Here is a 288,358-nt window from a genome sequence, read left to right as displayed (position 1 = left end):
TCATCTGCGGACTGGGCATCGTGGGCAACATTATGGTGGTTTTGGTGGTCCTCAGAACCAAACACATGAGAACTCCCACTAACTGCTACCTGGTGAGTCTGGCTGTGGCAGATCTCATGGTGCTTGTGGCTGCAGGACTACCCAATATCACAGAAAGCCTGTATAGATCCTGGGTGTATGGCTACGTGGGGTGCCTCTGCATCACTTATCTCCAGTACCTGGGGATCAATGCTTCTTCTTTTTCCATCACTGCCTTCACCATTGAGAGATATATAGCCATCTGTCACCCAATCAAAGCTCAATTCCTATGTACTTTTTCAAGAGCCAAAAAGATCATTATTTTTGTCTGGGCTTTCACCTCCATATACTGTATGCTCTGGTTTTTCTTGCTAGACCTTAATACAATAGTCTACAAAGACACTACTGTTGTGTCCTGTGGCTACAAGGTGTCCAGGAGCTATTACTCTCCTATCTACATGATGGACTTCGGTATATTTTATGTTGTGCCAATGGTATTGGCGACTGTTCTCTATGGCCTGATTGCTAGGATACTGTTCCTGAACCCCATCCCTTCAGACCCAAAAGAAAACTCTAAGACGTGGAGGAATGATGTGGGTCACCAAAGCAAGCCTGTGAATTCCAAGATGACTAACAGGAGTTTCAATAGCACAATTGCTTCTCGAAGGCAGGTAGGAACAGCAGTTTGAAATGGCTTTCTGAAACCTATACCCCACTTGTTTTAGAGATCACTAACATAAACCTGTGGAAGGGCGTAAAATATATTGTCCCCTTTTGCTAAGTGGTCGAGCTGAAATTCTGTGATATGTATAAATATAGGGTTTTTTTCTTGCCTATTCATTATTACCTACTGCAAGGACTGAAAAGCAAATAGTATTTTATTTCCTATATCAAAAAGCAATTCGGAAGTGTCAGTAAAGAATGAAACATTTTTAACTATAGTTTCTTTATATTACAGCCTGTTAGTAATTCTGCCAAATATACAGAGTGAATAGAGTTATTTTTGAGCTCTGAAGAGAAGGAACTAGCCTGGGAGGTTAGGAGGCTTGAGGTTTTGTCCCAGCTAAAGCACTGTCACTCTGCAAACACAGTCAAGTTGTTACTTTTCCTGTCTCTAACTCTTCTGTGAAAAGTCTTAAGCAAATCTGTCTATAAAAGTGCTTTGTAAATGCTAAGTGTCTTCGTTATTCTGTCTCTCATAGAGTATTTTTATGGATTGATGGCTCAAAACTGAGGCATAGGTTTGACAATCTTCTTTTTATATTATCAAATATGTATGCTGCAATGTGTAATTATGCAAGTAGAATATAGTTAGTAGATTAATTTATGGCTATTTGCAGTAAACCATGCTGCCTCATACTCACACATCATGCAGCAGGTAGCACAGTCAGCTGCAGTGCTGAGAAACGCAGGGTGCATCACTTTGCAGCTGGCTCTCGGGAGCAGGCTCCAGTTGGGTCAGGCAGCTTGATGCTTGCAAGCATGGGGAAGCAGTGCTCTGCACTGAGTGACTTGGCTTAGAGCCCTTGGTAGCTGCTGCAAGGCACATTGGAGGGTCTCTTTGCCAAGCAGAAGGCTTCTACCTCCCTGCACTGTACAGTTCCCTCAGGAAGCAAAGCTGAGGTGTGCACCTTTTCAGACAAGTTGTGTGCCTGCCTTGGGCGACAGGTTGAACTTTATATTCTCATTATTTTATGTAGATTGTTACTGTTTAATGAGAGGGGCTGTTTTCCCTTATTGCAGAGATGGCATTGACCTCAAAAGTTAACTGAGCTGCCTGCTAAAGCACCACGCACTTGCTAGAGCACTGAGCACTCACAGAGCCCTAGAACCGTGCTCTGAAATGCACAACTGAAACATGTGTGGGTTAGGTTATATTTAATTATGGGTCTCCATTTATAGTTAATAGTCAGATTAGAAGTGTTGTTTTTCTTTATCTGTTAATTAGTAGAAGATAATCTGCTTTTCAAGTTATCAATATCACTTTAGTATACATGCTTGATTGTGTGTGCTTAGCATCACTTGAAAAACAGACAAATCTTTTACACTGAGCATTGCTGAATGTGGATACTGTTATATTATGAAACCAAAAAGTGTGGATTATAATTTGATGTCTTTTCTGTCTTGTAAAGACAGCAAGACTTTTTCTAAAAACCTAAGTAACCTCATTTTTTAAAGTAACATCATTATGAATAAAGCTAGCATTTGTGTATAACGCAACATAGGAAGCACAGCAAGAATAGTGTGGCATTATTAATAATATTTTTATATAATAGCAGCATGCAAAATACAGCTAGTGTTGTAAAATGGGAAAACACAAGTCCACATTAAAAACAAAAAAACTAACATCTCAGCAATTAGCAGGACACACTAGTGAAAATGTCCTGCTTCTCTGGCAAAGACGTGTATAGCTGACAATATAGTTTAGCCTTATAATGAGTTCTGCTGTCATGTAAAACTGTCTGTATGTCTTCCCAGAACTGTGCATGCAATACAGTGATGGAGTTGCATACAATGTCCAACATGTGATCTGTAGAAAAAGTGACTAAAAATGTGATGTACCCTTCCTACATCTGTGGCAGTTCTCATATTTATCCAAGAACATTTCTACAAAATGGAAGTTGTGCATGTTCCTGCGGTGGGTTGGCTCCGGCAGGCTTGGTCACTTCCCCCAGCAGCAGGACAGGAGAGAAATTGGGAAGAACAGGAGCAAGAAAGCTCACGGGTCAAGATAAGGACAGGAAGATAACTTATCAGTTACTGTCATGGGCAACGCAAACTTGTCCTGGGGAAAATTAACTTCATTTATTGACAATTTATGTCCCCTTGTTGTAGCTGCAAGCTTTGCTCAGCCTCTTCCATGAGGCAGCCAGCGGTGTGGGATGGGGGAGAGTTGCAATCAGGTTGCAGAGGTTTCTCTCTGCCACTCCCTTGTTTTCACTCTTTTCCTCTGTTTCAGTGTGGGTCCTCCATGAGCTGCAGTCCCATCAGGTGGTGCTTCACCAAGAAGTGCCTCCTCCTCCTCTGACTTTGGTGTTCCCTCTGCTGTTTCTCACTCTTTTGTTACCTTCTCCTCTCTCTCCCTCCCTGGCATTTTTGCTATTTCTTAAATATGTTTTCACAGAGGTGCCACCAGCTTGGCAGACAGGCTCAGCTGTGTCCTGTGGTGGGTCTGTTGGAGCTGGATGGAACCATTCGTGTCTGGCATGCGGCAGCCCTGACCCTCTTCTCAGAGAACCTACCCCTGCGGCCTCCCCACTGTCAAAATCTGGACATGGACATTCAGTGCTGCTCCATTGAGTCGTTATGATTATTATAATAATTAACCTATTATAAACTCACACTTATATAATATACCAGAATGAAACAGTAAGTTAGATAGGTTTCCTCAACTTTCATGAAGGTTTAACTCAGGAATTTCATAACCATTTTTGACAATGATTAATCCAACATGGAAGTATGTGATTTGATTTACACACTTAATCTGACCTGGGTTGCTTGACTAATCTGGATTTAATTTGACCTAGACTGCCAGGTCATACCATTGTCTTTAATTTTCTTGGGACTTCCCATTACGTGTTTTGAAAGTCTTCCTTTGTTAAAAATGGTCAAAACTTGTTTTTTACCTTGGAAAGAAAGTGTTTTGTTCCCTACCTTGTAATACAGTGTCTGTGTTTCAGTTGAAGAGCACTATCTGAGGATGTTTCCAATTCATGGCTCATTGTCCTGTTGGTTTTTAGACTTGTTTTTTAACCTATATTATTGTGTTTGCATATAGCTTTCTGTACTGTGCTGTCAGCTTTGTATTTCTTTATTAGCTTCCAAGAATTAGTTTTCTATACACAGTCAATACTTTCTATTGTGAGTCATACAGTTACGCAATTTCAATTGTTTTCTTCAAAAATGGCAGTCTGGCATTTTGGTTTCTGGTATGAGAGTTAGCCCAGAATTAGAAGCTGATGGATGGAAAAACGTGAAAAGCAACATGTATACCATCCTGGATTCAACACCTAGGATGCTTCCTCACACCTGGCACCAACAGAAAAAGCAGAGCAAGAAAGGAACAACCCTGATACCGTATCTAGAATAACTGTGCCTAGGGAGGAAGGAAATAACAGAGTAAAATATCCATTTCCTCACAGCTGTGGAGGACAGCTACCTGAGCTGAGGCAAGGGGGGCGGGGGAAGCTCAACAGTGAGGGAAACAAGAGGGAGGGAGGTGTCTGCTGCTGAAGGAGATGGGCCATGTTGTGTTTCGTTAGAACAAATATTTTCAGTCTCTGATGTAAACAGTCATGATGCCAGCACTGAAGGGGAAAAATGTGGTCAGGTGGTCAGAGGACTTCTGTTTTGTTTTCAAAACAGAACAGCAATTTAGATCATTATATGATTTAGAAAGAAGGCCTGGAATATACATATTAGAACGGCGAGTCAAGCCCATTTTAACATATTTTTCCTGAGGAAAATGTCTAGGGATGAGCTCAGAATGAGGTTATTTACATCTGCAGTGAATGAAAATCAGCTCTTCCAGGTAGAAAGCAGTCCTCTGCTTACTTGTTCCATTCCCTGCCTTCACCCTCCCACCCACATAATTTAAAAGTCACTGAACTATGTTAGTTCTAGGAAATATTTATTTCGTTCCAATGTTTGGAAAGCTAACAATAACAAAATCTGTTCACTAAAGGATCAATACCCCCATATCAACAACGCCCAACAGACAAAGCCTTCAAAGTACTCTTCAGGGCCCCCTGAAGTTTTCATTCAAAGTGCTACAAGACAAAACTGAACTTTGTCTTCACAAGCAAAAACAACAGGTATAAAAAAATCAGTCCCTTTTTTAAATGTCAAAAGAGAGGAAAAGGCACAAAATAAGATTTCTTTCTCATAAAGAGTCTTCATTTCCAAAACATTTTTGTTTCACTGAACATCTGTTACCGCTGAAACTGGACAGCCTCTCAAATTATGAGTTATTTGTTTACACTGCAAACTAATGTTCTGCTGAGGAAAGGAGCACCAATACGTACTCATGGGATGTGTCAAACTCCATTCTTACATCTACTTCTGAAGACCTAAATAAGAGTCTGAGGACTCTTTTATTGCCTTTGCAGAGCTTTTGAGCAGCCACTAAAAGTCAATAGGCAACACCTGACTTTCTCCTGAGGGAAGAACTCTATCAGAAGAAGGTGAGATATTGGTATGCTTCATTTTCAGAGGAATCAGTGTGTGCTCAAGGCTATGTGGCAGTTGGCCATGAGGAAATCAACTAGCGTTACACTTGGTTTTAGTATAGAGACATGCAGGTAAACCTTCAAGTATGTGTTTAGTTTGTGGCTTAAAGAAAAATCTTAAACACCTATTAGGTCTGATGGAGCTGGTGATGATTGTTGAATAGGCTTTCAGCTATGCTTTGCAAAGAAAATAACCTTGAGAGACTGCAGTTCGTATAAAGCTGAACAATACTGTGGGAAAGCATTTGACTGCCAATAGGGGATCTCAGTGATAAACAGTGACATAATGGTTTTTGCAACAGAAGATTAGGAGAAAATGTAAAGGTGACTAAAAGTAAGGTAAGACTTCTTTGATGACAAAGAAACTATAGAGTATTTCTGCTGAGCGATGTGCACAATCTGAACCTGAGAAAACAGAGAAATTGTCCAAGTGTACACATTTCCTCAACTTAAACAGGAGGGAAGGTGAGAAAGCAAAATTTTCCAGCACTCTTCAGTTGAACCCAGGTCACAGTAGCTGAAACTTCAAAGCTTGACAGAGAAAAGATCAATATGATTAGAAGATGATATCATGACAAAGAGTATCTCTTAAGGCCAGACAGTTCAAAGTCCTATTTAACTGATTCAGAGCCAAAGAAGGAACTTCAATGCAAATTCAATGTTAAGATTTATTTAACAACTGTATGATCATTTGGACAGATGATCACAGGTCCTGAGGAAATGATTTGAAGTTGGTTTCTACTCACTCACCAGAAAATAGACTGTTAATTTGGAGCTGTCCAATGAAACATATAATTTGACCATGTAAGGAATCCTGGACCTCATGAAGCACTGGGAAACTGTAATTGTTGTCATGGAACTATGGTAAAAACTGCATGTAGTGGCAAGAAAGACTGACTGTGATCCAAAGGATTATGAGCCAACAAGGGACTTTGTCCAGATCCCTTAGGACTTTAAAGAAACTTCCCCCCAGTATTTTGTTATAATTTCACAGAATCACTGAAGCTGGCAGACACCTCTGAAGATCATCCAGTCCAACCCCAGTGGTAGTATCACTTTCAGTGGTGCTGTGATAGGCTGAAGACATCCGGCTTGTTAGTCTACTAGGTAGCTGTTCTGCCACTTTGCTTTGGTTTCTTCACTGCAGTTGCAAAGTCAGATGCAACAGTTAGATCTCTTATTTTTCAGACATACGTATGATTGCATTAGCCTACGAACTGATGTGTTTGCTATTCCAGAATGGCCTGTTATTGGTACTTGCAAACCACCCATATTCTTCCAGAAAACACATTTACTGACTGTATTCTTACCAAAATGAATAGCAATTGAGCAAACATTAACTACAGTTGCAGGTATTTATCACACACAAATAATAATGTACCTGCATAAATTCAATCTGGAAAAAATACAAGTGCCTGTACCAAATGTTTGACCAGATCGTCTATTACCAAAAATCTCAGACAAACCAAATTCAATATAATCAGCTCATTGCCTCTATCAAGCAGCAGCTTGTATTCAACTTACATTCACAAATGTTACCGCTTCAATTTTACACATGCCTGAAATTCAAGCTAATAATTATTTAGTCTTTACTCATAGTCTCCTTTCTGTCTCTTCACGCCATAAAGTACCATAAATATCAAAATAAATCTCAACACTTCTTTTTCTTTGCTTTTTCATATACAGCCCCAAGGTTTTGGATCAGGAAGAAAAAGGAGAATAGTAATTCAGAATTAAAATATTGGGAATATGTTTAGTAAAAAATGTTTTAAATATTTTTCAGAACTTTCGCAGAAACCAAAATATAAGGCTTGAAGAGTGGTTGCATGCAGCCGGGAGTACATTCAATCTCAAGCACTTCGCTATCATTCAAAGCACACTTGAAATTTGGACTAAAATGGATTTGCTCAAAGCCTTTTAATCATGTTTTCAATCTCCTTAGCTAAGAACAATCTGTATTCTGAGTATAGGATATGCCATGCACATCCACAAGGAAAGAGCAATCAGTGTATGCTTGCCTTCACCTGAGTAATGAATGAGGATGCTAGTGCCTCTGCTTTCAGGGAGTTTTGGTGTATGGTTACAGGTAATAAAAAGCAGGTTCTTAAAAGAGTTTCTCCCCTTAGCACACCACTGACGTCAAATAATTAGCCCCCCCAAATGATGTTTAGTTACATTTCTTATGAAGTGATTTGGAAAAGGGTATGGCAGTTTACTAAAGCAAAGTGGACCATGCTTTTCTCTGTTATTTCTGTGCAGCACCATCCATCCCAATGAAGATTTTTGCTGTGGGTAAGAAAGCAGCTTTGACCTAAATCAAGTGTTTAGAAGCTGGGTTCATCTGTAAAGGCAAATTCAGCTGTAAAAAAAAAGTGCAGGGCATGCTTGCAATATATTTGGTCAGAAGCCCTGAGGAGTGCCTCAGCCCACGGTGGGGTGACAAGTCCCCTGGACACACTGGGGACAAAGTGAGTGGTGCCAGAGCACCTTCTTGGAGCTGCTGTCATTTGCACAAAGGTCATGCTCTGAGGTAGATGGTCATGAAAAGCCACTGTTTCTGGAGCCAGTTTAAGGAGGATTTACCAATAAGAGAATAACTACCTGAACACAGGGCCTCACAGTGGGTCTCAGAGACACAACCATTACTGGTCAGATGGATCAGGCAGCTGAATTTCTGCCTGGCAATAGAAAGCTTGTGCCAGATTTGTGATTTTTGGCAGCTTTGGAAGAACATGAACTGCAGCCAGTTTAAAATTGTAGTGAATTATCCTAATTGTCCTACATGGGACCAACAAGAGGTGCCACCAAAGAGGTGCCATCCATGGCCTCATGCTTCTGCCTCTTCTCTTGCACTGACTGTAGACTCTGTGGCAATATATGGGTATGTGGGTTGAATCACTGACCCAAGCAAACCAAAAACCAGCTCTACAGAGAAGTACTTAGTTTTCAGCTGGACCAGCAGCCTGACCTGACCCACACCCTCAACTTTGGGGCCAGCACAAGAAGGGAGGTTAGAACAGGATTGCTTTTTTAGCTGCAGTCACAGGTTACGTTGGCTTCAGGTTATGTCAAGACCAGGAAATAGTGGAGTCTGAGCACTGCAAGACAATGTCTTACATGGCATAAATCCTGACAGTGAAAAGCTAACCTCTTGGCATTCTTAAACACAGACTGAATTGATCTCAGCTCAGGGCACTTTGTGCTGTGACCATGATATTTTTTATCTGGTGCTAGGAGCCAGTTCTAATATATTGTCAAATCACAGCCTCAATAAGCTGAACATGGCAGCAGTACAAGCTAGTGGTGTTAGACAGAAGGAAAATGCACATCAAGCTGCCAATATACCTAAATTCCGCTAATAGTTTGCAGATACATACATATATGTCTTCGCGGTATATAGGATGCAGTCATTTCAAGAATAACAACCTTTTTTTCATTGTTGTCAAGTATTAATTGTGTGACTCTAAAATACTGCCTCCTGACAGTAAGATCAATTTACTTCTAGTTCAACCCAGGATTCAAACTGACAGCTGCACCATTGTAAGTGATTCTCTGACCAATTGTTCAGTAAAGACATGCTCAGAAGAAATGTAAATTGCCAACGATCAGTAGATAACAGAGTCCCCTGCTGAGCTTCTGGTAGCAAAGTACTTTGATGCCTGTGTAGACGATAATCCTTCTGAATGCCTGAGCTGATGCAACACATCTGTTAGTTGGGCTCAGCCCCATTGTTAATCCAAGCTCCAAAAATGCTTACTTTCTTCCTTTAAATGTGGATTATTTTCCATGATGAATGATTATTCTCAGTTGAATGGGTTTGCTCAGTTTGGAGGCACAGGCTGGAGGGAGGAGAGGCAGCAGGTGGGGAGTCCTGAGTCTTCCTCAGCCAGAGCAGGCCAGCACTGGGTCACCTCGCCCTTTGCAGCCATGTTTATGGGACTGGTCCTTTTAGAAGTGATTCGGAGATAAGGAAAAATCATCCTTTTAGCTATCTGAGGCATTCACTTTTGCATTGTGGTCTATGACAATGATTGTGCACATCAAACAAGAAAAGCAGTCTAGAAGTCATAAAGAAATGTATCCAAGTGACAAAAAAGCAGATAATATTTCTGTCTCATCTGAACACAGATGTATGAATATCAAAAGTAAAGGTGAAGGTAGGAGGATTATAGGATAAAATTGTAGCCTTTGAATATATGCATTTAAAGGTAGGTAGGTAAAGATACATCAACTTGTAGAGTAACTTTGCTTTTCATCCCATTCTTTATCATAATATCTATAACAAGAACAACAGATTGGTTTGTATGTATATGTGTCTTTCTAGATAGCTAGATTATCATCCTAACTCCTGAAGTTAATTAGTACTTACCTGAAGATGCAAGACTAACATCACTAACATCCCTTAGGCATGTGATTGCAGGCTTTCTATATAATAAGCTATCTGATCAGAAGCCAAGTGAATTGCATACTCTCTTATAACTTCAAACTAAAAAACACACCTAAAACTAGCATGTATATAGGAATTATTTTAATGGAGTTATCTGTCTGTCCCCCTGGAAACAATTAAAACTCTTACTGATCTACACCTATCCTTTCCGCAAGCAATGAAATTGTAACCCATGCAGCCAGAACGTACCCTGTGGTTACAGGACTTGCTGTTTCATTGAGTTACAACTTCAGGTACCCAGAAAGAAGGACTAGAACAAAGGTAAAAAGAGGTTCTTTAATCTGTCAATAGGCAGCAACAGTTTTATGTCACAAAGAAAGGCAAATAGTAAAAAAACCCACAGTCAAAAGAAGCAGTCGTAGCTCACCAAAATCAGTGCCAATGCTTTCCAGTTCATGCACACACAGTTAACCAAGCCATCTCCTGACTTACATGAGGCTGCGCCACCGTACTATCCCACTGCCACATCCCACTGTACTTTTTACCTTGTTTATTAATATCTTTCAAACTTTCTTCAATAAAGAGACTAGGGAATACCATATATACTAGAATTATATTATTTACAAGAGAAGGACTATTTTTACAGTGAGTTTTCTATTTTTTAATTATTCCTTGTTCACTTCATTTCAGCTATCCTGGGTATCCCCAAAGGTTCTTTTTTTCTTTACTTAAAACAAATTTACACAAAATGTGAAAGATCTTATAATAATCAAATTTCATTCATAATCACTTTTCCCCCCTGGTTTTGTAAACTTTAATTGCCATTTCAGAGTAAACATCAAGTAATGAAGATTTAATTAAATATTGTGGATGTGAGGAATAGGAATAAATCCAATTTTTTTTTTTTTTTGCATTATTCTTGGCTTTGGGAAATTCTTTCAGCATGTCTGTTAAACCAGAAAATCTAAATATGTTTCATGTTCAATTACTCTACATATTATACTAGTCTAAAGAAAGAAATCTAATGTAGTCGGAAAACATGGCTTTAGACCCCTTTTTTTCCATTTGAAACAAAACCTCATTCCAGCTTGAGAAGCTGCAAAGTCTAAGGTCTACAACAATTAACTTACTGGGATGTCACCTGGAAAGAGCTCCTTGTAGCAAAACTAGGAGGAATTTGAAGCCAGAATTTTTTGTCCTTCTTACTGTAGAAAACCTTTCTGAATCAAGCATTGATCAGAAATTCCCAGCTGAAGAGTCTGTCCATAGTTTTGCTTTGGTCCTAGAGCTGTAAGAATGCACATGTTCCTTCCAAGATGAGTGCTAACCTTCTGCCCCTCTTCTGTCTACCTCTGTGTTCCCCCAGGTTACCAAGATGTTGGCTGTGGTGGTCGTCCTGTTTGCATTTCTATGGATGCCCTACCGCACGCTGGTTGTGGTCAATTCCTTTCTCTCCAGCCCCTTCCAAGAAAACTGGTTCCTGCTATTTTGCAGAATCTGTATTTATTTAAATAGTGCCATCAATCCTGTCATTTACAATCTCATGTCCCAGAAATTCAGAGCAGCCTTCAGGAAACTCTGCGACTGCCAGCAGAAACGGGAGAAGAAACCAGCCAATTACAGCGTGGCCCTAAATTATAATGTCATCAAAGAGTCTGATCACTTCAGCACGGAGCTAGAAGATATTACTGTCACCAATACCTATCTGTCCTCTGCAAAACTGTCCGTTGGTGATACGTGTTTGTCATCTGAGGTAACAGTTAATACATTTTAATGTTTGGTGTAGAGTCCTCATGAACCAGAGGATGGTCACATGCATGGGGCTGTGCTGGGCTAGTTTTCAGCTGGGGCAGCAGAGCAGAGGGCCAGGAAAGGCGGCAGTGACAGATGATGCACCACCTAACAAGGCATAGTGAGGAGGGAGAACTGCCCAGCCCTGGAAAGTGATGCTTTCACAGTGTCTTCTGGTGAGCGTGATGTAACTGGGAGGATCGGGCATATGGGGAAGGATGAGGAGAAACACGTAGGTTAAGCCTTACTCCCTAAGAAGCAGAGGGCAATGGTGGACCATCAGAGAGTGGTGTGTGGGCATGGTGCCTCACGTACATGTCTGGCAGGAGAGTGAGCATTGGTGTCTGAGCTCAGTGATTCCTCCTGGGTGTGTTCTGGCTGCCTGCAGGAGCGCAATGGGGCATTTTCTTGTGCCTCACCGGCTGGCTCCAACTTGGAATTAACAAGCCTAGCGCAGTTGGTGCTGAGAGAGGACACAGACCTCCCCCACACCATTGCTCTGGTCCTGAGAGTGCTGAAAGCGACATCCATTTCCATGCCACCTGCACCATCCCTGTGTGTAGCACATCTCTCTAACCCATCTCTCTTTACATGATGATGCATGTTACCATTTTCATGATGTTTTATTACATAATACTATTTAAATGCTGTTTGTAAACCTGTATATCTTAGATCTTACAACACAGATGATCCACAGAAAGGCTTAGTTTTTCATTTCCTTTTGCAAATGTTATGAGAACAAAAAAAATTTCTTTCTCAGTTTGCTGCTTCTCTCCTCATTTTCAGGCCTGAGGCCCACCTTGTTCTGAACACACAGTCATATAAAACCTCTGGATGCTCTGTTCCCACCAACTTGTATGAAATGTAAAGGCATTTCTGCTCACAGAATTGCAGGAGTTACCATATATCTCTACACACCTGTCTGCGTCCTACAAGAAAAAACAGCCTCTTGGGGAGTGAAAAGAATGTAATACTGAGTGTAACAGAACGAAGCACTTAACTTTAAGCAGGCAAGTTGGCTTCAGTGGAATATCCAAATCCTTCGTCTCACATATTGGCCAAAGAGCAGTCTGCTTCTCAGAAAGAACAAGGCTGCCCAGGACGTCTCCATAGATGCAAAGTGGGGCAGTGGGTGATGCTCCCAATGAAGGTGAGAGGCTTGGAGAGGAGCTGCCCTCCTGCGCGGCTGGACTGGGCAACACCAGCAGGGCCCGTCCAACAGCAGCCAGAACCGCTGCTGAGTACAGTAATTACCAGCCGTTGACTCCCTCATCTCACAGCAGTGCAAATCTAGTTACAGGTATCATAACACACTTCAATAAGCAGATATTTGATAGTGAAGAGCATTAAATCTTTTTTTTTTTGCCTTGTTCTTTTTTTTAATCTTTTTTCTTTTTTTAACTTGAACAGCATGAAAGAGGAGGGCCATTCAATGAATTCACAGCAGGGAATAAACAAAGTAAAAAGTCAGTAGGAAGCTTGAAAAAAGTCTTTTTATTTTCAACAAGCTACTTCATAGATGTACCATTTCAAATGTAAGTCCCTGCTAATACCAAATGCTGTGGGAACTTCACAAGTATTGAGGAGTATTGGACAAGCTTTTACTAGTTAATTTTATCTTGGTTCAATAGTAATTGTGTCTCAGACCACTATGGGGTTTTATAGCTTCAATATAGATAATGTCTAGGGAAAAGAGGAAAACTCGGTAAAAAATGACACTGTTTTTTCATTTTTTGTCTCAAAGGTTATCCATTAGAATACTTCAGGACACAGAAACTATTGTCAGAAGAGAAGTCACCATGGCTTCTCACTTGCCAGCATAGTCGCTTGCATGCTCTTCCTGCACAGGCCCATGACAAGCAGCCTGGGGCCACGATCTCCCCAATGTAGCTGCAGTCAAAACATAGCGTATCACTTCGGCTTTGCTCTAGACCAGCTTGTGTTCTTGCTAGAATTATATTTTCCCATTCCTGTGGAGCAGTAACAGAAGCTCAGGAAGATGCCTGCATATTCTTGTCTGTTATGAACATTTTGCACAGCTTTTGTACATAACATTTAAAAAGCTGTAAAAACCCTAACAGTTCTAGTAAAAAAATCTGTCCAGGGTGGGATGAAAGAGGTGTAGCCTCAATAGCATTGTAAGGCTTTCCTATCCAGTTTTCCTTTGCATATACAGCCACTTCCCTAATTCAAACCACTTTCACTTACATTCAGCCTTATTTGCAAACTTAACGAGAACTAAAAATGCCCTGATAGGCCTCAGGTTTAAATTTCAGTGTGAACCTGTGTCTGCTACATCCAAAAGCCTCTATTCGACATTCTCTGGATGGCAAGGAGGAAGCGAACACTATGTGTCCTGCTCCGTCTGCATCCTTGCTTTAACTCCGGTTTAAGCTTGCAGAGCTCCACAGGTACTTTCTAGCTCGGCAGAACGATAGCAGGGCATGGAAGGGACCACCAGTGGGAGGTTTTCAGCCAACAGTACAGACATGAATTCCTCCAGAAAGCCCTTTCTATCTTTTATTTCCATCAGCACTTGCCTTTTCATTTTGTCAAGCAGAAGGAGCAGGGCCATGGGGGTATCCTGCTTTTTGACGCCTTTACCTCAAATTAGGAGGAGTCAGTTGTAAAACAAGGCACAACACCATACCTGTGGGCACTCACCAGGGGAGGGCTGCATGCTGGAGCCGGTCCCATGAAGCACAGGAGCTGGCAGAGCATTGGCTCGAGCAGAGCCTGCCGCTGGACCCACACAGACTGTGTTGTGATGTTTTCTAAATCCTCTGCATTGGGGCTCTCCCTTATTTACTGGAGGTCTGAGGCTTGCCTGCCTGAGCAGCACAGGCCACCAGACACATGCAGTGGGGTCTGTTTCTGTGCAGATGTTCCATCACCGTGGCATCTGAACACCCACACAACTAGAAAGGGAGTGTCCAGACTCTTTGCTGCTTTTAAAATAATAAGGGAAAAAATTAAGTGACAGAATAAGTCACATGGCGGCCAAGCGGGGAAAGCTGACCGGAGTTCAAGAGTCAAAAGAGAAGAATACCAATGTTATTCTAGAGTCAGTACCCAGCCATCATACTTCATAAATACAATACTATGGCAGTGACATACATTTTGAACAAACCTTTCTGCTGCGGAGCTTGATGTAAAATTATAGAGTTCTATGACATTTTACTGCTCACACTTGCTTAAAGCCACCATTTGCCACCACAAGGGGAAGTGAAGGAGAGGTACCACAACCTGTATAACGTTTCCTCCAAAGCAACTGTCACAGTAACCTGAAATTATCTGGGAAATCTTACACACAGATCTATATTTACTTAGCCAAGAGACATATTCAAAGTAAAAGCAAGTTCCTGTACCCGCCTGAGCAAAGCCTTGTGTGCAGTCAGCCACCACCGCTCACAGCTGAACAAAGCCGATCCCCAGGTCGGTACTGGAGGGTGCGGAGGGGAGGTGGCTGCAGGTGGACCTGGCATATGGAAATCCTTTTGCTCTTCAGATGCTGTTATCACTTAGGCATCTATCCAGTGCTTTCAGGCGAGGCCCTACATCCCAGGCTTTCTGAAGAGATGCCAGAACTAGGTCCTTTTCTTACTCTAAAAGCAAGCAGACCTCCAGGACAAGCAGCAGGCAAAGAGAATGCATGCCATGGAAAACTGGTTATACTGTTGGGAGCAAAACTGGCTGGGCTAAGAACTGAGCTAAGTATTCATGTAGTAACAGTAACACAGACTTACACTTTTATCTTAAATCTTTTCAGAGTGCAGACTGAACTACAACTCTTATAGACTGACAAAAGCAGAAGCAAATTCTCTCCTTTATTTGCTTTTTTGCTCAAAAAATGACTTCCTGCTTTCTTGGCCTCTGTCTCCATAGGTCTTTTTTTTTCAGGTGCTCAGGCGAGGTATTTAAGCCCATATACTTAGTGAGGTTTCATCAAGGGCTAAAATCTGCGTAGGTGATTTTTTATGGACCATTACTTGGAATAGCAAATTAAAAGGAATTATTTCATGATGATATTTATTTGCACAAACAGAAATGGTTATGCATGCGAAATTATGTGCACAAATACGATATCTAAAATTGCAGATTTAAGTTAAGGTGTGATTTTAACTTATAATGTGCTATGACTATGTCTTTCTAGAAGTTATTCATTAAATCCATGCTAATTTTATACTGATTCCTACAGCTAACACTATGAAACTTTGCTAGATATCTTGCTAATGTGATTTTAGATCTATTTCTGTGTTTGCCCTTCTGTTTATAAAAGCAACCAACATTTTTTCTTGTACCTAGATGTTGTAGATCAGATCTGTGGGCATGTATTTATTTAAAAATTTGTGATTTTAATCATATAGCACAGTTTTTTGTTTAAAGTGAAAGTGGCTGGATGTCAACTACTGACTGCAGTAATATAACTATTTCTCTTTATATACTTATTTTGTGGAAGACAAATTCCTTTGCAACATTTAGTTTAAAAGAATTGTCTGATTGGTAGCAATATTGAAATCCATATCTATATCCTCGTTTCATGGCTTTGATGTAAGAGACTGCATTCTTATTACACGGCTATCGGGAACTTCACCCAGCGTGTACCAGAAGAGATGCTGCTGTAGCGTCTGGCTTTTGGAGCTACGCTGCTTCCCATGTGAAGCTTCAGTGTTGGTAAATTGTGAAGCTGAGAAAGGTTAGGTGTATTTAAAACACACATTGGCTGAAATTAGTGCATGGACTCTTTGAGGTCAGAGTCCAGGATACATCAAAGCATCTCCACCGTATTGCGAAGGGGTTTATGACACTCCTGTGGAAAAGAATGGCACAAGTCAGTGCCAGAGAGGTAAAGCTTCCCTTCAAAAACAATTATCCAATACAACTGGTGGAAGGACTGGTCCTACTTCAGGAGCTGATGCCATAGCTCCCCTACTACACAGTGAATGCTCAGATCAGTCACTTGGCCTTTAGAAGTGGACAAATATTTCTTGGCTGTTTTTTAAAAAGCCATTCTGAAAACAAACAAACAAACAAAAAAACAGAACCGAGCATTGTCACCATGGAAAAAAAGACATATTATCTCAAGGATGTGCAAAGCTAAATCATTCTTTCAGCAATGCTGCATATGCTTATTTGGTCCTGCATTATTGTATGAATTCTACTGTGTACAGTGGTTTTATTTGTTACAAACTGCCATGAAATTTCAAACTGGTCTTTCAGTATTTTGTTATTTCTTCTTCAGACAGAATGGTTTCTTTGCTGTTTTGTTCTCTTCAATAAAAGATTGTTTTCTCCTGATTCTTTCATTACTACTGGGATACAGTGATACAGCAAAAGCCAGTTTCAGCTGAAGTGATTTGGAATCCAGAATTCCTTAATTTGGGAGCTGAATCCTGGAAATTTTAGTTCACAAAAACTATTCAAGAGCAGCTGGTTTAGAAGGAATTTCCTTTTCACCTACCCAGAGTAATTCTGATCTCATTCTGTCACTGCATGTGGTTTATAAATTTGTTAATATGATCATGAAATTGTTCAGAGAAATGTACTGCTGATAAATGTAGTCCTCCTAAAAATGAAGAACAATTTTTGTTCATAAGAAGCATTTTGTAATTCTTTGATGCATGCCAATGTGGAGATTAATGTGTGATGGATTTTTGTTGCCACTCTAATAAAATATTGAGCAAGATAATTATACTGCAACTTTAATTTTTTAACAACCACTTGAATACATACCTTTTGACTTGCTGTCCTTGGCAATGGACAGATAATGTAACAACATCCTTTGTCATCTGTAGGGGTATGAGCATCCTAAAAAAGCAAGCTTTGTTTCCTGAAGGAAGAGCAGTTTGCCAGTAGTCTAGAAGTTACAGTGCTTAAACAGAAGGGGATTAATGTGAGTCCTTATCTCTGCTACAAGGATTATTTATGCATTTGCATTGGACAGCATTAAACAAAAAAAAAAAAGGAGAAAAAGGAGAAGAAAAACCACCTTGGGAGTAGGGGCAGAGACCAGAAGCCACGTTGTTCTTTGGTCACCACAGTCAACTTAGCTGGCTCCCCTGCTTGATGGGTACTGCCTTGCTTTTCTGGTGATGTCAGCCACTTGTGCTTGGACCCAGCCTCAAGAAGACAAGGTGTCACGGGTTTAGCTGGAAAGAGCTAATTTTCTTCACTGCAGCTGGCCTAGTGCTGCGCTTTGGCCTTAGTATGAAAACAATGTTGATAACACACAGATGTTTTGGCTGTTGCTGGGCAGTGCTTGTACTAGTCAAGGACTTTTCCAGCTTCCCAGGCTCTGCCAGGTGCACCAGGAGCCGGGAGGGGAGGGGGCACAGCCAAGAGAGCGGATTCAAACTGACCAAAGGGATATTCCATACCATGTAACATCATGCCCGGTATATTTACTGAGGGGAACTGGCCAGGGGTAGGCAGCAATTGCAGCTCGGGGACCGGTAGCGTCAGTCGGCAGGTGGTGAGCTGTTGCATCATTTGTGGGGTTTTTTTTTTTGTTTTTCCTTTTTTTTTTCCAGGCCTCGTTTCTCTCTCTCATTATTTTCCTTTTTTTTGTATTATCATTATTATTACTATTATTATTATAATCATTATCATTATAATTGCCATTATTACTATTACTATTTTATTTTAATTATTAAACTGTTCTTATCTCAACCCATGAGTTTTCTTACTTTTTCTGAGAGTTCCTTCAGTTTTATTTCAGTATTAGATGTTGCCACAATTTTGAATAAGAGGGAAATATCACAATATTTGATATCATAACTTGTTTTTGTATGCTTTTGTGTTGAAAGAACATGTCTGCATGGCTCTGAGACTTCTAAGAAGTCTTTGAGATGGACTCCTCTAGGTAGGAGAGTAACACCTGAGAGGGGATATTCCCTCACGCTGAAAAAAGGTGCTTGAAAAGATAAAGAACTAGTGAAGCACTGCCTCACTGTAGCACACTGCTTGCCAACGTGCCATGGTGAAGAGCTGTAAGGAAACGGGACTGACACACACATACTCTTGTCAGACTATGGCTGCTGACCTTCATGATACTGAAGCTATTACTGCTTGCACACATGTGAGGACACTAAAAGTGCCAGCCCTGAAGACTCTGACACCAGGGGTGTTGCTCTCAAAACTTCCAAAATAGAAAGCACTGCTATCAAGTATTATTTGCATTTGTCAAATTATCTCTTTTCAAATCTGCAATTATTGCACATGTTTGCATGAACATGGTGAGGTTTTTGAGCTCTCACTTTAAAGCTAGTATTCAAGAAAGAACAAGAAATGGAATCCTTACTTGGAATATTTTATAACAACTGAATAAATCTGCTGAGGGATAATAAGACAAATCTTAACAGGCTGATGACAGGTCAGCTAGCCAGCCGGATTTTGTCATGACTTAATAAAAGCATATGAAGTAGATGAATGGACATCTACAAAAAGAAGAAATAAAAAAATAAAATAAAAAAAAAAAGAACAAAAAGTCCCCAAATCAAACAACCAAATAACCAAAAAAAAAACCCCAAAACAAACCACAACAACTATAAGAAAAGGGACGCGCTTACAGAAACTACCTGCTGGCCATATGTTAGTATTATTCATATGATGACTCTTACCTGAAGGAATAATGTTGGTAAGACCTTACAGAGCTTATGGATTGTGAAGGAAGCTGGAGAGGTTTCAATAAACTTGAAATCTTTTTCAAGAAAGGGGCACAGGCACAAGAATGCAGCTTCAGGTCACAAGATCCAACACTGGGGAAAACCTGAACAGCCCCATCACCAAATTGTGCCTCATCAAATACTAGGTTGAAAGAAAAGCCTAAATACTGTAGTAACCCCTGCCCAAACAGGTATAGGAATAAGTTTTGAAACACATCTGTATATACTGTTGGCAAGTCTCTTGTGCCACCTCAAGGTCATTGATATGACTTTCTCAAATAATCTCCTGAGAAGGCAGATATAATTTTTTTCAGACCGGAGGAGTCAATGAGCATGGATGACCTGTTAAGGATACAGAGATGTATAAACTGTAAACCTGCTCTAACCAAACTCACCTGGTGAATAAGATTGCAGTGAGAAAAATAGTTTCAGTGAAGGTCTGAATGAGGAGCTGTATGTAGCTTGACATACTAATCTGGGGTGGCATTCTTCTTACCAAATGTATAGACCCAGACTCATGCTACCATAATCAATTTTTTTGGATTGTCCATAAAGATTAATTGAATCCCTAATGCATTACATATGTCCTGTATAGCTGATGCTGCACCACGAGGGGTTGACCCCAGCCAGAAGCTAAGCCCCCACAGAACTGCTTGCTCACTCCCCCCTAACAGCCCCAGCAGGATGGGGGAGAGAATATGAAGAACAAAAGCAATAAAACTGGCAGGTTGAGGTAAAGACAAATTCATGGGTGAAGGAGAGAAGGGGAAAAAAACTAAACAATGAAGAGGCAGTCAATTCCCACCTTCCACAAGCAGACCAATGCCCAGCCAGTCTCCAAACAACAGTCACCTTGGAAGCCAAAGTCCTCAACCTCTTCTCTACCACTCGCCTTTACTGCTGGGCATAACGTTATATGGTATGGGATATACCTTTGGCCAGTTTGGGTCAGTTCTCCTGGCTGTGCCCCATCTCGACCTCTTGCTCACCCCTGGCCTGCTTGCTGGGGGGACAGAGCTGGAAAAAGAGGAAGCCTCGATGCTGTGGGAGCACTGCTCAGCAACAATCAAAATAATGGTGTGTTTTAGCCACAGTTGCAAAACACAGCACCGTGTGGGCTGCTATGGAGAAGGATAACTCCATCCCAGCCAGACCCAGTCCATGCATTTAAGTAGTTATTATTTCTTATAATGTCTAACACATTAAGAACTGCTTTTGGAAAGTAGCCATGTTTAGTGCTATGGTACAAAACCAGATTTAGCACCAGATGAGAAGGTGTCATTCAGAGGGGAGCTAACCCTGATAAGCTACTGGGCAAGCCCGCTGTGGATGAACAAGGCATGTGCAGAGACACATCTCCAGGGAAATCTGCTGCTTCTAGTAGAATAAGCAGCAGAAATTTCTGACATTTATTCACTGGAAGTAAACAATACCTGGGGGGTATTTCTCAAAGGAGCAACTAGCAGAAGCAAGCTGAGTCTTGTGCAATTTTATTCAGGGTAGCTTATAGGGGAGCAGAAACTGCTTATCAGATCCCCCATGACCACACACACACACCAGGCCTTGCTGGTCCTCCAGTCACACCAGAGGGATGTTGGGTTCCCTGGGTCAGTCAGTGTCCTGTAACTGTGGCCAGACTACCTTACAGCATCTCTGTACAAAACCTCAGGGCTCCCAGATGGTCCTGCTCTGCGGTTGCCACCCTTGTACCCCCCGGGCTCAGGTGAACCACTGGAGCTGGGCCATGTGTCCTCATGGTGCATTGAACCCCCTCCCACTACTATACCCAACCGCGGCCACATGAATCCTTACTTCTAGCTATCTTTTCACCTTCCCAGCCATCAGTCGTATTTAAGTCCTTTAGATTTATAATTAGGCATGTGCCTATGTGCTCCTCAATCACAATCTCTTCTTCATTGTTCTTGTCCAAAAGGAGAAGTAGCTAAACATCATTAAATATTAATTAACTAATAATTATTTGCAATAATAGTAATTAGGGGTCTTTGCTTCTTCATTTGGGAGTTAAAAATATGTTAGAAGTTGTACATAGAAAAATAAATGAGCTGAAATAAAATGAAATAACCCAACAGAAGTTATGATTTAGACATTATTATAATATTGTAACAGTTTTGTTACTTTATGCTGAGAACTGATTTATTTGGGTGATGACTGTTTTAGCTATTCTAAAATCTAGCCTGCCTACCTGGCATGCCTTGGCCATTGGTATGGTTCATGGCAGCACAGAACGTTGTTGAAGTGTTGTTTTTCAAACCACTTAAGGTGGTACATCCTGAAATAAGTAAAAACTCTGGGGAGGAAAGACTTCTTTCTTTTAAAGTCTGACAGGTTCTGCCAATGTTCCTGTTCGCCTTGTGTGCCATCCGCTGTCCCTCTGGAGAAGGAGAGCTTGCAACAGGATGTAAAAATCACTGTGTAATTCTAATTCCCATAGACCAAAATGTGTTGAAACGCACATCAGCAGGCTGAGAAGCTGAAGGAGTTTTTGGCCCGCTTCCTTTCAAACCAGCTGGGTTGGTCAAGGGAACAAGGGTTAAAGCAGCAAAACTAAACTACGTGTAGCAAGAATCCTCTTGGGAATGATCTTCGACTGAAGATGGGGGAAAGAAGAATTTTGACCATATTTTGTTTTGTCACATAATTAGTGTTTGTTCGTTTCACAAAGTTATCATATCAGAAGCATAAAATTTGGCCAGTACTCAAGATGTTTTACAAGGAACATATGCAGAACATTTGTGGGCTGGTATGCTACAGGTGGAGGAGTGGGGATAAAGGAAAAGAAAAGGTTGTACAATGAGGGGCGAACTGGGATGGAGCAGCCCGTGCCTGCTGGAGTTCACTGTGCTGTTCATGCTTCCTCTGGCTCTTTCTGCACTCACCTTCTCTGAACTACTGCCACTTTGCTGAGCACATGGCTCATTTTCAACCAACCTTTCCAAGCACGGGGGCATTTCACCTTTTCTGTCCTACATATTTCCAGGGACATGTAAAGTGGAGCAGTTAACAGCATGCTGTGTCAGAACTTCGTTGCAAACTCTAAGCACAGAAAACACCCAGGGAACAAAAGAGTACACAAAATGTTTTGAGAGAAATGTTCCCTTTTGCATCAGTGCAAATTCCTTCAGGGGATTTTCTTTTTTTATCAAGCACGTGTCACGCTAAGTCATCGATTTCTAAGTAAAAGTAAATAATTGTTAGCTGCATTCCAAAGACGCCCTATCTCTTACTTGCCCAAATTGTGTCCCACCTGTGGGACCTTGGGTGTTGTCCCACCCAAGTCCCCATGTCAGTGCTGGTAGGAGGTGTGTTGGGTGGTGGGAGAAGTACCACTTCACCTGGGAGGCAGACGTAGAAACAGGCCACTTGCCTGTGCTCTCCCCAACCAAGTTCACCCTGCCAGGAGGCAGAGGTGGGGCAGTAAGGAGGAAGCTGTAGGGCACATGTGGGGCAGGAGGGAGAGCACTGCTGTTGGCCCCAGCAAGAGAGAGGATGTGTAGAGCGGCCCTGTAACAGAGGTGCTGCAGGAAGGAGTGCTATAAGAGGGCAGGCTGAGGAGAGGAAAACTCAAGGGCAGGACAGCGTGCAGAGCAGCACCTGGCCATGAAGACTGGGGTGGAGGTAGAGGCTAGGGAGCTGGGAGAAAAAGGCTTTTCTGTACTAGTAGAGGAGTGTCAGGAAGAAACGCTGGCACTCCATTACCCATGTAATTGAATTGTTAGAGCTGTTTGGATGGCTAGCACCATCCCAAACCATTCCTTGGTGATCTTCAGGAGCAAATATGGTCCAGGGCTGTTCCAATAGATACTTTGAGAGTATCTGCCCTGTTTAAGAGGACACACAGGACATGGGATACTCAATGGTATAAACATAGCCAAAGAAGGAGAATGGGCATGTTACATCATTAAATGTGTGGGATATGGGTAGAAGACAGAAGGCTGCAATCCTTCAGAAGCTCTGTCAACCCTCCCTAGCTCTTTCACTCCAACTTTCTCCATGAGTACCTGCCCAGAGCTGACTCTGCCACTCCAACAGAAGCGAGTTTTGCAGCCATCAGCCCCAAGGGCAAAGCCGGTTGCTTGAACTTTCAGACTTTGGGGGCCTGACAAAGGGGCATTCAATGTGCCTGGGCTTCAAGAAACTTTGGGAAGGGGATTTTACCTGCAGGGTATTTTAAAGGCATGAACACAGTAATGCTGTTGCTTGTGGTCATTCTGATGGGCAAACCCACTAGGCTGGAAACAAACTCAATGCTAAAATAACCCCTGAGCCCCTTATCATAATGAATTCTGCCACCGCTTTGTTACTTTGCCCCGGGAAGAGCACTTCACCTTGTCTCAGACCACCTGGAAAACTGAAATTAATAGTCAGCTTGCAGGGTTTGTGGTGCATTCTGAGAAACATAGCAAAACATCCAACGCATCAGTTTTTTCCATAGTTTTTCTCCTTTTATGTACAAACAGGTCATGTACTTGTTCCACAAGCACAACACACAAAATACAAATGGTGTTATTTCTTTTTTTTTACTTGTTGTTGATTTCTTTGCTCCTAGTACAATTCTGCTGCTCTTCTGGAAATGGGCAGTGTTAGGAAAATGGTGCTGGAGGGAACATCTGGGAGGACATCAGTACAAACAAAGGCGAGCAAAAAATATCAACAGCAATTAGCTTCACTCACAGTCACCAAATCTGACATGACTTGCACCTGGGATATGCTCAAAGTCTAAGCATATTTCTCTGCAAATATTCCTGACATAGATGATTGCTCAGAGCCTCTGGATGGCAGCTGCTGGCCCAGAAGAAGGAACATCTGTATTCACATTTCAGATGAAGAGAATTTCTGAAATACTTTCTATGCCAGGGAGGAAAATGATCCTTTTCTGCTGTCAAAGACAAGTTGTACAAGATAACAATTTGACAGAAATCTAAGTGTAATTAGCACTTTATTCTTTTACTGCAATGAGGTTTATTAAAAAGTCTGAATTCCTTTCATGTTTACTAGTATACTATTATGTCACAACTGAATGTGCACACAACCATGAAATTAGAGGACAATTAAATTTTAAAGGATTTTCAATTTAACTAGTTTAAATTTTAAATTGAATTAAAATTTCCTTTAACATCTTAAATTATTATTTTATGTTTTAAAGGAAATTTATTTCAAGTTTAAACCTGCATGTGCTTCTATTTAGAAAGAAAGATTCCTCTGATACAGTCAGTGCTGGCCACTTCTGGAGACAGGGTATTGAACCAGCAAAGCTACTCTGACCAAATATGGCAACCTTGGCATTGGTGTTATTTCAGGAATGAAAAGCTTGAAATTGAAACATTTAAATACAGATATAATACTTTTTCATTAAATAAATAAAAAATATGTAATTTAGATTGCTATTCTTGATTGTATTTATACGTACATACACATATATATATTTATACACACATGCATATATATGTGTATATCTACTATAGCTTAATATGAAACCATATCTTCCTCTCAGATAAGTCTACTGCATTGTTACTGGATGCCTGTGGACTTGTAACTACCATGGTAAAATCCAAGGATTTTCAGATATTTTCAGATTGAGTAATGAAGAACAAATTCTTCTCAAGACTGCAAGAAGAACAAGAGTACGTTTAACTCCCAGGCACGCCATTATTTGTTCAGTGCCAAAATCAATTCATTTAGAGATTCAGTATAAAAGAAATGAAATAGTATCTTTTTTTTTTTAAAGCAACGAACTGTCAAAATATCACAAAGACATTTACATATGAAGAGAGGAAAGAGAAGATACAGACACAGTCTCACATCTGTGAGAAATGTAACAACTTCTTTCACCTTTCTTCACCTCTGTCTTTACCAGCACTGCCAGGTCCCAGGCTTTGGGAACGAAATTGCCCATTGATCCAAACACCGACCCACCACCAGCGAAGGAAGAGTTAGTGTCTGAATTATTACAGGAGCTTGACCCTTACAAATGGGCCCTGATGCCATCCACCCGAGGGTGTTGAGAGAGCTGGCTGACATCATCACAAGGCCATTCTCCATAAGCTTTGAGAAGTCATGGAGAACAGGGGATGTCCCAGAGGACTGGAGGAAGGCAAATGTTACCCCTATCTACAAGAAGGGCTCAAGGGAGGATCCCGGTAACTCTAGGCCCATCAGCCTTACTTCAACCCCTGGGAAAGTTATGGAACAAATCCTCCTGGGGGCCATCACAAGTCAATTGAAGCACGTGATTGGGAAAAGCCAACATGGTTTCACTAAAGGCAGATCGTGCTTGACAAACTTGGTGGCCTTCTATGACAAAGTGACTTGCTTGGTTGACATGGGGCGGGCGGTGGACATTGTCTACCTGGACTTTCCCAAGGCCTTTGATATGGTCCCCCACAGCCTCCTCCTGGAGAAATTAATGCGTTATGGCCTAGACAAGTGGTCTGTGCAGTGAGTGGGCAATTGGCTGACAGGCCGCACCCAGAGGGTGGTGGTAAATGGTTCCTTTTCCAAGTGGCAACCTGTCACTAGTGGTGTCCCCCAGGGATCGATATTGGGCCCAATGTTATTCAACATCTTCATAAGTGATCTGGATAACGGGATCAAGTGTAGCCTGATGAAGTTTGCAGATGACACCAAATTGAGTGGGGAAGTAGGCACTCCAGAAGGGAGAGCTGCTCTGCAGGAAGATCTGGATAGGCTGAAAGAGTGGGCCAGCAAGAACCTTATGAATTTCAACACGGACAAGTGTAAGGTCTTGCACCTGGGAAAACAACCCAGGAGTGCAGCACAGACTGGGATCCACCTGGCAGGAGAGCAGCTCTGTGGAAAGGGACCTGGGGATCCTGGTGGACAGAAAGCTCAACACGAGCGAACAGTGTGCTGCTGCGGCCAAGAAGGCCAACAGGATGCTGGGTTGCATCAAATAGGGCATCACCAGCAGAGATAAAGAAGTCATTATCCCACTCTACTCAGCACTTGTCAGGCCACCCCTGGAGTACTGTGTACAGTTCTGGTCTCCTCTATACAAACAGGATGTTTTTTGTACTGAACTAGAAGGAGACCGAAGCACTGGAAAAATGAACCCACTTGGAAATTCAGTTCTTTTCCTGGAAAATTTTACATAGGATAAGGAAAAGTTCATAGGATAATTAAACACTTGGACCTTTGGAGGCATTTCCCCTGTGAACTTCAACCCAGCAGAGCCACCAATTCCTGTTGAAGATTTAAACTAGGTTGGCCATCATGGTCATTGCCTGGTGACAGCACAGACATGTGAGCACGTCCTGGTCTCAGATGAGGGTGCTGGGCTGCTGCTGGGGAGGGAATGCACAGCGGTGTGGGGCAGGGCACTGGTATTGACAGAGGACAACCCCCCCCCCTTGGACACAAGGAGTGTTAGAGTGAATCTAAGGGATGTTGCTTACTGTGAAACTGAGGGATATTGTATATGATTATTGTGGAATAAACTCTGGGGGTCACTTAGAAATTAAACTTAGGTTTTTAGAAAAGGTAGAGCATGGAAGAAGCTTGCGGGGTAGGGTTTGGCTGACAGGTGAGAAATCCATCCCATGGAAGTTCTGTAGGCCCGTAACCTTAGATGTCAACAATGCCAGGAGAACTTGGCGTACTGACTCTAAGAGGATTTGTCCGGAGGGTGGAACAGTGTGGAGGCACCGTGGCCAGGCTCTGTGACCAAGGAGCTGGTACGCTGCACATTTGCTACCCTGAGCCAACAGTCTGTCATGCGTTTGACAAAATGCTGTCCTTTTTATCATTATGATACCCAAACACACCTCCATCCCAAAAGCTACCTGCCTCTAAGATGCAACCACCCCTCACTGGGCAAAGCAAGGAAATTTTACACCAATCATAATAAAGGTATGTATAACCGGAGTCACTCAAGCTCCACCTGAAAGGGAAAAAATAGTGGGTTGGGGTGTTGGGGAAGATACCATCGCATATCACTCTGACTTCTGGGACCAGTGACGGGCTGAGCCTCTCTTCCTCCCGCCTGCACTGGAACACCTTCGGGTAAGGTTTGAGCACTTGGCTATACCAAGTGTTTCCCTGGGAAAACTTAGAAACCTCTCTATAGCTTCACTTTAAATCTCCAATGCATTAGAGTCGCTTCATATTTGCTTAACGCACTTGTAGCCTAGCAGTGTTACTAATTTTCCTAGTATTTGTATGTGTCTTGTAACCAGCAATTCTATCACCAGTAATCCAAAGAACCTGCGTATCTGTTGCTTTAATAAATCACACTATGCATTAATCTAGCCGTGATCGTTCTCACTGAGTGTGACCGGACTGGGCAACTGCCAAATTAGTTACTAACAACAAATACTCTGATGGGTGGTTACATCTACAATACTTAGAAAATAAACCGTTGACCAAGTCTGAGACTAACACTGGACTTAGCCACACCTAGACTCCTCTCTGAGACGGAGTTTATAAAGCAAGGGGGTCCTATCTGAACCTCATGACTCAACGGTAGGGTGTCCCCCTAGCCACTCCTCAGGCTCCTACCATTAGCACAACAATTATGTTAGCGTGAATATAGATTCTTTCCTTTTTGATTAAGCATTGTTAGCAGTTAGTCTAAGACTAGGGACAAGATGCCTTGGCCATCAGCTCACTCATGTAATTAATGACAAGCATTTCTTTTTAGAAGAAAAATGAGTGAGAGTTACTAAGAGAAAATAGTTTTAAGTTGGTTTTATGTAACAGGATTTAGGATGGCCCATCTGTCAAGATCAGCAAAGACCTCTGAAGAAAGGAAATGTGTGGAAGACATGGAAGCAGAGCTGAGAAGAATGACTCAGTGCCAATTATATAACTTATGTAGATTAGAATGAATATGTATTAGATAGGTAGAATATGTATGGACATATTGGATAAATATAAGGTATCTGGCTTTGGTGTGCTTGATTTGTGGAAAACCACCAAGCACCCAGGCTTGTGCAACCCTGAAATGAATTTGCATGCCTCTCCTGAGTGTCTGATTATTGGCTCATTCCACACCAGGTGAGAAATCACTTTTCAGATAACAGTACCCAGCAGAGCACTAGCCCAAGACGGGGCCCCAGGGGCCTCGGCATCCTTCAGCCACATGTGGCCCCAGGTCTTAGCCTGCACTTCACTGAGTTTTCCTCCTGAAATACATGCGTTTACACTCACCATTGGACATTGTTTCCAAAAGCAATACTGTGATATAATACAACTCCAAAACACTCGACAGAAATGCGCAAGGGCAGCATTGACCAACACAGAATAAACCCACCTGCTGAAGCTTTTCTCTTTCACGCAGAACTCAGTCTTCCCCTGCCCAGAGAGCTCTCAGGCTTATGCTGGCATTTGGAGTCTCTTTTAGAGCTTGATTTCAGCAGGGAAAAATTAAGGGAAAGCAAAGCTGCATCTGTGCTGACAGGCCTGTACCCCGCGTGCATAGTATTCCACCAGGCAGCGAGGTATTTCTGCTCTGCACACGTTTCTGATCCAAATGGGCAAGGGAGAAAAGCTCTTGGTCTGCCAATGCCAAAGTACGGGGCAAACAGACAGAACGTAAGAAACAAGAGAAAATAATAACGATCTCATATTATAAATTTCTACTGAGTGCAGGGTAGATGAAAGGTCCTTCTCATTGTTAGCAGCTATTTATATCCTATAGATTGGATACATCCAAATAGGGAATCATGAAAATAAGATTATAATAAGAGATTTTCACCCAAAAGTTTCACTTGACTCAAAGCTTCCAATAAAAAGGTACAGAAAACAGGTAGAGCCTAACATAAGTGACATCCATTCAGCAAGGATCATTTGTGAGGCAAGCGATTTCCCTGTCTGTGATGGGCATACCCTGAATTTATATCCATTTCAGAAAGTAACAGTGCAGGTCTCCTGCCAGCTTCACAGCAGAAAGCGGTCCTGTAACAATTAAACAAATCTGTTTTGTCCACAGACATGTTTTTCTTTTACATTCTGGACATTAACTATATGAAAGAAAATAAACAATAACTTGAGACACCTCCCAGTGTCTGGAGGAACTACAGCAAGCAATTTGGGATAACAGATTGGTCTCATATGCCACTGATTTATATTTGAAATATTGCAAAGAACATTTCAAAGGAAATTATGGAAAGATTTATGCTTTCTTGAAAGGCAGGCTGTACTGTGTTTGGGCATTGCCATTCAGGAGGATAATGAGCAGAAATTACAAAGGGTCAGTGAGTTATTCAGCAGATCAGGTGCATGTTTAGAAATGAAATGGGAAAAGATGGCTCTGTTGTGTGGAAGATTCTTCAAAAATTGACTCTTTGTAATGCAAACATGAAATTTTCAAATGTAATACTGGAGCCTACCCTGTTTATGCAGAAGAACAACTAAAAGGGTGAGCGACCTGCGAGAGCATACAAAGGATGTGCAGAAGAGGCAGAGGGCAATGTCTCTATTGCAGTGAGAACAGGTTAATCTAATTTTTTAGAAGTCATGTCTACTAAGAAGTTGCACATCAGAGAAACTTCAAAAGCTGTTGCTGTTACACTAAACTAGGGTGAGACTATATGCTTGAAAGAGACTGCTGTGTCTGATGTACTAAAAAACATAAGGGAGCATGGAGTGAGCTCATATAGTAAGATTGTATTTTTCAAAATTACAAACTCTAGTTTAATTTCCCCAGTGATATAACATTCTGGAGTGTCAGACTGAAGTTCAATACATCACTACTTATTTTCACTGTTTAAATTAAATATTTTGGTGTTAAGGAAAACTGTTCTGCAGGTGATAGTTGCTGCCAGTGAATTAAGCGGCAGCTCGGCACAGGCACTGTTCTGCAGGCAATGACACTGTTAAGCTGTTGTACAGTCTCTGAAGCACACCCAACCCCATGGCGAGCGACATCCTCACAGGCAAAGGGCAGGAGTGAGCCGGACCTGGCAATATTTCCAGTAGCACTTTGGGTGTTGCTACCCTCCTTGCAAGGGAATGAGAATTTATATAGTATGGACACGGACCATGCAGTGCCTGTTGGATCTGAAGCTAGCAAGATGGTGGTCTAGTTTGACTGTTAGCGTAGGCACAGCCACTCTACCTCATGGGAACTAAATAACTTTACTATCTTTTCTTTATCAATAGACTCCTCTTCTCCAAAGGTAGTAATTCGCCTTTCTACCCAAACTCCATAATGATGTTAAACTCATAGCAGTTGTTCTCTGCCTGCAGTTGGGTCCTTCACATCCATATCGGAAACTGGACTTGTGTACTAGAAAGCTTGTTTGCTTTATTGAATGATTGTAGATGGTCTAATAAAAGATGTCACTTCTCCCTAAAAAATATCATTCTGCTATTATAAACAAGAAGAAGAAAATAAACTTTACTATAATATCAATTAAATTTTTCATAGAATAAGTGTTTTATACTGTTTGCAGATTGTGCTGTTTACCAGAAGCTAATAAAAGGACAAGATAAATGATCAGTACAATGCAAAGTAAAAAAAAACAGCTGAACATAGTTTAAAAAACAGTATAGAAAGGTTAAATGGCATCTAATTATGCCAGTAGCTAATCACAGCTTTGTAAGTGCCTTTCTCAAAGATTCCAAGTTTGTGCTGAAGTGCTATCAAAACTCTTCATATCACCAAAGTCATCAAACGCAATCACATGCTTGGAGGCCTCTCTGTGCTTAAATTCTTTGCAGAACATTGGCTAATGAATTGGAAAATTCCTTTTAAATAAGAAAGTGTATATATAAGAAAGTATATATGTGTGTGTATATATATAAGAAAGTATATATAAGCAGCAACTCTGTGGACTGAGGTACTTCTCAAAATTCAGGATATAACAATGGCAAGAAATCAGCAGATATCCCCCAGCCTGCCATTTCAGTGAGATGAATCACCTTTCCTTTTCACCCTGTAGGTCAAGCTCACAACTCCAGTTGCTGCCTCAGCACAAAAAGCCTACTGCTGGTGTCCTGTTTTCTGCCAATGAAACCACAGCACACCCCCACCCTGACCGTTCACAGAGACAGAGACACACAGAGAATGCATCCCCCTTCCTCCCACTCCTCCATGCTGGTTGCCATGAGCACGTTGCAGGGTACCTGAATAAAAGGGAGTTGCGATGCTACTAGAAATGATAGCACCCTTTGTGAGACACTTATTGCAAACAATTGAGGAGGGAGAGGAAACTTCATCCTATGTTAAAATGTAAGACAAAACCTGAAATAAGGGGTTATTTTCTGCTCTTGCCCTAGTAATAAGACTTTTCAAGCCTGATGGCATCTTAGTCCTAAACACTAATCTCATTCTGGCGACAATGATCACAATAAGAGAAGACACTGGAATGAATTCTCTCTTCCCACTTAATGCGAGCTGTCCGAAGTCAGATTTTTCTGATTATGGTTTTAGCAAAAAAGCTGGACTTCTGTCAGTATTTCAGAAAGCTAATCTCTATGACTGTGCCAGAAGCAGAAAGTCAACATGAACATATTAGATGCACAGTGGGAAATAAAAGACTGCATTGAAAAATATCTCAAATGGGAAATAAATTCTTTTAATTCCTTCTATTTCAGCACTCAGAAGACATTCTTTGAAGTGATATCCCTCAGTAAACCCAAGTGAACAGACAGCATATTTAGGAGAGCTGCCATCAGCGAGGCAGCTAAATGCAAATTTATAATGTATATATTGTAATGCTAACCACTAAAACTTATGTTTATTAACAATGGGTTTAATCTGCATACATTGACATCCGTAAGAGAAATGAACAAGTAACCGCTGAGCTCTGCAGCAGGGACTCAGTTTCCAGACTTCTGAGTGAAGATGATTTTTTTCTTTAGTCTGTGGTCAGAAGGATTTTTTTTCCCCAAAAGGATGCTATCTAATGCATCCTTTCCCTTTTGCTCTAGGCCATTTATTATCCTGTAACCGGGCTGTCCAAGATGCAAATCCCATTTGATGGTTGGGGCTGGGAGGGAGTTGGAGCTTGAGTTCTAACTTTGGTTGGTTTCTGTAGTTCGCTAAGATAAAATAGAGGAATTCTTAGAGCATATAAAAACTAGTACAATCCCCAAGAGCCAAGTGTCCTTTCTGCTCTCCAGAACATCGCTCCTTTGTGAAGCTGCTGTTTTAAGAGACTGACTTTGTACAAGGCTTACGCTTGGCAGGTAGATGTATCTGGTAAATCATATGTCTCGTTTTCATGAAAGATGTTACCTTTTTGATTTTGGCATCGATAAGGACGTTGGAGGGGCAGTATCCCACAGTGTGTGCTCTGTACCACTATGGTTGTGTGTTTATGGGAACCTCCATGCAAAAACTGTCTATGAATATTTATTTCCATAAGTGTCACTTATCTCTCTGCTGGTTTATGTTCCAGTTATTACAGTCTCTGAGCAGCTCCTGGTCTTTACTGCACTTATTGCCACAGCCCAGGCAGAGAGAAGCTGAGGCTCTGCCTGTGATGAAGGCACACAACACATTTATAAACAGACACACAGGCAGCTTGCTGCATCCACCTTCGACCCCAGTTCGGAGCTGCCAGCACAAGGCCGGCTGTGGCGGCTGCCTGCCCCACGCCGCAGGGCAGGGGCTGCCTCCGTGGCATCGCCACAGGTCCCTGGCGTGGGGCAAGCAGGGGGAGCCCTGTTGTGCAAAGACACTGAAGAAATCAGCCTCACAGAGGATTTTCTTGACATTCGATGAAGCAGTTGTATTGGCACACAGACTCTTCCATTTAAAGTTTTCAGTCTTCTTAGTGCCTTTGGATTACATCCAACAGAAAATTTCTCCCAGTTTGTACATTCATTTTCAGGAAAGTTTCCAATACTTAAAAAGGCTGTGCTGAGTATTTATTTATGTCCTGGGTTTTATTTCACTTCTTTTCTTGAGTTGTTTATTTGTTGTTTCCCCAATAATGTGGCTGGAACAGGCTAAGGTATGAATGGCAAAGCATATGGCTACTCAGCAGGTGCTTTGCATTAACAGGGACTTTGCCTTTATGAGATTTGAGTACTTAAAGTTTGCAAAGCTCCTTTGGGAAAGGAATAATAGAAGTGCTGATCACTGGTACAGTTACTCCTGCTGCTTATTTTCCCCAGGTAGCAAGTCTGTAGAAGAGAAACAAGTATTGTGGGGAAGAGGGGGGAATTTTCTCTCTCATTAAATTATAAACCACTGTACAGGTCAAAGTGGTGTGTTACTGTGTCATCTTTTACAGAATAAGGCATTTAAAACCTAATTTTTGTGACATGAAGAAAGAATATCTCATGAATCATTCCCTGCCAGCATGACTAGGAGCTGTACTAATCTAATCCATCACCACTACAACCTTCAAAATGTCATTTTACATAGTCTCATCTGATGAAATGAACTGAAAATTAATTGAAATTAATTGAAAATTAGAGGCATGTTTTACTGATCAGGAATGGAAGGGCAAGGCAAAACCACCTTCTGCTTCTACATCTGTTACTACAAATTCCACCAATAAATAGAAATAGATCAAAAACTGGTTTGAGATTTTCTGAGTTTCAGAACTCTGTTGAAAATTACAGTATTAATTACTTATGCATAGAGCAATTATTCCTACAATTGATCCATCTGGTAGTAGAAATTAAAGCAAGCAGTGAAACGTTTGTGTAGCATAGCATTTGTCTTTCAGGATGAGTAGTTTCAGAAGTGCAAAATGTTGGATCAAGGGAAACAAGAAGATCCCCCTACATTATGTCTCCTTTAATAATGCCACATGAAACCAGAGGATAAAGCTTGATATGATATATTTTTAATTTTAATTTTATTTCAAGAACATGGTTCAGATTTTACAAACTTACTCTGAGGAAACAAGAGGCTCTGGACCTAGCTTCCCAAGACCTTAAAGATACCAGAGTCCATCACAACATGCACCACTTCCAGCTCCCTTTCCTCCATTCACCTGCCACTGCTTCTTTAATAGCTCAGAATGAGGACTGGTCAAGAAGCATCCTTGGTTATACACAGGCTGTTTCTGCTGCAAGCTCTTTCACAACAGATAAACAGCAGATGCACGCTGAGCAAAACATCTGGATAGTTCAGAAGTTGCTTTCTTCAAGAAATACCTTTTCAGTACCTCAAAAATATAATATCTGCAATGCCAGATCCTGTGCAATGGTGAATTCTCCCAGACAACTAAACAGATGTAGCTGGGGAGTGAGCATTAGACCTGGTAGGAGGTGGTTTTAGGCTCAGGATGTAAAAGCATTACTCAGCTACTACAGACTAACTCCCAGTGAGTAATAAAATAAAGAAAAGGCTACACGAGTGGGGAAAGCCATCAAGTACTTGCAGTAGTTCTGTGCTTTGCAACAATACTGAGGAAGGCGCTACTGTATGCTTCACACTACACTTCATATGCTAATTGCACCTCAGTCACATTGAGAAAAAGGTTTTATTTCAGGTGTGAGTCTATGTGGCAGTTTCAATGCACACTGAAAGCGCACTGTTGTGAGTGAAGACCTGTGAGTTGCTCAGTCCTGTGAGTTAATGTTAGTGCTTTGCTAAGTAAGTATTTTGCTTTTAAACAGAATGAAAAATAAAGGTGATTAATATAAAGAGCATATCATTCATTGGAAACACTCACCTCCTGGTACTGCAAGCTCTGAGGATGCAAAAAAGCTATATTAAGTCTTATATATTATGCAGGAAATTCATTCAGTTCGTCTTTCTCTCCTATCCCCCCTCAAGGTAACTGTTCCCAGCTGTGGTGATTTACAGTCATCTACAGGTGACAAGCTTGTTCCAGTACACGGAGCCATGCAGCAGAGACACTGAAGTGCCATGTGGCTATGAGGCTTCCCTTCCAGCAAGGAGGATTTCAGAGAAGGTGTGGTACCAAGGAAGACACAGCCTAATGGTGTGGACCTTACTCCTGATGGAGACTCAGGTGGGGCATCTTGTGACCCACCTGCATGTTTCTGCTGGCCTAGGGGCCCAGCATGTGGGGCTTCCTAAGTTTGCCTGCTGTACCCCAGGATGGAGAAGCTGAGAGGTCCAAGGAGGTCCAACAGAACTTCATGAAGGGCTGACTTTTGGAAACTGCAAAGCATTTCTGCAGTTTAATCAATATGAAATTAGAGGAGATGGAAGCTGTCAACTACATTAGCAGCTTCCCAGTGGTAGAGGAGCATACCCTGTTGGTAATGTAAAAGAGCTGACAAGGAGTCCCAGACACATCTCAATTTATCTCTGACACATGGTGCTTGATAGAGGGAAAAATAAGCTTTGACTTTTCTAGTTTTGAGGATCATATTCCTTAATTATAAAGGCATCAGTGTTTATCTGATTTTTCAGACAGAAAGAACCAGAAGCTTCAAAGTGCAAACACCTACCCTTCTTTTCACTGGGTGAAAATTAAGATGGCAATGATAATACTGTTAAATGTCAGCATTTTCAATTAATTTGATAATCCTCTAAGTACATAAGAAACAAGAGGAAACATCTTCTTATGGAGAGAAACTATCCACTTTGAATGAGTGACAGCTCACTTTTGTGAGATACTATTAATGCATGATCTTGCTGAAGGGGTTTTGGGTTGATTTTGTTCCTTTGTAAATCAGACTAACTTTCAGAAGCTGGGAAGATTCAGGGTTTGATAACTGCATCTGGCGCTGACTCAAGAGTAAATTAAGTTCCTCACAAAAGAGTGTGACAATGTGATCTTGATTCCATGGTTGTTGAAGGCATACCCTATGACATGTTCATAGGAATTATACATCTCATGAAACCATTGCCAACAACAATTGATTATTATTATTCAGTGGATTGTTTCATGTATTTCTAGATGAGGGGTTGATATTTATGCTCAAAACTCTAAGGCAGGTTACTTAGGAAAAGCGTCTTTCCTAATTTCAAAGCATAACTGAAGATTCAGAGCAAACTGAAGACTGCTTTAAGTTTGAAACTAATTTTTCAAACACTATGTGTACTCCCTTGAGACTTGATCCAACCTCTTTGGTACAAAGGACAGACTTTCCATGCATTTCTATGCCTGGAAGTGAAAGTTCTGCCTGAACTCTCTCTTCTCTCATCTCTCTTCACAGGTGTTCAGAAAGCCCTTCTATGATTTCAAAGTCAGTGAAGTAAGGGTACAGATGAGTTGTTCACCTGTAATGTAGGTAGGCTGAAAATAACATTCAACAAGATTGCCACACTTCCTTCTAGATGCAGAAAACTCTCAGTAGAAAGAAAGGAATGATTTGACTATAGAAAACTTTAATTAATTTGAAAGAATTGTTCAGGTCACAGCCAAATCTTAAGATTTAATAGACAGAACTACCCTACTTGTAACAGTGCTGTCCAAGAGTGATAGTAATTAGACAGGTGTAGCAACCATTTTCTTAATGAAGGCAGTGTTTAAAGTAGTATTCTAATGATTAATGCCAATAGGCTCAAGGTTTCATCCCCAGTGTCTAGCTGTTTATCAGTTATTTATTTGTTTACTTTCCTGTCCTTTCCTTTTCTCATTATCATGATCTTCTTTATCTTATACTTTATACTTTTTCTTTTGTCCCACAGTAAAATGCTTTTCAACCATAGAATATTATGGTATTTAATTCAATATAATTATAACCTGCAGCATCATTAATTTGTCATCCCCTTTGTAGCCTCACCTTGGATGAAAGTGCAGATTCAAAAAAAAAGGCAGCCTCACTGATCCTAAGAGGAGACACTGAACTCCCAGAGCAAGAAGGCATGTTTTGTGTTGCTGTAGGTAGAAGAGAAGGGTACTGTAGAGAGGTCTCTAGTAGGGAAGGTACCTGCTTCATGTACAGTGTTTGCAAAGGGGACACAAGGTGATGTGAGGGATCTCTAACCACCCGTGAGCAGTCATGGAGCTCAAGAGATCACATCCTAGATCCTTCCACAGAAAAGCAGATGCCTGTGTTTATTAGGCAGAGTCCAGTCTGTATTTGAAACAAAAAGTCTCTTTAAATCTGAAATTTTGAAGGCCCTTAATGTGGGCAGATTTCAGCAGCACTGAATGCCACCTAGAATTTCTGGTGTCATTTCTAGAACTTTTAGATATATGGTGAGGTTGCCTATAACAAATTGAACCTCAACAGCTGAATCTCCTACAGCAAAAACTACCGTTGCTTTCTCTACAATGGAGTCAGTAGATTTAATTCTCCATGATGCAGCATCAAATATATCAGAGAACATCAGGTCTCTTTAGAAGAGGAAATAAGCCTTCATCTCTGTCATTTTCAAACCAAAGTTTTGCCTTAATTGTACTGCAAAAGATCATCTTCCTGTATTAGAACTAGAAATTCTTCCTAACTGGATGAGTAATCAAAACTGCAAAATGTTTATGCTTGGGTGGCTAATCAGAGCTGTAGACTGTCTGGTTGCTTAGAGCTAGACACGCTTTCATGTTCAGCTGAATAAAGTTGAATGTTTTCCTGTGGAAAACAAGATACTTAGGGCCTAATTTGCAAAATATTTAAGTATTAGCAGCTTGGAGACTCTGTCAAGCTAGAGAGCAAGAACTAAAGAGTCACGTAAGTATCTAGGCTTTGAACTAGGTTTTGTTTTCCTCTATCACAAGTTTAGGTTTTCAAAGTAATGAAAGTTGGGAGAAGGTGTCTCTTAAACAGTGATGGTGCTCTGCAGAGATTCCACCTTTTTCAGCCAGGAAAGATTAAAAATAAATCTATACGATCAGGTGTACCTGTTTCAGTCACAGTAAATAGCAGGGTAATGCAGGGCTTGGCAATTTTTATCATCAGTGCCTGGTGCTTGTAAAGTTGTTTTCAATTCCGAGTCTTTTGCAAGTACTAATTTATCATGGGAACACTCTTGGGAGGCAGGCATTAAGGTTATGCTATAGGCAGGGCAATAATAATCTAAGCAACTTCATAGGCTGTGTGGAGTCAAATCATACCAGGATACAGTGCTAAAATACCCGAACTTGTGGCAAATGCCATTCAGATACAGTAGTTTCAGGTAGGTTCTTTTTGCGGAGTTGCATATACATAACATAGATGACACACCATGGATTTACCTATGGTACCTTCAGTTCTAGAGCTGGTTGGTTGAAGTCAGTTTAGCTATCTATGCCTGGCACTTGTCTCTATTGACATCAACACAGTAATTTAAATAAAACCCCCTTTCTCTCAGAATTTTAGGAGAGGACTGCATATTCTTACCCTAATGTGGTACAAATCCCTTATCCTCTTGTCGTGTGCAGTATGCTGAGGTTCAAAAAATTTCCAAGTCAGTTTGCTGGACCAGGCTAAATTAAGAAACTTCTTCAGATTCTTATCCTTGAGAGAAAAGTGTCCCAAGAATTAGCGTCTCTGAAAGGCAGGAAAAGCTGACTTCAGACAAAGCACTGTCAAACCTAAATACACGGAGCTTTAGGCACAAGAAGAAATGTAGATGCTGGATGTATTTTCATTAAATAGAGGGAGTAAAGCACTCACATATGTGACAGAATCCCCAGAGATGTCAATGAGACAAAGATTTTTCCCATGGCAGTGTCATTTGGCTTTTGCTGGAGTGAGAGTGACGGGCTTTACAGATTTATGAATGAATACCAAGGTAGTAGAATTTACACTATGAATGCAAATTTAAATCAAATGCAGTTATAAGGATCTCTATATAGAGAACTCTCGTTTGCAACAGTTCAGCACTTTTAAAAGACAGGTTTTTTACTGCTTCCTCACTGTTTCAAACTTTGTTGATTATTTTTAAGAACATCTACTGTAAGAAGGTCCAGGAGGAACAGGGAAAACTAGATAGAATGTCTATCTTTCACTAGAAGGGAAGAAGGTGGCATTAGAAATTATAGATCTAGCCAGCTAACAAAACAGGAGCCAAAACATTTTTGTTAAAAGTCAATAACAATGAACAAAAAGAGCTACAATTATATCTGAAACTCAGGTTTTTGACACTGTCTGGAATGCTCTTCTGTATGGGTGGTGATGAAGCTGCAATGCATAGTCCAAGGACAATCAAAAGAGACTTCAGGGCCTTGGGACGGTTGGTAAGGGAATCTGTGGCACAAGTTATTTTTTCCTCTTTCCTTCCAGTTGCAGGCAGCAACATTGGATGAAACAGACGAGCCCAGTCTTTTAATACATGCCTCCATGGCTGGTGTCACCATCACAGTTTTCTCTGTTTTGATAATGGGATGGCCTACACAGCACCAGGCCTGCTGGCGTCAGATGGGATTCACCATTCTCAAAGGGGTCTTTGTTAATGAGCGAGCAGGGCTCATTGACAGAGCTTTAAACTAGACTTGAAGGGGGAGGGGAATAATATTGGGCTTGCCTGTGACAGGCTGTGGGATGACACACCAAGGTTAGAGGAACGAGATGCTAGTGAGGGACCTCAGCCTGTTGCTCTGAGATATGCTGGGTACACTGTAGCACACTTGAAGTCTTACATAGATCATAGAATCATTAAGATTGGAAAAGACCTCTAGGATCAAGTCCAACCATCAACCCAACACCACCATGCCTCCTAAAACATGCCCTGAAGTGCCACATCTACACATTTTTTGAATACCTCCAGGGGTGGTGACTCCACCACCTCTCTGGGCAGCCTCTTCCAATGCCTGACCACCCTTTCAGTAAACAAATTTTTCCTAATATCCAATCTAAACCTCCCCTGATGCAGCTTGAAGCCATTTCCTTTTGTCCTATTGCTTGTTACCTGGGAGAAGAGACCAACACTCGCCTCACTACAACCTCCTTTCAGGTAGGGGGTCCTGAGGTAATAGAGGCCAACAGGGAAACACCAGTGAAATACCTCAAAGTAATCAAGGTGTGTTCCTCTAAGAAGGTGACACAGCCGACAGCCCACCTGAAGTGCCTCTGCACCAATACACGCAGCATGGGTGCAACACAAGCAGCAAACAGGAGGTGCTGGAAACCACCATACTGCTAGAAAGCTATGACCTAGTTGCCATTACTGAAACTTGGTGGCACTAATCCCATCACTGGAGTGCAGCTATCAATGGCTACAAGGTGTTGAGAAGGGACAGGTGAGGAAGGAGGGGCAGAAATGGGTAGAGTGTGAAGAGCTGTCTCTGAAGAATAGCCATGAGAATGTTGAAATCTTATGGGTAAGAATTAGAGACCGAGGTAACAAAGGGAACCATGTAGCTGGTGTCTACTACAGGCTGCCTGATCAAGTGGAGCCTGTTGATGAAGTCTTCTTACTCCAGCTACCAGAGGCATTGCACTCACACGCTACCATCCTGCTGGGGGACTTCAACCACCCTGACATCTAATGGAAAAGTAGAGGGCAAGCTGTAGGCAATCCAGGAGACTCCTTGACTGCATTGAGGATAAATTCTTAAGACAGGTAATAGATAACCCTACCAGAGGGGATGTGATACTGGACCTGTCGGTCACCAACACACGTGAGCTAATTGGTGACATCAAGATTGGAGGCAGCCTAGGCTGCAGTGACCATGCTCTCATGGCGTTTGCAGTCCTGAGGGATATGGGTGAGGCAGAGTAAAGGCAGGACTCTGAATTTTAGGAAAGCAAATTCCAGCTGTTCGAGGAGTTGGTCAATAGGGCCCCGTGGGAAACTGCCCTCAAGGGAGCAGATCAAAGCTGGCAGATCTTTAAAGGCTCTTTCCATAGAGCACAAGAGCTCTCAATCCCCACGTGTGAGAAATCAGGAAAGGAAGTCAAGAGACCAGCATGGATGAGTTGAGACCTGCTGGTCAAAATAAAGGGCAAGAAGACAAACAGTGGGATCAACTGGCACCCTCAGTGAGTTTGCAGATGACACCAAGATGAGCAGTGTGGTTGACATGCCTCAGGGATTTCCCATCCCTGGAAACAGTCAAGGTCAGATTGGACTGGGCTTTGAGCAACCTGATCTAGTTGAAGATGTCCCTGCTCATTGCAGAAGGGTTTGCACTACATGGCATTTAAAGGTCCCTTCCAACCCAAACCATTCTATGATATTATAATTGTATGATTCTATATCCTCATCAGCCAACTAAGGAATTACATTCTAGAGGAAATAATATAAGACAAAACTGGTTTAAAAGTATCTTCCCTAGTGAGTAACCTTCAGTGTCTCAGCGGCATTAGGAATGCATCAGCTAAAACACTGTGTCTGCTTTTGGATGCTGAACTTTAAGAAACATGTAGACAAACTAAGAACATGAACTAGGTTGTTAGAGATGACAAAAGCTTAAAAAATGAGGACCTATAAGAAGAGGTTGAAGGATTTGAGATTTGGTGTAGAAAAAGCTAGACTGAAAGATGACAAGATCATTATCTTCTTACCTGTAGGGATCCGATCCCACTCTATGGGGCACTAGCATCAGAGGGTGTTGAACATGACACAAATTACCTTCATTTGCTTCAGACATGTTGGAGCATAATTTTCAAATTGACAAAACACTGGAACAGACCAGCAAGGAGGATTTTCAATCTCCCGCACCAGAGATTAAATATGCATCTGCAGGAGACTGTATATATACTCAGGAGTAGCGATACTCAGTGTTATACTACTGCAATTTTCAGCTGTAGGCTTAGTTTGATATTGTGTGGCATGATCCTTAGAGCATTTATTAAAATAGGTGAAGTTACACTGAGGGAAGGCTCTTTGCATTTGCATCTTCTTTTTCCAGCCATTTTTGTTCCTTCACATGTGGCATGAAGCAGCCTTATTTGGCTTGAGACTCAGTCTAGCTATAATGCACTGAGCTGACTTCGTGCCTACATTATTAAGCGCTAAGACATAACAGGAGCTCCTGAGGACTTGATGTTTGTATTGCATGAGAGCTTCCTTAGGACTAGCCCTATTTATTTATATCTAAATGGGCCTTTTTTCCTTCAATACCAGAAGAACCTCACACATAAGCAGAAATAATCCTGAAATAGTATTTCTGAAGATGTAATTTAGATCTATCTAATCTGCAGTTTTACCATTTCAGTTCGTGTCTTAATAGGAAGTGCGCTCCACAAAGTCCTTTATTATCTGAGTCACATTCATCTGCTTGGTACATCACATCCAAGTATTCCATGTGCTGGAGTGCTCATTGAAATGTTTTGCTGATAGAAGATGCAGAAGGAGAAAACACAGCTGGTGTCCTGTTAACTGAGCAGCTGCATCTAGATCAAAGCATTTTTGAAGCACAGCACAACAGGAACCTGTCAAACAGATGGTGTCAATTATATTTGGAACATTAGGAGTTTGGGGCTCAAATCTTATCACACTGCATATGCAAAATGTTGGGATGTTGTATGACACCGCTGCTGCATCAGCCAATACCTAGGGTAATACAGCATTAACATAAAATTCGTTATTGCAAATACACTATGACCTTGTAATGTAGTTTATAACAGTACCTTTATTGTAAACATGCTTTTCTCACCCTCAGCAGCCATGCACAACAGGGAATTAAACAATATTAACTTCTGGTACCTCTGTGCCTATTTGCCTGTTAACTGAACAATAAACCATAGATGCTTGCTATTTTGGCTTCAAGTCTGCACCTGAGGTGTTCTCCATTTAACTACCACTGCCGCTTGCTTAAAATATGATAAACTCGATGGTAAAGGCAAAAATGGAAAAAGAAAGAATTTGGTAACATCATGGAAAGCTCCAACAAGAAGTCAAGGTCATTTATTTATGAAGTAGGCAAAAGTATAGACAAGCTTCAAGTGTGGGCTGGTAAAAAAGTTGTAAGGAGGCTCATAACTAGGAAACATGCGAGAAAAGTGCATGTTGAAACAAGAAGCCGATACCAGAATAAGGTAAAGATGGGTAGGGATGGGTAGTGTTGGACAGTGTTCTCCATCTCTTGTTTCATTTCAGTCCTTCTGCCACACCCTCCTGTGAACTCTTCTCTTTCTGTCTCTATTTTCCTCTATTTAACCATTTTCTGGAAAACTTTTATCACTGTGAAAATATGAGACTGCTGCAAAGATACCTTGCTTTCCATTGCTGGAAACAAATCTTTCCAACATGGAAGCAAGAATTATCACCTCTGGTCTTCCAGCACATCAAGTAATACCTTAGGGTTCTTCACAAGGCTCTCAAGAGGAAAGACAGGTCACAGTTATTTTGTGGTAAGCCAAAAGCTCCAAGAGTATCAAACTGCCTTCACTGTTTAGAAATTAAAGTTTATTGTTGGCTTTTCCTTTTATATGTATGTGTTTTGATATATTTTTTTCTATTTTCACCTGTGTATAAATATTCAGGGAAATTTCCTTCTCTGCAATTTTTAAAAATCATAAATATTTATAAATTTTCTCAAATAAACCCCCCATTTAAGTAATGAAGTTGTCATCTTCCTCTGGCCTATAGATAAATTCCCTGGCACACATTTTACAAACACAGAAATTCCTGGAGGCATACCGAAACCGTGCAACAATTCTTGTGCTGACTGTACGTGATCTTCTATACACCTACAGACACTTTACTCAGTGCCCTGCAAGAAAAGTCCTGTGCTATCCCTGACATTTCCCACAAAAAGAAATCATCTACATCACTTAAATACTAAGAAATCACTAAAAATAGTGAAAGCAACCACACTGCCTTTAAGTACTGACTTTTCTCTGCCAGTGGACCACTCTCCATCTTAGTAGAAATTAATATGGTATATGGAATAAACTGTACATTCAACATATAGCAATAAAAAAAGTATCGTTGTTCCATGAACAATGCTTTTACTGTGCTTCTGTGCACCATCAGACACAATAAGCAATTTATAAGAATGTGAGAAGGCACATGTCCAAAACCTTAGGATTTTCCTCAAAGCAGAAGGCAAGGGATGTGTGCTAGCATGCTCTTGTGAGCTGTGGTCAAAGAGTTAGCAACTGTCAGGGCTTTTAACAATACCGAAAGTTTCTGAACTTTAACCCTTCTCAGTGATTCTCCCTCTCTTGCTGTCGCTGTTGATCTCCACAGCACAGCCTGCAGGCTTCATTTAAGCAGGTATCATTCAGTTACCATAAACTTCCCAGTTAGTATCCGTCAGCAGCTCTTCATTCTCCTAACACAGCATCCTATTTTCGTGCTTCGTCCAGAACAGTGATAACCAGGTGGACTCTGTATGATCACTGCAGAGTTTGTTTTGCAACCTTCATGAATTTCTATGGTTGTGGAAATTGCACTTTCATAGTACAGACAATTTAACTGTAAGCAGGACAATTTTCTAAATGAAGCACTTGTTATGCATGCTTTCTCAGCTTCGATGACCATTATTTCTAAGAAGCAGAATTACTCAAGGTGGTAAACGATAAGCTTGTGTCTCTCCAGTAGCCTCCTAGAAAGCCACCCTCCTACTCTTAGAAAAAAACAGGTGATTTCCTTAAAACCATAGTAGCATGCACTTTTCCAGACACTGTGGTGAATACAACAGGACAGTCAATCAGCAGAACACTGTACAGCAGATGGGGTAGCAATTCTGTAGATAATCCTATGTGCTGAAGCCATCAATATATGCTCAAGGACTGGCAAACCTTGAATACATAGAGGTGATACTCATCACTGTTGAAAAGGTATCGGAGGGAAACTCTCTGGTGGTTTCCAAGAGAGCACCACTTGACACCCTGAAGTAATGGATTCAGTCATCCCAGATCTGCAACATAGTCCTTTCTCACCTTCAATGTTTCCTTTGCAGAACCAAAGAGAGAACCCCACCATGAAACTATTAAGAGGAAAGTCCATCTTAAGGTGTTCCTGAATCTCATCTCTCTTCTTGCCTTTACCTATGTTCATGTCTTCTCTTTATGAATTTGTATTCTGTGGTGACATAAAATGCATGCAAATGCACTTCTGTGCATTTCTGACCCCAGAATGCTGTGGTGGCTACGTGAAGGCAGCAGCATTTATCCAAACAATCGGTAGTTCATAAACCAGTAAGATTAAAAGTGCCATAGATTCTGAATTAAATGCCTGGAAAAGGAAGTCAACAACTTCCAGCTATTTTCGGCTAGATATCCCACTCAGCACTGCGAGGAAAATCCCAAAAAGATTAAAAATTGGCAGCAAAGAAGTGGTTTATCAGAAAACCATTCTGTGTGGTTTTAGTGCAGTAAAAAACAGATGTTAATTTGGAAGTGGTTATCATGCCTCGATTAGCACAAAACCTTTGTGAGCCTGATTTCATCCTGTACCAGCTTGCATAATAAGCTGCAAACAGGGACAGAAACCCTGCAAGATCTAGACTTTGGTTTCATACTAGACTTATAGAGTATTTTACATTTTATACATACATTGTATACTACGCACACATTTTGCATAGAACATTTATATATACAGGGAGTCAGGGCCAATTTACTCTAAAGGCAACTCTTGATTTCCCCAAATCAGGGAAAATTTGGGATCCACTAAATCCCAATTCCATCAAATGTCCCAAAGTGTGACAGCTGCACATTTCAAAATACTTCGTTGTTGTTGTTGTTGAAGAAGCATTATACAGTTTGTAAGGGACTACTCTAGTTGCCTGAGCAGTGGGAACCAAATTTATTTCCACAGAAATCAGAAGTTTCTTCTAACCTAGGACAGGTGCACATTGATCCAGGATTACTGAGGAGAATGTGCATGGAGAAATTTAACATCTGCCTAAAATTTTAGAAACTTTCACATGTCTAAGACTTGAAAACCAATATTAAGAAAACTGGAATATTTCTTCTTTGAAACACTTCCAACTGAAAACAGTAGAAACATTTCAAAAAAGGTGTGTGATAACTCTTCAGATTTCCCAACCCAGTTGCCATTTTCTTCTCAGAAGGTGGACTTTGCTATCCGTCTGCCTTAAATTAAATTTGCACATGACAGCCAGCTATTTGGCATGCTTCCCTGTCATCCAGCCGTGGAAGATAGTAGCAGTGCTTCCACTGTGCAGCTGCACCTCTAGTGACAAATCTCTTTATAAAACTCTCATTTACCAAATAGCAATATTATCTTTTCTGAGATAGGCAGCATCACTTCCTAACTTTGGAAGAAAAACAACACATTTTTAATAATTTTTGATTTAAAATATATTCTGTTGTCTGCGCTCTGTTATTTAGAACAGTCACTTCCCTGGTAGCTTGCTTTGAAGCTGGAATTTTTGTTACTAAATGTTGTCTGTTCTCTCCTCAAAGGGATTTCTCATAATTTCCTTCACATTACACAAGAAAACAAAAAACACAGCCAGAAGACAAAAACGATTAAGAGTTGTCTTTCTTCTCTTTATAATAAGGACGGGAATATCTAATAAAAACAGGAAGTTTGGCTTTAGAACTGATATTGCACAACTACTCTTCAACCTTAAATCCCTTCAGCTACGCTGGCTCTCAATGCCCTACAAACGCGATACATATGTTATGTTGCACATCAGTCACTTCGCCCACCACTGAAGTGTAGGTCCCTTGGTGGTGGCTGTGGCAGGAGTTTGGGACTACAGCTTCACTCTCTGACAGTAGCAAGCTCTGATCAACAGAGCTTGACCCCATGATCTGCAACACTGCTGTTTCAGTATGAAACTGATGCTCACAAGTGTCCCCAAGCTGCCGGGCCCTATGTTTTGCATAGCCATCGGGAGCTGCAGCCCTGGTGCACTTCCCTGGGCAGCAGCCGGGTGTTGGCTCCCTGGGCTCCAGTGGCTTGAGAGGCAGAGGGCTGAGGTGGCCAGCCGGGGCTCCCCGAGTTTCCCCCAGTGAGCAGGGCACTGCAGGAGAGGCAAGACCTGCACCTGGGGCAGGCTTGCAGACAGCGGCACTAGCACATGGTGCATACGGATTCCATTGCTGCATTCCTTCACGGGTCAAGATAAATGCACAGGAGTGCCATGAGTTAGGATTTCAAGCAAGTTTTGCTTGTCATGATGACCAATATTGTACTGGGGACCAAGGAAATAGTCCTGAAGATTTTCCTGTCATCTCTGGATGTAAGACAGCTTTGTGATATGCAACAGTCTCTCTGTGAACTGCAAGGGACTCTTGTGCACCTGAGACCAAAATCAAGCTTTCCAGGCAGGGTTGAGACGCATGGGGAAGGGGATCTTCAGGAAAGGCCAGATTTAAAGCAGTTCAATGCATTATCCAAGATCTGTAGGGAAAAGGAGACAATATATGGAACTGAAGTGACAGAAAACAGACAAAAGCAGCAGGGGAGGAAAAAAACCCAAACAAAACCACCAACAGGCAACTGGGTCAGGACCTGAAAAGGCAGAGGTTTAATTGATTTCAGACCTAGATAATTAGCTAGAGTCTTAACCATCATAATTTAGGATGTAATTTGTGATGTCTCCCTGTCATCATCGCGGAGTGTGAGCCTGAACAAAACCACTCTCTCAATCAGTAGATAAAGGCAAGCTATCTAAATGAACCAGGAGTGTTTGGGCACTTCAGCATGCATTTTCTCTTCATTACATTTAGCCAAGCACTAATCAAGGAAGTACTTTTGTTTTCTAGCCCTTGTCTAGTCTGAAAATCCTCTTGCATGTCAGATATTCCAGCATATACAGAGAGGGGACAGAGTTACATTTATATGATGGTGCTTCTGCCCGTGGAAGTTATTCTTCTTTTTGTACTCCATGTTACAGAGCACGTGCGCATTCCTGCCTGGCCGCATTCACTCCCGTGCATGTGCCAACATACAGGCACAAAAGCTGTGCTTCATGCAGGGAGATCCATCTCCCAGGCTAGACTCGGCCTCAGGATATCTTATCAAATGTTGAATTTCTAAGATTTCCACATTACAGGCTGATATTCAGGGCCAGTTATAACTAATCTGCATCATCATCCTCTCTCATCCAGTATAAATCCATATTGTTCAACAGTTCTGTATCCTTGCCATCCTCATGTGCTTTCATGCCATCTTTGCAATTCAGTCATGCTCAGGACTGAGAACAGACTGTGCCCCTTTGTTCTTAAAGATATAGTTAATGATACGCATACTCCAGGAAACAAATTGTTCCACAGATATTAGGGTAAGGAAATCAGTCTTATTCCCTAGATTTTTTTTTTTTTCAGGGACTTCCTGATACCAGCGTGAAAGAAAGGTAGCTCTGACTCATGCCTTTGCCTCCGCTGGGGTATTACTAAGGTTTCTTTCCTCTTCCCAGCAGCTTATTTTAATGAATTTTATATAAATTTTATTTTACGGAGGTCTTCGTGTCTCTGTTGAACTGGGTAGAAATCAGTCAACATAGAAAACCAGGCAAAAAGTAAACTAACTTTTAGTTCAGTAAGAATGAACATTTTTAAATTTAGCTGAAAACATAATCAAGCTGAGAGCATCCTTTATGCTTTTAGAGAATATGTAGCTCACAGAATTTCTATTAGCAACAATTGCAAATGGTACTTGAAAGCCATGTCATATAAAAGGATCAAAGATTTCTGTCATAGACAATGAATGGAAAGTGTGCAACAAGTTAGGTATAGTCTTTGTGTCACTGAGAACACCAGAGAAAACATGTCAATTTTCTTTTGGGAATAAAAGATGAAAAAAAGAGAGACAGGATAAACCAGGTTGTTATCATCCATCTTTTTTGATGTAGCAAAAGAAAAAACTGTCAACTTGAGCCTTTCCAAGAGTCACAGAAAGAGAGGTAATAGGTTTAATTCCTACAGATGTGACACTTCTAGGATGTAAAAGATCTCCTCTCCTTTGTGCTTCTTCTCAGGTTCGGATTGATCTTTTCCTTTTCTCCTCAGGTCCTCTAGTACCCCACCATAGGTGCAAAGCTCTGCAGGCAGACAAAGCTATTTGGATGAATACTGAGCTGAAAGTGAGCTCTCGTGAGTTGGTTTGCTGCCAGTAAAGGCACAGGAAAGCCAAATAAATTATTTATTGGTTTTGACTGCCTTCAATATTTTGTTTGTGCTGGCAAAGGAAAATTCTCTCCTACCAGGGAAGAATCATGGAATTGTCATGGTTGGAAAAAACCTCTAGGATCATCAAGTCCAACCATTAACCCAACAATACCATGTCTCCTAAACCATGCCCTGAAGTGCCACATCTACATGTTTTCTTAACACCTGCAGGGATGGCGACTCCACCACCTCTCTGGGCAGCCTCTTCCAATGCCTGACCACTCCTTCAGTAAAGACATTTTTCCTAATATCCAATCTAAACCTCCCCTGGCACAGCCTGAGGCTGTTTCCTCTTGTCCTATCACTTGTTACTTGGGAGAAGAGACCAACACTCGCCTCACTACACCCTCCTTTCAGGTAGCTGTAGAGAGCGATAAGGTCTCCCCTCAGCCCCCTCTTCTCCAGATTAAACAACCCCAGCTCCATCAGCTGCTCCTCATAAGACCTGCTCTCCAGACCCTTCACCAGCTTCGTTGCCCTTCTCTGGACACGCTCCAGCACCTCGATGTCATTCTTGTAGGGAGGGGCCCAAAACCGCACACAGTACTCGAGGTGCGGCCTCACCAGTGCCGAGTACAGGGGCACGATCACCTCCCTGCTCCTGCTGGCCACACTATTCCTGATACAAGCCAGGATGCCATTGGCCTTCTTGGCCACCTGGGCACACTGCTGGCTCATGTTCAGGCGGCTGTCAACCAACACCCTCAGGTCCTTCTCCTCCAGGCAACTCTCCAGCCACTCCTCCCCAGGCCTGTAGCGTTGCATGGGGTTGTTGTGACCCAAGTGCAGGACCTGGCACTTGACTCTGAATGAAGCCACACCTGCCAGTCACTGGGTGAGAGTGTCGGAGGGCAGGACAGAGCTGGGAGGGAAGTCTCTGGCTCCACAGCAAATGACAGCAGGGACAGGTCAGATCCATGTATGGAGCCCAACACACTGAAGAAGAGATCTTTCCAGGGTTTTCCAGTATTTTAAGCTTTCAAACTGAATGCAAAAAAGTTCTAAAAGCACTATTCAATGCATGTCACAGCAGACCTTAGCTGAGAGCTTTCAGGGCTTTCTTAGAACACCACCATCTCTTTTCAGCTACTTAACTGAGGAGTGATCATACAGAAACAGGTAAATCCAAATCCCAAAAGGAGAGTCAGGTGGGATGGAGGGTCTCCAGCCCCCACTCATGGCATAAAATTTAGTACATCTTCCATTACAGTGGAGTTGGTATTCTCCACAGAACAAATGCTTCACTAAGAAATGTTTAACACTGTAAATCAAGTGCTTTTTTAAATGCAATTTACTGAGAAATGAAACCACTAATTTACTTCTCATGGTGTTTGTCAAACAGCCCTTCCTCCTTCTTTCATATATGGCTGCAGTGATGAGCTCCAGAGCTCATCTGTTAATGATGCTGGCCTACAGCCAGTTCCTCAGATCTCCTTTTGCCTTATCCTAGAAAGACTAAATCTGTGTATAAATTAGTAAGTCTGAATCCTTTATTGGAAGAGGAAATCCTAGCAGCTGCAAAGTGCTGTAATCTGGCACAAAACCCTGTGGCAGGTGTGTCTGAAGCAGCATATGTCAGGGGAAAGGCAACTCCATTTCTCCAGCTGACTCACAAACACCTAGCCACTGCTCATATCAGTCAATGCCAGAGCAGCCTGAAAACCAGCAAACTTCAGCATTTCCCCTTGGGATCATGTTGTAATCCTGTGTCAATAGTATCTGAGCCCAAGAGAAAATCCAGCCCAACACAATGTAGCACGAGAGGTGGCCAAACAGGTGTACGGCTCCTTTTCTCCCTTCTCTCCACCCATGTCACTAGAGAAAACTTGTCACAGTTCCACATACCTGTGTTTAAAACCTAAAAAGAATAGAAGAAAAAAGCAAACTCTGCCAGGTAAGACACCAATTTCTTATTTATCAGCAAGCACCATAAATAAGTGGCTCTGCATAAACAGGAACTAATAAATCCTCTAGTATAAACAGTCAACTGGCAAAATTAGAATGTAGTGTAAAGCTGTAATTCATCCTACACATTAACCCACAAGGAGTGGTAGCTAAGTCATTTTTATTTGTGTATAAATCTAAGTGCACAGAGTACTTTACAACAACCTGGATCCCAAAAGCTGATGAGGTGAAAGAGTGAACTTGCCAATATTTACTTTCTGGCATGCAAGTGAAAACCAGCCAAAAGCCCTAGCAGCAAAAAGAAGCGAGATCCACATGGACAGTATGAATTGAACTTAGTTGTTGATGATTTACATCATATCCTTACCAGAAACAGCTTTCTACCCATATTGGATCTTGACCTATGTTTTCACACTGCTAACCTGGTGACTTCTAACGGATTTTGAGTCTTCACAGTTTGTTGTGGAGATCACTGGGTTATTAAGTGCCTGGGCTTGAGGGACAACAAAGCAGTTCAAAAAATTAGGCTCGCTAGTAGTGTCATGGGCAGAAAAAAGAAGGCTGAGGTCTTCACGGTAGCAACAAGGAACCTCTTTCAGCATCCTTATTCCCATTTAAATTTTTATTGACGGACCAAAGTGCCTTGAATTCTGAGGGCATCACACCTTAATTGTCTCTTTCCCCACCTCACCTTGCTGCAGTCCCTGTTTAATGATTTAGAAGAAGTGGCTGCCTTTGAGGTGAAGCCAGTCACATCCCTCTCTCTTGAGTAGAGACAGTAGAATTCAAAACTCAGCATAGAACCATGCTGTGACACTCGGCCTGACGGGTAACCCCTCAGCTGGCAATGCACATTACCAAGCAATTGGGATGACAAAAAAATTTAAAAAAGGAGGAAAAAAAAAAAGACAAAGAAAAAAGAAAAGCAGGCTGCTTTTCTGCTGGCTAACCCTTAACCAGGAGATGGCATCTGGACAGGGTGGCCACAAAGTGTCTTTTCACAGAGAGGACAACTAAGAATTTGATGCAAAAGAATACAGGTAGAGAGGGAGGTCATGATGAATACGCACAGCTGTTTCATCTGCAGACAAATGCATCCTGTATCCCCTCCCCAAGAAAAATTAAAATTCCAGATGATGTACACGTGTAAGCAAGTGCTTGCGAACACAAGTTAGGGACAATTGCATCAGCAACAGCTTGGAGCAATGGGTTCGGACTAGAACTCATTCTTCACATGGATGTCTTCTGCTTTTTCAGGTCTGTAGGGTACTAGAGGTACTAGACAGCTCAATCGACAGGATTTGCCTTAGTAAACGCTGACTTGTCATGAAAGTAATGCTGGTCTTGAGCATCAGAGATGTAGGGACATTCAGGGAGATTCTCTGCAATGTGACAAAAAGAAGGTGTTTCACAATTATCTGAAGCAGTAGACACTTAGGAACTTGAAGTACATGAGTGTATAGCCTTTATCCACTAAACCAAGCCATTCTTCCCTGACCTGGAGTGGAAGGGGAAGGGAAAAAATACATATTAGTATATACAGTCAGTGTGTGTTCAATAACAACAGCAAGCAGAACCAGCAGGCTGCTACTAATACATGAGTTAATCTAGATTTCAAACCAGATGGACACATCTATGATCTTCCTTAGGCAACAGACTTTCTAAGTTTGAAATACATTATAGCATGGTCACAGTTCTGGCTTGCAGTTGGAGGTTTTCTGGACACCAGGACATTTTAATTTATAGTAGAACCAGAACAAAATTTTACACAGAAAGTCAGATTCTATAAAGCCGGTACAATAAAAATAAGTAAGCTTGAAAAAAAGCCTTGACAATTTCTGCATCAGAGAACAATGTTTCAACAACAATACAGAAGGAAACGAAAGGAAAATAAATAGGTTACTATGATGAGAATCATGGAGAAAGGAAAAAATGAGGAAAGAGCGCTGAAAGAGAAGATAACTCTAAATTACCCTTTAACACAGGGTCCTCGCAGTAAGAGCCCAGACAATTCCAATGAGTACACACCAACAGGGCAAGACCACTCGTTATCTGTAAGGGCATGCTCCTGGACACACTGTGTGTCAGGGCTGTCAAGGAAACAGAACGAAAAGGGGTGGAAGGGCAACGCAGGCACAACCTAACAACTGGCAGCTCCCAGAGCACGAGACAAAGACTTCCGCTGACACCCCCAGAGTGCCAGCTGGTGTGGGGTGTTACACACAGGTACAGCTCCTTAACTGCACCTTTTTCTCATGAAGAAGTCAGGACTTACTCCTATGGCAAAGCCACTGCAAAGAACACCAGCCCCAACAGACCTAGAGTTTGACACAAAGAACCCTCAGCCTTTTGCTCCCTTCCCCTGCATTTTGGGAGGACAGTCACACCAGTAGCTCTGTTGCAAGCTGCTTCTTCCTAGGCTTAGGAGTAATGTGGGCTGCTAAGCTCAAGAAACATCCAGAAGCAGTAGGATTTAAGCAGCTGTGCTCCATTTGCATTGGCAGGTTGCTTTTAATGGGATGCGTTTCAAGCACCATGGAGCACTCACTAGTCCTCTCTGGCCTTGTTGACTTTGACCACTGCCTTAGGAAGCAAAGCTCCACTTTCTTAGTCAGTAGCACTCAAGAGACGCAAAGTGAACTAGTTTTTATACATTTCAAGAAATTCAGTTCACATAATAAAGATTGAGTAACCAACGGAAAATGAAATACTAATGAGAAGTGCTAATTATCTCCAGTTCTGAACTAATGTTCTCTTATGTTTACCTACAGGTCTGTGAATAATTCCACTAGAAAATCTAGGTTGTGGGAATTCATTAAGTATAAATAATCATCAACTCCAATTTAAAAATACACAAACAATTTGTCGTGGTATAAATCACATTTGATATAGAAATGTAGATCCAAGAGCCTAATTTGTGCTTTCCTTGCAAAGTAGATACTGCAGTCAGTTAGCAAGTTAACTTATTTCTGCTATGATAGAAAATAGAGATTTATGACGTTAGATACCTAAGAGCACTAAAATCTGCATAGACATATCAGATGTGCTCCCGCAACGAAATGTTGCGCTAACTAGCTCACAGCTCCCTTTCCTTGGGCACCCGAGACCTTTCAGTATGTTGAATTATGTGGAGCTTGGAGACTGTAGGCATGTAATCAGACAGGGTGAGCCTATTAAAAATAAGCGGACTGCACTTTTTTGCCACTTCCTAATGGAACAGCGAGCAGCTGAAGCAACTCACATGCTATTTTTCCTCTGAAACACAGACCGAGTCAGTGACAGATACATTGACGTCCCCATGGCATCAAGACATGCCAGGTTCAAACTTTGAGGATATTGCATTTGTTTTTTAAAGCACAAGACAAAGATTTCTAAGAACAGAGAGAAAAAGGTTATTGATGTACTTCCCAGGAAGAAAGTGAAGCAACAGTAAAGCAGCCTGAGTTTCACGGGTTTTTGTTACATGTGAAAAGGCAGATTTTATCACAGATGTCACATTGGACCCAAAGATGTTCAGAACTTCACTGCTAACAGCAACTAATACTTTTTTATTTAAATATCTTGTTAGCTATTTTACTTGTGAATTTTTCAGACTAGTGCGAGCACCTGGAGCTACATCAGGCAAGAAACGGCACAAAAGGAGTAACGCCGACCTCACCAGCATCCAGGCAGTTTTGCTGCTGACTTACCCTTGCCAAATGCACGTCAAATGGGAACAGAGCAAGTCTTGCTTACACACATTCTCTTTCTGATTGATCCAACGGCTTTGAATGAAGTATTGTAAATATTTCTAGGAGGTTTTAAAAGGTGACCTGCACATATCTTGCCTATGCAAGCTTATTCTGCACAGGTTCCCATGTTTTTACTCTTTTTAGAATCTGACATTGCAACTCAAGAAAATGTCTCCACAGCATCAGTTTTTATTTCTGTTTAGATGGCCATCAGCTCTTGATCAAATCAAGAGCCAGTGGTCCTGGTCTCTTCACAGCTAGACGTATCCATCTTGTACCTCATGCCTGTATTTCAGATACCCCATGTGCAAGCCTAATTCAGTTATTCAGGAACTTCCAATAAATTGTTCAAACCTTAAATTACCATACGGTACTCTATATTTATTAGAGGGGACACGTGGAACAGGGGGAATGAAGAGCTTCAAAAAGAAAAATCATTAAAGGCCAATCAGCAGCAATTTCAGTGATAAAGTGACTGAATTAGTATTCAGTAGATATTTCTTTTCCCACTAAACCCTACTTGCTTTGATAAAAATAAATGCTTATTACTCCTGCATCATTTCTTCCAACTTGAGGCATCTGCTCAAGCCTTGGTCTGTGAGCTGTTTAACTTTGGGTTTATGCAATACTGAGATATCATATACTTAAACCTCAGCAGAGGAATAACTCCACAGGATTCACAACTGATGTTTTCACATAAAGCAGGTACCATGACATTACAACACATTTATGCCAGACTTAGACGTGTTTGCATTTTGATGAGGGAAAGCATGTGCAGGAAAGCTTGTCACAAGACCAGTGAAGACCAGAAAAGGAAAACCAGAAATATAATACGCATTCCAAGGGGCCTTTGAATTAATAATCAGGATTTCTTAATATTCAAGAACGTATTCCCAAGTGTAAATCCATGTTTTAGCATACAGCAAAGTATTTCCACTTAATATCAGATGCTGGCTTCACAAAGGATAGACCCATGAACAGCCAATGCCTTTTTGGAAAAGCTTCAGGTTAATGAAGAGTCTACGCTTTGCTGTCAGTAATGTTAAAAGATTCTCCTGCATCTTCCCCAGTTCTTTAAAGCAGTATGAATACATACACGTGTGTGCATATATAGGTGTAACTGAAAATACGAACTTACATACACACACACAACTCTTGCACATACAGAATGCAAGTAATGCGTTAACAAAAACTAGTTAGGTAATGTATATTCATCATAGCTTAGTAACAGTGACGCTCTAAAATGATTCATTTTTAAAATTTGAGTTTCTCGCACTGTCCTTGCCAATTCCTTGCAAGTGCCAATTTAACACACTGGAATGGTTTATAAAGGATAGTTTGCCTAGAACATTAGATCAGTAAAGATTATGATAGATACTTTCCAAGTCTATATCTGAACTTGTTAATTATATTGATCATCAGATCCTAAGCGATACCCAGCTACCACATCATGGTAAACATCTTTGCCAAAAGAAAGTAATTTTTCAGAAGTAGCTTAAACATTTTTTAAAGGAAAAAAATTACACCAGCAGATACTTCTCCAAGCAAAATAGTATTAAACATTGATTTTGACATTATTGCGATAGTCTTGACCAAAAGACTTGGGTTTTTTACTTCAAAGACTGCAGCTAAGTTATCTTTTGACCTTACTGATCTTTATCCATAGCACAAATGCAGATGACTTGCACGGGGAGGAGGCAAAACAAATCTCACCGGATTTCCAGAAAGCTGCTACGAATGGGCTCGCTGCGCAAAATTCTAAACCAAACTGCAGAAGCAGTTTGGAGAAGCAATCCTGCTAGCCTAAATGCAGTTGTTAGTATCTGAAGCTGCTCATATTTGGGTATAGGAGACCACATTCATTTTGCGACGACGGGAGTAAGTTCTTACTTCAATTCAGTTACGTATATCTGCCCTACCCAGCAAGAAGATGGAACAACACATGAAAAATCTAGGACCAGTGATTAAATTATCAGAGAGGTGACCATGTACATTTTATTCTCCCACAAAATGAGGAAAATCTTGAAATGAGAACCAGAAGTTGATGATTGTCACTGTGAGTAGAGCAATTTAATTCATAAGCAAACAGTGATATGTAGAGTTTGGGATATTAACAGTTTAAATCAAAAAACCTAAACATAAAGTATTTTATGTGGTTGAATCAGACAACAATAATTCAAGTAAAATTGTTATTACATGCTAATGTGTGACTGACTGCAGGCTTCAAGTTCATCTGATCTGCATAATGAGAATAGAAAATATAAATTGACAGAAGGCAAAGAAATTCAAAAGTTATAGTGGTAATAATGTTCATTATTTAAACAAAGTCCAGCAAACTGAAATAAAACCTCATCTGTTACTCTCACAGGGTCTGCTGCTTCACTAATGGAGAATCACTTTTTGACACAGGACACACATACAGACAAAATCCTTCCCCTTCTCCTTCACTCTCCTGCAAAAAAGCGCCCCTGGGTTGAGGTAGGGGGAGAGGAAGGATGTGCAGATCTCTCCCCTTCTTCCTTCTAGAGGGTTCGTCTGCATCACCTGGCCTTGTACACAACAAAGACACGGAATCAGGGGATGCAATGTGCACTTTAACACAAGCACACGCGTAAATACCTATCAACCCCCTCCAGTACCCACCTCCATGGCTTTCTATGTTGGCAGATATTAGGTACGAAGAAAATCTGTACAGCGGTTTTCACAGAAATGAGCAAGGAGCGCAACAGTGCATGTCTTGGCAAGAGACGTGACCTTGCAGTGCAGACACCCATCAGAACTTCGCCCTAACAGAAACTCCTTAACATAACAAGCCTTATGTTAAGGAATTTCTTGTTTCTATTCCTCTATTTTGTTTCAGTAGCACAGGAAGGATGCACATTTGTAATGAACAGAAATCCTTTATAATAATTTAAAAAACCCTTTATTAATAAATTTAACATTTTCTCCATTTATTTAAACTTGTAGAAGAATACATGATACATTCCAAATATGCAGCCAAGAAAAAACACTGAAAAAGAATACTAGAAATAAATAATGCAAGGCTCTAATAGCCAAGTATTTTCTCAGAAATTCTGTAAACAGATTGTGATTGGGACCTCTCCGGAAATACTGTGTCTTAAAATGTAAGATTTCAAGAAATAAAATCCTAGAAAAATTGAAGTATGGTGCTCAGAAAACCACTTCTTCTGAATATATCTATATTCTATTCTTTGTATAAGCCTACATTAATACACTAAACAAATAAGCCTTAAAATTATGTGAACACAGAAATGGAAATGCTGATAGGAAGTGCCTCCCTGTGGCTTTCAGGCATTTAATTATAGCAGCTTGCTGTGCAACAGCATGCAAGGTTCCTCAAGGCCACAACTCTCTAAAATAATACAATGCCCTTAACTCTCAGAAAGCAAAATAAAAGAGAAACTATCAGACATATTCTTTCTGAGAACACCATGACTGCAAACAGATGAGTAACATGGAAAAAGAGGTTAACCTCCTCCCCGTGTTCAATTGTTCCCAGGAGCAAATGAGAACGCCCTTCAAACAGACACACATTTGGGCAGAAAGTGAGTTTTAGTCACTACGTATTACAATACAGCCTCTGAAGAGGTAACTGTTTTACTTGACTTTGTTTCCTCTGCTGCAGGAGACAGCAGAAGTATGTTTCCAGATATCTAACCCTCAGCACGGAGAATATGACAACAAACAGCTGAAATTCTCACCTACACCGAAGCTCCCTGCAGTAGCCCTGAGGTGACGAAAGCCTGTGGCCTACGGATCCTTCACTCCCCCTTCATTCCTCCACTCCCCAAACATCACTGCGTGTTCTTAACATTGTTCCCAGTGATTAATTCTCAGACTACAAAGTAATATTCATACAAATCTCAAAGCACTTACTTTATGCTGCAAAGTAATCAAATACATAAAATCTTTTCTAAAAGACCTCTGCATGAGTTCTACTGCCTTGTTTGACATTGTTGGCCAACAATGAAAATTTAGAGGCAAAACAGTCATGGAACAGTAAAACATTCACTGACCCTTTTTAAAATGCATTTTCAAGTCACTTTTAAAAAAATAGAATGAGAAGGGAAGGTTTGCAAATCAAGCTTGTTTTAACTTACCCAGGTAAGTTAAAGGAAAGTTGAGTAAGGAAAAACTTTTTGATATTGGATGTATAATGTAATACTGCTGTAAGGAGGGAGAAAATCAGGTTCCTTGAAAAGCTACTGAATTTGGAGGGTTTTTTGACATTCACTACTGCTTGTGTCCCTCTTAAACTCTCCATATATTATTTAATTTCACCAATACAAGTATGGAGAATTTACAGAACAGTCAAAACAATCACAACTAAGAAAATGTTAGTCCATAAAAAAGGAATGCTTATTTTCCTCTCAATAGATTCCTACGTAGTCTGAAATAACATTGGAACAGATGCAAACTATTAGGCCACTTGCTGTATTTGCATCTGTCTCTGTACCCTGGTACCACAGATCACAGCAGCTTTCCTGCCGGTACCCAATAATTGATCAGGCATTCTTCGCCATGGAGCTGTAAGCAAACTATGAAAAAAACAACCCAGGGTGGGAATGTCACAACTGACCCTTTTTTGGTTTAATTGTATTGACAATATCAATTTAAAGAAAGAAACAAAAAACTTTGGACACAACCTTTCAGCACAATTAACCATGCCAGTTTGTTAAACAGAAGCATCCTCACGCTCGCACGCTCTTACCTTGCATACACCACATTTGGACTTGTGCATCGCAGACAGAATGGTTAACTAATAACACGGTATTTACAGTGATATCTGAGGCAGAAGCAGCACCTCCGAGTTTCCCATCTCAGGTTACAATACAAGTGCTTTTTCTGTTAGCCATTTTCTAATTGTAAATTAGTCACTTGACGTGAAGTGCAATGTCAAGTGAAAATGGCACAACTGAGAGCATAAGCAGACCTTGACTAACACCATTCAATACGTAATCACCAGCTATACGTTCACCCTTACTTTGCTTCAAGAAAACACTAGTAAAAGCTATTCTAGTGTCTCTTAAAAGGTGAGGGTGAATAGATTTCACTGCAAACATGAGTAAGTCCCAAATCAATAATCTAAAATCTGCATATGCAATGAAATTATTCCACTTCAGTTAGTTACCTGCATAAGAAACATAACACTCCATTCATTCCATTCACATTTCTCTCAATACTACTGAATACTAAAATATTAAATCATTTTCTTGGCCAACAATACTTGAATTTGGGATTTTTTTTTCTTTATGATACATACTACTTTGCACATCATATGCTTGTAACTCAAGGCTTTATTTTCTTTGCTTCTTTCATAGGTAAACAGTAGCATTTAAAAACAAGTGAATTCTCAAAACTCAGAAGTATGGCAAACAGTCGTTTGGAGAAAACAACGCATAAATATATTCATCTCTGCAATAACAGCCTCTGACCATTGCTTTGAGAAAGCTGTTAGCAGAGAAGACATTTTCCCATAGCTCTGGAAAAGCTTACTTCAGTGACAGCAAAGTTAAAAAACCATCTCACTATCTTACAGATGATTTCTAATGAAAAAATTTGATCCCCCTGTAAAGTATCTCCTTTTTAAACTTAAGCAAGTTGTACTGAACTTCTTGGATCATTTACCTAGCCAATTCTTTAACAAATCATTTACACAAACTACAGCAGAAAATACTGAATAATTAATTTCCAGAGTTCACCTTTATTAAAAACAAGGTTTTTGTTGTGAGAACAAATAATCTCTCATTTGTAGCTTGAAAGCCTATGATAGGATCATTGGCTTCCAGGGTTGCTACTAGCTGCTTAGCAACCTGTCCTACTTGTCTTCCTTCCTTCCTGTTGTAGAGAACTGTGGACAGAGGAGTCGGCTGACGATAGATGAAAACTCGTCGCAAGCACTCACAAAGAGCAGCATAGGAGTAATCTGGAGCACAAGCCATGAACTTCTTGTCTTGCTTTGATGCTTGGACATAACCTGCATAGCCCAAAAAGAAGTGGAAGGGAGAAGTAACATATAGGTTTCAACAGCACTCTAACTGGCTAAGACAATCTCAACCTTAGTTAAAAAAAATAATATGCAATTAGTAACAAAAAAGAAAGAAAAAGATATATGTCTTATCAAATAAGCCAATAGTTTCTGGAGGTATGCACTAACCAATTTAGTATCAATACACAGTTCTTCTATACACCTTCCTAACTGGCATTTTTGATGCGCATGTATGTATAGCTAGATACTGTTCCCACATCTAGCCTGCCTCCGCCTCACGAGGTCTTCCATTTTCTCAGCAGGATCACAAGGCACGGATACACATCTTGGCCCAATATTAGCAGTCCAAGCGGAATAACCCTCTTCTCTCATCCCCCAGTTTGTTTAAAATGTAAGGCTTCTGAGTCTACCTAATCTTGACCAGACACTTCAACCTTGTCTCCTATTTAGAACTGACTGGAAAAACCACAAGTTACATTTCCACACGCTGTAATCTTCGTTAATATTCACTGAAAAGGAAAGAACTTCCTTTTCCTCTTCCATCACAGAAGTCAATTAGTAAACAGACTGATTTCCTTTCACACTTTTGCAAAGAAACTTGAGACACGATCTTTGCAAAGTGTTTTATCATCTTTCTGAAAGATTATTTGCTTCACGTCCATTGACCATGGCTATGGTTATCACTGAAAACCACCACCTCTCAGAACCACAAGCATGCTGGAGTTTACTTTTTTTGCCTCTCCCTCTTTCTTTATTATCATAGGAGAGAGGTCAAAGCACTGGTACTGGGGCTGACTGGGATGGGGTTAATCTACTTCACAGCAGACCATAAGGTGCTGTGTTTTGAATTTGTGACTAAACCAGTGTTGATACCCCATGGATTTTTTGGCTATTGCTGAGCAGTGCTTGCACATTACCATGGCTTTCTAGTCTTCCAACTCTGCCCGCCCCCCAGTAGGCTGGGGGTGCACAGTGAGTTGGGAGGGGACCCAGCCAGGAGAGCTAACCACAACTGACCCACGAGCTATCTTGCTTTTGCTTTTCCTGTTCTCTCCCCTGTCCCACTGGGTGCAGGGAGGGGGAACGGGAAGACAGCAACCAGCTGTGCTGTGCTTAGATGTCCACCGGGGCTAACCCACAACAGCACCATCACGCTTTAACAGTGCCTTTTTGTGCCTTGAGGGTCGTTTGGTTTGGTTTGTATTGTTTTTTGTTTTAAATGTGAACGCTAAGACTTCTTCATTTACAAATGCTTGCTACTGTCCTCAAAACGTGATCTCTGTTCAAATCCAGCTTGACAGTTTTCACCACAAAACAATTAGTAAATACATAGCTAGACTATCAATTGGCATGATTGCAGTACTGGGAAATACTAGGGCAGCCAGAAAAACTTTCCTAGTGTAAGTTCATTAATTTAATTCATATATTTAAACACTGGCACTAACAATAAAATCAGGATTTAAGAACAGACTTGCAGGAAAAGAAGCTTGTGAGCCAGGGAACTTGTATTTAAATGGGATTTCCCAAAAGAAAATCGGAAGCTCTATTTAAAAAAAAAAAACACATCTAAAAAAGGTCACTGTCCTCTAGTTTTCTGATTTATAGGTACAACCTTGTTAGAGATGGGATTTATACAGCAAGACTAATGAGCAGTCAGTGAAAGATACAGGTTCCTTCAGTCGACCGTGGTAAGAATGAGCAAGACCATGCAACTGCTCCTTCAACCAGCAGCAAGTCATTAGACGTTAGCAGCCAAAGGTCTGTTCAAGACCAATCACTTTTTTTCAACAGAAAGTTGTTAGGGCAGATATATAGAACAAAAAAACTTGGTCCCTTCTGTTTCCCTTTTCTTCCTTCCTTAGGCTTCAGTCCAAGGCTAGTACAATAAGGAGAAAGAAGTAGAATAATATTGGGTTTTATCACCTTTGGTACAAAACACTCAAAGATATCATTTCCTTCCTATTATTTTCAAAACAATAGAAACACATTCTTAAAACAGTACTACAAAGTCAGCATAGAAACTTGAAACCAATAGTAATTTGAAAAAACATCCCAATCCTTATCATCCACTTTTTTCCCCAGCATAATGAAATTTGAAGAGTAAACAAAGAACAAACTGTGAAATTAATCTCTTTTGTTAGAGGACTTGTTAAGATGCTTACAGCTTAATTTGATCTTAAGTTAAAAGAACAGGCTATTAAAAATCATTCCTATTACAAAACTTAATAAATTACAAAAACTCAGAACAAAACCAATTACCTGTTACGGTAGGTAACCTACGTGAGCTCTATAAAATGACTAGTATCTTCCCTTTCCTTTTGGACCCAGACTGAGAGTGGTGTGGTCAGACAAATGTATTTGGGGTGGGAGGGAACGGATCGTCACACTCATGGCATTATTGAAGGAATGGGTCTAGAGAGCACTTGAAGAACATGAAGACTATAGTTGTCACAGCAGAAGTAGATTCTGGACCAGATTCATTTTCAGGATAACTGATTTATCTGTTTCTCACTTGACAGGTACAATACTCGGCTATGTGGACCATCCTATTTGATCTGACATGGCAATTCTTACTCTTGCATCCATATTTTTCAAAGTAATTTCTGCTTCTGAACTTTAAGATTCTGTTTCCAACAGTGGCTAAAAACAAATTCCTAGTCCTGACTGCAAGAATACAGCAATAACTAACGATTCTTTACAATTACAGTTTCTATTTTCCTGGTAGTCTGTAATTTCAGAACAGTCAGGGGCTTCTTCAGCCAGAGCTGGCACAGTTATTTGATTCATTTTTCCTGTCACGATGATTTTTTTTTTTTTTTCCGAATTCATGAAAACTTTCCATGTCCACAAAGTTTTGCAGCAGAGGGTTCCATTGCATAAATGTACATACATGAAGCGTTTCTTTTGAACCTACTATGTACCAGCACCTTTTGATGCTCTTATAACAGAAGAAACAGTGAATAATCATGTCCGATTCTTCAGACCTATCCCCTGGGACAACAAACCAGGAAAAATCTAAAGGTCACTTATTAAAACATCTTACCATAAGCATATACACACCTAGACATGTCATCAGTGAACTGCAGCTGCTCCCCTGATGATTTTTGTGTGAGTGTTAAGGTGCTGATTGTGCTTTTAAATCTTTACTCAAGTTCACTTATCCAAGGAACTTTCCTTTTTGCTGTGCAGTACTGTGCTTGCATCCTGTATATGGTCTGAAAAGGCCTATTTTCCTCCCAAGGCATACATATTTTATTTCTTACACTCTAATCTTTCTAAAATTAAGCTAGCATGCTGCTATCAACAGAATTATAGTACCTTTCATTTCAAATTTAATTAAGTGAAATATCAACAAAAGCCATGCTAAGAGTAGTCAGGTAGAAAAGTCTCAGACAGAGGAGTGTGACACAGAAGTTAACTTCCTACCTAAAGCATTAAAAGTTGCAATGTGTTCCCACATGTTCTCTGGTTGGTCAGAGCGGGGCTGCCAGAGAAGAGCATCGACATCATGCCTCAGGCAGAAGCATGGCATTTCTCTGGGATCCACAACAACTGAGAAAAGATACTGGTTGCTTCCAAGATTAATCTGAAAACACAACAAAGAAATACAAAATATTGGTTCAAAGCATAAATAGCAGATTCTGTCACACATACTGCCAAAGTTAGATGATTAACAGCTTCATGGTTGTTAGCTGACAAACTGTTTGAATACATTATGCTGCATCCCACTGATCAACAGCTCAATACACTACAGGTAGCTGATACATTTCAAGCAGATGCAATTAAGTTTCTTGGGATAGTATTTCGGGAAACATTATGTCCACTACACAAGCAAATGGGAATGCTTTTTTTGTATAAATGGTTTTCTAGGATAGAGGGTCCTAACCTACAACTTTGGATGCTAGGAAAAAATTCTCTCTAGGAAATTGTGTCTGGTTTTCTGCAGTGCCAGCAGGGAAGGAAATCCTGTCCCTCTGCAGTAAAAGTTGGTAAGTACTGGAACAAGGATTAATTAGAATACTAAAATTATGACATGTCAATAATTTTTTATTTACTTACAGTCAAATAACTACTAAATTTCAGATTAGCACAGTCTTCATCAAATATGTCTAGATCACCAAAAACATTCAATAACTGCTTTCATTCACCAGGAATTGTCAATTATATAAGACAAGACAGGCATATACAGAATAAACAATAAAACAACACATAGTTTGAGTTTTCTATGTAAAGCCTTCTAAAGGAAGTTAATAGCAATACTTTTAATGTAGCACTATGACCAGCAAATGCACAAAGAGAAAAGAACAATCTGTTCCCTTAAGGTCCATCATGAAAGAACACTCAGAAATTCCTGTTTGTACTCAAGAGCTGATCTGCACTGTTCACGTTTCCCTATCTTTGAAAGGTCATGGAGGACAGGAGAGGTGCCCCAGGACTGGAGGACAGCAAATGTCACTCCCATCTTCAAAAAGGGCAAGAAGGAGGACCTGGGGAACTATAGGCCAGTCAGCCTCACCTCCACATGAGGAAAGGCTGAGAGACTTGGGTTTGTTTAGCTTGGAGAAGAGAAGACTGGGCGGGGATTTCATAAATACCTACAAATATCTAAAGGGTAGGTCCAGGACGATGGGACTAGTCCTTCTTCAATAGTGCCCAATGACAGGACAAGGGGCAATGAGCACAAGTTGGAACACAGGAAATTCCAGCTAAACATGAGAAAAAAACTCCTTTCCTGTGCGGGTGCCAGAGCAGTGGCACAGGCTGCCCAGGGAGGCTGTGGAGTCTCCTTCCCTGGAGACATTCAAACCCCGCCTGGACGCGTTCCTGTGCCCCCTGCTCTGGGTGTGCCTGCTCCAGCAGGGGGGTTGGACAAGATGATCTCCAGAGGTCCCTTCCAGGCCCTGCCATTCTGTGATTCTGTGATATGAAAAAATACACTTGAAGTATTTTTTATATCTGGAATCTGTGTCTGCAATGGCTACATACATCCAAATACATAGTATGATATATTACTCCTCAATGCGCATTTCAGATGCTGACATTTGTTGACTAATTGTTCCCAAACAGTTGTCCCAGCACTCTTTACCTTACATGTATTGTGGCAATAAATATGAACTGCAAGCCTTTTATGCTACCACTGTACAAATGTCACATGATAGGGTCTCTGTCCTGAAGACCTTAATTTAATCTTAGCATAAGATCCAGTGGACAGAACCAACAGCTATTTAGACCCAGAAATTTGTTTACTCAAGGTTATACAGTCTATAGCAGAACTAATATTATTTCAGCTAAATAAATTCAAGCCTAACGGCTCAACTTCAAAACAGCCTTCCATTACTACACCATTCAACAGGCATAGAAATTCTTCTTATTAAAGCTACAAAAGAGGTGAAATAATCCCCAGTTTCCATTAGAGCCAGATGCAATCATGAAATGAGGGGTACTAATTTTCTAAGCCGCTAAGAGACAAAGAAATGCTAATAAAGATAATGCCAAGAGCTCCACTAATAATATAACGTAAGGAGAACAACGCAGAAGACAGAAGGCAGGTATTGTATTGGTGCAATGTGCTGAGCAAAACAGAAAGTATGAAGTCCTAGGCCTTCAAACTTCCTAACATCTGAGAAAGGTAAGAAATCAGCAGAGGTCAGACAGATGACACCAACAGAAGTGAGTGGCACAGACCTCCGAAGAGCACAGGAAAAATAGGCACAATGAGTGAGAAACAACTTGAGAAAGGGAACAAGCTGAGACTTCTCATACATTCAGCTCAAGACTCACACCATGGGCCCCTATTGCATGCTCACAGTGGCACCTGCTTCTCACACCTGGGAAAAAGTGTATCATGGGGATTGTGCATCAGACCCACTGGTGTGATGACATTCCACAGGGCCATGGACAGTCAGTTACGGTATGACTTGACCAGAAGAACCTGCTACAAGACACAGCCTCCTCCACTGTTTTCATCAATGTGACTCTGTTCTGCTGCTGGACACCTAATCTCCCCAGAAGTCATTGTCATTACTTCTACTTCATTCTCCCATCTCCCAGATAAAGAAAGCAAGCTGTTCCTGGAGCACCAGAAGGAAATTAAGCTTGGCTTCCTATCGACTAGAATTACTTTTCCCTAAGCTCCATTTCCCCAGAACTCCTTGTAGATTTCATTTCTTCTCATTTTTAAGCTCTTCCCTCCCATAATCCCTGCCTGCTCTGTTGAATATGAGGTAGCACATTCCATGACTAATCTTGAGCTTTGGCTGTGCTTAAAGGCCAAACAACTGCTGCATTTTAAACTGGATATACTGTGGTGGGTTTGACTTTGGCTGTCTGCTAGACACCCACACAGCCACTCTCTCACCCCCCCTCCTCAGCAGGACAGGGGGAGAGAATAAGATGTAAAAGCTTGGCATCGAGATAAAGACAGGGAGATCACTTACCAATTCTACCATCAAACAGACTTTACTTAGGGAAAATTGATTTAATTTATCAGCAATTAAAAATAAAGTAGGATGATGAGAAACAAAGATTTAAAAAAAACTCAGCCTGACACCCTTCCATGGCTCAACTTCACTCCTTCATTCCTGACTGTTGTGGTTTAGCCCCAGTCAGCAACCAAGCACCATGCAGCCACTTGCTCGCTCCCCCCTGGTGGGACGGGGGAGAGAATCGGAAGAGTAAAAGTGAGGCAACTCATGGTTTGAGATAAAGACAGTTTAACAGGTAAAGCAAAAGCCACACACACAAGCAAAGCAAAACAAGGAATTCATTCACCCCTTCCCACAGGCAGGCAGGTGCTCAGCCATCTCCAGGAAAGCAGGGCTCCATCACACGTAATGGTTACTTGGGAAGACAAACGCCATCACTCCAAACATTCCCTCCTTCCTTCTTCCCCAGCTTTATATACTGAGCATGACGTCATATGGTATGGAACATCCCATTGGTCAGTTTGGGTCAGCTGTCCCGGCTGTGACCCCTCCCAGCTCCTTGTGCACCCAGCAGAGCACAGGGAGCTAAAAAAGTCCTTGACCAGTGTAAGCGCTACTTAGCAACAACTAAAACATCTCCACATTATCACCGCTGTTTCCAGCAAAAAATCTAAAACATAGGCCCTTAATAGCTACTACAAAGAAATTTAACTCTATCCCAGCTGAAACCAGGACACTGACCTCTCTACCTCCCCTGCTACCAGAGTGGTCCAGGGAGATGGGGAATGGGGGTTGGGTCAGTCCATAACACCCCTCTCTGCCGCTCTTTCCTCCGCATGCTGTTCCCCTGCTCCCTCCCATGGGACACCATCCTTCATGAACTGCTCCAACGCGGGTCCTTCCCACGGGCTGCAGTTCTTCAAGAACTGCTGCAGCGTGGGTCCTTTCCAAGGGCTACAGTCCTTCAGGTATGGAATGCTCCAGCGTGGGTCCTCTGTGGGCCACAGTTCCTACCAGAAAACCTGCTCCTGCATGGGCTCCTCTCCACGGGCCACAGCTCCTGCCAGGAGCCTGCTCCTGTATGGGCTCTCCACTGGCTGCAACTTCCTCCATGGCACATCTACCTGCTGTGGTGTGGGGTCCTCCACAGGATGCTGCACAGATAGCTGCTCCAACATGGTCCTCTGTGGACTGCAGGGGAACCTCTACTCTGGTGTCTGGAGTGCCTCCTCCCCATTCTTCCTTCTCTGACCTTGGTGTCTGTAAGTGCTGTTTCTCTCATGTTTTTCTCACTCATCCCTCTCACTGCAGCTGCACAGCATTTTTTACCTTTTCTTAAATGTGTTTTCCCCAAGGGGCCACCAGCATCCCTGATGGGATTTTGGTACTCCGTTTCCTCTTATATAGGAGAAATCACAGAATCACAGGTTGGAAGGGACTTCAGGGATCATCTAGTCCAACCTTTCTAGGAAGAGCAGAGTCTAAACAAGACGGCCCAGCACCCTGTCCAGACAACTCTTGAAGGTGTCCAATGTGGCCGAGTCAACCACTTCCTTGGGGAGATTATTCCAATGGTGACTGTCCTCAGTGTGAAAAATTTTCCTCTGGTGTCCAATCGGAATCTCCCCAACAGCAATTTGTGTCCATTCCCCCTTGTCCTCTCCATGTGACTCCGTGTAAAAAAGGAGTCTCCATCTTCTTTGTAGCTACCCCTTAAGTACTGGTACATGGTGATGAGATCCCCCCTGAGCCTCCTTTTCTTCTCCTCCTTCTCTTGTTCAAAACAAGCAGTTTTGAACAGACTAAAGGAATTAAGGTTTTCTTCCAGGTTTCAATAAGTTTGTGGAAAACAGAGAAATATTTTAAATGTACAGCACCTCAGCAAAGTAATTCTGAACTTTGATTACATTTTTCCTCCAGAAGTAATTTACAGTGCTTTGAAAAAAAATAATAGATGTTATTTAAGCTGGGTTAGTTGCCTATTTTACATGCAACAGAGACAGAGATCACTTGGACAGACAGCCCAAATGCAAAAAAAGAGTCTTGTGAGTCTTGTCAGAACACGAGAAACTCAACTGCAATAAAGAAACATTCTAACCTGAAGCAGCTATTCAGGCAAAGCATCCAGAAAAGCCTTTGGGGAAGACCTTGCCTCTTCTCTTGTCTATTACCACTAGAGCATCTCCACTCCAATAGACACACATGAATACATGACATGCCTCACATACTCCCATAGCTCAGATGTAAACATGATGTATTTCACAGAATGACATATAGTTTTAGTTAACAGAGGTCATTCTGGCACCTTCTGAGAAGACAGACTCATGCTTCTATATAGGCATACAAGCAAGGGAAGTTAGCTAGTAGAAAATGGACGGAAGTTCTTCTGTTGTCTTTCCATAATCCACCTATCAACCAGAAAAGTCTCCTGCCATAAATCAACTGCTCTCTGAAATCACCTACTGCTGTTAGCTATTCAAAGACCTAGGTTTACACAGTCCATTTCCTATTTTCTCCTTGCTCCACAAATCACTGGGAGTACTCTCTTTTTTGTATCTAAAACCAAGCAGCGTCTCCTCCCTTAAGCCACCTCAATTTTGCTAAGTATTGGGATGCCTGGGTTTCCCCACTGCAAGCCCACAGCACCGCTTTGTACTTCAGGCATCTTTCAGCACTTTTTCAACTACTAAGTTTTGTGCATTTTGTCATACGTGCCTGAAACTTTGAGGTTTTAACGGGACGTATAATACAGAACTCACGTATATGGTAATATACATATTAATCTACATAACACAGAAAGCAAACTTTGGTGTAAATGCTACTGTAAGCAGGTCCAAAAACAAGGTAGTGTTTTAGGTAGTCCATACTTCCTCTGACAAAGTCCCTCCTCTCCATGGCAAAAAATGTTGTCCATCACGTATCTCTAGTTTCTGATGGCTTGGAAACACAACACACTGGAGTTTACACCACCGTTAACCTAACTTACAGAATTGATAGTAATAAAGAAAATATTTATCTACAGGAGAAACTGAATAACTGCATTTGAGCTAGAGAAGACAAACGTTATTTTGCCACACAAGAACAGGCCGATATAGCAATACATCTGACAGAGATTGTTGGCTGTTAAACCTTTTTATTTCAGCTGGATCACTGCCACTGATATGCACTAGAAAATGTCAAGAAAAATAGAACCAAGCCTTTCTACAGAGCAGTTATCATTACACCATCAATGTTTTATATCCTTAAACTATAACTCAAAGTGAGAAACGTTCCTATATAAATATTTCATGGTCTTAAATTCTCTACGATTTCAGACACATTTCACTAAGTCCCCTCCAACTTAAGAGCAAAGAGACATACACAACTGTATACTACTGATAATGGGTTACTACAAAGATGAAAGGTTGTATCAGCCATGCTTCTGAAGGAATAAGCCTCTGAACTGCTAACAAAACAAAACAAAAAACCTAAATGGAAGTAAAAATATATTCCTGTATGGTGAAAAATCTACTGAAATACTTTTTCTACGCCCTCTAACAAGGAGGAAAAACACAAGATCACATAGTTGAGGTTGGAAGGGACTTTCAGAGATACCTAGTCCAATCCTCCCTGCTCAAGCAGGGTCAGCTAGAACAGGTTATACATGCATGAAAATTTCCTACCCACAGTAATCATCCCTTGACCATAATGCTTTAAACACATTAGCCTTTGGATTACTTTTATGCCACCCATTTATAAGAGCTCTTTACAAACACCTTAGAGTTCAGACTTGCTCTACAATGTCTTGCTGCCTGCTAGAAAGCAGAATACATCATCAGATCTGCCTTTCTTGATCCCATGATATCATGTTCCTCCTGGTCCGTGAAACGTCTCTGGGACACAAACTTCTTATCTTTCAGGGCAAAGAGCAGTAGTTTAGGCTAAGTTAGTCAGAACTTTATCCAGTCTGGTCTTGAAACCTCAAGGACAGAGGCTGCACAAGCTTGCTAGGCAACCTGCTCCACACTACAATCATGGTGTAAAAGTTTTTCCTTTCATCCAGTTTGAACCTCTTGTTTCTACTTACACCTTCTGTCCCTTCTTCTTTTACCATGTATCACTGAACAGCTAAAATCCATTTGAACTGAGTTGCTACAAAATGTCTTCCTACCAAGTAGATTTTATCTTCCAACAAATGTTACCTATCACACTGTATCCACAAAACAGATGACTTTTTGGTGGAGCATGCTAGCTTTCAGAATTAATCTTTTTTTCTCTGGCAGCACAGCTGCAAATACAGTCATATATATACACACACACAGAGACATACATATATATATAACTGTACTGCCAAAGGAATAAATATTTTTTTAAAAAATAAAGAACAAACTAAGATCTGTAAGACACAGACTTAGACTTCTTATAGAGCTTTTCTGAGAAAACAGGAAATTATGGACAGATTCAAAATCTTAACCTGCAACTATGACATTTTTTGTACAGAACAGGTTATCCTATATGTACTTTGTGTGACACAAGGTAGTGATAAGGTACAATACCAATGTTTATTACAAGCTTAGTAGACATATCTTGAAAAAAAACTCCAAACAAACCCAAGACAACTACTTAATCTGTGATGCTTTCATATGATTATTTTGCTTCCTGCTTTAGTTCATGGACCCAATCAAGTCCTAATTTACTGTTAGTCAAAGCTGCTTACAACCCAGATAAAGCCTCCCACTGAAGCATTTTGCTTCCAATCTGTTGTTTCCAGTGTGACTGACAAAACAAGTATCATAAAGTGATCTATGCTCCAGCTCCTTAGTAAAAAGGGTCAACTTTCTACCAGGTTATGTGAAGTTACTGAGAAAAATGCAAGCTAAGGAATCTAAAAGTAATCTGAAAAAGACCCCTTTCTTATGATTATTCTGACATAACTTTGTTTTTTCAAATGGCTCAATTCTGAAAGTGTATATATATATTTTAAGTCAGAATAAAAGGAGCCTTGTTTTTACATTAAAATGACACTGAAGAACACATATTGGTTGATAATTTCTGTTGCTACTGTGATTTTACATTATGGAAGAAATTTGTATGGTTTCAAGAGTTTGCACAGATTTTTGTTCTGATAATAGAATTCAACTTACATATAAAAATGTTTAAAAATATTTCTGTATAATAATTTGCAGCACTTACTACATGAGTGACTTTCAAGGTATCACCATCAAATCTGCACAAGCTTGTGCTATCTTCAAGAAATGCATCACATTCTTCTAATTCTTGAGCATTACAAGGTGGGTTTTCCTTTTCAGGGTTTGGATTCTGAAATAAAAAGATCATAGAATCATAGAATCGTTAAGGTTGGAAAAGACCCTTAAGACCATAAAGTCCAACCACTAACCTGTCACTGCCAAGTCCACCACTAAACCACATCCTCAAGCACCATGTCTACCCTTCTTTTAAATACCTCCAGGGATAGAGACTCCACCACCTCCCTGGATAATGAACTACACTGAAAATACCAGCTACTGAAAATAAGTATATAAACGCACACACACACACACACACACACACACATAAAAATCCCCTTCCATATCAAAAAAGTTCAACAGAACATAAATAATCATCTGCATATCCCTACGTACTTAAAGATCAAGCTATTATGTACTTACTCAAAATGAATAGAACCATTTCTGTTGTGTTGGATAGCATGAGCAGTAGGTACAACAAAATCCATTTCAGTTTAAGGAAAGGTGCATAAGCCACTAAAACATGGACAATAAATTCCCTTCTGTAAGTAGCAAAAGTATACGATTCTGAAAACCTATGCAGGTTTAGTAAATTTACATCAGTGTAACCTTCTTTCAGATTGCCATTGGAAATGTTATTAAAAATTTATTAGTTCATTTTTTAAGTAGCTCTAAATACATGCCTCCTTTTAGCTTTGCTAATAATGATTTTAGATTAATAATTGTGTTATGCATGTTTTTCAGTGCACCCAAAACAAGAAAAAAGCATGTTGCTTTTTCATTTCCACAAGTTAAAGAAAGGAAAACCTGTCACTTTTACTAGTAATTTGAGAGGAAGACATAACAGTACCGCATACAGATATGGCTTACTTCTCCTAATGACATCTTGGATAATTTTCAAAGCAACCAAGCCATGTTACCTTTGCGATACATTTAGAGAACTAATTTAATGATAGCAAAAAGGGACCTTTAACAGAAAGCAAAAAATATACACTTCCTCCTTAAGTATGAATTAAAGTTGCTTCTTGCACAAAAAAGGCACCATCTTGGCAACCAATATAAGCTGAAAGCTGAGGAAAAACAGAATGTGTAAGGCAGGGCACTGACTCAATTCATCTGACGGGGAGGAGTTCTTGACTTCCTGTGCTCATTTCTTCATCCATTTCAGCTGATTATTTTGGTTCAGTCCACAAAGTCCACAAAGTGAAGGGGATCAGCACATTTTTAATTGCTAAGACAATTTAAGTTCAAAGAAAACAAACATGAAGAGGTAACAAAGAAATATCCTTAAATGACAGGAACCAGGAAAATTAAGTGTCATATACTGCAGGCTGATGCACAAGACTTAAAACAGGGTCTGTCTCTTTAGAGGCTAGACTTTGGGGTTCACCTGCTCCTCCAAGCATTCCTGACGGCCTCTGGTCCACTGTTTCATCAGGTGGCTTTTATAAAAACCTTCCAGGTAAACAACTGAGATGACCAAAAAGAATCCACGCCTTTATTATACATACGTAGCTAAAGTTGCAGTACAACAAAATATGTAACATTTATTTAAATGAACAGTTACCTAAGGAAAGGTTTTTTTTTACATGATCATTATTGCACACAAGCTGAAAAGTTGTGACCAAAAAAAAAGTCATCACCTTAAGCTCAGGATGAGTTGCTAAAGAAAAGAAATTTGAAGTTCTCAATACACCTATGGTCAAAAGAGGTACTACATTATCTTGCCCACAAATAATGGGGGAGGAAGGAAGGAAATTGATTTAAGCACTAAACAGAATTTATTTTAATAACACTCTTCAGCCTTATTAAAAAAAGTAATAATCCAAACCTAATATATCAAGACCCACAGGGGGTCATACTTTACAAGTTTTAGATGAGATGCCATCTTCTAATTAAACCAAAAGGGGAAGTATCAAGCAAACAGCAGTTAAAAATTACATTCTGTTTTGAGTAGACTCCCTGCATAACAATAATGCCAGAAAGTTCATGAGTCATGCTTATGCCTTCCTAGATTTTCCTTTTTAAAATGTTATTTATGCTCACAGTCTATAAGTCAAGTACAGATTCCCTAGGAAGATAGTATAAGTGTTGCTAAACTACCGATAAACAAGAAACAGACATCCTTCAAAATGAATCAGATCAACTGCTTTAAAACAAACTGCCACATCGTAAGTGGTGGGAACAAAATTTATATTCACTGTGAAATGAGGCTTCTGTTTTGGTGCTCGGATGCTCTCATGTAAACTAAATTCAGTCCCCCATGAAGATGATATTTCTGTTTGAAGTATATTTAAAACTCTAGTGCCATTAGTTTGTTAACAGTTTCAGTTAAAAATTAATGTAGAGTTAGGATGCTGAATAGCAAATGAACTGATGAGCTATGTCAATCAAGTACAAATTAGGATATCAAGAAAAGACAACATGCAAATAAATCTACAAGAATTTGAAATGTTTTACTTTCAACTCCTTACCATTACTTCAGATGTAAGATGCATCAGGCTTTCAGTTATTTCAGAGCACTGGGAAGAGTCCATAATGAATTCCCCTCTTGTGTCACCAACTATTAGCTCTGGCCACTGGGGTCCCTCATTTTTCTTAATTAGAGAGATTTCCAAACTAAAATGCAAATAGAACACAAAGAGTAGTACATGAAAAACCTGCATCCATTTCTGTGATTAGACAGAAAAGATCTAAATGTAGATTTGAGCACTCCTCCTCTCCAAAGTGAATTAATTATGAAAATCACATAACAGAAACCATTAGCATTCAATTTATAAAATAAACTATTCTAATGGAAAATACTAAAAAAAAAAACAACCCCAAACCAAGGACATGTGATTTCTAAAAGCCTAAGAACAAAGAGAATGTATTCATGTAAGTGCCCTCAGAGTTTTCAATGTAAATGCAGTTTCCCCTGAAGCAGTCTTATTAAAATATTTCAAATACCATAGGAGATCACCTGTAAAGAAATCTACTCCAAGAATGACAGAATTTTACTACCAAGGTTTATCTGAAACCTAAGTAGTACTTAATAGGGCTGCTTAAGCGTGCACTACCGTTATTTAACACCTAGGACAAAAATATTTGTCTTTTATAGGCCTCAGAAATTATAAGCCAGTTAATTATCTACATTGCGTATCTAAAATCCTATGATAAGATTTCTGTAACCTGTTAAAAAAAAACCCACCAAACTTAAGACAATGTGGTATAACCATTAGGAATAGAAAATAAGAGACTTAGCCCGATGCACCAACACAGCAATTCCATTTAATTACTGTTAGACCAACGCATGGACATAATGATAAAGTAAGACTTAGTTTTATTATATTCACTTTTAGATACACTTCTAGGATCTACTATGACAGTCTTTTACATGACAGAACAGGAAAAACTTTTAACTACTGCATTGTAGCAATAACTATTTGGTGAACCCTGAATCTTTCTGAAGCAATTAGATTGGCATTAGAAATAACATACTTTTACAGAAGATATTTGGATTAAGTTTCAGACTTCTAATCAACAGATTTTAAGTGGTACTGCAAATTAACATTAAGAACTGAGTGTAACTTATTACATTGAAATGTGTAATTACTATTTCTCATTAAAATAGAAGCCTGAGATTCATGCAGTACTCTTCACTTGATGAACAAAAAATTTGTTAGTCAGCTATTTTTCATTATATCTAATAATTAAAAACTGAAATTAATGTTTTAGTATATGGTATTAGTATAATCTATATAGACATATTAGTCCCTTTACTTAATTCTTTTGGAGAATAACTATCTTTTACAGTTAACCTTTTGGGGAAAAGCCAAGATTTTTGATGAGAGAAACCAAAGGAAAGCCACAGGATATCTCAAGTTGGAAGGGACTCATAAGGTTTATCATGTCCAACTACCTGCTCTTTGCAGGACTACCTAAAACTAAACCATGTGACTATCAAAAGAAATAGAAAAAACATTTAACTTGGAATCTCTTGCAGAAAATGTCATGCTAGGTTTTTTTTTTATTAAAACCAAATCTAACAAGGTATATCCACCTGTATTCTTCACATAGAAGTTCAAACAATGCATTACTGAAAAATATTGACATCAAGCTTGTCCAAGTACCCAAAAGTCAGTATTATCTCTACCATATCTTTTTTCATTTTGTTTTTTAAACTATTATAATGGCAAGAATAACCACTGCCATATGTATTACACACAAAACTATCATAAAATACAATATCTCATATGTATTAACACCCTGCTCCCTAATTTCCACACTTGGGGAATGGCAGTGAAAAAGTATGCATTTGAAAGTTGTAATTTGAGGATATAATGACTTTTTTTTTTTTCTACTTGAAACTCAGACTTCAGGGTGTCAGAAAGCTATGGTTAATATAAAGTCTGTTTTTCACTCAGTCTTCTCAAGAATCCTCCTTAGAAGGACATATTTTCCATAACATTATGGTTGTAAACATTACTGTGCCACTGAAATCTGTATTCTTCGTACTTACTGCATACTCATTCAGGTTCATAGGATTAAAGTTTTTGCACCTTAAAACCTCTCAGAGGAAACTCAGTTGGAAACCCTGCAGGAAACTCTGTGGACCACAAATGCCTAACAGAAACCCTAGGACAGATCTGAACTAGACAAAAAGTTACAGGGTTTTCTTCATATCAATAAGCTTCATGTATTCAGAAATAACTTCTTGAACTGGGCCTCTGAGACAGAAAACTGAAGTGCATACACTCTGATAAAAAGGGTATTAGATACTGAAAAGTGAAGGAGATCAGGCAAACCACCTGCCCTCCTCTATGGCTCTACCTGCTAAAAAAAAATAAAGTGCAATTTTCCTATTTTACGATTACCTTCATTACACTATACTGTATTCAGAATAACTAACCTGTAAAAACAGTAATAACTTTACAGCAAAAAGGGGAAAAAACCCCAAAGGAACACTGACTGTAAAACAAAGGTAAGACATACTGAAATATTGTTTTACAAAGGTATAACACTGGAATTCAAATCTTGAATTGCTGGAGTCAAAACCAAGATTTCTAAGAAATATGCATGGTCAAGGGGATAATTTTTCTTCCGAAGAAATCACTAACTACAGCACAATCATATTTTATTGCCATATGCACAGCAAGAACCTCTTCTACACTACTAGATTATTGGAAATTTCTTTCAACACCTATACATTTTTCCTCAGAGCAAGTATTTGGTAACTGTTAATCAAAGAAAGCTCAAAGAGTTAATAACTAAGAACTCAAAGTTTTTAGTTCATATGTTTAGTTTATGGAAATGCAAAAGGGACTGTAATGTAAGTAGCAAATACTGTTATGTGGTATTTATATTTTTCAGAACCCATAGTGCTTTAAAGTAAAGCTATATTGGATATTAATGATTGGTATTAGAAATCAAGAGGCCAAGCAGAGAACAACAGAAGAAATTTCAAAATGGCTTGGAAATGGACACAACCAATGCATTCTCCCCACCCCCGTCCCATGTCCAGGAGGCATACTTTGGCCATTAATACATTAGGAACTTTAAGGCGAAGTTTTCTTAACCAAAGAAATTCTTGATCCTTAAATCTAGTAAAAAGATTTAAGCATTTTTGTTCCATTCATGTACTGGCTTTGGCTGGGATAGAGTTCATAGCTAGTGGGATGCTATGTTTTGGATTTTGGTTTTATCACTAAATATATTTGCTTAGTGATATAGGCATGTTTGTATTTTCCTAAGTTTATGTCCTTTATGAGAGAGTATTTGCAAAACTTTCCCAGTGAGAAAAATTAATTTTTATCTTATTTAAAGGAAATACCTCTATTTCCATAGAAACAACTCCTTTCTTCTTATATTTTTTCACATGATGACACCATATACGGAAATTACTCTTTAAGCAACCATTTAACCAAACCTGCTTGTTTCAAGAAATAGTGGCTCATTACTTTATCCTAGGAGAGAGCAAAAGCAGTAAATATCCAAATATGTAGAATATACTGACAGACCTTGTTGCTTTTCTTTTTACATACTGGAAGATCCGAGACAAATTCCATCATGAACCACATCTGAACAATGACACTTGACACACAGTTTTACTTATCAACTCATTTCCTTGTGTTCCCCCTCCCCCATCAGCCTGTATCCTTCTTCCCCATCCTTTATCTGATGTTTAAATAATTTCTTTGGTTCAGGACTATGGTTCTGCATTTAGAGAACGATCAACACAAGGTGCTTCCAGTCTGCAACCAGTGTACATGTCACAGAGCTTGTGGCAGACTAAACCCCAAGGGGTGGAACGTGACTCACTGAACAGATCCCTACAGTGGAAGATCCCTGGTGGAGATGGGCAAGAGGAAGGGCCCAGGAAGCTCAGGGAATAATGCAAAGAAGCTGACCTTATCTCAACACAAAGGGTGGCCTTTGTTTTAGATAAACAGCTACCAACAGTTGAGTTGATCAACTGGTGGTGTAAATGTTTCTCCTTAAGTTCATCAGACAAGTAAGTGTTAGATAGACCAGCATGGGAGGAGTGAATACGTGGCTCAGCCCAGGCAGAGTACAAAAACTAGACAACTAACAAAAGAATTTGGAAGAGAGCTATGGGCTGGAGCTGGCTTCAACGCACATATTCCTGCCCAGCAAATGGGGCTGCTCAGCATTGTGGAGATAAGCATATTATAGAGACTGGTAATGGGAATCATGTTGGTACTGTGACTAAAAGGTGTACTGCAATTGCTATATCTTGCTAAGCGTAACTTGCATTTGTATTGAGTTTTCAGTGTATTTTGTATCACTCTGCTAAATCAGAAATCCCATGTAACATCAACTGCCTTCAAACAAGTAAATTTGATCATTACACCATCCATGCACAGAAATATCTCAAAGAACCTCATCAGAGAGTATTGGGCTCTGACAGAGCAACGAATAAAGCTGCAGCTTATGGTCTTATTTTGGTTGAAGTGAAGAAACCAGCACAGATACCTTCTACATGCGAGTATCTTCTGTATCTTAAAAGGAGTACCAGAGGTAGCCCGTTAAAAAAAGATTGACTTTTCATCCTTTAGCCCACTACTGCAAATATGGCCTCTAACAAGTTTAAGAAAAAAGAAAATTGAACCTCACAAATTTAATACTGTAAAACACACTGGAAAACAACTGATTTAAGTTCTTTCTTATTTAAGTATGGACATTCCTACTACTCTGAACTCCTTTTGTGATTATTATTAAGTACAATATCTGTGATATTAACTAAAGCTACAACAACTACCAAATGTATAGGTGGCTAGCACTGGTTAGAATACTTTACCTGTAGCGAATAAATAATTGGGTGCCTAGATTCCCAGACAGTACAAACAGAATTCTTGAAGAATCTGGACAACTCTATCTTGCAATAACACTACATATATCAATATCTGATAGCTGAGAACTTACACACAAATCCCTACTTGGACATTTGAAAGACTAATATGAGACTTCTAAATAATGAAACACAACCCTAGGTTAAATAAACAATGTGCTGAGTTACAGACTGTAAATTGTATGAACTTCTCAACGTTCAGAAATACGATCACAGAGCAGAAAATTTTCTTAGAGCAGAAAATGTTTAGTCTGTTCCAGACTTTCAAACCCACTTTCCTCAGGTAGACAAGCAGAAACCCACAGTGCAACTGACAAGAGAAGCTATACAAATTCCAAGGTAATTTACAGGTAACAAGGGCTTAGGGTACAAAGAAGAACAAGATCATTGAAGTGTGGATCAACTACTTGTTTTTCATAATGCACATACTGCATTTCATTCATCACCACTTAAGTGTTACTTTGAACCATTTAGAGGGCACTTCAGTTCTAGCTGTTCTGACCAGGTAGCACAAGGGGAAGTACAACTGCCAAAGATGAGCAAAGACTTTCAATCCCTTCTGTAAGTGGAAGGATCAAGAAAAGTATGTTCAGCAGTATTTAAGCATTCAACGGTTCTCTCAGTTCGTGTCCTACAAGGTAGGACAAAATGGTGCATGTAAGCGTTCACCGCCTCTGTTAACTGCAACAAAGAAAGTGGCTTATAACACAAGCTTTTAGCTTCAAGTCTCAAAGAGAACACTCAGAAGGGTACATTTCCAAATATATAGGGATTTCACATGTGCAGAAACACATGTGGTAATAAATCTGAAGTTATGTCACCTTCCAGATATGAAGCATTTTTATTGATGCAAATGCAAATGTTGTAGACAATTTGCACCCACAAAAAACCTTAAAACAATGGTTGAACACATCTTGTCACTGACATCAGTTTAGGGTTCTGAAGGGCTCTATTAATGATGTAGAGTCTAAGTAGAAAGCAAAATTAGATGTCCAGAATTAGGTTGCAATTCTCTACCAGAGAACTAAAATTGTAGAACTAATAGGTTTGAAATAAAAGAAAGTAAATTTTACTATGGTGTAGGGAGCTTGGAATTCTTTCTTTTTTCTCCTCTCCATTCTTTGGTGTCTTTATTTCAGAAAGAAAGAGACAACTAAAAATTACTTCTCAAATAAAACCATGAATATTTCTACAGGTCTACAGCATGTTCACACAGATTAACTTTATATCATGTACATAATGTACAATGGATTAGGAAAACATAAGGAATTTATAAGTCAATCCTGAATAATTTCTGTTACATTATTACCAAAAAAGGCTTCTGCTTGTGGAAAGCAGAATTGGAAAAGAAACTATTAACACAAACAACAGGGTAAAAGTCAGGCTAATCAATCCTAAAATTTAGGGGAAAAAATATTGTTGAACCAATTAAGTTTACTTTGCTTACAAAGCTATTTTTAATGTTTTGTTAGCTGGGGTTTTTTTTCTGGCTATTTGGAAAAAAATAAAGCTTTTCTTTAGTACTTCAAAATATTACTGAATTTACTTACAAATTTATCACTGAAGTTTCATAACTATATTATACGCTGTCTTTATGAAAATCATTTAACAGTTTACCTATTCACTTTTCCATTGTGATCAACTGGAAGGGAATGGATAAGATTATTCTCAAAGAGAATAAAAATATCCAGTAGTCATGCAGATAGGTAGTCATCCAGACATGCACGGGTTAACCTCCAGTAGCTTGTATCACCAAATACTATTTTAGAAAGGCTACTGACAATATTAGAACAGGACATTAACTGTGGCTGCCAATAAACACAGGCAAAGTATGTGAAAACAGTATGTGCAAGTTAACATTATGAGCATCAGTGTAGCCTAATGTTGGAAAGAACTCAGCTTCACAGCTCAGTAGTGGAAGCTCTTAATTTCCTGGACTGGTACAGGTATAGCTGTAAGTACAGACAGTTACACATAATGACTTTTTTTCTGAAACAGAAGAATTTATTATTTTGGAAAGGATCTTCTATGCTTATGTAGAAAATAGCTGCTCATGCAGCTTATAAGCAAGTTAACTGTAAGGCAAGGGGACTGCTTTCACAATTAGCTAAAGAAACAGTACTGTGAGACAGCACTGCAAAAACCAGTGAACTATTTTCAGCAGAGGAGACAGATTCTTGTACAGAGGGATGCAGGGTGTAGCATGAAATGAATCCATTCCCAGAGGGGACAGAAGTCAGAGATATGGTATACACTTTGAAAACATTTCCTATCAATAGGAAAACTAAAACCCATATACAACACCTTTTGTTCTCTCTAATTATCCATGTGCAGCTTTCATGGTCCACAGATGAATAGAGTTTTCCTTCCATCACAGGAGGCTGGTCTTTCAGTGTAACACATATGTTATCAGGGGAAAAGCGTACTTTTATGTCATCTTTAGTGACGTCTTGAGGAATGTGAACTGTTATTGTTACATCATCTTCAGTCTGCTGCCAGTAATAGAGAGGGTCTGCAATTGGAAACACACAGAAAAATACAAACGAGATTACAAATGCTGTTCTGGATTCCACAGCATGCAACGCTGGGAGATGTGGAATAGAAGTTTGTGGAAGAGTGGAAATTAACTTTCACTCTGAACAATTTACATAAAATATATTCTGCTTATAAAATGGAGAAACATTTTTTTAGCAACCAAGTTCATTTGTGTCCCTTCTTTGGAGAGGACTTTATATGTCTATACTCAAATAGGCTGATGGAGTTATACAATGGGCATTAACTATTACAAAGTTTATTGTAGCATACAAAATTGATAAACAAAATGTACTTAAATACACTGAAACATTAATGACTAATAATTTGGTTGAAGAGACATCAGGATAAGTGGTACTGACAGGCTACTGCATGCACAGAAGTATAGGCCATTCGGAGATGTGAACGTTTTTTCTTACCTATTTTGCCAGAAGCTACACTGACTATTCAACACAAGTTATTTTAGAAGACCAAGTAGTCTTCATCTGCCTCATTTAAGGGAGGTGAAATAAAACTGCCGGCCCAGAGGTAATGCCTGACTTTTGCTTCTGGGTCTAGAATCTGCCTGATGTCTGTCTTGATGATTAAACTGCTACAAGAAGTGGCCTTTTAAGAGAAATGTATATATAAAAGGAAGGCTATGACAGCACAATTGGACAGTGCACAGCTGGTCACAGAAAACACAAATACAGATGTGTTCATTTTCTAAAGAGCAATCTTGTACGTATTACCTTTCTACTTAGAGGAAAAGTACAGTATGGATAGACCCTTTGGAAGCTCTCAAGTTGTCACAGCACAGTAGAAGATTTAATTGATCTAAGCTTCATGTAAGCAACTGTGCCTCTGGAAAGACTCTTACCTTGTTGTCTGTTACCACGAGCTTCCTGTTTGTGATGGATCAGTCACAGGTGCTACAAATATACTTCCCAGAAACTATTAATATCTGAGATATGACAGCCTTCAAAATTCTAAACTTTGACACAGATTCTGACAGTAAAAATATTAATTTGTATGAAAACTGAATGACACCAAAAAAAGTAGCTTAGACTTCCCCTCTTCACGGTCTTTGAGACAGCCTACTCATAAGCTGTCAAACATGTGCAGAGGAAACTATGAAAGAACAAATTAAAAACCAAAATACTGACGTACAACATAACCACCTTAATATTTCTTTATCTATTTTATAAAATCCTATAAAAATTAGAGTTCTGTTGCTGGCATATCTTGTTTCATTATCTGATATCTATTATGCCTGCAATTTTATATAACCATGCAATTAAAATTATAGCCTACGTTAGGTTTAGGAAAAGTCAAATTCTCTCTTATAGAGGTATTACACTTCCCTCTATAACTAGGGGTTCAGGTGTCAGTACTTTCTTTACCATTAGATTTTTGAGCCATGAGAGGTTTTCTAAAGGTATTGCTGCAAACGGTACTCCACACATTACAGATTTCTGAGATTTGGCAACACCATATGTGCACATACATGCATGAAATGAGCTATGCTAAGAGCCATATAGTACTTTTTACTGTGTTTTTTTAATCACACCTAGCACACAACTCAAGAAGCTCTTAAAATCCTTAAAACATTGGAATAGCTAATTCAGGCGACAACTGCACAGACACTGCATTATGGTGCTCAGCGCACTGAAGAACTCCTTTGCCTCAAGATTTATATGTATAGGCTATTCTTAATATAATTACATGTACATTAATCACATTAATCCATTCCAGAAAGTTGATCTTTTTGTATTGTTGCCCAAACAGATTTCTACACCATTGACAATGATTGTGTTACTACCATTGATCAATATCTCATATTCAGAAGCAAAAATCAAATCTGAAACCACAAAATATAACTACATAAACATATATATTACAGGTTTCAGTGGTATTCAAGATAAAACAACTTTGTTATTAGGTTTTTACATACCTAATTTTGTTTTGATCTCAAAGAAAAAAAACTATGGGTACCTTTTGTTGAAGTTTATTATCTTTTCTGAACTGCTTTCCCACTGGAGAAAAGATAACCTTTTCTATTACGAGGATTCTCATTCTTTAGGAAGAAGAAGTTTTGTTGGTTTGTTTCTTTTTTTGTTTTAAATTTAGTAAGGCAGGAGTAAATTACATGTCAAAGAGCTTTCTGATGAACAACCATTTTTGCAAGTCAGTGGGGGCTACACTGCCTCTTCTCAACAAGGAAGATTGGCTTCTTAATTTGAGTACTTCAGCCAGATACCTAAATTAAGGTGCTATCTTAGCAATTAAACTGCCAGCAAACACTTAGCATAGCTCTGTTTGCAAAATATCATTTTCCTTAGGACAACAAAACTCTAAGTGTTTCCTGTCCAAAAAATGCTTCTCATATAGGTTTATGCACAATACAACTTCTCAGGGTGAAAACAAACAAAAAAAGCCAATCTGTCCTTAAAAAAGTAAATCTGGAAGACAGATATTAAGACCAACACTTACTGCTATAATTTCCAAACAGATGCTAAACTGGCAAGCTATTTTCTAAACCAAAAGAGAGAGTATCCTATCATAATCTGCCAGATAAGTCTTACCTGTCTTTTCATTTGTTGCTTTTGCATCATCATTTTCTTCTAATTTGTCATCTTCATCTTGCATAAATTTGAATGGTTTGTAGGAAATAATCATTAGACCATCCCCACTCGGCTCTATTGCTGCATAGTGGGGTACTGATTTTCCTTGTAAAACCCTCCTTTTAAAGGTTTCATACCTATGATCACCTATAAAATTGAAAAAAAATTATTAGCAGTAATATTTTTTTAGAAGACAAATTATAAGAGAATCTCATTACACTTAAAAATACTAAGCAATCCTACCAGTTAAATCACAGTACCGTAGTTTAGAATGAAATTTCTCAGAATTCTGTTTTCCAATGAGTTTGTTAAATATGTAGATCCTAAAATTAATCTAACATTGCCCTTTTTTCTTATGATGGCTGCTTTGATCACAGGCAGCCCAGCAATTCACAAAACTACTCACAGCCTCGATACAAACAAGTTTTCCAAATTCTTTCTGTGCGGCTGTAAAAACTTGAGAAGCGATGAAATAGCTCATGGTGACACTTTATTCATAATGGAAAATGCCCATCTTCCTCAACTTTTGTAAAACATTGCCCTTTAAATGGGAGGTCCCAGGTGTTAGCTACCGGCATCAAGGCCCATGCCATTCCCTGCTGTGCTCCCAATCACACGAGAACCAATGACTTAAAATGCCAGTAAGGTGATGTGTTCTAGGACAACGTTTGTTCTTTTTCCATTAGAATCTTACTGCCCCCAGAGTCCTCAGTAACTGAACAAATTCTGAATAAAAACAGATTGTACAAATGGATTTTTAGCAAAAACCTAACAACTTGATAAAATTGTCACAGGTGATGAAATTATCCACATTGTTTAGTTTTCCACATTTATGCTTCATCTCCTCATTAAAAGAAATCGCTGTACTTGCAAGAAACTGGAAACTCATTAGCAGAGACATTAGACAAGACCAGATTATGATGGTAAAAGTCACCTAACCACTCTAGTACTCCAAAATGTGTTCCTGTTTGACCTCAATGTTAAGTTTAGAGAAACACCTAAGTCATAGAAGAATACAGATAATAATGGATAAGCCAGGTGTAATTTTGGTCCCCTGAACTGGTTACCTTGTATGCAAAGCAAGAAGTGGAGTAAAGAGTAAAACCGGACTATAATGTAATTCTGGTAGTCAGTGGTGTTAATCAAAGCCCCCTCCTTTTTCCTAAAAAATTTGGACAGTGTGGTATGGATAGTAATTGAAGAGATTCAACCATTCTTATTAGAGACACAGTAAGAGAGCTATACAACCAGAAGACTCCAGGCAACAGGGTAACCTGCTTTAAAAATTAACAAATTACCACAGCTTAGATATGTGACCAAAAAGAGCATGTCTTTGTTGTAGCGGGAAGTCAGACACTCCTTGAACAAGCTATTATTTAACGGATCGAATTTAACTGTATACTGAAACATACAAAAATTGTTTGCACGTCTCTCTTACAGCATTTGTTCACTTATTAAAACGCTCTACAACCTCACGCTTGTCCTGTGCAACCAAACCTTTTGTAGAGTATTTTCAATCAATCATGAACACCTTTAAATGTTTTAGGCAAGTCTTTAGGATCTTTTCGGTATGTTTATATTACACAATTTTTCTTGTAAAGGTGGTCAGAAGAAAGCTAAGGATGTAACATTTTCTGAGTCTAATAAAGCAGCATGGTGGTTTTTCATGTCAAGCTTTTACATTGAGGATTCCTAAAACATTACCTAACTAAAGAAAACAACAAACTGTAAAAGGGTGTATCTTTTTCACAGTCCTCTGAAGTACCACACAAGACATGAACAGACCTAACCCCTGCTTCCATTCAGATTTATTTTTATGCTTCTAATTTTTGTTCTTTGGTAGTACAATAGTGGTAGGTGTGATGACTTTGTCTAGGCAATCAGACATAGCAGAGACTCTCACAGCTCTTGGTGTCAAGAGATGTCACCACATTTTAAGGCTTTGCTTTGATGAAGCATAAATTTTGGTAATTTGAGAAATAGCTTATTTTTACTACAATCTGATTTGATAAACTGCACCCACAGGCAGAGTTTCATGAGAAGTTAAGCATAGCAACTGCCTACTGATGAAAGAGGATATAAAGTATTGTAATTCCTCAGAACAGCTTTTACCTTCGAGACTGGTTCATACATCACTCTGATTTGCAGGATGTTTATTTACAAGAAATCAAAACTTACTTCTCTCTTCATAATTAAAGTTTGCTTTGAATCTTATTATTTACAACTCTGCTGACTGTAATTACAAAAATTTTGACTGTTCCTTGGAAACGCTGGAGAACTGGCAAGATTTTTGGAAAGATTTTTAAATCCACTTTTTGGAAAAAGTTTCATTCCATGAACATTTGTCTTAAGTTAGAAAAAACACACTGTAGAAAAGAATTTGTTTATGAAGATATAAAGTACTATAAAATGTAATAAAAGTTTATGTTAGTGCTCTCTCTAAGCAACGGTCTTCTGTTCTAGTCTGGCAGTATTATTCATTTAATTTTTCTTACGAGACATAACCAGTAATGTTCAGAAATTTCCTTCTCTTGTTGAGCTGGCCACAAAAGCATAAGGCAATCTCACATGGCTTTCTGGTGCTCTCAAAAGTATTTCCATCACCTAAGGTGTCAACAGACAATGTGAATAAAGCCACTCTTTGTCCTTTCCATACTATATATGTAGGAGACTGAGGAACATTTGGATAGTAGCATTGCAGTATGCAATCAACCGCTTTAGTTCAAGCAGTTAAAGATCTTGTTTCTATTGGTATCACAATTCTACTTTTTGGAAGATAATGACTGAGACCATACCACAGCCTTCCCAAAAAAGTAAGTTAATTTAATCCATACATCTTTAAATCGGATGGTGAAGCAAGGGATCTTGTATCCTTTATGGAAATAATGATATTTAATGTGTGTGTGGTCATACTGAACACATAAATTACCCTTTGCGAACTTTATTAGGATAATACATTAATTAGTAGTGTCATGGTTTCAGGTGGGATAGAGTTAATTTTCTTCACTGCAGCTGGCCTAGTGCTGTGCTTTGGGCTTAGTATGAAAATAATGTTGAGATAACACACCAATGTTTTGGCTGTTGTTGGGTAGTGCTTGTACTAGTCAAGGACTTTTCCAGCCTCCCAGGCTCTGCTGGGTGCACCAGGAGCCGGGAGGGGAGGGGGCACAGCCAAGAGAGCAGATTCAAACTGGCCAAAAGGATATTCCATATCATGTAACGTCATGCCCAGTATGTTACCTGGGAGGGGCTGGCCGGGGGAGGAAGGAATGGTGGCTCGGGGACGGGCAGCGTCAGTTGGTGGGTGGTGAGCAGTTGTATCGTTTGTGCTTCTGGTTTTTTTCTTTTATTTTTTTCACTTTTCCATTTTATTATATTATTATTTTTGTTATTATCATAGTCATTATTATTATAATTATAATTATTATTTTTATTGTAATTATTAAACTGTGCTTACCTCAACCCACAAGTTCTTTTGCTCTTCCGATTCTCTCCCACATCCCACAGGGGTGGGGGGGGAGTGAGCAGCTGCGTGGTGTTTAGTTGCCGACTGGGGCTGAACCACGACAGTCTATTTTTGGCGCCCAACGTGGAACATGAAGGGTTTGAGATAATAACAGTTTCTAGTCACAGCATTGATTCATCTGCTCTCAATATTAGTTTGTCCAGTCTATACCATGCTGATTGTAAAGTACACGTTAAAAATTGCTGTTGGTTTTTGTAGTTTGCTACTAATACAGTAACCAGTATGTTTTTAATGTGTTGGTCTAAAATTAACTGAATAACTGCATACTCTTTTATTGTAGGAAAACCTACTATATGTAGTATTTACTTTTTACGCTACAGTTCTTAAATTTATCTCATACTAATTCCAGCCCCACTACACTGTTAACTGGAGGCTAAAAAAACAAAAAATCCAACAAAAAATCCAACAAAAAACCCAAAACATAACCAAACAAAAACCCATATCCAGCTGTACAACATTCTGAAAAGTAAAACAGACATTAGTTAGAAATAATTCTGTAGAACCTTGATTTTACAAGATCAAGCTAAACAGGAATTGCATTTCATAACATCACAAAGCATTAACCACACATGTGTAAAACTTAAATTCTGACAAACATTTGGAAGACAGGAAGAAGTAAAGTCTGACAAACTGATAACTTGATCTCAAAATATAAGAAAAAATTACCTACGTAAAATCCAAGCTGAAGTTTTGGAGAAAGGAAATATCAGAACCTGAGGAACAATCAACTTCTAAGACAAAAAAATTAAAGCATGATTTAAAATAAAAATAATTACTCACCAGTAATATAAAAATAAAACACTCACCCTCTTTGCTTATCTCTGCAATTGTAATCCATTCCAAGGTAATATGAAATCCACTTCCTTTTGTGTCCAGTTCATCTTTTTCCACCCTAAGCAGCAGCACAGCTACTGAATGCATATCAGATTTTACAAATGAAACACTGTGTACTATAATAAACGGACTTCCTAGTTCTTCATTAAACACAATCTAGAAGAAAAAATTGCAGTAAAAAGTCAGTTAAAACTGGAAGTCTTGCTCATTCTCAGAAAGTAGTGAAAGGCTTCAGTGAATGTCAAATCACTTGAAGTTTGCTTCCCAAAAACCTCTCTGCCAATATGAATCTATGAATGTCACACATTCCTGTTCCTCCTCCCTTGGCTATCAAGCCACTGTTCTGAAATGCTTTAATTATTATTATTTATAATATAAAATCATTATAAGGGCTGCTTACACAGAGCAAAAAGATCCACAAAATGATCTGCATCATGGCTGTTTACTACTACAGTAAGTAGAAGTACAAAAACTGATGAACAGAGCAGGATCCATAAACTATGATGTAAATCCATAAAACAAACAACGTGCTGTATTTACCAGCATATATCAACTGGGGAAAAATAGTCTCACACTCAAGATGAAAATGTAACCATTTCACCAAGGCCCTCACTACGTCTCTAGACTCACCAACATCGTTAAAATCTTTGTAGACCTTGACATGTGCAAACAAGAAGATAAAAAGGTCCAGTGCATTGGTGCAAGTGCTTAATCATCAATCAGTACTGAGGGGAAGGAGGCTCTCTTTATTTGGCAACGATCTTCACAAAGACATTAAATTTTCCTTCTCTATAAAGTTTTATGAAGCGGAGTAAGACACAAAAATCTATAACTAAATGAAGGAGTACGATATTCATGATTAGGAGCTCAGGTTAGAAGTTTTTTATGTATACAGTTTGGAAAAGTCCATCCATATTTGGATGGGACTAGGTAGGCAGAGTACATAAATATTACTGTTGTGGTTTAACCCCAGCTGGCAGCTCAGCCGCACACAGCCGCTCGCTCACTCCCCCAGTGGGATGAGGGAGAGAATCCAAATGGGTAAAAGTGAGAAAGCTCGTGGGTTGACATAAAGACAGTTTAACAGGTAAAGCAAAAGCCTCACACACAAGCAAAGCAAAACAGGGAATTCATTCACCCCTTCCCACGGGCAGGCAGGTGCTCAGCCATCTCTAGGACAGCAGGGCTCCATCGCATGTAACAGTTACTTGGGAAGACAAACGCCATCACTCCAAATGTTCCCTGCTTCCTCCTTCTTCCCCAGCTTTATATGCTGGGCCCAATGTCATATAGTGTGGGATAGCCCTTGGGTCAGTTGGGATCAGCTGTCCCAAGCTGTGTCCCCTCCCAAGTCCTTGTGCTCCCAAGCCCACTCGCTGGTGGGGTGTTGTGAGAAGCAGAAAAGCCCTTGGCTCTGTGTAAGCCCTGCTCAGCAGTAACGAAAACATCTCTGCATTATCAACACCGTTTCCAGCACAAACCTAAAACACAGCCCCATACTAACTGCTGTGAAGAAAACTAACTCTATCCCAGACAAAACCAGCACAAAGGCTAATAACTACCACTGTAAACATGAAATAATTTCATACAGAAGGACTGCACATCTTGTAGCTTGAAACATTAAGCAGTTGGTACCCATAGCTGGAAGTTTTAATTCTAGAAACTATACATTTCAGCTTTTCTCAAAAAAGTAGTCACTCAGCAAAAACCCCATGACGACAAAAACAAAACGAATCCAAACAGCAGTGAAGAAGAAGAAATAAAACATTCTTTGTTTGCTAGAACATTAACACATGAAAATGAAAGAATAAATGACAAGGAATTCAAGCTGCAGCGGCTGAAAGAGTCTAGGCTCAATCCAGCTGTTGTAACTGAAACCTGATGAGGTCTGAGGATTTATGGGGTTGGGATGTTAACATCACTGTAAGCCACTGGGTGCTCTAAATACTCAGAAAGTGGATTGGAATGGTGACAGAACCTCGACATATTAATTTCGTGTTTTTGTTATCTCACACAGAACAGAATAAAAACCAGTTGGTGTTTATTATCAACCATCTAAAGTACAGGATCACCAATTTCCTAGTTACTGAACTCTCAAAAAGATGTAGGGGAAGGAACTAATGAACCATACAAAAATCTTTCACTTCAGGACATATACCTGAGTTCCTGCCAATACTCAAGCCTCCTTGATTCCTTAAGAAACTGCCCTCTAATAAAGAAAATAGATGCAAAATGTGGGAGCTTTATACCAGATTCATCTTTCATTAACAAAGAGGAACTAATCACAGACCATGATACTCAGTAGCTCAGGCAGAAACGTAACTTAATTATATTTCTTGTGTCCAAACAGGATAACCAATACCATTATTAGTGTAGTAAGATAATTTCGACGTGGATACAAAAAAATGCTCCTTTTCAAGAATTAAAAGAATTAATTATGTAAACAATTTAATCATGAGAAACACAAAAATGTACTTCAGTTACAACGGACATTTTTAAGTAAAAATATTAAGCACCAATCATTTTTCAGAGCTAAGTGGACAGTATGAAGATTTTCCCTACCAGAGAGGTGGAAATAATATTGCTTACGTCATACCTGCTCTGCAGGTAACCATCAGGGTTACTTATCAAAGCTTTTTAATCAACAGTTTTGTTTAAGTTTTATTCTAGTCTCTGTGGATGCGTTTTTAAGATGGGGCAAATTAAATGGTGAATATTTCAAACACAATTACATCCGCATAGACAAACATCACACGAGAGAAATCTCCTACCTTAAAAATGAAAGTAAATTTTAGTTTGGTTGACAATAATTTCAGACTTCTTAAAAAAAAATACATATTCCACAGGCCAGGTGAAATAGGAAACAATAAAAGATGGGGGGGTAAAAAAATCCTAGACAGACATGTGTGAATAAGGAAGGGAAAGGGGAAATGTTTTTTAGAAAAAATTCTGCTAGACAAGCACTTAAGCAGCTATTTAGAAACGCTCACTTTTCCTTAAATTGTTCTTCAGTCAGAAGGTTATTCCCTTTCAAAGACTTGAGTTTTAGGTATTTTGTGCATAAAGAAATCACTAATTTAGTCATTAGTATAAAAATCAATGATTTCTATACCTGAACACAATCCTATATCACTGTTACAGAGTTAAGATATAAAGCTTAATTCTTCACATTACATACAAGCAATTCTCATATGATGCAAGAATAAGAATGATTTGGTAGATGTAAAAGTCTTAGATATGTTATTGCACAACTTACCTCCCACTTTTCAGATGCACCGTTTCCACGCTTGCCTGATTTAATTAAATACAGTCTTCCTGTACCATCAGAAAGGGTAACCCATGTGGAAGATGAGAAGTGTATTGAGGCACAAAGGCGATTATCATAAGCTGTCAAGTCTGTAGGTAGCCTGAAAACTTCTCTTGGTTTTTGTAGAGCAGTGTCCTGTAAGCACACAGTCATGCACTAAGAAGTATTTATCAATTTCAGGAAGTATTACAGAGAAATTAAAAAATAAGAGAAATTAACAAAACTCAGCAGCAATTCACCAGTTTGTTTATACAGTTGAGCAAATTTGGTAAAAAAGTGGGTAGAAAGCATCATTCCCACATATGTGGAAAAGGTGGTGGTATTTCATCATCGAGTTGGGTTCTATGTACAGAAACATCACTGTTTTATAATTGATATTTCAGCACTCGTTTTTTTTCCTTCCATTTTACAGCACTAATGATACTTTGCATTAAAAAAGGCTTTTCACTTCTTCTCCCCTAGCATTCCCATGTAATTAATCACTTACCTCAAATAATTCTAGTCCCAGTAAAAATGTGGAGACTTTAAAACTGTACTCAAACTGGTTCATAAAACCTCACTTCTAAATTAAAAATTTCAGCCTACTCTCTTATATTACTTGTATGTTCAAGCTGATATATCATTTCTCAGCTTTCCTAGAGTGATTATTTTATTCAGTAAGCTAGAGAAGTAACAATTGTGATTAGCTAGCAGAGGAAAGCTGTATTAATTCATATCATATTTGCAAATAACTTTCCCGTCACATTATAGTTATACTACTCATCAGGATAAATTTACTTAGCATACTGTATCAGTGGCATACTGCAGTCTTTTTTGTTTTAAAGCCAAACTACAAGCATAGACAGTTTTTGAGCATGAATAAACAGAGAGACTAAAGTGAACAAAGTACATAGATGATACAACTCTCCAGTGAATAATAGAAATATATGGATTTTTTAAAAAGATACATATGGCTAAATTTTATGAAGAAAAAAAAGGAAAAGTCCAGTACTTCCTGCTGTATAAACTGTACAGTAATCAGCCTGACTGATGTTAGATTATCAATTTCATCTATATTTCCAGTATTGTTCTCAGAACTCCTGCTTTAGTTCAGAGTTGCTTTCTTCATTTCCTGATAATTCTAACAGAAGAAACAGCTCTCATGCTGTAAATTGGATCTCCAACAGTTGTTATAAAGTACAAAGGCATGTCTTCCAGAATATCTTTTAGGGATTAGTCTTTATCTTGCGCCTTCACTCTTACATAGAGTCCTTTCTTTGCTGAATAAGAAGGCTTTGTAACATTCTGTTCATTATTTGGCTTGCAGAATGCCAGCAAAACCACTGCCTGCTTAGGACTACAATTTACCTCCCTTTTGTGGGTTGAATATCTAAGAGGCTTGCTAGAAAAAAAACAAAAAATCTGACCAAATCTTCATGATTTGAGAAGAACTTGGCATCACAGTTTAAAAAACGGTCAGGACATGCTTTATCAGAAATACAGCTTGATTGGCTACTTACTAAGCAGATCAGGCTGCGGCGTTAAAAGCACAACCAAAATATTTTTAGAAAAAAACCTAATATGCAGCCTGGAGATTCAGCAACACCACAGTCACATCTCTACTTTGTAATTTTTCAAATAACTGAAATAGAACTTAATTGCTTGAGGTTTTTCAACTGAACTAAGTAGGTGCTAAATAAAACAGGCTGGCAGCCTGTCACAAGCGGGGTCCCCCAGGGATCGACACCAGGCCCCAAGCTGTTCAACATCCTCATAAATCACCTGGATGATGGGGTTGAAAGCACCCTCACCACATTTGCTGATGACACTGAACTAGGTGATGAGGTACACATGTCACAAGGGAGAGCCATCTTGCAGAGAGACCCAGATAGCCTGGAAGAGTAAGGTAGCAAGAATACTGTGAAGTTAAAGTGCAAGGTCCTGCGCCTAGAGCAGAATAACCAAAAAGCCCAGTACTGGCTAGGATATGTGTGTCTGGGGAGCAGCTTTGCTGAAAGGGACCCAGGGGTCCTGGTGGACGACGAGCTGATCATGAGCCAGCAGTGTGCTGCTGCAGCCACAAAGGCAAATCGGATCCTGTGCTGCATCCACAGGGGTGTTACTAGGAGAGATAAAGATGGGATCATCCCACTCCGCTCAGCACTTGTCAGGCCTCACCTGGACTACTGTGTCCAGTTCTGATCCCCACAACTGAAAAAAAGACATGGTCAGACTGGAAAGGGTCCAAAGGAAGGCCATGAAGACGATCAAAGGGCTGGAGAACCTGCCCTATGGGGGATGATTGAAGGAGTTAGGTCTTGTCTCCCTGGAGAAGATGCAGTGGGGGACCTCGTCACAGTATTCCAGTACTTAAAGGACAGCTACAAAGAGAGGGGTGTCTCTCTCTTCACAATCAGTTATATAGAGAAGACACGGGGCAATGCATAAAGGTTGTACCAGGAGAGGTTTCATCTCGACATAAGAGAATTTTTCTTACAGTGAGAACAACCAATGACGTGAACAACCTCCCCAGAGACACGGTACGAGTCCCCACCACTGGAGGTTTTCTAGACGCAAATGGACAGCAAGCTAGATAATTCTCATCTAAGCTCCTTTTCCTATGGGAAGGTTGGACCATATGATCTTTTGAGGTCTCTTCTAACCTGGGCTGTTCTATGATTCTAAAACAAATGGTGGACACTAACAATATAATTAAAATTAAAAAAAAATCACCACTTCACCCCTTATAATGATTCATACACTTCAGGATCTGATGAGGTCTCCAAAAAGGTCTTCCAGTAATAACAAAAAAAGCCCCAATTCCTGTTATTTCTGTTCTGTATCTTAAAGAAACATTTCTCATGAAGTTATGGTCCTTTCCCCTCACCTCTCAGAGAGTTTTTTTAATATGATAAATAAAACAAAACTAAATGCAACAGGTTTCACAGATATTTTGCAAGCCAGTATACCTATTTGAACCTACTGTACCTATATTTGAACAAATAAACAATTATCTTGGGGGGGGGGGGGGGAAGGTGCCTGACCAACCTTTAGAGATCATTATCTCCCTTTTCAGACCCAACCTATCTTGTTAATCCAACAACAAATAGACTATGTTGAGAACACAACTAATGGTCATAGAGCAAATTAAACTATTTTCTGTTTTATTTTACTAGGCTCATTTCCAGTCAGTTGATCTACAATTATTTTATACGCTCCACAAATCAGAAAACTCTGCTTAACATTAAGGAAATTCTTCCCTTGTTACTAAAAATCAGCATTAGTGTTACTAAAATGAAAAGATATTTAAGAAGAAATACATTTTTTAAAATAGAAAAACAGAATTTGAAAGAAAAACATTACAAGAACAGTTTTGAAGATATTTACTAGTATGTAAAAGGAAACACAAACAAACAAGCATACTTTTGTATTGAAAACCTGGGGCAGGGAAAACAAGTATTTATCTATTCTGTGCCACACAAAAAGCATTCTCTTCCTACAGTAAGGGTGGGCACGAGACTAAGAAACAGCAGTGAAAAAATATCAGATTAAAAACAGCCTCTCATCACAGGCCCTGAAACTTCGGCCACAAATTATTGTATTTTCTAAGCATGTCCTATCTCTCTATCTTCACTCAAGCAATGGATAGCTTGTGCGGGAGAAATTACCTATATAGATATCTACTTCTAGTAAAAGAAACTCCGTCATTCTGATCTATGCAATAAGGCAGTAAAAAATATACATACAAAGCACCATCTTTAAAAATTCCTTTGCACTTGTGCATGTGGATGCAATACAGAAAGAGCACATGCCTGCATGCAAAGCATGCTGTGGACTCATCCGTTGAGAACACTGTATTTGAGGGGATTTCAAATCCTTCATATTTTCCAGATGGTATTAAAATCAGATGTGCATTTAAAACATGTGAGCAAGATAAAGGTGAGCAAGATAAACTGGGTTTGGGTAAGTACCATTTTAAGAAGCAACAGCAAAAAAGACCAGATGACAAACAGCCCACTTGCCTTTTGGGCCTACCTGAATTCACATTAGAGATTACTGCGTACTACAAAAAGGCACAAGGGGTTTTATGAAACCTGCAATGGTAAAGATGCAAATTTTATTTTTAATTATTGAAAGTATTCAGGGTCACATTGTAGACTGAGTTGCATCACTACACCCCTTGAACTATTTCACTAATTTATAACACATTCAGGAGGGGAGAATGAAAGAATTAAAAAAACCCAAAACACAAAACCAAAACAAAACCCCAAGCCCAAAAACGAATAAACACAAACAAAACAAAAATCCCACAAACACTAGATACAAAGAATTTTGGCTTTCTCATCTTTTACTTAACTTTAAGGTTTCACTGACAGGCATTTTCTACAATAAAAGTGTTCTGCTGTAAGTAGCAAATTGCAACACTACTGTGCCTGGGGCGGGGGGGGGGGGGGGCGGAGAATCAAAATCCCATGCATCCTATCACGGAAAGGTGAAACATCAGTCTTGTTAACAGCAATGTACAGGGCTATACCATGTAACATTACAGAAGACCACACTTTTGTCAAGTGAATCTTCAAATAGTTTTGGATGAAATTTAAGGGGAAAAAAATCAACTATCAACCATTTAATCTTCTAAAGCCCACATCAGATTTATCAGCACTGAACAGGAATGTCAGGACTCAATTTTTCACTTTTTTTTTCCAGGAAATGTATTATCTTCATTAAACATTACAAAGCCTCCCTCTCAATAAGCAAGAAAGGAAATGCTCTTACTCATAACCTTTCCATTCACTAATTTAACTTTAGGCATTTACTAGAACAGTCTCTAATCTCGGTCCGACAATGAAAAGGATGGACTTACTTGAAGCTGAAACAAAACCTGTCTTCAAAACCCTTCTGTGTCACATTTGCTTTATATTTTATATTTTTATATTTGCTTTATATTTTGCTTTATATTTATGTTTTCAGTGTTCACTAGCTGGTTAACAGGGGTTAACAGTAGCCCCCTACGTCAGAAGTATGAGGGCATGCTGAGATACTATAGTTATGTTACAGAACAACACAACATGTTGTTCTTGATCTGCTTCCTTATTCTGACTTGTTTCAAACAGAATTCTCATATTGTTTCTGGCGCCACTAACAGTTCTTCTGAATTTAAGTTAACTGAAAGTTATGGAAACAGCACTCTGCAGCTAATTCTTACTGGAATTCAGAAAGATGAATATATAGATACTGTTAAGGTTTTTAATTGTGAGAAGAGCTACGGTTGCCATAATTTCTCAATTCCATTATTTGAATATAAAAAGAAACAAAGTCATTCTTGCAAGAACAGCTGAAGGCTCAGAAATCAAGTCCAAGTATTTAACTGCTGGAGGAGAAAACTTTGAATTATTTTCCAGATATATTCCGGTATTACAAACATCAAGCAATTACAAAAGTCAAGTCAGATGCAAAAAAAACCATAACCCCAAAAACCCCAATTCAGTAATCCTGTCACTATGCTACCCATTGGGTCTTTAAAACAAAGTATCAGTGCTGGCTTATTGAATGAAAGAAATCCGACAACTATAATAGAAGAATGTTAAAGCTTTTATACAGCATTTTCAGTCAAGTTCGGGTAACAACTTTCTCAACCTGGTATAAAACAACCCACTTGAATACCCATCATCAGCTTAGAAAAACTGCTCATGTTGATCACACTTCTTTTTCAGTTACGTTTGATTCTGAGCAAGTGGCAAGATACATCTTTCTAAACACCGAAGTTGCAGGGATAATTTGTGATTTATGGATAAGCAGCACACCGCTATACTAGAATCAAAATTGCAACAGAAATAGGAAGCAGAACTAGAAATAACTATGTGTTAGAAAGCCTATGTGTTCTTTCACTTTGGATTTAGGATACACATTAACCTGTTTCATCTTCTGTTTTAGAGAAGACTGACATTAATTTTAATTGTGGCCATCGCTAACTTGTAAGCTATACTTGGCTGAAAACAATATTATTTGTAATATACATTTGACTTATGTACAGCCAGGCACATTTGTAATGAGACACCTTGTTGATGCTTCTGGAAACACGCTCCTTTTTATACATATGCAAACATGTTTCCTTTGCAAAACAGCACTGTGTTGCTTATTAGGACACAAGGTGGCAGTTATTTATTTCAGAGTCTGGTGGAACTGAAACTCGTGACACAGTATTAACCAAGTGCCATTTTCTTGAAGGTGCCAATGGACCCAGCAGTCCTAGGGAAGAATATTTATTATTTCAATTTACTGCTTATAAAAATGCAAATTACTGTCTGTTGTAAAATCCTTGCTCTAGTTCATCTGCTATGAAAGAAATTTACACACCCTAGTGCCCTCCTAATAAAGGAACGTATTGGGTGTCTGTGCTGTGCTGGCAGCGGGGGCTGCAGGGGGGCCTCTGTGAGGAGAGGCTGCAGCTGCCCCGTGCTGGACCCAAGGCACTTCCAACTGGCTCCAATGGACACACTGCAGGGCACAGCTGAGCCCCTCAGCCAAGGTGGTGGTGTGGGGCAGAGGTTCACCTGCACCCCATGGTGAAGACTATGGGAAGCAGGTTGTCCCCCTGCAGCCCATGGAGGACCACAGTGGGGAAGATATCCACCTGCAGCCCATGGAAAGCCCATGCCAGAGCAAGCTCCTGGCAGCAGCTTTGTATGGCCTTGTTTCCCATCGTCCTACTCTATTTTCTTATTGGCAATAAATTAAATTAATTTCCCACAAGTCAGATCTGTTTTGTCTGTGATGGTAATTGGTAAGTGATCTTCCTGTTTTCATCTCAACCCATGAGCTTTTCGGTCTCATTTTGTCCCCATCCTGTTGAGGAGGGGAAGTGAGAGAGCATCTGGGTGGGTGTATGGCAGCCAACCAAGGTTAACCAACCAAAAAATGAGACTGTGACAAGCCACTGTTCAACAGAAGGCTTTCCCTGACAAAATTCTTTCTTGTAGATATTCCTACTGGGAATCCAGATGACCTCAAAAGATCTGGAAAAAGTCCCAGAAGATTATTTTGTCTCAGCAAAAGTCTGCCAAAGGCTCCAACTGCTTCTATGTTCTAGGAAAAGTAAAGAAACTATTTTGCAGCTTCAGTTCTCAACCTACCATCCTCTGGAAACCTGTATTTTCTGAAAAATCTAGAACTACCATTTCAGGATTTTTCTTAGCTTAGCCCTGGCCTAGTAATTTCCACTTCCAGAACTTTGCACAGAGTAAGCCAGCCACACTCTGAAAAATCATACATTGCCCTGTGTTTTCTTTTGTCCCACAGGGTTACAAGTCTAATTCCTTGGTAGCATGACAATGGATATTTTCCTTTCCAAACATAAAAATTACATATAGTAAGTTACAGCAATGAAAAAAGTTTAGGACAGTACTCTATGGACTGCAGGGCAAAATGCTCTCTGGAGTCTAGAGAGAACGGTATGAAGAGACTCCATAAACTTTAAACATCTCAGCAGTATACAATCACTCTGAATCATCTGATTAACAACAGATTAAAGACTTTCTCCTCTACCCAACTCATTTAAAGATTCCTTCTACTTAACACTGGCACAATCTAATTAATCTTATGTCAACCAAAATGATTCCAAAAGTCAGATTACAGTAACTGGAAGAAACTGCCACACCAAAATATATAAATAAAACAGGAACAGATATAGAAAGGAGCAAAGTGTTAATATATCATGTGTTTTGTATTTTCTAGAATTACATTAATCTCATAGCAGAATTCAACTGACTTGTTACATAAAATTAACATTGTTTTATGCAAAAATCAAGCAGCAGCCCTGAATCATTTACTGCCAAAGCAAATCTTATTATGTGAATGCACTATTTACATGTAATTAATTACCTTTCTCAACATATAATGTTAACAAAAAAACTGGTTATGAATGAAGCATCACTATTTAAATTAGCTAACAACTGGATGCAGTTACTTTTTTTTTTTTTTCCCATCTGCATAGATGAACATTTAAGAAGCTATACTTGATGAGTCAAAAGGATTGAGTTAAAGTCATGAAAACAAAAAATCCTACTGGTGAAAAACTGTAAGCGTATATTTATTGCTCAACAGAATACAAGTCAAAATTGTCAGAGATATAATCTTATTCTAAATTATACATTCAAAGCTAAGAAGACATGGTGATAGCTGCAAAATCACTGCCATTAATGCAATCTTCTATTCCTTAATGATCAAGCACCACAATTGCACTTATCAGAAACAGTGTCCATAGAGCCATGTCCTTTCCCCTCCAGAACAATGATTACTTTCTTATGCAAACTAGTGCATCCATGCATTAAAATGGCTCAAGAGAAATACAAAGTTTCACCACCTAAGAACATCAGTTTAAAAGCAAAGAATTGCCATGTTTTTCAGACTTGTGCTAGCTTGCTTATGCTCTTATTTCAAGTTTGCACAGGACCACCAGCATCATTTTGCCTCCAATGAGTGATGCCCCCATTAACCTACTAGTGTATGAAGGCTTTCATTCCTAATTCTAATGCATACAGCTTCTTTCTTTCCTTATATGTACAATGACTGGATTTTCAAAATAGCAAACAAGGCATCAAGTAACATAGGGGAGAAACAGCCAACAACTAGAAAAGAAGTGTCTACTCTTCCTCAGCATGTCACCAGACGTCTGTCTTCCCCAGAATGGAAGCAGATACAATAGTATTTCAATACTAATGCAATACTATAAATCAAAATATGTCAGAAATCTCACTTAAAATCCTTTCATCCTTCATGTCAAACTGCATTTTTGTTAATCTACCTGTCTTCTTGGCAAAAGCTTCCCCCAGTTTTTGCATCTGAAACTTCCTTGTCGTATTTTCTATCTTATCTACCCTCTATCTTTCCAAATTCAGTAATTTTAAAAAAAAGTTTATTCTTACCAGAGTCACAGACAGATTCATAACCCTTCCACACTGATCAACATAGTAGACATTATCCTGGTACCAGGAATCAAGGTGAAGATAATTATACATGCCAAAAGCACGCATGTGGTCAAGGGTATATTGATCATCACGAAGTTTCACTTCTGCTACAGCTGGGGAAAAAAAGAAAGACTATTTTAACATTTATTTATGTTTGGTTATAATTTAATAACTTAAAATTCAAGCTAATAATTTCAAAATAATTCTTCCATTCTTTGACCATAGGTCTGGTTCATTTAAACACTTTATGTACACATAGTTTAAAATTTCACCATAAACTTGGAAAGTGGGTCATCCACCCTGAAGGCCACAGTCATTCACTGTGATCATGTAATAACCAGTACCATTTATAGTGGCCTATACTTCCTCTTCAAGACATGTGTTGAGATCCAATTTCTCAATAACCCTCACAAGACAAAACACACATGCGACAACTAAGTGAAACCTACTTTTAAATCTGCTTGGGAAGAACACAAATCATTCCTGATATGTACATGTAATTACAGTAAGGGAAAAAAATTCTGCTTTATGGTAACTCCAAGATACCAACAGCCAAAAGAAATGTACCATCTAACTACATGGATTTCATAGTCTTAAATTCTGAACCAAGCTCTCAGCACTTGCAAGGCAAAAGATTAGAACAGTACAAAGGCAGAATTAGTCATGGCCATTACTAAAAAAAAAAAAAGTATGTTCCTAGCACTACCACTGAGGTTGAAGTCTTGAGAAATGTCCCAGGTACCACCAAAATTTTGGAATAAGCTTTTTCTAACTGAAAGAGGCTGCAAGGAATGGCTGTTCACTATAATGGTACCTTCTGCAAGGCAAGAAGCATGCTACTTACAGTCACCCACTTGAGCAAGATTTTTCCAAATAGAAAACCTCTCCTCAGCTACCAGTAATCACAACTGGGGTTCTCTTTCTAAGACTAACCAAGTTTTATTTAAACTAGCTGCAGCTCTTTCTTCCTATTGCATATCTATACAGAGATCAGGCAGCTGTAGTCCCAACGTCTCAAAATACAGATAATCCTCAAGTTTTAGCAAAGACATTAGCAGATGTCTAGTCCATCCTTCTGTAAATAGTCTCAGAGAGACCGGAACTCCAGTTCTCACCCCGGTATAGTCACCCCAGGATCCTGAGCTTACCTGCTTGAAGTTTATCTCAAACTTACATAAAAAGCAAAATCCTTTAGGAAGCTACAAGTAAACTGTCAGCCCATGATGATTAGCCTTCAGACCCAGAGTATGGGGAAAACACCTCAAGGCTAATCCTTCTCATAGCAACAGTTATTTCAGTTCCAACTTTTTCAGCTTCCACTTTCTTCTCTTTTCTGCTCAGAAACAGAGCAAAGCAATTTCCAGTGTTTCACTTCCATACACTCCCATAACAGGGACCACTTACAGCTCTATGCAGCAGTCTTCACCTTATATTTCTTACACTCTTCTTCGGCATCTACTTAAAATCTACTGAAGAAGCAGTAGTTTATTCTGCTTTGTCAGAACACCAGTTACTGCAAACAGCAGTTCATTTTGCAGTGCAGTCAGCGCCACTGCATAGCTATCACAATACCATCAATCAGATAGTCACTAGATGGCTCAGAACTGACCCCACTAGATACTGACTATTAACATAAAAGCAGCCATAGGAAACTATGCAAGATTACACTGTCCGATTAATAAAAAAAACCCCAGTCATACTATACAAAATGCTTGCGAAATGACAGTATAATTAGCAATTAGTCTCCTAATCACTATTGATACGTGCAAGCCAATAGGATTAATTCCACTCAGCTTAAATCATTATTCATATTCACCACACAGAAGGGATTTCCAGACCTCTGCATTTAATAAATTACTGTTCCCCAAGCCATGGCCCTTCAAAAAAAAGCTAGAATATCAACGAAGGAGTGAGAAGAAAAAACACCTGTCATAATGGGAAAGACTGTTACCCATTCCAATTTCTACTTTAACTAATTAGAATATTTTACAGTAAATTACACTGTAAGAGATATTAGAAGGATGTGTTGGAAAACGTGTTTTAAAACTGTTTGTACAATCAAGCTTTATCGCAGAGACATTTTTCCCAACACGACAAGAGATGATGTGAATATTCTGTAAACAATTAAAGACAAACCAAATACAATCTAGGATAATTATTTTCAGTGAAACCAAGTACATGTCATCTACTTCCTGTACAGATACATTAACTGATTTTCTGAAATTAGAATACACATGCGGAAGCATGAAAAGCTTTTCCAGCACAGAAAACCTAAAATTGCCTTAATTCTGTAAAGCTTCCTTTCTCCACTTCTCCTCCTGACTCCCTAAACATGTTGCTGCTGCCAGAATTGTAATAAAAACATACACTAAGAGTGAAAATAATCCAAAATAGATGTTTTCTAAAGCAAATGTATAACATTTTAAAAAAATCTTGGGAATATGTATTACTGATTACCTAATTGTGAGGTGATAAGCTTTATTAAAAGCTGAAAGAACATGAATAAATTATCTGTCCCTGAGTTTTTTAGCCTGTAGCCCTGACAAGCCCTGAATAATAAGCGGTCAGGAATAGGAGATTCAAATCCCTTGCATAATTGCAATATGCAATTAATCCTTCATAAACAGAAGTCAGAAACTATACAATTTGTAGGTGATTTTAAACCAGGAAATAAAAAGTCTACTGTACTCTCATGAAACACTTCAAATAAGGTTACCAACTGCTTGCAGAATGTATCCTGTGTATGTAGCTCTCTGCCAAGAAGTAGTAATTAGAGAAACTATTCCATTCTTTATTAATTGAAACCCATTCTGTGATCAAGTGAAATCTGTGCACAAATACCATGTGCTATCACATACCCTGCAGTCAGATATTTTATAGATTTTACACTAGGATGAAGTTCACTCCTTCCTTTCTACAGCCTTCCAGGTTCAAGTTTTCTTGATGGTCCTTGGAAAAATGAGGAGAAACCCAACAGAGCTGAGTATAAAAAAAAAAATGAAGGACAAGAGAGAGAAGAAATGAAGACTTTTCAAAAAGTAAATTAAGAAAAAGAGAAGTTAATATAAAGGAAAAGAAGAAATACTTCAATCAGATCATCACCTTATTCAGTCACATAGTTTTGGGGGGTTTTGTTTGGTTGTTTAGTCAGGATTTTTTGCTGATTTTTTGTTGCTGTAGGCTATTTTTTTTTAAGAGTCACAGACTAATTCATTAGCTTCAACTTTTTGGATTCAATTAGCAAGGAGCAATTAACAACATACTCAACAAAATACTCAACAAAATGATACATGCTCTCCTTCAAGTTTCTGATAAATAAATCTGCACTACTAAAACCCAGGAACAATGATTCATACTCTGTCACACCAGAAAAGAGGGCAAATATGCAGAACGTATAAATTAAATCTCAGCTTTCAATATTATTTCATAACAACTTTAGTTAGGTGTGATATTTCAGACTAGAACAAAGAAAGTTATGTGACTTTTTTAGAACTGTATTTACCTCCAGCTCCATGATTAAAAAAAGTAATTATTTCAAAGATAATCACGCGAAGATTTTCACTCACACCACCTTTACTTAAAAGCAAAAGCACGAAATACAGAGCAAATCATAAGAATCAACAGGAGTAAGATGTCCCTAACCTAACTGGATCTTATAATAATTGTTACTCTGTACTGCAGAAAAAATCTCCTCTGAATAAAGAGCACTATCAAGGGACTTATCCTTTAAATGAATAGTGAAGTGAAACCTTACATCTGCCATCAAACACTCTAATGGGAAAAAAAGGAAAAAAAAGTAGAGAAAAAAGGGTGAGAACCCCGCCGCCACCACACACACTTTTTTAGATGTTTTACTGAATACGTCAAAACAACTTTACAACACCGGAAAATATGTAAAATAATTATATCAACATATTATTTTAGGGCATCAAATGTTATCTCCTTGTATGCCATAGTTTGTTTTGCAATGCCACCCAGTGGAAGCAATTTAGTATTTCATATACACTTATTTATGTAAGAGATTACATTAATTTATTTTCCAGTATCAGCATTCAAAGATCCTTCTAACACTGCATTAATTCTTTTTCTTTTAATATTAACAAATGTTTTTATTGTTAATGGCAGCATCATGTCGTTGAGTTGACTAAAAGTACAAGGCTTGTTTATTCTACTGCAGTAAGTATACCAGTAGCCCAAATAAAAAAATTTACTGTTTAATAAGCACATAGCTTGCTGAAAACAAGCACAGGCCAACAGATACCATGTGATAACATATTTTTGCCTGATCAAATTACTTACACAGCTGTGAAAAGTAAATAGGATCTATCACACACTGAACTGAACAAACAAGTCAACAAGACCCAAAAACTAGCTATAGTGCTACTTTCACAAATGCCTTGCAATGCCTTGATTTATAAGCTGACTTGTGCCAGCCCCAAGAACCATCTTCTTTAACAACAGATACAAGGCAGAACTCGCTTCTACGGTATCTTTTTCTTTCTCAAGAAAATAAAATACAACCCAAGAACAGATACACATGTGCCTGAGACCTAAACCTAGATTTACGAAATGTAGCTGTAAATGTCTGAAAAAGCCCTGGCTCACAGTTTCTTAGTATTTCCCATACATTACTTTAAAGACTTTTTTCTATATTTAATTTTTCAAATGGAAACGGAAAACGCAAATGGAAATCTCTGCAAATGTTTGAAACATATCATTGCCTTTGGCTCCATAAAAAGACACAAATGCATGTTTTCCATATAGCATTACTAATGGGCAGCTACTTTGCCCTGAAGTACAGACCTTCTAGTCTAAACAGGCTACAAATAGGGAAGCCATTTATTAACACCATTTTCGAGAAAAGTGATAAAACACCATAAATACACATGACCAAAAGAATGCATTCTCTGCATATTCTCCCAGCTTGGAACAGGAGCTCCACGTTGGAGTGAATGTTTACTATGCCTTTCAGATGTTATATCTAAAAGCATGCAACACATCATTCATGTAATGGTTCTGCCAAATAGACAGGACAGAGAGGAAAGGCATGAGGGATACCCACATTTGAACAAATTCCAGGCCTCTGGAAAAAAAGGAATCAAGTTACACCTGACCAGTGGAAGTCAGGTTCTCATTCCTTTAAAAATGTCATGCATCTTACACAAGCTCCTTGTTGAAGACAAGGATTTGCCCCACGATCACTGCTTTGGGTTCTGCTGAGGTCAGATCAGGGCAGGCAGAAGAGGCGACAGTAAATGAGACACTCTTTCCTCACTTCCCAAGATTTAGTGATCTAAAAGAAAGGCATTACGAAGCTCAATGCAAAGTAAGCATTGGAAAACAAGTTATGGAAATAAACTAAAGAAAATAAGGAGAAAAATAAACAAAATTTAGGATGTAGAGTTGGGAATTAAAGGCATAATAGCGTGGGACCCCTTACAAGTTGAAACATGTTACCAGGATGAGAGATGAGGAAATAGAAATGACTGTGAAAGTTTAGATTAACTAGGACAGAACAGGTAGGAGTAAGGAAGAAATAAAAGAACAAGCAAATCAGAGTATTTAGAAGGGAATATAAGACATCAAAATTTCACCATTCTTATTCACTGTGACCATATATTTAAGAAAATCAGTAGAAAATTCCCTCTACCACGGATCCAAAAAATAAATGTATGTTTTAAATTTGTTTCTGCTTCAGCTGCACATCTGACCACAGCAAATTCCTAGCAACGACAGTTCGACAGTTAAAGCAAATTAGAACTGAATACTAAGTTTTAGACGATGGTCAGACAATGAAGCTTCTTGTAGTCCACGTGAACATAACAACCACCACAAGTTGCCCCGTGATACCACGTGCTGCTCTCCACCTGCTCCAGTAGTAGAAGCCTGCATCAATTCCATGTGTCAAATTTTTTTTGGTAATTTTGTTTTATAGCTAGCAGTGGAATTCACAAAAATTGATAAATATAAAAATATAGATTAAAATATTGACCAAGAAGAGAAGATTAATACTCTAATTCTTAATATACAAGTGTGTAATAACACTGTATAAATACGTCAACTACAGCTGAGGTAACTCAGGTCTACCTAAGAATGACCACCTATTTCTATTTATTGTCATGTATTCCAAGTACTGTACACCCTACACATTCATCTTACTGCCATGAAATTTGGGATGCCACACAGGCAGAACTCCAAATGCCAGGTCGTTTGACAAGCACTCCTGAAAGAGCTTCCTGGAAAACAAGCAAAGAATTCAACAGCCTTTGTACATTAATCTTCCAGATTCTACTACCACATTTTTCCACACAGTTGTGAATAAAATCACAAATTGCTCATGCTGACAGCGTTACTAAACATTTGACATTTTTTTCCACTATTGTACTTCACTCACTCACACTTCGAGGAAATAAAATCAAACTCTTCACTCAGTGACAAATACTAATTTAATAATCCACAAACTACCAAGTTCTTCACCATGTTCCTGAGACTTAATCTGCTCACAAATGTGCTGGAAACCAGAAGGCCTTGGACTTTTCACACAGCTGTGTGCCGTATTCTGCTGTGCCGTAATCTGAAAAAGCCACAGCCTACACACCAACCATGGTCTCTACAACTCAGGCCATTATCCCTGCACAAAAGTCAAGTCACGGAAGGATGCCATCAGTCTAAGACATATACAGAACCCTGACAGGAAATACAAAGTTCAGGTACAGAACACCTCTGTACTGTGAGGAAACTGCCTGGAAGTAAGCACAAGAAAAACAGCAAGGACAGTGAGTGTACTGGTTTTGGCTGGGATAGTTAGTTTTCTTCACAGCAGCTAGTATGGGGCTGTGTTTTAGGTTTGTGCTGGAAACAATATTGATAACACAGGGATGCTTTTGTTCCTGCTGAGCAGGGCTTACACAGAGCCAAGGGCTTTTCTGCTTCTCACCCCACCCCACCAGCGAGTGGGCTGGGGGGCACAAGGACTTGGGAGGGGACACAGCTGGGACAGCTGACCCCAACTGACCCAAGGGCTATCCCACACCATATGATGTCACGGTCAGCATATAAAGCTGGGGGAAGAAGAAGGAAGGTGGGGATGTTCATAGTGATGGCGTCTGTCTTCCCAAGTAACTGTTACGCGTGATGGAGCCCTGCTGTCCTAGAGATGGCTGAGCACCTGCCTGCCCATGGGAAGGGGTGAATGAATTCCTTGTTTTGCTTTGCTTGTGTGTGAGGCTTTTGCTTTACCTGTTAAACTCTTTTTATCTCAACCTACAAATTTTCTCACTTTTACTCTTCTGATTCTCTCCCCCATCCATTTGGGGGTGAATGAGCGATCAGCTATGTGGGGCTTAACTGCCAGCTGGTATTAAATCATTACAGTCCTTTTTGGTGTCCAACATGGGGAACGAAGGGTTTGAGATAATGACAGATTTGACTGGCATGTGCTAGATCGAATTTATAGCTGTTATTGCTGTTTAGCTATTAATCAGCACACTCCTGTGCTTGCCATGGGGCTGGCTTGCTGTACTGTACATTACATTCTAGTGCTCGTTAGTAGCTGCTTTTTGCTTTCTCTGCTCGCTGTGCTGCTTCTCACCTTACTCTGCTGTGCCTGGGAACATTCTGATAACAGCAACGGCCAGGCGCCTGGGCTGGCAGGTGGTCAGGGCATCGCTGCTGTTTCTGTGCTGCTGCGCTGGACAGGCTGGAACCCCAGTCAAAGGGCCTGTGGCCTGTGGGTGAGTCCACGTGGGTGTGAAGCATCTGTGGCTGTGGATAAGCCCATGCTGGAGCAGGTACATCTCAAAGCATCTGTGGCCATGGTTACATCTGTGCCACAGCAGGTATGTCTCTGAAGGAAATGTGGCCCAAGGATAAGTCCACACTGGAGAAGGTACACCTTAAAGCCTCTGTGGCTGTGGGTAAGTCCATGTTGCAGCAGGGTCACCCCTGGAGAGACTGTGGCTCATAGGTAAGGCTCCACCTGAAACATGTACGCCACTAAGGGACTGCAGTCTGTGAATTCCTTGTTTTGCTTTGCCTGCATGCATGGCTTTTGCTTTACCTGTAAAACTGTCTTTACCTCAACCCACAAGTTTTCTCACTTCTACTCTTCCAATTCTGTCCCCATCCCACTGGAGGGGAGAGAGCAAGCGGCTGTGTGGGGCTTAGTTGCTGGCTGGGGTTAAACCATGATGATGACACAGCTGTATGGCCTAAGAGCAAACAAATGTTTTTGTATGTATTGTTGTATGGCCAAACAAAACATCTAGAAGACAGATATAGCGCCTGGTTTGGTTTATATTTCAGGTTACTAATTTTGAATAGCGACAACGAAAAAAAGGCTTTCCACTCTCCAGTGGACAGATAACTATCTCTGTATATATATATACATAAACACACACGCAGAACAGAGTGACTTGGTATTAATGATTTAGTAGGACAGCCAAATAAATTGGACTGAAGCAAGTCAGGGTCTTTGTGCTGTGGGAAGTGGATAAAGAAAAGATCCCAGGCACACATACCCACCTTCTATCGCAAAAGTTACTGTTAACTATTACATAAAATATCTGAATGGACAAGAACTGACTAGATCCATCTCTCCATTAGCAACTCAATCATTCAAATATTTAATGAAAATGTGTAATCATCTATTTAGAATAGGTGCAAAGTTGACTATCCGAGAACCGCATAGCTTGTTTGACCATAAGTAGAACATCAAATAAAGGACAAGCTAAGAGACTGTATCTTTGCTGTGCTGTAGCCATCTTTGACACAGCTGTAGTACACCCCTAACACACATACACTCACTTACATTTGGACTGTCATTTAAAAGGCGACACCTACATCAATGTGACAGCAAAAATGTCAAACTACATAAACAAAAATGTTACTCTTGTTGAATTTTCCAGTTCTATCATAGACACTTATACAGTGTCACCTAACTCATTCAGTCGTCCTTCAGTACACAATTCACATACAACTTCCATCTTACTGCTGACTATTCACCATGGCAAACATACCTTTCTGTTCCACTGTTAATACAACGTATTCAACACAAACGTAAAGTAACACATAATGGACAACTCTGTAGGCAGGTATATTGTTCAGTTAATATACAGAGGCAGAGGTCAGTCCACCCAAATCGTATGACTGTCCTAGCTTTATAAAAAAAGGGAACTCATTAATCCACCTTACAAAAGACCTAAATTTCACAAATCGATAAAACTAGAATGCCAAAAGATTGCAGGGGGCACGGCTAAAGCTGTAGGCACAGACACAACATGACTTTGTATTGTTAACGTTCTTCTCAGTGAAACCACCCCATTACTGGATGCTAATAATGCTTAGCAGAAAAAGCAGAGCACGGAATGAATAGCCTGACGACGCGCCTCTGAACCGTGGGCAGGGTAAGAAGGAAAAGCGGTTAATTCGCTAGGGTTTGTAGAAGATGCTCATTTCATACACAGTTCCTCCAGCCCCACGCAGCCATTCCGGGCCCCGCCGCTCCGAGCCGCCTCAGCCGCCACCCGGCCCCGCCGCGCCCGCACAGGGCAAGGCCACGCCTAGCACGCAGGCTTCCTCACGCGTTGAGAAACCCGGCTCAAGCGCACAGGGCCGACAGCCGCGAGACAACGACCTGGCAGGCCAGAGCCCACCACGAAGCCACAAGAGGCCGGGGGCAGGGTGGGAACCGCAACATTGCATCCGATTACAACGAGAGAAAACCGGGACGGGACTCGGGGTCCGCTCCAGGCCCGCCGCCCTGCGGAGGATCGGCGCGCAGGCCTGCGGTGAGGCGGGCCGGGCGCTCCCCTGCGCCGGGGCCGCTGGCCGGCCCGCGGAGCGCCGCGAGGGGACGGGGGGAAGCGCGGCCGGGCCGGTGCCCTCCCCCGCCGCTGGAGAGCCCGGCCGGGCCGCCGGGTAAACGGGCAGGCCCGGCGAGCGCCCCCCGACCCGCCCCCGCTCCTCACCCGCGTCGAGCCCCAGCTGGTAGCAGGCCAGCGGCTCCAGGGACAGCTTGTAGCCCTCGAACTTGGGGTCCAGGAGCAGGCGCTTGGGCCGCAGCGAGCAGTGGGCGGCGCCCGCCATGCCGCGGCGCCGGGGAAAACTTCGGCAGCAGGCGGCAACTCGGCGGGCGCGCGGAGCGCCACGGGAAGGGCGGGGCCGGCCGGGAGCGGTAGTGCGGGCGGCGGCGGGGCCGGGGCCGGGGCCGGGGCCGGGGCCGGGGCCGGGGCCGGGGCCGGGGCCGGCCGGGAGCGGTAGTGCGGGCGGCGGCGGGGCCGGGGCCGGGGCCGGGGCCGGCCGGGAGCGGTAGTGCGGGCGGCGGCGGGGCCGGGGCCGGGGCCGGCCGGGAGCGGTAGTGCGGGCGGCGGCGGGGCCGGGGCCGGGGCCGGCCGGGAGCGGTAGTGCGGGCGGCGGCAGCGGAACGGGCAGGACGGAGGGAGCGGCAGTAGTGCAGGCGGGAGCGGCAGGGGCGGCGTTGCGGGCGGCGGGAGCGGCGGCGACAGCGGGCGAGACGGTGAGGCGGCTCCAGACTACGTTTCCCGGCGGCGCCCGCGGGGCGGGGCAGGAGGCGGGTTGTGCGTCCGGGGGCGGCTCCGCCTTCTGCCGCCGGGGACGGGTGAGCCGGGGCCTGGGCCGCGGCGGGGGAGCCGCTGGGCGGGCGGGCAGGCGGGCAGTGGGGAGGCCGCGGCCCGGTGCCCGGGCGCTGGGGCAGGCGGTCCGTGCCCTTCGGAGGCTGCGGAGTGCCCGCTCGGCCCCCGGGCTGGCCGCCTGCTGCTGCTGCCCCGACTGCGGGCGTGCGGGTAACTCTGTGCGAGTGGCTCCTCTTTTTGTGGTGTTAATGACGCCAGTATTTGTCAAAACTTTCCCCTAGGTTTGGGGAAAACCTAGATTTCCAAAATGAATAAAGATGCCCAGATGAGAGCAACCATTAACCAAAAGCTAATAGAAACGGGAGAGCGAGAACGGTAAGTAGGCTTCCTCCTCCGTGCCAGTAAGAGACTTTAAATATTATCAAACATGAGCTATACCTAGAAGCAAAGATGAAGCAAATTTAACTCTAAATATTTTCGAACGCCTGCACATGGAAGCCTTATATAAAGTTATATAAAAAATTAATTTGTCATTTGAACAGTGTTATTCTAGTTTTACGCTTGAAAAGAGAAGTATAGAAAATAAAGGATGGGGTGTTTGGCGTACAAACTTTAAAGCTTTCTCTTATTCTGGTATATTGTGTTGGAAAGGTCTTTGCTCATCTAAAAATCACCATTAAATACAACTTGCTGCAGTTAAATCTTGTTATTTCCTGATAAAGAGAATGAGACAAAACTTACCTTTTTCCTTTTTAAGTTTTTCTTGTGTTCCTATCCCTTCTCTTGTTAGGGAAGGAAATACCCAGTGGAACACAAAACAGCACTTGTGCAAGTCATGGCAGAGATCCCAATAAAGACAAACAAGTAACTTATGAAATATAGCCTGGCAGCTAGTTTTTGGCCTTTTGTTGTCTCTTCAGTCTATTTGCATTCCCTTTACGTATCACTAGCGTGCTTATGACATTTCATTCCCCATCATTTTACTATGTTTCTAACACCATGCACAAAAAGCTCTGTTTCCTTCATTTTCTCAAGGCTTGTGTGAGAAGGAGTCTTCTTCCTAGGTGATCGCATAGCCCTGCACCTAGTGTAACCTTTTGTAGCCTGCCGTGGTGTCTGTGCTCTACTTCTTTCCTGGTTGTGACCACCCCTTTGGACATGGCTTGCTCTGCTGAGGCTCTGTGTGATTTCTTGAAGTGGTGTTGGGACCTATTTTACTCTAAGAGTAAGGAGAGTTTTGACTTGGTGTCAAAAGCTGTTCTATAAACAAGCTTTATCAGAGCTGTACTCTGATCAGAGACAGAGCACTCAGATTTCTTGAATTAAGAAATGCCCAGAAGTGTGAATTTCACCTGTACTGTTACTCTGCCTTTTGTCATCAGTTCATCTGCCCTCCGCACAATTCACTGAGTAAAAAGAATTAGACCTACACAGAATTTTGCTAGAGTCAGAATTTTGCTACAGTTACTCAGGATGGTACAAAATATGTAGGCTTGCTAGCTGATGGAATAAAGGATGAAGATGCTGAAACTTATTTTATCATATCTTACTTGAATTTTTCATTCTCTTTTTCACTACTAATTTTCACTATTTTTAGCTATCTGTCAATATTTTCTCTTGATAAATGGAGTAGATGTATCATTGCAGCAGACTGTTGTGTCTTTTCTGTGTTTAATGCCTGAATCCTTGATGCTCATGCTTATAATTGCTAACTACGCTTAGGAAGATAAGATACATGATCCCTTCATCATCACACAACACAAGGTACAGTGTAACTGGGGAGAGAAACCTGCAGCTGAAGACAGTAGTACAGAATTCTCCTTTCAGAAAGGACAGGGGAAAGTTTTATTTATTTTGAAGGCCTAGTTTCAGGTGAAATATTCTAATTTTGAAAATTAGTATACATTTTCTAACAGAGTAGACTCGGGCAGTTCAAGTGATTCAAGGGCTTCTACCTCTTTTCTGTGGCTGCAGCATCAATGCTGCCTGAAGAAATACTGTGAATTAGCTCCTGAGCTGCTGACTCCTCATAGTCCAACATGGTAAAGTGAAATTGGTATTCATTCGGGTTAGGATTCACACGCTGTTCGGCCATTTCTGCTGCTGGTCTGGGAGTTCTGCTATGTGTAGTAATTGTAAGCTTAACTTTCCTGACAGCTTAAATACACTTCAGTGTGAATGTTTGCTGTTCTTGATAAGTTTGTAATTGTCTTAACAGCCTTAAAGAGTTGCTGAGAGCCAAATTAATTGAATGCGGCTGGAAGGACCAGTTGAAGGCACACTGCAAAGGTAATGGTGGTCAAATAACTAATATCCTTTATAATCAGCTGAGGTTCTGGCCAAATAGAAGTCCCAGGTGAAAGCTTTGCTGTCTAACAGTCAATTTAAATGAGACTTGGGCAAGAAGAAGGTATCCCTGGCAGTTGGATTTGCATGCAAGGAAGTGTCTTGCCATCTTGGCAAAAAAAAAAAACCAAACAACAACAAAAAAACCCTACCACTTCTCTGAAGTTTTAATTGATCTGAAACTTCTAGAGCTTCTGAGAAAAGTATTGGGATTGGTTCCCTAAATATTCATGAGGATACAGCTTTTTGTTTGGAGAGATCATTCCTTACAAGAGGAGAATAAAAACCAACATAAAGGAAAATGGAGCAAATACAGTCGTATACAACTTGGAAACGTTAGAGAACTTTCATAGAATCATTAAGGTTGGAAAGACCTCTAGGATCATCAAGTCCAACCATCAACCCAACACTACCGTGCCTCCTAAACCATGTCCTGAAGCGCCACATCTACACGTTTTTTTAACACCTGCAGGGATGGTGACTCTACCACCTCCCTGGGCAGCCTCTTCCAATGCCTGACCACTCTTTCAGTAAAGACGTTTTTCCTAATATCCAGTCTAAACCTCCCCTGACATAGCTTGATCCAGGATTATTTTCTACAGGGAATTCAGCCAAGAAAAACAGTTTACAAATAGTCCATATGTCGTCAGTTCAGAAAACTTTTAGTGTCTTGGGGACAATCAATGCTATGTACTGACATATTGTTAAAAACTTTAATCTTCAGACAAAATATTTTAGTTTTATGCTACTGAATTGCGGTTTCATCTCAGCACTGACTTAGGCATTTTTCAGTAGTCCTCAAGGCTGTATAACTAGACAATTTGTTTAAATACTGGTATACCGTATGATTAATACATATCTTAATCATAGCTTTTATTTTGCTGTAGATGTATACCTTTCTTTCAGATACACTTTTTTTACTTTGCTGACATATATAGAGAGATGTTATTTAACCAGTTAGGAAGAGCAGTAAGTATTTACTGTCTCTGTGCTCTCCCTTTTTGTATGTTCCAAAGTCTTTTTCCAATTGCACCTCTTTCTCACTATTATGTAAATAATGTGTTGAAGAGGTAAGCAGACCAACTTGTGAACTGCTACAACACTGGTAATATGTGCATCTGGTAATGCTCAGATAAGCTTAAACTTGGTAACATTTGATTTTAAGATACAAGCTGATCAAGGTGCATCAGTAATGACAAGTTCCCATACTTAAACTAATAGTATGAACGAGAGACCAAATCCGCCGTACAATGCAGTATGGGTACTGAGTTCATAACCCACATTTAGGTCACAAGCTACTTCATCTTCTCTGATGACCTACGCGTGCAGGTTTTGTCTCTTAATCATTGGCACAGGTTTTGTCTTCTAATGAATGGATTAAAAGATCTGTCTTGGTCTTCCCCAGATGTCATTAAAGAAAAAGGATTAGAGCATGTCACTGTTGATGATTTGGTGGCAGAAATCACTCCCAAAGGCAGAGGTAAGAAAATGTAAACCTGGATGTGGTAGTACATCAATAATTATACCTACCTGTATTTCATCAATAACTTGAAAGCAGCACTATGAACTTGCCTGTGTTGGAGTAAAGGAAGAACGTTAATAGCTTGATATTAACTACAAATAAAACGTGAATTTGTATTGTGTAACAGCCACTCAAAATCCGTAATGAGCTGTGTGTGTAGACTAATTTTGCAGGTTACATTATTTAGTCATGAGTCTGTATTCATCTTTGTAATTGACTTAATGGTCCCAAGAAAACTTGGGATATGATGCAGAGATGTTTTAAAATTCCAGTTCTTTTTGAGATGGAAAGTCTGAACTAACAGGACTAGTATAGAGGAAAGGCCATAGCGTACAGATACAGAAAAATGGAATCTCTTAAGGAAATCCTGCAGTCTTCTTTTTAGAGGAGTTCTTGGACTCTCTAATAGGCTTTGGTGTTAGTGGGAGAAACTTTATTAAGTCTTCATAAAAATAGGCCTTCAAAATAACTTGCTGAAAAGCCTTACTCTGAGGTCATGGTTGAGATTTTTTTCATGGTCTTAAATTTGTGAGGAAAAAAAGTAGGATAATCAGACTAATTTATGACAATTATATCCTGTTTACTCTTCCATAATCCTTTCCCTCTAATTTTCCAATTTTCTTGACTATGGCTAGGCAAAATCTGCCAATAACAGTGTTCTCAATAGACTTCAATTTTAGCCTGTTTTAAATGGGAGAAACGTAGATATGTTATATGAAAATCAAGTAGTTTCAGGAACTTTAGGTATTAACAGAATTGCAAGAACAAAGACCAGGTAATAGTTGTTGGAAAATATGCTAATACCAACCTTTTACATTTTGTGTTTTCTACTTTCTGCTTTCTTATTTGTGTTTCAGCCTTGGTACCAGACAGTGTAAAGAAAGAACTCTTGCAAAGAATAAGAACCTTCCTCGCCCAGCATGCCAGTCTTTAACTTCGATGTTCATCTGCGATGCAGTGTTTCTGTTTCTGTATTATGTCAATCATGTCGGGATTGGAATGCAATTTCCATACTTAGGGATGGAAAATCATTATTTTTCATGTATGGTGAGTTGAAGTTTCTTTGCACTGCATTGATTTCTTAAACTTACTGTTATTTTAATAAAAAAAAATGTGAAGTTGTGGTTCTAAGGCTCTTCTATCACTGCACTATAATATGGTGTCACCTATTCCAGCTTTTAATAATTCATAATTTTATATGGTTGTGCAGACTTGCTCATATTTTCCAAAAAGAAACGTGATGAACAAGAGAGTGTGAGTGGCTTGAAGTCTCTGACTTGCGTTGCAAATATTCACTCAGTAATTCATAGGAGGATGATTTCTTTAAACAAAACCAGGCAGTCATATCTTTCATCAATAATTCTCTGAATTAAAAGAGTCACTATTCTGATCCACAACTATGGTTTTCTAGCTTTGCCCATATTACTGGTAATTTTTAATTATGCGGGTCATTGGGGCTTTTGGAAATTTAAGTGCGATACAATAATTTGCCAACATAAGTCTCTTAGGATGATACATTTTAAATTCTCGTATCTGGAACTGCAACATCAGCCAGGTCCGTAAATAGCTGCAAAAATAAAGTTGATGAATAGAGGAGATCAGGCAAGGGGCTCTAAAGTGAGAACGTTTAATTTTTGCCGGCTTCAATTAGAGGTAAGTGTCTAATAAACAGTGGAGGAGAAGCATAAGCGGGAACTGAATGAGAAATTAGATACTGTTGTGAATCAGCTACTGTGAAAAATGAATAGACTCAACATAGATCTTAATCCTCCTAATTAGTAGAATACTCTAAAAACTCACTCAGTGTGGAGCTAGTCTTCGCTGGCTGCTTAGAAAGTCGTGCCTGTGCCAGTGGGTTTGCGTCTCATTCCCCAGTGTAAGCCCTTAAAGAGGAGCCACCTGGAGGCCCTGCGCCTCACACATCGGGAGGGTGCTGGCTGCTCCCCCCAGGTCTCCAACCCAACCGCTGCCTCCCAGCCCCTCGGCTTTAGAAGAGAAAACTAGTGTGCTCTGCTGCCAAGCAAAGTGCTTGCTTCCCAGGCTGCCTGGTCACGGGGAAGTCAGGCGGCTGGGGCTGGGGCTCAGCTGAGTCAGTCACCTGCTGCACAGGGCTGGTGTGAAATGGCAGCCACAGGACTATCGGTGCTGGGCTGGGAGCGTTTATTAACTTCTCTGCTCAGACTGCAAACTGGGGAACAGACATAAGAGAGGAGTCCAGAAATAGGCGAAGGCAAAGTCTGGCACTAGACAAAAGTCAGGGTAAACTGGGCAATACCGACAATGCTCAACAGGATGAGATGTAACAGGTCACAAAGACCTTTTGTCTACACAAGACTGAGTTCCTGCTGGGACTGGAACATTGCAGGAGCCAGGATCAGGAATCTGCTGCAGTATACAGATATTCCTTCTGAGGGACTTTGCTGTACCATTTTAAATCTACCTTTGTGCCAGTTTGAGCATACTTGCTGTATGTCATTGCCTCTACACTGTTAAATAATGGTGGACGTCAGAAGAAAATTCTTTCCACTTACAAGATGGGTTTCTAAGTGGAAGTGTTTTATAAGCAGTTTATTTGCATTGAGTATGTTAATTCAATGTTTGATTGCTACTTCATTTGCAATGAGTATGTTCTGTTTGAATTGCATATATGTATATTTATTCTGAGCTCTTTATTCTAGACTTGATTTACCTGATGCTAGTAACGGATGGAGTATAGAATGTTTCTTCACACAATCGAGCAGAATGTACCCTAGCTTTGTGTATGTCTAATACAGGGCAAGGCTGTAAAATATCCTGTGTATTCTTACTCTTTTGTTCTTAGAGGTCTTTGCTGATATTCAATATTTTGCATGGGACTTTAAAAGTCTTTGCCTGATGAATGGCTGCAGTGTGTCATGGGCATACAAGTACTTGCACCAGAGCTTCCACTTGATTTCCTTCACTGTGGTGGGAGAGGGCCAGACTTAAGGTATTCATACACTGAACTGTGGAAGGCTTGTTGTCTGATTAGTAAACATTTGAGATTCCCCCTAGAACATGACAGTTGAAGTGCAGGCGCAGTGTAGGCAGCTCATGCTTGGCACAGAATAAACACAACGCTGTATGAATTTTCAGAAAGTTGTGCTGACCAATCTGAAGTTAAAGGCTTGACAAATAGCTCTTTTGTGTTCTTCCAAAAATAAATGGTTCTGCACAGACTGGCTTAAAATGCAAGAGCATTCAGAGACCCAGAAGGAAGAGGAGAGAGTGACTGCCTTCCAGACACACACCAGCAGCTTCCATCTCAGGGTAATGCAGGCTGCTCTCTGGTGTAAACAGCCCAATGCCGCGTGTTCCCCCAGTGAGTTCTGTTAGTCACACCAGTGCAACCTCCACTCGGTAGCTAGGCAAAAAGCATGTTTGGCAACATATGCAGATCCAAATTACACTGGAGTGGACTTGTCAGAGGTAACTTGATGGATCTAAGAATGAAGTTAGATTTGCGGTCATACCAGCAATGGGAGATGGTTTTGTGAGGAATCAATATGTCCCCTTGATGGCCTCATATTTTGTTTTAACTGCAGGTTTTATTCTCAAATGTGCAGGATGGCATTGTTTTGCAAACAATCTGCACAATCTCAGTTTCTACTTATTTGGTTGAAAACTAGTGGTAACATTCAGGATTCAGCCAGAACATTATTGTCCTGTTGAGGTTTTTCTCGCACACTGAAAAATAAGATGATCTGTGCTGTTAAAGGTCCCATACCTATAGCATATACGGACAGATAGATGAATTAACTACTTTTTCTTCAAAATTTCAGATTTTTCAATGCCATAAAATGCATCAATTCCTTACAAAGGCAGACAGCACCCAGAACTAGATAGCCAAAAAGTGACAATTTAGGATTGATGTGAGTTACCTCAGCTGTGGGTGTATACTTCTTTTAGATGGCAACCCTAAATATGTATACAATATAGTGGCTGATTTGGCTTGGTGTTTTGGTTGACAAGCCTGTAAAAAATAAAATCTGTAAATCAACATTGAAATAATGGGTCAGATAACAGCTAAAGTAAATTGGTATAGCTCTGGATGCGCACTAATTCAAATTGTGTGTGACAGTGTACTGAATAGTCCTGCTGTCAGTGAAAGACCAATAGAAAAAAAGTTAGCTTAGCCTCTCCCTTAGTCAGGCCCTGAGGGGTCTGAAATATACCATGAACTGCAGCTGGTTAGATTCTAATTTGTTTGATAATTATTTCCCCAGTCAAAAAATGTTATACAAGAGTAACATCACCAAGATAATAACAAAAAATTTTTTGCAAATACATTAACAACAAAAAGAGCCAAGGAAAATCTCCATTCCCTATTGTATGTGGAAGGGGATATCGCCACCGAGGATGAGAAGGCTGAGGTACTAAATGACTTCTTTGCCTCAGTCTTTAACAGTAAGACCAGTTATCCCCAGGGTATTCAGCCCCCTGAGCTGGAAGGCAGGGATAGATCGCAGAATAAACCCCCCATAATCCAGGAGGAAACAGTTTATGACCTTCTGTTCCACCTGGACACTGACAAGTCTATGGGGCCAGATGGGATCCACCCAAGAGTACTGGGGAAGCTGGTGGAGGAGCTTGCCAAGACAATCTCCACCATTTACCAGCAGTCCTGGTTAACAGGGGAGCTCCCAGACGACTGGGGGCTTGCTGATGTGACACCCATCTACAAGAAGGGCCTGAAGGAGGATCTGTGGAAACACAGTCATGTCAGCCTGACCTTGGTACTGGGGAAGGTTATAGAGAGGTTTATCTTGAGTGAGCTCACCAGGCATGTGCAGGACAACCAGGGGATCAGGCCTGGTCAGCATGGCTTAATGAAAGGCAGGTCCTGCCTGACCAGCCTTATCTCCTTCTATGACTAGGCGACCCGCCTAATGGATGAGGGGAAGGCTGTGGATATTGTCTACCTGGACTTTAGTAAAGCCTCCACAGCAAGGCTATAGCAAAGTCCCCCACAGCATCCTCCTAGAGAAGCTGGCAGCTCATGGCTTGGGCAGCTGTACTCTTGGCTGGGTAAAAAACTGGCTGGATGGCCAAGCCCAGAGAGTTGTGGTGGATGGAGAAAAATCCAGCTGGTGGCTGGTCACAAGCAGGGTTCCCCAGGGCTCAGTGTTGGGGACAGTCTTGTTTAGCATCTTTATCAATGATCTGGATGAGGGGATTGAGTGCACCCTCAGTAAGTCTGCAGACCACACCAAATTGGGTGGGAATGTTGATCTGTTCGAGGGTAGGAAGGCTCTGCAAAAGGACCTGGGCAGGCTGGATCGATGGGACAAGGTCAATTGTATAAGGTTTAACAAGGCCAAGGGCCGGGTCCTGCACTTGGGTCGCAACAACCCCATGCAACACTACAGGCTTGGGGAGGAGTGGCTGGAGAGCTGCCTGGAGGAAAAGGACCTGGGGGTGTTGGTGACAGCCAGCTGAACATGAGCCAGCAGTGTGCTCAGGTGGCCGAGAAGGCCAACAACATCCTGGCTTGTATCAGGAATAGCGTGGCCAGCGGGAGCAGGGAGGTGATCGTGCCCCTGTACTCGGCACTGGTGAGGCCGCACCTCGAGTACTGTGTGCAGTTTTGGGCCCCCCACTACAAGAATGACATCGAGGTGCTGGAGCGTGTCCAGAGAAGGGCAATGAAGCTGGTGAAGGGTCTGGAGAGCAGGTCTTATGAGGAGCGGCTGAGGGAACTGGGGTTGTTTAATCTGGAGGAGGCTGAGGGGAGACCTTATCGCTCTCTACAACTACCTGAAAGGAGGTTGTAGTGAGGCAGGGGTCAGTCTCTTCTCCCTAGTAACAAGTGATAGGATGAGAGGAAATGGCCTCAAGCTGCATTTGGGGAGGTTTAGATTGGATATTAGGAAAAATGTCTTTACTGAAAGAGTGGTCAGGCATTGGAAGAGGCTGCCCAGAGAGGTGGTGGAGTCACCATCCCTGGAGGTGTTAAAAAATGTGTAGATGTGGCACTTCAGGACATGGTTTAGGAGGCACGGTAGTGTTGGGTTGACGATTGGACTTGATGATCCTAGAGGTCTTTCCAACCTTAATGATTCTATGATTCTAAGAAATTCTGCTGAGACGTCAAATTTAAACACACGTCTTGGGTAGAACCTTATCATTTTGCCGCCGCAGGTTTTTCAATTGAGTTTTTTATTCTATTCTTTTTTTCCCATTCTTCTTCTTTCTTGTTTACTGACATAATGTTTCAGTACGAACTTTTATCACTTGGAGAACAGGTATATATGAAGTCTGTCTAAATCCAGTAAGAGTCCATCAGTGCTATTAAAAAATTATTGATGCTTTTCACTTCTTTCCGGAGGGTCATTTGGGGTGACACCTCTGGACTACCTAGCCCATGTCCTCATCTTTTCTTTCACATAATGGAGTATGTTTAATTGTAGTGATTGTGGCACCTTGATAATTTGGCTTTAACTTAACTAATGATTGAGTTTTCACTGGAGCAATGAAAAATATCCAATGCTTTTACCTGCTGGCTTCCTTTAAATGTCTAAGTATTTGCAACTGAAATCAGAGTTGTGTTCTACTTGGCGTGTTTTTCTCAGCTATTCAGTTTCTGAAAGAAACAGCTGTGGCTGCAGAGCCAAATTCATAATGACTGGAGCCCAATATGAGGAAAAATTAATTCCTTTCCTCATAAATAATTTATACTTCACCACTTTAGTGTAATGAATAGGTTAATCAGCATTCTGCTCAGAATGAGAAAAGGCCTAATCTCACTTTAGTGTATTTCGCATTTACCATGATGCTTTCCATCCAAACAATATTATTCTTAAAAACGTTCGTAAAAATGATCATAAAAAATATCCCTCTGAGAAAGCCCTGCTGATTTCTGTTTATTGGAGTTACTAGGAAAGAGGTTATCCATTCTTTTAATCATTGGTCCTGAGGTAAAGTATCAAGTTACTGCTGATAAAATCTGTGACTGTCAGCCTGTGGGTGAATTACTGACAAGAGCAGAACAACCTGGCCTCTTCCCTGACCAGCTCCCTTCAACTGTCTGTGTACAAAGCCGGTGCAGTGCTGATTTTATACATCTAGTGCAGAGAGCAAAAGCAATGTTTAATTCCTTGGAAAGTAATGGCACTGGAAATCATAGTGAAAAGCTCGTCATCTGCTCCCCAGAGCTGGCAGTGGCAGTTCAGTTTTTTCCATCTGAGAAAGGAAAACCAGAATAAATACTCTGTGTACTTCTGCTATCTTGCAGAAGAAACAGAGGCATCCCCAAAAATGTAAGGTCCAGAGCAGTTCACTGATTTGTATAAATGTCCTCTGCTTTTTACCTCCTCTGTTATGGAAAAGCTGAGCAGCATCTTAAATGCTATTTTCTAACACTTTCCAAGGTGGACCTTTTAATGAAGTTTCCATTAACAGGAATGCTGCTTTTGCTGAACACAAGCAGAAGTTGTTAGCCCCAGTACAGGTGTAAGTAAGTGGAATGCAATGCCCTTGGATCCTACGATGGAAGTGGCAGTAGCAGTTAAGCATTAGAAAATCTTTTTTTTTTTTTTGTAACCTGGATTGAAAAATGCTCCTGTCTAGCTAATGTTTGTTAAGTTTTCCATGTGCATTACATTCTGAGATAAATTTCTGCCTAAATCCTGAATCAGTTTCCTGATATTTGAGTAGTTCAGATTACATTTCAAAATACCTGTTGACATATATTTTGCAAGGAGGTGTTTCATCAAACAGTCAATGGATGGAAGAGGACCATTCTTCCTCTGTTGAATAAAGATCAGAAAGAGTATTATCTATGCCTCGCTTCTGACTACTGACTGCTGTGATGATAAAGATGGCTTAAAATATTTCCTCACTATCATGAGGTAAACAGGAAAACTTGGTAAAGAATCAAAAGATGTATGTATTTCACTTCCTCATTTCCCTTCTTTGATGTCTCCTCTAGACTATATAGATAAGTTTATGCAGTTACATTCAAAACCAGCTGTTGGGTTTTTTCACCCATCAAAACTGGGAACTAGATGTCCTGATCCAAATTTTACTAAGACAGTAAAGTTTGTCTGAAGCTGGCCTTGATTTTAGTCAGATTTTGGGAGCTCAACACTTCCAACAGCCAATTGGGCTTGGTACGTAAGTTTTTGAGCTAAAACAGATCTTTTTTGCTGAATTGTTTTAAACCAGGAAAGGGGAGGATTCATGATTGATTCACGATTTTCCTTCTATTAAGTTCTTTTCTGCTTGAAATGAGACATGGCAAAGGCATGAAAAAAAGAAAAGAAACTCACATTTTATCAATAGGTAGACATTCTTGTAACAAATGCTGAAGTATGAAGGAACAAAGAACAGTTTCTTGATTCTCCCCCTAGGAAAAAAAAAAAAAAAACCAACAAAAAACAAACCCTAGAAAAAAAATTCTTTGCTTTCCTAAATGCTTTCCGCAAGAAAACTTCATGACCTTATCTTCCCATGCTATGTACTTTCCTATTTCCCTAAATGTAAATCATGTACATGCAGACATACACAGACAAGCTATTTTATATAACTATTTTATAAAGCAACATGCTAGATACTCATGTATTTAGAGGATTTGAATTAAAATGCTAACACTACGCCTAAGATCCATCTTCTAATAATTTGGATTTAGTGCATATAATTCTTCTTTCCTTAATAAGAAACATAAGAAACATGAGAAAGTCTGTGCATGTAAGTCAAGCAAGATTACTTAACGGCTGCATACTATAAGATGGAAATGAGGATTTTCTATTTAGTTATGAAGTGATAAATTAGTTGTATAATGAACAGACCCCATTATCATCCCCCTAATTTGCAGTTAAGGAATATGAAGATTATAGGGAATACAAAGCATAAGCTTTCTTCCCATATAAAAAAGCTAGGGATTTTTTTTTTCTGGCAATTCTAATACTATTTTCTAGTTTAGTTTATGCACCTATTTTATCTATTAAAATCAGTAATAACTGAGGGCCAATATGGATCGTAATTACCTATAATACATTTTAAGTAGAGTTTAAGCACCGATATCCATATTTGCTGTCTAAAAGTTGCTCAACTGCAACCAATGGCAGTTCCAGAAGTTCTTAAGTATTTTAACTCTAGAAACATTCATTGATGCATTTAATCCCCCTGAGATCTGAATCCCAGGCACCCCTTGTGCTTACTGAGGGGATTTACTTCCTGCCAAAGTGCAGCAGCAGGCACTGCTTTCTTTAGGGTGTGGCTGAATGAAGACATAAAAATTGGGATAACTTTTATATAGAGCCTTATAGTTAAATCACACAGTCAAGATTCTTTATTTGGGAAAGAGAAGAGATGGGTTGGTCACCTTCTTCCCAACCTTCCAAAATATAAGTAATCCCTCACTTTAAATCTGCTCTCTCCTGGGAGAATGGCCTTATTGGCAAGCTACAGTCTTTTCTGCCACGAGTCATGGGGGGAAGCTGAACTCCAATGCTTCTGTTCACTTGTGCTACTGTGAAAAAAAAATAACTGAGAGAGCAAAAGGAAGCCTGGCTCTGTAACCTCTTGGTTAGCTCACTCGCCTGGCGGGGACAGAGAAAACTGGGCTCTGGTACCTATTTCCAGCATCGCTTGTGTATATTAACCCATCATCATCAAATACAGAAACACCCCAGGAAGGAGGAACTGATGCCATCACCAGAGAGAAGAACCCAGGATCTTCTCTCCAGGGAATTTCTCAGCATCAGGCTAAAGTCACACATTCTTTATCACCTCAAAGTTCTTTACAGGACTGAACAAACCAACCAGCTTTTGACCTGAGGTGGGTTTTCCTCTAGGTTGACTGGGGGTTCTTCCCCGCCAGGTCCCACCAGCCTGCCGGGCTCCAGTGTGAAGGTCAGTGCCTCACAGACAGGTGCCAAAGGAGACAGAAGCCCTGGAGTGTTATCAGGGGAGCAACAAAAACCGCCCAGCCCAGCAGAAGGTCAAACCTCCACAGCCTGCTCTGAGCTCAGGGAGCCCTAGGCAGTCACTGCTGCGCTTCGCCTCTCTTGGCTGCTGCTTCCAAAAAAAATTGCTTTGGGTATGCACCTTTTCACAGTTCTGAATATTTTTTTAACATATTATATGTTTGTTAAAAGTCAGTTTGTTGAATTTTCCTACAAAGGCCTCTCACCAAGATCACCAGTCTGGAAATTTCCTCTACAAGGCATATCAAGCCTTAATGTGCATGAGGGAAGGAATTTAAGGTATGCTGGCAGAGGCAGTGGAGAGTAGAACTTCAGCCTGGACGACCTTTAGAGAGAAAAGAGGCTTTCATGACTACTTGCCTACTTACTTTGGAAAGGGGATGGATTTTCATACACCCTAGGATACATATTTGCCTAAGTTTAGGCAAACCCTTTAGACAATACTTAGATTTTACCAAAAATAGATACTCAGGGATACTGCAAAGAAATGGAAAATGTATCTAATGATGGAACTGCCCCCTCTTGTCTAGAGTTTCAAGACAGTTAATGATGAAATTTCAAAGAGGAGAATATGAATTTGTAGCAGCAGTATAGAAATTTTCTTCTGAATTTTATAGTAAAACCCTGCAATTTTTCTGTGGTTGAAACTATAAAATCTCTACTTTGACCAGAATCCAACACTTGCCGAGGGCAAAATCTCTTCTGTGAAAGTAAAACCCAAGTTATTGCACAATTCAACAATCCACCGTGAAGTGATGGAAATTGCTTTAGATGTAAAGAAGTGACACTAGTAAACTTGCAAATTGTCAGATGATGTGACTGATACATTTAATCCTTAACATCTGTAAAAGAAAATAAAAGCATTCATTTAAAAAAATGTAGTTCCCTAACAAACTTTTTTAGTAACAGTGCTACATTTGCTGTAGCAATGAAATATCTAAGGTTTAAAAAGATCTCTTTGGGAAAACTAACTGATCCAAAGGAATCCAAGTTAAAAATTTAGGAGCTAAGGGTTAATGACATTTTTGAACAGGGAAGTACTTATCCCTGCAAACATTTCTTTTAGAAATATATTATGTTTATATTATTCCTAAATTTGAAGTTACATAATAATGTTTTTATGAAGACAGATGTTCTTCTTTAGCAGTCTGCCAATTTCCCTGATTTTTCCCCATTAACGCAACGGCCACACACAGGCCTGTTGTGCATTTGGGGGGATGGTGTGGGTGAGCCACTCTGGCAGTTTTTATAGTAAGCGTGGGTGTTAATATGCATAGTTTAAAAATGTTTCATTCTCACTGTGGCATACTCCCCATTGAGTACATAATCTGTAATGCCAAAACCTGAATGCGTTCTGAAAGGAAATGGCACTGGCTATCTTCGTAACCTGACCTCTCCCAGCGTGCCACGCTCACGGTTTTGCTTGTATGAGTGACTGCAAATGAAGATTATTTTCCAGTTTCTGCTTTAGAGAGAAAGCTATACTGAAAGGTGTAACTCTTTGCTACACAAATGGTTTTGAAATGGTGCTTAAAATTAAAACCACCATTGCATATATTGAGTTTTTCTTACTGAATGCAGGTTCTGCCAGCATAAGGGTGTCAGTCCCCATCTGAGCAACACCTTAGCAGTGCTAGGATACCAGTGCCTCCCCACAAGAGCCATCCTCCTAGCACCCATGTCCTCATTGCCTGAACCAACGGTACAGAAAACGGTAGAGAAACCAGCAGCTGGCAGGTTAGCTCTACCAGCAGAACAGGAAGTCTGTAAGGAAAGATTATTTAAAGAGAGCAGAAAGAACGAACTGGGTGATATGGTTTAGAGTTGAAGGGACTTGAAGGGACTTGAAAGGACTGATGGTGCCTTCTTAGCAGTTCCCCAGACCTCCCAGTGAGAAGGGGACAAAGCCTCATCTACTGAGTCTGTCGATTGTGGTGAAACTGGAGGCACACACAGAGCTCTGGAAAATCTTACATTGTTTTAAGCAACATCTTCCTCCCTCCCTCTGCTGCACACCAGCAGTGAATGAATACACTGTGCCCAGAGGCCAGCCAGCTAACATCCACAAGCACTTTCTGAAGCAGCTGGGCGGACAGAGCGAGGCACTGGCAAGGCCCACTGCCAGCGGAGCTACAGCCTGTCAGAAGCTACTTCAGCAGAATTTTTTAGCAGCTTTCAAATTTACAGCTCAGCATCTAGCCAGCCACGCAGGCATACCTTTGCAACCACATACGCAACACTCTGATAACGTTAAAGACCAACTCTTCTTTTATCGCGGTTCCCCGAAGTGACAAAGACGTGGCTCAGAGCCCCCCCGGGGGCCGGCGGCCGCGAGAAGCAGCCCCCGCGCAGGGCAGCCCTCGCCAGGGGCGGGAGGGAAGGAGAGAAGGAGGGATGGCGGAGGCCGGCGGGGGCGGGCCACGGGGATGCCGCGCGATGCCCCCACAGAGAGGCCACGTTGCCCGGCCGCGGCGCACCCGGCGCTACCGCCGCCGCCCCCACAGCCGTTGGCCCAACGGCCCGGGGCAGGAGCGGCGGGCAGCAGCGGTTGGCGGCGCGAGGGGAAGAGGCGCGGCCGGAAGGGGCGGGCTCGTCTCCTGGGTGACGGGAGGCCGAGATGGCGGCGCGGGAGGTGGCGGCGGCGGCGCAGCGGTGCGCGCCCGGCTTTGAATGAAGGGCGGCCGGCGAGGGCGGAGGCTGCGGGAGCGGCCGCCGGCGCCCCGCGCTCCCCGGAGAGCCCTCCCTCGCGGGACAGGTGAGTGGGGGGGCGCGTCCTTTGCCACCGGGTGCCCCGCTTCCGCCCCGGCCTTCCCGCCGCGGGGCCGGCTCCCGCGCTTCTCCCTCAGCAGCGCCCCCGCCCCGGCCTCTCCGTGCTCGGGAGCTCCCCGGCTCTGGGGCTGTGTGGCCGCCGCGCCCGGGAGGCGGGGTGCCCGCGGCTGCCCTGTGTCCCTGCCTGGCTGGTCCCCCCGGGGCTCTCCTGGGGTGGAGCGGGGGGGAACCACGGGCTGGGAAGAACGTGAGGTGGCTGAGGAGCGGGTGGGCAGCGCTTCGGGGCTGGGTGTCTGGTACCCTGCGGGAAAGGGGGGAGGGGGTCACGTCCTGTCAGAGCTGGGGCCGGGGGTTAAGGTTTTTTGGTGCTTCTCGGGCCTCTGGCACCACACTGCGGGGGTTACCTCGTCTAAAATTTTTCTTTGTTCGTGTTGACTGACAAATTGCATAAAAGTTAACATGAAAGTTGCTTAGTACACTCTTAAAGACTTAAGAACCTCTAACGGGTCACAGAAAACCTAAGTGCTACCATCTGGCTTCAGTGCTGAGTCTCATAACACTCAAGGCTGGGCTGTTCTGTGGACTAATGGGGCACTAGTTCATGGCCATGAATTCACAATGTAAGCACCTCAGTTGCACACCTAAGGAAAAATAGTATAGTTTGCTGCTTTATAGTCCTTCTGAATACTCTGGAAATACAGACGTGCCCTGTAGAGATTTCTTTAAGCCATCTTGCACAGCATGTCTTGTAATGCGTCTTGATTGTAAATAGCTGGTGCTTGTCAGGACAGCAGGTGTTGCAAGATGATTTCGTGGTAGTAACAGAGTGTATTAATTTGTCATCTTTGGTTTTCCATGTCAGCACAGATAACTTAATTCCAGGATGTCTAATAAAGACTGGAACAGACCTGGTGTCTCTTAAACTCAGTTCTGTGCCTGAGAACTTCTCCAGTGTTACGAACTCAGTTATGTGAATTAGTGCGTTACATCAGAAACTTCTTGCAAACATGAACAAAGTTGTAGTATCATGGGATTGCATGACTTCAGTATTTGTTCTGTATGCTGCTTCTCGGAAGGCAGTGGCATATATAGATAAGGAATTGTCAAAGAGTGACTGTGATTAGTCAGTGGATGGAAACTTTGTATTTTAACTAACGTGGACTTGAAAGATAGAACTCATTCTAATTCAGAACAGAAAGCTTCAAGAGTTCACATTAACAAGATTGGAACAATATTCAGTTTCTTGGAGAGGAAGGGTTGAGACGAGGTGGATTTACTATAGAGGTTTTGTGGCTCTAGGAGTAGCACATTTAGAAAACAATTGAAACTCTGTATGTTATGTAACAGAGTGTTGGGTGTCTAGGAGTAACTTGGGAATCACCAGCATGCACCAATTTTTACACCCTTTACTTAGAGAGACAGGCATTCTTTCTTGAATTTTGACATCTTCTGCAGTTTGTGATAGTCGTGAAACCTCTTCCTGTATTTGAGCACCTTGGATGACTAAGCTCACTCCCGTAAAGGATCAGCAGAATTCTCTTCCAGGTACCTCACAACTGCCTAGTTAGGGTGTTTGCACTGAAAGTTGCAACATTACTGTTGGAGCTACAGTGCCTGTTGACCACCCAGCTATAGTTAGATAGAGGAGATGTCTCCAAATCTTCCTTTTGGATTCTGCTCCCGTCTCTAATGCCATAGTTACGTGGCTTCAAAGTGCAGTCATACTACCTTTTAATCTATCCATTTATCAAACTCAGTGGTAAAGACATTGACCTGGTAAGTTGTGGGTTCCCCCCCCTTCAGTATTCCCAATGTTATGTTGCTATATAAAGTGATTAAAAAAGCCCCAGCCAAACAAAAAAAAACCCCAAACACAGAAATCAACCAGGAAGAGGGGAGTGGAACCTCCTCATTAGGCTACTGAATTGTGGTTGCTCCCTTTGAAATGCAGGAGATGCTGGTTGTGTCTTTCAGTACCTGACTCTATGCTGTTCCTGAATTGAAAATGCAGAATGTCTTTGTACATCTTGTAATATATGTTATTTGGAGGAGGGTTTGTGTGCTTGAAAATAAACAGTTTTTTTAACTCTACTAATCTTCATAATGTTCCACCTCCCTGTAAACATATTTGGGCATCTTCAGATTGACATGGCCATTCTACTCCTGTAAAATTTCATGAAAAATGAACTTTCAAGAAATCCTATCCTTGCTACTGAAACTTTGGACTAAATCATATGGGTCTACTGAAAACATACTGGTTCCACAGTGCTTTTGTGGAGCTTTGGTGCTGACACATATAAGCACTCAAGGCCATGTTAGTCTTCAGTACCAGGAAATGGACTGCTTATTTTGCTTTAGGAAGGTGATGCTTTTTTGTGGCTACTCATATAAATAGGTAGTTGGCAGGGAAACTTTCCGTTTCAGACAAGTTATTTTTGGTCTTGATTTACGTGCCATCTTTTATCTACCCATGTTTAATATAAGTTAAAGTCACTGCTTCCAAGATGGCTTCATGTCTTTATTCCGGAGTCACAGATGAGCTGATGTGAAAGCAAATGTAATCAATTCATAAAGCGCTGGTAATTCAAGGCAGAAATTCCATTCCAAAGATGGTGATATTTAAAGAAAACTACACAATACAGATTGGTTGGTATTGTAGAGGAGCAGAGGAGAGGAAGGTAGGAGCTCTATAATATGAGAGTTTTGACATCTTTTTCAATGTCAGTAGGAGATGAGTTCACTAGGAGAAAACAGGTCTCAAAAGCAATTTTAGTGCCACAAAGTGACTTTATTTTAGAATCAGCTCTGTCTCTTGAAATATTGTTCAGGTGGTGTTTGCGTGTTCAGTTAGGTATGAAAGAGGAAGTGCTTCTCCAGATGGCAACGTGCTCATTGTACAGTGATGGCCAGTGAGAGTCTTGCTTATTGCACTGTAGTTGACGAGCTCAGCTGGACCATGCTTTCTGCAGACAATTTGCTGGCTAGTGTCAGTGAAGTCAGAAGTGCCAGGAGTTCCAACAAGGCCACTGCTGCAAGCTGAAAGCAATGTAAAAATGTTTCAGTTCGGTAAACTTCTGAACTTCCCTCCCTTCACTATAGTTCCTTTATGGATCCATAAAATGTTTTCAGGGGTAAGTTGCCTCATTCTTCTGATTTGGCTCTAATGTGTTTAACATCTTGCAGCTGCAGTGCTTTTATCCTTTCAGTGCTCGTCTTCCACTTGAGCAACTGCTGGGACTTTTTACCAGTAGAAGGCGGTATGAGCTATGCAACTCAAACTACAGCTAAATTTGGTGTCTGTTACAAAGTTCTTGCATTAACTGCTAGAATTAATTAGGATACATGCCCTGATTTATTTCCTTATTTTTATCTGTTGTGATGAAACTTAAAAGGTATGTTGACAGTAAGTCTCACAAATGTAATACGTTAGAAGCAATGTCAATAACAGGAAAAGAAAAGCTCTATCCCATTTTACAAATGGGAAGCTGAGGTGTGAGGTGTGATATGCCCTAGGGTGTATCAGGCTGACAGACAACTCTATCAGATTTTCTGAATTCTAGTCCAGTGTTTCACCTTTGCCTCTATCTGTTAAGAAATGTTCTAGGATTCTTGCTGGTGTGCTGCCACTTTGTATTATGTGTTTGTGCCATCCTGTATCATAGTCAGCTGCTGATAGAGTTGTAGATCCTTTTGGGATTGATCATCAGGGAAAGGCCTAAGAGAAGAAAAGGAAGCAAGCAGGTTGCGGCCCTGCCATTTACATTACGCTGTTCAGTATTTGTTCCCATTCATGAGATAAGGAAAATCCATGGCTGTGCTTTTTTCCAGTGTTTGAGAAAGATGGACAACAAGAAAAGAATAATGCTTTGTTCCACTTAACAAGTTAAATATAATGGTATCAGGTGAATTAAGTTTACAGTGAACTCAGGAAATTTTAAGGTTCCATGCACATTTGTATTCATACAGCTGCTTCAGAGTATAAAATTATTTCCCTTTGAGAAAAATAATTTTCTCAAGTTAGTAAAGTTTAGGTTAACTAAACCTAAACAAACAAACCAGCAAAAATCACCCCAAAAGCCCCAAAACAAAACTCAAAACCTCTAGCTTACCTTGAACTTTTTTTTGGGTAGTGCTGCCCTTAGAGCAATAATGCAGATGCTTCAAGTGCAGTTTCAGACACTAGGGAGAATGCTTGATTTGTCCTAATCATGAGCCAATAATTGGTTCAAGGTTCTGTTTTAAACAGCTTTTAGCATATTGCTGAAATTAATGCATATATACTGCTTCATATCTTAATTAGCAGTATGAAAACTAGATACATTGATGAAAGTACTTTTTAAAGGTGGAGGATTGCTAATATTGCTATGGCTAGCTGATAGCATATTACTGCCAAAACTCTGGTTGTGCATCTGACAGTTGTAGTGTACAGAGCTTAACTTAATTAGGAAGACTGCACTCAAAGTTCAGAGAAGAGGCAGGCAGAACAGTACTTATTGTCTTGAAGGGCCTAGTGCTGCCACAGTTGAAATTAAATCCAGCTTCAACACAAATACATTGTGTGGGGTGTGGGTGTGTCTCTCTCTCATCATAACTCTGACGTTTTTGAATGGCACATAGAAAGCGGAGAGGGGCAAATTATCTGGTTGTTGTGGGGAATGACAATAGCTATTGAACCCTGCAAACAGGCATACTGGTGATACTGGCATGTATAGGAGTGACCTGGGGAAAAATGGATTAACTTCTGGTGAACACTCTTGTCAGCAGTGGACTTCAGAAGCTTGCATGCCAAACTTCTTGTGGATTCTGGCTTTTTAGTTGTTTATATTGGGAAGTCAATAAGGTATACAATGTAATATATCTTTAAAAAATGGAGATTAGCTGAAAATCAGGGGTATTTTATATATATTTACACACACATATATATGTACATATATGTAGGTGTGACACATTTGAACATTGTTTTGCTTTTAGTTTTGCACTTATCAATAAACTTCCCAGTCCTTTGAAGTTAGGCACAAATAGTACTGAGTCTGCAGAAGTTTTTGAGTAAGGGCTACTTCCTAAACAACCTTTTCTATCAGTAGTTTGTTTTTTAGTTTAGGATGTGTTTTGGCTATCCAGTGTGGCAGTTAGGTAGGCTAAACAGCAGGGAAACTCTTTCTAATGTTGAGTACTTTTCTGTTCCTTTCCTCCTGCCCCCCAAGCTGATACAAGAGTGAATTCTGGTAGAGAAGAGTGAAGTGAGCTTCTAAACAAGCTTCCTTTCAGAAAAGATGTACCTTTATTCTCATTTCAGCAGTTCACCTGCTCTTCATACCTCAAATCCCAGGTAGATGGCTTCTAGCTGCCTCTTTTTTAAGAGTAACAATTTGTTTCATCAATTCAGCGTTGGTTTGCCATAATTTCTACCTTTAGAATAGAGACTTGTCCATCTAGTTGCTATCCACTGTTTTTTCGCTAACTTCTACTATTTCTGAATCCTTCAAATTCTTGACTGATGTGTTTTTCTGTCATCTAGATAATGTCAAAATTGCTTATTCCAGAAGGTAAGGAAGTGCTTGAGCTCACTACAAAATGATAGACCTGTCTTTAAAGCTAAAAGCTAAATGTATTGGTTGGTGTCTGCTGTTCTTGCTTCTTTGTGGGAAGCTTGGCTGTTCCCTATTCCTGTTAGATGAAAAGCTCATTTAATATCCACTTCTGTATAAAGTTCTCTACATTTTTTAAGTCTCCCATGGAATGAGCTTAAGGCAACACTAGTGTTGAATTAGAGGTGAAATGTGTCTTATGAGGCCTCCCTCCTGAGTTACAGCTTGGTAGTGCTGTCTGTAATTTGGTGGGTACTCATTGACTTAAACCTTCCATTTTACAGTAAAAGGGAGTGTTTGTTTAATAGCCGCCATGCATGATTTTTCAGTAGGAGAACTTCCTTACCTGGACTGTATGTGAAGCAATATTTCCAGTACTATATTACTACAGTGTTAAATACTAGTTACATTATCTAGCAAATGAGCACCAATAAAAAATAAATCTAAGCTCCATGAAGCTCATAAATCCCATTATGTACTTTTTAATAAAATCCTCAGGGCAGTATTGGAGCAGCCTACCTAATGATCCACCTTCCTGACTCTTCCTAACTTAAAGCCTGGAATATAAAAAGTGATTTAAATGCCATAGCATATTTGAAATCAAGCTGTCCTTCCATGGAATACTCATGGCCTGAGGAAAATGTCACAGGGCTGCCTTCTCTTCTCACCAGGAGGTATGTTAAACTTACAACATAAAATGTTGTTAAAGGTGTAGATGTATATAACAAAAACTTATTTGTGAAGCCTAACCTCTTCTTCTTTACTCTGAAGTGTCCACCTGTAGAAGAAAGAAAAGGGATCCTTGAATTACAGCAGATTATTTTGACTCAGTCTGTGCCAATTTGAGGGGATCTGTTGGAATAATGTGGTATACTGAGTATAAATTCTCTAGATTATCGAATTGACACTGAAAAGCAGTTGCCAGTTGGCTTCAGCCAAAGATTGGGTTTTCTTGGCTGGGTTTGCTAGCATGATCCAGGCTGGCATAGGAATATTGATAGATCTAGGGGTTAACTGGTGCTATAGTGCACACAGGATGAACCGTCTGTCTTTGCTGATGATTTTCAGTGACAGTGGTTCCAAAATAAACAATGTTTGCTCTCGTCATACATTTCCATCAAAATTGAAACTATACTTAAACAGCCAGTTTTAGGTTTTGACTTAATGACTAAATTTATAACTTGTACACGCAAAACTTGCTTAGGCAAGTGTGAGCTTCTTACTGATGATTATTCTGTTCTCCTTGCATTGCTGGTGTTCAGTGCCATTGTTAGTGTCTAAAACAGATCAGCTGTACAGTCAACTGCAACTGATTGCCCACACCTTCCCCTTTAAGAGTGTCTTTAACTGAGACTTTACCTATGATCATGTGCTCTTTCTTTAAAGGTCATATACATTAGGTACTTGCATTATTTACATCAGTGAAATGTCCTGATGGTAGGCAGGTAGTGTCTTTGCTCCAGGTACCTCCTCTCTTTTCTTGCATTAACATAGTTTCACAGAAAGCTCCTTGCTTATGAGCAACTAAGGAAATTGGCTTTAAGAACTATGTAAAGGTGTATAATCTGCTACATCTAACTTTCTTTCTTTTGCAGGAAGGGTTTCTCACCATGGCCATAACACAGTTCCGACTCTTTAAAATCTGTACTTGCCTGGCAGCAGTGCTTTCTTTCATTAAAAAGTTAATATGCAGGTAAACGTCTTATTTAATTTGGTTACCTTTTCTTTTTTGATTACAGGTTCTTGTACTTCTTTGCTTTTCCCAACATCCACCCGCCACTTTTTCCCGTTCTGATTTTACTAACTGCAAAACAATCAAGACAGATAAAAACTAAGTCAAATTCATTCTTTAATCTGAGTATTCCTTCAGAGTTCAAAAGTCTATATTGTTGTTCTGCATTGTATTTTGTGTATCTGAGTGCATTTTGTGGTACGATAGCTCTAATGAGTGTTTTCTAAACAGCTATGACAGGTTTTTAAAGTTATCTTTTAAAACTATTGTGTGTGTCAAACTTTAAGAAAATTTTTTTCTTCACATTTTCTAGAAGTACTTGGCAAGTGATGTTTTGGTTTTTGAGGTTCAGTTAATGGCAGCATTCACCCACTCATCAGTTAGTAGGCTTTCTTTATAAATGTGATTCTCCTCCTGCTTTGTCAAGAAACAGTTGCCTAAAACTTCAGGTTGTTCTGCCTATTAAAGATTTCTTTTACAAGTTTGGAGGACAGTAATTAAAGGGAACTGCTTTTTCTTTTTTATTTTAATGATCATGACTTATTTTCGCTAGCTCTTAAAAGTCATAGTTACTGTTCTTTTGAGTTGTAGACCCACAAATGTGGCAGTGAAGTACCTAGTAGCATTTTATAATTAGAGTTCACCAGTACAGTAGGAGAGTACCTGAGCATAGATGACACCAGCACTCTGGTGTCATCTGAACTACTGTTGCTTCTTGCCACTCTTGCAGGATGTTGTTTTACATAAACAAATAGCAATCTAGATAAATGTATTCTCCTTTTGTGTATGATGACCGCTACTTTGCCAGTGCGGTTAAAGCATTTGCAGAATATGTGGTAGACAAAAAATAACTGTATTTCCTGTTCACTTTTACTTATTCCAAGAATAAGAGGTGGCTCTCAACTGGTTGGTAAATTCACTACAGATCTAGGGAAGCTTTACAAAGATAAGTTTTCATGCTGCGTACAACTATATTGATGTCAGCCTTCGTTCCATGATTTGAATTAAAAATTAGTTAAGAATTAAGAATACTTGCTGTTCAAATTCTAAAAGAAGTCAAAACACTTAACAGCTTGTATATTATGTGGACCTTTCATTTCTCTAAGTGTTAAGATAGCTTTTATAAGCAGATAATTGTTTAGTAGGTGTACTGACAGGATTTTCCTCTATTTTTCAACTTTTGAATGAACTTGAACAGCTGAGGAACTGCTTGGATGTGAAAAGTAGGAGACATTTTCTTCTGTGAATAACAATTAGGTGAAAGACTGAAAATTTAAAATCTTTCACATAAGCAAGTCGGTGGGTCAAATTAGTTCAGTCCATTTACTACAGATGTTTCTCCTGTTTATGCTTTGCAGCTGACATTAGCTTGATGAAGTTTTCCTGTAATGCATCCTTGTATATGAGGATGCCTGATAACCAGCACATTTAATTAAATCACGTTTGCATTTTATTTCAATAAATACGAACTAGTACTTATTTAGATCATACAGTTTATATTAATTTCTAATTTAAACAAGTGCCTGTAGAGATTGTGCATCTTTCTAGTCAGCATAAAGCCTACCTGTAGTACTAGTCACCTCTTCAGTTAAAACTTTTTTTTGATAAACAGTTTTGATAAACTTTTTTTTGATAAAATTCACTGTTCCTAGGAAATAAAAAGTATAAGTATAAACAGAGATGACTCTTTATTCTGTTTAAAATATCCAGTTATCTCCTCCAGCTGAGAAGTCTGGATGCTGCTAGTTAGTAAGGAGAAAGAAAACCAAGAATTCTTGAGGCATTTGGCATTCAGAGCAGTGATCAACATCTGCCTAATGATGGTTGTGAAGCAACTTTTCCTATAACCATCTTTTTCTCTGTGTAGAAAAAGTGGAGATACATAGCCTTCCTCAGGGCTGCCCTATGTCCCGTGTTGTGTGACAGAAACTGTTTCCTCCCACCTTCACCCTTGTCAGTGTAATCATTTTGGCTAGGTGAATGTTTGTTATAACCCACTTGCTGGAGTATTTTAGATTATATAAATAGGGAAATATCTATAATGGCAGAAGTGATGGCTTAGAATAGTATTAGATATGTCTGTTATACAGGTCTGAAGGAGGATGTTTCCAAGCCTGGGTTTCCTAGTCAGCCAGAACCAGAAGTCTCTAATGTGTTTGAAGGAACAGTGTTTTCACCTTCCTTTACCCCTAAACGATGTTGCTTTTCAGCTTAAAGAAACAGTTTCTAAAGGGGCTAGAGTTCATTACACAAAGTTTGAAAATTTTATGATAGCACCAGATGTTTCCTAAGATGTTTCCCAACAGATTCTTCTGTTGGGCTTAAAGTAGGAAAAATATACCTAATCACTCACCAGCATGCAGCAGAGGTAGTATTGCAAGTAATTCAGCTATTCTGAGTTGACGGTAGAATGTTCTGTAATAGTAAAACTAATAGATATGAACTCCAAATTATAGTTTCTCAGTTGTATTTTCATCAGTAGTAATCAATGAAACTTAACTTTTCCAAGCTGCATAAGGTCAATTACATGACTTGTCTTGCTATAGGAGCTTGCACTCCTTGGGGAGGACATGAGCGTGAGCTTGATTTTCATTCTCTTGTGTTGTAAGGGTTTGAAATATAGTGAATGTCAGCTAAGAATATTTTAATTATTATTGTGATCTTTGAATGCTGTCATTAAGTAAATATCTAGGTGGTTTATTTGCAATACATTAGTATTTGCCTTCAATTAAAATTATTTGATATAGTTGTTGAAATGCTTTCATTGAAACAGTATTCTTTAAGTAGAAACATGTATTGAACAGAAGCTCTTGACTTGCATAATCTTGTACTGCATCTGTTTAGACTTTGAAGGAAGAAGTGCATTAGAGGGGCTTTCAAGTCAACCACCTCTGACAGCTATTTTAGACGCAGCTTAACTTCTAAGACAAATAGAAAGATTTCTCAGCTTACAGTAGAAATGGTTATCTTTGAACAAATGTAGATCAATAGTGTTTTCTTCATAAGCAAGGACAATCTGAAAATTGTAACTGACTCCATGCAAATAACAGTTAATTTGTCCATTTCATATTTCTTAGAGTTGCTTCTCCTCTATTTCCACTGCATTTTGAAAAGCAAATTGAACTTTGAAATTCTTGTGAACGCCACTTTAAATTAATGATAAGAGGCCTTTGTTTAGCAGACTTTTACTGGCAGTAGTTAATATTGAGGCAGTTTAAGCATTAATGTTTTAGCCATTGCTATTTTCAGTAGTGCTGTTCTCAGACTTCCTTTTTTGTTTTTTTTAAACTTAGTGCTCATGTTTTCAGAGCTTGGAGGAATCCTACATTTTTCTTTCAGGTCTGGAAGAGGGCGAAAGTTAAGTGGAGACCAAATAACTTTGCCAACCACAGTGGATTATTCATCTGTTCCTAAACAGGTACTTGCTTAAGTGGTAGGTGACTTAATGATTCCATTAAGTGATTGTCTATTATACCAATCCTACAACAGAATCGGTGTATATATTTTAGAATGATATTATTTTATGTGCTATATACTATTAAGTATATATCTTAGCAACATATAACACAGCATATTATTACTTGCAGATAATACTAACTTGTACCATATACTTCTATTCAGCCAGAAGTAGAAGACTGGTCTTCATGGGATGAAGATGCACCTACCAGTGTGAAAGTGGAAGGTGGCAATGGTAATGTGGCTGCTCAGCAAAATCCTTTGGAACAAATGGAACCTGACTACTTCAAAGATATGACACCAACTATAAGAAAAACTCAAAAAGTAGGTATTGCACTTTCAACTATACTTATGGAAGGTTTTCCTTGCTTTGAAATAAGCTGCCAATTTACTTATAGCCTATGAAGGTGCTTCTGGTAAAATTAAGTTGCCTATTGAAATGAGAATAGGTGCTGCTGTCTAGGCTAACATGTCCAATTAAAAATACCGACTCTTTGAGATCTTACCAAATGTGACGCTAGTTCATGTTTACATCTTTAGTCTAAATGTTACTGGAAATTTATGAAGAATTTAATAGTCTGACGGCTCTGTGAGAACCCTCAAGTCACTTTAATTCTGAAAACGGAATCGCTACACTAAGATACTCATGCTCATACCTTTCCATTATTTGAAGAGAGACATTCAATGTCCTGCTTTACTGAAGTTTGAGATAGCAGCACTGCTGGTTCAGAAAACAACGTGGTGAAACAAGTAACCATTATATTGGGGAGGCTGTGTGGAATAATCGCTGGAGGTGACTTAGAAATTAAACTGATGATTTTAGAAAAGGTACAGCACTGAAGAAGCTGGCAGGGTGAAGTGCAGCTGATACGTGAGGAATCTATTCCCTGGAAGTTCCCTAGTAACCACAGATGTCGGCACTGCCAGGAGAACTTGGTGTACTGACTCTAAGAGGAGTTGTCCGGAGGGTGGAGCAGTATGGAGGCATCGCGGCCAGGCTCTGTGATAAATGGAAACTCGAGGTACCATGGAGCTGGTGTGCTGCTTATTTGCTACCCTGGGCCAACAAGTCTGTCATACTTTTGACAAAATGCTGTCCTTCTGCTCATTATAATATCATTACAATACCAAAACACACCTCCATCCCAAAAGTTACCTGCCTCTAAGGTGCGACCACCCCTCACTGGGCATGCACTTTGATTTTTTTTCTAGTCTACACTTTTAAAAGTAAAGCGAGGAAATTTTACACCAATCATAATAAAGGTATGGATGACTAGAGTCACTCAAGCTCCACCTGAAAGATTAAAAAATAGTATAAAATGTGTGAAGAGGAAGAGGGTGTTAGGGAAGATACCACTGACTTCTGGGACCAGTTGATGGGCTGAGCCTCTCCTCCCCTGCACCGGGATGCCTTTGGGTAAGATTGGAAACCTCTGTAGAGTCACTTTAACTAACATGTTAGAATTACGTTGCTTCATATTAGTTGCTTCATATTTGTTTTGAATAAATCTCTGACATTGGAGTCGCCATGTAAATCTCCAATGCATAGAGTTGCCTCATATTTGTTTAGCATACTTGTAGCCTAGCAGTGTACTCATACAGTTGGTATTTATGTGTGTCTTGTAACCAGCAATCTTATCACCAGTAATCCAAAGAACCTGTGTATCTGTTGCTTTAATAAATTGCACTATTCATTAATCTAGCTGTGATTGTTCTTGTTGAACACAACCGGCCTGGGCATCTGCCAAATTACTTAGGAACAACAAATACCCTGATGTGTGGTTACTTCTACAACCCTTAGAAAACAAACCGTTGACCAAGTCTGAGACTAACACTGGACTTAGCTGCACCTAGACTCCTCTCGGAGAAGGAGTTTATAAAGCAAGGGGGTCCTGTCTGAACCTGGTGACTCAACAGTGGGATCTCCCCCTAGCCACTCCTCAGACTCTACCATTAATGCAACAGGCTGGAATTAGGGAGCTGATGTTTCAAAATACCTTGCTCTTCAAATATCTGTTTTCATTATGGAGATGAGACAGAAGGGCATATCCACAAGAGCATCAACACCATAAATAAATGCTGATTAAACGTATGCAAGTTTTGTTTCTATGGGGAAATCTTCTAGCTAGGTACTTGCAGGGCTTTGAGTCTATTGGAAAACCTCTTTTACAACGAAGGCAGTCAAGCACTGGAACAGGTTACCAGAGAGGTTGTGCAGACTCCATCTCTGGAAGTGTTCAAGACCCATGTGGATAAGCTCTGAGTACCTCAGAGCTGGCAGTGCTTTTCGGAGGAGGTTGGATTACAGACCCCCCGAGACCCCTTCTAACTTGAATCTTCCTGTGGTCCTATGGACTGGGGATGATACTGGGGTCAGTTTTCTGTACATTCAGGACCTGCAGTATTCTGTGGACTAAATTCTACTAAGGGTTTTGATCTCCCAAAACCTGGGTGGCAGAGGAGGACTAGAAGAGAGGTAGAATTCTCCTTTGTATCTAATTACATTTTTTGCCTGATTGAGCTTCAGGTACAGAACAAAACTGGAGTCCATGCTGTTTGAATACTGTATACTGGCTTTAGTTTAAATGTATCTCTAGGGATGACTGGAGGCACTTTAAAGAACATTCCTGCTAACTTAGCCTTGTTACGACCCATGAATATGAATTTGTATTTGTACTTCCACTGAATCTGGGCTCAATATGAACCCCAAAATCTGATGTGGAATCTACTTATCGCTCATATTTACAATGTTTGGAAATGGAACATCTGTATATATATAAAAGAGTCTGTCATTTCTAAGTGAGATGGTCCAGTCCTGTTTCCATTCTTGCATTGGTGCTAGTATTTGTGCAGTCAGTGGAACTGTGAATCTACCTCTTTTGGAAGCAGGAGAGGCTTGAAGTAGGCTAAACAAAATAAGCAAGTAAATTCGTACCTCGAGGTCAAGACAGGTAAGGGATACCTGATATTGGCAACTGTGTTAAATTTGCTAATAAGCCTTTTAGGAGAAGTGTTAGTGCATGTTTTTTAGCCAAATCAGTACAGAGCCCTACCAGTTGATGTGATAGTGAATTACATTTCAACTGTTGAAACTTAAATTGCCTGCACAGCTATGCTATTGGGTTAGCTAAGAGAGCTCATGTTCCAAAGCAGTATTGCTGTGCAGACAGCTCTATCCTCAAGAGCAGTATCTTAGAATGACCTGTCATTGAAGCAGGATTCCTCCACAGAATACGTTGTGTAATTGGTAGCTTATATGAGTACAGGGAGAGGTGGCTATTTGATCTGTGATTCTTTGCCCTTTCTCTGCCTTGATCCACTAATAGGTTTCCATGTGACTTAAGAAAAAGCTAGTGGGGGGAGGAGGGAGTTCTTGTGTCTTTTGCATTTCACTTCTCTTATCAGTTCATTTGACTGTATGGCTTCTAAAACCTGAACAAGTTTGACACACGGTGCAGTGTTGTGTAGCTGTACCTTCACAGGCACAGAGTTATATGATCACCAAGGAGTCTGCAGTGCTTTGACTTACCACTTTTCGTTCCTTTTTTTGAATATTTTCAGATAGTTATTAAAAAACGAGAGCCTTTAAATTTTGGGATTCCAGAGGGAAACACAGGATTCTCTAGCAGATTAGCAGCTACACAAGATATTCCATTTATTCACCAGTCTGTAAGTATGCTCTGTGTATTGATCTTGTACTTGACAGTTAAATGACTGTTCTGTAGGAGAAAGAATAGTCTGCCTAAGGTCTGCTTTGTGGGGAGCAGTTGTGGAATAATGTAAATTTTTTTAAAATTGAGTATTTGGTTCAAAGCAATGAAATAGTCTAATTTTAACTAATTTATTCTACTGAGAAACTAACAGATCAGTGATAAAAAGATAAGGGGCTTCCAAACACTTGTATAGTGCATTGCTTTAGAAGATTTGCAAGTATAAATTTTTTTTTGGATTCTGCACAGTAAGTTCCTAGCAAGAGTAAAAGGGACTTTTTTTTTTTTGTCTTGAAAGCCTCTTGATTACTTTTGCTTTCTTATCTTGGACCCTTTTTTCCCTTCCTGCTTCTCCCTTCCTTTCTGTAGGGATTGTATTCTAACAGTCTCCTGATTTTTGCTCTTTAGCACTTGAAAAAATAGTCTAGTTACCTATCAGCCTGGCTGTTTAGAGGGAGATGCTCTTTCTTCTCCTTTGCCTTCTTCAGCAGTGCTTCTGTGTTGACTAACATAGTGCACAAAAGGGCCTAGGCAGAAAGCAGTACAGAATGGTCATACCACTTCCTTAGACTGTCCATAATCAAAACAATTCAGGAAGGGACTTCTAGTGAGTAAAAGCAGGACTCAAGTGATATCGGACAGGCAAACATGTGGTTTGTCTGTGCAACTTCCAGAAATCTTTTACACTATCTACTCAATTCATCTGCTCGGCTTATCTCCTCCTTCCTAAAAATGCACTCCAGTGCTTCCTTCCTTCCTTTGTTACTCTCCAATAGAATCAAAATAACCCTCGAACAATGAACCAGAAAAAGTCAGTATTAGAGCAGGGGAAAACGCATAGACAATAAGCTGAGAAGTACTGTCATATCTCAAATAGTTTTGGAAGTCTGAAGCATCAAGGTTAAAATCAAAAGTGTTTTGTCTAATTTTTCCATGTGTTTAGAGCTCCTCTTCTTTTGTTTCAGCCTGAATTGGGAGACTTGGATACTTGGCAAGAAAATACTAATGCCTGGGAAGAAGAGGAAGATGCTGCCTGGCAGGCCGAAGAGGTTCTTAGGTAACTGAAAATAATGTAACAACATGTAAACTTTTACATGTAAAAAATGAGATACAAGTTTGTTGTAACACCATTCTGATAAGTGCTAAGAATTGTTAGACAAAGTATTTTGAATTTTGAAAAAGAAAAAAGACAAATTATATTTGTGCATCTAATCTCTATGTAACTGGTACTTCGCAGAATACATTTTGGATCTAATCAATGTAGTAGATGAGGTAGTGGGGGAGATCTGAGAATCACTGGAACATTAGAAAAACACATCAACCCTCCGCCCCCAAAGCCAACAGTGCCCCCCCAAACATAACAATTTATTGTGTACAGATAACACATTTCAACTTGATTAAGTAAAATACCACTGGATGTCCATTATAAAAAGGATCGTAACCATGTCCTGTAAAGGAAAAATAGTTCAGGAGAGTAGGTGAAGTGGGAAGTGTGTTCTTGGAATCCCCATAGGAACCATGCTTTTCTTGCTAACTTAACTAAACTAGTGGGTAAGTCTTGAATGTAAGATCAGCGTCTTGCACAAAATTAGCATGACTAATTAATCTGTTCCATTTTTTTTCCTCTTAAGAGCGTGTGGAAGGAGTATGAAGGGTAAAGAGATGCAGATTGAGTTTAAGCTAATCACCCGCAATGTTGCGAATTGTCAGTTACTTACGTTAACCTGTTTCATTTCAAGGTTTTATCAAACTTTGCTACACCATCAGATAACCTGCCTCAGATGGCTCCAGCTTCCTAAACTGCTCTCATTTTACTCACAAAATCACAAACACGTGGCTTCAGTGGGACAATAGTGATAATGTGAAATAAGGACAAGATATATTCAAAAATCATTCCAGAACTGTGAATCTTTAAAGGGGGAAAAAGGTTTTGGTTTTTTTTTTAAAAAAAAACTATTCTGGTCAACTACTTATTGTAATATTTGGGAAAATTTACTTTTTCAACCAGTAGGATAAGACAAGGAGGAAGTCACCAGCACACTTTTGATGCATTAATGATAGATAATAAATTCAACCAATTATAATTTTGTCAGTCTTGCTCTGCAGCAGCTTATTGAGTGAGAATAGGCCTGTAATGCAAATATTTTCATAAACTTGTAAACGTAATCAGATGCCTCTATGTGTACCTTCTCATCAATATCTTGGGGTTTTTCTGTTTGTTTTGTGGGGTTTTTTTAATTGTGTTTTTTTTTTTTTTAAAACTTCAGCACTTAAACTGCTTCAGGTCTTGACTTTCACTAACATATCACAGAAGTACAAGCTTTGTGATATCAATGATGTGCCTTTGGGCTGATTTGGTGCCAAGGATAGTACCTGTTCCTGTAAAGAGTATCAGTAGGCTCAGTAAGATCTTTAATCTCTAAAGTGCAATCTACTGAGACTTAATCCAAAGAAAATTAAAGACAGTGAAAAATACTGGGTTTTTTTTGAACTGAGAAATTAAACAACTACTTTTGCTAACTTCAGAGGTTGCATTGTACTTTACTTACCCCTTACCACATTCCATTACAAATATTTTTAGGACTATGAAAAGAGGTCCTCAAACTTTCCGAAGCAGGGACTTGTCTTACACAAATTAGCTACTACAAATAATCTGGTGTGTGCAGATGTCGGCTTATTTCTGGAGTGTAAAACTTATGCAGTGGATATTCCCAGGATGGTCAAAGGTATATTGCCTGCCAGTTGTCAGGTTCATGCTCTAGAATACGTAGTAAGAGATCCCTTACGTGGCGATAGCAGTGGGGTTTTCCCACAAACTCTGTTTTTCAAAATGTCATCTTACTTGGTTGAAGCTGTTCTAAAGATTTCAGCCTGGCATCTTTACTCCTGAAAGGCTTCAGCTCAAGTGGTTAGTTTTCATACAGTTCCTTCCTGGCCCCACTAAAGATTATTACACTTTACTTGTTTTATAAGGGATGCATACGTGTCCAAATATTTCAAGGAAATAGAAAGAACATGATCAGGACTAGCCCTTGTTCTCATGGGAGACTTCAACTTACCAGATACCTGCTGGAAATACAACACAGCAGAGACAAAGCAGTCTCAGAGGTTCCTGGAGTGTGTGGGAGACAACTTCCTGACGCAGCTGGTGAGCAAGCCAACCAGGGGAGGTGCCCCACTGGACCTGCTGTTTACGAACAGAGAAAGCGTGGTGGGTGATGTGGTGGTCGGAGGCTGTCTTGGGCTCAGCAACCATGACATAAGAGTTTCCAATTCTTGGAGAAGTAAGGAAGGGTGTCAGCAAAACTGCTACACTGAACTTCAGAAGGGCAGAGTTTGGATTGTTAAGGAGTCTGGTTAACAGAGTCCCTTGGGAGGCAGTCCTGAAAGGCAAAGGAGTCCAGGAAGGCTGGATGTTATTAAAGAAGGAAGTCTCAAAGGCGCAGGAGCAGACTGTCCCCATGTGCCGTAAGTCGAGCAGGTGTGGGAGAAGACCGGCTTGGCTGAATAGGGAGCTTTGGCTAGAACTCAAGAAAAAGAGAGCTTACTGCCTTTGGAAGAAGGGGCAGGTGACTCTGGATGACTACAAGGATGTTGTGAGGTTATGCAGGGAAAACATTAGAAAGGCGAAGGCCCAGTTGGAACTTAAACTGGTCACTGCTGTTAAAGATAACAAAAAATGTTTTTATAAATATATCAGTGACAAAAGGAGGGCCAGGGACAACCTCCCTCCTTTGGATGCGGAAGGTAACCTTGCCATGAAAGATGAGGAGAAGGCTGAGGTACTTAATGCCTTCTTTGCCTCAGTCTTTAATAGTCAGACTGGTTATCCTCAGGGTTGTCAGGCCCCTGTGCTGGGAGATGGAGATAGTATGCAGAATGAAGTCCCAGCTGTTGAAGAGGTAGCAGTCACCGACCTGCTCCTTCACCTGGATGTTCACAAGTCCATGGGGCCGGATGGGATCCACCTGAGGATCTGAGGGAGCTGGCAGAGGAGCTCGCTGAGCCACTCTCCGTCATTTACCAGCAGTCCTGGTCAACCGGGGAGGACCCAGATGACTGGAAACTAGAAAATGTGATGCCCCTCTACAAGAAGGGTCGGAAGGAGCATCTGGGGAACTACAGGCCTGTCACCCTGATCTTGGAGCCGGGAAAGGTCATGGAGCAGATCATCTTGACTGCCGTTATGCAGCACATGCAGGACACCCAGGGGATCAGGCTCAGCCAGCATGGGTTTATGAAAGGGGTCCTGCCTCACTAACCTGGTCTCCTTCTATGATAAGGTGACCCGCTTAGTGGATGAGGGGAAGGCTGTGGACATTGTCTACCTGGACTTTAGTAAGGCCTTTAACGCTGTCTCCCACAGCATTCTCCTGGAGAAGCTGGCAGCTCATGGCTTGGACAAGTGCACTCTGTGTTGGGTTAAAAACTGGCTGGACGGCCGAGCCCAGGGAGTTGTGGTGAATGGAGAAAAATCCGGTTGGTGGCTGGTCACAAGCAGGGTTTCCCAGGGCTCAGTGTTGGGGCCGGTCCTGTTCAGTATCTTCATTGATGATCTGGATGAGGGGATTGAGTGCGCCCTCAGTAAGTTTGCAGATGACACCAAATTGGGTGGAAGTGTTTATCTGTTCAAGGGTAGGAAGGCCCTACAGAGGGACCTGGACAGGCTGGATCGTTGGGCCAAGGTCAATTGTATGAGGTTTAACAAGGCCAATGCCAGGTCCTGCACTTGGGTCACAACAACCCCATGCAACACTACAGGCTTGAGGAGGAGTGGCTGGAGAGCTGCCTGGAGGAAAAGGACCTGGGGGTGCTGGTTGACAGCCGGCTGAACATGATCCAGCAGTGTGCTCAGGTGGCCAAGAAGGCCAACAACATCCTGGCTTGTATCAGGAATAGTGTGGCCAGCAGGAGCAGGGAGGTGATCGTGCCCCTGTACTCGGCACTGGTGAGGCCCCACCTCGAGTACTGTGTGCAGTTTTGGGCCCCTCCCTACAAGAATGACATCAAGGTGCTGGAGCGTGTCCAGAGAAGGGCAATGAAGCTGGTGAAGGGTCTGGAGAGCAGGTCTTATGAGGAGCGGCTGATGGAGCTAGGGTTGTTTAGCCTGGAGAAGAGGAGGCTGAGGGGAGACCTTATCGCTCTCTACAACTACCTGAAAGGAGGTTGTAGTGAGATGAGTGTTGGTCTCTTCTCCCTAGTAACAAGCGATAGGACGAAAGGAAATGGCCTCAAGCTGCGTCAGGGGAGGTTTAGGTTGGATATTAGAAAAAACTTCTTCCCTGAAAGAGTTGTCAAGTATTGGAACAGGCTGCCCAGGGAAATGTTTGAGTCTCCATCCCTGGATGTATTTAAAAGAAGGGTAGATGTGGTGCTTGAGGATATGGTTTAATGGTGGACTTGGCAGTGACAGGTTAGTGGTTGGACTCGATGATCTTAAGGGTCTTTTCCAGCCTTAACAGTTCTATGATTCTATGAACTGTAGCTGTCTGGATTACATGCTGCGTGGCCAGCTATGAATGGCCACCTCAGTACAACTGGTCATTGTGTAAGCTGTATCCCAGCTGTGTGAAGTAAAACCTTTGTTTTATTCATGACACATCAAATTACAATGTTTTTCTGTAATTGAGGAAGGTGCTGGCTGATTTTTAGCAGGATTGATAGGAAATACCTTCTGGGTTTGCAGTTTCTCTTGCAGTGGACATCTGTGGTGTAATTAATGTCTGACGTTTAACATAAAACTTAAGTGTAGTACTTGACAGGCCTGGCTCTTTTCAACAGACTGTAGTAAGGAAATCTGGAGTCTCTTAATGCCGGAAAACTGCATCTTGGTCTACAAAATGATCTGAAGATTTCAGACTGCTAAATGCGGGGCAAGGTCACTGTCACCCTCAACAGTGCTGGCTGTACTCCAGCAGTGCTTATTGAGAATGAAATGAGTGTGCACAAAAAGTAAGGATCTCCCTTATCCAGCTGTGACTGGGTACCTGTTGGTGCTCAATAAGTATTCAGAAGTGTCTTAGACTGGAATAATTTTTCTGTAGTAGTGGAGTGCTGATCCATCATGCAAAAATGGACTGTGGCCTGCTAAATAGCAGAGAAGACTGTATCCTGTGGCCTCCTCTCTGGTGATTTAATGCACGTGTGTAACAGTTGAAATAAGCATGTATAGTAAGCCAAATGCTTCCTGGAATCAAGGCATGCTGTAAGGCAGTGCTGAGGAGCAGGCTACTAGTGCCTGAGAAGTTTCTCTAGTCTTGCTTTTTTCCCCATTCCCCAGCAGGTTCTGGGCTGGGGTGCACTGAAATTTTCCAGTCAGTGATGAGTCAGTGTAGTGGATGATGAACTAGATTTTCAGTTAATTGAAGTTAGCTAGAACTTGGTTTCTTCTGCAAATTGTAGATACCTGTTTGCACCTTTAGACTTTCTAATACCAATGAAGTTTTTTTCCCAGTGGGAACAGTTAAGCTAAGCACTGGTTGCATTTTTAATTGTGTTTAAGTAAAAGACCAAATGGTATTAAATCAGTCTTATTACAGTTATTCAATATGTATGCAGTAAATAAAAACACGCTGGAATAAGAATGTCTGCTAACAGTACTCTGATTATAATTAGTGGTCTGCTAACCAATGAGAGAGGTTTAGGTTTTTTTGGAGACAGCTTGTGTTAGGAATGCAAAGCAAGGTTGACATCAGGAATGAATACTTTCCTGGTTTAAACAGCTTACATCATCCCATCCAAACTCTGCTGAACTCCTTGCTTTAGAACCCAGAAAAAGTGAGTCAGATATGGCTGTAGTTCATCATAGGCTCTTCCTTTACTGAGAAATGAAACCTTTCTAAGCCTGAAAACTAGTAACTTTACTAACTTTACATTGAAAACAAACATGCAGGAACTTTGGATAGAAATCAATGTTTTGAACAATGACCAAGTAAAAGAGCAGTGAAAGGGTAATCACTTTGATAAGCTACTTAGTTTTTTGGTGACTTCAATTCCTCTGTCTGAGGTGATATAAAGGTCTCTTCTCATCTGGGCATCGTTGAAGTCCAATAAAATTACTTGTCCAGTAGAGGGCATGGAAACCACTTCTCTGTGCAGAGTTCTGCATTGTGGGTGTTTTAAGGGGGAAAAGAAGCATGATCTGCTCTGACTTTCCTCGCTTCAGAATTGCAAATGAATAGCAGCATTGCTTGACACCTCATGTGGCTTTTTAGAACTCTGCTGTCTCTTCATGCTGGCTGGTGTACATATAACTTCTCTTCTGCATCAGTTCAGAGGTGTGGGAAATATAAGAAAATCTGCTACTGTAAACTGGCAAGTATTACTACTCTGCATATGCTAGACTGTCACCTCTCTGGCTTTCTGGTGGAATGTAGAATAGCAGGTTGTGATCGCAAAAGAAAAAAAAAGTTTGGGATTCCATTAACTTGGGAGGTAGATCCTGATGTGAGTGGCTAATTTCATTGTTCCGTGACAGACAGCAGAGCAGCTTAACAGAGTACAGGAAAACTTGTAGCCATTAAAAAACAGTCAAGGGAAACCATGAAGGGATTAAATCAGTGTAGTCCCTCTCCTGTCTAATACAAAGATAATACATAGTCTTTGTACCTGAAGTACTTTTGGTTTGTGTACCCAGTTTGTCCATAGTTGGAATCTACCAGAGAAGATTGCTTCAGGTGATGATAGTTTTTAATGCTGTGTGTTTTGCGCACTTAAGTGGATGTGCACAGGTAATTGAGATACACTGAAAGTTAAGTCCTTACTGCCTTGTCAGTTAGAATTCTGTGTTCTCTTTTAATAAGCAATTCTTTATTCTTACTGAATCTGTGTTAGATTTCAAGTTTTCAAGTTAATGAAGCTTAATTTTTATGTTCAAAGTCCTCTTGCAAGCAACTTAGAAAACTTTTCATATCTAATAAGCTATCTAATAAAGTCCGAAGCAGGAGTGACCTCATTGCACCATTCTTCTACTACTTACACAATACAGGAGAGAGCTGCAGTGTGCCACTTGGAGTATAGGTCCTTGTTGCCCCTGTGCCACTCAATGATGTGTTTTAGCTGAAGTGGGGGAATAAAATGAGTGAATTTTGTGTTTTGTCCTTCGCTCTGGTCAGCTACGTATTCATTGAAATAGGAAACCTTTTTCTGTAGACAGATTCTTTGAGCTAGCATATAGTGACGTCTTGGGGTTTATAGTAGTGATAAATAATGTCAAAAGGATACACAATTGAAGACTTCTTAAATTTTTTTTTATTTCCTTAAAGGCTATTATTTGTATTTGTACTGAATAATAGAGTACAACACAGATCTGGAACATGTGAAAGGGAATATTAGAAGTTATCTCATCCGATCATGACAAAAATGTTTGTAGTACTTGCGTTACAAAGAGGATAGCTGCCGATGCCTCTGTGAGGGGAAGTGGGGACACAAGTCAGTGTCCTAGACAAGTCAAACTGTTTTGGGGTGAATTTGAAAAGACGGGTAATCTTGCTACTCAAAGCATCAGATAGATTTATTATTTATTTTTTCCCCCTAAATAGCTCTAGGCCTTATGACTGTCATACACTCACTGATTCACTTACTCTGGATCTTTGAGAATTGAGTGGCTTTTAGACTGTAAAATATTTGAACAAATATTACTGCTTAAGACCAGATTAATCTGAAGAAAGGACTTCAGCACAATAACAGTAACTGTTCTGAGCCTAACTACAGTAGACTGAAGCTCTGCTTTTATTAGTTATAACCTATTTATTGACAGGAGCTTAAGGTCTGACTGTGCTGAAAACTGGATTCCTGTTATTTAGCAATTCATGTTTTCTTTAATTACAGACAACAGAAGATAGCAGAAAGGGAAAAAAGAGCAGCAGAACAACAACGAAAGAAAATGGAGAAAGAGGCTCAAAGGCTAATGAAAAAGGAACAAAACAAAATTGGTGTAAAACTGTCTTAACAGAAACCAGGCGTCAGCAGCAGTGCCAGCGAAAAAGAGAATTTCAGCTCTACAACACACATATTGGTATTGATTTAAGCATTTCTAGGACTTCAACACACTGCTTGGTTTCAGTGCATTCTTCAGGTCATCTTGGAAGCCAGGATTCTCCCAAAATACCTTGAACTGCTAGTAGGCGGTTCTTAAAGGAGAAAAAAATCCACAGAAAATCATGCCTTGATGGAATGATGTTTCCTGCAATAGTTCTATTCCAGCACCCTTCTTTGCAGCGAAAGTGATTGAGCAAGGATGTTGATTGAAAGACACTCTCAATGAACAGCTCAAGCCTAGGGAAAAGAATGTAAATACTCAGCGACGGGAAATCACTGTATTGTCTGTGCTTACCTGAAACATGTAATTAAACAGTTTTAAAGAACCCTTTGTTGCCTGCCTGATAAAGAATGTCTGCTTTTGCTTTTTTCTAGAAGTATTTATAAATACTTCACAATTTTCCATAGGAGACCGTATTGACCTGTACAGAAGAAAATGACCGGTTATGGATGACCTGCTACTCTAAATGTACCCCTGGTAGCGTACGCGATGGTGGAGCACAAGTTACAGCTGAAGTGGACTTCTTGTCACTTGCAGCGTCCCGTGCTACTGTGCCCATTTACAGCTCTGCAGTGGCGTCACTGCACAACAGTGGGGCACGCTGCTCCTTCCTTATGCAGGCTGGTGTTGTGAACACAGGGGACTGATTTACCAATACAAGTGAGTGACTTAATTTGTATTTCTACCAGAAATTATTTTACTTCCTGCAGTTAGGAGAAAAAAAAACCCTCATACCGTATACCTGTTGCACGGGCAGTATAACTGGAAAAAAATTGTGTCCTCCTGTTAATAAAGCTAGTGTGAAAATTGTCAGTTCAGTTAACAGCACTTCTCAAATTCCATTTTTTGTACACTTTATGTACAGTGGAATTCCTCTGGGACAAGCGTGCAAGGTAAACATGCAGTAGAAGGCGATAGTGCTTCAATGAAGAAAAGCTTACGCCTGCTGGAAGGCAAGGTGGGTGGGAGGAGGGGGTACGTGTGGTTCTGGTGTCCAGCTCAGAGCTTCAGTGAATACCTCCTCCATCCGCTGTGGTGTGGATGCTGTTATTCCTGAATTCATGGGTTGTAGGGATTTCTTACCTTGTGACAGATGAGTGAAGACAGCAAATTCTGTGCCAGAGGCTGGTTCCCTGTGCATACAGGGCACAGGAGGTTGTACAACCAATGGGAAGAGGTGGGGATTCTCTGACTAGGTCATCTCTGCCTAGAAAAGAGAATTTTTAACTAAGTTGTAAGTAGATTCTGACACAAGTTTTGCTTAAAAAATAAGTAATTGAGAAAGCAAGGCACTAAGAATACATTTTAGAAGGCAACAATATGCACTCCTGTGCTTATTTTTTGGCTGGAGAAGATGGCTGACTACGGTGTGCGCAGACTAACCGGGGGTAGGGCAAGCACAGCTGCTCCTAGTATGCACCTCTAAAGTATCTGATGGAGGATGGGAGATAAAGACAGAGAATAAGCTTTAATACCAATCTGTGTCTGTCCTTTTAACCGCCCTGATGCAGCAAGGGGGTCCAAATCGTAATTCTTCCACTGTTGCTGACACAGGTCAGGGAAACCTAATATCTGTTGCCCACTTAAGGTAGAACCTGTTGGAAGCTGTCTCATCTTTTAAAGAAATTAGTTCAGTGCTTACTATTGCTATTTCTGAGACAATGTAAAATAGATGCAAATAAATATTTATTAAAAATAACAAAACAGGCTAGTTAATAAATAGAAACCATGCCCCTGAACACATCATAAGAGTGCAATTGTTTTTTGAGCCTTCAGCCATTTTAAAAACCATGAGGTGCTGCCACCTTCTTGCATGTCAGCCCTCCTGCAGCACTTTTCCCTGTCCTGCTGTGGGCTCACGCCGTTTTGCGGTTCTTCCCTCCATCTGCCTGCCTGTACGTGGGCACAGCTGCTCTGGGAACTACTCCCATCTCCTCTACAATGAGCTGAGATACTGCCAGTAAGGGTACAGTGCTCTTGGATGTTGCGTCTTGTATGTTGAAAGCCCACGTGTTGGTATCCGTTTTATCTTTTTCCTCTGCTATATCTTTTCTCCTTCCTGTATCTCGATTTTTATCCTGAACAAATGTGAAAACATTTTCTCTAAACCTTTTGTTTACCCGCTGCTCTGTCAATCAGTTTGAGTTCCTTGAGGTACCTTGTGCCCCCACTGGAGATGCTGCTTTCCCTCCTGCTGCCATAGGCTCCTCCTCTTCCCTCTCCATATGTGGCCTGTTGGCCATGTCCTTTTTTTTTCCCCTCTTTACTGAAAGCTGGTGATTGCCTTCACTGTTGTTCTCGACTATGGAGGACTGACCTGCCAGGAGGACTGAAAAACCCTTCTTTCCTTGACTGTTTCTAGAGGTTGGGATTTAGGAGAGGCAGTGGATTTGGGGGGAAAGGAAGAAGAAATGAGTGAGTAATCAGGAGTCGCGAACAGCCTTGTGAGAGGGTGGACATAAGTAAGGGTGCAGGCGGACCTGGTGGGGAGGTGGGCAGCGCCTGTGCCTCAACATTTTCAGCACCTTGGGGGCATGTAGGGTACCTCTAAGCTGAATATTAAAGGAGGGCTTTTTTGTCCCTGGATTAGAAAGGAAAATGCTTAAAGGATTATCAACAGGCTTTGCTTCAGCCCAGGAAGGAGCTGGCTTGGTTCCTATGCTATCCTGTAAGCCTGAATTCAAGCAGACCTGCTATTTCACCCACAGCCTGTGAGCTGCACATCCTTCCCACCTGCACCCTTCAAGACAAGACTTCCCAGTGCAGTATGGATATGGACATTTTCTAAACTCTGAAAAAAGGATAGGAGTTTTTATTAAGTGTTTGGAAGCTGATGGTCCTCCCCTAGCTACTTGGTACAGCACCAGCAGGATCCAGATGAGACGTGACTAAGACTAATGCCAAATATTAGAGGGAAGAAAATTAAGCTGGTATGTCAGCCAGCTCTGTGGATTGGGGAATGAAGGCCAGTCACCCAAAGCCTGGGACTGGAACATTTATCGTGGCACTTCAGGCCTCCTCTTAAAAAGGGCACCTTGAGCTGTTGACACCTTTCCAGTATGGAGGACTCTTGTGGTTTAACCCCAGCTGGCAGCTCAGCCCCACACAGCCGCTCGCTCACTCCCCCAGTGGGATGGGGGAGAGAATCCAAATGGGTAAAAGTGCGAGAGCTTGTGGGTTTACATAAAGACAGTTTAACAGGTAAAGCAAAAGCCTCACACACACCAAAGCAAAACAAGGAATTCATTCACCCCTTCCCACGGGCAGGCAGGTGCTCAGCCATCTCCAGGACAGCAGGGCTCCATCACGCGTAACAGTTACTTGGGAAGACAAACGCCATCACTCCAAACATTCCCCCGTTCCTCCTTCTTCCCCCAGCTTTATATGCTGACCGTGACATCATATGGTGTGGGATAGCCCTTGGGTCAGTTGGGGTCAGCTGTCCCAGCTGTGTCCCCTCCCAGCTTCTTGTGTCCCCCCAGCCCACTCGCTGGGGGGGGTGTGTGTTTGAAATACAGAAAAGCCCTTGACTCTGTGTAAGCCCTGCTCAGCAGGAACAAACACATCTCCGCATTATCAACACTGTTTCCAGCACAAATCCAAACCATAGCCCCGTACTAGCTGCTGCGAAGGAAATTAACTCTATCCCAGCTGAAACCAGCACAAAGAGGAAAAATGGAGGCTTGAAAGCAAGCTGAATTTTGGGTAGAGATCAGAGTAAGCCCTTTTATAGGGAATGAGGTGGGAACGCTGTCACCTCTCACTGAGCACAGTTAAATGCCTTACGAAAGCCGAGTGGACAGAAAGATTTTTTTAAAAGCAGGAAACGCCTACGCTGTTATTCTGGTGTTAGCGCCTTATGGCTTAAACTGTGTTTAAAAACACTGCTGCTAAGTGGAGCCTGCCCGAACCATGGTTTGAAATTCAGCCTATTGAAATTTTAAACATAAGTGTAGGTTTGTGCTGCTTTGTTGCCTGCCTCCTGCAAAAGAAACCCATGTAGTCACAGATGAATGGCTCTCCTAAAAAAAGCGAGGATCACTTTTTCCTCTAAATTATGCTCCGTTTCACCACTGAAGTGAAGATCACTTGAACAACAGTGAGTATAAAAAAGAAAGCCGAAATTGTAATAAAGTTGGTAACAGTGGGTATAAAATATTGCTCTCTTGGCCTTGAACAGACGTGCTCTGAAGCAGGAATAAGGCATATTCTATAACATGTACCAGTCCCAAGAGATCTAGGAATGATGAAATTCCACAGTTGTGTAAAATTTAGATTAGCACCCCTCCCAAAATAATAATTTTGGCCCTTGTGTCCATGTAATTAAAATAAAAAGCTTTTGAAAGGGACCATTGGGCAATACGTGTTGCAGTAGTGTCATAAGGCAAGCCGGCTGGCCTGCAGGAACCCAAGGCGGCAGGAGAGCATGGAAGAGGACGTTAACGGCAGAGAAAGCAAGATGCTCCTGTGGCTCTCTCTGTGACCTCTTGGGGACTGTGTTACATCAACTTGTCCGTCAGATTTCTCTTCTTAACATAACACTTAACGAACCCTCCTGAATCTTTGTTGCAAACACAAGTAATTCAGAACGCAGCCATCACAGGGACATGGAAGGTCTCTGGGTCGCCTGTCAGCAGAGCGTATCCCCCTCTTGAGCGTTGCAAATGCTCCCTGCATGTGCCTTTCTTTCCAACAGCTGCAGAGCAATGCGTGGCATTGTCTGGCTTCACTAGACCTCTTCTGCTCTGAGTTGCACAAGGAAATACTGTATTTGCTTTGCTGGAGGGGAAGACAGGAGACCAGCGAGGTTTGAATGGCCAGAGATGTTGAAAGGTTGGGTGGAGCCAGACAAAGCCCACTGTTCCATCTGTTGGGTAGTGTTGCCCTCCTCTGATCTGTGCACAGATCTCAAGTTTTGGACGTGGAGAATTTGGTCCCAGTGGCATTTCAGTGTGCACGCCGAGACGGCATGACTCTCAGCTGGGTTAAACGCGGCCTTCTGGACTTCTGTTAAATGCCAGGAAGACTGATACGCTCCTGTCATTGCAGAAATGAGAAGTTACAAGCTTCTATAAGATTACATTGGGTTAACAATTAGGTTACTTGCATCTGTTAATGCAGCGTGGGTGCAGCAGAGCGGGTGGCGTGTGTGTCCGCAGACTGACTGGAGCCTTTTTATCAGGCTGAGCCCTTACACTTGGAGCTGTACTTAGGTTTTTCTCAGTCTAACTCTGTTCTCCGGGTCCTGTGGTTCCTTATGCCCTGAGACAGTCCCTCCTCCTGCTCAGCCTGGGCCTGGCAGCTCAGCTGAGACGGGGTATTTTTAATAGCTTTGCTACAATAAAACACTCACATGTTTAACATTTCTAACATGCTTTACTGAACTTGTAGTTATAAAGGTAATTTACAATAAAGCAGTTAAATAAACAATAAGTTAAAACACAGTACATTTATACATAGTATTTCAAAGGGCTCGGATGACTATCAGGTTCCAATACATTAAGACTTTAGAACAACGTTAATATTCAAAGTGTACCCACGCCTATACTTATCATTGTAACATGTTTCAAGACTCCCAACAACATACATTTTTGGTTACAGTCCCCGTATATGCACAAGACCAGTGAAATGCTCGAGCAATTGTACGATTGAGAAGAGCGCTATACAAGACAGGCACGAACGATGTGCTGGAAGCTGCCTGGGGAGTATGGGGTTTACCTATAAATTGAATTGACACTTCAGACAACAAACGGAAAGCTCTAGCATGCTTTCTGGAGTACACGTGGGAACAAGTCTCCATGTCACCTACTTAACACTGTAGTTTCACAAATGTTTTAGGTTGGTGCTGCCTGAAGAAATACGCCACCTTTCTCTGGCCATTTGCTCCTGTGTGCATCACACACTACTCTTGAACCAGTGCAAAGCGCTCGTACATTTGCTCAGTGAACCAGCCAGGGAAACTGAGCTTAATGCTAACTCAGCAAACAAACACAAACGCGTGCTAGCTGTAATTCTTCTTGATTTCCCTGGTCACATTCACTGTGCAGCTGCTCTGGCACCAGAAAGACACCAGCACAGGGGAGGGACACAGTGCCTGGGAGCAGGAGGACTATTTCTATAGGCAGCGCTACTGTTAAAAACACCAGTTAAAAACATCTTGTGGAACTACAGGATTCATCTTTTTAATTTTGAAACAAGGAACATGTTTTCAAACTAATTTATAGTGCAAATCAAATAGTCAAAAGCAAAACGATGGACTCTGCCAGAATATACAAAAACTTTTTATGATCTGTCTCATCTGTCATTCTCTCTGCCTCGGCCAGCTGGTGCCCAGGGACAGAGTGGACTTTAGGTTTTGATATTGAAGGGTGTGCGGCGTAAAGAGTGCAGGGCCACCAGGCAGCAACCACGAAGCAATGCTCCGATATTGTAAATGGGATCTGTTCCTCCTCTCTGGGTACTGAAAGCCCACATGATAGTTGGTACAACAGGGGCTGCTACAGCCAGAACATCTCTGAGGAGACTGCTGCTCCAGTATCTCCTCTTTATTCCTGTCTGAGAGAAAGTATTGACATACCCAAAGGCTTCATCATCATAAGGTTCTGTAAAATCAAGTTCTTTCATGAAATGGCTTTCCTTAACTCCATGCTCCAGCTTCCTGCATGGGGACTCCATAGGAGACAAAAGAATGGCAGAGTTTGGATCACTTGGAGTTAAGTCCACTATGATACCAGAATCACTGAAGCTTCCAAGAGAAAATTCACCCAATTCCTTCAGTGAAGAAGGTGGGGTTAGAGGACAGGTATCTTGAGCTCTGAAGATGTTTTGAATGAGCTGCTGCACATCTAGGCTATACGGCACCACGTCAGTCTGGACGGCCTGTTCCACCATTACGTTGCTTCTTTTCTCCTCCTCCTCCTCAGAAGATAGTTTTTCATCCAGAACATTTTCAAGCATCTCTCTACTTACACCAGAACTGGAGGGAGCTGGATCACTCAACTCAGAGGTTGTGGTGGTCAAGCTCTCTTCAGATGAACCAGTCCCATTAGCTGTGTCCTCATTAAGAAGCAGCCCACTATCTGCCATCTCCTCTAGAGCTTGGTCCTCTGTGATGAGGCTGTCTGGCATCATGGCAGACAATGCTAACGGCTTCTCCTCCAAGTCACATGGGTACTCCAGGCACTGATCATCCCTTGTAGAGCTGTTCTGAGACATCTCCATGCTCTGCAACAAAGATTCCAGTTTCTTGTTTTGAATGTTTATGTCTATGAAGTATTTCTGAATTTTTTTGTCTTTCTCAGCCAAGCTGTTTTTCATGGTTTCCATAACCTGCTTGAGTTGTTTAATTTTGCTTCTTGCTTCCTTTAAGGCCAGCTCTGCCTCTACACGATTACACTCTTCTTCAATCCAGTCTTCCCTCATCCGTCCCAGCTGAGCTTTGAGCTCTTCTATTTCTGCTTCCCTGTAGCAAAATAAAAATGTTATAACAATTCTGCTGACGGGTCAGTTAAAAGAGTCAATGTGAGGCTCCACTGCACTGGGATGGCTATGCTGCAGAGATGCTCCAAGGAGGAAGCAAATTCCTCCATGCACCATTTGCTGCTACCTCTGAGAGAGCTCGCAGAGACGTAAGCTGGCTGCCAAGACACACCAGCTGAGTGCTAACTGGAGTCACCGGCCTTGCCACGCAGCCAGCAGCCTTGTGGGCTATGCCATGATTCCGGACATTCTGAGATGCAAGTGGTCACCTCTAGGTTAGGTCCAACCAGCAGAGCGCCTAACATCTCACCTACTGCCTCGCCCTGTGGGAAATGAGAAACAGCTGCCTGGATGTGTCCCCCATTCCTTCCAGCAGCTCGTCACATACAGCCAGAGCTGACTCTGGCCTCAAGCAGCAGGACAGCTCGGGGCTGCAGGCACCTGGCTTGCTTTGTCCAGCGAGGAGCCAGAGGCTGCTGCCTTGAGTTGCAAGCAAGTGGGAGAGGTGGCCTCTACGTGAGATCCAGCCTTCGCAGGTGCAGAGACTGGGCTATCCTGAGCTGGACCAAGGGGTCCCCGGGACTCTCTGCCTTGGGGCTCCATTCAAATGGCCTTTGTGCCCGCTTGGCTTGTGTGTGTGCTGGACAGCCAGCTCTCAGGGAGGTTTTAGTGAAAGAAACAACATCTGTTGCTGTGTAATGCACATTGTCACTTCTTTGCTCAGCGTTCGTACAAAGGGCTATTGTGAAAAATTCAATATCTAAGTGACAAAAACACAAGCAGGCACACTGGTTTGTGTAAGAGCCTTTCATTATGGGAGAACGGGGACATTTGCAGTCATATTTCACTGAGTGAGGTAGAACAGAAGACTAAGGTAATACATGCTGGCAGGTAGAAAGAGTTATGTATAAAAGGTCTCAATGCTAAATCAGACTGGTAAAAAATTATCCTTTAAAAATATTCTATTAGGAAAGTTCAAAAAAGGGAAAAGAGACAGCCTATTCATAACTAAACTGCATGGTACATATTCACTGAGCATGCTATGAAACCTGAAATACCTGAGGACAACCTAATGTGACTGATCATATTTCAGATTTCTTAATCAACAATTTATGTCATCAAGAAATGAATAAACATGTCTAGGATTCCCACCTGTAAATGTTCCTGAATAAACCCTTCTAAGTTTGATTTCTGAAGTCAAAGATACCTTTCTTTAAGTTTGCTCTCAGATTCCTTCAGCTTTGTTTTCAAATGCCGTACTGTAACTTCCTTCTGCTGCAGAGGAGTCAAATACTGCTCTGGATTTTGCAGCTTAGTGCTGTGATTGTCACCACAAGAATTGTATCTCCCTGATCGCCTGAAAAGAAAAAACACAAACCATCACATAACTTCACTCCTACAGTTCCTTAGTCCTGGCAAAAAGGAAAAAATCCCATTGACCGATACAAAGCTTGACTCATTTGGGGCTTCTCAGTGTCCACACAGTGACTTTCTCTGGCAAATCAAAGTACTTGAGGAAACAGCTAATTTGTGGCTATAGTGCAAAATTTACTATTTACTGTACTTAATTTCAGTGCCATTACATCAAATGAGACATTTAACTTTAAAATACCTAGCCATCCCCTCACCCGAAATGGGTGGCATGCCCACGGGCAGGCAGCTAGGCCAGTGGCAAGGGCACCCAGCTGCACACACGGCCAGGTGAGGCTGTACCAACTGAGTCCAGCTCCACATGAGTCATGAAGCTGAGCACACTGAAACCTAGATTCATCCTATCTAGCTTTAGCTGTGTATCTGACATGCTTGGTTGTGGAATTGCCTGAAAGAGAGAGAGAAAGAGCAGCAGTGTGATGGCAATTTCTTCTCTGCAATATGAGTTGCACGCTCTGGCAGGTGTCCGTTTTCCTTCCTGTACAGGAAACTGCACTCCTTAGGGAGTTGCCTAAGGCTGGGCAGGGTGAATTTTCACCTGAGTGTATAACGTTTTCTGTATTACCCCACCCAACCCTCTCCGAAGTGAAAGGACCCTTAGATGAAAGAACCAGTAAATCCCCACAAGAACTGATGGCATGAAACCACATGAAGGAGCCTGCCTTGGAGCAAAAACTAACTGCAAAGGGCTTTGACTAAAAGTTACCTTGAATCTTACAGTGCTGAAACAATAAAGCTTTTACATGGGATGGAGCACCCTGTTGACTGTCGAGCCACCAATGTCAGGAGTCACACCTATGCTGAGGAGCAAGGTGACCTTCTTGGCAACTCAGCTGACCCCACGTTACAGTGCAGAGAAGGTAAGTCAGTGCGCTGAACACTGGGATCCTGAAATAAAAACTTGCCTCATCACTGGGCTGCTGTCGCTTCCTTTGTATGAGCCTGAGTTGCTGCTGCTGGCCGAAGAAGCCCTGTAACCCTGATGGATGTTGGCAGGACTCAGCTGGTTTTTGCACAGTGTTGACAAAGGGTCCTTTTCACGGGAAGCTGGTGGGCTGCCTCCAGACTTGTAGGATAAGGATCCATTATTCCGACCATAAGGGCCACGACTGGAGGGGAAACAAAATGGTTAAAGCATATTGGATTGTCCTCATCATGCAACCCATTACGTGTCTTATTTTACACACAAAGTTGTCTAAACACTAAACCAGATAGATACAGTGAGTAGCTGGGAAGAAAGTAAGTCCTGAAGTCATCAGCCACTGCCATTCTTTCACTGCCTGTGGGGCTCTCAGTCTGAATTATGTGATCTAGGGAAACCCTGGCTGTTTCACATTTCTCTGTGGACAGCACAGTTCCCAGTGACTCCCTCAGATCACCCATGTTCCCTGAACTTCTGACTCCATTAAGTAATGAGAGGATTGCAGCCTGGACTAGTGCCAGAAGAACCATGTTTCGACTTTCCCCAGCCAGGCCTGCGGAGAGATGCCCAGCCCTGGAGGTTTGCTGTAAGACCACTTTCATGCTCCTCAGCAAGCAGCCCAAGGGATCACAGCATGCAGTGAAGACAGATTTTGTTAGAGCCACTGTTCTTTTCTGCCTTTGGCATACAGGGTGGTTCAGCTGTCATTGTCAGCTATTCATTTGCTTAGATATAGTTTGAACCCCACTGAGAGTAGGCTGAAATGGTATTAAAATAGACAAAGGAAAGCATGGCTTTTTCTTTCTTCCTTCCAGCTTCCCTCATACATACCAACCTTTCTATTCCCACTCTTTATTAAATAATCTGTCAACTGTGTGTGCTTGAAAGCAACCGGTATCTGCACTGCCCAACAGCTGCCAAAGCTGGGGAGCTCTGAGGTCAGCTTCTCGAGGTGCATTCCTTGCTTGCTCACTTGGTTTGCCTTCCTGCACTACCACGCTGCTACCTTCATCCTCCCATGGAAATTATTCTTCTAAACTATAATGAAAGGGCAGGGTTCAAAAAATACAGAAAAAGGCAAATCCAGCCAGCAAAAGAGAAAGCTTGAACACAAAAAATTAAATACCACAGAATTATGAAGCAAAATCTCTTCTTAAAATTGTCTTAGTTTCCTCCCTTCTCTGAAAATGGAACAGTTTATAAGGAACAGATGGTTGAGTGGCTGCTGCAAACCTTCATCACACTGCTGTGGTTTGGGTGATTTTATAATTATTTTACAATGAAGTGCAGGACTGTGGTTTGTGACAACATTGAAATGTTTCATAGTGAGTTAAGTCAAACAGTTAAAAAAGAACATATTGCAAAGGAGACATCTCTTTCCACTTTCTACAGCGCAGCATCAACTCTGGTGTGAGGCAGGACTTGCACAGACTGCGTAACACAGCAATGCACTATTATAGACAACTTCTGTCCAATTAAGTATGTCAGTATACTCTAATTAAAAGTTCTATTTAAATACACAATAATATATGAAATTATACATAATCTTACTGAAAGTAAGGTGATTTTAGCACTTCATATTATGCTTAGTACTGTTTTTGCCCACAGCCAGTACCTTTACTGGTTAGACTTAACCTACAGAGTGCTTAAGTAATGTTTGTTTTTCTACCAGTCTCACGACACAGATAGGAAACTGCTCATTAAGCATCATTCTGCCCATCTCTGTGCGCTGGGGCACACTGTGACCTTGGAGACGTCTGTGTGATTTCAGCATACGGGTGTCCCACTGTGGGTCCCAGCCTGCCTGCCAGCTCTTCCACAAAGGGCAGGAATCCAGCCCTGTCAATCTGAACTCTTGCCTCCTACTGCAAGAACTGTAACCAGCAGGGATTGTGTGGGCAGGCGCTGCTCTATCCAAACACCCTCGTATTCACAAGCTGTCCGGATTTACACTTCACACATGACAGGGAGAAAACTTAGAGAAATCTTCCATGAAAGGTTCATTTAGATAGATGAATATGATAATTTATTTGCACATTGGTTTAGTTATATAAAGGTTGGGCAATATTGCCTACTTCCTACAAAAAAAAAAAAGGTCATATTCTGGAAAGGTACAGGCTGAGCTGACAATCTATTACAGAGAGAAAACAAAGTGGTAAGACCAAAAGGTTAAGGTTAACTGGTTAGAAGTACTGCTTTTAACTCACATACACCCAGTTGTTTCCTCCTCTGCTCCAGCAGATGCTTTTTCTGCCTTACCTGCTTATATCTCCCATCCTTGTTATGGACAAACAACAAAAAAATACCAGTCAGCTGATCTGGCATACTGACAATTTTTGTGCTTCAAATACATCAATTTCCTTTCTTTCTCATGTCACAGTTCTCATCAGTGTAAGTGCTGCGTGAGAGCATAGTATAACCCAGGATGTTTCAAAACTCACAATATTGGCATTGTATGTATTAGCTGCAAGACCTTACACCGTAGTCTACCTTGGCACGAGCAACACTTGCAATATTCAGGAAAAATTGCTTTGCTTACTTGCGAGAAAAAGATGATCTTTTGCTTCCCGCAGCAGACATATGGACTTCAGGCGCTGAAATACTGCCCGTGCTGCTTGAAGAGCTAAAATCGGCTTCACTCCCTGGAAAGGAAAAGGGAAGAGTGAAAACATGATGGAAATTTTAACTCAAAGACTGTTTTCAAAATAACAATGAATCACAAGCATCCTTCCTTTGTCCGTCCTGTGTGAATTTTAGAAGTTGCATTAATTTTCAAACATCCCTGAGGACAAGCGCTGGATTTGTTCCAGATTTTCAGCATTTCTTCAGAACTGGCACTTCAACAAGAGCAGAAAAAAAAAATACTTGGACACAAACCCCTCACACTACAGAAGCCATTTTAGGCCTTGGCTAGGAACACTTGTGACAACCTGTTTGCTTTCTCACAGCCATGAATACGGCTGCTCATGTGGCTCCTTCAGGAGCACTGTGATTAGGAGTACACAACTGTAACTGAAGATTTCTCTTGCTTTAAGCCATACAAAAATACTTGCTGGGAGAAACGCTGCTTCTATTTCAGTTTCTGAGATGATGTACACATACATGTATATACGCATAAATGTGCGCAGGCTAACAGGGTACATGCATATATATGTATGCACGTATGCAGGTTTTCATGTGGCACAGAAGCATAGTAAGGCAGTTCTAATAGCCTTAAAATAATCCAATAACCACGTGTGGCTCTCAAGTGCTTCTCAGGTGCTAAACCATCTATCTGATTACTGACTTCCTATGGATCACAGCTTTTCTTTTCTGAGCTGTGGCATATATAAGGAAAACTGCTCTCATTTTACTAAGGTCAGCAGTAGGTAGATGTACTAAGAAAGTCTTATCTGGAAAAAAATCCACCCTGAAGTTAGGGGTTTTTTCAGTCTGTCACTCAAATGGCAAATGTCCCAAGCCATATCCAGGTCTCATGCTGCAGAGCCACAATAATGGATGGTGACTTTATCTGAGGGGATGGAAATAACATCCCAACACCCTTGAAGCAGCCCGTCAGGGGGAGCATCTCTCACCTGAGAACTTCTTGGTGCCACCCCATGCACAGACACCCCTGGCCAGTGGCGGCAGACTTGTGACACATCCTACTTTTGCTATCTTTTCCACGAGGGGGAGATGCAGCTGTAGCTACCATCATCCCCGCGGCGGCAGCTAAACTTTCAAATGCATCACAGAGCTGATGGTGATGGGCACATCTTGCACCCTGAATACCTGGGACTGGGAAAAGGCCTTGTCAGACCCTTGTCTTCACAGCCGTAAAGAGAATGAGACATCCAGCAACCATCCTTACCATTCGGCAGCTCTTGGCAACTGGTCTTAGGATCAGATGTGTTTGGATTTAACCCAATACTTTCCCAATCTCACCAGGTCTGAGACGAGCCCCCATTTCTCTGTGCCTCTGGTTCAGCCCAGCCCAGAATATTCCTCAGCCCCATTTCAAAGTACTCAAATGCAAAGCTTAGCTCTCCAAAAGGGTATCCCAGGGACCCAGCTTTTATCACCTCTAACCAACTCGTACCCAGTACAACACCCTGATAATCAGACCCAAGTCACCACAGCTGTAACCAGATCAGGACTGCGTGCAAGCTTGCAAGGAGGAGGGAGAGAGTGCAGCAAAGACGCTTTGTTGCACAGTGTATTTATATCATGTCTACAGATGCAGATGTCAGTGACCCTCTCCTTGAGGAAGCAAAATGACCGTGGGACATGATGTCCCAAGCTGCAATGGAGTTTTCCTGCTAAACAAAACATTCCCATCTACAAGACCGAAGTACGCTCCGAATACTATCTCGGTACCACACTACTCCCAAATCTTCTTCTCCAATCAAGAACCAAACAGGTAAACATGTTGCGCAGATGCCATACCTCTGGTGTTCGGGTCCCCAAAACATTCCTGCCCTTGCAAGACACCAGCAGCTTTCCAAAGCCGAGTCCTGGGTGCAGCACAGAGAGGAGGAGCCCTAGCCGAGGCTCATCTCTGGTTAAGTAGACCACATCGTAATCAGCTCTTGCTATCGAAAGCATTTCAAGGAAGCAAGGCTTAATAACCACCTCTCCCTGACCCGCCTGGCCTGGAGTGCAGTGCTGGGAAGGGCTGCCGAGGCAGGCACTGCCGAGAAGAGCTAGCAGAGCCTGAAGACGCAACCACCTCGAAGGCTGAGCTTTCTGAAAGACCAAACTGCATCTGAGACTGGGAACTGTCTGCCAAGCACAAATTAACCTTTCTGGCCCCAGTTCTGACAACAGTGAGCACAGGAGACTACTTATATTTGAAATTAGGCATGTGGCTATTTATAGGATCTTCGAGAACATTTTACAAATGTCTTAAGAAAGAGATGAAACTCCGTGTCTAGCATCACTGCGGGCAGGAGCTGAGCATGGCCCTTCATCTCTCCTAACACCATTTGCCAGGCTGGCAGCTCCCTAAGGATGCCTGTTGATTATTTTTGTCTCTGTGACAATGTGATTGCAAAAGCTCACATATGTAAGTCCCAGAACAGCCCACTGATCCAGCATTAACTATGAAAGAGGTTGGCGTTTCTGAAAAACATATTATTTTGTCCTAACTGGCCATAACACTTGTTAGCTCTGATCTGAGACCTTCTTGTTAAGAAGGTGGGACTGCCTTACCCACCCCTTCCAGCAAAAGATGCCACACGCTGAGCTACTGTCTTCATCAGTGTCTCATTCAAAATTCATTCATACATATTCTTCCATGCTCCAGCCACTCAGTGTTACAGTACTAGCAGCCTGCCGGCAGGCAGCTAACTCAGGAATATGCTCTGATGGGAACATTCGTGCTGCACATACGGCATCTGATGCTGGGAAGCCTGTTGCTCTGACCTCTCCCCGCCTTGCAGCCAGCTCCGAGCAGCAGCACACCCCCACCACAGCAGCAGAGCTGTGCACTGTGCTGGGCAATGGGAAGAACACAAGGATGGCCAACAAAGTACTGTAACACCTTCCAGGATTGCTCCTTGCCTGGAACAGGTATCTGAGAAGAAGGAGTGAAATTGTGCAGCATCTAGCGCTGTCCCTGCTCGATGGGCAATGGCACCGAGCTAAGAGTGAGCTGCAGACAGCATCGCACTTTGTGCTGCCTTGTAGCTTTCTTGCTGCCCTGATGGCACCGCGACAGCCACCTAGCTCCAGCTGACACCGAGGGGAGGAGAAGGGAGCCTGCAACCCCGCAACTGTGTGCCGCGCTGCCCGTGACGAGGAGCGCGGGCAGCATGGGCAGGCACAACCCAGGCAGAGGCAGAGAGGGCAGCGATGGCCTGGCAGACGCATGTGCTCATCTGCGCTGTGGGTCGTGTGTCAGGGAGCACAGCTCAGGGGGCTAACGCTGTCCTGCTGCAGCACTGCAATCAACTGGGGAACCTCCCACTAGTTATTCAAGGGCAAATTTTCCATTTCGTGTGTGATGCAAGTACAAATTTTGGGGCGGGATTGAGGAGAGGAAGAAAGAGCTGCCTGTGCAAGGGCAGGTACGCCTCCAGCCGGCACTGCTGCGTGTTTATCCCACGCGTGCAGTGCAGCTGTTGCGCCCACATTTTGGGTATAGAAAAGCACCACTTTGAACTCTGCTCTCTTTGCTGCCACAGCCATAGTGCAAGGATAATGCCCAGTACAGTGACCATGTCATACACTGCATTAACAGCTTTTACAGGTAGAACAGGTTAGGTATATTGGGCCTACCAGGACAGTACACAAGCACAGAAATGCCATGTCTATATACATATGTATATATGTATACAGAGACAGTATATAATTTCTTACACAGAGCCACACGATAACCCCACATGGACACCTAGAGTATGGCATCCGAGTCTGCTATTTCTAGCCATTACAGATGGCTGGACACCTTGTTGTATGGCCTTCTGGCCTTGATACTAAAATTTTGCTTGCACTTTAGCACTTAATCTTTTCCCTTCTATAAGAATAAAGCTCAGATTTTCTTGTGTGCATTTTAGTCCATTTGCTACCTAAATAGTAAGATTAAAATATGGAAAAAAGGAAGAAGTTCAAGTAATTTCTGTGACACGAACATTGACAGCTAAGCAGCAGAACTGGATTCCCAAAACTCAGGATGCGTATGAGCTTATTAAAATGCAGTCTTTTTGTAAGCCTTTCCTGTTTGCAAATTCACCATTGTTTCATAGATGCAAAAGTATATAAAGCACAGAGCTTACCTATCTTCTGACTCCATAAACATGACCTCTTTATGTATCACCCCTCATGCTAGGCTTTGCATATAATCACCCAGTGAAACAGAGCTGTAAATATAACAGTGCTGACAGAGACAGCTTGTCGTCAAAACGTAAAGCACTTAATTTTGCTGAGCTTCCTTGCCTTCAAAAGCATCCTGTTATGCGGCAAAGAGACCAAAATATGCGTACATGTTTACCACCCCATGCAGCAACTAGAGCAGTAAGTAACACGCTGTCTCTGTAGTTAGCTTTATTTAGAGACCCCAGGGGAAGAGATAGGGCCTGGCTGTGTAAAAGCTCCAGCAAAGCCATCAGAAGCAGCTGAAAAAGTAGAGAGAATTCAGTTGTAATACCCGCTGCTGAAAGGACCTGTATTTTTAAGACATTTGGTTTCATTTATTTTGAAACCTTTAACTCACAGCTACATGTCTAATTCCAATCTTTAAGAGTATAAGCAGAGTACTTCCAGGAAACACTGATGTTGCTTCTTTTCTGTTTAATATGGGGTTGTTCCTGCAAGATTGTTTTTGCATACCACAAGCAATCTAGGAAAGAAAACCACACTGTTCACATGCGCTGACAAATGTAAGAAAAAGAAGCTGCAAAGTAGTGATGAAGTCTTGCTTTAGCATTTCAAGCTTTTCTTCAGTTAACACCCTTAAAAGTGACCCATTTCAAGGGCACAATCTCCTAGTGGGAAGTACACTCAATTCACAGTGTCAAGCCCATAGCTGACAGTGGGTTTTGGTTCCAGTCCCTGGCCTTTGACTTATTACTTATTTGACTTGCTATTACCACACATGGGACTCTTACCTTGGACTTACTATTACATTTCACACTAAACAGTAACTGGGTAAATGCAGATATAATGCTGGGAGCAAGGCACAGGACACAGGACTCTCCTCCGCAGGGACTGCTCTGGTCTTTGGGTGACAGAAGCTGCTCCCACATGCTCCACCTCTGCCCATGTCTCATACTCTCCACTACCATGAGGTCTTGAGTCAGTGGAGGAAGCTGAGGATGACCAGTAGGTCGCAGTGGTTCAGGAATTCTTATGAGAGGTGTGGATTTGAACTCCTTTGGTCTAAGGAGGGCACTGCATTCTGATCTTTTCCTCAAGCTCCAGCTGCTCTGCTGCCACACAAAACAGCGTGGTGGCACTAGCGCTGGCCATATTTCAAAGGAATGAAACGTGTTAGTTGCCTGCACTCACAGAGATGGTCTATCTCCAGCACAGAGATTCAGAATGAATCTGAGGCATGCACGTAGGCACACTCAGGACTACAAGTACATGGCTAAGTCTGGGAGACAGGCGCTTCTCTCTGGCATCTCCTATGGACTGGCAGAGTTGTGTCCCTGCCTGGCATGCCCTCTGCTGTGAATCTTGGATTTTCATACCTAACCATCCCACCCCCGATTTCACATGCAGTTTAGCCACTGAACTCAGATTTGAGAGTTGTGCTCCCGGAACGATGGCAAGAAGCTGGGCACAGCAATGCCTGGCATGGTCAATCCTACGGGTACCAACAGGCATCCCCTCTCCTATCCCACACTGCACTGGCCAATGAAGCCATCTCTCCCCACTCTTCAGTGGGCATCCACCCGACGGCTTGCCTGTGCTCCCTCATCAGACGGATCTGTTAATCACATTTCAGCTGACTGCACAGTCCAGTAACAGCTGGTAACTTGGGCAGCTGGCAAAGATGCAGTCAGAGGGGATGCAGAGCAAAACTTTCAGTGTGACTCTCCATAAATTTTTCTTCCAGCTCAAAACCAGACAGAAGACTTTCAGGAAAAACTGAAACACAGATCCTGCTTCCCCATGTTTGGATCTAAACTTGATTTTACAAATGATCCCCTCAATTTAGACTGCTGGTTGTGTGATTCAAACTAATTATCTTGATTTTTGCTCATCTTGCTTGCTTACTCTTCTTATTTTGGAAGAAGGGTTGTTATCAAATAACTAAAATTTATTTCATTAAGCAGTTTTCTGATCTCATCTAAATACTATAGTTTTGGAAGTAATCTGAACTACATTAATGCAAATTATAAGCACTGCAGATCTCAAATTGAATAGAGAATGTGACTTGTGTATGCTGTGAAACCACAATCAATCAAGCTCTTCTCTAAAAACACAGTCACTACAAACTACTGGCTGAGAGCCATCATGTACATTCTGCATATCACTATGATCTGGGCTTGTGTTTTTCTTAATTGTTTTTAATTCATGGATTTGTAGAGCAGCCACAAGCGGATGTTGGAACAGACATAAAGCACTACAAGCTGGGGTTTTTTCTCTGCTTTATATATCTTAAGGAGATTCTTCATATAGCAATCAGCCTGACCTAATTATTTTTTATGTTTTTATATGCAGTTCGAGCTGTTCTAACACCTTAAAAATGGCTCCCATAAATTTTCTCTTCTCAGCCTGAGATGACCTTTGTCAGGGGGAACATATGCTCACAGAGCAGAAGCGAACAGTGTGGGGAACTTATCTTCCTGTTCAAACAAAAAGGCTCTTTGGATCAGAGACAGAAGGATGCTGCTTTGCTACACCAACCTCAACAGAAACATTGAGACTGGAGGTTCAGAAAATACACAGAGTTGTATAACACGACACTCAACTTGCATTTGGCAGTTTTATAAAATATATTTGTAAATCCACCTACAGACAAGTATCCTTTATAAGCAAGCAAGTAGTGTCACCTCAGGAGATTTTTTTTTTTATGTACCTGGGAGTGCTATTTGGTCTGTTTGAAGGGAAATGGATAGGCTGGTCAGAAGTATTTTTAGGAGCTGGAAAATGTCATCTTTGGCAGGAATGACTTAGCAGTACACAGAAAGGGAGCGAACTCCATCCGCGACTGGGAAAACACCCCAGCCCTCCCGTCATGTTGGTGGCAGAAGTTTAACAAAGGGCTTTCAGAGGCCCCTTCAACACATCTCCTAAATCTGGTTCCCATGTGCAAGGAGGAGAGGTGCTGGCTGGTGAACAATTAACTGTGCAGGCACGTGTTCACAGCTATATGCAAATGCATGAAATCACATGCTAAACATGATTCAGCTGAAAGATTTTGCACAGTCACCCTTAATATAAGACACATGGTTTTCATTATAATGTGCATAAAACATTTTAAATCAGTTTGACATGTCTTCGGCAGGCAAGAGAAAAACACTGGAAGGAGAAATATATCTGGGAGGTAACTAACTAAACAACCCTGCAGTCCCAGGATGAAAAGCAACATTTGTCATAAGCTAATCAAATATTTACTGTAATGCCCACTTTGAAATGATTACAAAAAAACCTAATAAGAGTTCAGGTGTCTTCTACTGAAAAGAACAGTAAAACCCTACCCAGTATATTGATCGGTTGCCTAAACGACATTTTTTACAGTAATAAAGCCAAAGCAGGTCTGAGTTATGATTGCTGTCATTTACTGATTTTTTTCCCCAGTAGCACTCTTATTGTTAAGAAGCACAAATGACAGACATGAAGCCTGTGCTTTTTCAGCTTATTAATCCTTACAGGTTTGTGGTCAAATTGTATTCTGCCAACTCTAGCAAACAGTCATGGCCTGCCCAGATTTCAAAAACTAACAGCTTCCTATTACTTACTGAATTTCAGAAGGGAGGAATAGAGACCTGTAATGGAGTGCCTCAGCATGGAAGCGGGACAAGGCTCGTAAAACTAATAAAATATGAAACAAGCCCCGCAGAATTTTCATTTCCTTTAAATACATTTTATGTAACAGTATATGTAAGATATGCTACTATAAAGTAGGTTTACTATTTTGTTAGGTCACATTAGGGGCGATATATTTCAAGCTTCTGGTTGAAGCGATGTCCACCCTGCAGTGGCCAGAGGCTGGATTTATGAAAGGAATACCAGGTCCCCAGCTCCCAGGGGGGGAATTCTAGAAGTGGCACTCTCCCCATCTGCCACCTTACTCAGGACACCTCCCATCAGTCTCAGTAGGAAAAGCATCTCAGCTGTGTGAAACTCTTGTTTCTGGGTAGGCTAGAAGCAGGTCAGCGTTAAGAGTGCTGAACAGCTCAGTGCCTGGCTCCTGCCTTAAGACCAGGGTGGGTGTTTCACACTACACCAAATACATCAGGGTCCACACAGAAGTGGCCCAAGGAAAGGTCTCTCCTTTTGTCTGCTTTACTGGAGAAAGGACCCACCTGGGATGTGTAGGGCCAGATTTAGCTTTGAACTGGGAGAAGGCTGCACAGCATCTCCCCATTACACCAACAGGAACACGCACTGCATCCAGCAGTAAGAACTGGATGAGGAGACAGGATTCCCGTCTCTCAGCTTATCATGCCCCTCTCCAGCTCCTCTGTAAATTCATCCAGTTTGGGATGCCTGTCTTCATCACCCCCTGCTACATGGGTGAAATCCAAACAGGCCTGAATTTCCCACAGCTCCCACCTCCATCAGGAGACCCTACCCAATCTCTGCACCCAACACACCTGAGAAAACTAAGCTCTACAATCTAATTTTTTGAAGTTGGGCCACCTCTATCTAGTTGCTCTTCTGGCTGCTGGGTTTTATTTTACAATTTTTAATTGTGGTTTCTTTATTGGAACAGGGACTGGACATGCATTTCTCCTTTCTCCTAGGCTCTTCCTGAGCTCAGAATCGTAACTTCAAGTGAGAAACAAAACAGAGTGAAGGCATCTAAAAACACAGCTTCACCAGGATTTAGGTATCTAGGTACATAAAAGCAAGTAACATACCACAGGCCAAGCGTTCAAAATGCCACCACTATCTGCAAAGACCTGCTCAGTCGTTTATCCATGAGCTTCCACTTCTGAGCCCAGTAACCACCAACTTACCTGATGTCTTTATACCTCAGTGAAGTCAAATAAGTGAGATTTGTGTGACTAAAGTAAAGACACTCCCTCAGCTTTCTATGCCTAAAGGTAGATCTATAAGCACAAGGAATATATAGACATAACCTCTCAATTCTGCTCAAAAGGTATTTAAAGTAATGACTCTGAGGGAAACAAAAACTTTTAGGTGGTAATTTGGTCATCAAAAAACAAAGTTCAGAAAACACTGAAACTATTTATGATTTGAAGTCAAATATGGCCAGAAAATAGAAAACCAGAATTTTCTACTTCCTGTTTGAAATGATACTTTAATTTTGAAAACTGACAAATTTCTTTCTTCTTTTAAAAAGGGGGTAAAAACATAAAAATCTCCCCAAACATTCTAAATGTTTTAGATTGAATATTGCCTTTCTTCAGTCTGAAGCAAAGGGTTTCTTTTATGTTTTTATTGGCAGCAAACCCCCAAATCAGTTATTTGCATAGCTCCAGTCTGAACATAGTAAGATGTCAGAAAAAAAAGAAATAGGAGATGTAGAAGAAAATAGAAAAGGAAATAATCAATTCTTGAGTAAACATTGCTCAGAAAACAGTTTAAATCCCAGGATTCTCATTAAAAAGGCATTAATAACCTGGAGGAATTCCAAAAAAGGTCAACAATAATGATAACAGGATTACAGGGCACTGTTTAAGAAGGGAGATTAAGAGAATGCAATTTGTGTATTCTGAGATAAAAAATGAATACTGGCAACATTGTTTATCATGGGGAAGAGGAGTACAGATGGAAAACTAAAGAAAACCATGTCACAGCAATGCAGGGTTCTGGCTGTGATGCGTGTTATTTAATGAAAAATTACTTGAAATAAAAACTGATGGTTGGTGGGAGTTGTGCATAGTAAAATGTAGCTGGAGTAGGTTCAGAATACTTTAACCGGGGAACCAGAAAGCTATTTTAAATATTGGCATAAATAATACAGGTTGTAATTTAAAGGCAGTGAACAAAAAAAAAAATCTCCTAAGGGAAGATTCATAATGGCCTCTTTTGTATGCACAGGATTTCTTTCTGTGGAGGTGAAGCAGGCTGAAAACCACAAAAAACAGCCAGAAGGAGCAGAAAATTCACTGCAGTAAATACACAAATTGCAAAGCATGTTCTAGCTTGACCTCACACACATTTGAAAACAAATAGCGTGTAGTGTGTATAGCATTGGAGTTTTTTCTTGCCTCATATTCCAGTCTGGATTAGCAGAGGAGAGAAAAAAAAAACCTGCTTCAATATACAAAAATAAATTTTTTTGACTAAAGATCACAGGTATTGCCATCTCCCATACCTGCCTCAACCCTGACCTCTAAACCCCAATGCTGTTCTTATGCCAGGCACTCAGCCATCTTTTCCAGATGCAGAAGCACGTCCCCACAATCCCCAGGAGACCTGCATCTCTATCAAAAGGCATTTGGAGCTAAAAGATTAATTGCCTGGCACCCTGTCCAGCAGCCCAGGAGCTCCCTGCAAAAGTCCCATATCCACATCCCCTACTCACTCCGATTTGCAGTTTGAGCCGTGGCTCTCTCACGGACCAAGCGCAACGCTAAGCTTGAGGTTGCAGGCATCCTCAGGCGAGAATCTCCCTTTAACGGTGGGTGTCCCACTTTCCGTACATCTGGAGTGGTACCGGGACAATTAATGGGCCAGAGAGAGAGAGAGAGGAAGGAGTTATGGTGTGCCTGCTGGGAACTCGGCTTTCCAAACCCCCAATAAAACAGTTACTAAATTATGCGAAGTGGAGCAGCTTCCCTGGGAGCAGGCTCCCTGCATCCCCTCAGCCTGCCCAGCAGCCCTGTATTAGGGCACTCTTCTCCTTTGTGCTCGAGTCCATCCTCCAGAAGAGTCGCAAGCAGATCTAAATGTAAGTTTCCTTTCCCTTTACTGAACTAAGTTACAGGGATCTCCTTTTATTTTTTTTTTCCTGTGTGAGGAAGGACGTAAGCACCTAACCGCAGAATATTTGTGCCCAAGACCCTGAATTGCAAGTGGCCGGTGCCACCAGCCCACAGCTGGGCAGGTCATTATCTAGGACAGGTGTGGCTCAGGCTTTCACCTTTTACTTGCCAATTCCTCCTTTGCAAGTTGCTGGCTTCTTTTTTGGATCCTCCATTTTCACTGTGACATCTGGGTGCCTGCTGCAGCCAGAGAGTCTTCTGAACAAAAAGAGATATATGACTTGAGAGGCCACAGCCCAACTACTCATTGCTTACCTCTCTACTAAGCAAGATCTAAGATAATTTTTTAGAAAGGAGTGGATCATCAAATTTGTGACACAGAATTAAAAGACTGTTTTTCTAGGCCACTTTAACAGGGACTTATAGATTTGGGTTCAAAAACAAAAAACACTTTAAAGCCTTAACGCTCTTTGTAGCTGCTGTTTTGCTTATTCTTGTTTGAAAAAAAACACTTGGCTATCTGAACATGTTTTTCATATCAATTCAAGCAAATTTTTTTTTTAATTCAAAGTTTAAATTTAAAATACATATAAATCCAAACTAAAAAACATAGTGCTATGCTAATAATTTTTACCTAACTTTCTAATCATCTTTCTCAAAGTATTTATATTCTGATTACATTCCAATATTTTCTCTCGGAAGTTACAGAGCACTTTTTTCACTTCAGTGCAATTTAGTTAGTTTATGTCCTAAAAATACTTAATTCCTGCGAATTCATGGTGTGAAAGCAGATACAGATTCTCCCTGTGCAACACTAGGCACCTTGGGCAATGGTCCTCAGAAACAGGACAGAAGATGCCTAAGTTTATCAGGGATGAACAGAAGAGGAGAAGGCATCTAATTAGACCTACTTGAAGATCCATGCATGACCTTCAAACACACACTTTCCTCCACAATTGAATGTCTAACACTGACTCTTCTCTCTGTTAAGACAAAAAAAAAAAAAAAAAAAGAAATAACAGAGGCTGTACTTGGCTTCAGTGAGGGGTAACAGCTGAGTAGTCAGAGACCTGATGAGGAACACAGGAGACCGGGGTGGGATTCTTCTGACTAAATGCGGATGTCTCTAATGTAGACACCCGTGTCTGAGCCAACCTTGGTCCCATTTTTAGTCAATGGAGAGTTAGTCAGTGTAACCAGTAAGCTCAAGGTACAATTTATCTTATCCTAAAGTAAATTTTTATATATTTGGTCAGAAAGACTGCACGCTAGATTCACTGATTTTATTTGCTATATCTCCGTTAAAACAAAATAGGACCTTAGTGCACTTGTGCAGGCAGAGACAATTACAACTACGTTACAGATATGGAATTGAGGTCAAATAAATTACAGGCCATCTCTGCTCTATCCAACTTGGCTCAAGACCGTGAATTCACATCTCCCTCACCCCCGAAACAGCTCCAGTAACCCCCAGAAGAAATGAAAGAGCAGATTCACCTGTTAAAGTTGTTCCACCCCCTGTGAGCAATGAGACCAGTCACTGGAACAGAGAAAGAGAGCCAGGCCCCACCCGCAGCCTGCAGCTCCTGAAGGTCGTCTGAGGCAGACAGGAGCTCCAACAGGAGCTACCGGCCGCGCCGCGCCCGTTGACCCAACTGACCCAGCCCCAGAACTGCTATGTGGGCCCAGACGTTCTGAAACCCGGGGGGGCGGGGCAGGGCGGGAGGGGAGGGGGGCTGGGCTATGCAAACGACAGATCCCCCAACAGCAGCTTCCACCCCACGGGGCTTCGCAGCGCCCGTCGCCTTCCAGGCCTCACGGCGCCGACGGCTAGGACACACCGAACCTCTCAGGGTGACGCCCCTCCATGCTCCACTCTAGGGTGCCAGCTTTGAAGACGGCACAGCCCTGAACCCAGACAGGGCATCCTTGCTCCCGGAGGGCGAGATGTGCGCGTTCCTATCGCTGCCGAGCACACCCGGGTCCTCGGGTACCCATGGCGACCGCGGCTTTAATAACTCCCGGTGCTGGCAGGTCAAGTAAGCAAAGCTACACAGCACCATAGCAACAGACGTGAAATTAAAGCGGATCCCATCAGTAACATATAAAGGAGGGCTTAGCGCATACAGAATTACTGTCTGGAAACACTTTTATGTAAAAAATTCAGCAGTAGCTATTTTGCATGGGCCCAAAATGAAAGGTGAAGAGAAGGAAGAAGAGCAAAAGTAAACGAGAAAAAGCAATAGGTCTGAAAACCGCCACAACTGTATTTGTCAGACTCGGTGTTAGAAAAGATTCTCAGAAACTTATTGTCCCAAATAAAATTATGAAGTGCACATAAGAAGAGTGAGATTAAAACTGTACAGTTAATAAGTGTTGCGTACGGTTGGATTTGAATGTCAGGATGGTTACACTGGCTGCTATCAGGTGTGGGACAGAAGTGAAACATTCAAACCATGTGCTTAATCCAAGAAAGATGACACATGCTTAAGTGCTTCCTCCCTTTTTATTGCCAAGGTGGTATTTTAAAAAGCAGATGGAAAGCCTTCCAGAGCACATGTGATCGACCACTGTGTATCTGCTCTTTGCCAAATATCGAGCTGCTTAAAAATCTAATGCTCAAGTTAAAGCCATCCTCATCTGGTTTATGTTACTCAGGGAACCTGGGCTTTTCACTTGCAAGTTCCTCTGCACCCCTCAGAGAATTTAGGCTTTACACTTACCAATAAACACGGCCACATCAAGAGATTGCTTATGTATTATTCAAATACTTTAAGGAGGTACAAAACAAATATACAGACAACTCATGGACATAGGCAAGATGCTCCATCATTTGTTATCAACTTACTTCACTCGATCCACTTCAGAACGCTTTTTTGTTCTGCCACTGATTATTCAAACTACACTGAATCAGGTGGAGTTTCCTACAGCTCACTTCCTAATTTCAGCATTCTTATGCACTTGACACCAATCACATATTTAACTATATGAATATATTCCTAGGAATGGAAGCACAAATCTTCCCATCTTCACTGCACAAGTGAGGTTATGACTGCAGGATGGGAGCATGGTGTACTCTGATTAAATCCTGCATTTATAACCGGGTTAAATGTCCTTTGACATACCCTTGTTCTTAATTATGCTTTCCTCAGAAAAGGTGCAGGCTTGGAATGTGGGTTATAAAGTACTGGTAAATAAGTCGCAGCAAAAAGAGAGACACATTACACTGAGGTCACCAATCTTCTCATCACTCTCATTTTCACATGATTCTGCTTTTAAAATGAAGCACACCAATCTATTTCAGGGATCAGCCGTGGCAGATTTCTATCTTCAAACACAGGTTTTCTGTGGTCTGTTTTTTCAAAACAGCCAAACGGTGTGACTTTGCATTAGAATACCTAGTGCACCAGCAGCATTTTAAAAAGTATTCCAACGTAAGAGGTAGAAGTACCAACTAGTAGTTATAAAGGACAATGAATCTCTTTGCATGCCATAGGATCTATTCAAGTTAGCACATTCCGTAACTTGGTTTTTGTGTTCTGTACCACTGTTCCTGAACAACGGGGACAACAGTTCCATTATTTTTCCCACTGCTTGCAGAAATTTGGTACGGAGAATGAACAAAAGCCATGCAAATACAAGATACAATGTTCTTGGATAAAGGCACCAGTAAAGCATGTCTTTCTAATATTTCACCACCCTTCCCAAGATAAAACAAAGTCCTACCATTGCATCCTTCTGCAATCAGAAAGGCAAAGTTCTTGAGAGTGAAGTACATTTCCAGAATTACCTCTAAGACAATCCTCTCACAGAACTTACACACCAACTAGTCTGTTTTTCAAATGAAGCACACTCATACACATATATGTCAGACGCTATTATTCCCACACTGTCACACTGAAGAGAGGGAGTGAGCTGGCAAAAGATCTGTACAATCATGCAGCCAGATGTCAGCAATATAACCTAAATCAAGACATTATGTTTTGTTTTTTAAAATAACCACAGTGACTGCCTTTAGAATACAGGCACCTATGGAAGTAGAGTGGCAAAATGGATAAACTTATCTGCTAATTTTGCACTAATGGATTAACTAGCCACTACTCTTCACTTGCACAGGGTTCCCCCAAGAATCAGTTCCTGGACATTTACTACCCTGGGAATCTAATCGTCACACACCAGACAATACAAAAAAATCAGCAGGAAGAGCATTATGTTTTAAAAGCTAGATACTTTTAACAGCTAGACATAATTTGCAGATAACACCTGCATTTTCTATCTGATCTGTTTGGCTTATTTAGTTCTAAATCTAATATTCCCAAATGCCCAGGGTTATTTCCCTTGCCTCCTTTTTGGTACCCATCATCAGCTCCAAAGTTGATTTTAAAAAGCACCTGCAGCTACACTGTACTCACAACCAATTTAAGTCAAATACAGTCCACTCCACCTGTCTCTCCTAAAACTCCTAATGGTCCTAATGCCTTCAAAGATTAACGTGTTCAGACTGGGACATCCTACTCCAAGGCTCTTTCACTCGTGACTTGACAAATTGACCATTAAGAAGTAGAGAAGATGATACTGGCAACACAAGCTGAGTGCAACATTACTTAGTATGGCTCAAAGTTAAATGACATTATTAATTGAATAACGATTGTTAAGAGTTACTTTTTTATTCTTTCATTCTATGAACTCATTGTAAGTGCAATGGCAGTACACAGACATGACAGATCAGGCAGGAAAAGCACAAACAGTACCTTACAACTTCTTAACTACAGATCTGGGTGATGCACTACTTAGAGGAAAAAAAGTTTGGACAACACACAATCACAGAATCGCTGGGGGTGGAAGGGACGTCTTGAGACCATCGAGTCCAACTCCCTGCTCACGCTAGTCTAACTGAAGCAGGCCAACCAGGACTGTGTCTAGCTGAGTTTTGAGTACCTCCATGGGTGGAGACTCCCCCCACAACTTCTCCAGGCAACCTGTGCCCGTGTCTGACCACTGTCACAGTGTTAAAAAAAAACCCAAAGTGTTTTCTTATGTTCATATGGAATTTCACATTCCTTAATTTCTGCCCATTGCCTATTGTCCAACAAATATAAGTGCTCTAAGTGGTGAAGGCCTCTGAGATTTGCGCATTAATTTGAAGAGACTGACGTTTTAATGCCGAAGTTCTCAATGACTGCACTTCTTGAAATGCAGTCCATTGCAGTTCAGCTGACGTATAATCCAAAATGTTACTATTTTACCCAGATGCAATAATAGATGGCCAAATGTTTTATCAGCACTGAAAAAGAATAATTTTTTTTGCGTAGTCTGCTGCTACCAGGAATGATTAACACTGAACCGAGCTGTGAATTATGGACAGACAGTCTTCACAAGTTTCGGGAGCTGATCCTAACCGCGGGCCACCTAGGCTTCCTTTCATGCAGTGGTTCTTAATGTTGCAATGTTTTATCTTAAGTCTTAATAATTTCATGTGAAACTTCAGCAATTCCATGGGCCCTAAGAAACAGCTCCAACAGTAACCTCAGCTCATTCAGTAAACTGCCCCATGCATGCTGACGACACCTATAGCAAGACAGACAGAACTTTTGCCAGAAACGCTGAACACAGTCAGCTGATCAAGCGCCCTTCTCGAATTATGATGCTCGCAGACATTTAAATGAAAATACAGCTTTTTGTTATTTTAAACACCCAAGCCTTTTAAAAGTTATTAATACAACTCTTGCCAAGATTCCTTTCTTTATCCACATCTTCATAAGTTTATCAGTACTTTGCAAGCTTGCAGATCCGGGTTCTGAATTCTTGCACTAAACATTTGTACGGAAGTCAAAAAACAAGATGAGAAAGACTTTCAAAGAAAGCAAAACGGTTCCCGCTATTCTTAACAAGATGTGGATATGAGCTGCAGGAATTCAGGATGGATCTTTGCAGGAGGAATACACCAAGAGCGTGAACATCTAGAAGTGTTTACGCTCCTGTTTATTCAAGTACTGACACTGTAGGACTCAGCACAGCATCTTCATACAAAACTAGGACTAGCGTTAATTAAGCTTTCTGTGCCTTTTTGCGAGGCCATTTTCAGCAACACGTTTTCTATTCTTTTAATATTGCATAAATTAATCACATCCAAAAGAGGGAAGAACTTCTAAAATCCTAAAATTAAAAGGCTCGTAACTTCCTCATGGAGTGGTTGTTTTATATCTTCCTTAATGTACCTGTCCTCTCCATCCTTTCCTGGAAATGCAGTCACTGATTTTAAGCCAAATTCACCTATAATACTGCTGTGATTCAGATTTAATGCACAATAAAACCCATTACCAACTATCCCAAATGAATAACATCTTCATGATTATGAATCTTTCAGAGGTTCAGCACGATGCAGTGATAATGCATTCCAGGATTAAGTATGGCTCGCTATGCAAACAACATAAATTATGAATGATATCCGAATCTAGTTTGTTAATACTTCAAGAGCTGAAGATGACTTAGATCCACATAACAATGCCTTAGGCTGTTAAAGAAAAAAATCTACATCGTTATTTCATACTTTGAAGTATAGAAAAGAAAGAAAGATGAAGTGATGTTGCTAGAGTAGGAGAAAAGCACTGGAGCTTGGGAACAGCCTAAAAAAAAGTCCCAGGGTTCATTCTCAGTGTGATCCCACTCTGACATTTCCTGAATTATCTAAATATTTGTGTGAGTGTTACTTCTGAGATTCAGCATGTTCCAAGAAAACAATCATGGAAACAGATAAATTTTCAGAAAAATTACAGGCATTTTGAAGGTGCACACTGATTGATGTACTCGCCTACAAAAACAGAGCGCAGGACAGAGTCTGTAAAAGATAGTGGTAGGCTGGATTTTTGCCTCTCATGTCTGGCTCCTGCTATGTAGCCATTATCACAAGACTTTTCAGATAAATAAAAAGTAGAAATTATTCCATAAATCACTAAGGGCTTTTGGTAGAGAGGAAGATATTATGCACAACTCTTTTTGTGCTGTAGTCTGAGGTATCCAGCTGTATACAGAACTAGGTTACGTACAACAAGGACGTTGCTGTTATTCTCCTCCCAGGTCCCACTTCCCTTCTACTGCTCCCGTTACTCCCTACGTGCTTTGCTATGTGACAATGCCTCCTCTTTGCACAAGGGCTAGATCTTCCCAGCTGAGTCACCAGAAATTCCTGCACAAGTAGATCATGGGGAAGGGACTGGATCCACCTGAGGCAAAGAGATAGCAATGGGAGAGAATTACAGTGAGGAAAATGAGCCCCAGCTGTCCCCTGGCGTGCTCTCCATTTCAGGAACTACCTCACCTGTGTTAGCTCTCACACTGACTATGATGTGTGTTTTGACAACCTTCCACTAAAAAGGTGTGAGATATTTGGCAGGAGGAACTTATAAGTACTCTCTAAACCAGACCCAGTTCCTGCTCTGAGAGTTTTGATAGATCCCAGGAGCGATATGCTTGAACTCTAGAGACAGGTTTTCCAACCTTAGAGATCAATCAATGCAGAAGTACCCACAGCTGCAGAAAATGGCCCACCTACAGGAATAAAGCCACATTACGAGGAAGCTGCAGAGATGACAAATGAGAGCTTCAAATGAACAGACGAGGATATCAGTACATGTCTGCCCAAAGAATAGCATTAAAGGCAGCTCCATAAGCAGTGAACTAATAAAGCAGTTTGTTTTTGATTCCTCTCTGCTGACTCTTTTTCCACCTAAAGCATATTAAAATTCTGCTCAGATTGCCTTTATTTCTCCCTCTCAGCCTGCCAACTTACATTCTTGCAACGTTACTGATTCTTGTATTCTTTTTAACGTTTTTCTGAAATTGCTTAGGAAATACAAAAGAATTTAGCAGTGATCTAGATAATAACAGAGACAAAGGCAAACTTAGGTCAAATGACTACTTAAACCTAATATTTGAAAGAAACATAGTTTAAAAATTAGAGTTTTTAAATACCTAAACTAAGTCTGTTCAAAGATTTGAAATAATACCATCAACCAAAATTATTACTTCCAACTTTTACGGCAAAAAGCTAATAGCCTGATATTACAGTTCAAAACCAAATGAGGTAACTTATTGAAAAAAGTGCATAGCACTTTTTCCATGTGAATAGGACTCTTCAGCAGAAGAAAAACCTTCCAAAATTCTTTATCCACATTTTGCTAAGTGTCATGGTTTAACCCCAGTGGGCAACCGAGCCCCACATAGCTACTTGCTCACTCCCCTCCAGTGGGATGGGGAGAGAATCGAAATGGGTAAAAGTGAGAAAGCTTGTGGGTTTACATAAAGACAGTTTAACAGGTAAAGCAAAAGCCTCACACACAAGCAAAGCAAAACAAGGAATTCATTCACTGTTTCTTAAGAGCAGGCAGGTGTTCAGCCATCTCCAGGACAGCAGGGCTCCATCACGCGTAACAGTTACTTGGGAAGACAGACGCCATCACTATGAACATCCCCACCTTCCTTCTTCTTCCCCCAGCTTTATATGCTGTCCATGACATCATACGGTGTGGGATAGCCCTTGGGTCAGTTGGGGTCAGCTGTCCCAGCTGTGTCCCCTCCCAGCTTCTTGTGCCCCCCCAGCCCACTCGCTGGTGGGGGGGTGTGAGAAGCACAAAAGACCTTCACTCTGTGTAAGCCCTGCTCAGCAGGAACAAACACATCTCCGTATTATCAACACTGTTTCCAGCACAAATCCAGAACACAGCCCCACACTAGCTGCTGTGAAGAAAATTAACTCTACCCCAGCCAAAACCAGCACACTAGCCTACATCCATATTCACATACAAAATGGTTGTCACAAGCATGGCTGCAGATTTGACTGCCATATACCGTATTCGCTGCCTTCCACCTGTGTTAGATTCCTTGATTTTAATGGAACAGATAACAAACTTGAAAAAATATTATCTCCCATTATGCAAAGCAATGGGAGACTGGGAACCCTCAAGTAACACAGTGCTATAAAATGAGTTGAAGACGTTTGCAGGAGTCAGATTTAATCATCCCTTCTAATGATCAAGCCAGTGAAGTGTTTTTGCAACAAATTCTCTATCGTTTCTCTATTAAACATGGTGCTGGTAAATCTGGGCTGGCTCATTGCAAAATTATCTGAATTGCTTCCAGAGGTAAAATAACTCTGCAAACAGTATCGGCTGGAGGTACCCGAGTCATAAACCATGTCAGCTCTGCAGCTGCTCTGCACAGGGTCAAAACACCCTCTCTGTCTCCATGATTAATTCAATAACAGCACAGATACCCTGACCATTTGTAATAAAGAGCTGCCTGTACATGAATCACAAAAATATTTTATATCTACTCTTCAAAATTATAGCAGCCAAGGACACACCAGGATATTTAGTCCTGAATGTGCCACAAGCAGGTGCTGTTTAGTTGGTGGTCTGAGGAGGCCCATTACCCTGAGGTGATGGGAGACATGCTCTTGATTCAGCCAATGTGGTACAGATCTACCACACATAGGCTGCCTTTTATCTTGCCTTGGTGTGACGTGTTACATCCCCAGAGCTATCGCAGCCTGGCAGCATAAATTTTAGACAGGATCCAACAATAAATCTAACAACATCAGAAGACTGTAATTCTTTGCTTCAATAGTAAGAGTCATTTATCTTTGGCCAGTGAAATATGTGTGCAATTACCACGAAATAAGATAAAATCCATTTCAGTTGTTATTTGACATTACTATTCAACGTCATAAAAGACAGTGAAGATGTCAATTAATTATATTTCCATGAAAAAACAAACCCAATAGTGTTTTCAAATCTGGCAGGTGGCTCTGTAGAAAGAACCCACTTTTTTTTTTTTTTTTTTAATTTACTGTCAGCATTAGCTGTGTCACAGGCAGCACAACACAATGTATCTAGATACCGGTAGATGTACGAGTCAGTTAGAGAGTAATTAAAGAAATGGAAGGAACTTTGCTATACTCACCAGGCTTTACAAGGCTTGTCTTTGTCTCTTTCTTATATCGAGCCAGCTGTGGGTTCCCTTCACTTATGGTCCCTGGACTGAATTTCTTCCTGGAGAAGTCTCCATCGCTACCAGTGCAAAAACTGATTGGACTGTTTCCAGCATCAGAAGGAGTCTTAACTGGAGATACTGACTGGCTACTAGGACAGCCAGTGTCATCTGAAGAGAAAAGGGAAAACATCAAAATTTCTAACTAATAAGTACACAAATGTTAGCAGAATAAAAGAAAAAAAAGTGTTTGGACTACAACTGTTTACAGTCAGTTACCTGATATGCACAACCTTCACTCTGAGTCCTTGAATACCTTATGGCAGACTAAAATGGCAAGTGCTTGTTTCACCTAAGTCTGACAAAATACAAAATCAGGGGCTGCATAATGAAAACTCAGATCTAAGATAAATTCTATTGACTTACCTAGGCTAGGGAATATTACAGCATGAAGAAATGCACATAAGACACAGGAATGGCTTGTGTAGTACACACTGGATTAAAAGCAAGCATGGGTCACATGCTCTCCTTCAAGATATGTTCCTACCTGAACAACAATGACCTACAGCCAATAGGCACAAAATCAGGATTTTCATTTAACTGGAATTAATAAAGGTTTCTCAAAATTGTTTTTCCTTTTAAAACAGCCATGATCACAGAGCTCTTCCATTCTTGACAAGTGGCTGTGAGGTACCTGGTTCTGAAGGGGGTGCGTTATACACAGACTGCTTTTGTTTAAAACTGAATTCCTCTGAGGGCACACCAACGCTTCATGGCATCAGCAGCCACCTTGGGAACAGACCCGCGTTCCTGACCTCCAGGAACACAAACACTCCAGCTCTTAATGATTAAATGCAAACTAAGAAGTCTGAGTCAGGTAAAATACACATATCAAACACCCCCTTCACCTCATCACATCTCCTGTAATCTTGAGCAATCACAGCCCCCCTAAAAGTCATAGTGGTTTTAGAGATACACAACAAAAACAAACAGGCTACTCTGACACCGGGAAGCCTTGAATATTTACTTTCCTGGAGAAATGTAATTGTTTGTTCTTTCCCAGAACAAAATGAAAGCTGCCATCTTAATTACGCAATTGCAGACTGCTCCTGGTGCATTATCTGTACCTATCACGAAACTCAAAGGAGTACCTGCAACTAAGCCAAATAATTTGCATGACCATATTGCACTTACCACTTCCACCCTGTTCAGAATTTAGGTCAAGCCTGATCTTGCAATGAGCTTTGCATGGGCAGATTGTTTAAAAAGTCAGTATATGACTGTGCATTTATGAGGCAAAAGGGGCACACTAAGTATCTAACCCCCTCCCTGACTGTCTCCCCTCCATCAGAAAGAGCAGCTTTTCTATTGTTAACTATTGCTCCCTCAGTACAGTAAAACAACCTCATCCTTTCATGCGAACCAGCTGTCCTTCGCGCCTGGCCAGTTACCCTACCCCTACCTATCTGTTCCAATGCTCTGCTTCTCATTTCTCCGCGTCCTGCCTCCAATGATAAGCCACGTACCTATAGGTGCTGACTGTCCAAAGCATGCTGCATGTGTTAGCATGTAACAACAGCCAGCTGCCTGAGGTCTTGCTGCCCGGGTCTGCAAACTGCCAGACACGATGGCAAGCCATGGGAGCAGCCCAGCCTACTGCTGGAGAATTACTTCCCAAGGCACACAGGGCAGTAATGGTGCACAGCAACTAATCCAGTTTAATCTATTTCATTCCTCCAAATCAACTCAGTTAAGCCTACAAGCGTCCCCTTTTGCCATCTTGCTGCTGCCTTCTGCAACTCACAATTAGTTCCCAGAAAAGTACCGGGAAGGCTAAGAGTGCTAATAAGGTTCTCAGCCCGTCCCCACATTCACCCTGGCTAAAGCAGGATTGTTGCCCATGTTATTTTAGTTTACTTTTTATCCTTTCCATTCCCATCAACATCACAATATAACTCAACGCAGAGAAGAGAGAAGGTGGCAATTTCCTCCCAGATCAGCACCTATTTCCCTTTCCCAAGGGTTCAGAGTCTCTTCTGCAGGCTGAATTAAAGCTACCTACAGGGCAGTGGATCAGCATTGCTGAGTGAGCTTCTGAACTGCATTTAAGCAGAAACTTTAGCAATGTCTAAAGTGCCTTCTCTTTAGAAGCACACAAACATTTATAACCAAATATATTCAGAAAAAAGTGCAGGATTCATGCAGTTTATTTTTTCTTACGACCTTTCCTCTTAAATGTCCATGTGCCATTATTTTCAAAACTTTGGGTAAAAAGAAAAAAAAAAGACACAAAACTATTTCCTTCGTCTCTCCACCAACAAAATCACTGCAATAGCTGGACAGGTTCTGCAGACTTCATAGATGTGTTTTGTATGGGAGACTTTATGTATAAATAACTCCCAAAGCTATAACTGAATAATAGAATAACTCAAGTTGGAAGGGACCCATAGGATCATCAAGTCTGACTCCCTGCTCCTCGCAGGACCACCTAAAATTAAATCATATGACTAAGAGCATCGCACATATGCCTCTTGAACTCTGACAGGCTTGGTGCCATGACCACTTCACTGGGGAGCCTGTTCCAGTGACTGACCGCCCTCTCAGTGAAGAGTTCTATAGGGATGCTACCTGGAAGAACCTCAGAAGCTGATAAAACCTTTAAACAATTAAAGAACTAAACTACAGTGTTAAGGATTAGGGCATTAAAAAAACACGTATGTAAAACTAACTGCAATAAGGAAACAGAGTAGCTAAAGAAAGCATATAAAAATAGCACACAAAAATAAATATTTTAATTACTACTCCCCGCACCGTTGCCCCGATATCACACTGGTGACACTGTAGGATCAGATTATGTCATATCTACATATCCTCGTTTTACCCTTTAGGACTTCAGCTTTTGTTGCAACGGGGCATTTATTAAAGTAAGAAATGAGCCTGGCACGAAGAACAATAGCTCTTCTCTACTGACACCCCTTCTGACCTTCAGACACATGGATAACCAGGTGAGCATTCCCACTCCAGCTGAAGTAAATGAATGATTTTACTGTACTCCCTCTCCTCTGATCATTTGTTATTATCCATATAAAGTATAACTTCTACTCCTTCTACCTTGTATTAGCCAGAAATGTGAACAAAATTATAAAGTTCCCAAAACTAGGGCAAGCTGCAGAGAAACATTTTTCTGTGTCAGCTTTTTGTGGTGCCTTTTGAATAATCAAAATGTTTACCTGCACAGAAAGGAACAGCGGCACACAAAACGCTGGTGCTCACCACCAAAGCTCTGCTGTACACTGCGGGGATCCACCTCCCACCCGACCTGCAACTCACAACTGCAACTCCTTGTGCCTGTTCTGGCACAAGAAGTCCTGGTGAACACTGAGGTGCTATCCAGCTGCTCGGTGCAAGCCAAATTGGCTGCACCTATCTTTGTTCTCCCCTGCTACCAAAGCCTTAACAGGCTATTTAATTGTATTTAATATTGTAGGTGAACTCCCCACAGAAGAGCAGGAGACTTCCCATGGACCCTGACCGCACATCAAGCTGATGCCTGCTCCGTCCCGCAGACAGCTTGACTGCCCACCCCGCTCGCTAGGGCAGCAAACACCTCTGCTCCTCGTCTGCAGGAGGAAGGATTAAACTGTGGCAGTGGGCATTCGGTGTTTCCTGGAGACCTGTTGGCTCCTCCAAAACCCGCTGACAACTCTGACACAAGGAGCGCAAGACCCCCACCTGCCCAGAAAGGGGCCAAGACAAAGAATCTATCTCCAAAGTTGGCAAGGGGGTAACAGAAGCAGACGAGCCCATGATGGGATCCACTTTCTGCTGAAAACATGGTGCGAACGTAGTTTTCAGCCAGGTCAGTTAAGCATTCAGTCCTATAACTTGGCAAGGGTTTTGCCCCAGTAAGGATTTCAGGTCCAGACTTCTCAGGAATACAGATAGACCTGATTTACCTTCTCAGGCACGTAAGCATTAGAAAGATAGAAGAGAGAAAGCTGGCAAATACTGCAGTGAAAGACTATACTTCTGATCTTGCCTGCATTATTTACTTGCACAAGAAGGAAAAACACATAAATTTATAACACACAACTTTTATTACTTTCTTAGCAATATTCATGGTGTCTTTTTTCACAGTGGCCTCCTAAGAGCATTCTGGGAGTAGACTTTCCCTTTGAACATCAGCTGGATTTCATCACTGAAACTCCATGTCCAACCCCTCTGCCAGATCAGACACGCTTGCCAAGTTTCAAAACCAAGCACGGGATAGTGTCTCCTCAAACAATCAGGGAAGTTGCTCAGAGCACTCTGACATTTGCATGCACTGACTAGCTTCCAAATAGTAAAGTCAAAGTATAAACAACAGCATTAACGATAATAATACTCTAGCAACTAACAAAAATATTGTTCTCATAGGCTTTCAGGCCATACGTTGTGACGAGATGATTTCTTCTGATTTTCTTGGTACAGAGGCTTTAGAAATTTCACCAGAATATGCTTTAGAGCCTTCTTTAGAAAAATGTTGCCTTTTCCTGAAGACTTCAAGAAATAATGAATTTACAACCTCGTTATATAACGCATCCAAATAATTAAAGATGCTCTTGCTGAGGAACCACTGACTTATTTTTATCCTCACTCCTAGCTGCCAGATCTAGTTATGCATTTTATGAGTCTGAACCGTCCATCCCCTGCCTGATCCCTTGCCTACTGTCCCACTTTCATCTTCTCTTAAGGTCCCTTGACCAATGGTGAGGCTGTACATACTCTGCATTTCTACTAGGAAATGTGGATTCCAGAATTAAACATGGGCCTCTGATGAACTTTTAAAAGTTCAGTGTACCAAGGCAAAAAGAGTTTCCTGACTTTTACCTGATGTTTCCACTTCCGTTCATGCTGGCATCTGCTAGGCCGGGTAGCCACGGCTCTGCCAGGACAGTCCACTGCGAGCTGGTTATTGACAGTGAACTACGAAGGGTATTTCAGAATTTTTCAGGATAATCTCCCAATCTGCTTGTCTGCTCCACACTTTTTGATCCCCTACATGTTGCTTTGGTCTTCTTTTCGTGGCTGGTCTTGCAGCACAGGGGTCTTTTATGCATTAATGAAAGCTGCTGACAGACACCAAAGGGAACGTATCACCTAGCTTCCACCTGCTAAGGCTCTTTCTGCTTTAAATAGAGAGAAAGAGGCTTTGGTGGAGGATGAGTCAGAACAACAGCCCAACTGAGGCTTCTCCAGTTATACCACTACTCTGAGTCGCTGTCTGGAGGATCTCGCTGCTTTCTATTGAGTAGCAAAACCACGGTTCTGACTTGGGCAGCTGAACCAGTGAGGTGTAAGGGCTCACCACCCAGCCAGAAAACACTGCTAGCAGGAGATTCACAATATCATTCTAAAACAACTGGGCAACACAAAGGACCACAGTGAAAGCAGCAGGATGAAATGTAATAGTATGAAATGAGTAGTACACGTAGAAAGACAGAGGCGGAGCATATTCACATGCACACCATCAGGCTCTCAATAGGTAGGAGCCTAACTCCTACCTTGTCACAACACTGAATGCCCCTCTGGAGGCACCCTCACCTGCCCAGCAACGATTTAGGGAGCACAGCTCAAGGTAAGAAGCATGAATATTCTCCTCAGCTCCTGTTTGTACTAAAACATTTCATTTTTACACCAGCCATTCCAGTAGGTGATTTTATGTTCTCTAGAAGATTAGTGATTTGCTACAATTTGTCACCTGCAAACCTGCAAAATCACACAGACTGTTGAAAAATACATTTAATAACATCACTAAAAGTAGAGACCTAAAAATGCCACTAGTTTTGTTCTTCTGATCAATTCTAAACTAATTTTACATCTATTTTTAAGATCTGTTTGGGTTAGTACTTAATAAAATTAATCAGAATATTGTGTGCTTGAGAGGCAAGTGTCTTACCAGAAGTCAGGTACACTAAAGCAAAGCAGAAGAGCAACCTGTCAGGAAGAGAGAAGAGGCCTACTTATACGAATTCCTGCTAAGCAAATTCATTCCATATTTAATCTCTGTGTCTCTGCAGGCAGAACTTGAATTAACTATGCTCCATTTTGCCTGTGAATGAAGGCAGGCTAGCAGCTCCACCACTCCCTCAGGTCACCGAGAGAAGCTGTGCAAGCTCTTGTCCTTGAAGGTTTTCTGGACTCAGACAGAAAAAGCCATGGCTGATGTGACATAGTGCTAGAAACAGTCTTTCTTCAAAAAGGAGGCCGGACTAAATGATCTCCAGAGGTCCTGTACAACCTACATGCTTAGGATCATACTTTTCCTTTATGTGTTTTAGATACCCCACAGCTGGGAACCACCCTGTTTTTCCCAGTCCGTCTTTCAAGCTGTAGGTATTGATTTTAATGTTCTAGTCATAAAATATAACGCAGTAGTGAAGTACGTAAAATCAAGACTGAACATCTTCAACTCCTTCTGCTTGTTCCTATCATTAATGTACAGGTAACTTTTACACCTGCTCCTCACCAGCCCCTTTGATCTTGCTTCCATCAGACCCAGAGGCTGACCACTAAATGGCCACTACTGAAAATTCAGTACGGAAGCTGCTAAATAAATTTGGCAAGAGGTCCTCTCTGCTCACTCACAGCATGAATGGCAACAGGTTCAGATTATGCAGAAGAGGGGGGAAGAAGGTGAATGAATATGGACCGACTCACTCCTACTGCTGGGGCATCTTTTACCACACAGTATTTCCCATAAACATGTCCTTAAAGATACCAGCTCTTGACATCTGACTGTACAATAGCTAAGTGTTGTTGTTTAACCCAGAAAGCAGCTGAACACCATGCCAGCCATTCGCTTGCTCCCCCCCTCAGTGGGATGGGGCAGAGAATCAGGGGAAAAAAAACCCGCAAGATTCGCAGGTTGAGATAAAGACAGTTTAATAGGATAGAAAAGGAAGGGATAATACTACTGCTACTACTACTAATAATAAAGGAATATACAACGTAAGTGATGCCCAATGCAATTGCTCACCCCCCACCAGCCAATGCCCAGCCAGCTGCCAAACAGTGGTCCCCCCAGCCAACACCCCCCACTTTACATACTGAGCATGGCATCATGCGGTATGGGATATCCCTTTGCTCAGCTGGGGTCAGCTGTCCCGGCTGTGCCCCCACCCAGCTTCTTGTGCACCCCCAGCCTTCTCAGCTGGTAAAGCATGAGAAGCTGAAAAGCCCTTGGCTAGTGTAAGCACTACTTAACACACTGATGTTTTAGTTGTTGCTATCAACATTATTCTCATACTATATCCAAAACACAGCATTATACCAGCTACTAGGAAGAAAATTAACTCTATCGCAGCCAAAACCAGGACACTAAGTTACACTGAAGGAGCTAATTTTAATTGACTTTGGCAGCAAATCTGCTAATCTTCCTTCTAGCTGAATATTTCACTAACAAGCAGGACTGACCTGAGTTCTGGGAAACCATCTGAGAAAAGGACTATATAACTGTGGTTTACTGGATTTGTCGTTACATTTATAGCACCACAGAACAAAAGCATCAAGGCTTACTAGTAAAAATATCAATAAAAATAGTACTGTCACTAGGAGAATGCTGTGGTCAGGAACAGCACAGCTCCTAATGTTTCGTTACCGCATCACAGACAGCACTTGGACAAGGGGTTTAAGATGATAAAGGACTGAAAAATCTATTTGAAAACTTTAAAGAAAAGTTTTAACTAAAAGGTCAGGAGAGGAAAGAGTGTGAAAAAGAGACAAAGGAAGAATCTTGGCTGTTTGGTAGGAGTTTTTTTAGCACTTTAGTAGACCTCACTAATCTTTCCTGAGGCCAATAGCTGGAAATGGAGCGACTGCTGCTACCTCTGGTGGGAGAGCCTTGACTACATCAAATATAAGAAACACTATCCATTTTGTATCAACATTATGTGAAATATATGTATACGTAGATGGGGTTTTGTGCATGTGCTTTTATGTGTTTAATTCCATTATGCAGCAAAGGAAGAAATGACAAATATTCTACCCAATTTTGAAGGCACCATTTAAAAAATAAAAACCTGAAATAGACCACATAGAAATCTATACCTGTTCCTGAAATGGTACATGTTTTACTCTTCATTCTCAAATAGCTCTGCCTCTGTGGCAGACAGTGGACAACCGTGAGCCTCAAAACTTTAACATCACCTCATAGTTGCACTGTTTACCTTCTAGTGATACATGATACGTGGAAACCACACATATCCTATTCATTGTTGCTTTATGCTTATTTTTCCTTTTTTTTTTTTTTATTAAAATTGCCACCAAACCCAGATTGGCACTTAGCATCACCATAGAACCCACTCACTGTATTTAGTGATACATACACATCAAAACACCGTTCCAAAATTCCAAATTTATATTAATCTTAAATCTTACAAATGTAGGATAAAAACACCATGTGGAATTTATTCTAAAATATCACGATTCTCTTTTAATACAAAAGAAATCAAAGACTTTTGAGTAAAGGTTCATTTCTGCTACACGTTGTGATGTTCTTCAATATGCACGGCAACATAGAAAATTGCATGAAAACTACTTTAAAACAAAATTATTAGATTACACGTGGGTGGTGAAGAAGGTACATTATATAGTTTAGAATTCAGTCCATAGTACACAGCAAGCTGTGACAAACAGGGTAGTAGTGAGGTACTGACTGTTCTCAGGATGCCATGCAAAATGTGCCAGAGAGAGTGGGAACTCTTCTACTGACCTCAGGAGGCTCTGGGTCAGGCTTTAAAGGTTCACAGTGCTGACAGATACATAAAAAGGTGAAAATAAACATTCAAAAGGTCAAATATTTTGGCTTCCAGATGTTGTTGTGTGGTACAGGAACAAAAGGATCGTTACTTAGTAAGAGGGAATAAATAGTGAAGCTGAAAGGGAAACAGGGAAAGGCCAAAAACTAAGGAACAGGCAGGCTTTGCTCTTTAGTACCTAGGCACTTCTCGCATTTCCATGTTTGGAACAGATCTCTGTGCTGCAGAAACAGAACTGGTGGTTAGCAATATGAAGCAATAATAAATCATTACATGTAAGCCAGCCCAGCAGGAAACTCCCCAGGGAAGCAGCAGTGAGAAAAGGAAGCATGTCACCAGTGTCGCCCTTATGCAAAGGGCATGCGTGCATTTTTGAAAGCAGATTTTGCTTCAATGTTTTTGTAAATTAATATCACAGTGATTACTGAACTGCATTATAGAGTGCTGCAAACAAATGCACTGGAGAAGCTCTCCACTTTAGAAGTTTGAAAGAATGACAAAAAGACTGTGGAAAAGGGTAGCATAAAGGACTGCAGGAAAAGAGAATCTTACTTTCAGTATCACATACTTGAGCACTTCCAAACATATCTCTTTGATTCAGTAACAGACTAAAAAAGCCACAAATAAACCAGTAAGGATCTATTTGAGCAAAATATTTCTTCTTACAACCAGAAACAAGAAGAATGGGAGAGTTTCCATAATAATACATGCATATATAAATACATATACAAATAATACAGGTAATTATTTTCAGTAATTCATAATAACTCTTTAGCCTCAGCCTGTTGACTTATTAAAATATTGCAAATTCGTTTTCCTCTACCTTTTTCTATTCAGAAACATATTTAAGCACACACATTTTAACAGTGTAGCCTCCAAGGCTAGCTGGGTTACAATACAACCTACTTCAGTGCTCTAGCAAAGAAATTATTTACTGGAGCGTGAGCAGGTAGCAGCATTTCAGCCAGTGACACCTGTACAAATTCCCTTCTCCCCTGGTCTGTGGCTAGCAATATGGGTAGCGCATTTACACTGACTTAAATAAGCCTAAAGCCTACATGCTTTTTTGTGACATACATGCTGCGAACTCAGCCCCAGCATCCATCAGCAGCTGGGCCAATGGGCAAATAATCTCCGAGCTCAAGGGGACCGTGCACAGGAGCAAGGGAGCAGGGAACGGTGACGCTGGCATTCCTGCGGCAGCGCCTACACCCCAGGGCCTACAATGCAGCCACGGTACCCCAGCGTATTTATTGTGCCGCGCATGTAAAGAAAAAGATTTTTAAAAAATCTTTATACCAGAAAAGAGCAAAATATGAAATAAACACTGAACGCAGACCTTGAAATTTGAAAGAAAAAGCAAAAAAGAAGCTTCAACTCCTGTTTTTGAAAACTCTGTTGGAGTGAGTCACAATTATTCATATATGGAGACACCACTGTTTTTCAATGATCTGTAGTACTATGCAGTCTAGTTTAAAAAGGCAATTTGCAGGTAAGCCCAAGAAAAGAGGAACTGTTTGCTATGGGAATAAAGCAGGTCCTCTGGCTCATAAAGCCTTTTGCTGAACTGATTACTAAATGCACAAGTGCTGCCTGCAAAGCTGTATCTCGGTTAACAAAGCGCTGCTGCATTACCTGCAGAAATTCAGGCGGCTGGCTTCTGAAGAAAGGCTGAAGGAAAGCTTGGGTGTCATTATAAAGGTAGCGTGTAACAAGTCTTCTTCAAAAGCAAAAATTTAAAAGCTGAGCTATTCAGAGGCAGAAAATAGGAAAACAAGTATATCGCAAACTAACTTCCTTTGCAAATGAAAAGCTAAACAGGCTGTTACTGAGCACGTCCAGGCTGTCTTCAATCCAATATGCAACTGGCCTTGTATCAAAAGGACATGTATGCAAAACCCAAGGATAACGCCCCGCCCTAAGGATCTTATTTCTTACAAAGCAACCACTGCAACCAGAACTACCAAAGGCAGCCTCGCTCTTTCTTGCGGCAGCCGCTCAGCCACGGACAAGCGAGCGGATGATTTGTTGGCGATGTTTAAAATCGCGCTCCCCACCCGACTGGCCAGGTAAGCCTGCGCAGCCGCCTCAAAGCCAAGCGCAACTTCTGAGGCAAACACACACGACACGGGCAAATGCTCGGTAGCAGCTGAGCCAGACGAAGCTGCTGGGAGAGTGTTTTTTCACTGTTTGACATCATACGAGTTCTGTGGCCGACGTCCAAGCCGAAGGAGGGCAGCGGCTGAAGGAAGAGAAGTGCTCCCCTATCAAGTGACAAGCAGGACCCCAGATGTGCTAAGATTTTAAGGAAGGATGGAGAAGAGTGACTACTGATACAAAGGCTCAGCTTGGCTACACAACATTCAGAGAGCATCCATGGTCACTTGGCAGAAACGCAGAATATTTAAAAATACATTTCATCAGGAATAGCACAGATAAAATGGGTTAACAGTTTCACCGTGCTTCATACAGACTTACAAAGCAAAACTGACATACAGTCAATTGCAAATAATTGAGCAACATTACCAAGTGAGTCTCTGATCCAGCCACACAAGACAAAGAGATGATCATGCAAATTTAAAACTTATCTCAGACAGAACGAATAACTTCTTCAAAAGAAACTAAGCATTAAAACAAAGTGTCTCTTGTCTGTTGCCGAGTGGTATTTTTTGCTGTTGCCACCATTCTTGCAGCACCACCAAGGTTCCCAAAGGCTCCCCCTACCTAAACCAACATCAGCAATACCTAGAAGACCCTGCTGCTCTCATTTAGAGAGAAAGAAAAACTCCAAGCCTTCATTTATGCTTTGAGACCAACGTAATCACCCAGGGAAAATGGACAACCTCAGAAGCCCTAGGGAATCAAGCAGGAAATGCATATTTAAATGGACAAGGGGAAAAAAGAATAATTTCTACTGGGGAGAAAAAAATCTACTGATCAAAAACACTTGGTGTCAATAATAAAGGAAGAAAGGGAGTGCCCAACTTGTCAAGAGAAGGGTGAGGAGGAATTACTCCAGAGGCCAAGATACGCTACCTACTGCTTATCAAGAACCTTTTGGAGTTTAATGCTCCGAAGAGGTTACAAAAAGACATTTATCCAAATTCTCACGAGCTTATTCATACTGCCATCACACAATGGCTCATCGCATTATTCATCCGCTCACCTATTCCAAATCTATTACTTGCTAATTTTAAATACACTTTCTGCATGTCACTTCTCAATGAAGACGGTAAGTGCCTGGCAAAGCACCAGGAGAGGCAGGTTAGAGGCTGTGGCCCCTCCACTCACCTCTCCATACAGTTCTTCTCCATCCCCTCCCCAGAAACAGGAAGCAGCAGCCACATGCTGCCGCTGGGGAATTTTAATCTGAATTAGACATACTATGGTAAAGAAGGATTGTAAGTGGAAGACAGGGAAGAGACATCAGAGAATGGGGAAATAAAGCCAGTGGCTGTTGTCATACCTGCATCATGGCAAAAAATCCACTGAACCTATCAACAACAAACCCACGTACTGGGATGGAGAACAGGGCTTTGGCCGATCCTTGGCTGTGTTTGGTGGCTTGCAGCAGTCAAACCAGGGAGTGCATACCCTTATGGGTGCTGCAGGCAGCTTGAGAAGCACAGAGCTCTCAACATGGGGGAAAGAAATCCAAGTAAATCAACGCAGCATTGATGGAAGAATAAAGGATGCATAAAGGAAATAAAAATGACCGGTTGTGCTTACAAGGCAGGTTAAGAGATGCATCGCTTTCTTGAATATCTCCGTGAAAGGTGCCTTAAAACTCAAGCCATGAGATGCGACGCACCCAGAGTAGATAGAAAGCTCTGCTGGGACTCAAGGTGGCCTATATAGTGCAGTGGGACAGCAAGGCCATTACTTTGGCAGCTCTGTGATGAGCAGATCTGAAGAACGTGATATAAAACCAAAAGATAACATAAAAAAGAATGTCAGTAACCAGGATGAAAGGCTTGTCAATGCACAGGGGAAAAAACCCAGGATAAAAAGCAGCCATTTGGGGGAGATAAAAAAAATAACGTAGCTCTAAAAAGCTTGAGAAGATTTTACTTCTCTGTAACAGGCAAACTCAAGCAGGTACAGTGGATGGATGCAAAAGGCATGGGAAAAAGGCTTCAGCATTCTTAGAATACTATGTTGTTTGTTTAACGCTCTGCATTGTTCATTAAACAATAACCAAATAGATCATTTCACTGAGCCTGAACTGCAAGATCTATCCAAGCTAAGAAGGAAATGGTAGATATGAACACGGATATTGTGTTTCTCATCTAGGAAAACTGACCGTTCTTGTACACACTGCTTTTCATTAAAGGAATTTCAAAAAAAATCTGATTCACTGTGGTGAAGACGAAGATCACTATGAGCGTTTCTGGCTGTTCTCAGGAAAACCTTTGGTAACTGAAATACTCCATGAAACAAGAAGGAAGTTCAGGAACTTGCTCTGATATTAACTATTACAAAAATATTGTTATAATTAAAATTTTTAGTTAGACAGAGAATGTTACGTTCTCCAAAATACTATTAAAACCAAATTTTTATTCACAAAAATCGCTTTAAAATGAATATGGAGCCCAAGCCGTTCATGATGTGACCCTCAATGCTGTTATCCACGTGCATAATGTCACAGATTGTGAAGAGTTTCACTGAATTAAAAGATTACTCACCACTAGTAAGTATCTGAGTCATTCACTGCTAGCTGAGGCACTTAAGTTGTGCTACACTCTACACACAGGACAAATATTTAACACAAAAAAACTGGTTTCAAGTTGTCCCTGACGTAAAGGGAAATACTCATTTTTAAGAGCAAATGACACTTGCAGTCTGCAATTTGAGAGCAGCAATATAACTTCTGGTATATCACCAGCCACTGCCCTCTTGGGAGAGAAGACATCGTGCCCACCTCACACCTGGCAACACCCTTGTCAGGTGAAGTCTGAATTCTCAAATAAACAAAACCCAATTCAGTATCACAGTGAAAACTTCACCTACCTATTTTGTTCCAGTTCGTGCACGGAGATCATCATCACAAAACCCAAAAGGAATCGCAGTATTTGACTTACGTCTGATACCCTTAATAGCAACTCCACTGTTATGCAGACTCTCTGGGTTACAGGCTTTTCAGAATGCCTTAAACCCACGCTGCAGTTTTTAAGGCAAATCTTTCTCTTTAAAGCAACGGTTCTGCTGCAGTAAAACCGCCAACCTTTTAGCAGCGGCTAGCAGAACTCGAAATGGAAACATCTGGTGTCACTTACGGACGCGTATTAAAAGAACAGATACTGGATCTCCCTGGAAAAATCAATGGTTGCCCTTCTTCATCCGCAAAGCGGGATGCTCGATACGAGCCCGACCCACGGATGCTGCGCCTGGGGGTGACAGCGAAGCCTGGCGGGGGGCTGAGGACTGGGGCGGGGGGCTGAGGACTGGGGCGGGGGGCTGAGGACTGGGGCGGGGGGCTGAGGACTGGGGCGGGGGGCTGAGGACTGGGGCGGGGGGCTGAGGACTGGGGCGGGGGGGGGGGCGTTTGCGGTACCTGAGCAGAAGCTGTTGCTGCTGACGGTCCTGCCGGAGCCCCCGGAGGAACTGGGCGGGTTGAAGTCCCGGCTCTCCTCTTCCGAAAAGGGCGACTCGGAAGCGGGGGATACCTTCTGCTGCGGCCGGAGGACCAGGCGGGGGATGCGGCTGCGGGACGCCTCCTTTTCCAGCTGGGTCTTCTGCTCCTGCTCGGGAAGGGACACCCCGGGGTCAGGGATACCCCGGAGGCGACCTTCTTCTTCCATCATCGAGGCAGGGCCAGGCAAACCCCGGCCTCGGCCCCCCGCCCCACCCCGGGGTGGGTGGGGGTTGCCTGCCCCTGCCTCCTCCACCCCCGCAGCCAGCCCTTCCCTCCCCGGTCCTCACCTTGCTGCTCTCCCGCAGAGGCCCCATGGCTCCTCAGTCACCGCGCAGCCGAGGACGGGCACCTGGCATGGGCGAGAGGGATGCGCTAAGCCGGGTTTTTGCTGCCGCTGCGGCGCTGGGGGTGGCGGATCCCGGCCCGGCCCCGCCGCTCCCCGCCCCGACACGTGGTGCCGCCGCCGCCGCCGCCGAGCGCGGCCCCGCCGCCGCCGCGGGGCGCCGGGCAGGTGCGGGGCCGGGGCGCGTCCCCCCGCCCGGCCCGGCAGCCGCGTGCCCCGGGGCCCCGTGTCGGCGGGCTGCCCCGGGAGGCAGCTCCCCGCCCGCTGCGGGCAGCGGGAACGTACCGAGAGGCGGGCGGCCGCGGAGCTCCGCGCTGAGGCCCGGGCCGGAGCGGCCGCGGGGGGCAGATGTCACCAGCGCAGACACGACGGGCGCGTCGCTGCGTAAACAGCAAAATGCGTCAGATGTTTTCTGCTCCTTGTTACGCAATGCCAGCTTTTTATGGCACGTGCAGAGACGTCAAAACTTACTTGACTCTCAGGCAATACGTTGCACAGTATATTTAATCACTGCGTTGTCCCTCTTTCACCGCGACGTGGTTGTTGACCCTCCTATTGATGAGTGCACGCGTGTTAACCTTGTTCATCTGCGCCCCAGAGAGGGTCTGCTTAAAAACAGGCATTTATTAGCCGGACCGCGATCCGGGCTGTAGGCATACGCACACAGTGGGTGGAAAGGACTTATTTTCCACAGAAAGGATGATTAAATTCTCAACATGAAGCTCATTTGAGGTTCCACATAAATGTCTGCTTATCAGACTTAATGAGCTTGCAGAAAACTGTACTTCAGAAATAATATTTTGGGGCAAACATTTCCTTTGCATGTACGCTTCCTAGAAAGGGCCCCAGTTCCTGTTGGGAACTTCTGTTTGCTATTAAAGCATAAATATTAAATACTGTCTCAAAAGTAATTAAGAGCAAATGTGTCCTTTATGTGCAGTGCAGAGAACATACCATCAGTAACAGGAAAGGTGATCCATTCATCTAGTCCTCCAAGAGGAATGAGGACACGGGTGAGTACTGACACACTGATTGTTACATATACAACGAGTTATAATTACTAATTTATTAACCTGGCATCGGGATTAGATCCATTACTTATGTAGAGCTCCAAGCTATGCTCTGCCAAAAAGATGATACCATCCTCCCCTGGCAGTGTCGAGACATCTATAATTCAGAGAAATGAAATAGTTACAGCTGAAAAAATGCTTAAAATTCCTGCATAAAAAATCCTGTGTGCTTATAAGATATCTTCTAAGCACTGGAGTATACCTTCCTGAGGCACGGAAGAGCAGGAAGAATCCTGGACTTTTCCCTCCTGCTCCAAGGCTATTTCTTGCAAATCACATATTTTATTCACACAGATTTGCTCTCCCTTCAGTAGAGACCAGGGCACCTGAGACCATGGGCTTCTCCTGCGAGCCACACGTGGCACGTGTGTGGTGGAAATTTCCCGTGGACTTTCACAAAGCTGTTGTACTGGTAAAAAGAGTAAGAAGCAGCTGTGTGGCAGCACTGCCATTGCCATAGTAACTCAGCTCGAAGGTTGATGATGATGATTCAATTGTCGGAGCCTCTTTATCTTTTTCCATTTTGAGCTCAAATTTTTGCCTTGCTAAGAAACAAGATAGGAAAAGTGAAGTCTTCAGGCTGCCTCAGGATTCATAATGGGATGTGATTCCCTTTGATCTTCTCTCCTCTTTGCATAGAGATTTATAGCCTTATCATAAATCATAAAGCAATCATTAACTTTCAAGCAAACATTTTTTTCCCTTACAGTCCATGTATATCTAATAAATATTGAAGAATTAAGTCACTTTCAGCTTATTAAAATATTTTTACTGTGCACTAGTCAGTCATCAGTACTGGGAGGAACACATACTTGACATGATCATGTGATATCACTCATATTCTCCTCCTGATGTCTTTTACAAAGCGGCAGTATTGCTGTATTACCTATAAAACTGATTTTCATAACCAGCATGCAACTCTAACCAAAGCTGTATTTGCTGTGGAAAGGAAAAATATTATACATTCATAAGGGCCTCAGAAAACCTACAGAACACGGTATCTTCTTAGGCTTTTTCTTGCTCTGCTCCCTCCTGAAAAATAACAGCTCTCCAGCAAGCCGCAGAGGGCTGCAGATTCAGCAGAAGCGCCTGGACTCCAGGAGCTGCCAGGGAAAGCTGGGCGCTGAGCCAGGCCCTTGGGTTAGACCTTATGCTTTCCTGAAAGGGGAGCAAGGTACATGAAGCTGGTTTTGTTCCAGGCTTTGCCTCTAAGATCTTCACTCAGATGGAGTCTCTTCCAGAAAAAGTTGCAAGGGAGAGGACTGGGCGAAATTTTAGCGTAGATCATAGAGCGCATTTTGCTGTCGCCTCTGTTCCTGTGCTGCTGCTGTCTCTGAACCTTCTCAGTGGGAGGGGGAATGGGGTTCTAATTCAACAGGGTTTTGTTAGCCGGCAGTTAGCTGTGTCCTTTAGCACAGACACAAGGAACTCAGTGTGTTACTGCTTCCACATCTCAACTGCTAGTTCAGAAGAACTAGGAAGAGGAAAGCTTCACCTGATGTTTTTGCAAAGCTTTCTGTGGAATTTGTTTTTGTAAGTTTATTTGTTCCATCTGATGGTACATTGTTTCTAGGCATCTGCAAATGCTGTTTTGCCATTTGCTTTCTTGCAGTGTAGTATTTTTGCTCATGAGCTGTCAGAATAACAGCAGTAGAGCAGTCCAGTAAAGGTCTCAGCATCCTAATTAAGTACCCAAATACCTCTGTTCAGAATCAGGCACTTCAGAAGAACAGGGGAAAAATAAAAACCCATACCCATGAGAGAACTGCTTAGAGCTCAGCAGGGCATACAAGGGTACCTTTGCACCCTTCAGCACAAGAGGTTTATTCATGCTGCCAGCAGAGACCAAGTCTCAGCTGAGACCTTCTCTGTGGCACAGCCCTGTATACTGCCTTACTGATCCCATGAATTTTCCTTCTTTTCTGTGCAGTACTTCAGATTCAGCAAGAAGGCTTCCACTCCTAACTCACTTTACTTTTGACCAGTCCCTCGCGGAGTGGAAGAAAGCAGGACTCCTAGGCAGCCAGAGGCTGTAGTCTCTCCAGGTGGCAAAAGGAGTGGAACCTGTACTTTGTGTTTTCTTTTTTTTTTTTTTTTTAGTGTAATAATTAAAAGGCTGCCGTATGTGAATTCTCACTAAAGACTCACCTGGTGCACCTTTGCTATTGTTATGCTGTCATCATTTGCTAGTGTTGTGTATACTTGCAAAATTTGATTTTGTGGGGAAGTGGTGTGCTTCTGCACTCAGCTTATCACCTGGAGGCTGCTGGGCCAAGACCAGCGTGGCTGGTGCTCAGACCGGGACAGCTTCTAGTTTTTATAACACTGAAAGCACCTGTGGACATTTGGGATGAAAATCAGAGAGGCATTTTGTAACCTTATATCCATTAGGGTTAGGTGGGTTTCTTGCAAAGTTATTTTGAATTGGAGAGTTTTGGTGCCTAAATCTGTCTAAATTCAATTTCAGGTGCTAAATTTTTCAGTTAGGTTTGGCTCTGGGCTTTCACTGGTCAACAAAGTGCAGGCCATACGTTATACAGCTCCAGGACCACAGGCCACATTTTGTTTTTGAATCACATCTCCCTCTGAGGTCAAAGGAAGTGCTGAGTGGGGCAGAGGGCGGAGCTGGGCCCTGTAATCCTGATACTACATGATTTCATCAACACAGGCACATGGCTGATAATGCTTCTGTCCATGACCTAGACAGCATCTGTACTTTGCCAGCTGAGGCCTATGATGCTTTGACATTTTTTTCCCACCCAGAACACGAGAATGATGTCAAAATTAGGTTTTCAGAGTTTGGAAATGGATAAATGCTGTGAAGATTGTGAAAGCACATGAAGCTGGGGAAAATGAAGGAAACGCTGCAAATTGTCAATATTAAAAATAGTTGACTTGGAGATCTTCTTTAAACACCTGCTTTGTAACCAAGTGATTAATATGCAGGTGAGCACACACAGTGAAAAGCATTGCCAAGCGTACTAGGGTGTTTGTTTGCAGTCATGAGTATCAGTAGATTAGTAGGGATAGGACAGACAGAAATGGTGGGGAAAGTAGAACTTGGAGAATTAGAAGATTAGAAATAAATCTACATTTAAATGTCAGACTCAAAATGCTTTTGCATAAAGATTATAAATGAAAGATCAATATAAAACACAGATAAATGAAAAAATAGAGAAAAAAGATTAAACAAATATTCACTGAATATCATATATATGGATTTAGTACTTATGAATGCTACTTGTACATTTCTTATTTTTGATGTGTGGTGGAAAATGGATGTTTTTTCTCCTTTAGAAACCAAGTGTGCAACAGAATTAAAATCCAAGTGCAAAGTCCTGCACCTGGTTTGTGGCAATTCCCTGTATCAGCACAGACTGGGCAATAAACGGACTGAGAGCAGCCCTGTGGAGAAGGATTTGGGGATACTGGTGGTTGAAAAACTGGATGTGAGAGGGCAATGTGCGCTCGCAGCCCAGAAGGCCAACCTTATCCTGGGCTGCATCAAAAGCAGCGCGGCCAGCAGGGTGAGGGAGGGGATTCTGCCCCTCTACTCTGCTTTGGTGAGACCCCACCTGCAGGGCTGCGTCCAGCTCTGGAGCCCTCAGCACAGGAGAGACATGGACCTGTTGGAGCGGGTCCAGAGGAGGGCCACAGAAATGATCCGAGGGCTGGAGCACCTCTGCTGTGAGGACAGGCTGAGAGAGTTGGGGTTGTTCAGCCTGGAGAAGAGACGGCTGTGGGGGGACCTTGTTGAGGCCTTTCAATACTTAAAGGGGGCCTATGAGAAAGATGGGGACAGACATTTTGCCAGGGCCTGTAGTGACTGGATAAGGGGCAACAGTTTTAAATGGAAAGAGGGTAGATTTAGACTGGGCGTAAGGAAGATTTTTTTTTTTTTATGATGAGGGTGTTGAGACAGCGGACCAGGTTTCCCAGAGAAGTTGTGGATGCCCCATGCTTGGAAGTGTTCAGGATCCGGTTGAATGGGGCCTTGAGCAACCTGATCTAGTGAGAGATGTTCCTGCCCGTGGCAGGAGGGCTGAACTAGATATTCTTTAAATTATTCTATGATTCTACGACCTCCATTCTGACTGACCTTGCTTCAAACGAGTTACAATTCCCCAAGCAGAACACCCTCTCATTTGCTTATGAAATGTGTTGATCCTGTTTTTCCATTCTGATGGGTTATATAACATATCAGCAGATCTCACTCAGAAATTTCACAAATGCTAAAATGAATACCAGCTGGTGCTAACAATTTTCATAGCAATAGTTTTCATTGAAGGTCTTCAGAGAATTACCTGAAAAATTCTCTCATCATCTTTAAGAAATACTGGAAAATGAGAGAAAGATGAGAAGACTATGAATATCATTATGATATGTAGAAGCAAGCAAAAGGGAAGCATTGCTTCATGTCAGTCTTGGGCAAAATAAGAGAATAATTAATTTGGGACTCTGGCAACACAAATCAGAGGTTAAAAATATGATAACAGCTATCAAGATATCTTTATAAGGAAGCATATCTTGTAAGAAAGACTCATTAGATAGAATGAATAGTACATTTGAAAAAAATACAGCCAAATTCAAAGAAAAACATCTGGGAAAAATAATAAAGCTCTGCCAACAAGATGGGAAACTGTTTTGGAAAGCAATTATGAGAAAAATACTTTGGACCCATAGTAGTGAATGTCTCAATGGGAGTTCTTAGACCACGGCTGTGGTTAAGAGAACTAATGCTGAAGAAGTGGAATATTTAAATACTGAAATGGGGGAGTGATCTTGCCTGTGTACACAGTGTAAGATTTCTGCTGGAACGGTGTGTTCAGTTCTAATGGGGAAGAGTTCAAGGGAGATGATTTCTGCAAGACATTTATTTAATCTGACTTCTGATAAGAATTTTGTGATTTGTTTGTACTAGGCAGATCTCTGTCAGTACTACTCAGTGAAATGCAAGCCAGAAAGCAACCTAAAGCACTGCACACCCTCAGACGTTTGTCTAGCAGCCTATATATGTAGAAAGGACTTGGGCTGTCTTGTCTGACTTCAGGCATCTGAAGTTACTGTGTGAAATTATGAGATACACAGAGGCAAAGTCATGGCAAGCAGGCACATCCATGCCTGCACCCACACTGTAGATGGAGGTGCAAGGAAGGAGCTGTAGCCAGTGACTGCCTGGATTTAAGTTTCCTTCCCCAGGGGTCCCAAAGCTCTGCCAAAACTTGTGACTCAGCTCTGCGTCCAAACAGTTTGGGAAATACAGGAAATTTGGGTTAAAGTGAAGTTTGGATCTGCTTTTAAAATACGCTGTAAACACATTAAAAAAAATCTACCTAGAAACAATTACTAAACCGCCTGCCTTACCATAACAGGCACTCCCATCAAAAATTATTCTCTAAATGTGCAGTCTAAGTGGCATAAAAATATCCTGTGTGTTTTAGACTACAGCTGTGCATGAGCTCTAGTAAAACAAAGTCTGGTATTGCTATAGAGGTCCAATTTATCTAATTCATAAAATGTTTGTATAAAGCAGGACATGTATTTTGATAATCTCTGAGAAGATTATTGCTTGATCCAGTGTCAAAGTTTAGGAGCAGCCTTGTTATGACTCCTGAAATTCAACCATCTGAGATGAATAGCTGTAGCTTACTGTACCATATGGCTTTTTTGATATAACATAAACGCTATACAGATTTGCAGTAGAGCTTGGGGTGTTGCTGTGGTGAGGTCCTGAAAAAGATGATGGTGTGCATCTATTTCTGCTAGATGAGCCCTGGTGTAATCAATAACCCCAAATGTCTTAGGGTTTGGTGTGATATTGCTGAAACATGAATACTCAAGGAAGACAGATTGTTCTGACATGGACACGTATGTAACGACTCCCACCTAGTTTTGAAAGATTTTTTGCTTCAGAGCAAGTGTTTGCTACTTTGATCTTGGCTCAGTGGATATCAGCCAACGATCATTTAAAGTGGAGGATACAGGTATGGTGGATCTGAGAGAGACATTTCTTCATGTCAATTCAGAATGAGTGAGAAAGTAAGTAGCAATGGTATTCAGCGGTTAATTATTTCTGAATGCTGCATCTCCTGGGGTTATCAAGAAAAAATATTAAAGTGTCTTGCCTTATTTTCCTCAGTACCTTATGTATGTTTACGTAGTATATAGCACTTGCAGCACAGAGTGGATAGAATAAGCATTTGACTGGGAATCTGGGCTGAAGTGCTACTTGGAGAGGCATAGTTGACATTTTTAGTTCTATCTGGAAACAAGCATCTTTTGATGAATACAGCACTAGTGAAAGGAGCTTTATGACCCCAAAATGGGTGTCTGAGAAGTGTCTTCTCATTTATCTTGCACACCTAGTTGGGTCTCTCAGTTTGGAGGAGTAAAAGATTTCTTTTGGAGCTACTTTTATTCTGTTCTTACCCTGCAGGTAGAGAGGAGTCTGGTTTCAAATGCTCCTCAGTGTGGGAAAGAGAAAGGATGCAGTGATACTTGTATATCAGCAAGTTTCCCAGGAACTGAAGCACACTGTTGCAGAGATCTTTAGGTGAGCTTGACATTGGTTGATGACATTTAATATGGTTAAGAGGATAAGCTCTCACTGACCTGGAATCAAACACCGTTCTTGTGAGCTCTCCCCTTTGAATCAAAGTAATGCCTTGCCAATTACCATGTGCTTCTGGCAAAATGTAATGATTGGAACTTGGACAAATTTCATCAATTTATGAGAACACTTGCACAGGAGCAAAAGGCAAAATGAGAGACCGTCATGGTGGAGAAGGAGATGAGGTCTAGATTGTCCCCCCCGGGCTCCGTCATATGAGCCTGAAAGCGCAGCATGTGCTGTAGCCAAGTGAGACATGATAGAGGAGGTGATGATCAGTGCTAATTCCCTGGGGAGCAGACACAAAGTAATGAAGAAAAGGATACCTAGGGTGCAGATGTGATCCAAGGCACTGCTGGCCAAAATAATATGATTTCCTATGCTCACTGTATGCAGCATGAATCCATCTGACCTGCCACTGAAATAAGAAAACAGTGTAAACAGTATGCAATTGCCAGCATCAGTAGCTGTTCATCTTAAGGGAAGAGCTGAAACTGTATTAGCAGAGCATTATAGTTTTAGCTTAGGATAACTGAATTGAATTTTAACCATATTTCACCACTAACAGTAATGAAGAGGTTCAAAACAGAGGCTTTTTATCTCAATAGTGTCCTTTTAAGTGACAAAAATATGAGCAGTATTCCCCCCCCCCCCCCAATGAGACTGTAAAAAGGAAGAATCTTACAAAGTCTTTTATCCTAATTATCTTATTAAGTACTGTATTAGTCCTTCTGGGGTTGCTTTAATAATAAAATTTGGGATATGCATGGGTTTGTTCACAACTGAGGTCCTGTGTCAAAAAAGTAGAAATTTTTATATGGGCGTTCATGTATACATTGGTTCATGAAAACGTGAATAGCACCAAAGAGGAACGAGAAACATGTTTTTTATTTATTCAACTGATGATATAGAGTTTATATTTTGGTCTTATCCTTCCAAGCCTGGTCTTGCTTCTGTCAGCTTCACAGTATCTAAATATATAAGCCAAGAATCACATCATAGTTACTCTCATCCTCCTGCCCTTTTTCCTTTCTCCTTTTATTGATGTTCTTGGCTAGACACTTATCCAGCAGTGCCCTCCACATAGGTACTCTCCAGGAAGGATTAGAGCCTGAACTATGGAAAGGGACAAGGCCTTTTGGTCTATTTTTTCAGTATCTATTGCAATGTGGTCTTGAAAAGGGCCTTGAAATGCTATTCCATATAAACAATAGATTATAATATTAACAGGAGTAAATGATAAAGCTTAATGCCTTCAACATCATAAAGATTGTCAGGGTGCCAGCTGGGCTATGAACTCTTCAAGTAATCAAACAGATTGTGTAGTCCTTGATGGCTTTTAAATCACTGATAGATTGTGGGGAAGTGTGTTTGTGGTTCGTGTGTGTGGTTCCTGACAGGTACATTTCTGCTTGATAACATCTCCCATGTGAATGAGTTATGTTGTTACCATCTTCTCATTCCCTTTCAATAAGATAACTGTGCTATGTGAAGCAATTAAAAGGTAAATGCTACTTTTTTATCTAGGCGTCTGCTTTCAGACAATGGTAGTATCATATTTTCCACAACTGTTGGTAAATAACAGTGACACTGCGTTGACATGAAGGCTTGTGAAGTTTCTGAGAATGCTGAATATGCAAAGGGCAGAAACAGAGTGCTCCATTTCCAGGAAAAGGCCTGTGTTTGCAGGGCTCCTGGAGAACCTTAATGTTGTTTAGAAATGTCAAGAAGAGAAAATGAGATTTTTAATCTTCATTTTGCATCTGATTTGATAATTTTATTTGCACTGTAAGTTTGTAATTTTATGTCATTTTTTCTCTAAAAGCAGCCAAGATAAACAAGAAAATGTTTTGTAATGATCCTGAATTGCTGACCATGTCAAATATGCTGTTGATTTATAGCCTAGTTATTTAGCTGAAAGAATGGGCCCAGTTTGAGCCATGAATTTACATTATGGGTGATAGTGAAAGACTGCATCAGCCTCCTTTACCTTTTTGTTCAGACTCAGATGCGTTTCGCAGACGTTGCCCTTCTCTCTGGACAAGGCCCTTCGGCTGTAGCCCGGCACGATGGCACAACTCCTGCTGAGATATGTGTTGGCTCACGCTGTGTTGTTCCAAACTTGCTGGAGGCGCCCAGCCAGGAATCCCCAGCTGCACATGTCTGACACCCAGTCCCTTGACTCAGTTTAACTGCTAATTGCACCAAATGCCTCCTAGAATATTAAAATAGGCAGTGGGCACTGGGAACTGGCCCCCTTTTGCTTTCACTAGAAAAAAAGAAAGCTGCCTTGTAAGGCTGTAGCACACTTGGCAGGCCAGGGATCTGTGTAAGTGCAGGGGACAGGGAGGAAGCCTGTCAGAACTGATTCCGTATCCCGTTCCCTGCGGGAGGTGTCCTGCGTACAGTGCCGCCGGGCATAGCTGGATTTCAGCATCCCCTGCTGCAGCACAAAGCAGGTGCTGGGGAAACTTCCATTCAGGAAAGACTAGAGGATCGGGCCCAAATATTTCTAAAATATGATTCAATCCCATAGTCCCTGTATATCCATAATTACCAGCATAGCTGAAAGGTTATGTCCCGCCCTGCAATTCCTACCTAAAGTAAAGGCTAAGCTTTGAAAATCATGGTGAAGAATTCTTCCAGATGCTCAGAGTAACTTAATTGAATACAGTTATTGTGTACCCACTGGTGATACGAATTTCAGAAGATTCAAAATCCTCATTAGTAAAAACCTGTTATTAGAAATTACCTATTTTACACTTATGTTTTAATGATTTCCTTGTACTTTGCTATGTTAATCTGGACCTCAAACAATCAGTGGGCCTTCTGACTGATTTGGGGGGTAACCAGTGCAGATTCAACGTCTTAGTTTCAAAATTGTTCATTTTTCCTTTGTAAAAGTGTATTGAATGCATTTAAGTGTGGTAAAAGGTAGGTTCCCTTTATTATTCCATATACATCTTAATTTTTTGTCATTTTCCTGGATATATTTAATATAGATATTTTATAAGTCAGTATGAGAGACACTTGCTACAGTTCGCTGTGGGCTTGAATTGAGTTTTTAGTAGTGAAGAGTGCCCACCCAACCGATTTGAAGAACTGGCTTTGAATTTTCATGGAATGCAAATTTAACCCACATCAACACATGATCCCACAAATGCAAGGATTGCCATTCTGTTCATCAGCAGTTATGCACTGCAAGTCTGCAGGATCTGGCCTCAATCCAGTATTAAAACGATATCACTGCTGGAAGATAACTTAAAAATAAAATCTGCATAAACAAAACTCAGATAACACCCAGTGGTATTTTTTATGGTATCAGTAGAGTTAAAAGAAACGTACTTCTAGCCTAGACTCAAGGGAGAACTTGTGACAAAATGAAATATAGCCTGCTGAAACCTACTGTAAGCAAATACCACAAGCTGTGCCAAACAATTATATTAGTTTCACTGTAAAAGTAACACCAAATAGAAAGAAAGGACTTGCATATTCCTGTCACCATTGTGTTAAAATGGTACATCCATGAAGAAGCCTAGCAATCATCTGACTAAAAACTCATTAAACCATAATCTGTTTACACAAATACCCAATACAGACAGAAGTTTCAGGGACTTGTTTTTATATACAGAAAAAATGCATCTGAATATCAGATCTGCTTCCCAATACTATTTAGGAATATTTAGAAACCCTGTTGTTGCTTCAGAATTTAATTTTCGTTACAGTTTAAACGCTGGTTGGCTCCTCTGATCCTATACGCACATAGACTCTTTTCCTACTTTTCATTTAGAAAAGCTACGGTGTAATGAATCTGCTATTCACAACAAAGCAGCAAAAATGGGATTAACGTTTAGTTCCTGCAAAGTACATTATAACATTTGTAACTCTATAAATGGATTTCTGTGGACACCACTGAAGTGGTGAGGCTATACATACTTAAAAGATCAGGTGAGGGGTACATGTGTCAAACCCAACAACTTCTGATGTACTCTTGCCAAAAGATACTAAGTTTTGTACGCTTGTCTAAGAAAAAATAGACTGTCAACTGGTCTGGGATCACATACTCCTGGCTCAGGGCCCTTGATGTAATTTCTCATCAGATACTCCAGCGCTTTTTCAAACACTCTGTGTCTGTAACCTGACCTCAACCTCCAGAGAAACTCCCTTCTTCACTGCAGCAGATGAAACTGGACTGGAGATGGATGAAACATGGCTTGATAATGAGAGGGGACTTTATAGTTTGTCAGAACACACGGCCAACAGTTTTGATATCAGAGCCGAGTTCAACTTCTTTTTTAAGGAACCCTTTGGTTTTGCCAACTGGGAATCTTCACAAACACTCAGTTTCAGCAATGCTTCAACAGGAATACAAACATCTCAAGTGTTTTATATTTTTCAAAATCTGTGTATTGGTTTATTTGTAGACCTAAATGTCATAGATTGGAATGCATTGTACCTCACTAAACTTGTTTTTCACAGCCTATCATCAGTCCAAAATCCCCGCATGTCACTAACCTCACAAAGTCCAATCCCACCAAAAGTTCCTGAATTTGAGTAATTTTTTGAATCACCTAGCAAATCAATGCGTACGTTTTCAGGCTTCCCTTATTCATCTTCCATCTTCTCTCAAGTACTGTAGAATGTTTTGCTGTTGTGGCATAGAGTAAATCATGAGTATATGTCTGAAGAACATAAGGTAAAGTTCCAGCTTTGGAAGTGAATCAAGAGTTGACATCGTTAGTAAAAACTGCAGTGCAGCCTTCAAGCTTGTACTCCTGTTTTATCAATAATATTTTATAATTTTCTCACTGATCCTGTTTTCAAACTGTAAGAGAGAACTGAAAAGAGCTTTCCTTGCTTTGTTTTTTTTTTGGTTTGTTTTTTTTTTTTTTCCTTCATTTGCTTTCTAAAGTTAGAACTACAGTTTCTTCCATGACCTCAGCTAACTTTTAAAATCACACTAGCTTTTACGGGTGCTTTGGCATGAAACATAAAATGATCTAAGCATTTTAATGACTTCAGTGAAATGTGCATTTTTAACAGTGCTTTTGTCTGCCAGCTCCCTGTGACTTACAAGGTGCTGTACTGAAACTGTTAATGGCATACAGTTCTTGAAGAGGGCAGAGATTTCTTTCTTGCTTTCCAGGTTAAAGCTGGTGGCATCTCCCGTAAATTGGACAGGTTTATAATTAAAGGGCACAACGAATAATAAGAAGTCATTGAGAAGCATTGTTCATGCTGCAGCATTTTTTAGATTTAGGAGTATTAAAATATGAGCCAATAGTAAGAACTGAAAATACAGAAACTGTTGCATGAATATTACCGTTACTAGTTCTACAGCTTGACCGATGATACTAGTAACTTTTCATTTTTTATTCTGGTTATAGGTGCTTGTCCAAATTCATGCCATGACCAGCTTCTCGTTTGGTTTTGTGAGGGATTTGCATTTTTTCTGTTGTGAACAATATCATGTGGTTTGGTAAAATACCATCTTCTGCTTACTTCAATGTGTAAGAAACGCCACTTCAGAAATCTGTTTTTTTAATCTAGGATAAGAACACTTAGGGATTTCAGAAACAAGTAAGTTTTTGCTGCCTTGTAGGGTGGAAACATCCACTGAAAGGTCCACTTTCAATGACAGGCAACTGATAGCATCAGCAGAGGTGGTGTTATTTCTTCTCCAATTAGAATCTCATGTTCTATAGACATAGAAAAAGTAATTACATATTTCACTGGATTCGTATGTCAGTGTGTCACAAAAGCTGTTCATACTCTCTGGCTTTTTCACAGTTCTTAGAAAATGTGATGCCTTTTCTAACTTTTCTTAATGATCACTTATTTCTGCTTTTATTGAAGCCCTTGTAAGCTTTCTCCAGCTCCTTGTCAGAAGCCACTATTAGGTTCCCAATAGGACTAGGTAAAAAAATATTAACAGTATGAAATCATAATTGGAATTTTTCCCATTCAGAAAATCCTTTAGATTAAAGAGTCTGACTTCATTTGATATTTAATATAATGGTGATATTAAATAAATCTGAATTCACTTTGTTCTATGGAAAGAAAAAATTAAATGGTACCTTATTCTGTAACAAGGAAGTTTGCATGGGAGTTGATTTAATGTTTCTAATAACAGGACTTTTTTATCATCCTCCTGCAGGTTCTGGATCTTGGCAAATATTGTCTTTGTAATAATAATAAATGCATTTGAAATGTTCGAAGTGGCACAGATGGCACCTTATCCTGTTGCTTCTAGTAGGGATGTTGGAGAAGCATAAGAGAAGCTGTAATTCTGCAGGCAGTGGTGTGCATGTGCATTCCCCGGGGCTGGGTAAAGGAACAAGCATGTGCTTGTCTGGAGATGCTCAGACTTTCTGTCACTGCACATAACAAATCAGGTTCCTTCCTAACGTCAGTGTGTCTTTTGGTTTTCTCCTTTGCTGGATATATCAAATAATAAACATTGTTCTCTGTAAGTGGTAATTGAAATTATTCTAGTAGGAAGAGTTTAAACTATACCTATGTTGTTTCTGGTGGATACATGCCTAACTTGCTCTTAGAAGTCTCCAGTGATGATTTCCGTAATCTCCTCAACTAAATTATTCATCCACTCTTAATTATCTTTACTAGATGTTTGGTGTGAACTTTCTGTGCTAAAGTGTTAAACTCATTACTTCTCGTCCTGTGCACCATAGACATCAAGAACAGAGTGCTCTTTTCGTCTTTGTAGCAGCTTTTTAGGCACTTGACTATTGCCCTCTGTTTATCTCTTACAAATGCCTAACACTTGTATTTTGTGCAAACTTGTGTTTGAAGGCCTTGCTTTGTAGTCCCCATCACACCTACAGCAGCTCTAAGTGACATCCAAACCCGGACATGCTGTTGCAGTTGAGGCCCTGCAAGCTGAAGGGCCTCACTTCACACTTAATGACTATAGGAACCATTATGTGGTTTTTTTCTGTTCGTACGACAGTGCAGTTAGCTTGTGTTTCACAGCAGTCCTCATCCCTTACCACAGAACTGCTACCTAACGAGCTTTTCCTCATCCTGTACAGCTCATTATTCCTTCATTAATCTTAATTTATCCTTTTTAGAAAATCATCCTATTATACTCAGATGATATAATTTCTTAGGATCATTTTGAATTCTGAGCATTCTCCAAAGCACTGACAGTCCCAGTCAGCTTGGAGTTGTCTGCACATTAATAATATACTCCTTATTTCATCATGCAGGCTATTAATGGAACTGCTTGCCAGACCCAGGGCAGATCCCTGAGGACCCTACTGAAATATATGCAGCCATTTTTACAGGAAACCATTGAAACTGTCCTCCTGATATGATTTTGTAACTGGTTTCACACCCAATCAATGACATTTTCATCTCTATCATGTGTCGCTAGTTTGCTTTGAGAATGCACTGTCAGTACAGTGTCAGAAGTACTAAAATTAAAATATATGACTTCAGCTGTTTCTCTCTTACCCACGAGGCCTGTCACCCTGTCACAAAGGAATTTATATTAACTTGACTTATTTTATTCTTAAGTAATCCACACCGGCTGTCAGTCATCTCCTGTTCCTCCGGATGCCTACAGATAGTTTGTACAAAAATGATTGTTTTGGTTAGGACTGGGGGGGAATTGCGATGAGGCCAGCACTGTGGCTGGCTCCCAGCTGAATGTCAGAGGACGTTAGCAGAATAAAGTCTACCTCTCTAGTCTCTTCAGCCCAGTTGCCTTTCAGACTGCAGCAGGGGTCGTTGCTACCCAGGAGTTTAGTAACAGGGCTGCGTCTGTGCCAGTCAGCCTTCGCACCAGGGCCTGGGTCCTGGCACGTTCGATCGACTCCTTGGGATGCAGCTTCTGTCTTCTTAACCTCTTGCATCCCTTTTCAAAGCTGAGATCTTGCACAGTTGTAACCAGTGGTAACCACTTGATTGGCAAGTGATCTTTTTAGTGAAATGAAACTTGATAGCATCATTTGTTCATACCCACTGAGCAGTAGACTAACAGTTTGGGGTTTTCTCCTATTATTGAAGTACTCCAAATGTCCCTTGCTAGTTGCATCACTTTTTTTTGCACTTGTACAAGAGTAATAAGTTTGTCTTGCAATTAAAATCTGTTATCTGATAGTCCTTTTACAGCAAATTTCCATTGAAGTGTTGGCTGAGGTGTTTATTTTCACTAAAACATGCGACAGCTTAATATGTGTATTCATGTCATTCCATTTTAAAACATGATGTCTGATAAATATTTTTCAGGCAATGGCATCTCAAAGATGAGAACAAATACCGTAACCATGTATGTATATATAATAAATGTATTTTTCTAGGTATATCGTGTTTATGTGTGCTTTTTTAATAAGAAATTAATCAAAATTAATGTAATGAAGCTATTTAATTATATACTTGATTTTACCCCTTAAAAGAAAGTAAATAGGGTTTGGTGTTAGGTAGTAAATGTATAGCAAAATTGAAAGGATTAAAGAATTCATAACTATCCATAGTATTATAAATCATGACTGCAAACATTACTCCTGCTAACAGAATTTTCTATGGAATTAATAGAAATCCTTCCTCCATATCAAAACCAGAATATATACTGTCTTTAGAAGGAAGGTCTTCTGGCGGTCAGTTATTCCATATAAGATATGCAGTAAATAATGCTGAAGTTGAATATGTTTTTTGAATGTAGGGGAAAAAGGTATAAGCTAAAATACTGTACTGAAAGAAGACCTTCCAAATAAAATAGGCATAAAAGTGATGCTGTTCTGTCAAACTTTACTTGGAAATTTTGGATGTAAATAAATTTTTTTCCTTTAGTATTCAAATTTGTATTTATTATCATACAAAAACTTAAGCTAATGAGAACCTAAGAAAGGCCATAGAAGCTGAGGCAAAAGGGCTGTGGGCAGTGTCCCATGTGCCGCTGGCCAGCACTGTGAGCATGAGAAAGGACTGAAAGGCAGGGTTATGCATGCAGCGATATATCTGCAAAATATTTTCTCAGCCTGTGGCAATTTGTAGGTCAAGGACTTTCTGCAGCTGAGGTGAAGTCATTGTATTTTATAAGTCTAGCTTGATTTTGATCCACAAATTTGCCCAGTTGTTTTCGGCAGCCATCTCCACACCCTCAAAATCCACCACCTTCTGTGGAACGGCATTACATAGCTTAATTAGGTGTGGAGTCACATCACTGCTTTTCATTTAATTTTTTCCGTGACATTACAGCCTATCTGCTCAGTATCATAACACAGTAGCACTCGGGCAACTCACATTGTGCCCTGAATAACTTTGCATCATCAGCAACACTTGTCCCCTCTCTGGCCACTGCTTTTTCCTCTGACCAGCTGCTCATTCCTCAATTGCACAAGTCTGTCTAGGATGGAAGAGGCTACTGTCCCATCCTAAACCCTTTCCTTTCCTTACCTACTGCTTCCCCTGTACCTCAAGCACAGAAAAGATGGGACATGTGTTAGCGCAGCCCCTGAGTGTTGCTGGCACGTTCCTCGGCTGCTCCGTGCGAGTGGGCTACAGCACCGCCAGCCAGGGCAGCCTGGGAAAGGACGTCTGTGCTTAACTCTCCTATAGACTAAGGCATGATGGGTGGAAAAAGCACCTTAGGAAGGTTGTAGCTGCTATTCCATTTCCAGAGCTGAATAATGAAAGGGCGGCCTTGCTGACTCTTGCTCTGCATCTAAAACTGTCAGAAGCATTCTAATTTAAAAGGTGATATGGTGTGCTACTTCATCTAAATACTTCCCACTCCAGAAGACTTCTGTTTCATAATTCTAGGCTGCAGGCTAAGCAAGTTGGTAAATTTGCTTTGGAACTTGGATGGCTAAAAGATTTGAGACAGAGCATTCCACCCCTAAGTTGCAGATTCAGATCAAAGCTCAGGTTAAATTAAATATTTTGATAATTTCATTAACTAATAATGAAAAATGATTTTACACCTGTTTGACAGTATCTGTCTTGAGATAAGCAGGGATGTCACAATCTGGTTATCAGCAGATCACAGTTGCCCAAATTATCAAATTTGGTAGAAGCAGCAGCACTTTTATAAGCATCACTTTTATAGAACAAGCTTTGACGCAGTAGCAGGGCAAGCTGGCCCATGCTGTGAGCTTGGTACAACCATGCCAGTGAATCAAGAAGCAGCTGCAGCTTTCCTGTCACTGTGTCCCCAAGCACAGACCTCACGGGCCACCTCTGGCCCCCTTTTAAATCTGGTCTCAGTGTGACTCAGAGTAGGGAGCTGTTAGAGCTGAGATGCCCCTAGTACAGAGGCACAAGTCTAAGCTTGCTATGCTCTTTTGGGACCCACCTGCAAGCCAAAAGCATAACATAGCACTGGTCCGCAACCTCCCACAACAAGTTTTAAAAGTGAAATGATAAGAAAAATAAATATAACTGTTCTGTTCTTCAAAACTGTTCTTAGTCTGATGTCATTTATCTTGACTTTTAGAAGACCTTAGACACAGTCCCACACAACATCCTTGTTGCTAAATTGGGGAGATATAGATTTGATAGATGAACAATTTGATGGATAAGGAATTTGCTGGATGGCTGCATCCAAAATGTTGCAGACAATGGCTCGATGTCCAAATGGAGATTAGGCACAAGTGCTGTCTCTCAGGTGTCTGCATGGGGACTGGTATTGTTCAGTAACATAGACAGTGGGATTGAGTGCACCCTCAGCAAGTTTGCAGGTAAGCCCAAGCTGAGTGGTGCAGTTGACATGCCTGAGGGGCAAGATGCCATCCAGAGGGACCTGGACAAACTCATGAAGTGGGCCCATAAAGTTCAAGAAGGCCAAGTTCAAGATCCTGCACCTGGTTTGTGGCAATTCCCTGTATCAGCACAGACTGGGCAATAAACGGACTGAGAGCAGCCCTGTGGAGAAGGATTTGGGGATACTGGTGGTTGAAAAACTGGATGTGAGAGGGCAATGTGTGCTTGCAGCCCAGAAGGCCAACCTTATCCTGGGCTGCATCAAAAGCAGCGCGGCCAGCAGGGTGAGGGAGGTGACTCTGCCCCTCTACTCCACTTTGGTGAGACCCCACCTGCAGGGCTGCGTCCAGCTCTGGAGCCCTCAGCACAGGAGAGACATGGACCTGTTGGAGCGGGTCCAGAGGAGGGCCACAAAACTGATCGGAGGGCTGGAGCACCTCTGCTGTGAGGACAGGCTGCGAGAGTTGGGGTTGTTCAGCCTGGAGAAGAGACGGCTGTGGGGGGACCTTGTTGAGGCCTTTCAATACTTAAAGGGGGCCTATGAGAAAGATGGGGACAGACATTTTGCCAGGGCCTGTAGTGACTGGATAAGGGGCAACAGTTTTAAATGGAAAGAGGGTAGATTTAGACTGGGCGTAAGGAAGATTTTTTTTTTTTTATGATGAGGGTGTTGAGACAGCGGACCAGGTTTCCCAGAGAAGTTGTGGATGCCCCATGCTTGGAAGTGTTCAGGATCCGGTTGAATGGGGCCTTGAGCAACCTGATCTAGTGAGAGATGTTCCTGCCCGTGGCAGGAGGGTTGGACTGATGATCTTTAAAGGTCCTTTCCAGCCCAAACCACTCTATCATTCTATGTTCTATGATTTTCTACAGAACCTTGAAACAGGTACATGGGTGAGGAGGATGCATAAATTCATGTTTAAGATTAGAGGATGTTAAATCTTTTCCAAATAACATATAAATTCATCTCGGCAAAATCCCAGGCCTGAAGACATCTGGGTATATTATTTGTCTGCACTTGTAATAAACCATTTGGAAGGGATGGAGTGGGCAGGAAGAAGCCTGAATTAGCAAGCGAATGAAGTAAAGAGATGGAATAACACAAAAAGCAGAATAACTTTAATGGACTTTGGTTTGCATTTTGAGCAATAAAAGTATTCAGGGAGCTCTATGACAGCCTGTGTTCTCCAGCACCCTCTCCTGGTTAGCTCAAGAGTGGCATTACAGTCTTGAAAAGTGTCAGCTCTTTTGAGGAAGTTGAGGATGACAGACTATACCTACATTTTGAATGGAAAGTCAAACTGGGAATGAAATGGCTGAGGGAAACAAAAATATTTTCCCCTTTCCCAGCAACTCTGAACCCACCTACAGGACAGAGAGGGGTTAAATTTGTCATAAATTATTTGTACTAAATTATTATTCATTGCCACGTCATAATGCTGTTTGGGAAATTAAATCATACAATTGCATTTTCACATGCTCAGAAGCAGACCTGCAGCATGTGTGAAGCCACAGTGCTGGTGCTGCATAGGAGAAAGCAATCCAGTGGGTACAGACAAGTCCACCTCCCTGTGCCTTCCCCAGCAGCGGAGCTGTAGCTTCCAGTCACTAACCACAGTATTTCACAAGGGACACAGCACAGAGCTTTTAGCTGTAATTCTGGAAGGAGGGAAACAGTAAAGTCGGTCTCATGCCTAACATGAATAATTTCTACAAAGTATGAACAACAGAGAGAGAAAGAACACATTCTAACCAGGTAACCAGTGACTTCAGTTGCACATACACTCCTAAAACACAACAATTGTATTAGTCTTTAATTTCATTTGGTGCATGATTGGTAAAGTGTTGTGAAATGAAAGGCAAGGCTCTTAAGATCAGGCTGTTTTAAGAAAATGTCGACAAATTCTATGTTGTAAAAATGTATCAGAGAAATGAAAGTTAAATGTTTTTCATGACTTGAGATATTTTGTAAGGATGTTTATACATAAAGATGCATATAATCTATAAGATCAAATTAATGTTATTAAAAATATATATGTGTAAGTAAATACATGTATAAAAGATTATATCCAAAAGAAATAAAATATATGTTTAAATGAATATGAAGAAGTGAGTAATTTTCAAGGCTTCTGACAGCTGTTTTCTCATAACAGCAAGAATAAGTCTGATATAAGGCATTAGTTTATGAGAAATTTGGTATCTTTGATCAGAAGGCATTTAGCATCCTTAGAATATTAGTCTGAAGAATATCACACAGAAAACTGAAGTATTTTGGTTACTGAAATGACACCTTAATGATTTAAGCCAGACATAGCAGGTCACACCTTTCCCAGAATCACAGAATGGACCTCTGGAGGTCATCTCATCCAAACCCCCTGCTGGAGCGGGCACACCCAGAGCAGGGGGCACAGGAACGCGTCCAGGCGGGGTTTGTATGTCTCCAGGGAAGGAGACCCACAGCCTCCCTGGGCAGCCTGTGCCACTGCTCTGGCACCCTCACAGGAAAGGAGTTTTTCCTCATGTTTATCTGGAACTTCCTGTGTTCCAGCTTGTGCCCATTGACCCTTGTCTTGTCATTGGGCTCTATTGAAAAGAGCCTAGTCCCATCGTCCTGACACCCACCCTTTAGATATTTGTAAGCATTGACGAGATCCCCCCTCAGTTTTCTCTTCTCCACGCTGTGGAGACAAATCCAAGTCTCTCAGCCTTTCCTAATAAAAGAAATGCTCCAGACGCCTGGTCATCTTTGTAGCTCTCCACTGGACTCTCTCTGGTAGTTCCCTGTCCCCCCAGAACTGGGGGGCCCAGAACGGGACACAGCACTCCAGCTGTGGCCTCACTAGGGCAGAGTAGAGGAGGAGAATAACCTCTCTCGACCTGCTGGCCACAATCCTTTTAATGCACCCGAGGATACCATTGACCTTCTTGGCCACAAGGGCACATTGCTGGCTCAGGGTCAGCTTGTTGTCCACCAGCACTCCCAGGTCCTTCTCAGCGGAATTGCTTTCCAGTAGTTCAGCCCCAGCCTGTACTGGTGCATGGGGTTGTTCCTCCCCAGGTGCAGGACCTTGCACTTGCTCTTGTTGAATTTCATCAGGTTCCCCTCGGCCCAGCTCTCCAGCCTGTCCAGGTCTCGCTGGATGGCAGCACAGCCTTCTGGTGTGTCAGCCACTCCTCCCGGCTTGGTGTCATCAGTGAACTTGCTGAGGTTACACCCTATCCCATCATCCAGATCACTGATGGATATGTTGAACAGGACTGGACCCAGCACAGACCCCTGGGGAACACCGCCAGTTACGGGCCTCCATCCAGACTCTGCTCCATTGATCATGACCCTCTGAGTTCTGTTGTTCAGTCACTTCTCAACCCACCTCCCTGTCCACTCAGCCAACCCACACTTCCTTACCTTGCCTGGGAGGAGGCTATGGAGACAGTGCCAAATGCCTTACTGAAGTCAAGATAGACAGCACCCACTGCTCTCCCTCATCGACCCAGCCAGTCACGCCATTGTAGAAGGCTATCAGGTTGGTCAAGCATGATCTTCCCTTGGTGAATCTATGCTGACTACTTCTGTTAACCTTCTGGTCCTCTACGTGCCTGGAGATGACCTCCAGGATGAACTGGTCCATGACCTTTCCGGGGATGGAGGTGAGGCTGACTGGCCTATAGTTCCCCAGGTCCTCCTTCTTGCCCTTTTTGAAGATTGGAGTGACATTTACTTTCCTCTAGTCCTGGGTCACCTCTCCTGTCCTCCATGACCTTTCAAAGATGATGGAGAGGGGCTCAGCAAGAACATTCACCAGCTTCCTCAGCACTCATGGGTGTATCCCATCGGGGCCCATGGATTTGTGAGAATCCAGTTTGCATTGGTGATCTCTGACCCAATCCTCCTCAACCGAAGGTAAGTCTTCCTTTCTCCAGATTTGTCCTCTCTTCTCTGGGGGCTGGGATGCCTGAGGGCCAGCCTTAGCAGTAAGGACTGAGGCAAAGAAGGCATTCAGTAACTCTGCCTTCTCTGCATCCTGCATCACCAGGGCACCCACCTCATTCAGCAGCGGGCCCACAGTTTCCCCAGTCTTCCTCTTACTGCTGATGTGTTTGAAGAAGCCCTTCTTGTTATCCTTGACATGCCTTGCCAGATTTAGTTCCAAGTGGGCCTTGGCTTTCCTCCTTGCATCTCTGTATATAGGAACAACGTTCCTTTTTTCATCCCAAGTGGCCAGTCCTTTTTTCCCACATACTGTACACTTCCTTCTTCCATTTGAGCCTTTCCAGAAGCTCTTTGCTCATCCATGCGGGTCTCCTGGCTCCTCTGCCTGACTTTTTCCTCCCGGGGATGCACTGATCTTGAGCTTGGAGGAAGTGGTACCTGAATATTGACCAGCTCTCTCGGACACCCCTGCCTTCCAGAGGCCATGGGATTCCTCCTAGCAGGTCTTCGAAGAGGCCAAAGTTGCCTCTCTTGAAGTCCAGGGTTGTAATCCTACTTGTTGCCCTGCTTCTACCATGCAGGATCCTGAGGACCACGGTCTCATGGTCACTGCAGCCAAGGCTACCCTCTACCCTCACATCCTCAGCCAGACCTTCCTTGTTTGTTAGGATAAGGTCCAGCAGCACATTTCACCTTATTGGCTCCTCCACCACTTGCATCAAAAAGTTATCCTTGATGTTCTGCAGGAATGACCTGAATTGTGTGCCCTCACCGTGTTGCTTTTCCAGCGAATATCAGGGTGGTTGAAGTCCTCCCATGAGGACCAGGGCCTGCAATTGTGAGGCTACTTCCAGCTGCCTCTAGAAGGCTTCATCAGCTTCCTCTTCTTGATCAGGTGGCCTGTAGCAAATGCCCACAACAGTGTCACCCATATTTGGCTGTCCCTTAATTTTTACCCATAAGCTCTTGACTCCTTCTTCCTCCACCCCTAGGCAGAGCTCGATGCATTCCAGATGCTCCCTCACATAAAGAGCAACTCCCCCACCTTGCCTTGCTGGCCTGTCTTTCCTAAAAAGTACATAGCCATCCATGACAGCATTCCAGTCATGTGAGCTATCCCACCATGCCTCTGTAATTGCAATGAGATCGTGGCCCTGCGACCACACACGGACCTCTAGTTCCTCCTGTTTATTCCCCATGCTGCGTGCGTTGATGTACAGGCATTTCAGAGAGGTAACTGAGCATGCAGGTTTCCCTAGGGGGGTGCACAAGGACCCTCTACAGCCATGCACACCCTTGAGGAGGTTGGTCTTCTGATTGTCATCTTATGAAGCAGTTAAGGCACCTTTGTCACTGCTCTGGTTGTCCTGCCTTATTCCCCTGTTCGATGTGATGGCATTAGCATTGCTACTTTGGACCCCGTGCCCCGAGTCCTTCAGTTTAAAGCCTGCCTCACCAAGTTGGCTAGCCTGCTGCCAACATCATCATATGATGGTGCTTTAATTTGTTTGAAGGCACAGTGACTTGAATTAGACTACGGGGATGGGAATGGCTGCACCAAAGAGAACCACACTCCAATGCCATGGAGATATTTCTGGGCAACTACCCTTGGTGCTTGGAAAAGGAAAATGCCCAGAGACAGTCTAGCCCTGCTGAACTTCAGGAAGAGGGTAATGGCAACCAGGGTAATGAGCTCCATGTCACCATCCAAGTGGATGCAATGGCGGGGGGTTCCTGTGATTGTACCTCTAGCTTCTCCTGTAGCTACTCCTAGCTCCTATCTACTGAAGTCTCCAAATCATCTAACACTGAAAATTAATTTAGTTGACTGTTTCCTAACAGAATTATTTCAGTTCTTTACACAGCTGCTGATATGTAGATTTACTTTGGACAAAGGCTTTAGGTGCTATGGGAGAAGAGGGGCAGATCAGATGACCTAAAAATGATGTTTCTCAGAAACATTTTTTTAAAATAAGCGGTGTGTAAATTGTAATTGCAGTTTTATTATTTTATTTGGCAGTATTGTAGGCTTTTTGTCTTAAAACAGATGTAGTAACTTCGGTCACAATTGCTGGACAGGAAATGCTGAAGCTGAAGTAAAAATATCTGTATCCCTGTATTCTTCAGTGCTTTGTGTAACTTGTCAGATCTTAGTATCAGTAGAAAGTCCTATAAGCACATATATTATTACTTATACATATATGTAAATCTCTATTTGCATATACAAAGATAATTCACGCTACTGTAAGAAAATGAACTTTTTTTTTCAGAATCATTAAATCAGTCCTCCACTCAGAGTAATTATAGTCACACACCAATGTCTCCAGACACATTAATTTGACATCAGATCACACCCCTTGTGCTGTATGAACAATGAGAAATCAGAGATTTTTCCTAATGCACATCAACTACCTGAAAGGAGGTTGTAGCGACGTGGGTGTCAGTCTCTTCTCCCAAGTAGCAAGTGATAGGACAAGAGGAAATGGCCTCAAGGTGCACCACAGGAAGTTTAGGTTAGATTTTAGGAAAAATATCTTCACCAGAAGGGTTGTCAGGCATTGGAAGAGGCTGCCCAGGGAAGTGGTTGAGTCACCATCCCTGGAGGTATTTAAAAGAAGGGTAGACGTGGGGCTTGAGGGTATGGTTTAGTAGTGGACTTGGCCGTGCTAGGTTTGCAGTTGGACTTGATGATCTTAAAGGTCTTTTCCAATCTAAATGAGTCGGTGATCCTATTTCAACTGTAGGAGAAGCTGTTACTATGTGAATAAGAATAAAAATTTATTGTAACTAGTTTATCAGTGTGTTTTTAGTTTTTCAGCTATTTTTAGGTTTTTAGAGAGATCATATTTTTTGTAGTTGTGCAGGGGATGAAAAAGTCCCTTAAAGATTCACTTACTCAGGTGTTAGGGAGACAGATGCTCTGAAAAGAGCTGCCCAACATACCTGCCTTTGTGGGCTTCATCAGAGATCCTGACCTATCTGAGATGATTATTTTTGGTGAGCAAAAGCACTGTTCATCCTTTCACTAGACTCTGAAATTTCCGATGAATTCTATTAGAATTTTTTTTTCTGATAAAAATAAATACAATTATTAAGTCTACGTGAAGAACAAAGTATAGTTAGTGGCAATCAACTTGATAATCTAGAGTGCTGCAAAAATTCCTGCAGTAGTTAACATTCTTTTGCCAAAGCCTGTAGTATTGAGACAAAGTGTGATTACTTTCATACTCTCTGACACTTAAATGAAAATTGTAGTGATATCATTGAATTAATACAAAATGCTAAATATCAGGTTCTACTTTAAGGTTGGTTTTTTTGTTTGTTTGTTTGTTTTGAAATAATAACCAGAACTGTTATACCTTGCTCCTAAATGCCACATCTGTATTCAGACCAATTGCAGTAATGCCTTTCAGAAATACTGCAGAAAAGTAGGTCAGGAAAAACTGCAGTGCTACTCTCAATTTTACAGAATGTAATGGTATTATAGCAGTTTCCAGGCAAGCAATTTTGAAATAAATTCACTAAGTAGCACTACTTGAGTGACCCAGTCACCATAGCACCACTGTAGCTCACGCAATTTGAGTTAACTGTTATTATTTAGGCTCAAACTCAATCTCATAAAGAATATTGCAATTTCTATTCTTATTGAGATTTAATGATAAATGATTTTCCAAATCTTAGTATTCTATAGAACTGTAGTAAAAACACACTCAATTTTAATGTCTTAGCCACATGCTAAAAACTTCCAACTGTATAGATAATTTTAAAGGATTTAAAATAAGTTTACTGTTCAGCTGCTCTGCTTCTAGGCAAAGAAGGTCGCAACTTGAGCCATACCACCTTTGAAAAGCATACAGAGGAACTTACAGCTTTCAGAGGAAAGCACAGCATGCAGTTTTTGGTGTATATGTACTATGAGTAATGATCTGCTAACAATTAAATTTGTGTGTTAAACGCAAACATCATTTGCAATTGCTAATCACATAGTAGTTATAAAAAAATCCAAGGGAGACCTGATCTAAAATACTTGAGTTCATTTAGTTAAGGGAGCGGGAATCTGATAAAAGAAGTAGTATTTCACATCCATGTGTCTGAATGAATGCTTCTTCAGCATCAGTAGTGTGAGATACTTACTGACCTTTTGACTTAAGGTGCTTATGAATGGGGGAAGGGAGAGCGGAAATATGGAAAATGACGCATGGATGCAAAAATATGATGTCTCCTCCTTCTTTGTCTGTGCTTCACATTTAAATCTCTTGCACAACTGTATTCCTTACACCTTTATGGAGAGCACCTTAGGTAATTGATTGTGTCTTTGGGAGAAATGGCCAAAATTCTACTTCCTCAGACTCTGAACTACCTGCTCTCTTTCCCTAATTTTCTGAAATTTTCAGTAAGACAGCATCCATGGATCCTTCACTTCTCTTGACTGGCATATGCGCAACCATCTGAGATTTCATAGTGTGCAGCTAATGTCTAGGACTGTTTTGCAACCCACATTCTGGTTCACTGGCTCTGAGGACAGACTTCCTGAAACATGTCCTCCCTTTGTCCCCTCACATATAGCTGGTGGCTGGGGTAGAGTTAATTTTCGTCACAGTAGCTGCTATGGGGCTATGGTTTGGATTTGTGCTGGAAACAGTGTGGATAATACAGAGATGTTTTAGTTACTGCTGAGCAGTGCTTACATCACCAGCGAGTGGGCTGGGGATGCACAAGAGTCTGGGAGGGGACACAAGGGGGACAGCTGACCCCAACTGACCAAAGGGATATTCCACACCATATGACATCATGTTCAGCAGTAAAACTAGGGGGAAGGTTGGCCAGGGGGGCCGCTGCTTGGGGACTGGCTGGGCATTTGTCAGTTGGTGGTGAGCAATTGTTTTCATCTGAATCGCTTGTCTTTCTTGGGTTTTATTTCTCTCTCTCTGTGATTTTCCTTTTTATTATTATTATTGTTATTGGTTTGTTGTGTTGTTGCTGTTGTTATTGTTATTACTATTATTATTTTATTTCAATTATTAAACTGTTCTTATCTCAGCCTATGAGTTTTCCCATTTTTACCCTTCCAACTCTCTTACCCCGATCCCACTGCAGCAGGGAGTGAGCGAGCTGCTGTGTGGTGCTTAGTTGCCAGCTGGGGTTGAATCACAACTATCTAGGATGTGGTAATACCTGCTTTGCCTCATCTGATGGGTTCTCCCACAGGCAAGGAAAGGACAACACTTAAGGCTCTGATAATTCTCAGGTGGAGTTCTTCCAAGCCCATTTGCCATGACCATTCGATCAGTTGCAAAATATTTATTAGAGACAGAAAAAAATGTGTCTGCCTAAACAAACAGAGACGGATTTCTAAGATTATTTTCCAAACTACTTGAAGAAGATTAAAAACTAAGGGTGAAATTCTTTCCATGAACACAGAACTGAAGAAATTTGTCACATCGTTATCTAACAACTTTTCACAGAGGCACTTAAGGTCTGCTGATATGTAGTTAGTGCAGTTTTAGCCAGTCTTCCTCTTTTATGCTAATGTTTATTGATACAATTTTGCTGCATTAATTGAGAATACTCAAAATCTTCATAGATGCAAATGAAAGGAAAATAATTTCTTTTCCTGTTTTCTGAATCCATGGTATACACAAATGACACAACATGGTATTTATTAATTGCTCAGCTTTGTATGTATTCAGCACGTCTTAGAGAAAACCAATTATAATTAATTCTTTCATAAAAGCGATATCTTTAGTATGGTAATTCCATGAGAAATAGCTAGCTCTGAAGCAAATCACCAACATTTATAATCTCAAAGCCCATTATCGTCAGGTGAATTATCTCTTTAAACACCTTTGGTCCAAGAGGATATATTATGTTGCCAGTGGTCTTCCTTGGCATTATGCATAGCAATTTAATTAAGTTCATAGTAAATGTCTCCTTTGTTCGCTTACATGGTTTACGTGACAAATACAATTCATGTATTTTCACAATATAAAAACTTTAATGAAGTAATTGAAAATACATCTCACAGTATGAGACACTTGACAGTTGTTTTGCGTGACTTATAATTTGCTATTATTACAGGTTAATGTCTTTGCCTGTGGACAGATGAGAAACTAGTGACTTTCTGAAAAACTCCATTAACCTCAAACCCAATGCTATATTTACTTGTAAAAGCACAAAAGACTGACTCAAGTGAAATCACCATGGTTCTAGGCATATTTTATAAAGCTGTGCCAGGTGCAATGGAAAGTTATAATTTCACAGCCTGACATCTTGTTCTTTCCCATGGTCAGCATGGGCTGAGGAACAGGGAATAGCATCTCCTTACTGTCAAAACGGGGTGTACAAAATTACTGCCACGTTCCTTCTTCACAGGTGATGAAGCATATTAACCATATGCTAAAATTGGTCCTTAAACTATCTTAATAAAAGAAAGGACTCAGGCACAAAATTTCTATAATGTAGCAAGTTATGTTGCATTAATTGAGCTATAGTGATGAACTACAGGCTTATTTCTGTGATAGATGGAAAGTCACTTGAGTTAATTTAGCCATCTTTCAATGGAGGCTAAAATGATTTGAATTACATCACCCTTGTGCCAGACTACGAAAGTTCAGCCTCTAATTCAGCTGATAAATTTGATTAGTTGTTTCAGTCCACAGATGGCAGTTGCCTTTTTGTATAGAGTATTTTGTTTGTATCTTCCTTGAATAAATTAAGAGACTTTAGAGACTGTGTATTAAATTTGACCTTTCTGAAGAGTGAGGATAACTTATGCTTATACACAGATACTTTATTTACTTAATGTCTGTAGAGATTTAAAATCTAATCATGATCTTGAGTGTATAAAAATGGTACAAAATTCTAAGCTTTATAAAATTTGCTAAAACATGACCAGTGCTTCAGTGTATCCCAGATTAGACAGCTGATCATGAGTCTTTCCACGCAGAAGATGGTTCGAAGGTGAACCAACACATTAGCAAGCTACTGTACATCAGTAGCTTTGCAGCAACTGGCTTTAGAATTGTTTGCTTCTCTCAAATGAATGGGGAATTGCCTTTCTATCTATAAAAGGTAAACTATCTTAAATTGCTTCACACATTTTAGGGGATAAGAGGGCACATGGACAATCACAGTGGAAAAATGATGTGTGATAACTTATTCTGTTCACTCAAACTCCAAGTGTGAAATTGATGGAAGAGCTGAGCACTATCACAGCCTTTCCTGGGGAGTTCTGAATGGGAAAGAGGAAACTACTGTAAATTATTAGCGGAACTTAAAGCAAATAAGCATGGCAGATCAGATGGAGCATCTTTTTATTGATAAAACTATTTTTTCTTAACTGATTCTAAGAATCACAAGTTTCATCGAATAAGGATGCAATAAAATCATTTAATATAATCTCAATGTAGGTAAGACAATCAACCTTTTTTTAGAGAACCTTTTCTTGCGTTTTTTGAACAGCAAAGATATTATGCGTGGGTTTGCAACAAAACCGAAAACAATAAAGAATTGAGAGAATACTTGAGACAGATTTCACAGATGCTAGGTACATTAAGGTATCTATTCTTTATAGCATGTAGAACAAAAAAAAATATTCATATGGAAACTTCATATGACCTCTTTATATGACCCAGAAAATTCCAGTAAATGTCAAATGAGACTGTACATATCTATAAAAGAGTGAAAGCTGACGTTCAAGGTTATGTACTTCCTTTATTTATGCTGACTTCAGCAGGGCTAGCTGTGGAGTAAAGCAGAATTTGAGTGTGGCTTAGTGAAGCACATGGCTGTGGGCAACCTTGGCATGGGAGACTTAAAATATGAGAATTTCAGCTTTCATTTTCCCATGAAGATAGCACAGAAAAGGAAACCCAGCTATTTCTGAGTGCAAGCTTATGATAGCAAAAACTAGGGCACCTGTCTGTAATGGTATTGCCTACTCTTTATTTAAAATCATAGGGTCTTCCCATAAAATTTCACTGCTTTTCCTTTCCTCCCTGTAGCATATTTACCACTTAACACCAAGGAAGAAAGTAACTGCAGTGAACTTCAATATATACCCACAACTGCTCAAGCCAGAAAGAACTGCATATACTACATGCTGCACACTAAGCCCTATGAAGCCCTCAGAATCAAAAGTGAAATGATTTGCCACTGCTTGTGAGCCCACATCTCCAAAGAAGAGCATGCTGCCAGCTGCGCAATGGTATGAGTTAAGCACACTTAATGTACCCATTTACACATTTTGACCTCTTTAGATACTCTGACTTCAACACTTTCATGTTAAATATTGAGATATTGTAAAAGAAAAGGGTAAAAATATTTTACCTCAAATGAAATAATTATACAGACTAGAATAGTTCTGTTGGAAGGGACCTACAATGATCATCTAGTCCAACTGCCTGACCACTTTAGGGCTGACCAAAAGTTAAAACATGTTGATAGGGGCATTGTTCAAATGCCTCTTCAATATTGGCAGGCATGACCACCTCCCTAGCAAGCCTGTTCCATTGTTTGAATACCTTCTCAGTAAAGAAATGCTTCCTTTATATATTTCAAACTTCAAAAAGATAAAGTTTTATACGTCAGAACTTTCCAATAAAGCTATATCTTCTTGCAAAACTGAAGGCTAAATAACAATCCTTATATAAGGGAAGTGCAATCAGATTGATAACTACTGTTTGTCTCTCAGTCACTGTCTAGTTGTGCTGCATTGTACAGCAAATCTGGGCTGTTTTTCACTCACATCAAAATGCTGCCTACCCTGATAAAGACTATTAAAATCAGTTAGTATGTAATGCTCCCTAAAAGGCCAAAAGGTATGTAAAATATTTTAAGGATTATTGTAACAGGCAAAGATTAAGACTTCTGTGTACTGTCTGAGATGAAACATGTGATTTCTTGATTGCTGTATTATTTTGAAGCTATGAACATGAAGGATTTCCAAAATTATTTCCCCCTCCCCAACATTATTTTCTTAATCTTTTTAGTACTGATTCCTGGAACAAATTCTGTTGATTTGATTCAGGAAAGCAAGCAGAGCTTGGGCCAGCAATGTCAGTACAATAGGAATGATAAACCTCCTTCACACTTTAAACAAGAAAAGACTTGCCTCTTGAGAAGAAGAGATGAGATAACACAGCAACAACTCTGTTCTTCTTAGAGAACCTTGTCTTGGACACACTGGTAAAAGATATCTTCCTTTTTGATCTGGATCCAAAGAATGAATCTGTTTAAATGCACTTAGCATGCGGTTGTTGTGCCCCTTCCAAAACAGAAAACAGAAAACAGAGACTGCACCTTTGTTCTAGGCAGAATGCTAATGGAAAACCTGCTACTTCACACTGCTCCTGCTACTTTGTTGAGCAATGATTTGATCTGACAAAGAGCTTGTAGCCAAATATCCTGTTAATAAAATAAGACCCTCTGTGATGCACCCTTTCAGAGCAAATGTGGACAAAAACCAAGCTACAGTTAAGGGCATGAACAAATGAAGCTGAAGGATATAAAAGCCTTGGTCATGGTACTGTTTGTTGCCTTTCCAATAGATTGCCCTACAAAGCATATTCAAGCAATGAAAATAAAATTTGAATGTTGAGTGATTCTGCCCCTTTCTTAACATGTTCATATCAATTAAAGTGAGCCTGTCTCAAAGACAGTGTGAATCAGACATGTCAGTACTGTTCTGGAGTACTATATGCCTTCTGTGAAGGACGTACGTTGTTTAAAATGAAAAAGAACTATAAACAGGAGTAAGGAGATGAACTGAAGCAACAGAAAATATAGTGTAAAATTAATAACACTGTCTTTCTATGAAGTCCATGATAAGATTTGAGTAATTTAATTCTATGTGGCATAAATCAGTGGAACCTGTTTTGGACAGTGCCATCTGTTCCATGGCAAGTCTCACAGCTGGGACTGTGAAAAAATCCATGTCTTCAATGAATCTACTCACATGCTTTGAGTACTGTAAGTTGAAAGAAAATTGGTTACCAGGACATTCAAATCCATTAATTTTGACTTCCACCCACCCGCTCCCCTTTAGTGAATATTCACAAACCCCTAGTAAGGAAAAAAGCCAAGAGTGAAGAGTTAATGAAACTGTAGGATAGCAATGGAGTTAATTAGATACTCCTAAAGGACCCCCAGGGATTTCCCAGGTTTACAAGATAGGTAGTCCTTCTTTGGTATCTATTTTTGGGATTTCCTTCATGTTTGTCTCAGGAGTGCTTTTCTGCACTGCTTGTGAGTGTGACTGCTTTATTACCTTTGTTTACGTGCTTCTCATTCATGTCCTTCTTATCTGGCCACTTGCCAGCTGGAGAACAGCTTCCTATGTCCCATTTATCATCCTAATATGTCTCCTTCTCAAAACTCCTAGGCTACCCATACAAAGGACTCACTATCCCCCTGTGGAAGCAGATCTTAAGTCCTTCCTTGACTCAGATGCATCATCTTGTCTTTCTCTGATCTGTTTGAACTACTTTATTAATTCCAGAGGAAAGAGAATATCACTCAAAATCCAGGTGTCTTCCTAAGTCCAGCCTAGGTGTTCTCCTGTTTTAAAGAAAAAACGCAGAATCTCTTGAAGCGCACTATTAAAACCAGCTAACTGCTAATTAACACTCAATCACAAGAACACAGTTATTTGTTTTAAACCTACAGCAGATTCTGAAACAAACCCTGTGTAAATTATGGCAGAAGGGTGACTGCACTCCTGTTGGAGAAAGCTGGTGTATTCTATTGACAACAATATCAAAAGGTATCTGTTTTGGAAAGGGGTTAGCACTGTTTTAATCTGCTTAGATATTCATAGAATCATAGAATGGTTGGTTTGGAAGGGACCTTTAAAGATTGTCTAGTCCATCCCCCTTGCCATGGGAGGTGACATTTTATAAAGATGTTTGTATAAGAATGAATGTTCTCCCAGAATAATTAATTAGGATTAATTTTTTTATCAGTGCAGGTGAGTCTGTCCTGGTTGTTTCTATCTGTCAGCATTCACGTGGTTAGTACGATTTCTAGCTTTTGCTGTGACGAAAGCATTTCCCTTCCGCCGCGGGGCCTGCGGGGGAGAGGGCGGTGGCGGCGGGGCTCCCGCTTCAGCACCGCGGACAGCGCCCGCCGGCGGGGCCCGCCCGCGCCCGGGGCAGAGCCCACCCGCGCCCGGGGCAGAGCCCACCCGCGCCCGGGGCAGAGCCCATCCGCGCCCGGGGCAGAGCCCACCCGCGCCCGGGGCAGAGCCCACCCATGCCTGGCAGTGAGGCCCACCCGCACCCGGGGCAGAGCCCACCCGCGCCCGGGGCAGAGCCCACCCACACGCGGGGCAGAGCCCACCCGTGCCCGGGGCAGAGCCCACCCGCGCCCAGAGCAGAGCCCACCCATGCCTGGCAGTGAGGCCCACCCGCACCCGGGGCAGAGCCCACCCGTGCCTGGCAGTGAGGCCCACCCACACCCAGCAGCAGGGCCTGCCTACGCCCAGCAGCAGAGCCCTGGGTGGTTCCTGTGCCCTCCCCACAGCCCATGGCCCTTCTGCCAGCACCTCAGCCCACAGTCGGGCAATGCCAGCCCAACGGCCTTCTTTAAATCCATTTTGTCTCCGAAGGGTGGGTGATGTATGCGTGCGGCGGCCATTAGTCCTAATGGGATGCAAACCAGACTCCGGTCTTACTGGAACTCTGCTTATGGAAGGAGCATGATTGATGATAATGGGAAACAGACTCGCCCTTAGACACTCTAAATAGAAGAGCTGAGCGTGGTTTGCACCTCTCTGATTGTAGTGTCGAGAGGGCTTTGAAACAGCAGAAGACTAGCATAATACACCTCGGTGTTTTTCCACTCAGTCTTACATTAGATAAATTTGATCCTCAGCATAACCTGAGTATTTCACTTTGATGAGTCAGAGAGTGTGTAAGCTTCATAAAACTTATGCTCAAAGGTAGATGGTATGAATTGCAAAAATGAAAATGTATAAGCAAAACATAATTTGCATCTTATGTTGGTCAAAGGATTGAGCCTAAATACCAAATGGCAACAGTTGTGATGGTAAGTAACAGTTCAACGAAGTTAATAAAATAACATGCAGATAACCTTTCTGAAGCTTCTTGGGTAATTCCTGTGCTAGTGTATTGCTTAATAGATGGGTAGAATGACTGATGTTTTCTCAAAAGCTTTGCTTTTATTGCTTTGGTACCTCTGGCTGGGGGCACATCCACGAGAAGATCTCACGATTTCCCTGCTTGCTAGATTTTGGCCCTTGATGAAAGATCTGAACTCACATGTTTATCGCTATCATATAGCACTTGCAGAGTAGTTTGAGCCCTTTCATCTGTAACAAAGTATTGTACAGGCAAAAGTTCAAACAAGGCAGCAACTCTTCAAAACACATGCAGGCAAGATACCTCACTAGAAAAGGATATGTGTTTTTTCAGTGTAAAAAACTGAATATATGGTAGTCCTGGTAATGAAGAAATGGTCTTGACTCAGCGGAATTAAAGTAGCATTTGAGATTATTATTGGAAGTGTTCACAAGCACATAGGGTTTTATACATAGGGTATATACATAGGGTTTATACATAGGGTTGTAGCTGCTTCTCCAATCCTAAAAGAAAAAAATGCCTTTCAAAAAATCAGACATCCTTCTGAACCAGTGCAGCCTGTCAAGTGCTGTTTATAAAAAGAAATCATCATATGACCTGCTTCTCCATTCAATGTGTTAGCTAAAATGTTTTTGGCACAACAAGAAAGAGAGAGCTCCTTGCCATATGCCTCTCTCTCATACCTGGAGCCTCTTAACTCCCCTCCCTTTCTCCCTCACTATAGCCCTAGAATACAAAACACTTGATAAATGTACATTGTGCTGCTACATTAATTATAATGGTTTTCACATTCCAGTATTAAATTGAATGTATCTAAGAAGTTCTCAGAGAATGGGTGGGTAAGGTATCCTGTGTGTAGGCTCTTAGAAAAGAGGTGATTGGCAGTAGTACTTTTAGAGATCTATGTGCTTAAAGGATCAGTCTAATCCCTTGAGCTTCATAGAGTCCCAGGATGCTCTGACACTCATATTCTTCACCACAACAGCGACAGGGTACTTCAACAAGCCATGATCTAAGCACAAACTGAAAAATAATTAGTTTCTTCTGCTGTGTTTGGGAATGACAGCAAAGGTTAGAGGAGCAGAGGTGTCATATGCACCCTACCAAAACTCCTCTTGCGGCTGTGGAGATGGCAGAGTAAGCTGCGAAGCAGCCTTGCCATCTCCATAGTAACAGAAAGGCAAGGATGATGATTCAGTGTTGAACATGCACTCTTCCCATTGCTATGCAACCTCTTGCCTCAGGATTTTTTAAGTGCAGTCTCCAAATAGAACCTTCCTTTTGCCCTAAAACATCTGAAAATACGGAGGTTGCAGAGCAATCCTGTACTGCTGGACAACTCTGAATAAACAATTGAAAATTTAATGTCAGAATGCTAAGCCATCACAAATTTTTACAAACCATAAAGAGATTTGCTGAAGAAATTGCGGGATAAATCCTACACTTATTGAATAAAGAGTTAAGTGATATTACATGCTTTTAGGCTCCCTCTGTTCCCTCCCCTCTCAGGGAGCTCAGTTGTAAATCTTTCAGTTGCTTAGTGAGAGGAGGTGGATTAGACTGTATGTTACCCACAACCACCTCTGTGAATCACTTTGTCAAATCTGTAGTTTTTCTTCACCAAAGAGGAAAACAAAAATGGGTTCAAATTAAATTACCTGAAAATATCAAAGGGGAAAAGGTATTTTCTAAAGGATATTTAAAAGCCTTCAGTAGTTTGGAACCTGGTTACTGGTAGGTACATCTGTGTGGATCTTTGCCGGCGGACTGGAGCCTGCTGTACCCACATACCAGATTTATCCACTTTCCTCCAGGCTAATTGGTACCCAGATTACTATATTAGTGTGAAGACATACTATGGTGCACCTCTTATCAATGCTTATTAGCACAGACTTACTGTCACGCACACCGCAGTCTCTGGGTTGCAGGCAACGTGAGCAACGTTACCACTGACAGCCATGCTGATATGCCTCAAAGACTTTCACGCATTCTGTTCCTTGGTTAGTGCAGTAAATTTGGGTGCAGGCACCACATTTCACTTAACACATGGTTGAGATTCAAGTTTGCCTACAAGGGCAGAACGTGATGCAAAGACCCACACCTGGAACCATAACCTTTTTAGTTGCTTATGAATTCAGAAAATATGGAAGTGTGACTAGTTCTCCAATTTTTTTTCAGATTTTGTCCTTCTATTGACACCTTTCTCATTTCTTTCCCCAGAAAATTAATCTCTTGTCTCTCTCACTGTACAGTAAGGTTTCCATTGGTTTATTATTTTTATTGCTTTTTTCTCTGGGATTTTCTACTGTGTCTATATAGAGAATGTTGGCATGGTCAATGGGCAGAAGGACTGGAATCGCTAAGGCAGTAAAATGTAATCTGATTTGCATAGCATTTTTCTGTAATGGCGAATCTTCCACTGAAGCATTGAAAAGAGGATTTATACATGGTCAAGGATTTAACCTATGGTTCCTAGATATGATGGTGATAACCATGTCAGAAATTTACCACAAAGGATGTTATTGCTAGTATGTATAGAAAGTTAAGCATGTATAGCTGCCTATGCTTGTTCCTTCTAATGACTAGATTCTGAATATCTTCCTGCCTTTAAATGAAATGTTTTATTTAAATTTCTTTTTTAATCTGTGCATATTTTTTTTACTGAAAACAGCAAGTGGTGAGACATGAAGCTGCATGTCTTAAGCAAGTGAGAAGAATAAAGAAAATGTTTCCAAGATGCTGTTTTTGATATTAACATTTACTGACAAGTCTGTTACACTACCCAGCAGCGCTGACCTTATTATGCCAGTCTCATTTGAAGCAGCCTCCATGCAGCAATGGGAAAAGAGGGTAGGCTATTTTTATAAAATACAGACTGTACGCAGATCACAGGGCTCACTGAAGCAAACACATCTTATGATGACTTTAAAGGAACAGCAAAAAAATAATAACAATGGGGTTGCTTTTTCTTTAGTTTGTAAGAGAAAAACTACTACTATTCAAAGCATTGTGCTGGAATCTAACCAGGACCGATATGCAGCACTTTTGCCTGAGAAGTCAATGAGTAAGACATTTGAGAATAAATCCCTAAGCCAGATGTTATTAACATTAGTATATATATTGGTTTACATGGCACAGTTTTGGTAGGAGGCTGCAGGGGTGGCTTCTGTGAGGAGACACCAGAAACTGCCCCCAGGTCAGACAGAGCCACTTCCAGCCGGCTCCAAAACGGACATGCCGCTGGCCAAACCTGGGTCCCTTAAGCTTTGTTGGTACTGCCTTTGTGATAACGTATTTAAGAAAGGGTAAAAAAATGCTGCACAGCAGCTGTGAGAGACGAGTAAGAAAATGTGAGAGAGACAGCCCTACAGACACCAAGGTCAGGGAAGAAGGAGGGGGAGGAGGTGCTCCAGGCACCAGAGCAAAGATTCCCCTGCAGCCCATGGAGAAGACCATGGTGACACATTGTCCCTTGCAGCCTGTGGAGGACCCCACACCAGAGAAGGGGGATATGCCCTGAGGGAAATTGCAGCCCATGGAGAGCCTGTACTGGAGCAGGCTCCTGGTAGGAGCTGTGGTCTATGGAAAGGACCCACACAGGAGCAGGTTTTCTGGCAGGATCTGTGGAGGACCCACACTGGAGCAGTTTGTTCCCAAAGGACTGCAATCATGGGAAGGACCCATGTTAGAGAAGTTTGTGAAGGACCATGTGCCGTGGGAGGCACCCCATGCTGGAGCAGTGGAAGGGCGTGAGGAGAAAGAAGCAGCAGAGACAAGAGGCAAAGTTATGAGTTATGAACTGACTCCAACCCCCTATACCCCATCCCCCTGAGGTACTCAGGGCAAAGAAGGTAGAAGAGTCAGGAGTGAAGCTGAAGCTGGGAAGAAGGGACAGTGGAGGGGAAGGTGTTTTTAATTTTGTTATTTCTCACTATCCTACTCTGTTGTTAATTGGCAATAATTAAATTGATTTCCCTGAAGTCATGTCTGTTTTGGCCATGACGGTAGTTGGTGGATGATCTCCCTGTCCTTATCTCAACCCATGAGCTTTTCACTGTATCTTCTCCCCCTGTCCTGCTGAGGAGGGGGAGTGATAGAGCGGCTGGGTAGGCATGTGGTGATGAGCTAAGGTCAACCCGCCACAGTGTGCTTCAATTTGAACAAACACATTTCACTCTGGCAAGGTCCTTTTACAGCTATTTACTGGGAAACAATTTTAATGAGCTTTAAAAATGCACCAGGTATTCATAGGTTACAGAGTCTGACCTTCTTTAGCATATCTTTGGTCTAGCTCTCACCATCTGAAGGCCCTTTCATGACCCATTGGAAAGGAGTCCATATTCTCAAGCGGTGTCACACAAATTTTACTCCTGTCTGAGAAACTCACAATAGATACATTCAGCTGTTGCCTGAGGTCCCTCTTTCTGGAACAGGTTCACAGAAGAGCTAACCAAAGGCAAATACAAACCTATTCACTGGAAGCTAATGCTCTGGCTTCAGACTAGAACATGGCATTCAAACTGCATCAGTGGTGTAAACAGAGGATGGCTTTATTTCAAAGACAGAGGGAAGACATCCATTCTTTTCCCCCTTAACTCCTCTAGATCATGTAATAGTACAGCCTTGTATAAGACAGTTAGCAGAAATTCAGAATAATTTGGTAAATTTGTTTGCGTACTTCAAGGAGGAAGCAATAAAATGGACAGCGATTGAAAGTTCAGTCCCAATGATTAGTTTTACTTACAGAATAGTACAAGAATTAGCTGTTTCTCTATAATCCAATTTAACATCTACTTGCAGATAGATTAAGATGACATGTAATGGCAGGTGATACAGAGCTACCTAAGCTTTACCACATATAGCAACAGAACTGTTAGAAAAATTACAAATGTTAGCATATGATCTGCCAGTGGGTGAAGAACAGGTAGAAACTGAGCAATTCTGGACAGTCTTGGTGCAGCCTTTTTTGTTAGAAGCAGTATATCTGTGACTGACTGCCTAATTCAGTCCCCTAAGGAAGGTCACTGCTGGATTCCTCACTGACATTAAGTGTCAACCATTTCAAGCTGACTTCTGTTTTTCACATTCTTCTGCTGGCTCCACAGCTGGGATGTAGTTCCAAGACCATCCATGGATCTGAAGCCCCCAGAGCTTGTGAAGATCCATCTGGTACACACCACCACAGCATTAGTGGCAATGGCTGCTACAAACACATCAAACCAGTTTCACCTCAGCGCTGGCTTCCCACAGAACATCAGATCAAGTTCAAAACCTCTGTCTCTTGTTTTCAAAGTACCAAAAGACTTGAGTTCAAAGAGTCTAAAAAGTCATTTAACATTCTAGGTTGAACACAGTGGCTGGAGATAAAGAAACAAACAAATGACACAAGTTAATCACCTGTGCTTGTACCAGAAGAACTTGTATTATGGCCAGAGGAAGAGGACATAAAACATAGATGCCCTTGCTGATAATCTCAGTGGAGGTGATACAGGCAACTGCCATTTGCCACCAAAGCTGCTCACTTGTGATGATAAGTGAACCATGTTTGTGAGAAGTTTGCTTGGTCATGGCTTACCTTATACTTAAGTTGTAGGTCGAGGATTTCAGTTCCCAGAGCTTTCAGCCTGACATGTGTTACAGTGTCTCATATCCACTGAGCTGCATCTGATATCTGCTTGGTGGTATTAGCCCTGCAAAGCTCTCATGTTCCTGTTTGACTCAGATTCCAGCTTAAATGCTTGCCATGGAGTGAGACCTTGAGAAGATTATCTTCTGTTCTCTGAGCTCATTTCATTTGATATCATCCAGAGAACTTGAGAGACACCGGAGTTTTGTCTTGGACTTTGGTGGTAGGATGTTTCCAGCTGCCAGTCCCAGCATTAGAAAAAAAGAAGAAAAGAAAAAAAGAAAAAAGCAAAGAAAACCAGCCCCAAAAAAAGAAAACCTGTGCCCCTGCTCTAGATGTCCCTGCTCAAGCAGGGGGGTTGGGCAAGATGATCTCCAGAGGTCCCTTCCAACCCCTGCCATTCTGTGATTCTGTGTTTCTCTGGAGATTTCAATTACTTGCTTGTTAAGCAAGTTGGGAATCTTATTGTTATCAAATTTAAAAGTTGCGTACTTCTATGACTCAGTCATCCTGTACTTTGGTGCTTCTGTAACTGGACATTTTAAATAAGATAAATGAGAAGATACAGGGTTGTAAATGACCATAATGCACGAACTATGAAACAACCACGTGACAACAGTATAAATTTAATGAAGGTGCAGGTATACAAAGAAGGCAGGTATTTACTATAAAGTTAAGAGGCAAGGTGATGGAAAAAGTCCTCCTTTCTTCAAGAAAAATAGGTTTCTTTAACCTTATGTTTTCCCAGTCTCTTTAGTATCAAGGGAAGTGTGGTATATATTTTCCTCTGATAGCAAATACTGCTGTGAAGTCCTAGTGAGACTCCATGAGTATAGTCAGGAAAATCTTCCTTCCTATTTTATGAGTAAGTTAGAAAAATACAAAGCAGAAGAAATATACCTTTTTGCCAGCCAGGTGGAAGGATACACCTCACCCCAAGCTGTAGTCTCTTTGAAAGAAACCATTGCTTAGCTTATATATTATTTGTCATGAATAGTCTGGATTCGTGGGCTTTTTATGAGAAGTGATGGTGATAGTGTGTTAGGAATATTTTACTGAACTTCAGAGAAATCAGACAAGGAGAGAAAAGAGGGTGTCACTGATCAGACTTTCTACCTGACAACAGCTGCATTTTAGAACAAAGGTGTTATTTATGTGCAGAAACTGTAGCCCACCTCAGTAACTGAAACCAGTTCTAACACTGCAGTGAAAACAAAGCCCATAGAATTGCCTGCTGGATTTTCCATAAGATTTCATTATCCCTTCTCTATTGACAGGAAACAGGAGCCCTTCAAACTTTTTATTTTCTTTATCCTACAAAATGTCTGTGCTCTGTGGTGAGAAGCACTGGATCCACCCTCACACAATCTCCATTGTATTCATTACTGAAGAATCACAAAATCTTAGGCGTGAGGATGGCATCTCATCTTTTCTCCACATTAATCTCCTTTGTTCAGGTGCTGTGTGACACAGACACCTCCGGAGCTGATAGTTCCTGATATGGGTTTTGCTGTGTGAATTGATCTGAAGAGATCCCAACTTGACCCAGATAATCCTCTTACTGATTCTTCTGAACTGGTTTTATTAACAGCCAGCTTGTTTCAACAGCACTTTTATTTCTAACCTTAAGCATCATATCGGTTCTGTATATTATCTGCAATTTTATTCATTTCAGAATTATACCTCCCAGATATTTTGCATTCAGAGTAAATTGTAGTTTTAAAAAACATGAGCTTTTCTTTTAAATTATAATGTGGTGATCATCCTTGATATAGGGTTTGTCTAAATTCACTGTCGAGTACTACTTCTCTTACATTCAAAGTTAGTAGGATGGAAGTAGGGTAGCAGTTATGAGACCACAAATACATCTACAGAGCCCCCCCCCCCCCCCCCCCGTAATCTATAAAGTCCTAATGGAAGACAGAAGAAGTAACTGACAGTGAAGTAAGCAAAGATCACAATCACTAAATCACCTTTCATTTTTCAGGGTGTCTGGCTTTCCTTGAGCTTTTCATGGGGGTGGTTTTTCAGCAGACTGTATTTCCATGCACTACACTGCACCAAGGAGTGTCAGAACTGATTGAGTAATAATAGTAATCCACTTTGATTTGCTCGTTGGAAACAAGCACTTATGCTTCTTTGCTACTGGAACAAAAAGAGAACAAAATCATGAATACAGGCAGATTCTGAGAGCTGTTCAAAGCAGCTTTGGCCATCTAGTCTGTCTCTTTGGTTTGGCTGTGAGGATGTTATGGGCTACTTATGCCCTGCTAAAGCCACATCTACATGTCTCCAGCTGTTCAATGACCCAGTCATCTCATCACAGAAAGCTGTCAGGCTCATCAGGCATGATGAACCCTTGATATATCTGTGCTGGCTGCTCCCAATCAAATGCTTGTGATTCATGTGCCTGGAAATGGCCTCCAGGAAGATTTGCCTCTTAATCTTCCTGTAGACAGATATTAAGTGAACTGGCTGCCCAGTTTTTTTTTCTTGCCCTTTGAAGATGGGTGTGACGTTTGCTTTTTTTCCAGTCGTTGGGGATTTCACCTGATTTCCATGACCTTACAGTGATGATTCAGTGGCCCTACAATAGCATATGGCAGCTCTTGCAGTACCCACAAACACATCCCATCAAGTCATATGGGCTTGTTTACATCCATTTTCTTTAAGTGGTCCGTAATTTAGTTCAAAAGGCCAGAGACAGCTGCATAGCAGAAAAGTATCTTGACATATGTATCTTAATATGAGAGCATTTACACCATTTTTATTACACTTGGGGACTGTAAAAGCATCTGTAAATCAAAACCGGTTTAATGAATGACTGAAAGGGAGGCAAATTGGGCTATGACAGTATTGCTCCACTACCTTTAGGTTAAATCAGACTACATTTAGCATGGCAGGGGTTTAATCTTTTATAAATTTCAGAATTTATTTTTTTAAAATTTGAATCTTACTTCTGGAAGCTGCAATTAAACAAAAAAAATTATGTCTGACTTTGAGTTATTCAGTAACTGTCATACATTAAATCTGATCAGAAAACAATTGTCTTTCAGTACAGAAGATGAGAGACACCCGTGAATGTTCCTTCCTTCTAAGACATTTCTTGTTCTAGCTCACACCCCAGTGCAATGAATAAAAATAAAAGAAAATTGCATTAATTCCAGCATAAAGTGGTAGGTCATCCCTCTGGGGGCAGCATTCTAACAACACACCATGTTTGTCAGACTGAACTTATTAATGTATGATGGTGTGAATGTAAGGCCACATGGGACATAAAATTCTGGTTTGCATGCATGAATTGTCACTTATTTCTGTTTTCTCAAGAAATTCAATCTTAACTATAATTTCCTAATTTCCTTCCAGTGATTTTACGTGAGCTTTTTTGTGTGTGGTTTGTTTTTTTTTTTCTTACATTGGAGATTATTGGATTATATATAATATTATTCGATTCAAGCATAGCATAGGTTGCTGGTCGAGGGAGGTGATTGTCCCACTCATACCGCACTGGTGTGGCCCCACCTTGAGTTCTGTGTGCAGTTTTGGGCACCACAGTATAAGAAGGAAAGCAAACTATTAGAGTGTGTCCAGAGGAGGGTGACCAAGACGGTGAAAGGCCTCAAGGGCAAGACTTATGAGGAGTGGCTGTGGTCACTTTGTTGGTTCAGCTTGGAGAAGAGAAGGCTGAGGGGTGTCCTCATTGCAGTACACAGCTTCCTCAAGAGGAGCAGTGGAGGGGGAAGTGGCGATCTCCTCTCTCTGGTGGAGGGTGATGGAGCACTGGAAGAGGCTCCCCAGGGAGGTAGTCATGGTGCCAAGCCTGACACTATTCAAGAAGCACTTGGATAATGCCCTCAGAGATATTGTGTAAATTTGGCATTGTCCTGTGCAGTGTTAGGAGTTGGACTTGATGATCCTTGTGGGTTCCTTCCAACTCAGGACATTCTGTGATTCTATGATTCTGTGGTGACCAGCGATAGTACATGAGGCAATGGAATGAAGCTGCATTGGGGGAAGTTCGGGCTCAGTGTTGGGGCCGGTCCTCTTCAATATCGTCATTGATGGTCTGGGTGAGGGGAATGAGTGCACCCTCAGTAAGTTTGCAGGTGACACCAAGTTGGGTGGAAGTGTCAATCTGCTGGAGGGCAGGAAGGCCCTACAGAGGGACCTGGACAGGCTGGATTGTTGGGCTGGAGCCAACGGTATGAGATTCAACAAGGCTCAGTGCCGGGTCCTGCACTTGGGTCACAACAACCCCATGCAATGCTACAGGCTTGAGGAGGCGTGGCTGGAGAGCTGCCTGGAGGAAAAGGATCTTGGGGTGTTGGTTGAGAGCCAGCTGAACATGAGCCAGCAGTGTGCCCAGGTGGCCAAGAAGGCCAATGGCATCCTGGCTTGTATCAGGAATAGTGTGGCCAGCAGGACTAGAGGAGTAGGGAAGTGATTGTGCCCCTGTACTCGGCACTGGTGAGGCCGTACCTTGAATACTGTGTGCGGTTTTGGGCCCCCCACTACAAGAAGGACATTGAGTTGCTAGAGCGTGTCCAGAGAAGGACAACGAAGCTGGTGAAGGGTCTAGAGAACTAGTCTTATGAGGAGCGGCTGATGGAGCTGGGGTTGTTTAATCTGGAGAAGAGGAGGCTGAGGGGAGACGTTATTGCTCTCTACAACTACGTGAAATGAGGTCGTAGAGAGGCAGGGGTCGGTCTCAATGGAAATGGCCTCAAGCTGCACCAGGGGAAGTTTAGGTTGGATATTAGGAAAAACTTCTTCCCTGAAAGAGTTGTCAGGCATTGAACAGGCTGCCCAGGGAAGTGGTGGAGTCTCCATCCCTGGAGGTATTTAAAAGAAGGGTAGATGTGGTGCTTGAGGATATGGTTTAGTAGTGGACTTGGCAGTGACAGGTTAGCGGTTGGACTCGATGGTCTTAAGGGTCTTTTCCAACTTTAACGATTCTATGATTCTCTGAAAAGGTCCTTCACTGAGAGGGCGGTCGGTCACTGGAACAGGCTCCCCAGGGAAGTGGTGACGGCACCAAGCCTGTCAGAGTTCAAGAGGCATATGTGCGATGCTTTTAGTTATGTGATTTAATGTTAGGTAGTCCTGCAAGGAGCAGGGAGTTGATGATCCATATGGGTCCCTTATAACTTGAGATGTTCTGTGATTCTATGAGTCTAACCGAGTCAAAATAAGAAGCAAAATCTACTAGGCAGACAGATTTCCACAGGATGTGGCTGATATCCAGTTACTGAGAGCTAGAGAAACTTTACTAGTAGTGCCTCTGAGCTCACATATTAGGAGCTACAGAAAAGCAGAGAATTGGTCCCATGAGGTGCTGAGTTCCCTCAAATCTATTGGGTGTCACTGAGCATTGGGTATTATGGAGAACCCTCTGTGACTGAGCCTGCAGGAGTTACGCTGCAAACCCACAGGGTTTGAGAGGTTACTAGTATGCACCAGGAGAGAGATTGCAGACAGGCTTGATTGGTTAGGCATTATGGTCCTTCAGTTTAAATAATCACTGGCTCTTCTCTCTTCACACTCCTGCTCTCCCTCCACATAATGGCCATCACTGACAACATTCACAAAGAGCATGGTTGCCTTTCTATAGCTTTGCCCCCACCACATGGCCATAATGCAAGCTGGAATAATGCAGCCTCATACAGCTCCTACCTCAGAGGTAAGCTTTAGATTGGCAGAAAAAGCTGTGTATAGCTTTTGCTCATCTGATAGTATATCAGCAAGTGGTTAGCATAGCAGGTGCTTGAACCTGATCTATTTCTTCTCATTTCTTTTTCTTGTTTCTTGCTCATGGCTTACAGTCTAAATGCTGGAAAGGAAAACCGAAATGGAAAAGGTGAATTCAGGATTGAACCTCCTTTCCCCTACACCTTAGAAGTGAAATCATCAAAAATAATCCCTTCTTAATTACACAGAGAATATAATTTTCTGACTCAGGATGGTTATTCTAGTTTACTTGAAAATGCTTATAAGCCAGACCGAGCTGTTCAGACTATTTCAGCATAACAGCTGGAATCTGCTAAAATTTGTCTGGCTTCATGGTTTCTTAGAGACAAGCAATTCTAAGGACAATTTATAAATGTTTCCAAATGAGGGCAAATGCTGACATCCGGAGGCAGGATAATGTAATACTTTAGAGTGGATCATCCAAATGTGAACACTGAATGTATGACAAAAGGAGCTTCAGAAATGGCTTCTAAGGAACCTGTTTACATATTTACACCAGTAGTACAGGCAAATATTAGCATAAAAGAACAAGAAGAAAAAGACAAAAGAAACAAAACCAGAAGAGAAGTATATATTTTTGAAATGAGGTGGTATGGATCCTTCAGAGGTCTGTATTTCTTGGAGACAGCAAATGTTAACAGGCAACAGCTGCAGCTTCAATGCTCCTCTTATACATGGAACATTTTCCTATTCCACCTCAAATCAAGGCCACCAAGGCCACAAAGTTCTTCAAAGTCCTCCTCGTTATTTCTACACCTGTGATGTCTGAAGCAAATCCCCAACTATTTTACAGAGTCCTATTAGAGGGAAATTGTGTGAGTTGTTTTATTATTGTCCATTATACAGAGAAACTTTACTGGAATAACCTTACTGAGGATGGAAAGAGAAGCATTTAAATGTTAGGAAATATAAACTTACAAATGTTTTAATTCACAGTCTTTTGTTCATGACAGATAATATGTTTTTACCCACAGGACTGCATTTCTTTCTTAGAGCCTGGCCCAAAACATTGTTATTACTCACTTTACAAATCCTGGTTTAAAAACAGAGCCATATATTCCTCATCCATTTAATAAAAAAAAAATATCTTAAAAGTTAATGAATTTAATTTCGCAGTACCATGACAGGAATATGTTGCATTAATCTTATTTTACAAGCAATGGGCTAAAGCAGATTGAGGGTAATACTGAGGATCTCTTAATTCTGGTGCCCAAGAATTATTTTTTAAAATTCCTTGAGGCTAATATTATATAACATTTTATATGTTCAAAGCACTGGCATATTCTAGGGGTAAAGAAAGCCATTTCACCTTGAGGACAGTCAGTCAATGGGACAGATTGCCCAGAGAGGCTGTGCAGTCTCTCTCCTTGCGTTATGTAAAACTTGACTGGACATGGGACTGAGCAATGTTGTCTCTCTCACAGCTGAGCCTGCTTTGAGCAGGAGGTCAGGCAAGGGACATCCTGAGGTTCCTTCCAGACTGAATTGCTCTGTGATTCTGTCACTGAGCAATCAGGGAATTCACACAACAGTATTACAAGTTATGAGGAGCATGGAACTAGGGACTAATTGCAGAAAACTTCATTTAATTTATTAGCTCAGCACAACTCTGGGACACAGATAAGACACTTAGCTACTTAAATCATCACACCATTTTATATCATTCTGTAACATGAGGCAAGACTTCCTTTTAACTTGAAATTCAATCAGCCTGGGAGGCTGTAAAATATGAGAAATATTGGGCCATAGTCCATGAAGACACTTCATTTAAAAAAATACATTTGTCCACAGAAACAAGGCTAAAAATATAATACTTAATAAGCGTTCATTGCTTTGCCTGAGGTTTAGATGTTTATAAGTTAAAGCCTTTGTGGTCTGCAGAGATTTTCCTAAAATATTGAGCAGTCCTTGCCTTAAAGAAAAGGGAAGGGAAGACTGATCTAAGCAACAGCTTGTTCTTCCTGCTATCGTAAAGGGCCTGAACGATGATGCCATGGACATCACTCAGAAGTAAATGTGTAATCCTGTAATTAATGACTATGTCATAATGCTTCAGTGCTGGCATTTCTTAACTTCCAAGTGCCTCATTTTATACTATTAGTAATATTTTGTTCTGACAGAAATGCTATCATGTAGGATGAGTGTAAATGTTGGAGCTATTAAACTCACTGCAAAGACTTTAAGGGATTTCCTCTTCCCTGTCTTTTCTCACCAGACTGTTCATCTTAAAAGCATTCGACTTGTATGTTTCTGGTCTCAGTGGTCTGTCTGCATGAATCCAGCCCCTACAGACGTGAGCTGTGCTCAGTCTATACCTGCCCTGCCAAGGAAAGGGATTTCTCCAATAACCTTTGCTGACGCTAGGCTGTGTGGATGGTGCAAGCTCTCATTACTAACAAGCAAGACCTGTGGATCTGATGCCAAAGGCATCTGAAATGTCTCTAGCTGGGATAAAGCAGACTGGTGTATAGGATGGCATGCTGCTGGAGGCAATAAAATGGCTGTAGAGCTATGTCTTCTGGTGATGCCCAATACTTGTGGCTCAGTATGAGCCAGCCTGTGGCATGGTAGCTGTGGTGTTTGGAAAAGAGGCAGCCTTTCTGCATGGCTGGACTGAGGATGTTACTGTGCACCCACAACAGTAATGTCTGGCATGATTTTAAAGACTCTCCTCTCAAACTGAGACAGAGCTCTCTGTTGCCACTCCAGCCCTCTTCTTCTGCCTTTTTGTTCCCCATGACAGCTGTGGCCTGTACCTCATATTTGAAATAGCACATCCAATTTTGTCTTACTTGTGGTGAAGCCTTGGGCATTCTCTGCTCATGTCTTGCACCACAGCTGTCTTTCCTCTCACTGCTGACCCTCGTTCAGTGTTTCCAGGTCTGCCTGTGGCTGTTCCTCGTTCCTCCTCACTAGGTGTTATCCCCCCTACATCGCTTCGTCTTTCCTTCCACAAATAATTACAGCATGTAAAAAAAACCCTTCAGCTGTTCTGGGCATGATTTAATTTCTGGTTTGGTGAATTGTCCATATAACATAGTTCTAATCCAATCTAGTCTCACCTTCTCACTCTGAACATCTTCCAACCTGTTGACACGAATACTTTATTTTAGACTTGTCACCAAGTTCTGGAAAAGGATGTGTGTGCCTAACATTACATGAGGTGCTAGTGAACACTGGGAGGGAACAAGTGTATAGCAGCAGGATGGGCAATGACTTGGTGCTTTGCTGCATCGCAGTCTGGAATGATGTTTTTAGCTAGAGTTGAATTAAATTTTTACTGCCACAAGATGGCAGATGGGAACAAAACAAGAGTGCACAGAGAGGATTTAACAGACCTGTAGATTTTCCTCACATTTGAGCCAAATAGTAGTTATGGACAGTGATTCATTTACCTTGTGGGCTACAATGGGATCTCCATGGCAAAGAATCTTCACTGATGTCGAAAGGAAGCAGATGATGCTCGGGAGACAGCTGGCACTAAAAGAATAGCATAAAAACAGCTCAGAGACTGATGACATCAGGATTCAAAGTAACATTCTGGCTTTTATAATGCTGATCTTTAAAAGAAGTACATTTCAGAAGTATGAATTTTGGTCTCTGAAGAGCATGATTTTAGTAAATGAATTTTTTTTTTAGTACTTTTTAATTTTGCTTATTACTACCTCAACTAAATGTACCAGTCAGGAAGCAATCCCTTGCCTGAAGTGGTATGTAACTTATCACAGGCCATTCCCTTTTCCCTGTTTTAATCTACATGACTGCCTCTCCTTCTTAGGTGGCCAAAAGCTTGAGAAATCTTCCCTGGCTCCAGGACACTGCCTTTTTTGAGGCAGACAATCTCTCCACCAAAGCTGGAGCTCTATTTCTTTCAGCTATGAGCTACTCTGAGCACCCTGAGAACACATCCTCTGCAGCATGGCCACCGAGGTCCCTGCCACGCATGCTGCTCTGCGCAGCCCTCGCTGGGAATGGCGAGGTGCAAGGGCTAGTGCTCTGGTAAGAGGTTGTGACACTGGCTAAAAATCTTGGAAGCAATTGGCAAATCAGTTTTCCAGCCAATGGTTCTGGCTGCATGACTTACAAGTGCTTCCTTCGGTGTTTTATTTAAAAGGTGGTAGGGGATCCATGTAGATTTAACATTGCTGTGCAATGTGAGCTGTGTATGAATGAAATAATACACTGTGACTTAGCAAGGAGATAAACAGCACCAGTCTGGCAGGTCTCCAGGCGCAGGCCCACTGAATTAAAAATGAAAATCAAATAAAGCAGCTTTTAAGCTTCTGCCCACCATCTGAAGTGGCCTTGTTAGAGGGCCCATGACTTTGTGCCCCCCGCCAACCCCAGGCAATGGCAGCGTGCAGAAGTGAGGGGTGTGGGTGCAGGGAGCCATGACAGCTCGCAGGCTCTCAGCTCCCTGCAGCCCATCACACCTTCCCTGAAAGGTGCTCCTGGTGTGCAGAGCAGGGCATCCGGGGGGGCACAGGGGCGCAGGGGCAGCCCCACCCCGGGGCAGCAGTCACCTCCCAGGGCCGGGCCAAGGCCAGGCCGGGCCATGGGCCTGCAGGTGGGCCCGGCTCACTGGGCCCGTTGCTGGGCAGGGCAGGGCAGGGCTGTGGTGCACAGGGACTGCCGCTCAGGCATCAGAGCCTCAGCTGAAAAGCATCTGCCACGGGCCAGGGCAGGCCATGGCTCGGCCTCCCCAGCGGGATGTGGGCCACCCTCGGCTGCTCCAACTCTGAGCTGGCCCTGAGCCCTGAAGCCAGACCTCCTGCCCTTGCAGCCATTACAAAATCTGATAGTCCTATTACTAATGTAGTCCTATTATTTCATTACTGGGTTTGGCTGCCTCTTGGTTTTCAGGTAACATTTTGATTTACCTGGTGAGCCCGAAGTGGTCCGGTGATGCCTGTTTGATGGATTACCAGTGTTGGCACATGGAGGCTGGCGGGAACAATGGATCCCACCTTTCAGAGTACTTTCTCACCTGAAGGCTTGATACTTGTTTTGGAAGCTGTGGACCAAAACCAACACCTTTAAGGTTCCAGATAGCAACAAATGGACTCTTAAATAACCACCAACATAAGAGACTCCAGTTTCCAATGAGGCAGAGTAGAAGTTAGAGCAGTCTTTCATGCCCCAGCTAAGTGATCAAAGGTCCAGGCTGGAGAGCAAGTCTCCCTTTAGCTTGCCTAATTGAGCTGATCTGCTTTCTATAAATAATTAAATATTCATGAAAACTCTGGGCTCTGTAGCACTTTCCTATTCCCTGTTCTGCCTCTTCACTGCACTGGTTCTCTTGGGTTGGCCTCTCAGTTGCAATCTGAACACATCTAAGGAGCTCATGTGAAGATATTTTTCATTAAGTGGATGCATTCTCAAGGAACTTTAAAGTTTTGATGAAGTAATAGAAAGATGTCCACCTGTCTGCAAATGAGTTAAAAATTTCATAAGGATATTTTGACACAATGCACTTCAAATTAAGAGTTTGAGAGTGCTGGCAAGATAATCTCTCCTGTCTGTTAGCTTGCCTTGGAACCATCTTTGTATTTGGATTGAAACAGCTGTAGTTTCTTTGCCCTCAGAACAGGCTCTATGCCTTATCTTCCTGTGCTGTAGTGAAAGGGTAAGAATATGGAATGGTAGATGCTTTTGTGGAAATGAAAAGAAACTGTTACTGGACAGATAGGAAATAAAACAGTTTGTTAAAGATTGATATAGCTTCACTAAGTACCAGTGAGTAGCAAAAGTATTGCTTTCCTGCATCTACAGATTACACAAAGAGCTCACTTTTCTGACTATTCTCTTTCGTGTTTCCTATTTCCCTGAATATTTCATGTGGGATTTGCCCACAGGAGTAGTGACTCAGTCCATGCAAACGAACAATTCTCCCACTTACTCTCCTGTGAAGGAAAATTTATTTTAGTTGAATTGGGTGATTACAGTCATGGAGGTGAAATGAATGTTTGCCTTTTGAAGTGGAGGAGAAGTCAAAGAACCCTCAGAGATGGTGAGTTCTTAACTGAGATTAATGGCATCTCCTAGTTGATCCCCTTGCATCCCCAAAGAAAGAACAAACTCTAGGCCACGATGGATGTGCTCTGACTTCAAGCCAGGGTACTCACTAGGCCTTTCAGGTATCACCTCCCAGTGCCAGGACTGCTGCCTTTGCTCTTATTAACAACCATGCTCACATACAGCAGGGGAAGTATGACTCAAAACCCTCTCTCTGGTGGTTTAGAGGCAATATGATTTGATGTAGACATTGCAAGAAACTGAGAGAGATTAGACATCAGTCTGCAATGTCTTGGACAAAAACAGGGCTACATGACCTTTCTTCTTTGAGGCCTGAATGTAAATATTTCAGGCATGGTGGACTTAATCATCCATACATATGTGTGCATACGTATATATACCCATAAAGAATCACACACAGAATCACAGAATCACAGGTTGGATGAGACCTCAGGGATCATCTAGTCCAATGTTTCTGGGAAGAGCACAGTCTAGAAAAGATGGCCCAGCACCCTGTCCAGATGACCTTTAAATGTGTCCAATGTGGCCGAGTCAACCTCTTCCCTGGGGAGATTATTCTAATGGTTGACTGTCCCCAATGTGAAAAATTTTCCTCTCGTGTCCAATCAGAATCTCCTCAAGAGCAACTTGTGTTTATTCCCCCTTGTCCTCTCCATGTGACTCCTTGTAAAAAGGGAGTCTCCATCTTCTTTGTAGCTACCCCTGAAGTACTGGTACACGGTGATGAGATCCCTTCTGAGCCTCCTTTTCTCAAGGCTGAACAAACCCAGATCTTCTAGCCTATCCTCATATGGCAGCTTCCCAGTCCTTTGATCACCTTGGTGGCCCTTCTCTGGACCCCTCCCAGCCTGTCCACATCCTTTTTGTATAGTGGGGACCAGAACTGTACACAGTACTCCAGGTGAGGCCTGACAAGCACTGAGTAGAGCGCGTATATACATATACATACACACACCTCTCTCTATATATATGCACACATATGATGGGAACCACATGAAATAATATCAGTTCCAGCATACATATGTTATGCCTATACTATACATAATGTACTTATATGTATATAGGTACATATGTTATTATAAGTGAGAATCACATTAACATATGTACCTTTATGTACATATCTATATATACACACACTTTATACATGCATGCATACTTATATGTATACAAACATATATGTATAGTAAGTATAGATGATATACCTACTTGTATGTATACAGGTACATATATTTATGTGATTCCAAAAATGTAAGCATTTTATAATCATATGCTATTCAGTAGCCATAGTTCACATCTTTGTTGCCTAGAGACTGATCTCAAGAATGAAGGCACACTACTCTTAGTCTGTTTCTGTCAGGCCGTCTATGAGAGGAAGACCCAGTACTGAGGCAGAGATCCTGATTTCTGATTCCTGAGACCCCACATAACTTGCATACCAGATACTGAATATTGAAGTGTGAACAGCAAAAATCATCCCATGCAAAAACATGATTTTTGATGACATTTCTATAGATTCCTGCTGATAGTAGTTACAATCTACTCAAATTTAAAAAAATATGATGTGCAATGAGAGATTTCTTCTGGGAAAGGTTGTGCAATTGCATTACTCCTGAAAAGGCCAGGCATTGCCATTTCAGGTCGTCATGTTCATCTTACTTAGTTCCAAAACCCATCCTCCTGTTGACTTTTTAAATACCAGAACTATAGCTAAAATGATCCCACAGAAGAGCTGACTGGAAATCAAGTTCGTGGATTTTCAATGGCAATCAGTTCCAGCACTTCAGTTTCCTGCCAAGAAAAGAAAATGGAATTTATTCCACCTCGGCATGCAGGAAAAAGAATATTCTAGGTAATTTACCTAAGGAAAGATGATTATGGGACTTCTCTCTCTGTTACTACCCTCCTTGCATTAGTTTTGAATCTAAAGCTTAATTTCAATCATATTTAATGGGTTATTCCAGTTCCAAAACTTTGATGAAAAATGATGGCAGGGGAAAGAGAGAGATAAAATTAGTGTCTCTGATGAGATAAAGGCTAAAGTCTGTACTCAGCTGATATTTCTTTTGTGGTTTGCAGGTTAGTCATTTAGCATGTTCACACGGCAAGTCAGTCACCATGGGCATAGCTGGAATCAGCTGGGAGTTAGGAGGAATAGGAGAATTGTGAGAGTACAGATGTAGGGAAAAGGTGCATAAATCTCACTTTTTAAACTAAAAAAAAAACCAATCTGTAGGAAGACAGGGTTCAGTAGCTACAGATATTCAAGGAATAATTTTTCTGTCTGATTAACTCAAAGGTTTTAGTCATCACTTGCCAGACCCACCAGTGACCTTTGCAGCATCAAACTGAAGTACTGGACAGAGATTCAGCTTTAGCCTCAGAGAGCATTCAGGGAGTCTGTTTAGCCAAATATGAGACAGGCTGTCATGTTACTTACTACAGTTAGCCACCGTTAGTGCACAGTATCTGTTGTGTTGCTTTCACATCCTCTTGCACCTTCAATTCTACTATCTGCTTCTGTACAGCAAGACCTTTAGAAAAACACCTGACTTTTGGTGCCTTTTCATATTTAGCATAATCTAAACCACCTTAATTGATGTTCCTTAGTCAATTACACTTAGATGCTGAAGTTAATAATTTACAGTGGAAGTGTCCTTGCACTTTTTTCTCACACTATCCAGCGGAAGCTAGCTTTTGCTGATATAGAAAGGCCAGGGTCAGATACAGGCATGATTGTTTGGGTTAAAAAGCTTATAGCTGACAAGTATTAGTCTATGTAGCAAGAGATTTCAGCAGAAAGAGACCCCATATAATATTATTAGAGGGCAATAATATTGGCAGCTGTTCACAATCAGTGGAGGTCTTGCTAGTTGCCTGCAAAGAGATTGTTGCAGCGATGCCACAACTGTCCCAGCTGTCATTTAAAGTAAGAGTTAGACTTCTAAGTATTTGTCAGGACAATTGCTCCTATTGAAAGCTACAGGACATACCTAATAACATAAGAAAGACAATTTGTCATAATTAATCTGATTTGTGTGATACCATCTGTTTCACATGTGAGTGCTTAGCATCACAGGCTTCTATGCTAGCAGATCATGCAGGCCAAACTTTATCCTTTGGTTGTGAGGGCAAGCAGCACTCTATATCCCATACCTGTTCATCTAAGTGATCTTCTCCTCTGATAAAAGGATAACCTGGTCTATACAGCCTACTGGGGAGGGTTTGTATTTCATGCTATCCCCTGAAACATGCTCAGACATTCCTTTTCTGGAGGTGTGCCAGTGGGGAGATGTCAAAAGCATGCTGGGCACATGCTAATGTTTAAAGAACACAAGCAATCATATTCTAATGTTCCAGTGAGGCTTTGGCATTGCTAAGTTTAGTAGTATACACATAGCAGCTGTTTTTTGTCTAGGCTCACCACTTCAACAACTTGATCAAACATTTGAAAGACTGAAGCTTCATTAAGGTGAAAAACATACAGTTAGATGCTGCAGTTAATAAGGAAAAATAAATAATAGAACAGTCCAGAAAGATCCTAGATGTTGGCTAACCATTTGGATCAAAAAAGCCATTATACTATTTAAAAAGTCTTAAAATTCCAGGGTAAACCTTCAGCCTGAAACATAGAGCAATAAAGTTTATAGTCCATTATCCACCATCTTTCTAGAGCACATTTAAACATGGCATCTTTGTTGAATGACAGGTGTGTACCTGGTCACAGGATATGTGCATGTGTGTAGCTGCTGGATCACAGGTGGAAGTGTGCATTTCTGACACATCAAGTGAACTTCTGTTCACTGTGCTTGTAGGCTGGTCCTGAGAAGGGGCTAGGCCAGCTGTGTGCAAGAGGATTGCAAAATGGAATTATGCCTTAATAATGTCATAAGGCTGAAATGCATTCAGTCATGTCATAGATTGGCATTACCTTGGATATGTTGAATTGTGTGACAAGGAGGGCGCTATTAAATGTAGTCCTTAAGTGCTTCCATAAATGTCTGTAGGAGGTAACTGAAGGGAAGGATTCCTACCGCCATTTTATCCTGGCAATTTGGACTTTGTACAGAACAGAGGGTGCTTATTGCTGCACAATGACTGACACAAAAATTAGGGGTTAATCTAAGCAAAAGCTTTTATGTATTTCAGTCATTACAGATAAACAGATAATGACACAAGATAGACGGACTTTCATACGTTGACCCAATATCTTTAGGAGAAAATATGTTGTGAATACCATTTGCTATGTTTTGTGCAAAGAACAAAAGGCAGGTTTATTTAAAGGCTGTAAAAGGTTTGGTGTGACCCTGGCATCAAGGAAAAATGCTCTCTGCCAGACGAGGCAGAGGAAAACAACTGTAATGAGAAAGGTAGTTTGAGAGGCTTGCTTAATTCATAGTATAAAATTGAAGGAATTAGGAGCACAGGGAGATAAAAATAAAACATTTTCTCGGCTGCTGTCACAGGTGTGAATCTTCACACAGCAAGAACACTAACTGGTAACACACAAATACAGAGGTGACAGCAAGTGCTTGGAGCCTTTTTTAATTGAGCAAGAGGAGGAAGGCACCTCTGGTACATTTGCAGGGTACTGCAAGGTGAAAGCTAGTTTCTCTAAGTGGAGTATATTTACTGTTAGCAGGTATTTTTCAAGGATGAGGGATTCAGGAGGATAAAGTTCAAACTATTAATGCCATTCTTAGTACACATTTCATTTTAGCCCAATATGAAACTCATTAATAAGATGTACAGTATGTTTTTAGCAACCAGCCTTGCAGGAACTCAGAAATGAAGCCACATCCTGCATAAAGGTACTTCACATCTTAGCACTGAAGAGCTATCTCTAATTACACGCATCAGAACTCCAGATCATTTCTATTGTAGATGTGTAATTGATTTGCATACTAAAAATATTTCAGGTCCTAAAAGTGTCTTACAGATTAATTATTAAGAGGCTGTTCCACAAATATGGAATTCAGGAAGCAGGCAAAGCTGGATTAGAAAGGTGTTATGAGAAATTTTAGTGAGATTTATGTTGAACAATGAAACACCTGGGAAAAAAAACCTATTTTAGTAAGGCTATGCATTCCCATATTATTGCTATTTGTATTACTGTAGAGAAGAGACAAACAATAAGCATCACAAGGCAGGGGTTTATCAGGACTTTTCTACTGAAAACTGGTAATAATATCTGAGTATTTCAGTTGGGGTCTGTGTTCTTTATGTGAAATCCTTTGCACACCTAACAGTCACACTAATGACAACTTCATATTGAACCAGAGACATATTATTCTGTCTGATTAATAATATTAGTCCTTTCTTTGAATTACCTCTCATTTTGTGTTTTTCCTCAGTTGAGACACAGAGGTAACACATTATTGTCTCTTATTTCCAGAAGGATCATTCTATTGGCTTTATCCTCAAAAATCACTTGGCTGGTGTCTGGAAGGATGCACACATGAAAAGGAAGCAGAAGGAAGCTAAGCTTAAATGGCTTCTGGACCTGGAACCAAGGGAACAGAGAAAACAACAGGGTTTCTTGCAGTGTTGTTCTGTGTTTATACACGTTAACTCCAGGCATTGCTTACGGTAGCACTTAAGAATATTTCTGCTCTGTGCTGGATAACGTGAAACAAAGGCCTGCTGCAATATGAAAGTGGACAAGGTCACTCAAAAGTTTTTTGGGAGAAAACACATGTACTGCTCACCCCATTTGACCTGTGATCTTTTAACTTTTTCTAAGGAATGGTGCAACTAATGTTTCCAAGGTCTTAGGCCGAGTCTTTCAAGTATTTTTCTTCACAAGATTCCCATTATTAACTAATGACATTATTGCCTGTATTGCTTTGATGCCAAGACCTTTATACAAATGGATTTTTCAAATAAGGTTGTTTCTGCTGAGGTCAAGATCAAGAAACATCTTCACCCCAGAATTTAAGAATAAAGTTATGTCTGATTAAAGTGAACTTCTGAAGAAAGCAAGTAGAGTTTAACATTTGCTTAGGAGATAATATACCTTGATGTTCTGCAGAGAGTGCCGTGCTCTTATCAGCCTCATCAGCACTTTCTGGGACTCTTTCTATAAGCCCTAGCTTGGAGCTCAGTGGTTAATTGTAATCCAGATCTGCTGGGTAATGTTGCTGAGGTCTGTTCAGTAGGAAGCAGAATGCCAGCTCCTCTTCTGGGCCAGCCAGATGCTGCACATCCCCTCTGAATTGAAAACTAAGTGGCATACAACAGCTGCTCCCTGAAGGACAGGGAAAACTCTAATAAATAGAGAATGTCCCACTAGAACTGAGAATCTAGAATTGAGGAGAATCTTAGTGAAGCTTGGGAAAAGGCATTGTATACTCCTTTCCAGATCTGGACTGTAACCCATCACACAAGGAGCCTTGCTGCAGAGTAACCTTAAAAACTGGAAGTTGATAAGTAAAAATGAAAGAAGCATAAGCGTCTAATGTAAATTGAGCAGACAGTAAAGGTTATTGTGTGTTCCTTGACCAGCTTCAGAAATGGGCTACTGAAAACAGGCTATTTCTAAGGAGCTAAACAGCATGCAAAAAATTCCCTGTGGAAGTAGATGAGCTACCTTCGTTCTAGCCCTCAGTGTTGTTAATCTTCAAGAGGGCACACTGCATCTCCTCATGTCTCCTCAAATACAGTCAGCTAGTGCCATTTAATTCAGCTACAAAGTGGATCAGAGCAACAAACAACAGAATAATGAAGTTATTGCATTTAGAAGATGCTTGTTATCCTCTTAATGAGCAAAGTAATTTCATGTCTTTTCCCTAAACATATTCAGCTGCAACTACTTAAGTGTTTTGAACACTGCCATTTAAAATCTTCAAGTCTTTAGTTAGAGCAACTGTCCTATTAAGAATGTTCTTGAGAACTTCTAGGCAGAAGTGAGTGAATAATTGTACAGGTCTAAGTGAGGGGAAAATATTTTCATATTAGTGATTTGGATTTTTTTCCCCTTGATAAAATAAACAAGGAGAGAGCTCTAAATTCCACACATTTTGCTCAACCAAAAATGAGATATTTTGCTGCTTTTTGAGCCTCTTTTTTTCTTATTTAGATAATAAGTTTGGCTTTGTTTTAAGTAAATGTCATTAAGAAATAAAACCGGTATAGGTTTATTATCACAGTTTTCTCATCTAGTTTTCTAGTATTACGGTAAATTCACAGAGAGTTTAAGTTTGCCTGAACAGACATTTTGTTCTGCATCAGAAAAACAGTTGTCCAGCTCTATCATGTACCACAGTTACTCATATTACCACCTTTGGTAAATAATTTTCTTTATTTTTCTATAAATGTGTGAAGAATTATTGCAAATGACTAGGGTTTTTTTTGCCTGAAATGGCTATAGTACTATTCTCCCTCCTGCCAAAGACATAATCAGCAAATTACAGGGGGTAGTACTCTAAAGGTCAAAGCTGTATGTGTAGCTTATTGTCACAGCTCTGAAAATTGTAGCATTTAATTATCTCAGAAAGAAAAGGGTATAATAAAGAGAAAACCGTGCAGAATGAAACCATTTCTTTGGTTATAATGGTGAAGGTGTTAAAATTCGCATATGCTCAGTTTGTTTCTGATGTCTTGTCAGATGATGTCCTTTTCAACATCTCTGGGGATATAGTGTTTCTCCTAAGCTTTTCTTTCATGGTTGTCAGTTTGAGGAATATTATTCATGTAAGTGCTGCATCTGCCGCCTCTTTGAATTTGGTATATTCCCTGTTGATAAAGAATTTTTGCCTAATTAGCCATTTAATTGAAAGCTGAAATCAACAGCCTCATTTCATATTCTGATTTGCTGAAACCAATATGGGGTGGATAGTTCTTGTCTTTCCTTTAAGATAAAAGGCCCAGCCAGGCAACTGTGAATGACACTGGAAGTTTGGAACAACAAAAAAACCTTTATTGAAAGGAAACTGTTTTCACGGCCAGCATAATGGTAAAATACACTCAAGAACTTTGAATGCATCAAACACAGCAAAACCAGCTGGTCAAAAGAAGTGATTATCCCACTGTGTTCAGTATTGGTGCGGCCTCACCTTGAATACTGTGTGTAGTTCTGGGCCTCACAATTTAAGAAGGATGTTCAGGTCCTTGAAGGTGTCCAGAGGAGGGCAACGAATCTGGTGAAAGGGCTGGAAGGACTCAGGAGGGGCTAAGCACTTTTGACTTGTATAGTTTGTAGAAAAGGAGGTTGAGGGGCAACCTCATTGCTCTCTACAGCTTCCTAAGGAGGGGAAGTAGAGAGGGAGGTGCTGATCTCTTCTGCCTGGGATCCAGTGATAGGTTGCACGGCAATGGTCCAAAGCTGTGCCGGGGAGGTTTAGATTGGACATTAGGAAAGATTTCTTTACCGAAAGGGAGGTCAAACACTGGAACAGGCATGCTAGAGAGGTGGTTGATGCCCCAAGCCTGTCGGTGTTTAAGAAGCATTTGGACAATGCCCTCAATAACATGCTTTAACTTGGTCAGCACTGAAGTGGTCAGGACTAGATGATTGTTGTAGGACCCTTCCAACTGAAATTTTCTTCCTCCCCTTTCCCCTTTCCCCTTTCCCCTTTCCCCTTTCCCCTTTCCCTTTCTTGGCTGTGATCCTCAGGATAAAGGAGCATGTATGTACAGCTCTTGGTCCAAGGCGGGCACTACTGTTTGAGGGCTAGAACTGCAGAGGGCTTTGGGAGCTAAATATCAGATGCGTGTTGTGTGCCTCTGTCATAGAGTGCACATCCCTGTGTTAGGTGCTCATAGTCTGCTTACAGCAAATGGGGAGAAATAATGATCTGTCAGTGGGTCTAGAAGAACTGTGTTGATCAGGGAGCTGTCTGAAATCTGTCAGTCTATAGATGACGTGCAGTATAGCCCAAGCTTGCCTGAAGTCCCACTCTTCTCTGATGCACCTGATTTGGTGGAAGAGGTGCTTTCCTTCCTTCAGGTTCAGCTGGACATCTCTGCTGAAGGTAGCTTTCTGGAGCTTTAAAAGCAATATGCATATATCCAACTTGTAAACTATAATGTAGGCTGGTGATTAATGCTTACATTTAGAAAATGGAAGATGATTTCCTACTGATTTCCTAATCAGAAACTTCTTGTGGATAAAGCCCATTTTCTCCTTCTTTACCAGAGCCAGGACAGAAGCAGAAATACCAGATCCATTGGGCCCAGAGGAATTACATGGAAAGGATGAAATTTCTGAAGACTAGGTTTAGGCCATTTACGTGCATTATGGAGATTTAGACCTATATATCTCATTAGTAATTTACCAAAATATGGAAATAGTATTGAGAACTCCTTCATAACAAGTGTGTTCTCCAGTATGTGAGCAACAGTCAGTCTTTTGCAGTTCTTTTGACCCAGTGATGTCCGTATTTCTGCACAGTGGCAGAGACTTGGCAAATACAGTATCTAGGAGTTTAGCAGACAGCTGTGTTTAAAATGAGAATTTTGGCCACCCAAGGCCAACTTTCAGTGTGCAAGTTCCCTGTTTTACCAGATATCTGGACCTCTGCCTAGACTACACATAGCTCAGAGCATAAATTAGAAATCCTACACTGCTGGTCTTGTGCTCCTCTTCATATAAGGACTTGGAACTTTCCACTCCAAAATCCTGTTCCAGATGCCCTAAAAGAAAAATATTCATGGGTAATATGCTTACATTTAGCCTAGCCTGTAAAAACAATTATAAAAGCTATACAAAGCAGTGCAAAGTAGTTGATTTTTACATAGATTTTTATTTTATACCTCCATTGAAATGAAAATGAAATAGTGAAAACTGATGTTTTTCTGATTGTGAATCCTTTCTTATGAGAAAATCTTAAAAGGAAATACATTTAAATCAATAAGAAACTTGGTTATGAAGAGTAATTCAAAGCCACTAGATTTTTGCAATTCATATTTGGTTTATTTTTTTTAATACTATTTTATTATCTTTCATCTAGAGAGAAAATAAATACTGTATTGTAAGATAGGAACTCCTGCAGGTTGTTGTCCTGTTCTGCTTTCCTATAGCAAGGATACTTTGATATGGATCTTTGATTTCCTTCAGTTTCTGAATCTGATTTCTGTACAGTTACATGAAGCAAGAACGTTTATTTCAAATGCCTCTGAGCTGTTCTGGCATCTTTTTGTTCAGAGGCTGGTATGGTGTTTTTTAATGCACTCTCTGAAGTCTTCAGTAACTATAAAAAGGAGAGCTGGATTCCTTTCCCATAGGCTCTATGGTGAAAAAGGAGCTGTTACCAGGTACAGTCTTCTTACCAATGCAGAGTGAAAAGAAATTCAACCATTGCTGAGTGGTTTAAGAGGACGGTTTGTAGGCAGGGTATAAACTGAATTCTTTCTTCATGTTCTCTAGTGAAGAACTCTGATATGTAGTTGTTATTTGAAGTGTAAGTCACAGCTCTACTACTGTCAAGCCATTATTTGCACCCAAAACGTACATTCCCTATTCTAGAGAGTTATTCTGCTATAGACGTGTTCAAACTTTGAAGAGGTGTTGGGAATAAGATTAGTCCTCAGCTGTCCTACTGATTGATTTTGCTGCCTGATTGTGCTGATGACTGACAATTGTACACTGAGATGTTTGTTCCCCAAGCATGATATAGAGACTGTATATAACTCAAGACTGTACCTAACTCAAGACCTTATCTAACTTGAGACGGTACCTAACTCGCGATGGTGGATTCCTGGCTGGGGCATGTGCTGGGGACTTACACAGACCTTTCCTAAATTTTTTAAGCCGATGTTCTCATCAGCTTCAAAGTAAATTAGAAGCTGACTACATGACAGAAGAAATAACAAGATACAGAAAAACAAGAGTAAAAATATTTTTATTCACAGTACAGACACAAATACTCATGAGTCCAGGTCCCCACAAAAAGCTTCCACCTGAAAAACAGAAAATACACCGTGTGTTCCTGTGCATGAAATAAAATTGATATAACTTTGGTATGGCAGAGACTAAAAGAGTTTATACAATTTGTTTCCAGGGGAAATGTAAAAGAAAAAAAGCTTTCGTGCAGAAAAAGAAAAGGCTCAAATTCCAGAGAGAGTACTTTGGTTGCTGCTTTGTACTTGGTAGGGTACAGAAATAACTGAGCAAATGAGTGCTTATTTTAAAGAGCAGATGGATGATGGTCAGAACTGAACTTGTAAAGATGATAAACTAGAAAAGGAACAAAAACCCGATCAAGCAGTACACTTAAACTTCTGAGCACACATGTAGATGTGGAGTTGGACACTTAAAATTGGCATGATACAGCATTAATAGCCATTTTCTACCTCACTGTCCAGCAAGAAAGGACAGTCTTAAAATTCACTAGAGTGATTTTGATCTATTATGTGTAGCTGTGTTTGCTTTTCTGAGCTGCTCAGGTTAATCGAGGATAAAGCTATAAGCAAGCTGTCAGATTAGGGTTCTTCTTGAGGAACTGTACCAGAAATGAAAGACTCCTTTAACAATTTGGAATAACAGTGGCAAACCCATTAGATAGTGTTGTATTGCAGGCAAAGTTATCAGTAGTACTGTCCTTTCACTAACTCAGATATAATGAAATACCAGTCTTCACCCCACTGTAAACGGCTACTGTTTAAACTTTCCCATAGAAGACAGGAATATCGGGATTGAATTTGGCCAGTGTAATAAAAACAAAAATTTCATTCATTTTAAAAGAAATCTTTGTCTAATCAAGAGTGAAAATTATACTTCTCTTCATCAAAAAATACTGATAATAGGGAAAAATATTAAGTGAGTACATTGCATTTAATATGATATTGGAAAAGGTTGCAATGCCAGTTGAAAACTTCTTGCCCAAATGGATGCTGGGGAAAACAATAGATAGCTGGAGAGATCAAGGCTGAGCTTAATTAACCTGAAAGTAGAGCAAAAATCGGGGCACTATTCTTATTCATTAAAAGTAACACTGCAAGCGTAATAAGATGCACCTATAGACATTCTGAGTGAAGATGAATTGACTTTGTTATAGCAACTCATAGCATTTACCTTTTCTTATCAAAGTTCCTTTGTTAGTTCAATGCTTAATGACTTGGATGACAATGTTCATACTGTTTAATGTACTTCAGGGCCTGGATGTCTCATCTATGTATACACATCTGATTGGAGATTTTAACAGAAGCTTCTGTTTGACACAGGAGACAATAGCAAGATGAAAAAGAAGCATGAATTAACTAATAAGTATGAGTTAACTAACAAACTTCAGAGAAAAAAATTGAGTGTAGAGGAACTGCTACAAGCGCAAATCGGAACTGCTATAGGCTCAAATTCAGCGTCGGGCAATGAGGAAAGACTCTGGCACTTCGGCAATGAAACCAGAGGGACAATGTCTTTCTCTGCTTCTCATGACAAGTGGGATCACATAGTTTGTGTCCATACAGCCAAATTCTTTCTCCATCCAAACAGGATGGCTAGTCCTTGGTGCCTTGTGTGAATGGTTTCTGGCTTTTACAAACTCCTAAGTACCCCAGGTGCTATCTGGGAGCGGACTAAGGGTACAGACCAAAAACATGCCAGGGATGGTGCTGTTGGTGTGGATGAGTCTGTGCTTATGTGAGAACTTGTGCCCTGGTCCTTTTGGTAGACCAGTAAAAATATAGATTCCATGTCTGGAATGTCCAAATATCCATACAGACCATATGAATAAAAGCAGGTAACTACTTAGAAAGGCCCAGTCAAACAAGAAAGCTGACAGCGATCCAATCCAGCAGTAGCAATATTTCAGGGGTTTCTTCTGGAGGCATCTCAATAAGAGGTCCTGTAGACCTAAGCTATAAAGGAAGTTAGGTGAAAAGTGTAAATTAGATTATAAAAGAATGAATTAAAATGAAAAACAGCAACACAAAAAAGAAAAAAACCAACAACGTGAGAGAATGTATTTGCAGTGTAAAGCTCCTCCAGATTTCCAACTTGGATCCCATCCTAGTTCCTGTATGATGAAAAAATATTCCCTTAATTTATGTTTTTTCCCTAGGATGTGATTTAATAACAGAATAGCAGGACTCCTGCAGCTAATGCTTCAGGTTAAGGGAGACTATCCAAAATCTGTGCTGGATGGCTTGTGTAAGACTTGGTGGTATTACACTGAGCCTTTCTCGTTGCAAGACAGGAGGTTAGGCTTTCTGTAAGCACAGAATAAAAGCCCTACCAGAAAAGGGATCCCAGTGCTCTTTAACAAAAACTGTGAGCTCCAAGGCACATGATTAAGAAAATGGAATATTATTGAATGAATGTTATACTTTTTTTTGAGAACTACAGATGCACAGAACTATACAGCAGCAAAATATTATTGTTATATTTTACACATCCAAAATCTACATCACATTTGCTAAGGTTAGATGAGTAACGTTTCTAACCTAATTAACCACCTAGACCATATAATAAGTTATCTCCCTCTGAGATTAACATAAAAAATAGCAGACTGTTGCCTATTGCAATTATAGAAAAGAATACAGCATATGTTCTAATGCTAATGCCATCACACACAATGGGGGAATAAGGCAGGACAACCAGAGCAGTGATAAAGGTACCGTGGCCGCCTCATGCGATGGTAACAACGAGACCAACCATCTCAGGGGTTTGCATAGCTTTAGTGGGTCCTCGTACATCCTGCTGGGGAAACCTGTGTGCTCAAGCACCTTTCTGAAATGCCTGTACGCCCACTCACACAGCATGGGGAATAAACAGGAGGAACTAGAGGTCTGTGTGTGGTCGCAGGGCCATGATCTCATTGCAGTCACAGAGACATGGTGGGATAGATTGCATGACCGGAATGTGGTCATGGATGGCTACAGGCTTTTCAGGAAAGACAAACCAGCAAGGCGAGGTGGGGGAGTTGCTCTTTATGTGAGGGAGCAACTGGAATGCATCGAGCTCTGCCTAGGGGTGGAGGAAGAAGGAGTCAAGAGCTTATGGGTAAAAATTAAGGGACAGCCAAATATGGGTGACACTGTTGTGGGCATTTGCTACAGGCCACCTGATCAAGAAGAGGAAGCTGATGAAGCCTTCTAGAGGCACCTGGAAGTAGCCTCACAATTGCAGGCCCTGGTCCTCATGGGGGACTTCAACCACCCTGATATTCGCTGGAAAAGCAACATGGTGAGGACACACAATTCAGGACATTCCTGCAGAACATCAAGGATAACTTTTTGATGCAAGTGGTGGAGGAGCCAATGAGGTGAAATGTGCTGCTGGACCTTATCCTAACAAACAAGGAAGGTCTGGCTGAGGATGTGAGGGTCGGGGAGATACTCTTGGCTGCAGTGACCATGAGATGGTTGAGTTTAGGATACTGTGAGGTAGAAGCAGGGCTATGAGTTGGGTTACAACCTTGGACTTCAAGAGGGCCAACTTTGGCCTCTTCGAAGACCTGCTAGGAGGAATCCCATGGGCTAGGGCTCTGGAAGGCGGGGGGTTCAAGAGAGCTGGTCAATATTCAGGTACCACTTCCTCCAAGCTCAAGATCAGTGCATCCCCGGGAGGAAAAAGTCAGGCAGAGGAGCCAGGAGACCCGCATGGATGAGCAAAGAGCTTCTGGAAAGGCTCAAATGGAAGAAGGAATTGTACAGTATGTGGAAAAATGGACTGGCCACTTGGGAGGAAAATAGGAATGTAGTCAGGGTATGCAGAGATGCAACAAAGACGACCAAGGCCCACTTGGAACTAAATCTGGCAAGGCATGTCAAAGATAACAAGAAGGGCTTCTTCCAACACATCAGCAGTAAGAGGAAGACTGGGGATACAGTGGGCCCACTGCTGAACAAGGAAGGGGCCTTTTTCAGCAACACAACAAGAGGCGACGCAGAATGCAAAGAAGGCGATGTTACTTAATGTCTTCTTTTCCGGATCCTTACTGCTAAGGCTGGCCCTCAGGCATCCCAGCCCCCAGAGAAGAGAGGACAAATCTGGAGAAAGGAAGACTTACCTTCGGTTGAGGAGGATTGGGTCAGAGATCACCAATGCAAACTGGATTCTCACAAATCCATGGGCCCCAATGGGATGCACCCATGAGTGCTGAGGAAGCTGGTGGATGTTCTTGCTGAGCCCCTCTCCATCATCTTTGAAAGGTCATGGAGGACAGGAGAGGTGCCCCAGGACTAGAGGAAAGTAAATGTCACTCCAAATCTTCAAAAAGGGCAAGAAGGAGGACCTGGGGAACTATAGGCCAGTCAGCCTCACCTCCATCCCCGGAAAGGTGATGGACCAGTTCATCCTGGAGGTCATCTCCAGGCACGTAGAGGACAAGAAGGTTAACAGAAGTAGTCAGCATAGATTCACTAAGGGAAGATCATGCTTGACCAACCTGATAGCCTTCTACAATGGCGTGACTGGCTGGGTCGATGAGGGAGAGCAGTGGGTGCTGTCTATCTTGACTTCAGTAAGGCATTTGGCACTGTCTCCATAGCCTCCTCCCAGGCAAGGTAAGGAAGTGTGGGTTGGCTGAGTGGACAGGGAGGTGGGTTGAGAAGTGACTGAACAACAGAACTCAGAGGGTCGTGATCAATGGAGCAGAGTCTGGATGGAGGCCTGTCACTAGCGGTGTTCCCCAGGGGTCTGTGCTGGTTCCAGTCCTGTTCAACATATCCATCAGTGATCTGGATGATGGGATAGGGTGTGACCTCAGCAAGTTCACTGATGACACCAAGCCGGGAGGAGTGGCTGACACACCAGAAAGCTGTGCTGCCACCCAGCGATACCTGGACAGGCTGGAGGGGAACCTGATGAAATTCAACAAGAGCAAGTGCAAGGTCCTGCACCTGGGGAGGAACAACCCCACACACCAGTACAGGCTGGTGCCTCCTTTAGGCTTTTTTATTCAACTTTGCATGTGTTCAGAGTAATCTGTGATTATTATATTATTATTTATAAAGATTGTTTTCTCTGGTATTGATTGCAAGACTTCTTTTTCTTTTTTTTTTTAATTCCCCTGGCAACATTTCTGTGCAGTGATTGCTGTGGCAGAACCAAGGTAATGATAGCAAGGATGAAAGTTCATCTGAAGGTCAACTGTGAACACATATTGTTCTCTTTCAACGATGCTTTATTGCAAGTCTTCTGGTTTGACATCATTTGACTACCATTAACCCCAGATCTGTGCACTGCGTAATTGATTGGCAGGACAAATATGAGCCAATCTATGCATGGTTGCACAATCATGGTTGAAATGTGCATTATAAGATTAGCAAGACCACTCAGTAATTTCTCAATCATGCTGCCATGTATAGCAGACTGCATATGTCCATTCAGTCCCTTTCTGGTCTAGGGACTGGGGAACACCAGCTGGATAGTACTTTGCGATGTTTTGGGCTGGTCTTTGGATACAGAAGTGGTGTGTAGGGGTGGACAACCTGCTTCCCAAAGCAGCCACCACCCAGGAACCAGACACATTAAATATTTAATGTCAGACAAAGGCAGGCTGCATTTCAGCACAGAGGGAGTGAGTGATGCGTCCTTGTCATGTCCCACCCGAGCAAGTACAGCATCAGCAGCCTGCTTCCACATCTGCTGTGATTACACTGTGATGGCACAGCTGCACCCAGACTCACGGCACGACTTACTCTTCTGCTCCTCAAGGACCATAGCAGACCATGGCAGATGGCAGAGGTGGAGGCGAACTTAGAACAGGCTGAACCATTCACATTGACAAGAAATCCTGTGTTGCCTCCAGTGACAGCAACCTGCTTCATATAATATCTAGGTTCATGAGGAAGCTGCTGTTTATGCTAGCAGTTTGGGCTTGGGGTGCCTGCTGGAAGGGGACATTCAGGCTGGGAAGAAACTAATGGTTATTGGTAGAAGTGTAAACTCACCCCTAATTTGGTATAGTGGACAGTGAACATGAGGATGCCAAGGAGTCTGAGGAAGAGTACTATGCTAGAAATGAGGGAGATGGCATCCCTGACTCCTGTCACAGCCATCAATCTTCTTTGGGTTAGAAAGACTTGCAAAGTTACACGCAGCCAGATAGTGAACACATGAAGTGTCCTATTGTGCTTTACTCTATGTTGTGTAGACACCATTGATGGGATGTGTTTTATTATGAGCTGCCTTCTACGGCCAAACCCACTTTCTAATCTTTAAGAAGGTAAATTGCCCTACAGGGCTGCAGACTGTTGTATATAACCAGGGCCACTGAACTTGGCAAGTGCTGAACTGGTCTTGAATAGCACTCCTTGCTTGCAAACATGTCTGATAAGATCCAGCTGCAAAGTACTAGTGTCTGTGTAGAGAATATCAAGGCTCAGCACGGGTGTGAAAAACAGAGGGTTCCTCGTTGCTCTCAAAGCATATTTCATGTAGAAATTACACTTGTTTTTGGTGAACTAGCTCACAAATCAATGAAAACTTTCTCATCTAACTCCATGGTAAAGTTATACTGACATTGCTTTGTAAGTATGCAGAATCATTCAACATTTCATGGTAAGGCTGAGATTTTCCATTCTTTTTGTAACCCCTCCAGGGAAGTGACAGTCTATGAATGCCTCATGTCTTCACGGATGAGATAAAAAATACCAAGTGATTACTGGAAGACTGGAAAGCTAATTTATTGATAGGTTTGGAGGTCACCTATTTAGGCAGCCACAGACTGTAAGTGACTAGAAATATCTGATGTTTGTCTTGATTTGATATCTTAAAAAATATTGCGCTAATTTCATTACAGAGAATGGAGGTAAGGTGGGAATACATAGGAACTGTCCTGCCTGATTTTGTGGTTTGTGGGTTTTTTTTGTTTGTTTGTTTGTTTGTTTTTTTGTTTTTTTAATTTCTAGTTACTAAAACTGCTTGGGATCAAGGGAAGGGAGTAACTTCTCTTAAATTGCCCCCCTAAACTGAGATTTGATAATACAGGAAACTCATCTACACTTTTCCTAGCGCTCAATCAAAAATGACACATTCATATGACACAGACCATTGGTCTGCAACAAAATCACAGTGCTAAACTGCTTTTATTAAAGCATTTTAGTAAGTTAATGTCACTATGGCTAAGTTGGTGCTTCTTCCACTGCTGCAACTCCGCGCTAAGGAACATGAATGCCCTCTAAAAGCCTTGATAACTGTCAGATGCTGTCTAAAAATGGCCGATACTGATCAGGTAGGTAGTGGCTTGTCCCATCACACTCGCATTTTTCCAAGGGTGTTCTGTAAGATCAAGCTGAGTAATTCCTCTACCAGAAACATCTGAAAGGCAGATACTGCATTTGGGAGCTGATTACCTGTTTTCAGAATTTGATCCTTTTTATTTACATTCCAGGATGGAATTAAGGTGGGAATCTGGAGTGTGAAAATGTTGTACTTCTGTTTTCAAGGTAACTAGTTATTTCTATTTCAGATTAAATCTAGAGCATAAAAATAAAGAACCCGTTTTCATGAAATAAAATGATCTGACTTAGGCATCATGATGTAGTACATTGAAGCTTTTTTTCTAAACCAAACAAATATTTTAAGAAGTATTATTTAGTATTTCAACTCTTCTCAAGTATGCAGATAATGCACCATGAGCCAGAGCCTTCCAATCAGTAGCAAAACTGTCATTTATTGCAGAATTTATTAGTTCAGTCTTTATCTGGTGACCCAGAATGAAAAGAAAACACACACATGCACAGAAAATCCTAAACTGAATATTGTTTATACTTCCACTATCTACAGATTACTATAATTAAGCTTTGAGGTTTTAGGAATTTATACTGAACTCAGGTGTTTAAACTGTGACAAGGATTCTGCAAGACTAATTTTTAACAAGTTGATATTTTAAAAATGCCTATTGAAATTAATAGAGCTAGCTATCAATTTTCATCACCTAGGCCTTCTGTGTAATTTTTTGAGAGGCACTTCTCAGACTACAGAAGGCTGTTTGTCCTGAACTAAGATTTTCTCTGTTTTCTCTGGTTATTGAAAGAACATAATCAATTGACTCAGACTATTTCTAACCCTCAGACAGGGGAAAACAGATGAATCCCATCCATTGCACCTGAAGATTCAGAGAGTTCACACACATGCTTTGGGTTTGAAAAGGGCAAATTGTGTTTGTATTCTCAGACATGATCCTTAATATTTACAGGACTGTTAGGTGTGCATTTACTGAGAAGCAAGTAGCATCACTCTCCGCACTGTTATTTTTAAGAGTACTTTTCATATTTTAAGTGCATCAGAAGTAATGAAAATAAATGAACAAAGAGATAAACCAATAACAATTAAATTATAAATAACACTCCATAGAAAAGAGCATCAATCCCATTCGGACAGCAAATGTTACAGGGACAACTTGGACTATTTGTTCAACTGCCTTTAATAATGTTTCTGTGTTCTTCATGCTGGGACTTCTCCTAAGTCCACATGCAAGGGGGCGGGGTTGCTGACTGTAGCATTTAAAAATGTCATCATTAACATTCCTGATGAGTTCATTTTGATTCACTGGAATAAGTACGATAATTTATGAGCAATACAGAATGGAGTCTCTGAAAATTTAAAGCTCTTTCCATTTACTATTGGCATAGGTAAAGCACCATCCATTTACACAAGCAAATTTCCCAGCTAAAAAGAATGCTGCTCATGGGAGCACTCCGACCTGAGCCCTGTGGAAACGTGCACTGCATTCCCACACATGCTTTTTTAGGGCAGTGTAAAACAATTGCTTCTGACTAGCAGAAACTACTTTAGATAAATAGTACCTGACTACAATAATTTTTACAAAAAGGACAGTAATGCAGATTCAGAGGTAGTGGGCTCAGGCTTTTTTCTGTAAGGATAGTGAGAAAAAAAATCTAGGATTTAAGAAATCTTCCCTAAGGAAGATTCTACCATTTCTTATCCCCTTCTGTGCTCTTCCTCTCCTTATACTTTTCCCCATCCTTTCCAATTCACTTCTCTTCACCCATACAAGGCTATCCCGCCGTGCCGCTTACTGGTGGCTGGATGGAATGTAAAGCCATGACTTTTTCATTTGGTCCCAAGTACTAAAAATACTTTTTATATCTTTCAAGCCTTTTAGGTCTCTCAATGTATATTTTATGACTGTTGTTGAGAGTCTCCATCTCCAAGGGTAACATCCAAAGGCTTCTAATCAAACATTCATGCCATCAAATGTTCTCTTTGATATAGAAATTTTTGCTCTTTAAAAAAATTAATAAGACACTCTAAGAAATTTAAGGTTTTTGACTTTTTGAGGGGAAAAATTCTCATAAATGGTGAAAATTAGCAAATTCGATTTTCTTCCAATTTAGTGGATGGCAGCACTGGACAAACCAGTATAGATGTGATTCTCTGGGCATTTTTAATGTTTTAGATGCATGTGTAACATCTTTTTTTTTTCTTGGAAATGTTAAAACTGCATTAACTGAGTTCTGTCAAACTTGATTTGAAAATCAGATTTAAAGTTTTACACCTTGAATCTTTTTACTTTTTTGCAGCCCTCCCACAATGCCAAATAAAATGCAGCACTTATTTAGCAAAAAGCAGAGTATCTTTTTCCTTACCTCAGTCCAATATGTTTTCAAAAACACAGATTAACTGATTTTAGGCTCTCAGGGTGTGTCCTACTTGTTTTATTGGCATGTATCATTTAACTGCATTCCTGGGAAACAGAGAGGCAAGATTTAATGTCTAGAAATAAAAAAGACATTGATGACTTATTTATAGCATTTAGAACTGTTTCAAATTTGTACTGTTACACCAATAATTGCAGGTAGACAGACAATATTAATATGTAAGACTTCAGATTATTCCAGCCATATGGGATGCAAAGATTTATTGCCAGACTAAATAAAGCAGAGTAACAAACCAGCATGTGATACCCGGAATAAGTATGAGTCCCACTTGATGTAACTAAGCCTGTTTTTATGTATCTAGCTTGTGCTTCAATTGGGTGCTACAATACTACAGTAGCAACCTTTGGAATAATGCAATACCTATACATCTTACCATTTCCTATCTCTAACTGCATTATCCCTTTTCTAGAGATCAGTATTGATATTTCAAATAACTTGATCAAAAATCCACCATGGTGGACTTTTTTTCCCTTCCGCACATGTGCTTCAGAAAAGGACCAAGCACCTGAAAAGATCTACTTTCATTAAATCTAGCTGCTGCTATTCCAGGGAAAAAGCCTAAAAATATGAATGGATAAACTCTAAAGATCTCTTTGGGCCCTCAGAACGATTCATGAACTACTAAATTTATGGCTTTAAACCCATCATATTTCCATGCTATCCAATGATTGCTTTGCATGTGACCTTTCACTAGAGCACACATAGTCCTTCTACAGTCACCCAGGTACCCAGACCCGTGATCGCTCTCTCTTGCACACCTTTTGTGTGGCAGAATATTTTGAGACATGCTGCAGCGAGTTTGTTGCCTAGACAGGAGTTAGATCAAATGTATGTGGGTCCAGCTTCTGGCATTTCACTTCAAATATTTGAGTAAACCTTTTGGCTTGTGTCTTTTTTAAACTTCTGCAAGTTTAGTTTTAGTAATTTTCACATGCATTTTGATGAGTTAACCTTCATGAAGAAATCTAGGGAAGTATTTCTGTGCCCAAAGCTAGACATATGCCGAAATAGATAGGTGATTCAGTTTTGTAACTAAGCATTTGCTTTCTTTAATATATAGATCAGGCATGCATTTGAGCACAAATTAAAAAGTAAACTTGAAATGTCTCTGGAAGTGTGGGATTTTGAAAATCAAGTCTGCAAGTCAATTTTACAAGGCATACAGAGTAGATATTCTATGTACCTCTGAAGGGCAGGATTTGTTCATTAGATATACATAATTAGTCATCTATTCAGTTGTCAATGGAAAGAGATGAAGCATTTCTAAAGTTAAATTCATAATTTCTTAAGGTGAGTGTGTAGGAAAGATGGGGTGGATTAGCCTTTACAGATGCCTAGCTCTCTTTTTTGGCTACAGTGGGACCCTAAGGAAGCAGTTCAGTGCTAGTCAGCCACTGTCACCAACTGAACTTACAGTCTAACATGAATATTTCTTAGTACCAGTACATTAAAAGTACCAGGGATACTCTCTGCCACTGAGGTCAGCTGGTACAAAGTGGCTGGTATTCTTACAATTAAATATATTTTTACTCTAAAATGATGGAAAATGCTAAAAACCCTGATGATTGCTGTTAATCCCTAGACACATGAAGGAACTTTACAGGAGAGGGCTAGTCAGGCTGGACTAAATGTCTGCCAATGATCTTTTTAACAATTTAGCAATGTAGGGGATTGAGTTTGAGCACCTAGAAGTGCTTCTTGCACCAATAAAAGCAGCAAGTTAGAAACAGCCAGTGACATGACACTACTGAAATATATGCATGGGACCGAAGAGGACTGCTGGAATTACAATAAGGGAGGTCAGAGAAAACCTGTGTGGCAATTGGTGACTGTGGGGACTGGATCCAGTAACCCACATGGTCTTTTCCATTGTGGGACAAAAGAAGATTCTTCAATAGAAAATTACGCCACAGACTATCTTTTCCAAAAAAACCCAAACTTTTCACTGGGACAGACTTTCATTCAGGATCATTTGTTGTGTACTTAGATGCTTTCTTACTAGTTTTGGTTGGTGCAGGCGAAAAGATGTTGATATACTACTCAAAAACATAATCTGTTATCTGAAAGCTCTTAGGAAAACTGAAGTAGTGTATTTCTAAGCAACCCATTTCCAGACCTTGTAGATCAAGACAGTCTGGACAAAATGAAAACCAACAAGTTAATTTCTTAGCTTCTACTGTTTCTCTAAACACTTTACACTCCCACTCACTGCAAGATAAAATAATTATCTTACTTAAACATTTGCATATATCACTTATTATGCAGGTTTGTCCTGTATGTCTCATTGTCATGGTTTAACCCCAGCTGGCAGCTCAGCCCCACACAGCCGCTCGCTCACTCCCCCAGTGGGGTGGGGGAGAGAATTGAAATGGGTAAAAGTGAGAAAGCTCGTGGGTTGACATAAAGACAGTTTAACAGGTAAAGCAAAAGCCTCACACTCAAGCAAAGCAAAACAAGGAATTCATTCACCCCTTCCCACGGGCAGGCAGGTGCTCAGCCATCTCCAGGACAGCAGGGCTCCATCACGCGTAATGGTTACTTGGGAAGACAAACGCCATCACTCCAAACATTCCCCCATTCCTCCTTCTTCCCCAGCTTTATATGCTGACTGTGATGTCATATGGTGTGGGATAGCCCTTGGGTCAGTTGGGGTCAGCTGTCCCGGCTGTGTCCCCTCCCAACTTCTTGTGCACCCCCAGCCCACTTGCTGGGGGGTGTGTGTGAGAAGCAGAAAAGCCCTTGACTCTGTGTAAGCCCTGCTCCACAATAACTAAAACATCCCTGTATTATCAACACTGTTTCCAGCACAAATCCAAACCATAGCCTCATACAAGCTACTGTGAAGGAAATTAACTCTATCCCAGCCAAAACCAGCACACTCATCTGAATTTGTGTGCAGGAAAAACTCCTTATCCAGAAACGGTGGCAGTCAAAAGCTTGGTTCATATGGCTTTTGCCATCTGTGAAAGACGATGTATGTCTGGAAAGCAAAGATAAATGTTACTCCTGAGGAAAATTATATTCTAGTTTTTCCCTCTGTAACCGAATAATTTAAGCTTAAGAAAGAAAGAAAGAAATCTACTGGTGATGTGAAAACAGTCAGGTAAGAGGTAAGCAGTAAAGGAAAAGGCTAAAAATGGGGTAAGCTAGAAATAAAGGTAGTAGAAAACTACTTTTAGAAAAGTAAAGTTTCCAAAGTAGTTTCCAAAAGTTTCCAAAGTAGAAGGGGAGGCAGTGGTACGGTAAGACAAGGGCTGGTGCTGAGGACATTGTGTATTGTACTCCCATGTGCAAGTCTGTTGTGCTCTGCTGCACAAATTCATTTTCTTTTTCTTCCTAGAGTAACTTTCAAGACAGTATATATAAAATCATATTTTATTGAGTCAGATGAACCAAATGTATTTTAGAAGGCCATGTGAATTCCTGCTCTATTTCAATTATTTAAGCCACAATATATTATTTAGTGTTTTGTGTGTTCATTTGTTTTTGGGCAATCAATCTATGTGTATCAAAGAAATGACATTCTCATTTGAGTGCTTTTTTAAAAATCATATTAGGAGTTATTCTCAAAAAGAATTTTAGAGCTCATAATACTTTGTGTATTTCAAGAAACTATACTGCCACAGATGGCAGTAATGAAGATCGAGGGCAACAATAATGCTCGATTTCCAGGCTTAAAGTCTGTAAGGATATTTCCATTCTGGTGTGGCTGTGGAAATGGAGGACCTCTGGCTACTGGGAGAGGAAAAGGGGCTTTCTGGGCAAGGCAAACACACCGAAAGACACTGAAACCAGGAGCTGGAATATCATGGTGGGAGGAGGAATATTGCAAGAGCTCACGGGATAACTGATGAGATAATGGGATACCTGTGGTCACCGTGGTCAGAGATGGGACAACAAAGGAGCATGCACGTGGAGCAACATCAAACACTGCCTGCTGTCCTTCCTTACAAAGGAAGACCTAGACCTAAGGCAAAGTGTTCTACTGTTATGAGCTCTTACTGGCGTTATTGGTCCTGCCATGGGCAGTGATACTACATCTTAGAGGTGGCTATCCTGGCAATTTCCATTCTGTAAATTCTGCTGGCATATTTTATTGCCATTCAGAGAAAGTGATTGTAATTTAGAAAATTCCTCTAGCAGGGTAGTATTTTTTTCCCAGTTTGGGGCGGGGGGGGGGGGGGGGGGGGAACCCAAACAAAAAACCAACCAGTTTGCCTTTAAGGCATGCAACAGTGGGAAAGTCAGTCAACTTCCTTCAGTTCTTCAGTTTTCCTGCAGAAGGGACAAACTATTGAGTACTCTGTGATGGAGCCGGGAGTTTATCGGTCCTGGAGGCCTAGCTGCAAGGGAGTATTCATGTGTGTCATGCTTTCCACCAGGCAGTCTGTGCAACAGGGACCCAGGATCCATGTCACAATGCAGCACGTACTGCAGAGTATCCTTGGTGTCATGTGTTCTGGAAGCCATGGAGCCCTCCACGTGAGTCTTTTGTACAAGCTTGTAGAAAATATTTCTGAGGAGTGTTTTGAAGACCTGTCACTTTTTTCATATTGAAGTGGCTTTATTGGAAAATTCTCAACCAACTCCACATGCAAAGTTCACTAAGTGTGCAAGTGCTTTGAGATTTTAGCTTAAACTTAAAATTGACTACACTGAAGAGGAAATTAAAAGATCAAACCTAGTTTTCATCTCTTAATAATCCTTTCCTATCACTTGAATCTTATTGATTAGATTGACCAAAGAACTGGGCAAGAAGCATATTTCCATGAATGGAGTGGATGACTTAGGTACTCTTTTGCATCTCTGTTTTCTAGGCTTGCATTGTTTCCTTAGATTCACTTGTGTGACTTTAGTTGGCTTAAATTGCCTTGACTCTTGAATTTAAATAATTATCAAAGCCAAATAATTTTCCTTGTTATAGATATTTGTGAACAATGGCGATGTTTGTTATTTTATCTTGAAAAATGACTTTCAGGAGTCATCAGATACATTTTTACAGCAAGAAAGTTGAGGAGTAAATGAAGGACATTTCAACAAGGAGAAATAATTCAAGAGCAAAGTCAGCCTGTTTTGTTTCCAAAACATCAATATCATATTGTAGTTTTAACTGTAAGACGGTTTTTTTTCTACATAAGAACATACATGTTTTTCTTAATAGATAACATGAAATTCTACAAAGATTGTGCTTCACAGTCTTAAAATAATCCATGATTCGGATTGGCACACAAAGTGAAATTTCATTCCCTCCCACCTCTGTAAGCAGTCTGTGGGAGTAGTTTTGCTCTTGGAATATGTGCATAACAATAGGCCATACAGGAATTAACTGTTTTTCTAATTATTATGCTAAGTATTTTAACTGGGACAGGTTCAGACCTTAGGCCAGTAGCTGGCATAGCCAGCAGTACTCATTTATGCTATTTAAGACAATGGAGCAGCACTCAAAGAACATGAAAGAAAGCCAGTCTACCAGATTTCATTAGCCCACTGTATTGGCTATTTCTTGTGCTGTCACCAGTGTTATAATTGTTGTCTTGACTAAGCCTCTTGATGTATTGAAAAACCTCATTTGCACAAAAGAGAAGTAGTACTTCCTTAGCTGAGCATGTTCTATAAGATGAAGTACTGAAGACTGGGACTCCTCAAGACTATGGTAATGGCAGCCAAAGGACTATTTTCCCCTCCTTTTTGTAATGGGTCAACGACTTTACTTGGAGAAAAGATTTATCAGAGGAGAAAACTGACAGGATGCAAAATTAATGTCAGAAAATCCTATCCAAAAATCACACTTCATGCATTTCATGTTCGGTTTTGGGCCAGTGGTAACTGAGTAACCATGTTTTATTAAAGAAAAACTAACAGCTATATTTTTTAGTAGATCCTGCTGTCTTTGCCAGATGGCAACAAAATAACAAGCAACACTGCTGATGGAAGCAAGAAAATAGGGACATATGCACCTGCTTTTCCTACTGCTTCGGAGATAAAATATTACTCATTTTGCCAACAGTGATTGCATTAAGTGACAGTTTTGCCATGAGAAATCAGTACTTGCTTTTTATGGCTTAAATAAAAATATGATGCCACTCTGATAGCCTGAGACACTGTATAGTTACAGAGCAAACATCCTGTATGCTTCTAAACGCTGCCCTGTTTGATTACTAAAATCCTTTGGAGCAATACTGAGGGGCACATGGCAATTCCATCTTCAGCTGCACCTGGTCTTTGATTTCTGTGGTTTCTGGCAAGCTTGGGAATTTAAGTTGGTTCCTTCTTCTTTTCCTCACATTCTTCTTTTATTCTGTGTATACTTTCCTTCTTTCAACTGTTTTTTTACTATTTCATTTTCAGTAAATCATTAGAGAGCAATAACTTTTTGATTGTGAAGCATCAGGGCTGTTCCTAAATGTCTTTCCTTGTGGGTCTCTGGTATTCCACCACCAGTTTCCTGAACTGGTGTATCTTTCCCTATTCTGTCTTTGAGTGTCTGAACATTGCTGAGAACTTATCACTAAACGTATCTGAAGTACTGAGATGCCCAAAGCCACAGAAAGGCACCTGCAGAGAATTTCCAGCAACTAATTCCCATCCATTCCAGTGCTATCTTGTGACCACAGTGTTTCTAAATATATTATGAAGTCCTTCTGGTGATCTAAAAATCTGTCTTACTGACACTTAGTATTGACCCCTTGGCTGGGCTAGTTATCTATATTTGACTGTTAGTATATAGACGATATTGATAGACTATTAGCATATCTATATTTGACTTCATAGGTCTAACTGTTCATTTATCTCATATTTGTACTTATGAATTAACTAGCCCCACCTCAATTCCAGTCTAAGATCACATTGCTAGTGTCCAGTTTCACTGCTGAATGACCTCACAGGCTTTAATGTTTAGTTATATGGAATTAACTTTTTCTGTGAGAAGTAAACCACTGTTCACACCAGCTGAGTGCATGTGGTCATGTTTTCCTTTCTATCCATGAGGATGTGAATAAGCTTAATGTCTCACAGCAAAATGGCTAAACCTTCCACTGAATTTGCGGAGTCTTATTCTTTGCCATTGGAGCCCCCACATGTAGAAAAATGGTGGTATGGAGTCAATGTGGAGCACTTGCCAGTGTGTTGGACACATTTTTTAAACAGTGAAGTCTAAAAAAAATTTTTTTTGCACCATCTCTGACAGATATAAATCTGTTATGGTTTATAGAAATTCCAGATCTAGAAAAGTATGCTTTCTGGTCTCAGCAAAACAATGTCAGATTTAATGCCTACTATGCTGTAATGAAACTATCCCCTCTTCCCTCTCAGTTTATTGACCTCTTTCCATGTAGAAGTACAAAACAGCAGTAGTAAAGAGGAACAAGTAGTAAAGATGAAATAAAGGAAAGCAAACGTTTCATTTCATTGTTGGCCTGATGGCTGTGCATCTGAATGGGAAATTATTCTGGTAGCCAAACCTGCATTATAAATGAAACCAGGAGCCTCCTTTCTAAACTCCTGAAGACAGTGAAGCTTTATTGAACCAAACAATATTTTCTTTTATCAGCAATACCATTTTATTGCAGATAGCAATTTTCTATTCCTTAGAGGGAGAGTAACTGATTGAAAGTCAACCTCCTCACTAGGAGGGCTGCTTTGGGTCACCACTGATCAACCTCTCTGAGGAGGCTGAGGTAGATGTAGTGGATTAAAATGGTTCTTTTTGCTACTCACAAGTAAGTTCTGTCCTGCTGGTGGCTATGGGGATTTGCTGCTGTCAGTCTAAAGAGACATTTTAAGTGAAATCCTGAAAGGATATGTTTTCCCACGGTAGGTTCAGAGTTAATGGATACCAGTTCAGTTCAAATCAAAGTGATTTGAAATGAATGCTGTTAGATTCACAGGTCACTATAAATGTGGGCTGAATTGGCGCAGAGACCTTATGGAAAAAATATGTTAAAGTGGCCACATTTGGCCTTATTGAAATATTAAGAAGAACATAAAAGAAAAAACAATGAAAGCAAAACATTAATGAAAGCTGTGAAACCTTTGGGTTTTTCTCCCCTGTTTGACTGTGGAAGATTGCACCAAAGTTTCCTGTTTCCAAACAGCTGCTTTATTTCTCAGTCCCAAAGATGAGGGCAGCTCCGTGTTGCAATGCTACCAGGATGGGAGAAAATGAGGTGGCAGCTGTTTTACGACACCCCTATTGCTGGAGTACAGAAATATCTGATGGGATCTGTACACAATTTTTAACAGCATAAAACCTTTTGTTGCACTTCTTTTGGGTGAATAGTTAGGAAAAAAAGCAATTTTCTTTGGTTAGTATACTCTGCACTTCTGCGGACTGGCACTTAGCTAGCTCTTTACCTGATGGTCTATAAATTAGAGAAGGTAGGAGGGAGATGACTGATGCTCAAAATGTCAGAGGAAGTGTGATTGCTGTGGCTGGTACACTTCGTACAATTTCCTAGCCTGGGACATCTTTCTTCTTTGGAAGGAACCTCTTAGAAAACCAAAAATCTTCTCTTTTAGTTCTGTAACTAGTTACTGGGGGGTCTCGCTACAAAGTTTTGAGAATCAAAAAAGCTGTAAGTTGAAGAGGTTCATATTCTTATAGCACAGGAATCATCCCTACCTATGACTGTAACTTACCCTCCCCACCCCACCCCCCCGCCCCGATGCACACAGAGTAAATCTGAATGTTTTAACCTCTCCACAGCACAAAGCAACAAAGCTACTCATTTCATTCTGCCACTTCCCTTGCCATTGCACTGGTTGGCCCTTGGCCCCAGCACCGTTCAGCAGTGGTTCCCTGAGCAGAGCTCACCTTGACTGCAGAAGCTGGCAGAGCTGCATGTTGTCCTGGACCCTACTCCTCCCGACGCCCACCTCCGCCATGGCTCCGGTCCAGGGCTGACAGGAGTGGCACAGCTGCCTGGCTTTGTCTGAGCCTTGCAGGTCATTCCACAGGGTACTCCGCTGTGCTGCCTGTGTCGGAGGCATGGTGCAGATGTGTGGGACCTGGCACGTACCTCTCAGAGCTTCTGCACCTGGGCTCTGCGCTTGCGCCTTGTCTCTGAAAGGTGTTTCACCACGTGCTGTAAGCTTGAGCTTACAGCAAACGTGTGGTATTTCACCATGGTTAGACTGCATGGCTGTTCACACTCCCAAGTGCTGAATTCAAGCTGGAAAAATGTCAGTATATCAAAAAGTTTTAATCACGTTCCATTATACTAAGATGCTCTTGAAAAAAGGATTCGGACAATTCTGCTTTCAGGAAATTAAGCAATGTCCATAGATAGATTTCAAAGCAAAATATTCCACTGACAGTGCTGTTGCTATAATAATACTTACACATTTCAACCTGGGATTGAAAAGCAGTGTGAGAATTGCTTTTACATTATAAATGTTAAAGGCCATTATAAATGAAAAAAAAAATCAAATCATTGTGGACATTTCTCACAAAAGGCTGAGGTGGAGATCGTTGGTAACATATCCAAACACAAATACTTTGTTATGTTCCTATTTACACAATAATAACATTACAAAGGTATGTGTAACATACCAATTATGATCATATTAATAAATGGTAAAATCCGGGTGAAAAAACTTTGAAAAGATGATTTGTGTAACTTATACTTGACTTAGGTTCACAGCTACATACATTAGCTCATTTAGCATAAACACCTACTATACAAATCTAAAAAAATACCATATAGCAGATTGAAGAAATGAATTAACATTATTATATTCAATAGATATGTTCTGTAAGCTTTAATTATATTTGCTCCTATTTTCTGCAACTTGTTTAAGAAAACTTTTAAATTTTGCATAATAAAATCCAATAGGAGGAAAATCTTTTCATGGTAGTTTTCCTGAGAGCTAACTGGTTTAACATCTTTAGAAAACAGCTGCTTTAATAATATATTTCCATCAGCTTTATGCTTGTCCAGATAAATAATTGCTCATAGATGAGTCACCAAGTAGCCAACACTGTGAGCCCCTGCCCATGAAGGGGGCCTTCAAAGGCAGCAGGGTCTGATGAATTCAAATGAAAAGAAGTACTTAAAGATTATCACTTCTAAAAGATAATGGATTTATATTTGCTATCTGGGAACTCAGAAGCATCAGAGTCATGAGAGTTATGAGATAAAATCATTTTTAAAGCTATGTACTTTGCCTCAGGACAATGAAGAGAGAAATCTATATGTAAGACGGAGAAGCCTGGTTCTCATTTCTGTCACTGTTGGAACAGTACTTCAACAGAATTACACAGGAATGAGAAAAACATCTGTAATCCTGAAATGCACATGGCATTCACTTCATTGTTGTTGTGCTGATCCTATTCCCAGTCTGGTCAGTCCCATGGGAACACCTCTCACACATGAAGTTAACCATATGGAGGATGAGGACTTTCTGAGGGAGTTTTATGTGCAAGTCTCTTTGCCTTTCCTTGAGGTACTGTAGGCACTGAAATGTGTCTCTCTCATTAGGTCTGTGTCTAAACTGCAGTTACAGGAAAAGGAGCTGTAAGCAGTATGTTCAGTACAGTCAACAGAAGTATTCAGCTCACCCTAAAATAGACACCTATATCTGACTAGATAGTTTTGCAGGCTCTACTGACTCTATTGGCTGAGGGTGCAGTTAATTTGTGCAAATACAAATGTCTAATATCACCTGCTGTGCCATAGGGTATCCTCCCCAGCCCCCACCTCCTGCTTTGGAAGAGCACAGGTCTCCCTCTTTTCCTGTGTCATATCTGCCTGACCTGGGTGGATGTCCCAGGCATGCCAGGATGCCTCAGATGTTTACATTTAGGCAACTGAGTCAAACTTTTCTGTCTTTAATGACTAACACACAGTTCAGATGCTACTGCAGTCATAGATACATTCAGGTGCCTACAGCCTGAGATGGAATCTCATTTTAGGTACTATTATAAAACATTTGCAGTTATATGCATACATATAGACATCTTTAAGGACAAATACTTATTTCATGCATTTTAGAGATACCCTTGCATATCTAGCATGTTTTAGTTACTTGCCAGAGGAGAACTGCGCTGTGCCCAAGGGCCTGCTCTTTTCCTCTACGTGAAAATAATTTAATGAATCAAAATCAGCTTTTTAAATCTACAGTGTGGATGTCAAAAGCTACCCACCCTCTGTGTGTCTGCATGCAGCACTCTGTTTATGGACTGAACTGGACAGAAGTCATGGAGCTCAGTTTCTCCATTGCTGCTGTGCAACTGGAGAAATCCTGCTGACTCCAGGATCAGCCTGAGCTTTGTCACTGACACGAAGAAGGAAACAAGAGTAACACAAGTAATATTGGTTGTCTGAGGGGGCTTGTGGGACTATGCAAAATTTACCATTCAAGAGAAGGGCCAAAGGTGGGGAAAGAGGGAGATCAGAAAGGACGGAGGAGGAACAAGCTGCTCTTCTGTGAGCAGGTGTCTGACTGAGCCCTGTGACTGTTTCAAGGGCTCATCCCTCTCTTTGGTCTTCTGTGTTGTCTCTGTTGCTGCCCAGTACTTAATGTCCTTAATGTCTGTGAAGTTTCCATCTTATTTGGTATTTCTTTCACACTGAACCAGCTAACAATGAACCAGAGGCTCTCACGTTCCATGTACCCTTACAGGCATCCCTAGCACTATGTTATTTTTACACTTCTTTTCTTTCAAAATGTGTTTCTTTTTTGATCAAAGAACTTGTTGTTGGAACAAGGGTCATCACCAACTGTACATTTCGTGTCAGTAAAAAGAAGAGAAGTACAGCAGGAAACAAATGTTGGCTTGAGTCTCCTGTAAAGTAGAGGTATAGTAACAATCCTTACAAAATATTTGACAAAAGGGGAAAATCTCAAACTTCAGATGTGCCATTCAATGAGTTCAGAGCTACTCTTTTCCTCCCCACACCAAGTTTCAATAGTTTAGTGCAAAATTCAATGGTTGATATCAAAACCGTTCTGGAAAATACCAAGAAATGGGTCTGTTCCTTGAATCTTTGAAGAAAAGTTGACCTAAAGCATGAGAGAGTAATTGGAAAAAGTTGCCTTTTTGGCATAGAATAGGTCATTGACAAGATAAAAGTCAAACAAAAAGAGGGATTATTGTGCTTTAACAGTAGGAGAAACATCATGGCTCACCTCTCTTTTCTACAGCCAAGGGCTCTAATGTGTATTGTCTGTGTTTCTGACATAACTGGTGCTAACTGAAAATGTCTTCAAATATGTCATCTAATGAATGACATGCATGTAATAGCAGAGTGTAGACTACCACATCATGACAGAGTCATTCAATATAGAAATATGAATAGAAACATAAATAAATTACATAATTTACATAGGAAAGCTATGTTTTTACAGACTAAAGGCCGCAATTTAAGGCAGTCAATACTAAACTTTAAAACAGGATTTTGCAGTAGTATGGTAAATTCTTGTATTTGCTATATGAAAAGAATTTGTGATAATCTTTTTTTTAATTATTATTTTTAATAAGAGGTGCAGTGCTGAAAGAAACAGTTAGGGGAAATTATTCAAAGACTGCAAACTATCTCCAGTATCACCTCTCTTTTGTTTTTAGCACTAGAACAAAGAATCAGCATTTGTATGCAACATAGGCAAGTATCCCAAAGCTATCAGCTCTATAAAGATTAGGAGAACAGTTAATTTTCCTGCTCTCTAAAGCAAGTGTAGAAGTGGTGTTATCAAAATTACCACTTTACCAGATTGTATGTCACAATAAAAGTGGATAAAAATCTAATACAAAAACCTATTTTAAGATACTGCTCAAGCTGGCTGCAATTTGTTGTTATTGTTTACCATCCAGTCTTGAAAATGATCAGTACATTATCACAATCACTTTGAGCACAATTAATGCCAAATGATGGTTAGGGAGACTGTAAGTGTCAAAAGTCAGACTCTTGTGTTTATATTGATTTTTATTAAACTTATTAAAAAGATGATATTTTCCATGGCAGGGCAGAGGGAGAAATTAATTCGTGAATTAATTTTTTAATGAAATATTCTAATGAAAGCTATTAAGTTTGAAGTTCCTGGCATTTCTGCAAATTTTGGACTAATTCTGCAACACTTATTCATAAGCAGTGGTTCTTTAAGTGTTCTATTTATTTGATAGACCATATACAAACAATTAAGGAGACAACTTTTTCTCTTGCCTTGAATGGTCATATATGACTCTGAAATGTAACTGGAAGAGCCATAGATCCCAATGCTTTTTACTTTGCTTTAAAATTACCATGGGGATCAACTAAGAAACTAGCAATCGATAGTGTTCAACTGGAATTCACTAATCTATTCCAGTGCTTGGGAACCTAGCATGAAACTATATTGATTTTTGGAGAATAAAACTCCAGGGTCAGGCAATTGGAAAGACATTCCTTGTCTGTCAAAAACTCCTTAGTCATTCTGTTGCAAATGTCGTAGGCATGATCATTTTGTGGTACAAATTCCCCGTGTTGGGCAGCATGGCTAAGAAGGCACAATATACAGGGATGGTTAAACCAAGTGCTTTAATTTTAAAAGGAAAATAAAAGCCAGCATTCTGCAGTTGTCACTGAGTTTGAAAAGTTCTTTAAAAATTGGTATGAAAATAAGCCAGTGTTTGATGACACTTCCAGAGTCACACACACATTGCATGGAGTGCAGCCTAATCACCACATGTCTGCCCCAGCCTAGAGGACACTGACATCCTTGTCATCTACCTCTGCATGACCAAGCAAGTCGTCTTGCCTTTTCTCTTAACTTCTTGATTTATCTTCAGCTTTCTGACTGCTATTTTGGTTCTCTGAATCCTCGGCTCCTATTTTCTCTCAGGTCTTCTAAGCTCCCTCTGCGTAATTATCTACATATATGCCTGAGGTCAATTTGTCTTGATTGCTTGTACCTGTAGTGCAGTGGAAGGAAGGTCCAGTACTTGACTTTTTTCAACAGTGACTCCAAAGGGAGCTCTAAAAGCTTTCCTTGATCATATCAGTAATGGAAAGGCATCTCACAAGGCCTATGAGGAATAAGTAGGTAATTTTATCTGTACTTTAGGCTGATATAGTTGATTTTTTATCAGGGAAATGTACAATGTTGTCTCAGTAAAAAAAAAAATAATTGACGTTCTATTGGCTGAAGTCAGTGGTGGTGACTTATTACAAACTAAAAACCTTATTCTGGGTAGTTTATGTCAGTCTGATATTTTTCAGCGTCACTGGAATAGAATGGCTGTAGAGCTCACTTTTGAGTAACTCAACTTCAAAAAGTAGACTAAGATTTTAAGATATTATTTATTCCAGTCTGTAGTAAAGTCCTTGCATTTAAAATATCCCAAATTAAAAGCAACCTCATAAGAGAGGAAAAAAGAGAAATCTCTTTTGAAAGATTTTTCAATAAATTACTTTTGACTCAAAATTTCTCCCAGCTGGGTCTGGGGACCTGGAAGCCACTCATCCCTGGCTGAGCTGGAGGTTGTTCTGTTTCTGGGCTAACTGGTTCCTCAGGCTATGTGTCTCCACTGTTAGGGCAGGCAGGGAGGTTTCCAGGTTCTTTGAAATCAATATATTTCCACAAGATATTGTACTTTAGACAAATCAACAATTGCCTACCAGAAAAACCTTTCTTTGGAAAATATCCAGCCAGATTTTCTGAGATGACAGACGTTATCTGAAAAAAAGAGAGTAGTGTCTCTAGTTTATCTCTGAGATCTTCATTCAGGTGACAGTATTTTAGAGTTCTGCCTGCTCAAGTCTTCGAAAAAAATCAAATGCAAGGCTATTGCCAAACCAACACCAGTTGCTCAGCATAGAACATAAAATTCAGTCTGTTTAGTACAATAATACGAACTTTACTGTATTTGTATGATAGTGCTCTTCATCTTACTAAATGATGGACTGTGCAGATGAAATTTTAGAGCAGTGCAAAGGACGTTATATCTGGCCATCATTAGAAAAGTGGCTGCAGCTGTGCCTGTGACTGGATGCCAGTGAGATTAATCAGCTGAACCACTGACATCTGGTTATAGGAAAACTACAACTAGGACAAGGAAAACCAGCTGGAGTATAAAATCTGGAGTGCTCACACAGGGTCATAATTTTTCTTCAGATCAGAATAAAATAAAGAGGTTGATACAGATGTGTATATGCATAAGGTTTATGCAAATGAAAAACAAACAAGGAGGAGACAAGACTTGGTACATATTAGAGGCATGAGCTGCTCAGTGCAAATGTGCATGTTCCCTGTTGGTAGCTTTTCAGCTTGCATCTCCTTTTTCCTCTAATGGAGACATTGATAAATATCTAGAGGGATACATTCTGCAACTGGAAAATTTATCCCTTTCTTTTCTTCAATTTATTTTTTTTTTGTTGATAGGTCAGTTCCCCTTTTAGCCTCTTCTGTCTGTGACGGAAGTCCTGCCACCAGGTGATGAGACTACTGGCTGCAGTCTATCCAGACAGAGCTGTATTCACAAAAATTACAAACTTGACATTTTGCTGGTGAATATCAGATCACTGCAAGACCTATGCATTTCATGTGTTCCAGTCAAGCCCTCAAACATGGCACATGTGGTGGATAGGCTGGCGTCTCGCCATCCATAGCAGAACAATTTTCATGCCAAGCTGATATGGCATGGTTCTAGAAATGTTACACTCAGTGCCACCCAAACCCAAATGCATCCTGTTAAGTCTTCTGGGCTTGTTTCAGAGACCTTTAAGTGTATATCTGAGAACCATACTTCCCCTGAAGTCACAGTGCAAGTGCCCAGACCTCTGAGGCCCCTGCATTTTGGATTCATTGAAAACCGCAGCACTTTGCAAGCA

At 41.1% G+C, this 288,358-nt stretch overlaps 5 protein-coding genes across 14 annotated transcripts in view; 3 read left to right on the top strand and 2 right to left on the bottom strand.

The window, feature by feature from the left end:
- TRHR (thyrotropin releasing hormone receptor) overlaps positions 1-11,407 on the top strand; it is an 11,961-nt gene extending 554 nt beyond the window's left edge. The window contains exons 1-2 of one of the 2 annotated variants that reach the window (XM_009506712.2): positions 1-689; positions 11,000-11,407. The exon at positions 1-689 is cut by the window's left edge and continues 554 nt beyond it. In XM_009506712.2, the coding sequence (XP_009505007.2) occupies positions 1-689; positions 11,000-11,407 (1,097 nt within the window). Of the gene's footprint in view, positions 690-3,142; positions 3,658-10,999 lie in introns of those variants that run through there. The other variant, XM_064445430.1, reaches the window with a different exon arrangement.
- Positions 11,408-59,844: 48,437 nt separating this feature from the next.
- NUDCD1 (NudC domain containing 1) lies at positions 59,845-111,624 on the bottom strand. Its single transcript, XM_064442218.1, has 10 exons — positions 111,271-111,624; positions 101,261-101,415; positions 92,307-92,492; positions 89,023-89,206; positions 84,652-84,837; positions 81,860-82,067; positions 74,679-74,823; positions 72,152-72,277; positions 63,981-64,140; positions 59,845-60,542 (listed from the first exon to the last, which is right to left on the bottom strand). Exons 1-10 carry the CDS (start codon positions 111,386-111,388, stop codon positions 60,250-60,252), a joined length of 1,761 nt encoding a protein of 586 aa, XP_064298288.1. The 5' UTR covers positions 111,389-111,624; the 3' UTR covers positions 59,845-60,249.
- On the top strand, positions 110,869-118,553 carry ENY2 (ENY2 transcription and export complex 2 subunit). 4 transcript variants are annotated; one of them, XM_064442221.1, is made up of 5 exons: positions 110,869-111,090; positions 112,176-112,269; positions 114,113-114,183; positions 115,646-115,720; positions 116,620-118,553. In XM_064442221.1, exons 2-5 carry the CDS (start codon positions 112,202-112,204, stop codon positions 116,694-116,696), a joined length of 291 nt encoding a protein of 96 aa, XP_064298291.1. In that variant the 5' UTR covers positions 110,869-111,090; positions 112,176-112,201; the 3' UTR covers positions 116,697-118,553. The 4 variants fall into 4 exon arrangements, with proteins under 4 accessions (XP_064298291.1, XP_064298292.1, XP_064298294.1 ...); XM_064442222.1 differs by having other exon boundaries at positions 110,872-110,983; XM_064442224.1 differs by lacking the exon at positions 110,869-111,090 and adding an exon at positions 111,699-111,818.
- Positions 118,554-128,325: 9,772 nt separating this feature from the next.
- EBAG9 (estrogen receptor binding site associated antigen 9) lies at positions 128,326-152,329 on the top strand. Of its 2 annotated transcripts, XM_064442220.1 has the most exons (8): positions 128,328-128,464; positions 134,565-134,740; positions 135,662-135,759; positions 139,138-139,216; positions 139,420-139,578; positions 142,816-142,923; positions 143,930-144,021; positions 151,794-152,329. In XM_064442220.1, exons 3-8 carry the CDS (start codon positions 135,677-135,679, stop codon positions 151,912-151,914), a joined length of 642 nt encoding a protein of 213 aa, XP_064298290.1. In that variant the 5' UTR covers positions 128,328-128,464; positions 134,565-134,740; positions 135,662-135,676; the 3' UTR covers positions 151,915-152,329. The 2 variants fall into 2 exon arrangements, with proteins under 2 accessions (XP_064298289.1, XP_064298290.1); XM_064442219.1 differs by lacking the exon at positions 134,565-134,740 and having other exon boundaries at positions 128,326-128,464.
- Positions 152,330-157,360: 5,031 nt separating this feature from the next.
- Positions 157,361-200,239, bottom strand: SYBU (syntabulin). Of its 5 annotated transcripts, XM_064442213.1 has the most exons (8): positions 200,088-200,239; positions 199,720-199,906; positions 185,341-185,538; positions 174,981-175,100; positions 164,376-164,478; positions 161,820-162,023; positions 160,691-160,840; positions 157,361-159,466 (listed from the first exon to the last, which is right to left on the bottom strand). In XM_064442213.1, exons 1-8 carry the CDS (start codon positions 200,112-200,114, stop codon positions 158,353-158,355), a joined length of 2,103 nt encoding a protein of 700 aa, XP_064298283.1. In that variant the 5' UTR covers positions 200,115-200,239; the 3' UTR covers positions 157,361-158,352. The 5 variants fall into 5 exon arrangements, with proteins under 5 accessions (XP_064298283.1, XP_064298285.1, XP_064298282.1 ...); XM_064442215.1 differs by lacking the exon at positions 174,981-175,100 and having other exon boundaries at positions 200,088-200,237; XM_064442212.1 differs by lacking the exon at positions 200,088-200,239 and having other exon boundaries at positions 199,720-199,987.
- Between the last annotated feature and the right edge of the window lie 88,119 nt (positions 200,240-288,358).

This window comes from Phalacrocorax carbo, chromosome 2 (assembly GCF_963921805.1).
Source record: "Phalacrocorax carbo chromosome 2, bPhaCar2.1, whole genome shotgun sequence".
In the NCBI taxonomy this organism is placed as follows: Eukaryota; Metazoa; Chordata; class Aves; order Suliformes; family Phalacrocoracidae; genus Phalacrocorax; species Phalacrocorax carbo.
This window is presented reverse-complemented; position numbering and strand designations above follow the sequence as displayed.

Bases quoted from the DNA above. Each gene is read 5' to 3' on its own strand.
- NUDCD1 (XM_064442218.1), bottom strand. From the start codon at position 111,388: ATGGCGGGCGCCGCCCACTGCTCGCTGCGGCCCAAGCGCCTGCTCCTG. The intron at 89,207-92,306 runs GTAAGTTGTGCA...TTTTTCTTCTAG, and splicing joins GTGCATCTGAAAAGTGGGAG to ATTGTGTTTAATGAAGAACT. The intron at 60,543-63,980 runs GTAGGAAGTTAA...TGGGCTATGCAG, and splicing joins TGCAACTTTTAATGCTTTAG to GTTATGTCCAAGCATCAAAG.
- ENY2 (XM_064442221.1), top strand. From the start codon at position 112,202: ATGAATAAAGATGCCCAGATGAGAGCAACCATTAACCAAAAGCTAATA. The intron at 112,270-114,112 runs GTAAGTAGGCTT...TTGTCTTAACAG, and splicing joins GAAACGGGAGAGCGAGAACG to CCTTAAAGAGTTGCTGAGAG. The intron at 115,721-116,619 runs GTAAGAAAATGT...TTTGTGTTTCAG, and splicing joins AATCACTCCCAAAGGCAGAG to CCTTGGTACCAGACAGTGTA.
- EBAG9 (XM_064442219.1), top strand. From the start codon at position 135,677: ATGGCCATAACACAGTTCCGACTCTTTAAAATCTGTACTTGCCTGGCA. The intron at 139,217-139,419 runs GTACTTGCTTAA...ACTTCTATTCAG, and splicing joins ATTCATCTGTTCCTAAACAG to CCAGAAGTAGAAGACTGGTC. The intron at 144,022-151,793 runs GTAACTGAAAAT...CTTTAATTACAG, and splicing joins CAGGCCGAAGAGGTTCTTAG to ACAACAGAAGATAGCAGAAA.
- SYBU (XM_064442212.1), bottom strand. From the start codon at position 199,969: ATGATGGAAGAAGAAGGTCGCCTCCGGGGTATCCCTGACCCCGGGGTG. The intron at 175,101-185,340 runs GTGAGTATAGCA...GTACCACTCCAG, and splicing joins GACAAGCCTTGTAAAGCCTG to ATGTACGGAAAGTGGGACAC. The intron at 159,467-160,690 runs GTATCTTTGACT...ATTTTGCTACAG, and splicing joins GAGAGCAAACTTAAAGAAAG to GGAAGCAGAAATAGAAGAGC.